The sequence below is a fragment of the Geotrypetes seraphini genome, chromosome 7 (assembly GCF_902459505.1).
Source record: "Geotrypetes seraphini chromosome 7, aGeoSer1.1, whole genome shotgun sequence".
NCBI classification, from domain to species: domain Eukaryota; kingdom Metazoa; phylum Chordata; class Amphibia; order Gymnophiona; family Dermophiidae; genus Geotrypetes; species Geotrypetes seraphini.
In genome coordinates, this window is record NC_047090.1 from 152,024,902 (window position 1) to 152,313,259 (window position 288,358).

At 43.5% G+C, this 288,358-nt stretch overlaps 1 protein-coding gene across 7 annotated transcripts; it reads left to right on the forward strand.

The window, feature by feature from the left end:
- Window positions 1-54,300: 54,300 nt before the first annotated feature.
- Window positions 54,301-212,015, forward strand: NUDT14 (nudix hydrolase 14). 7 transcript variants are annotated; one of them, XM_033951957.1, is made up of 6 exons: window positions 54,319-54,558; window positions 75,208-75,295; window positions 122,932-122,975; window positions 165,225-165,289; window positions 179,114-179,351; window positions 210,178-212,015. In XM_033951957.1, exons 2-6 carry the CDS (start codon window positions 75,254-75,256, stop codon window positions 210,446-210,448), a joined length of 660 nt encoding a protein of 219 aa, XP_033807848.1. In that variant the 5' UTR covers window positions 54,319-54,558; window positions 75,208-75,253; the 3' UTR covers window positions 210,449-212,015. The 7 variants fall into 7 exon arrangements, with proteins under 7 accessions (XP_033807852.1, XP_033807845.1, XP_033807848.1 ...); XM_033951960.1 differs by lacking the exon at window positions 75,208-75,295 and adding an exon at window positions 121,847-121,990 and having other exon boundaries at window positions 54,481-54,558; XM_033951959.1 differs by lacking the exons at window positions 54,319-54,558; window positions 75,208-75,295 and adding exons at window positions 54,881-54,994; window positions 121,847-121,990.
- Window positions 212,016-288,358: the final 76,343 nt, after the last annotated feature.

The following is a 288,358-nucleotide window of genomic DNA, read 5'->3' on the forward strand; positions in this document are numbered from 1 at the left end:
AAAATTCCTGTATTACCTGGTGATGGCTCACTGAGATCAGACTCACTCAAAGCCCATGTAAAAAAATATACATAGGGCAAACGATCCGAATGATCAAAACCCAGATCATAGAACATTTAAGTAACATCAGGACAAATCGAATCTCCGCCCCTCTAGTTTCCCATTGGCTGGAGCAGTCACACTCACTAGAAGATCTGAAATACACAGTATTGATTCAAACACACAATACTGAGGGTGATATATCCAAAGCATTAATACAAAAAGAGCAACGCTTCATATATAATTGGCAGACCCTGGCGCCAAAGGGTTTAAATTTAGACATAGATTGGCTAGCAGTGAAGGCGAAGGCGATGATGGTCCCCTTGTTAACCTCATTGTAGTGACTTCACTATATTTTGGGTTACTTGGTCTGAGCACTTCACAATAATATTTAAAAATAAACTTAAGAAAGTAACATTATTAACAAGAGATTATAGCTGTGATTACAATATTATATTGCACAGTATTAGAGGACATGTGTTACTGTTTTTGTGGTGCTGTGGTGCTGTGGTGTTGCATTGTATGCAGAGTCTGGTTTCTTGGCGGTTCAGTTTAACTTTTGTCTACATATTTCTATTTTTAGTTTGTGATTATTCCATATTGGGTGAGGGTGTATCTCTGTTCTGTGTGTATGAAAAGAACATAGTTTTCAGTTGGCATTGACTGCAGGATAAATTGACTGTGCGGGATCTGGCTTGTTTAGTTTTACAATGTATGTGTTGGTGTTCTAGTGCCCACTGCAGTGTTTAAGATGCTGCCTTTTCCTAGGTACACTCTTGTACGATATGTGGATTGTTACTAAAAATCATATTTTTCATATAGATGGGGGGGTGTCAAAAAATGATGGGCCCCGGGTGTCACATATGCTAGGTACGCCACTGTCTTCCAGAAATTGTTTTAAAAGGTCATGATTTCAATGCTACCACAAATGTATGTTAAACCTCCATACTACTTGAAAAAAAGTATGCATAAAGAGTGCTATTCATCATATTTAATGAATTAAGGAACAAACAAAAAACACAGGTACTTTAGCACATGAAGGTGTGGAGAAAGTTGTGTTGTGACAAAGATGCCACAAAGGTTTGCTGAAATAAGAAAACCAATTCCTTTCATATAAGGTAGGAAATATAGTTTACTTGACAGGATCTATTATGGTATATTCCTTTTGTATTGCATTTGCTTAACCTATTCAATAGAAGTATGTTTACTTTAATTTCAAAGGCAAGCCAGCAAGCATTCTTTTTGGTAATATGGCAACTTCACTTGACAAGCTGAGTAAACAATACCTATTTTACTGCAGGTTAGATTACAACACTCATAACTACAAATGCCCTTCGCTCATTTGCTTTCTAGTACTATTGAGATAATCAGGGTAGACTTGATTTCAATCAAATCCATCTATAGCATTATTATTAGGTGTATCTAGGTCAATGGCCAGGGTAAGTGAGAATGCCTAAGTTAATGGCTGGGGTAACTGGGTGTGTCTAGCTCAATGTTTGGTGTAAAGTGGGTATGTCTAGGTCAGGGGTAGGCAATTCCGGTCCTCGAGAGTCGGAGCCAGGTCAGGTTTTCAGGATTTCCACAATGAATATGTATGAGATGGATTTGCATGCACTGCCTCCTTGAGATGCAAATCCATTTATTGTGGATATCTTGAAAAGCTGACCTGGTTCCGGCTCTCGAGGACTGGAATTGTCTACCCCTGGTCTAGGTCAATGTCTGGTGTAAGTAGGTGTGTCTAGGTCAATGGCTGGGGTGAGCATGCCTAGGTCAATGTCTAGTGTAAGTGGGTGTGTCTAGGTCAATATATGGGGTAAATGGGTGCACAGTCAATGGCTGGGATAAGAGGTTGTATCTAGGTCAATGTCTGGTGTATGTGGGTGTGTCTAGGTAATGTCTGGTATAAGTGGGTGTGTCTAGGTAATGTCTGGTATAAGTGGGTGTGTCTATGTCAATGGGTAGGGTAAATGAGCGTGTCTAGATCAATGCCTGGGGTAAGTAGGTGTGTCTAGGTCAATGGCTGGGGTGAGCATGTCTAGGTCAATATCTGGTGTAAGTGGGTGTATCTAGGTCAATATATGGGGTAAACGGGTGCACAGTCAATGGCTGGGTTAAGAGGTTGTGTCTAGGTCAATGTCTGGTGTATGTGGGTGTGTCTAGGTAATGTCTGGTATAAGTGAGTGTGTCTATGTCAATGGGAAGGGTAAATGAGCGTGTCTAGGTCAATGTCTGGGGTAAGTGGGTGTGTCTAGGTACAAAAATCATAGAAATATAGAAAATGACGGCAGATAAAGGCCAAATGGCCAAATGGCCCATCTAGTCTGCCCATTCACAGTAACCATTATCTCTTTCTCTCTCCAAGAGATTCCACTTGCCTATTCCAGGCCCTTTGAATTCAAACAGTCTCTGTCTCCACCACCTCTTCTGGGAGACTGTTCCATGTATCTTCCACCCTTTCTGTAAAACAGTATTTCCTCAGATTACTCCGGAGCCTATCACCTCTTAACTTCATCCTATGCTCTCTTATTGCAGAGTTTCCTTTCAAATGAAAGAGACTCGACTCATGCACATTTACATTATGTAGGAATTTAAATGATTCTATCATATCTTCCCTCTCCCGCCTTTCCTCCAAAGTATACAGATTGAGATCTTTAAGTCTGTCCCCCATACGCCTTATCATGAAGACTACACACAATTTTAGTAGCCTTCCTCTTAACCGACTCCTTCCTTTTTATATCTTTTTGAAGGTGCGTCTTCCAGAATTGTACACAATATTCTAAATGAGGTCTCTTATACAGAGGCATCAATACCTCATTTTTCCTACTGGCCATACCTCTCAATGTGCACAGTTGAAAGCATTCTATACAACACTGCCATGGCATCCCATGTTCTGTCCTTATGTATGTTTCCTTGCAGTTATGCACCATAGAATAGTGCTTAGTTCATATACACAGACTAATGTCAACATGTGCAAGTGATGTGTATTTCTAGATACCATTTATAGAATTATCCCAATTGTGTGTGTGTGAGGGGGGTGTCTGTGCGAAACCACTTTTCGAAGTGGCTGTGCACTGTAGAACTTCAGCTATACAATTTATTTTAAAAAAAATCAAAACTTACATTATAATTATAACATAGTCTGGTATCACAACAAATCTATATCACTGCTGTGTGATCGCAGACTGAGTCTGCCTTTAAAGGAGATGACTAGTCTTGTTACCCGTAACTGTTTATTTACTAAACAACAATACTGAATAGAGATGCCCCAGTCTATTTCCAATCCCCAATGGGGACTAAAGTGCAGAAAAGTCTGGGTTTAATGTATTAGATTATGCACTAATGTTCCTCTTAGGGTGCAAGACCTGCATAGACTATGTGGGAGCATTTGCCACCTCCTATTTAAGAGGTGCCAGGTTTTTTTCTCCTGCATTATCCAGTTAGCATGTGCTAATGTGAACGTGCTAGCTAGATAATGCAGAAATGCCCATTCTCCACCCATGTCACAGTCCCTTTGAAAATTACAATGTGTTATGGGGCTCATAATCAAAAGAGAAAAACGTCCAAAAACCGGCCTAAGTCGGCACTTGGATGAACATTTCTCAAATACGTCCAAGTGCTGATACTAAAAACAGGTTTTGGATGTATTTCTAAACGACCTAGGCCTACATAGTGCCGCTGAATGACCAAAGCTAAACGGAGCATTTCGGGAGGAGTGTCGAAGGCGGGAGTTGGGCCGGACTTGAGCCGGCTTAGACTTAGTCGTACAGCATATATAACCGAAAGTTATACAGGCTGGGATCGACGGAACTTGGACATTGTGACTTAGACCATTTAAAACATGGTCTAAGTCACAAAAACCCACCTAAAGTCACCAGATAAGCATTGCAAACACATAAAACATACCCACACACACTTCCCCAGTGATCACCGACCCCCCAACCCCCATAAAAATATTAATCACACCTTTAAAATTCAGCCTCTAGACCAGGGGTGCCCACACTTTTTGGGCTTGCGAGCTACTTTTAAAATGACCAAGTCAAAATGATCTACCAACAATAAAATTTTAAAAAAACACAACGCACACTGTACGCATAGAAAATGTTAATTATCATTCCTATTCCAGGGTTTTTCAAAGAGGTCAAAGCAGATAACTCTATGCACTATCACCTCAGTAACAACCATACAAAAATAGACAAATATACCCCCCTTCCTTTTTACTAAACCACGATAGCAGTTTTTAGAGCGCAGGGAGCTGCGCTGAATGCCCAGCGCTGCTCTCAACGCTCATAGGCTCCCTGCGCTAAAAAAACTCTATTGCAGTTTAGTAAAAGGGGACCTTAGTGTAAAATATAGACAGCAGATATAAATTCAGACACATTTTGATCACTAAATTTAAAATAAAATCATTTTTCCTACCTTGTCTGGTGATTTCATGAGTCTCTGGTTGCACTTTCTTCTTCTGATTGTGCATCCAATCTTTCTTCCCTTCTTTTAGCCTGTATGCTTCCTCTCCTCCAGACCTCGTTCCCTCCCCCAACTTTTCCTTCCTCTCTCCCTGCCCTTTCTTTCTCTCTGCCTCCCTTTCTTTTTTTTCTGTTTCTCTTCTTTCCTTCTGTCTCCCTGCCTGCCCTTTTTCTTTCTTTCTCCCTGCCCTTCCCCAAGTCACTGCCACTGCCATTGCCATCGGGGACCAGGACCCAAACCGCCACCAATAACAGGCCCGAAAGCCGACCCGCCCCAAGCTCTCTCTGCTTCGGCCGACCAGCATTCCTCTCCCCGACGTCAATTCTGACGTCGGGGAGAGGAAGGCTGATTGGCCCAAGATCGCGATCGACCAATTGGGGGAAATGCTGCCGGGTCCTGCCTTCCTGGAAACAGAAAGTAGGCAGGACCCAGCAGCAAGAAGAGCAAATGCTTCACTAACTTGTCTCCCGCCTTAGCCCATAGCGAACGCTTGCTTCAGGGCTCTCAACATGTGCGTGCCGGCTTCCCTTCTTCCCCCCCCCCCCTCGGACATAACTTCCGGTTTCGGAGGGAAGAGAAGGGAAGCCGGCACGCACACGTTAGAGCCACGGAGCATAAGTTCGCTACGGGCTGAAATCTCCAAGCCGGTTTTTTTTTTAATGTTCAGCAGCGGCGGCAGCAGCAGATGACAGCTGGGCGGACCGACCAGCTAAAAGGCCCTAGAGAGAACACTGGAGAGGAAGGCTGATCGGCCCGGTAGATCAGGATGGCAACACGAGTCTATCACGGAGCCCTGGATGGGCTCCGCGATCGACTCGCGTTGCCTTCCTGAGCTACTGGTCGATCGCGATCGACGTGTTGGGCACCCCTGCTCTAGACCATCATCACCTGACCGCCTAGTCGACCAGCACAGAGGCGGCTTAAGTCATCTTGGGGGTAGGCTAGGGACCCATAGAGAGGTGGACCCATGCCCATAAGCCCCTGTAATCACTGCATTGATACTAAAACATGTGCACTCCTCTATACACCCCCAAAACCCTTTTGTACTGGCATATAAGTGGCTCCTGCAGCCATAAGGGCTATTGGGGTGGTAGATAAGTGGGTCTAGGGGATTCTGGAGGTAGTTTGGGGGGTTCACCGTGACTTATAAGGGAGCTGTAGTGAGGAGAAGACATGGCACCCTTTTTGTGAAGTTCACAGCAGTGCCCTGTAAGGTACCCCCACTATTTAGGTGGCATGTCTGGGTGTTCAGTCCATCACTTTGCAGACCCCTCCCACGTCCAACAGGGCTTGTTCTAGGCTTTTGGGATTTGGATGAAAAGTTGGATAGAAATGTGGTATAAAGATGGACGCTTTAGCGACTTGGACAATCAGATCTGCAGTACGTATAATTAGATGATAATTTTGGACTTATTTTTCAAAAATGTGTCTTAGGCTGTTTTTTACTTTGGACGACTTGCGAGTTAGATGCAAACGTACTTAGACGTCCCTTTCGATTATGCCCCTCCACGTTTATTTTCATTTGTTATACTGCATCACCATATTACAGACATCAGAAGTTTACATTCTAAATTATATTAAATAATAATAATAATAATGAGAACTTTATGCACATAAAAGAAAAAAAGAGCAGACAATATTGAGTTTAAATTAAACGAAAGAGAGGAGAATATTTTTTAAAATATGTTAATGTGCTGGTTAGCTTGTGCAAACAGAAAAAGTACCACAAAACATTTTAACACATTTCTTCGATATTCTGTTCTCATGTACCAACCACACATTTGTGGCTTAACACCCTATAGTAATAAGATTATTCTTATTCAGTCCAAAATGCTTCTTAAATTAGGATTTTATTACAATATACATAAATATTTATATATCTTTTTGTGAAGCATACTCCCCTTGCAGCAGTACTGCTACATACTTGCTTAATTATGGTTGAAGGTTGCTACATTTCTTCAAAGTTGTGAATTAGCATGTGGATAAAGGTGAGTCAGTTGATGTAGTGCAGGGGCCGCAATCCATTCGGGTTTTCAGGATTTCCCCAATGAATATGCATGAGAGCTATTTACATGCACTGCTTTCAAAGTATATTCATTGGGGAAAGCATGAAAACCCGAATGGATTGCTCCCCTCCCACTTCCTCGGAACCCCCTCCCACTTCCTCGGAACCCCCCGTACCTTTGAAAGAGCAAATAGAGGAGGGCCATCAGCCCCTCCCAATGCACCCAAGATGCATTGGGAGAGAGAAGCCCTGTCATTGCAGCACGTGGCCCTGTAGGCAGGAGGGAGGGAGCTTCCCTCCTGCCGTTTGCTCTTCCAAAGGTACAGGGTGTTCCGGGGATATGGGAGGGGGGCCCAGGAATATTGGGGGGATTTGGAGGAATGGAGATGTCAGATGAGGTATGGGATATCAGGGGGATGTCAGGATGTGAGGAGGGATGTGGGGGATGTCGGTTTGTGAGAGGGGAGGGTAAGGGATATCAGGGGGATTTCAGGGTGAGGGATGTAGTCACCAGGACTCCCCCAAAACTGGCTTAGCTGATGGAGATTCCTTCTGCCATGATCAAACAAGGTAGTTGGTGGGTACGTCTACAAAACTTGCTTTTGAACGTTTTTCACATTGACATTTTTATTTTTGAAAATGGGCAAAAAAGGTAGATGGCCTAAGGACCAAAACTTATACCTTGCTTATTTTAAAAAATAAAAGATAGGCGTTTGGCAGCTTTGAAAATGGACATTTTTCCTGTTGGGTTTGTAGACATTTTGCATAAAACGTCCAGCTTCAGACTTATGCACATTTTTGATTATGCTCTTCTATGGATGCCAGTGAAAAAGTCTAAAATAGACAAAAAATTGCAGAGTCATTGTTGTCTGCAATTGGAACTTTGGAACATATATTATATACTTGTCCATTTGTAAAATCCTATTGGGAAAAAATTTAGGCATTTTTAGTGCACGTAGGATTTTAGCATGCGCTAAACCCGCACTACGTGGCTAGAATTAAAGCCAGCACAATGCTGGCGTTAAGGTCTAGCATGCACGGCAATTCAGCGCATGCTAAGCACGCACTAAAACCACTATCGCAGCTTAATAAAAGGAGCCCGATATCTGAACTAAATTCTATATCAGAAGGTTTGTAATATCAAAAAATTATATTGGATGCAATAGGTTTAGACAATAATTCCCCCTTTTACCAAACCACGAAAGCAGTTTTTAGTGCCGGCAGGCACGCTGACTGCTTTGTGTTGCTCCCGACGCTCATAGGAACTCTGACATCCAGCCTACGCTAAAAATCGCTTCTGTGGTTTTGTAAAAGGGGGAAGGGGGAAATTAGATAAATATAAAGCACAGTTATTAAAAAATTTAATCTTGATTACAATGAAATCAAAATTAATTGGAAAGATTTTCACAATTAAATTATAATAATTGGTGGAATATGATGTGCTTATATGTTAAATATGAAAAAGTATTTGCTATAAGGTCTGGCAACTTACATATATTTTAAAATATATGGGGTCCATTATACAATTACAGTTAATATAAACACATTTTCCCTAGGGTATAAAGGTATCATAAGATATATATCTGGAAAATTTATGATTTTTATAAAGTTTTGTTATATGTCAATTTGAATTTGAATCTGTAGATGTAGTATGGTGTTGTTAGTAAAATTCCAGGGCTAATTTATGTTTTTAAAACATTGTAAATATGTGTTTTTGTTTTGTTTTGTTATGATATAAAATTCAATAAAATTGTTTAAATAGAAGATAAGTACTATTTACATCCATGGTGTCATAGAAATGATAAATTGTAGAAACTGTTTGAATTGGTCTCTGGTGATGAAGTGCCAGCACCACCTCTTCCTACAGGCATACATTTTGGTGTGGTGATATCCCCACCCACTTCTTTGTTCATAGTTTTATTAGGTAATTTAAAATGATATATTTGTACTATTATAATTAAATCCCTATTGCACATTTTATTTTGTGTACGAATATTAATAGGGTAGGGATAGAGGCTGGAATGCAGCTGCTTTTAGGAGTCTGTACAAACTGTAAATAAATTAATACAAAAAACAAAACCCATTTTTATCCTTGGATTACCTTCCTTCCTTCTTGTGAGACAAAATTCCTCATTCCTGTTACTGCTATAAAACAGGAAACTCTTGAAATTTTAGGAAGGCAGTTTAATCTTTGACATTTCCGGCAGTGGCGTCCCAGCAAGGCTAAGTGCGACCATGAGAAATCCAGGAAAAGAAGAGAAAATGGAGATCTCAGATAAAGATCTCTTCATTTGTGAACATAACTAGAAAGTTTAGATTTTGCTCATCTTGAGAGGCAGAATTAGGGGAAAGGGACCTCAGACAGTCCCTGGAGAATAGGTGCCAACATTTCAAAATAATTGGGAGTGCCACACACAATATAAATTAGCTTTCCTTGGATACAATGAGAAAGCTTGCTCAATATTATGGGTACTCAGCACCCATTGCTAATTATAGAGCTGGCTTCCATGTGCTAGACTTTCTCATACCAAACCCTCCAAAAAACACCCAGCCCTCCAAGATCGTTTACCTGGCCCTCTGAAACTCCGTAGGATTCCTGCTTTAATGCCACAACTCAGCTCATAGGCAGCGGAACACTTTTATGTTGGGGGGGGGAGGGCTGAAAGCTCCACCCCAGACTCTGCCCAAACTCCATCCCATACTCCACCTAAATGCCACAGATCCTGCTCCCATAATAGTACTAATTGTAATACCATTTTTTCCATTCGTTTTTCATATATACACACACGATATAATAATCTTATTAACAACACATAAAGGTTAACCACAAAATTAAACTACACAAAGCACACTGTATGCTTCTCATCATTCATTCCTAACAGAACACCTGGCCTTGGTCACACATACAGAACAAAGAAAATCCCTAAGCAAATACAGAACAACAAACTAAAAGTACTAATATATACAAACAAAACCCTAAGATGCAAGACTCTGCATGCAGTACAACCCCAGATAAATAGAAAAAATGTATTTCTTCTTGAACAGTGCAAAATATAGAAAGCAGATGTAAATTCTCAAAACTGACACATTTCAATCACTAAATTGAAAATAAAATAATTTCCCCTTGTTATAGGCACAGGGTCCCGTTCTATTCAGCAGCATCTCGCTGGTCTCTGTGTTAGTGGGTTTGTAATCTACAAAGAACTCCTGGGTCATAGAACTCCAAGTCAAGCTCCAGGGAATGTGAGTGCTGATAATATTAACTATAGCGCTCCTGAAGAAGCTCTGTTCCATACTGAGAGAGCGAAATGGAGATCTTCCATTTTGTGATGGCTGTGTAGTATTCACAAGCTAAGTACTACTACAATAATGATATAAGAAGACTTTTGCAGTAAATAGCTATAGAAAACAGTTAAAATTTAAGTTAAAATTAAATTAAATTTTAGGAAATTAATAATAATAATAAAAGAATTAAAGGACCGATGATAGCTCACATTAAGGTTACATGCTAAAAAATATACTAATGATATTGCAACTGTGAGCACTTGAGTTCCATTATGTAATTCTTTTATTATATATGTCTATGAGAAATTTTTTTAAATGAGATGTGAAGAAGTGTGGCTCGAGCAGTAGCCTATATATGCTAGAGCCACAAATGACAATGTAGGAGCGCATGTGCTTTTCATTGAAGTATGCTGCACCAGACTGGTACAATGGCTGACAAAATATAATAATAATAGAAACAGGATGGCAGATAAAGGCCAAATGGCTCATCTAGTCTGCCCATCTGCAGTAACCATTATCTTTTTCTCTCTCCGAGAGATCCCACGTGCCTATCCAGGCCCTTTTAAATTCAGACACAGTCTCTGTGTCCACCACCTCTTCTGGGAGACTGTTCTATGCATCTACCATCCTTTCTATAAAAAAAAATATTTCTTTAGATTACTCTGGAGCTTATCACCTCTTAACTTCATCCTATGCCCCCATATCTTGCAGTTTCAGAGCGGTTCATATCAAGAAAAACTGCGAAAATACATCAGCATTTTTCATAAGAAGTACATAATCAAGATGATTAAACAAATTTATCAAATAAATACGTTTTCAATGATCATCTAAATGTTTGATATAAAAGGGTATTCAGAATCAGATCACTTAAACTTTTGTTCTATTTAACAGCTAGGAAAGATAGAGTTTTGTCAAGGAATCTTTTAAACATGCATCCTTTCAAAGTTGGAAATGAGAACAAGAGATCCACATAATTCTTAATCACATTCTCTCTTGTAGGTTCTGTCCATTCTGATCCAATTTTCCCTCCTCTCTCCTCCTTCTTCAGCTAACTCGTATTACCGTATTTTCACGCATATGACGCGCATATGTGTATAACACACATATGCGTATAGCGCGCGGTTCCAAACCATTTCTGTAAAAAAAAATTTATATAGCATGCACACGCGTATACCACGCATGCTGCTATAACCTCCTCCCACTCCCGCTTACTCTTCTGGCCTGTGAACCGGCATCTTTCCCCCCGCTCGCGTCACCCCCCTCCCCCACGATCCTACATCCCCTCCCAGCACCGCAAAACATCTCTTACCTGACTGGGCACCGGCACCAGCACCAATGCACAGGACGTGCCAGTGCCAGTGCCTGAAGATCCTCCCTCGTTGTTGCTGGGCTGGGCTGGGTGGTGCGAGGGAGATCCTCCTTCTTCCTTGTGCCGGGCTGGACTGAGCTTTGAGCATTGAGAATCTCAGAGAGAGCGAGACCAGAAGGCTTTGAGCATGCGCAAATGCTCAAAGCCCAGTCCAGCCCGGCACAAGGAAGAAGGAGGATCTCCCTCGCACTGCCCAGCCCAGCCCAGCCCAGCCCAACGAGGGAGGATCTTCGGGCACTGGCACTGGCACGTCCTGTGCATTGGTGCTGGTGCCGGTGCCCAATCGGGTAAGAGATGTTTTGCGGTGCTGGGGGGGATGTAGGATCACGGGGGGGGGGAGGATGCCGGTTCGCAGGGGGGATGCCGGATCGGAATGAAAAAAAATTGTACAACGCGCTCACGCGTATAATGCGCAAGGTTATGCACGGTTTGTAAAAATCGTGTATAACGCACGCGTTATATGCATGAAAATACGGTACTTCCCTGTGGTCAATTTGTACTTCTCTCTTCTATTTCAGCTTTTCCTTACAAGCATTTTTGCAGAGTACCAGATCCTCTTTCTCACAGCTCCCCTGCCCCCTTGCTTATGCATTAAAAATCAACTCCTGTGTAATCCCCTGTTTCTCCCGGATGCTGGCAAGGGGCACACAAAGTTATTTTATTTAGGTGAGACCGGAGCAGGAGCCAATTTCGACGACTGGACTCTTCAGCAAGCATGCATAAGACTCGCTCTCCCAAAGATGGTAGACCACGTCAGTAAGTTGCTGAATAACTCAAACCTTTACTTCTCCTTGAAACACAGAAGAGGCAATAGTCTTGAACAACTCCAAAGTACGTACAAAGTCCCACTTCAGGGGGAATCAAAAGGGGGGTGTCCCCTCAGTGTGGTACACTATATAGTTTGTTATAAATTGATAACATTCATATCATCTGATTGGTGGCCTCTAACACAGTGACCCCCATAAGGGAAGAGTGTATCAAATGATATAGGGGGGGGGGGGGGGGGGAGAAAATGATTATGTTTAATAAACATGTGAGTTCTGCAATGCTCAGTAGAGAATGACACGGTGACAAAATTTATCACCGTTCCCGTCCCCGCGGGTAACCCCGGGAAATAATCCCATGTCATTTTTTAGTGTCTATTTCAGCCTCAGTCCTTCTACACCAGCATTCTTCAAAGCAAAGCTTGCGGGGCAGTGGTTGTGGTCATTCATACTCTGATTCTTCCCTCTCTCCTTAAAGAATGACATGAAGATGGTTTCCCGCGGTTATCCGCGGGGACGGGGACGGTGATTAATTTTGTCACCGTGTCATTCTCTAATGCTCAGCTCCAGTGTGTTGTGGCAATGATGTTTAATTGAACTTTAATTGCTTTCCAGTGGGGACTGCAGCCCCATTTGGATTTTGTGGCTAGTACCATGCGCTCTTTTCTATAAATTTTAGCGGCTAGCAGCAAGCTGCCTCTCTGTGATAAAGTGTTCATATATAGTAAGTTTACATTTCTCAAGAACTGTAATACAACTGTGGTAGTTAGAAGGTTGGTTTCTCCAACACAGAGGAACACAATAGGTGGAAGTGGTGCACTGAAGTTAGTTTTAACAAATTGTAATGTAGTGTTGTGTAAACATATGTAGGTGTCTCTCCTAGCACAGGGAGACAGGGTTGTGTTGATGGGTCTTCAGTCTTTATTCTGTGACACTACCTTAAAAATAGAATTCATCAGCATAATTTTCTTCACATTTGAGTATTCTGCTGAGTATTATCAAACTGGGGAGTCGCCTTCAATCTGGAAGCATGCATTAGTTAGACCCACATTTAAAAACAGGGAATTTAGACTCCTCCTATAAACTATAGACCAGTATCTAATCTATATAAGGCCAAGATCATGAAAGGGCTGTGTTTATATAGCATAGGGATTTCATCATCAAAAAGAACATACATTACAACATCCCTCCCAACCAGGCTATGGGGGACCATGTGGTGTAGTGGTTAGGTCTACAACCTCAGCACTCTGAGGTTGTGGGTTCAAACCCCATGCTGCTCCTTCTGACTCTGGGCAAGTCACTTAATCCTCCACTGCCCCATGTATATTAGATAGACTGTGAGCCTGCTGGGACAGATAGGAAAAATGCTTGAGTACCTGAAGTGTAACCCTTTCTGAGCTCCTTTGGGAGGACAGGCTAAAAAAATGACTCTGTAGATTAGAACTAAACCCAGATTCTATGTTATTTTCAAATCTTTAACTCTTCTCTAGAATCTCTGGTCCCATCACTGTTTTATGATTGCTCATTGCTCCCAGAAAGCCTGATGACAGTTGGGTATGTTCATGCATGTGCCTTATTGAGTCAAACTATTAGTTTAATTATATCCTTGAGGGTTATAATGTGCTCACTAATCATTTAAAGCATACCAGGTCTTGCTACTGGTAAATACTGTATAAGGTTACATATTATTTAGAGTTTATTGTCCAATGCAGAGTATCATTGAAAACTGGCATGTGCTGTGATTATTATTCTAGGGCTAAGTCTATGTATTACACATTGTGGAAATTATGCAGAATTCCCCTGGGTGTAGAATGTAATTGTTACAGAATTTACCTTGAGCCAGTAAGAGGTGGAGCCATGCTTCAGATTCAGCTGCTGCCTGTGCTGTTCTTGCAAGACTTTGAGAACAACACAGGAAAAGAGATGATGTCAGCTTCCATTTGTCTTTTTTTTTTTTCTTTAGCCTTTGTTCTTTCTAGATAGTTAGAGAGCCATTTTCAAAAAGGACATCTAGGTCCGACTTGAACTTTCAAGTAAAACATCCAAAGTCAGAGGTAGAGAGATGTCCATTTTTGAAACCACTGGATTTCCAAATTTTTTTGTTGAAAATCATCTCCTTGAATGTCTTGGCCACTAGGATGTCCAACCTTAGGATGTCTAACTTTATTCTCCATTTTCAACCACTGAAATGTCCAAGTTGAAAACATCCAAATCTAGACTATTTGGATGTGGGAGGGGCCACATAGACATGCCAATAGAGCAGTGAGACACCTTAGAGAGCACTGCTATGAACTTCACATAAAGGGTGTCATGTGTATATCTCACCATAACCCCCTTATAATTTATAGTAAGCCCTCCAAAACTCCCCCAGAATCTATTATATCTACCTGTCTACCACCCCAATAGCCCTATATGACAATATAGTAAGATTTGACACCCTTGGTCCATAAGGCATATGGGGACAGACTTAAAGATCTTAATCTGTATACTTTGGAGAAAAAGTGGGAGAGAGGAAATATGACAGAGACATTTAAATACCTACATGGCCTAAATACGCATGAGTCGAGTCTCTTTAATTTGAAAGGAAGCTCTGAGATGAGAGGGTATAGGATGAAGTTAAGAGGTGATAGACTCAGGAGTAATCTAAGGAAATACTTTTTTATAGAAAGGGTGGTAGATGCGTGGAACAGTCTCCTGGAAGAGGTGGTGGAGACTGTGTCTGAATTCAAGAAAGCTTGCAATAGGCACGTGGGATTGAAAGGTCACTTTGGGAAGCCACAAAACTTAGAGACTTGAAGAAAGCACAGATGGTTTATTAGCATACGTATGCGACTCCTGAGCTCCAAGCTGGCTTCAGAAGTCCCGAAAAGAGGACGTTACAGAGATATTTATACATTCTTCTGGCTATACAACTGAATTCTAGAAAAAATTGTTCACGTGTTACTTTTCTTAACAATCATTGGTTCGCAGCTCATACTAGCAGGTCCCTGCAGTCTTTCTGTTACATGTCGTTTATGCTGAGATAGTCATAAGAAGTTAGAATGTCCACGCTAACACCCAGTACAGGCAGGCTAGAACATGAGATAAAGTTAGGTCTGCAGCTAAACATAATTCAGCATTTTATTAAAGAGAAAACTTAGTTCAACACTTAGGAAAACCAGTCCCAGACTCCTTCAGGATGAGCAGACTGGATGAGCCATTTGGCCTTTATCTGCTATCATGTTTCTAACTCTTCTTTTTCATCTATGATAGTTTGGTATCCTTGCTGGTCAAAGAACACAAATGATATGTCTCAGACACCACCTCAGATCACCAATTCCCAAAAATGACCATCTCCAACTCCCAATCCCCCACTTCCTTACATCATTTAAAAAAAAAAAAATCTCTGGCAGTGTGGTTAAAAGGACCTCGAGTCCTTCCCCCCCCCTCCCAGATTCCTGGATTCATCCTCCTTCCCACATACCTTGAAGTCAAAAGGCAGGAGCAATGCACACTCATCCCTGCCTCCACACTGTCATCTTGCAAAATGGCAGCACCTGATGCTGTACATGGTAAACCTGCCAAATAAGGAAAATTTTGCCTTATTTTGCAGACTCTACCATAAAAGACAAAAGGTGACAGACTGACCTTACACAGTATATCCCAGAACATTGGACAGAAACAGGAACAAGTGGGTATTGCTCCTGCCTCCATCCAGACTGCAAAGGTCCAGGGAGCCACAGTCCATAGATTACTATGGATTTTATTGGGAGGGGGGGGGGTGCTGGACGATAGAGGATCATTTGTGGGGCTGGGGCGAAGAGTCAAGGAGATTGGAGGGGTCCATTAGGCCACCAGCATTTTTTGGGGGTGGGGGAGGTGGAGTGGAAGGGACCTGGAGTCCAGCAAGATTTTTTTTTTTTTTCTAATATTTTCCTTTCAGTGCATAAGACAATTCCCACTCATATACTGGCAAGGAGACATTTTTGCAGCAAACAGCTCTGCTTGGTAAAAGGACTACTGTAAAAGGATGTGGGAGAACAAATTAATAAAAACAAAGCTCCTACTACTGGTGCCTTTACTAGTCAACCTGCCAGCAGTTGTTGAAAGGAAAACACGCAATTTTCCTGCTTTCGTTTCCTCTTCAGAAAGGCAGGTGTTCTGCAAACACCAAAACGTAACTAGATTAAAAAAAAAAAAAAAAAGTTTTAGAACCAGTAAACAAATAGACTTGCAAATAAAAAATCCTAAGAGGTGCGGAAACGATCAAAAATGGAGGAGCCGTTCCCGAAAAAAACAATTTCAGAGCAATTTAAAAACAAAAAAAACTACCAAAATGATGGGGGTTGTAGACTCGGTTACATTGTTACGACCCATGGTCCTGGAAAAACGCAACGCCCTGAGGGTATTGATAGGCAGCAGAAGCCTAGGCTTGGAGTTTTAGTTCGAGAGAGAATAGTATAAGCACCTGAAAAAAAAAAGACAGGCAGAAGAAGCTTGTTAAAGGAAGGAACGCTTGCCCTCTGTCCTCCACCTACTCTTTGCTGAAGCAGCCAAAAGACTCTTAATGAAGTCGTTTGAGAAACGATTCAAAAGGAAAAGGCCATTCCCCACTGCATTCCTCCTCGTATAAGGGAAACAATGCTGTGTAAACAGATGTGCTTAGCCAGGCGAACCGCTGACTCACCGCGGCCAGGTGTGTGCGCAATCAGCCGCCTCGAGGCGGGAAAAAAAAGGAGCAGCAGGGAGATCTCGCGCCAGGCTCGCGCGCGGGAAACATTCCATCAGCACTACTGTCCCAAAGCAAACAGCAATAAATTATCTGAGGGTACACTCCCTCGGCGCTGTACAGGCACTCACGGTGAAACCGAGAGAGAAGAATCGTCTCTTCGTGTTCTAACCTGCTTTGTTATATGCTCTTCACGTCCTCTTCTCCACACACATCATTCAAATAATATTCATGTTATTGCCAAACCTGGTTACTTTACTTATATGAGCTTTGGACTCACACCCTGTTATTAAAAAAGGTAAAGTAATATGACGAGGTAATTGTGGAATATTTACAAAGGCTGCTATTATTCAGAGCCACTGAGAATCTAAGATTCCATGTGGGAAAAATTTTTTCACTATGATTATACTCTGCAGTTAATATATATATATATATATTTTTTTTTTTTTTTTTTTTTTAAATTATTATTATTTTTTTTTTTTTGGGGGGGGGGGAGTCATACATGCACCTGAGGAAAAATCTTTTCTGAACCACTACAAAAATGGCCTATAACTTCCAGCTACCTGCCCCTTACTCCTCTGCTCCACCCTCTCTTCGCCCCCCCCCCTCCCGCAATAATGCAGTATGAAACAGCAGCAGCATGTTTAAAATGGCCCCCAGCTTTGAGATACATCTGAACCAGCACATAATCATTGACCAATTCAAGGGTTCTTCCTATGTCTCCCATCTCCCCATTCTCCAGTCTCTTTCCATATGGAACGATAGCTGTGGCCAGCCACTGGGACCAAGATCTATCAAGTTTCCCACATTTAGCGGGAGACTCCCTCTGAGCAGCCTTCCCCTCCAAGTGCAACAGAATATGTTAACAAGACATCATCTCTTGCTGCCATGGGACCATTCTCACTATAAAAGCTGCAAAATCTCACCATTGCAAGACTGGTCCCACAGCCTTGGGTGAATCTCTTCATTAAGGTGGTTAATAAATCCTAATAAATAAATATATTACATTTAATTAAGTTACCATTCTAGTTTCAGTATTGTGTGCCCTTATGTTCATTAAGACTTAGGAGCATAGTTATCAATGTAGGCTACAATTAAGATGTGTTATCTTACTACTAACATGCTATTTTGGGACATGTTCTATTTTATAACTTTCTAATGCAAAAGGCATATGAGTCTTGAACCAGTAGGTTATTCACTTCTAATTCCAAGTTATGTAGAAAGCATCATCTATATTTTTTCCCTGGCTCCACCTCCTGCATCATTAGGCTGTACTGTAGTTTCTCCCACATGCAAGTTGAAGGTGCCTTTCTGATCTGCTCTGCTTTTATTTTATTATTTTAGGGTTTCTATCTGGATTTTCCAGCTTTCTGGTGCTTCAGAGGTCCCCAGTGCTACTGGAGTAGTTCTGCCTGAGAGCAACCCTTTTACAGGGCACCTACCTAGACAACTTGAATTGGCACTATTGGAAAGCTTGGGGACTGCTGCCCTAGTAGCAAGGCTTGCTCCTGGTCACTTCTGGCACAGAAAGGCCCTGCTGGAGCTGACCAGAAAAAGACTGTTTATAGCACTTCTGTTCACTGGCTGGCATTTCTTCAGTTCACCAGCTGCCACTACTCCTTTGGTAAGGGAGAGAGGGAGGGAGGGAAGGGAGTTGTCAGGATTGGTTGCTGCTGCTTCAAGGCTGAGGGGGGTATTGCTAGGATTGGCTGCCACTGCTACCTCGGACCCAGAGGAAGGGGTGATTTCAGGACTAGCTCTGCTGCTTCGGGGGCTAGAGGGAAAGAGGGGTATTGTCAGGAATGTCTGCCTGCTATAGTATTTTTTACACTAACTCTCAATCAGCCAGAAACTACAATTATCTGGCATCCACCAATCCCTGTGGATGCCGGATAGCTGAGAGTCTACTGTACCTTCTTTTCCGCCAAGGGTGGTCTAGACCTTCCTCGTAAATCAGGAAGTTCAACTGCCCGTGATCCATGTCACAGGCTTGAAAAAAAGGACAAAATTTTGGCATTGCTGGATGTTAAGAGTTTCTCCATTACCTAGAGATAATGAATGATGTTCATCTCTCAGAACATCTTTTTGTACTAACAAGTCCTAGCCGCCTGGGGAAGCCAGCTTCTAAGGCTTCCATTTCAAGATGGATTTGCATGGTTATATCTTCAGCGTACATCGAATGTAGTAAGCAAACTCCAATCTCTTCTTCATGAGTGGAGTCCCAGACAGTTCCACCGAAGGAGATTTGTACAGTAGTTACATGGTCCACCCTCCATACTTTTATGAAATTTTACAGGGTGGATATGGCAGCATGGTTGGACACCGCTTGTGATTCATCTGTCCTGCCCTCAACTCAGGAATGGATGCTGATGCCAACATATTAGCTGGAATAATCACAATTAAGACTAAGAGCCCCTTTTACACAACTGCGGTAGTGAGTACTGGCGTGGCAAATTCGATGCAGCCCACAGGAATTGAATGGGTTGCATCATATTTGCAGTGCAGGAATTGCTACCACAGCTTTCTAAAAGGGGCCTTAAGACTAGAATAGGTACTGATTATACAGGAGATTAACTTCAAAACATTATTTCAGAATGTCCATGGGCCTTTATAAAACAAGCATAAAATAAGTGCCTTTTTTGGACTTCCCATAGATACCCTGTTATAAATGTTGATAATAGTACCAGAATACATGTGAGAACCTGTCTTATACTGTGAATTTATCCATTTGTTTTATGTTAATTGATAAGAACATGCTTAGGAAAGAAGGTCAATATGGAATATTTTTTGATGGAACTAACTGGAAGAAAATGTCAGTCTTCTGTTTGTTCTCCTGCCAAGGATGGCTGGTGTTATGTTGAAAGTACTGGCACAGCATAGAATTTGAGCTTTTTTTTTTCACCTGTAGGAACACAAGCTTCCATTGTGTTTGGGAAAAAAAAACCTTTTGGTTAAACTTTATTAGCTATTAAAAACCCATGTCGCAGCTTATAGGTATAAATATAGTAATTACAATACATCACTATCAGAAAAAAGGAACAAAAGAATTAAGAACTACCATACTGGGACAGACCGAAGGTCCATCAAGCCCAGGATCCTGTTTCCAACAGTGGCCTACGCAGGAGGGCTTGGGCTCCCTCCTGCCCGATCGTGTTGGGGGGTTTTGGGGGTGCCACAGGGCAAGAGGGCTTGAACTCCCTCTTGCCCTGATCTTCATCGGGGGTGCGGGAGTGCCACGGGGCAGGAGGGCTTAGGCTCCCTCCTACCCCGATAGTGTCGGGGAGTTTGGGGGTGCCGCAGGGCAAGAGGGCTTGGGCTCCCTCTTGCCCTGTTCTTCATCAGGGGTTCGGGGGTGCTGTGGGGCAAGAGGGCTTGGGCTCCCTCTTGCCCGATCGTTGGGGGGGGGGGGGGATTCTGTAACCGGTGTTGTTTTTGACAGACACCGGTTACAGAATCCAGCTTTTGGCGAAGGACTAACTCCTTCTTCGTCTAAAAGCCCTTGTTTTGGACGTTTGGGACTTAGGCTTTTTTTTAGGTTGATTATATGGTGTTAGTGTAGACGTAGTGGTGGTCTGGGCATTTAAACAGCTGAACATAGAAGCAAGCCATTATAAAATAATTTTTTAAAAGTCCTCCTTTTGGATGTTTTTTTTTATAATGGACATTTTCCCTGCTTCAACTTTCAACCTTAGGCCTTAGACCAAAAGGGGACTTAGACGTTTTTTTGATTATGCCCCTCCACGTGAATAGGGAAGTCCATGCACAAATGGTAAAAGCCATTGATATAGCCCTCTTATTTAAAATTAAGCAGATAATTTGGATAGATTAAATTTATAATTATTGGCCCTCCTATATCATCACCAAAGTCAGAGGTCATGCACATAAGAACTTTTGCTTGCAGAACCATGGCAGTGTGTTGTTCCAGATAAGTGCTGCTTCAGATACGTGGACACATTTTTTGCAAAAGTGATTGATGATGATCTTTTTAGTTCAATAAGTTTTTTATTATAATTTTAATAATACATTATCCATTAATAACAGGAAACAAAGAGAAATCTACAATCAAAGTACATAATTTCATCTTACACAAATCATTTTTAAGCCCACAAAACGGGGGGGGGGGGGGGGGAAGAGGGGGGGCAGGGTACTAATACAACAAGAAAAAGTAGAAGAAAAGATAAAGGAAAGATTTTCAGCTCGCCTTCGCGAACCATGTATCAATCCTTACTATTATAGGTATACATTCCTCCTCAAAATCTTAGGAATGAAATGGTACAAAAAGAATAATACTATTTCTGCTCACGCGCAACTAGAAATTGTTGCAGTTGAATGGGATCCCAAAAAACATATTCAACATCATGTAACTTAACTAAGCATTTACAGGGAAATTTTAAATAAAAAGATGCCTCTAGAGCCAGAACTCTAAGCTTTAACTTCAAATACTCTTTCCTTCTAAATTGAGTAGCTCTAGAAACATCGGGAAAAATCCTAAGTCACCACAAAATTTAGTTAACCTATTTTTAAAGTAAAGTTTCATGATTAACATTTTATCTATCTCACTCATGCATGTTATCACCAGGGTAGACCGACTCTGAATCAAATCTTGAGTATCTTCCAAAAATTCAGTTAAATTAATATCTGTAGCGACCAGATGGTCCACCTCTTGTGCAGATTCTTTTTTTTTTTTGAGGTACATAATAATAATTATTTATTGGAAAATTCTCCGCATTGGGCAACCCCAGTATTTCTTAAAAAAAATTTTTAACAAAATTTCAGGTGATAATAGATGAGTTACGGGGAATTGACCAAGCGGAGATTTCTCACTCTATTCATGTTTTCCATAGATTCTATTTTAGCATGTATCACAGTTGAATCTTTAACGGCAGAAACTGAGACAGCTTGCAATGTATTACACTGAGCTTCCGTGACATTTAAACGTTTGTCCAAACAACTTAAATTGGAATCCACATTTTCTAATTTACAAGATACAGATTGTGAAAAATCCCCCATCTGTTTCATCGTTGACCTAAGAAACCCTTCAACCCTAGTAATACCTAACCACAAATCTTTAAGTGTAATATCTTGTTCTTCCGCCATGGGCGATTGTTCCTCCACTAGACAAGAAAAATCCAGAACTTTAGGTATTTCAGAGTAAACCAACTTGTTAGTTTGAGTGGGGGTTACCACCTGTTCGGAGGATATAGCAGGAAATATATTCCTGCTATCACCAGATACTGGATGAAGGGGAGGAGATCGTTCAAGAGGACTCATAGAAGCACCAGACATAGAAGAGTTCATGTTAATAGGTACTACAGCAGAATTCCCAGTCGCTAATGTTAAATGCCTATCCATGAGACCAGAAATAGCTGGAATTGAACTCTTTGGTTTAATTTTCCTTTTCCCCATGTTGACCCAACATTAACCTATAAAAAGATTACCGTGAACGTTCCGATCCAGCTCCCCAGCTCCTTGTGGCTCCCAAGGGGCTTGGCGTGCCCCTTTGGGCACGCCCTGAGGCCACAACAGCATCGGCAGCACAATTTAAAATCCAATTTGAGATGGACCCGGTGACGTCAAGAGTCCGTCTCGGTCGATGCCTGCAGCTCACCACCAATGAAGGAATTGCTGCTGCGGGAGGCACGGGGGTAGGCACAACAACACGCCCTCCTTTCCCTCAGGTAAAGTTATCCTGCTCCTGGTCTGTCCGCTGCGGCAGCACAATTTAAATCCAATTCGAGACGGACCCGGTGACGTCGGGTCCATCTTGGTCACTGCCTGCAGCTCACCACCAACGAAGGAATCGCTGCTGCTGAGGGATGCACGGGGGTAGCCACAACAACACGCCCTCCTTTCCCTCAGGTAAAGTTCTCCTGCTCCCGGTCTGTCCACGGCGGCAGCACAATTTAAATCCAATTCGAGACGGACCCGGTGACGTCAAGGGTCCATCTCGGTCAATGCCTGCAGCTCACCACCAACGAAGGAATCGTCGCTGCTGCGGGAGGCATGGGGGTAGCCACAACACGCCCTCCTTTCCCTCAGATAAAGTTCTCCTGCTCCTGGTTTGAACGCAGCGGCAGCACAATTTAAATCCAATTCGAGACGGATCCGGTGACGTCAAGGGTCCGTCTCGGTTGATGCCTGCAGCTCACCACCAACGAAGGAACCGCCGCTGCTGCAGGAGGTACGGGGGTAGCCACAACACGCCCTCCTTTCTGTCGGGTAAAGTTCTCCTGCTCCCAGATTGATGATGATCTTAATGTAATGTAATTTATTATGTACTTTCTAAATAAAGAAAAAACATTTTGAAAAGAAATGTGGTGATTTATGATGTGCAAGTTTTAGAAATGATTTTGGTAATGGTATAGGAGTACCAATGATTATAAATTTAATCTAGCCAAATTAAGGGCCCCTTTTATCAATCTGCGGTAGAGCTTTTTACTGCAGGCAGGCAAGGTACGGTAAATGCTCCGACACTCATTCAATTCCTATGAGCTCTAGAGCATTTACCTTGCTGGACCACGGTAAAAAGCTCTACCACAGTTTGATAAAAGGGGATCTAACAGCTTGATTAAAAAATGGGTCTGTATGATAGTTTGTACCATGTATACACAGAGGGGCATTTTGGGAAAAAATGTCTAAGTTCAACTTGGACATTTCCAGCTGAACATCCAAAGTGAAGGAACAAAAATGGCCATTTTCGAATGGCAAACAGCTGGAGGTCAAAATAGAATTTTTTAAATTTTTTTTAAAATTATCTTGGCACTGGGACGTCTAACTTTATACCTAATTTTTTTATCAGAAATAAACATCCATGTTGAAAACATCCTATTCCTTGCCATTTGAACATGGGTGGGGCCAGCATAGTAACGGACTGGCCACATACACATTCCAACAGAGCAATGGGACACTTTAAAGAGCACTGCTGTGAACTTCATATAAAGGGTGCCAGCCATAAATCTCACCATAACCCCCTTATAATTTATGGTGAGCCCCCTCCCCCAACCACCCCCCTCCACCTTTGCCCTCCAGTGTACCACCCGAATAGCACTTATGGTTGCAGGTGGCATCTATATGGCAATATAGTAGGTTTTGGGTGGGCTTACATAGTCTATCATAAATGTAGTGGATAGAGTGGCTTATGGGCTTAGGTCCTTCTCTCTATGGTTCACTAGCCCACCTCCCAGGCTACTTAAAATACCTGTGTACAGCTCTATTAGGTTTTCCCACACCAGATGCTGCTCTTTTAGAGACAGGTATGTACCTTTTTGTTCTCATTTTTGTGTGGTGGAAGGGGGTTCAGTGAGCACTGGGGAAGTGTAGGGGTGTCTTACTTTGATGCATGCAATGGTCAACTGATCAGTTTAGGCACCTTTGTAGCACTTAGATGCTTCTAAAACAGGTCTAGTTCCAAACGTCTTAAGTTCTATCCAGGATGTTTTGCAAAATGTTTGATTACACCAGTCTGCATTTTAAAACTTTTATTCAGATGATTTCTTAAAAGTAGTTGTTCTTGAATCAATTGTGTATGCTGATTCTAGAAATGACGTCCATTTATGCCTATCACGTCAGGTTTTTACACAAAATAAGAAGTTATGTTTTCACGATTTTAACTGCTGTAAGCACAAATGTATTCAAACACCATTTCACATGAGGTCAATTTTTATTACAAACACATTTTTAAAATACTGTAAAGAACTACCCTAATTTATTTCTTGACTACCCTGTAACAAAAAAAAAAAATGCAATTAATTCCATTAATTAATTTATTCATTCAATTTTCTATACTGTTCTCCCAGGAGAGCTCAGAATGGTTTACATGAGTTTATTCAGGTACTCAAACATTTTTCCCTGTCTGTCCTGGTGGACCCACAATCTATCTAATGTACCTGAGGCAATGGGGGGATTAAGTGACTTGCCCAGGATCACAAGGAGCAGTGTGGGTTTGAACCCACAACCCCAGGGTGCTGAGGCTGTAGTTTTAACCACTGCGTCATACTCTCCCCCTTTCTCATCTTTGACTTCCTTAAAGATTTTGACTGTCTCTCTTCAACATCCAACAGTAGTCGGTCATCATAGTTTCATTCCATCTCCCCTGGTACCTCCTCTTCATCTCCTAGATCTTGCTGAAAACGTTCACCTTGCTGTTCATTATAATGTTCCAGATTTTCCGGAAAGTAGTCGATATGGGAATGTAGAAAGTGAACTTTTAACTCATATTACAACCCAACTTCTTGAAATTTTCCAACATTGTTTCAACAATGGCCCTGTAATTAGGATCTTTGTTATTCCCTAGAAAGTTTTCAGTAACAAATTGAAAGGTTGTCCATGTGTCTTTTTCTCCCTCATTCATTGTTTTATCAAAATCTTCATCCTTCATCAGTTTCTTTATTTGAGGACCAACAAAAATTCCAGCTTTCAATTTTTCTTGTGTGATGAAAGGAAATTTCTTAGAAAGGTACTTTAAGCAGGGCCCATCCTGTGGTACAGCCCTTACAAACTGCTTCATCAAGACCAATTTGATGTGTAGTGGTAGATGCAGGACTTTTAGGGGGTGTACAAGCGGTTTATGCAGGTTGTTTTTAGTTCCAGGCAGAAAATTTTGCCGATCTGGCCAAACTCACACTCCAATGTCTTTGCTTTGCTCGACTGTCCCATTCACATAGAAAACAAGGCATTTTAGTGAATCCAACTTGTTGTCCTAAGTATACCTATAACTTTGAAGTCACCAGATAAGCCATTTGTGTTCCTCATACTGGATATTTGTTAAAAGTAGCTTCATGTTGTCGAATCTCTCTTTCATTTGAACTGAATGAGCCACATGAATGGACCCATACACATTCCCATTATGCAGTAACATGCCTTTGATGCTCCTCTTATAAAAAGTCTCCACTGAGTAGTATCATGTTCAGTGCCATAGAAGTACATTAGCCCATTTATGTTATTCCAGTAAACCAAGGAATTGTTATGAGAGAATAAATGAACTAGTTCTTTTTCTCCGTGTCTGTACCATGAGTAATGTGTTCCTGGTTCCAGAAGATTGCTACTTTTAAGCCGGGAGCCAAGTAATTCTGCAGATTCCTTAGGCAAATTCAAATCATGTACTAGATCATTAAGTTCACTCTGAGAGAAGAGGAGTAATGTCATATTCAGGCTGGTACACATCATCAGTATCATCTTTGGTGATTGGGTCAAGTTCACTTTCAACATCATTTTCTGCCAGGTTGTCTAAAGCAGCTGGAGGAAGAGGAACATGCAGGTCTTCTCCATGTGGAACTGGCCTAATGGCTGAAGGAATGCTTGGATACACAATTTGGTTCTTATTTTTCAAATTGCACTCCTGAACATTAACTAAACAGGAGTAACAGTCAGTAAGGTGGTCTTTAGGCTCCCTTCACACCATAGGAATTGCAAATGGCATGCACGTTTTCTTTCCTTTTGCCCACAATCTTAAACCTCTCAACACAATAGTGGCAAACTTTCTTTCATGCTCATGCCTTATCCTGGCCACCAAGTTTCACTTTAAAATAAGCATAGTAAGCTTTTTTCACAAAGTCTGTTATATCCGTTCTTTGCTTAAGCATTGTATGATTTCCACAAATGTAACAGAAAACATTTGGATTGTTCACACACTTGCGTGTAGACATTGTAGTACCTGCAGTCACAATAGAGAAATAAAATGAGAACAGCACTGGTAATGCATGTGTCTGATATAAACAACACTTTCTTTTTTTTTGGTTCAATCTTCTGTTACTAGCCTCCTCCAGGTCTTTTTTTCATCTGCGCAATTGTTTTGTGGCCTTGTAATACATCCTCAGTAGCAGAAACCCACTGCTCAAGATGCTCGGTCCTCTTATTACATGTATCCATTTGTTACGACAGTCTTGCAACTTCCGCTTATGGACAGGTTGTTTACCCTCTCCAAGGAAGGGGGAACAAGAGGGCACTCTCTAAAATTGAAAGGGGATAGATTCCGTACGAACATAAGGAAGCTCTTCTTAATCCAGAGAGTGGTGGAAAACTGGAACACTCTTCCGGAGTCTGTCATAGGGGAAAATACCCTCCAGGGATTCAAGACAAAGCTGGACAAGTTCCTGCTGAACCAGAATGTACACAGGTAAGGCTAGTCTCAGTTGGAGTGCTGGTTTTTGATCAGGTGTGAGCGGACTGCTGGGCACGATGGACCACTGGTCTGACCCAGCAGCAGCAATTCTTATGTTCTAACATGGAGATTTTAGAAGTGCTTTCCTTTATCAATGTTTTAATGTCTTTCAGTTCAGACATTTGATGCTTTCAGTGGCGTTGGTCAGTCAAGCTTAGGCCTCTTGTCACTGCCCGCTGCAAAAACAGCCTCTAACTTACTTTGCTTTCCAGATGCCATCCTAAAATTTATATATTATACTCACTATATATGCGTATAATGAATACGCCTAAATTGCCCTGTAACCTGCTAGTTAGGAAAAAAAGATGGAGAAGAGAGAGCGCTGTTGATTCAAATGTCCATTCCGCTTCAGGGCCATGCCAAGCTCCTTCGATACACAACATTTCCAAGGTCACACAATAACAACTAGCAGCAACAGTTGTGCAAGCCCAAAGGCTTACAGGTCTGTATTGAGAAATTTCCCTCCAAGTACTGAGAAATTTCTCTCCAACAATACTCATTACCTACTGGCACAGCAATAAATCTTTGAAGTAAAATTGTGAAGAAAACTGTATGTGATAGAAGAAAACTAAGAACAGTTCTGGAATCAGCATAAAAAAGTGAGGTAAAATATCACATATTAGTTTTCAGTCACCCTTTAATTAAAAGGCGGAATTTGTGGTGCTTAAGTGCCAGAAATAGGTCAATGTGCATTCCACTCCCTGAGAGCAGCTACAGCTGCTGGCACGCCTCTCTCTCCCCCAACCGTGACGGGGCTGCTGCCACTTTTTTTACCCAGGCCACTTTCCTCATGGACTCAGCGCCTGTCCTAAACACCCGCTGTGGGCACCCAAGTACGAATGCTTCCGAGACAGAGACGGGCAGGACTAGAGCCCTTTAGTCCCTCAACTTTAAATTCAGGAATGCTCTCCTCTTCCCACCGGTGATTTTATTTTATTTATTTATAATTTGCAAGGGCATTCAGAGGCGTTACTACCTCAGCCTGTTACGGCCCCTCCACTTTGACTGAGGGAAGGAACAGCAGCCGCTCTCTAAGCTCGCGGCACACACTAACCAGGAAGCGCTCCCACCAAGTACGCCTACCTGGTGGCTAGCGCTCAGTTAATCAGCACAAGCCAAGTGTTCGATGTCTGCTCGGCGCTCCCTTCACCAAAGGCCTTTCTTTGGATGTAACTTCCGGTTTCGCAAAACAGGAAGTTACATTAGATGGAAAGACTCTGGCGGCAGAGGGAAAGCCCGAATGGGTCAGGGCTGACTTGAATCGGAGAGTTAGGTTTTTTTTTTTAACAATGGTGAATCGATTCGAATCGGAAATCGGGCAGCACTACTTTGCGCCATATGTCTTATTTTGTCGCAAAAAATGTAATCGCAATTTTATTTTCTTTGCTAAAATGCAGCGGCGGTGCCCCTCTCACGCCCTCTTCCCCGCTCCATGAGCACCCACACCCCTTCCCCGTACCTTTTTAACTTTGGCATGAGCAGCGACAAACTAGCTGCCCACTTCGGCTTCGGAACTCTCTCTGAAGTGACATCAGAAAAAGCGCAGAAGCCGATGCAGGCAGCAAGTTCGTTGCTGTTCGGGCCAAAGTTAAAAAGGTACGTGGAAGAGGCATGAGCGCATGGCAGGGGGAGGAGTGGGAATAGGGGGCAGAGAGGAGGAGGGGTGGCCTAGTGATTAGAGCTACAGCCTCAGCACCCTGAGGTTGCGAGTTCAAGCCCCACACTGCTTCCTGTGACCCTTGGCAAGTCACCTAATCCTCCATTGCCCCAGGTCTGTTAGATAGATTGTGAGCCCACAGGGAAAGATAAGAAAAAAATGCTTGAGTACCTGAATGTAAACCACTTACGACAATCTCCATGAATAACTACTAATAAGCCATTATTGATGGTTGGGGAAATTCACAGCTTAATCCTAGAATAAGCAGCATAAAATCTGTTTTACTACTTGGGATCTAGCTAGGTATTTGGGATCTGGGTTGGTCACTGTTGGCAACAGAATAGTGGGCTGGATGGACCTTTGATCTGTCCCAGTGTGGCAATTCTTTATGTTCTTATAATCTATGTACATAGGTGCATATCCTGCTTACATCCCACCCAAACTCTGCCCATGAGAACACCTGAAGTATGCACCATCACAGATTACTATTTATTTATTCAATTTTCTATACTGTTCCCGGGGGAGCTCAGAATGGTTTACATTAATTTATTCATAACGTAATCATTTATTTATTTTTCCTCAAAATGGGACATCTACTAATTTTCAGTCCTGCCCCCAATCCCGCATATGAAAAATTGGGAGACCCTAATCTCTGTGCAAGTTATTTCAAAGAAGGCCACTCTATGTATAGAGTTGAGAAGGCTCCCACATTTGAGAAGCTGCAGCTTTCACACCATTCCATGGTGGTCAAAAGCACTATCAAAAGAGCCAGAAGTTCGAGAACCCATGCCTCGGCCCCAGTGGCGTAGCGAGGGTGAGGGGCACCAGGGGTGGTGGTGGCCCCCCAGCTCCTTCCTCGCCTTCACTTGCTGCACATGTTCCCCTTCCCTTCTCCTGTACCTGTTTAGCTTCCCTGGCGCAAGCAGCATCTCTAACTTGCTGCCAGCGCCAGCTCTCCCTCTGACATCACTTCCTAGTTTCAGGGCCCGGAAGTAATGTCAGAGGGAAGTGCTGAGGGTGGCACAAGCAGCAAGTTGGAGCTGCTGCTCATGCCGGCAAGAGCTATTAGTACAGTGGCAGGGAATTGAAGGGGCACGTGCGCGCTGAAGAAGCAGGCATGTGGAGAGGCGTTGCTGCACCCACCAAGATGGCACCTAGGGTGGTCTGCCTCCCCACCCCTCCCCCTTACTACATCTCTGCTCGGTCTCTCCAGGCAGGGATGCTTGCACTCTGGAGTCTTTTGGGAGGAAAGTTTTTCAAGACTCGAAGCTCATTTCCTGAATCCAATCTTACCAGCACTTCACAAGCATTTACTTGAAGAATTTAGTAGGTAATTTGATCAAGCTTGGGAACATTCTCTCACCAGAGCAGGCCACAGAACTTTGCCAGCTGCCCACGAACAGCAGGAGTGTTACAAGCACATTGTTGGGGCATTTTTAACACTTTTTGACATGGAATGCTCTAGAACAGGGGTAGGCAACTCTGGTCCTTGAGGGCTGGAATCCAGTTGGGTTTTCAGGATTTCCCCAATGAATATGCATTGAAAGCAGTGCATGCAAATAGATCTCATGCATATTCATTGGGAAAATCCTGAAAACCCGACTGGATTCTGGCCCTCAAGGACTGGAGTTGCCCACCCCTGCTCTAGAAGCTTTCAGAGATTTGTTGTTAAATTCAATTCGGGGGTGGTGGTGAAGTTCAGGGGTTCCCTGCCATGGCCGCTCAGTTGATTATGGCAGGGAAATTTCCTTGATGCGATCAGTTTAGCGACCATGTCTATTTGAAATGTAGGCCAACATTTTGCTGACCTACATTTCATGCGCCTATCACGGTCCTAGGGAGACGTCTAGGGCCATTTAAACTCACCTAAGGCCATTTCCGGGAAAAACCATGCCCACACCCAGCCTTGGGCAAGCTTAAGTGTCCCTGCACCCGCGACAGATGCCTACAGCATAGGTGGCCTGCCTCAGGTTGTTTTTTTTAAAAAAAAATATGCATCCTGATTGGCTAGTTAGACAGCGGTAGGACGCCTACCGCCGCCTACAGTTGGGACACCATTTATAGAATATGGCCCTTAGTTCAGCAAGTTTCCAGTTTTGTTATAAGCTATTTTTCCTATGATATTAAAAAAAACTGGAAAATCGCAGAACTAAGTATATACATAGCTCGATGGAAACTACATTGTTTAACTTGCTTTTTTACCAAACGTTTCAAACCATCCTCGTATATAAAATTTCCCTTATTTATTTATTTTTCTATACCATTCTCCCAGGGGAGCTCAGAACGGTTTATATGCATTTATTCAGATACTCAAGCAGTTTTCCCTCTCTGTCCCGGCGGGCTTTTAACCACTGCGCCACACTCTCCCTATTTTATACGCTCTCCTTTCTACATCTCTTCCTGACTTTTTTCTGTTTCACATCTCCATTTTTCCCATTTCTCTCCATTCATTACGAATGCTTTACTTTTCTCTTTCTTTTCACATTCTCCGGATTCTCGCCCCTATCACCTGTTTCCTATTCTGCTATGTTCTTTCTCCAATGACTTTCTATCTTTTCTTTGCTGGCTCTCCCTCTTTCTATCTCTTGCTCTCTTTGTTTTCCAATACCTCCCAACCCTCTAGATTGCTCTCTAGCTATGTTATCTCCCAGCCTTTCATCTCACATTCTACAGCTTGTCTCTATCCCAAAACACACACAGTCACATACCTACATAGTAATGTTATATCTGGATCATCCAAATTCCCATTTCCCTTCTCTGTCTTCCCCTTCCTTCCCCAGGTTTCTGGTTCTTGTCTCTCTCCTTACCTGGCAGCCCACTATTACTCCAGTTCGTTCTCTCCAATTCCTAGACTCCCCCTCCCTCCAACTCCCTTCTTAGCTATTTTCGCCTTTCACATCTACCTCACCAATTTTGTTCTTTCTCCCAAGGCAGCTGTAGAGTAGAAGCAAAGCAACTATCACAAGCATTTTCTAGTGGGACTAAGAAGAGGCAGCAGACTCCACAGTAGAGTGAGAAGCAATAAAAGTGCTGTGCTTTGATATGCAGCTCATGATTGGTGTAGCCTGACTTTAGAACAGGAAGAGGCGGTTGGAGTATAACGCAAATTAATGAGTCAGCGAATTTGCGAAGGAACACTACATTTGCAGCTCCTGCCCCCACTCTGATTCCTGTCTCTCCACCTCCAGCACTTTGATCTCCAGTTCTCTTCCCATCTCTCTCTCAGCCTGGAGGTAGTATGTTTTTAATTCACTGCTGGTCTATGTTGGCCTTTTAGTCAACTCTCCAGCCCGAAAGAGCTTTGACCTATGAAACTACCCCTTTCACTAAACCCTATGAGCCATGGTCCCCTATGATGCCTAGTGCCTCTGCTTTAGTTCCATTACTGGGTTGCTCTTCTGTTCCTCTCATACTCATAGTGGGAACTATGCCCACTGCTCTGCTATGAGACTCTTAGATGAAGTCACTGATCTGGGAGATAGCAAGAAGTACAGATTGGTGCTGGCAATAGATTATCAACAGCAACGAGGCTGACTCTTTTTTGTGTCAATAAAAGATGGTTGCATCACACAGTTCATGGTCCTCTCTTTCTTTGGCAGCATTGAACTAACTATGTACTCCAGATAGGCCTCCATTAATACTTCTTGGAATACATATACCATTGGTTGAGAACTATTGAGTTAAAGAAATCTAAGCAAAAAAGAAAAGCAAAAATATGGAAATAGCAAATGCTGAAGAGGGGAATAAGGCATTACAAATATGTCCATTTACATGCAAGATAGAACAACTTCTCCCTAGAATAGCACGATGGGGGGAATATAACAGTACCAAATTGCTTTCATTCCCCTAGGAAAACTGATCAAAGCAGAATGGCTTTTGTGAAAAGGAAAGGGCACAGGCTTGGGATATGAAAAGGTCTACAATTATAGGTAGGAACATGCAAATGTGGCAAAATTCCAAAGGACTTGGCTCCAGCGTTTTAAGCAAAACTGAAAACACCTTTTATGTGGATTCTTAAAAAGTACCATTAGGAAATTAAAGAAGTCTATTGCCTATGTAACACGCTGCAGATATGGTGAGAGCTGAATGGGAACAAGACGTACTGCCAAGTTCTGTCAGCTAAAAGGCTTCATGTCTAGATGGGACTAGCTCTGAAATTTTTAAGTCACTAGGGAAAATCTCCATTAAACTTTGTTTGTTGAAATATTTGGGGGTGGGTGAATGGATGGGAAGTAAAGCAGTTACTTACCGTAACAGGTGTTATCCAGGGACAGCAGGCAGCTATTCTCACATATGGGTTACATCATCGACGGAGCCCCGATGCGGAAGCCTCGCAAGCAGACTTGCTTGTGGAAACTAGAAGTTTCGAGTCAGTTGCACCACGCATATGCAAGTGCCTTCCCGCTCAGTACAGGGCGCGTCTCCTCAGTTCAGATAGCTAGCAGAGAAGCCAACCTGCTGGCCCTGGATAACACCTGTTACGGTAAATAACTGTGCTTTATCCCAGGACAAGCAGGCAGCCTATTCTCACATATGGGTGACCTCCAAGCTAACCAGAATGGGATGGTGGGAGTGTTGGCAATTTAGGAGAATAAATTTTGTAATACTTTGGCCAAACTGTCCATCCCATCTGGAGAAAACATCCAGACAATAGTGAGAAGTGAAAGTATGAACCAAGGACTAAGTAGCAGCCTTGCAAATTTCCTCAAAAGGTGTAGATCTGAGGAAAGCTACTGAAGCTGCCATTGCTCTGACCTTATGGGCTGTGGCTCTACTTTGTAGGGGTAATCCAGCCTGGGCATAGCAGAAAGAGATGCAAGCAGCCATCCAGTTGGAGATGGCACGCTTAGAGATAGGATGTCCCAACTTATTTGGATCGAAGGAGACAAAAAGTTGAGGAGCAGATCTGTGTGGTTTGGTGCGTTCCAAATAGAAGGCCAAAGCACGCTTACAGTCCAGAGTATGAAGAGCTGATTCTCCAGGATGAGAATGAGGCTTTGGAAAAAACACCAGAAGAGTAATGGACTGGTTGAGATGAAATTCCGATACCACCTTAGGGAGGAATTTAGGATGAGTATGGAGGACCACCTTGTCATGATGAAAGACAGTGAAAGGTGGATCAGCAACTAAAGCTTGCAGCTCAGTGACTCTTCGAGCAGAAGTGAGGGCAATGAGAAACACCACTTTCCAAGTGAGATACTTCAGATGAGCCGTAGACATTGGTTCAAATGGAGACTTCATCGATTGAGCAAGAACACTGAGGTCCCAAACCACAGGAGGCGGTTTGAGAGGAGGTTTGACATTGAAAAGTCCTTTCATGAATCTGGAAACCACCAGATGAGCAGAGAGGGGTTTCCCTTCAATAGGCTAACGGAAAGCCGCAATTGCACTGAGATGGACTCGGATCGATGTAGATTTGAGACCAGAAGTGGATAAATGCAAAAGGTAGTCCAAAACAGAAGATAAGGAGGAATATTGAGGCTTCTTATCATGAGAAAAACACCACGTAGAAAATCTAGTCCATTTTTTATGATAGCACTGTCTAGTGGTAGGCTTCCTAGAAGCCTCTAAAATGTCTCTGACAGGTTGAGAAAACTGAAGAGGAATCATGTTCAAAGGTACCAAGCTGTCAGGTGTAGAGACTGCAGGTTGGGATGAAGCAGAGATCCCTGACTCTGTGTAAGCAGAGATGGAAAAACTGCTGCTGAAGTAGAAGGGAGTACCAAGGTTGTCTCGGCCACCGAGGAGCAATGAGCATCATGGAGGCATGATCGTTCTTCAACTTGACCAGAGTCTTGAGAATGAGAGGGAATGGAGGAAATGCATATAGGTAGAGATTCATCCATTCCAGAAGAAAAGCATCTGCCTCGAGGCGATGAGGAGAATATATCCTGGAGCAGAACTGAGGCAGTTTCTGGTTGTGGGGACCTGCAAAGAGATCTATCTGAGGCGTTCCCCACTGTGAAAAAATGTGATGTAGGGGCGAGGAATGGAGGGTCCATTCGTGAGGTTGCAGAAGACGACTCAAATTGTCTGCCAACAATTTTCTGCCCCTTGGATGTAGACAGCTTTGAGGAAGGTGTTGTGGCGGATTGCTCAGTCCCAAACCTTCAGAGCTTCTTGACAAAGGGAGGAAGATCCCGTCCCTCCCTGCTTGTTGACATAGTACATGGCGAGTTGGTTGTCCGTCCAAATGAGGACTACCTGGTTGTGAAGATGTTGAAAAGCATTGAAAGACTTGAAAATCGCTCCGAGTTCCAACAGATTGATGTGACATTGACGATCCGTTCTGGTCCAGTGGCCTTGTGTACGAAGACAATCGAGATGAGCGCCCCACGCATAGGTCGAAGAATCTGTCATGAGGACCTTCTGATGGGGGGGGCGTTTGAAACAGCAAGCCTCTGGAGAGATTGGAAGAGAGCATCCACCAATGGAGAGACTGCTTCAATGAAGGAGTGACTGTTATGTGTCGAGAAAGTGGGTCGCAAACCTGCGTCCACTGAGATGCCAGGGTCCACTGAGGAATTCTGAGGTGAAGTCTGGCAAAAGGAGTCATGTGTACTGTGGAGGCCATGTGACCCAGTAGTACCATCATGTGTCTCGCTGAGATTGAAGAGCGGGAAGACACTGCATGACAAAGTTAAAGGAGAGCTTCCAGACGTTGTTGCGGAAGGAATGCTCTGAGTTGGATAGTATCCAGAACAGCTCTGATGAATTGTAGATTCTGAGAGGGTTGAAGTTGGGATTTGGGAAAGTTGATTTTGAATCCCAAACTCTGTAAAAACTACATAGTCCATTGGGTCGCTACAATAACCCCTTGAGATGTTGAATCTTTGATGAACCAGGGAAATACCTGAAGACCATGATTTCTGAGAGCTGCGGCTACCACTAACAGCACTTGATAATGCAGATTCCCCACCCAAAATCTGAGATATTGGCGGGAGGCCGGATGAATGGGAATATGAGTATAAGCCTCCTTGAGATCCAGAGAGCATAACAAGTTGTTCTGATCTAGGAAGGGAAAAAAGGGATGTCAGGGATAACATGCAAAATTTTTCTTTGACTAAAAATTTGTTGAGAGCCATGAGATCCAGAATGGGTCGCAGATCGCCCGTCTTCTTCGGAACAAGGAAATAACAGGAGTAAAACCCCCTGTTCTGCTGTTCCAAAGGAACTGGTTTGATGGCATGGAGACAAAGCAAAGCTTGAGCTTCCTGAAGAAGAAGGGCGGTCTGTGAAGGACTGGAAGGATACTCTCTTGGGGGGAGCTCTGGTGGAACCTGAGTGAAATGAAGAGAGTATCCTTCCCTGATGATTGACAGCACCCAAAGGTCGGATGTTATTGTCTCCCATCGGTGGTAAAAATGATAGAGACGACCTCGAATAGGGGGAAGATAATTCAGAGACAGAACGGTAGAGGTTAAGCTCTGTTTTAAACAGTCAAAAAGGTTGCGTAGCTTTAGGTGCGGCAGAAGGTTGAGATTTCTGTTGCTTCTGATTCTGCTGTTTCTTGGGAGGAGGGTGAGTGTAAAGAGCCGTCCTTGGAGCAAAACGCCTCTGGTAAATAGGAGGAGGGCGTGTAGGCTTGGCAGGAGCTGGCTTTGGCTTAGGTCTGACAATAGAAGCAAAGGATTTTTCATGCTCAGACAATTTCTTGGTGGTTGCCTCAATAGATTCATCGAAGAGGTCATTGCCTGCACAAGGAATATTAGCCAAGCGGTCCTGAAGATTAGGATCCATGTCAATGGTACAAAGCCAGGCAAAGCGACACATTGCTACAGAACAAGCAGCCGCCCAGGCAGACAACTCAAAGGCATCATAAGAAGACTGAAGTAGATGTAATATGAATTGTGATAGAGAAGCGATGAATACTTCTTGAAATTCAAAGTGCTTTTGAGTCTCTAAATAACTAAGAAATTTAGGCAAAAGAGCAATGAGGAACTCAAAATAAGTGACAAAATGGAAATTGTAATTGAGGACTTTAGAGGACATCATGGCATTTTGATAGATGCGATGTCCAAATTTGTCTCTTCCAGGAAGAACGGTAGCATAAACCTTGGAAGGATGGGATATTTTCAAGGAAGACTCCATAAGTAGGGACTGGTGAGACAACTGTGAATTCTCAAATCCTTTACAATGGAGAGTTTTATATCTGGAGTCTAATTTGCCTGGAAAAGCTGGAATTGCATAAGGAGTCTCCAGGCATCTGGTAAAAGTTTGAGACAAAAGCTTGTGAAGAGGAAGCTTAAGTGACTCTGCCGAAGGTTGAGGAAGATGCATGACTTCGAGATACTCCTTAGAGTATTTGGAACCAGCATCCAATTGAAGGTACAAATCAACAGCCATCTGACGAAGAAAAGAGGAGAAAGATAGTTGATCCGGTAATGTCTTGCCTCAAGAAGGACTCGAGGTCGTCGAGGTAGCCTGGGTCAAAGATGAAGCTCCGGCTGGAAAAAAGGCATCAAAAGAATAGGGAGACTTGGACGAGGCAATCAAAACCGCTGAGTTTTTGAGGTGTGGAAGTGGAGACCTCGATCGAGGAGTCGGCGGTCTAGTAGAAGTAGGTGTAGATCGAGGCTTAGTTGAAGATGGATGCTCTTTAGAAGAAGAACTATGCCTGGAAGGATGCCTCGATGAAGGTCTCGATCGTCGGTGAGAACGGTGCTTGGAAGCAGATCTCGAAGATCGAGGAGACTTCGCCCCGGAGAAAGAAGCAGCCAATGCTACCAAAGAATGGATAGGATTGGAGGCTGTGGATCAAAGCTCCAGAGGCTTGATGGAGGAACCTCGATTTACTCCCAAAGACTCTGCTCCTTGTATGGAGTATGAGGATTCCTTCCGAGGCACTTGCAAAGAATCTGCTCCTTGCTTCACATGCTTAGATGCCAGACCAGACACTCGCAGAGACTCTGCTCCCTGCATAGAGAGTGTAGACTCAGACTGAGGCATACGAAGAGGCTCGACCTCGCGGGAGTCTGTAGAATGCCCAAGCTGGATTAGAGTAGCTAGCTTCGGTCCCATTTTGGTGAGGAACTGAACAAATTGCTGCTCTAACATGGTCTGGAAAGAAGCTGGCAAGGATGGATCCGCGTCTGAAACCGGACCACCTGCCTTGGCTGGAGGTTCCACCGAGGCAGTGGAAATGTGCTTCGACTTAGAAGTCTTAGGCATCTTAAGCATCACCGGTGGAACTGTCTGCTGTGCTATCTGACCTGAGGATACAGGGGAAGATACAGCAGCCGTCGTTGAGGAAAGAGCCACTGCAAACGAGGAAGGTCTGATGAGGCTCGAGGTCAAAGCAGTGGAGGCAGGAGGGCCCTCGGTCAAAGGCAAGACCGAGGTCGGCTTCAGAGTCGAAGAAGTGGTCGAATCCATGTGGAAGAGCTTCTCCACTGAAAGTAGATGACGTTTAAGGGCTCGAGGTTGAAGAGTAGCACAGCGCTCGCACGACTTTGGATGATGTTGTGGCCCAAGGCACTTGAGGCACCTGCTGTGTGGGTCCGTGAGAGAAATCGCACACAGACACTGGCTACACTTCTTGAAGCCTGTCGCTGGCTGGGATATAGAAGGAAAAACCGCCGCTGCAAGGTCGAAGCCCCTGGGCTGCGGCCGAGCGGCCTGCCCCGGCAGCCGAACGGAAGAAATAATTTTTTTTTTAACTAGAAATAAAATCAATAAAGTAAGTACAGCGATTTGTGAAGATAAATAACACAAAACGCAGTAAGAGAAGGCACAAAGTAAGTTAAACGCAGAGTCAAAGATGGACTTCTCGGCTCCGCGGAAAACTGAGAACTGAGGAGACGCACCCTGTGCTGGGTGGGAAGGCACTCGCGCATGTGTGGTGCGGCTGACTCAAAACTTCTAGTTTCTACAAGCAAGTCTGCTTGCGAGGCTTCCGCATCGGGGCTCCGTCGATGACGTCACCCATATGTGAGAATAGGCTGCCTGCTTGTCCTGGGATAATCATTAATTAGAATAGGGTATGGGTTTTACGGTAATCTATGTTTTTGTATTTTATTGAATAATCATTGGGTGGGTGGGGGAAAATGATTAAGAACATGTGTAAGTTCAACTTTGTGAGAATTATATATAAAACTTTGCCTTCATAACGCAACAATAATTTTTGTGATATGAGTGCAATGCTCAGATCTGCAACCCTAGTGCTTTAATAAAATTGTAAGCAAGGATTGCTGGCTGGGACCATCATAGCAACAATTTGCCTATGTCTGATTACTAACAGAAACAGTTAAACATATGACTTACCTGAAGACGAATTAAGTTATAATCACAGGGAAGTTTAATCAATATACTCCATAGGGCTAGATTCACTAAGGCCACGGATCCGATCCAATCTGTGAAGGATCCGATCTATGGCCAGGGGGCTGATTCATGAAGCGCCCTCATGCAAATGAGGGCGATCGGAATCACGCCCCAAACCGACTGCATGGATTGCTGAACAGTGATCCTTGAGCATGCGCAAACCATCTTCTTTGCCTGTAGATGGTCTGCGCATGCTCTCCATGCTGGGAGACTTGAACATGCTTGCACTCAACCAAAGGAACAAGGGGCCGAATGAGAAAGCTAGCATAGGTGAAAGCATATGGTTTGCCTGCTCAGTTTTCTAGGCAACGGAGAACAGGGGCTTTGAGCAGAAGCTAACCCTGCACAAACCCCCAAGTTAGATAGCAGTGCAAATCCAATTAAAATAAATGGCAATGAAGCTATTAGCAATTTCACCGCAATACAAAGAACTGCTGCAGAAAACTTATGTTTTAAAAGAGACCCGGTGCAAGTCCAGGACCCCTCCGATATCTTCGTGGGAGTCTGGGTTTTGCCGTCTCGACTCTCCTGCTCTCTATCGCCCTTTCCCCGCAGTGCAGCCCCGCTTTTAACCAGCGGGTTAAAACCACGGGCTCGCACTGCGGGGAAGGGCGGCAGAGAGCAGGAGAGTCGGGGCGACTGATAGGGACAGAGCAGGCGGAGAGTGGGAGGGATAAGGCTGCCAAAGAGGCGCTGCAAACAACAGATCCGTGATGCCCCGACTCTCCCGTTCTTTGCTGCTCTTTCCCACAGTGCAGCCCCGTGGTATGAGCAGATGCGCCTCAGCTGTGGTTGCTACTTTTCAGGGGAAATGCTCAGGAGAGTCGGCAGGAATGTGAGCAACTGGTCCCCAGCAGTCGCTTATTTTTGGATCGGCCAGCCCAGTCGGTGTTCCTGAAAATTTGTAGTGAATTGCTGCCTGCCTACATTTGCATGCCGTTTCCCCTCATTTGCATGCGCGGTTCGGATCAGAGGATGATCGGTCATGAGGTTAGTGAATCAGGACGGAGGAAAATCGAGTGGCAAAGGGGTCGCAAACCGATCGGTACATGATTGTTAAGCTTAGTGAATCTAGCCCATAGTGACTCACTTATCTCATTTCAGCCAGAATAGCCACCATTTAAAGATAAGCATCACCATGGCATCTAACTTTATATGTATATTCAGTGGTTTTTTCCTTTCAAAGAGTGCCACTGAGGTCCTGATTCTACATACCGTGTTTCCCCCAAAATAAGCCCTGTCCCAAAAATAAGCCCTAGTTGGATTGCCCCCAAAGCCCCTCCCAAATGTCCACAACACTTCCCAATTTGCTGGTGGCATCGCTTCCTTCCCCCCCCATGTGCACCATTTTTCCTCCCCTCTCACTCATCCCCTTGCGCATCTTTCCATCCCTCCCTTCCATCCTGTGCAGCAGAACCCCGCCGAACCTCCCACTGGGAGGCTGACATACCTCCATTCCAAACAGCAGCGGCGGCAGCATTGAAAAGGCTGCTTCACAGTCTTCCTATCCCTCTGCTGTATCACTGATTATCAATGTACAATATAAATCTTTGCACAGATCTTTAGAACTGAGATTTGAAAGGTGGATTGATTCCGGCGGTTGTGGGAGGACCCTTGAAACAGCAGTGGGCGAAATATGTTGGGTCTAACCCTCCCAAGCCAAACAAACTAAATTGAAGGTTTATGAAAGGAGATGTGAATGAACTAAACAGCACTAAGCTAAGCTAAGCTATTGCTTTATTTATACCTATTTATATATTTATAAGAGGCTGATGAAATAAGTAAGCACGGAGCACTTTAATATATAAATATTGGGAGAAGTGCAATAATGTAAGGCACACATGCACTTTTAAAAGTTGAAAAGAAAAGAAAAAATAAAAATTACAAGGAGCCCATGAGGAAATAACCACGTAAAGCTTGCCGCGATGAAATGATTTTGAGGCAGTGAGTGGTGGGGCTGAGGCTCATAAAATAGTTTAAAACTGAATATTTAGAGGTTGTGAAGAGCTCAGAGTATTCAAATATAAATACAGATTCTATTCTCTGTGCAACGATTTATATTGTACATTGATCATATAGTGTTTGGAGAAAGTATATGCATCACTGATGATGTCATCAGTGACGCAGCACGGGGAAGGCCGCAAAGCAGCTGTTCAGTGCTACCGCTGCTGCTGTTTGAAAGGGAAGTATGTTGGCCTCATGGTGGGATTGTCGTGAGGGTTCTTCTGCATGAGGAGATGGGAGGGAGGGATGGAAAGATGCTGTATAGGGGAATGGGTTGGCGGTTTGTCGGGGTTCTGCTGCATGGGGGGAATGGCTCCATATTATCTGAACACCACCCCCAAATTAGTGAAGATCAGTCACTTCAGCAGTCCTGGGATTTCTAGCCCCAAATGCTAGCTTTAGTTGGGCTGCGACACCCCATACAGAGTGTAACAGTCTTTTAAAAGTTGTCAAATTGGTGCCAGACATACATCAGGACAGGCTTCCTTTACAGTAAACAGGCAAGTGACTTATCCTTTGGAGTTGTTTGGTATAGTAGTTACCTCAGAAAAGCCCATGTATTGACTTACTGGGGGGTTTTGGACGTTTTGCAGTTTTGAAAATGCCCCTATCTGTATTATCAATGCTATTTGAAGAAGAAACATTGAGTTAATCTTTATGTCCATTTTTTTGTAACATTTTTACTCTAGTATGTAGACATACTTGTGCCTCCCCCTCCCCCTTTTTAGCAAAATGTTTATCTTTGGTTGGTTTTTGTTTGTCAGACCATTGCAAGACAAGCAACTAAACTGTTCCTTGCAAGGGGGACTGACTGGGCCATACTACCTCCTGCATTTGGGGTCCTTTTATTAAGGTGCGCTAGCCAATTTAGCGCATGCTAAATGCTAACACGCCCATTATATTCTATGGACGCGTTAGTGTGCACTAAATCGGCTAGCGTGTCTTAGTAAAAGAGGGGATTTGTGTCAGACTTTAGATTCTCTAGTTACTGTGGGAAGGTAACTTGCACCATGGGGGCAGTTGTGGTACATCTATATTTAACAGGCTGGCATGCATGGGTTGTACTTTGAATGTTAGTATAGCTATTTCTGGCTGAAAGTATGAATTTGCATATTTACAGCACAAGATGGTGTGGCAGTATGCCTGCTTCATGCATTTCATATACATATGACTATTCTGTGTCTTCTGCATTCATGTAATGCTGCGACCTGGCTGGGTTTTGAGTGTTAGCCATGTATGTAAGTGTTGGAGAGGGGAGTGCAATTGTTAATAATGAACTAGCATCCTTCTTTGAAGACACATAGATATTCCGTTCTCTCCTATGTTTTGCTTTTAGTTTTCCTTCTATTTAATTTAATCTTGTGTGCTATTATTTCTTGATTTTTGTGTTTGCCTTTTAAATTTCTTTTTCTGTAAATTATGCTGTAAAGATGCCATTGTAACTGATTAGTAAAGGTTTAATTACTTGTCCTCTGACACATACAAGAAGGCAAGGAGTACCTCCAGTCTGCACAGCAGCCAGGACAAAATGTGATCCACCTAGATGTCACTTCCTTCAAGCCTCAAAAACAGGCTAAAGGGGTAATTCTCTACATATTTTAAGTTCTTGTAAACGTGCCGAGCTCCACTTCCGTGGAGAGGATGCGGTATATAAACTTAAGGTTTAGTTTAGTTTAGGTCACCCAAAGGTATAGAATACTAGCATCAATGTGGTGCCTAACTTTAGGGGTGAGCATTTATGCTAGTTCAATTGCTTGTATAAATTTTTGCACTAACTATCAGGTATGTAACTGCTATTATTCTATAATGTGTGTGGAAGTGCTGGACACCCTCCCTGACTTGCTCATGCCCCTCCCAGATCCAAGACCCCTTCGCAGTTATGCGTTATGGATTCTGTATGCTCAATTTCTAGAGTTCCAACTATGAGCAGTTATGTGTATAGCTGCAATTAGTGACAATTAGTACCAGTTATAGTTAGTGACAATTAGTACCAGTTATAACCAATAATTGTTTAATACCAATCAGCAGCTAATTATTAATAGTAATGCACACAACTGGCACTGTCCTATAACTTACACATGCAACATTGCATGCTACACATAAAATTGTGCACACAGATTTATAGAATTAGAACAGTGAGATTTCTGGTGTGCCACGGTACACTGGGGAAGAGAGGTGCTGGCACCGGATGACTGTCTACAGGACATGCCTCTCGCGAAGAGAGGCACTTCCTGTAAGTAATCTCCCGACATCGGCACCTCTTCTCTCTGCTGGCCCTTCTCTCCAGCGTGGGTCTTTCTGTTGGCACAAGGCCCGTTTGAAGGGCCTTTGCGCATGCGCTGACATCACACACGTGTATGACGTCATCATGCCGACACCAGTGCACTTCTGGGTGTCTCGAGCCGGGGACACTAGGTTTAGTGTGCCCCGGCTCGAAAAAGTTTGAGACACTGAATTAGAATGTAAGAGCATAATTACAACTGTTAGATTTATTTGGGGGGGGGTTGGGGGGAGTGGGGTTGCAAAAAAATTGTGTTTGCGTTAGATCACTTGGATATGTAGAAACAACAGCCACCAGACTAGTTGTATGTGATATATTTAGTTGACCTTCATTTCCAAGTTTTCTGCAAATAAACTGTATGGGGTTGATTTGCACTGTGAAGTCTCAGCTCACTCAGTAACAGTTTTTTATTCTCAACTTATAATGTAAAATACAAGAAAATGGTGGTGTAGTTAAATATGTGCACAGTACTTTACATTCTACAAATATGACTGTGCATGTATGATTATGTAATGCAGTGGTTCTCAACCTGGGTTCGACCGAACACAGTCTCGCGGGTTCGGCGGAGGTCAAAACACACCTCCGACTCATATAGCGCTTCGGTCACGTTCAATCATCTATCAGTTATTCAGTGATTTTGATTAAGACTGATCATGTACTCTGTTTCTTGATCTATCAATCTGTAACTAACGCCTTATATACATCAATCGATTCCTGATCAAAATTTGTGATTTAACTGATAGATGATTGAACGTGACCGAAGCGCTTATGATTCGTGATGATATGCCCCGCTTGTTCATAATTGGCTGCAGGTGATCACGCAACATCGCTTGGCCTATCTGTGCTGCAGGGGATTTGATGCGCACAGTAGTCGAATTGTAACTGTTGTAATGGTACGTCGTGTGATACCTATCTTAATATTTTAATCCCTTACTAACTATGTCGAGCAAAATACGAAAGTGGTCGGACGAATATGTACAATATGGATTCACATGTATAACGGAACGTGATGGGAGTCAGCGTCCTAATTGCATGATTTGCAATGCCAAGTTGAGTAATTCTAGTCTAGCTCCGGCAAAACTAAGGGAACACTTCCTTAAGCTGCATGGAGATGGAAAATACAAGAACACAACGCTCGCTGAATTCAAGGTGAAGAGAGCAAGATTCGATGAAAAGGCTACTCTGCCTGTTCTCGGCTTTGTACCCATCAACAAACCGATCCTCACAGCATCGTACAAAGTTGCTTACCTGATCGCAAAGCAGGGCAAGCCACACACCATTGGTGAAACACTCATAAAACCAGCTGTGTTGAAGATGGCGAATATCATGCTGGGAAAAGCGGCTGAAGTTCAGTTATCTGAAATTCCTCTTTCAAATGACATCATCAGCAACAGAATAGAGCAGTGATTCCCAACCCTGTCCTGAAGAAACACCAGGCCAATCGGGTTTTCAGGCTAGCCCTAATGAATATGCATGAGAGAGATTTGCATATGATGGAAGTGATAGGCATGCAAATTTGCTTCATGCATATTCATTAGGGCTAGCCTGAAAACCCAATTGGCCTGGTGTTCCTCCAGGACAGGGTTGGGAACCACTGGAATAGAGGACATGCGCAAAGACATCTTGGCTCAAGTAGTTGCAGATCTGATTTCAAGCCCGGCAAAATTCAGCCTTCAACTCGACGAGACCACAGAAGTTTCCAATCTAAGCCAGCTTGCAGTATTCGTGCACTATGTGAAAGACGACGTGATAAAGGAAGATTTTTTTTTTTTTGTAAGCCTCTTACAACAACAACTAAGGCAACTGATGTGAAGAAACTTGTGGATGACTTCTTCAAAGACAACAATATTTCGTGGGTTATGGTTTCTGCAGTTTGTTCGGACGGAGCTCCAGCCATGCTTGGAAGAAAGTCCGGTTTTGTTGCGCTAGTGAATGCCGATGCACCACACATCATTGTTACGCATTGCATTCTGCACAGGCATGCGTTGGCAACAAAAACCTTGCCTCCAAAACTGGCAGAAGTTTTAAAAATTGTTGTGGAATGCGTGAACTATGTGCGAAATAATGCTCTGAAGCACCGCATCTTCAAGGAGCTGTGTAAAGTAATGGGATCTGAATTTGAGGTACTTCTGTACCATTCTAACGTTCGGTGGTTATCCCAGGGACAGGTGCTGAATCGTGTTTTTGCCATGCGTGTAGAATTAGCTCTGTTTTTGCAAGAGCAGCAACATTGTCATGCAGATTGCTTCAAAAATTCTGAGTTCATTCTCATTTTAGCGTACATGGCTGATATCTTTGCAGCTCTCAATCATCTCAATAAGCAGATGCAGGGTGGTGGAGTCAACATCATCGAAGCGGAAGAAAACCTGAAAGCTTTTCAAAAAAAGCTACCATTTTGGAAACGACAAACAGAAAACGATAACTTCACAAACTTTCCCCTGCTAGAGAACTGTGTAAGTAAGATCGAAGATGTATCTGGAATCGGAGACATTTCTGTACCCGCGGAACTGAAGCAAACTATTGCCACGCACTTAGATGAGCTTGCAAAGTCTCTCGACGGATACTTCCCTACAAAAGAGTCATATCCAGCATGGGTGAGACAGCCGTTCACGTTTAGTGTTGAGACAACAGATGCCAATGATGAATACCTCGATGAAATCATTGAAATTCAGCAGAGCCAGGTTAAACAGCAACTCTTCAGAACAACAACGCTCTCAACGTTTTGGTGTCAACAATTGGTAACGTACCCTGTTATTGCTAAGAAAGCTCTGGAAATTTTCATACCATTTGTTACAACATATCTTTGCGAGCAATCCTTTTCGAGGATGCTGGACATAAAAACGAAGAAAAGGAACAGACTTTGTTGCGAAAATGACATGAGAGTGGCACTTGCCAAGGTAAAGCCGCGCATTTCTGAACTGGTCTCTGAGAGGCAACAGCAGAAGTCACACTGATTTGCAGTAAATTTCATTATTATGTTATTATTATTTGCAATATAGGAGAACTTTTTTGTTTTCAAAATTGATATTATTTTTCCCTCACTGTATACCTATGTTTTGAATTTGTAAAAATCATATTTTATTTTTCCAATAAAGAAGGGTTCGGTGAACACGCATATGAAACTGGTGGGGTTCAGTACCTCCAACAAGGTTAAGAACCACTGATGTAATGCTATATTTGGCCGGTATGACTGAGCTCTGCTTCCCAGCATAGCACAGAAGTGTGCCAGCATTGGTTCTGGAGATCAAAGGGTCATAAAAGTAAGTGTTGGGGTTTTTTTTTTTTTTGGGGGGGGGGAGAGGGAAAGAACCAAGAAGATCCATACGGCTTCTGAGGTGCAGTGGAATGATGGTGGTGGGGGTTGGAAAGGGCCAATTTGAGGGTATGGCATTGAAGGGCCATTCTTAGATTTAAGGTGGGAGAAGGCCTGATCTGTTTTGGGGAGAAGAGGAAGTCAGGGGGAAATTTCCTTGTGCTAAATGTCCCTTTCACTTTGGGATGGTTAGCGTGGAGAAATAGCAATGTTACTTACCGTAACAGTTGTTATCCAGGGAAAGCAGGCAGCTATTCTCACTAGTGGGTGATGTCATCCGACAGAGCCCCGATACGGACGTCTCACAAGCATGTCTTGCTTGAAGAAACTCAGAAGTTTCGAGATGCCCGCACCGCGCATGCGCCAGTGCCTTCCCGCCCGATGGTCCGGGCGTGTCTCCTCAGTTCAGGTAGCTAGCAGAGAAGCCAACCCAGGGGAGGTGGGTGGGACGTGAGAATAGCTGCCTGCTGTCCCTGGATAACAACTGTTACGGTAAGTAACATTGCTTTATCCCAGGACAAGCAGGCAGGTACTCTCACTAGTGGGTGACCTCCAAGCTAACCTCAATGGGATGGTGGGAGAGTTGGCAACTTAGGAGAATAAATTTTGTAACACTGTTTGGCCAAACTGTCCATCCCGTCTGGAGAAAGTATCCAGACAATAATGAGAGGTGAATGTATGAATCGAGGACCAAGTGGCAGCCTTACAAATCTCCTCAATCGGTGTCGATCTGAGGAAGGCTACAGAGGCTGCCATCGCTCTGACCTTATGGGCTATGACCTTACACGGAAGGGGTAGTCCAGCCTGGGCATAGCAGAAAGAGATACAAGCTGCCATCCAGTTGGAGATGGTACGCTTTGATACAGGTCGTCCCAATTTGTTCGGATCAAAGGAGACGAATAGTTGAGGAGCAGTTCTGTGTGGTTTGGTGCGATCCAAGTAGAAAGCCAAAGCACGTTTACAGTCCAGAGTGTGAAGAGCTGATTCTCCAGGATGAGAATGAGGCTTTGGAAAAAACACTGGAAGAACAATGGATTCGTTGAGATGAAATTCAGAGACCACTTTAGGCAGGAATTTAGGATGAGTGCGGAGGACCACCTTGTCATGATGGAATACTGTGAAAGGTGGGTCCGCCACCAAGGCCTGAAGCTCGCTGACCCTGCGAGCAGACGTGAGGGCCACTAGAAAAACCACTTTCCAAGTGAGAAACTTTAGTGGAGCCGTTTTCAGAGGCTCAAAAGGAGGTTTCATAAGCTGAGAAAGGACAACATTGAGATCCCAAACCACTGGAGGCGGTTTGAGAGGAGGATTGACATGAAAAAGTCCTTTCATAAATCTGGAAACCACAGGATGAGCAGAGAGAGGTTTCCCCTGTAGAGACTGATGGAAAGCAGCAATCACACTCAGGTGGACTCGTATAGATGTCGACTTGAGACCAGACTGAGACAGGTGTAGAAGATAGTCCAACACAGAAGATAGAGAGGCTCGCTGAGGCTCCATAGAGTTGGAAATATACCAGGAAGAAAATCTAGTCCATTTTTGGGAGTAGCATTGACGAGTAGCAGGCTTCCTGGAAGCCTCCAAGACATCCCTCACCGCCTGGGAAAACTGGTGAGGGGTTACGTTGAGAGGAACCAAGCTGTCAGGTGGAGGGACTGCAGGTTGGGATGAAGTAGAGATCCCTGATGCTGAGTAAGCAGTGAAGGAAATACTGGAAGGAGGAATGGCTCCCTGCTGCTGAGTTGAAGTAGAAGGGAGAACCAAGACTGTCGGGGCCACCGAGGAGCTATCAGGATCATGGTGGCACGGTCGGACCTCAGCTTGACCAGAGTCTTCTGAATGAGAGGAAATGGAGGAAACGCATACAGAAAGCGGTTCCCCCAATCCAGCAGAAAAGCATCCGCCTCGAGGCGATGAGGAGTGTAGATCCTGGAGCAGAATTGAGGCAGCTTGAAATTGTGGGGAGCCGCAAAGAAGTCTATCTGAGGCGTTCCCCACTGAGCAAAGATCTGAAGAAGGGACGTGGAATGGATTGTCCATTCGTGAGGCTGGAGCAGACGACTCAATTTGTCTGCCAAGACATTGTCCTTCCCCTGGATGTATACAGCCTTGAGGAAGACGTTGTGGCGAACCGCCCAATCCCAGACTCGGAGAACTTCCTGGCAGAGGGAGGCCGAGCCCGTGCCCCCCTGCTTGTTGACATAATACATGGTGACCTGGTTGTCTGTGCGAATGAGGACCACCATGTCGCGAAGCAGATGTTGAAAAGCTTGAAGAGCATTGAAGATGGCTCTGAGCTCCAGAAGATTGATTTGATGGAGTCGGTCCGCACTGGTCCAGAATCCCTGAGTGCGAAGCCCATCCAGATGCGCTCCCCAGGCATAGGTCGAGGAATCGGTTGTGAGGACTTTCTGGTGGGGAGGAGAGTGAAAAAGCAAACCTCTGGATAGATTCGAAGAGGTCATCCACCAAAGTAGAGACTGCCGAAGAGCAGGAGTGACGATGATGTGTCGAGTCATTGGATCCGCCACCTGAGTCCACTAAGACGCCAGGGTCCACTGAGGAATTCTGAGATGGAGTCTGGCGAACGGCGTCACATGTCTCGCCGAGATGGACTGGCGAGAAGATACAGACTGGCAGAGATGAAGAAGGGCATCCATGCGCTGAGGAGGAAGGAACGCTCTGAGGCGGATGGTATCCAGGATCGCTCCGATGAAGGGGAGCGACTGCGTGGGCTGCAGATGAGATTTGGGAAAGTTGATCTCGAATCCCAAACTCTGCAGGAACTGAATCGTGGACATGGTCGCCGAGATGACCCCTGATGCCGAAGGAGCCTTGATGAGCCAGTCGTCGAGGTAGGGAAAAACCTGAAGATCCTGGTTCCGGAGTGCAGCGGCCACCACTACCAGACACTTCGTGAAGACTCTGGGAGACGACAGACCGAATGGAAGCACTCGATACTGCAGATGCAGATGTCCCACCCGAAATCTGAGGAATCTGCGGGAGGCCGGGTGAATGGGAATGTGAGTGTAGGCCTCCTTGAGATCCAGAGAGCATAACCAGTCGTTCTGCTCGAGGAGGGGGTATAGAGAAGCAAGCGTCAGCATGCGAAATCTCTCTTTGACCAGGAATTTGTTGAGGACCCTGAGGTCCAAAATGGGTCTCAGGTCGCCCGTCTTCTTCGGAACAAGGAAGTACCGGGAGTAAAACCCCTGGTTGTGTTGGTCCACAGGGACCGGTTCGACGGCTCGGAGCCGGAGCAAAGCCTGGGCTTCCTGAAGAAGAAGGGCGGACTGAGTCAAGTTGGAAGGATACTCTCTTGGAGGGTGGTCCGGAGGGACCCGATGGAATTGAAGAGAGTATCCTTCTCTGATGATAGTAAGGACCCAGAGGTCGGTGGTTACGTCCTCCCAGCGATGATAAAAATGATGGAGGCGCCCTCCGATGGGAAAAACAGGGGGAGGCAGAACGAGACTGGTTATGCCCTCGACGAGACAGTCAAAAAGGCTGAGGAGCCTTAGGGAAAGCAGACGGCTGAGACTTTTGCTGACCCTTCTGAGGAGGCTGCTGCTTCGCAGGTTGCCTCGCAGGAGGAGCTTGCCTCGGCTGATAACGCCGCTGATAAATCAAAGGCGGTCGAGAGGGTCGAGACTGCTGAGGCTTGGGCTTCGGCCTAAGAATGGACTGGAAGGATTTTTCATGATCCGACAACTTCTTCGTGACAGTCTCGATGGATTCGTCAAAAAGATCCGCCCCAGCACACGGGACGTTAGCCAGGCGGTCCTGAAGATTCGAGTCCATATCAATGGTCCGTAACCAGGCCAAACGGCGCATCGCCACAGAGCAGGCTGCTGCTCGTGCCGAGAGCTCGAAAGCATCATAGGCAGATTGCATCAACTGAAGACGAAGCTGGGACAGCGAAGCAACCACTTCCTCAAACTCAAACCGAGCCTGGGACTCGATGTAGGGTGTGAATTTCCGAAGCACAGGCAGGAAAAATTCCAAGTAGGTGGCAAAGTGGAAATTATAATTCAGGACTCGGGACGTCATCATAGAGTTCTGATAGATGCGTCGTCCAAACTTATCCATAGTCCTGCCCTCGCGGCCCGGAGGCACCGAAGCATACACCTGGCCAGGATGAGACTGCTTGAGCAAGGATTTGACCAGGAGGGACTGATGAGAAAGCTGAGGTCCCTCGAAGCCCTTATGATGCACCGTGCGGTACCGAGCATCCAATTTGCCAGGCACCACCAGGATGGAGTAGGGAGACTCAAAGCACCGCATGAAGGTTTGATCAAGAAGCTTGTGCAGGGGCAGGCGTAAGGACTTGGCCGGAGAACGAGGCAAGTGCATGGTATCGAGATACTCCTTGGAGTAGCGAGACCCCACATCGAGGGTAATGTCCATGTCATCCGCCATCTGCCTGAGAAACGAGGAAAAGGACAGTTGATCCACCAACGCCGGTCTCCGAGAAGGGCTAGAAGAAGTCGAGGCTTCGGGCTCCACGGAGGCCTGTGAGCAACAGGGCGAGTAAAACACCTCGGGGTCCTCGAACTCCGGGCCGGGAGGAGGAGACCCAGCAGAAGCAGAATACCCCATCCGAGGCAATTTCTTTTGAGGTGAGACGGTGGAGTGCCGAGAGGAATGCCTCGAAGAGTGTCTGGAGCGATGCCCCTCCCAATGCCTGGAAGGGGATCGGGTCCGTCTGTGAGAATACTGGTCCCCAGAAGCCTCCAAGGAGCAGATAGGACTCGAAGCCGTCGATCGAAGCGGCGGATGAGTCGGAGCCTCTCCGGAAGCCGCCCAGGCTTGATAGGGGGTCCGGAAGAACTCGTCCTGCCTCCTGCTATGCCCAGGACTGGGAGGCCTCGAAGGTGGACGCCATACTGTATCATGGGGCGGAGTAATAGGTTCCAAAGGAGGTAGGTCACTAAGGGAAGCTTTCCTCGAGGGAATCGGTTCCAAGGGAGGCATATCTCCCGGAGGAGCCTTCGTCGATGGAATCGGTTCCAAGGGAGGCATGGCACCAACCGAGGATCGCCTCGAGGAGCTGGACACCGCCCGCCGGTCCTCCTCGCCGAGCAACGAGGTCGTGCGGCGCGGAGGAGGAGGAGGGGGCGGTCCGCCCCTCGGGACCGGAACTGGGAGGTCACCCTGGATCGAGGCAATCAGCCGGGGACCCATGGTAGTCATGAGCTCCACAAATTGAGCCTCCAGGAGGGACTTCAACGAAGCCGATATGGAGGGATCCGCACCAAACGGGGGCCCTTCCGCACAGTCTTCGCGCAATTTCAGTGCAGTGTGCTTCTGTTTGCCAGCTTTCGGCACTTTAAGCACCACCGGAGGAACTATGGGGGTCGGTACCTGTTCCGAGGAGACAGATGAAGGCACCGGCGCAGAAGACGAGGCCAAAACCGGCGTGAACGAGGCTGGTTTCAAAAGGCCCGAAGCAGCCGGGGAGACAGAGGGTTTTGTCGATGAAGTCGAAGCCCCAGTTGATGTTGAAGCAACAGGATCCAACGAAGCTTCCATCTTGAACATGGACTCCCACAGCAGGCAGCGACGCTTAAACGCTCGCGCCGTCAAAGTGGAGCAAGGCCGGCACGATTTCGGAAAATGATCCGGGCCCAGACACTGGAGATAGCGTCGATGAGGGTCCGTGAGCGAAATCGCGCGCTGGCACTTGCTGCACTTTTTAAAACCTGTGATCGGCCGGGACATAGGCCGGAAAAGCTCCGCCGCAAGGTCGAAGGCGCGGGGCCCAAGCCACGCGGCCGACCCGGTGTCGGAAGGAAAAATTTTTTTTTTAAAAAAAAGAAATCAAAGAAAGAAACAAACACACGGGAGAGCCCAAAAGAACCCAACCCGCGGAATTAGAAGGCAAAAAACAGATTCAATGGACGCAGAATTGAAGTTGAACTTCTCAGCTCCGCGGAAGAAAATGAACTGAGGAGACACGCCCGGACCATGGGGCGGGAAGGCACTGGCGCATGCGCGGTGCGGGCATCTCGAAACTTCTGAGTTTCTTCAAGCAAGACATGCTTGTGAGACGTCCGTATCGGGGCTCTGTCGGATGACATCACCCACTAGTGAGAATACCTGCCTGCTTGTCCTGGGATAAATAATATATTGGGTGCTGCCTGTTAATATGGCTATTACAGTGGGCCATCCCCAAAACTGTAATTCACTGTCCTAGTGAGACTGGTGGTACTGTATATACTTGAATATAAGCCAAGATTGGGGGGTCTCGGCTTATATTCGGGTCAACACCCCCCTCCCCCCCCCCCCCCCCCCCAAAAAAAAAATCTGTTTTAGGCCTCCATCAAGCCTGCCGTAAGACCCGGTGGGCCAGGACAAGAGGGACCCCTCCTGCCTCCTGTCCCAGCCAACTACTACATTTACCTCCCTCCCACCTCCCCTGCTTACCTTTCAATTCCCTAGTAGTCTAGCGGTGGGTCCGGACAGGAGAGATCCCTCCTGCCTCCTGTCCAAATGTGACGACGTTTACCTACCTCCCGTTTCTCCCATGTATCTTTCCGTTTCCTGGTGGTCCAGCGGTGAACCACTGCAGGAGCAATATTTCCGCGCTCCAGCCCCATGCAGATCCACTCTCTGAATGGCTGATGCGAGTTCTCGCAGAGACCATGGGAACTCGCGAGGTTGCCGCAAGAACTCGCATCAGCCATTCAGGGAGCAGATTTGAATGGGATGGGCAGGAGTGTGAAAAGATTGCTCCTGTCTCGGTTCACCATTGGACCACCAAGGAGCTAAAAGATATGTGGGGGAGGTGGAGAGGTAAACATTGTCAAAGTTGTCAGGGACAGGAGACAGAGAGATCCCTCCTGTTCTGGACCACTGGGTCTTATGGCAAGCCTAGTGAAGGCCTGCAAGGCATCGGGAGAGGGGACAGAGTACAGAGCCTGGCAGGACAGGAAGGGAGAATGGGCAGGGTGCAGAGTCTGGCAAAGGGGGGGCACTGAGTGCAGGGGAGGGCACTTGAATATAAACCGGTGTGTGTGTGTGTGGGGGGGGGGGAGTCAAGTCAACTGTTTTTCCTCCTTTTTGGGGGGAGGGGGGAATGTTACCTCGGTTTATATTTAGGTTGGCTTATATTTGAGTATGTACAGTATGTCCAGAGGATAGAAATAAGGCCTAAAAATGGGGGTCTCTGCTTATATTCAGCCCATTGCCTACCTGCCCCCCTCCCAGACCTATTGCAGGGCTCCACAGGGCCTGCCGCAAGACCCGGTGGTCTAGTGGTGGGCTGTGACATGACCCCACGACTCCTCAGCAGCCTTGCGGTGAATGGGACAGGAGGAATGCTAACAGTGTCTCACTTCCAGTTCATCACACAATTGTTTCCCATATACTCACCTTTATAGGACCCCCAGGGACCCCTGAAGAAGGCTTTTTGTCGAAACGCGGACCATGTTGGGTCCTGATCCCTAGCGGACTAGGTCCTTTAAGGCTCTTATGTGGATGTTTTACTTTTATGTGGATGGAATTATTTTATGAGGATGATTTTAGTGTACCTTTGGAACTTTGATACTTTCAAATAAAGTCCATTTGGGAACATCGTCACTCCACAAAGTTTTTTTTGGTTTTCTCTGGATTTTCTTCTTTGTGGACATTTTGGGGTCAATTCCTTTTGTTTTTAGCAAATAAATAACTAGCATGCCCCATCCAGTTTGCACAGAAAGGTGGTCTGGCCGTCGTACCTGCAGCTATGCGCAAGTTACCCCCCCCCCATGTGCTCTCCCTTTTTTCCCCCCTTTTCTCTGAATCATTTATGGTTTTAACTAAGTTTGAATTTTGTTATTTTTATTCTATCCTGTTCCCTTAATGGCTTCACTAGAGGACTTCTAAAAGGGAACCCAAGGCAACGTGAGATAAAATCTTTTTTTTTAAAATTTATTTTTCAAACCAGAGTGCCCTACGCGATCTCCGAGGCAAGAGACTGCGTGCCTCGAGCACCACCGCCACCGCCCGAAAGGCCGCCCTCGTGACCGACGCCGCGGCTCCCTCCCGCGCCCCGGACCTTGCCCGCCTTTCACGTCCTCGAGCTCGACCGCCCGCTCTCGCTCCTCTTGTCCCCCGCCCCGGCCTGCTATGGAGCTGTTAGAAGAGCTGGAAATCGCGCCGTGCAACTCGTCGCAGTACCTGAGACCCTTCCGGCTGCACTACCGCCAGGTGAGACCGGGGGAGGGGGGAGGGAGAGCGTGGGGTTTTTCACGTTAATTTTCACCACACACGAAGCAACCGTGAGGAAGGTGTTGGAGGTGGGAGGGTGAGACACAGAAAGGGACCGGAAGAGCCAACTGCCGCCTCCGCTTTGGGGAGGGAGAGGGGGGGGGAAGCTGGCGTCTGGCCCCTTTAATGTCCGGTACCGCCTGTCTGGCACCGAGTCAGACGCTGCTGGAAGCGCTGTGCAAATAGTGGGGGTGGATTTGGGGCATCTGGCCAATTGGGTTAGGAGACAGGATGGCACGTTAGCCAGGCCTAGTTTTTATTTATGAGAGCCGGTTGCCTTGTGTGAAGAGCAGCAGTTAGGAACATATAAACATGAATGACATTGATGGCAAATAAAGTGGTCGAGGAGAGCCTCCGTGAATGCCGGGCTTTAAAAGTAAAGATAATAAATGAAATTTCGAAGAGCATCAGCCCCTGAGGGAACTTGCTAGTGAAATGGCTGGTGGGGCCACAAGCTAAGTGCTCTTCCTAATATCAATTATCCCAGGACAAGCAGGCACCATATTCTCAACATGTGGGTGACGTCGTCCACGGAGCCCCGTAGTGGACAGCCTCGCAAGCAGACTTGCTTGAAGAACTTTTAAAAAGTTTGCGAGTGCTGTACCGTGCATGCGCGAGTGCCTTCCCGCCGAACGAACGTAGGTTGTGTGTCTCCTCTGAGGTGCCTCAGTTCTTGTTTCTCAGCTCCACCCGGCTTTGAGTTCTGCCTTCTCACACCGTGGCTTTTCTTTCTTAATTTGTTCTTTTATTTTGTAGTCGCTGTGCGGTGCGTCTCTAAAAAAAAAGTTTCATTTTTTTCGTCGGTTCTCATCTGGCGGGGCTTGGGCTCAGGTCCTGCCGCCGAACCTTGTTTGGCTGCGGCCGTCTTTTTTTCTATGTCCCAGCCTGTTACGGGCTTCAAAAGGTGTAGCCAGCGTAACTGGACAATTTCACTTACTGACCCGCACCGTTGGTGTATTAAATGCTTGGGGCCCGAACATTGTCCTGTGTCCTGCCCGCGCTGTGCTACCCTTCAAAAAAGAGTCTCCGGAGACATCGTGTCCAGATCCAGTAACTCTTTGGTTCCATGGAACTATCTGCAGAAAAGATTTTGACCTCAGCGGCGGCCAAGTCCTTGACCTCGAGCAAGTCGCCCTCGTCTGTGAAGGCCTCGACTGCTGTGCCTCCTAAGGTCTCGTCTTCATGCAAATCTGCTCTTCCCTCCACAGGTACACTAGCAAAGAAGCCTCCAGCTGAGTCTCAGGCAGTCCAGGCAACGAGTGTAGTCATGCCAGCCTCTACGAGACCCCCTCCGAAGCGTGTCTCCAAAAACAGGGAATACTCATCTTCGAGATCGCCCTCTGTGGAGCGCACTGCTGCACCTTGTAGACCAGAGTCATTGGTCTCGGTGCCTGTCTTTGAGGACATGCTGCAAGCAATCTTGAGCAGGCAGCTCACCTCAGTCTTTGCCAAGCTTGCCCCGACCTCGACCCTACTTTCTGCGAGCCAGTCTGAGCCTTCTGTCGAGGCACAACGAGCAAAACCTCTTAGGTCTCGGCCTTTGTCCTCCAGTGACTCTTCGCCTCGTCCTTCCAGGTCCAGGTCCCCGGCTATTCAACCTGCTCGACAGGTGGTAGAGAAGCTTCGATCAAGGTTTCATTCGAAGCATTCTTCAAGGAAGGATAAGGAGTCTTCTCTATCTCTTTCTTCAAGGCCCATCGAGACCCCTTCAAAAACCGGGCATAGGTCTCGAACTCTGAAGCTTTCAGCGCCTCGTGCTTCTCCATCTCGAGACTCGTCCAGGTCCCAGACTCCTCTGTTGAGGCATGCTAAGAGGGATCCTCATTCCCCTATTTCTACGAGGCACAAATCGAGACATTCAGTTCCTCATACTCCTGGGCCCTCTCCATCAAGACATCTCAAACGTAAGCATTCTCTGACTCCACCTATATCACACAGTGGAGCTTCTTCTGTGACTCTTACGTTGGATACTGACGTCCCTTCCCAATACTCCAAGGAGGCTTCTTATTCAGCAATGCCTCGGTCTCGCTCCACTTCTCCTCCTGAGGACTCTTCATCTTCGAAATCCACATTTTTTTCAAAATTCATATTTGAAATGAGGAAGGCTCTTCAAATTGATCTTCAATCAGAGTCTAAGTATACTCCTGAATATCTGGCTGAGATGGAATTGCCCCATCCGCCAAAGGACACCATGAGACTTCCCATGAATCCTGGTTTGAAGCAAACTTTCCTGAGAAATCTTGAGACTCCTTATTCCATTCCGGCTATACCCTCAAAAATGGAATCTCATTACCGTACAGTTCCTTGTAAAGGGTTTGAGAAGCTGCAATTGGCTCACCAATCTTTGGTGGTAGAGTCATCTCTCAAAAAAATCTAAGCCCACCAAAGTCTATGCTGCAGTCCCTCCAGGCAGAGAAGGACGGACAATGGATAAATTTGGACTCCGTCTGTATCAAAATTCCATGATGGCAAACAGGATTTTGAATTACAACTTCAAGTTCACATCTTATCTGAAGTACTACATAAAGACCATGCCCTACTTCTTCTCCGACTTACCTGCAGCGATTGCCTGAGTTTCAACAGCTTCACCATACTCTATCACAAATACGTCTTTTCATGCTTCAAGCGACTTATGATGCATTTGAAATGTCATCTCGAGTCACTGCTTTTTCTGTGGCAGTGCGACATCTGGCTTGGCTACGCATTGTGGACATGGATCCTGTCCTTCAAGATCGTCTAGCCCACAGTTCTTCAACCGCCGGTCCGCAAAAAAATCTTGCCAGTCCGCGAAGGATTCGGTCCCCGCCGCAACGAAAGGCCGGCGTCAGCTGACTTGCAACTTCCTGTTGCAGTCGCTGTGCCGGGACTCCTGCCTTCGTCGGGACTCCTGCCTTCCACCGCGTTTGCCTCCTGCCTTGTCTCCTCACCTCCAGACCACCAGCGGCAGCTCTGTGTGCTTTTAACTTCAGCACAGAGCTGCCCCTAAGCAGTAGTTTAGCGCGGTTTCATGAGGCAGCCTCGTAGCCTTTGCTAAGCCGGCCCACATCGCATCATCGAAGCAGGCCGGTCTAGCAAAGGCCCTGAGGTTGCCTCATGAAACCGCGCTAAACTACTGCTTAGGGGCAGCTCTGTGCCGAAGTTAAAAGTACACAGAGCTGCCGCTGTTGGTCTGGACTCTTGGGCCGCTGAAGGAGGGCAAAGAGCAGCTGTCCTGGAGGTTTCCCTTCCTCTCGCCTTTGCAGGTCCCTTGTTTTTTCCTTCAAATGGCAACGGGCCCCAGCATCGACATCAATCAAGTAAGTTCAATTGTTCCTTGCAAGCGGTTCTGCTCGGCCAAAGCTTCCCCTCTGACATGAGCCACCCTCAGGGGAAAGAAAGTGACCTGCAAAGGTGAGGGGAAGGAGGGCAGATGATGGAAGTTGGGAGGGATAGAGAGAAAAGGGGGGCAAATGATGGAATGGAGGAGATGAGAGAGAGAAGGGGACAGATGATGGAAGTGGGAAGAAGGGAGAGAGAGCAGAAGGCAGATGGATGTCAGTTGAGAGGGGAGAGCAGATGCTGAATGGAAGTGGGGAAAGAACACATACTGGATGGAAGGAGGAGATAAATAAAGGGGGAAGAAAATAGTAAGATAATGGAGGGGTGAGGGAAAGGGGTGACAAGCTGTGAGTAGACACAGTGAAAAGAGGGAAACAGGACTAAATAGTAAGAAAGAATTTAATTTAGATGGAGGCAGAAAATAGAGAAGGAAGACCAGAGAAGAAAAGGGAAGAGAGAGCAGAGAATGATATCAGATCTGAGTGGAGGAAATGAGAAGAGAGAGATGCTAAAAACCACAGGGGGGAGGGAAGGACAGAGATGCCAGACCATGAGGGGAACAGAAGGAAGATGATGGATGCCAGACCAAATTGGGGGGGGGGGGCAGGAGGAGAGATGGCAGGGAAAGACAGACAGTGAATGGAAGGGGCAGATGCTGGACTGAAGAGACAGAGAAGGTTATCTTGCCACTGTACTGGGCCATGGTACGTGTGAGTGGACTGCTGGTCATGATGGACCTCTGGTCTGACCCAGCAGTGGCAATTCTTAGGGCAGACACTGGCTGGAAGAGAGTGAAAAGGCAATGAAAGCAGAAACCAGAGACGACAAAAGGTAGAAAAAAATAATTTTATTTTTATCTTTTGATTCAAATATATCAGATTTGAAATATGTATCTTGCTAGACATAACTGGGGAGTGCAAAGCCCAGGCAGTACTTCTTTAGCTTCCAGCTGGCTTAGGGCTCTCTCTGACCAGGGGGCAGTTGCCCTAGTTCCACTCCCCTAACACCATTCCTGTCATGTGTGACTGTGGTATTCTGTTACATGATATTTGTGTAGCATTCTGTAATAATTTGGCTTATTCAGTTTTCTTGATAGTAGAGGGGATATATGTGAAGGGGAGGGGAGACAGGGGTTTTGTTGATCTTTGCCCTGTATTATTTGTATTTATAAAATGACAATTGTATAGAATATTGTTTCTTTTTATACTTTAATAAAATATGTTCAATATAAAATCATAACTATTTGAGGCTTGTGCGGATGAGATCAGATGGTTTGTGGGACCAAGCTCGCGGGGATGGGGCGGCGATGGTTTTTTAAAAAAAATTTCGGTCTTAGTAGTTTGCCGGTCCACGAAATAATTATTTTATTTCCGCCGATCCATAGGTGTAAAAAGGTTGAAGAACACTGGTCTAGCCAATATACCATGTCAAGGTAATGAGCTGTTCGACGACTCCATTGAGGCTGCCACCATGCGTCTGTCAGAGCATGAGCGGTCCTTTGCCTCTTTGATTTGACCTAAACATAAGCCTCCAGCTTCTAAGATTATAGGCCACCTCCACGTCATTATCCACAGAAATCTACTCCGGCTTACTCCAGGCCTCCATCCAGGAAACAGCCACAGCAGCAGCGTCAACAAAAACCCTAGCCTCCTGCTGTAGCTAAGCCTGCACAGTCTTTTTGACTAAATCTGAGCATACCGTCCATCTTTATCCATCAGTCTTCTTTCCTTCCCATAGGGGGTCGTCTCCATTACTTTTACCAACAATGGGAGCTGATTACATCAGACCTCTGGATTCTCACCATCATCAGAGAGAGTTACTCGCTCCAGTTTCTTCAAATTCCACCTGATCTCCCTCCAAAAGAGTGTCCTTCCAACATGCCGCAACTTCCCCTTCTTCTTCAGGAGTCTCAGGCTCTTCTTCGCCTCCGTGCCGTCGAGGAGGTTCCCTTGACCCAATGGGACATGGAATTTTATTCCTGTTATTTTCTGGTCCCAAAAAAGACGGGGGATTTGCGACCTATCCTGGACCTCAGAGCTCTCAACAAATTTCTTGTCAAAGAGAAGTTTCAAATGATCTCTCTTCCAACCCTGTATCCCCTGATGGATCAAGGAGATTGATTATGCTCCCTATATCTCAAAGAGGCTTACACCCATATTCCAATTCATCCAGCCTCTCGCAGATTCCTAAGATTTTGGGTGGGGTATCTTCATCTTTAGCACCGAGTCCTTCCTTTTGGCCTCGCATCATCTCCAAGAGTCTTTACAAAATGCCTGGTGGTGGTGGCTGCAGCCCTGCGGATGCAGGGTCTTCAAGACTGGCTTATCAAAGCCTCATTGCAACAGGAGGTTATTGTAGCAACCCGACAGACTATAGCGTTTCTCTAAAGTCTTGGGTTCAAAATCAATTTTACAAAGTCCCAGTTACATCCCTCCCAATTTCTACAGTTTATAGGAGCCATCCTGGACACTGTTCAACTCAGAGCATTCCTGCCTTAACCACTTTAAGATGCTCTCATTCACCTTTGTCAACGAGTGTCTTCCCTCAAGTCAATCTCAGCAAGACACATGAAGGTTCTTCTCGGTCACATAGCCTCTACCATTCACATGACTCCTTTTGCCAGACTTCACCTCAGAATTCCTCAGTGGACCCTGGCATCTCAGTGGCAGCAAGCTTGCAACCTACTCTCTCAACACATTATAGTGACTCTTTCGTTGAGACAGTCTCTCCACTGATGGATGCTCTCTTCCAATCTTACCAGAGGTTTGTTATTTCACACTCCCCCCTCATCAGAAGATTATCACGACAGATTCCTCGACATACGCTTGGAGGGCGCACCTAGATGGTCTCCGTACTCAAGGTCACTGGTCCAGCATAGATCATCGATGTCATATCAGTCTGTTGGAACTCAGAGCGATCTATGCTCTCAAAGCCTTTCAGCATCTTCTCCACGACAAGGTAGTCCTCATTCAAACAGACAGTCATGGAGGAACAGGATCTCTCTCTTTGCCAAGAAGCTCTAAAGCTTTGGAATTGGGCCATCCTTCACAACACCTTCCTGAGAGTTGTCTACATCCAAGGGCAGCAAAACTGGCAGACAAATTGAGTCATCTCCAACCTCACGAATGGACACTCAATTCCTTGCCTCTACATCACATTTTTGCTCAATGGGGATCTCCTCCTCTTTGCATCTCCCCACAACAAACTGCCTCAGTTCTGCTCCAGGATATACAGTGGTACCTTGGATTACGAGCATAATCCGTTCCAGGAGCATGCTCGTAATGCAAAATGCTCGTATATCAAAGCAAGTTTCCCCATAGGAAATAAGGGAAACTTGCTTTGATATGTTCCCACCCCAAACCTTCCCCCCCCCGCAAACGGGCACCCTCCTCCCCGCGATCTGGCACCCCCCCCCCACCGCCATCGGGCACCCCCCGCCGCCACCTGAGATCCCCCAACCCACCCGAACCCTCTTCTTACTTCCCTCTGCATCGCCGGCATCAGCATGTCCTGTGCCCGAAAATCTTCTTCCTGTGCCGGCCCTTGAGCATGCGCACATGCTCAAGGCCCGGCACAGGAAGAAGATTTTCGGGCACAGGACATGCTGATGCCGGCGATGCCAATGCGGAGGGAAGTAAGAAGAGGGCTCGGGTGGGTTGGGAGATCTCAGGTGGCGGCGGGGGGTGCCCGATGGCGGCGGAGGGGGGGTGCCGGGTCGCGGGGGGGAGGGTGCCGGTTCTCAGGGGGGGCGCTCGTACAGCGAGGCAAGCTCGGTTTACGAGGCACCAAATTTGCGAATGTTTTGCTCGTCTTGCAAAACACTCGCAAACCAGTGCACTCGTAAACCGAGGTACCACTGTACTCTCCTCAATGCCTCAAGGCAGATGCTTTTCTTCTGGTTTGGGTGAATCAGTTTCTCTATGCGTTTCCTCCATTCCCTCTGATTCTCAAGACTCTTGTCAAACTCAAGAAGGAGCATGCCACTATGATTGTGACAGCTCCTCGGTGGCCCAGACAACCATGGTACTCCCTTCTACTTCAACTCAGTACCAGGGAGCCTCTACGTCTACCAGTATTTCCCTCTCTGCCTACACAGAGTCAAGGGTCTCTGCTTCATCCTATCTTCCAGTCTCTACACCTAACAGCTTGGTACCTCTCAACCTAACTGCCACTATACAATTCTCTCAATCTGTACAGGACATTCTAGAGGCTTCCAGGAAGTTGTCCACTAGACAGTGTTACACCCAGAAATAGACTAGATTCTCTGCTTGGTGTACTATTCATCACAAGGAGCCGCAATCTACCTCCTTGTCTTCTGTTTTGGATTACCTGCTGCACTTATCTCAATCTGGCCTCAAATCTACATTCATTCGAGTCCACCTCGGTGCTATTGCTGCTTTTCATCAGCCTATCGAAGGGAAACCCCTGTCTGCTCATCCTGTGGCTTCCAGGTTTATGAAAGGACTTTTCATTGTCAAACCACCTCTCAAGCCGCCTCCAGTGGTTTGAGATCTCAATGTTGTTCTTGCTCAATTAATGAAGCCTCTTTTTGAACCAATAGATTCGGCTCACCTTAAATACCTCATTGTGCTCACCTCTGCTAGACGAGTCAATGAGCTACAAGCTCTAGTCGCAGATCCACCTTTCACAGTAGTCACAGATCCACCTTTCGCAGTATTGCATCATGACAAGGTGGTACTCCATATTCATCCTAAATTCTTACCTAAAGTGGTTTCAGATTTTCATCTCAATCAATCCATTGTTTTTCCAGTGGTTTTTCCAAAGCATCATTCTCATCCTGGAGAAACAGCTCTTCATGCTCTGGACTGTAAACATGCTTTGGCTTTCTACTTATAATGCACTCAACCTCACAGAACTGCTCCTCAACTTTTTATCTCCTTCAATCCAAATAAGTTGGGGCATTCTGTTTCCAAGCAAACCATCTCCAACTGGATGGCTGCTTGCATTTCTTTCTGCTATGCTCTGCAGGGTCGAGTCACGGCCATAAAGTTAGAGCTATGGCGGCGTCTAGCTTTCCTCAGATCAACTCCTGTTGAGGAAATCTGCAAGGCTGCTACTTGGTCCTCGGTTCATACATTCACCTCTCATTATTGTCTGGATACTTTCTCCAGACGGGATGGCCATTTTGGCCAGGCAGTTTTGCAACATTTATTCTCCTAATTTGCCAACACTCCCAGCATCCCATTATGGTTAGCTTGAAGGTCACCCACATGTTGAGAATATGCTACGTGCTTGTCCTGGGATAAAGCACAGTTACTTACTGTAACAGTTGTTATCCAGGGACAGCAGGCAGATATTCTCACAACCCACCCACCTCCCCTGGTTGGCTTCTTAGCTAGCTATCTGAACTGAGGTACCTCAGAGGAGACGCACAACCTATGTTCAGCAGGAAGGCACTTGCACATGCGCCGTGCAACACTCGCAAACTTTTTGAAAGTTCTTCAAGCAAGTCTGCTTGCGAGGCTGTCCACTACGGGGCTCCGTGGATGATGTCACCTACATGTTGAGAATATCTGCCTGCTGTCCCTGGATAACAACTGTTACGGTAAGTGTCTGTGCTTTATAGCATCACATAAGTGAATTTGGGTTTTGCCTGCACTAAATAAAATAAATTTTGAAACAAGACCGATGATGAACACTTCACATCAGTATAAGGTGACCATACGTACCCGTTTTGGAACAGGAATGTCCCCTTTTTTAGAACCCCTGTCCCGTTGTCTCCACGCTTAGTTTCGGGACGCCGAAATGTCCCGTTTTCAGAGATAGCGTCCTGAAGCTGTCCATGAGGACAACTGGGCAGGCGATCGCTTCCCCTCCCTCTAGCGCCGAAGCCGAAGCCTGCCTCCTCAGACTGGCCCCCGCTGCTGCTGCTTACCCCCTCTCCGTTTTGAAGGCGATGGACCGGCACGCTTAGCTGCCCTGTTCTCACTCCCTCTAAAGCCGGCCCTGCAGCTCCGGACTTCCTCACACCTGCTCCTCCCCCCCCCCCCGGATCGCTATTATTTTATTTATTTATAAATTTTCAATTACAATCAAGTTATCACTTGTACAGAAAGATAAAGTTAAGCTGCAAACAAAATACAATATTAGTTATATCCTCCTAACCTAATTCAAGATATTTTAATATAGCTTAACTTTAACTCAAGTCCTCAATTGGAACCAAGTTTTAATAATGAGCGAGATAGTAACAAAGAAATAAAAGTAAAGATACGGTTATTGGCTGAGACAGGAAATCAAAATTTGTGAGTGCTTCAAGTATCCACTCCTTTTTTCAGGCGAGCAGCTGATAAGAAGGTTGTCAGTTGACTAGGATCAAAGAAAACACATTTTTGCAATTGATACACTATCACACATTTACATGGGTAGCGAAGAAAATAGATCGCCCCAAGAGCAATAACTCCCAGCTTTTACAACAAAAATTCACGTTGACGTTTTTGTGTATCTCGTGACTGATCTGGATACATTTGTATTTTATACCCTAGAAAGTCTTTAAATTTATTCTTAAAGAAAAGTCTTAATAGCCAATTCTTGTCTGGTGTCAAAGCTACTGTAAGAAGGAGTTTTGCCGGCTTTGCAAGTTCGCTATCTGAAAGTTCCAACATTGTAGATATATTAAGTACTCGTTGATCATCTTTTTCCTTTAACTTTTCTTCCCTTTTTATTGGTAAATAATACACTTGGGTAATTGGCGGTAGCAATTCCTTGGAGATTTCTAATACCTCCATCATATAACGTTTTAAACATATCTCTAGGGGTTACTGCCGCAACTCTAGGAAAATTGATCAATCTAAGATTATTATTCCGAGAAAAATTTTCTAAAGACTCCAATTTTCTCCTTAAATTAATGTTATCTCTCACAAGTGTTTCTGTAATTTGTTTAGAGGTTTTTACTTCTTGGGAAGAATTCAGAGTTGAATTTTTTTAAATCTTGTAAATCAACTTTAATAGTCTTAATTTCCTTTTCTTGAGTATTAATTTTATGCTCTAACTGAGAGAGTTGAGGATTAATAATCTTAGCCAAGTCTTCCACTAGATCCCAAATAGCCTCAAGAGTTACCTCTTGGGGTTTTTTTTATGTAAAGAAAAATTTAGAAGAAACAATGTCCTCACCTACTGGGGTTCCTTGATAATTGCTGGTCTCCTGCTCACATATAGAACGTGACGCTGGTAATCGCCAGGTTCAGAAGGGTCACTCTGAAAATGCAGAGGGTCCAATTCCAAGCTCCCCGCACGTTGCCACCAGCCTCGGGGAAGAGTCCCACATCGATTCCCGATGGTTCCTCCACCCGCGGGGAGCTTGCACTCTGGGGAGGAGGGGGAGGCACTCGAATGTCAGAGCTCAGGGTGGTTTCCGGGCCCAAGGAGATCGCTTCCACCTTGCCCCAGTGCGTCTCCAGCGGGTGACCCGACGCTCCCGTGATGTCCTGCATTCGACACAGCAGCTGGTACATACTGCTGAAAGCGGCCGGGCCCGAGCGCCATGAGGCTCCAGCGGCACTGCGCCCTCTCCACTTCCGCATCACGGGTAATTTAATGTGAAAGTAAACAATATTGGCAAGCTGTCTGGACCGAAGCGCTCAGCCAATCCTTTAGTCGGCCATCTTGGTTCTCCGGATGTTATGGCAGCCGCGGCACTGTATCCATCAGAGGTACTTATGACTTGGATTGGCCTCCAAGAATATGGGATACTGGGCTGGATGGACCATTGGTCTGACTCAGTAAGGTTATTCTTATGTTCTTTAATCTTGTGGCCCAGTTAAAATGACCTGGATATGTCTATCATGTAGAATTTACATGTTGGATAAAGCAGGATTTTGTCAACTGATTTCACTATTTTTCATGCATTTTCTTTGTTGATATTCTGAATACCAACTGGTTGTAAGTGTGTTGGGGATTGAGTTGAAAACCTCTGCTCTGACGTTTCAGTGCCAGAAAGCCTTTTTCAGTCTTTGTCTATGCATGCAGTGACATAATGGAACAGTGAAAATCAATAATATCCACATCTAATTCACAATTGATTGTGGTTAAAGCCACGGCTGTGGAGTCAGTACATAAAACCTTCACCTCTGACTCCTTTATTTATGGTATCTCTACTCTGACTCTGACTTCTTTATTTACCGTATTTTTTGTTCCATTAGATGCACCTGACCATAAGACGCACCGAACTGTAGAGGAGGAAAAAACAATTAAAAAAATTCTGAACCAAATGGTGTGCCCTGTACCATGTCCCCCCTCTGGTGGTCTAGTGGTAGGCCGGGACAGGGTACAGGGCATGTCTAGTGGTGGGCACATCTAGTGGTGGGCACATCTACCTCTGTCTTTTTATTTTTATTTATCATACTGTTTCTTCAGGTACTTTAGTTAGATTGTGAGCCTTTGGGACAGTTAGGGAATTTCCAAGTACCTATCTTAATTATTTAGTTTTTATTTATTGTATCTTTAATGCATCATTTTTGTAAACCGCTTAGAAACCTCACGGTTATTAGCGGTATATAAGAATTAAATTAAATTAAATTAAAATTAATGGTAGGCATGTATAGTGGCAGCCAACCCCAAGCCAGCCAGCCTCCCCCGTACCTTTTTAAATCATCCCCACGTACCCCCCCCCCCAGTACTTTTAGATCATCCCTCCAGTACTTTTAGGTCATCCCCTCCTCCCCGTACCTGCTTTCTGAATGGCTGGGGTCAGTTCTCGTGGGACTCGCGAGAACTGACGGCAACCATGTAGAAAACAGCATGGGCCCAAGCAGGAGCGCGGAAAGCTTGCTCCTGACTGTGCGCTGCTAGTGAGGGAGGGAAGCACGCTGGACCACCAGGTACTGCAATGATGATGGAGGAGGAGGCGGCGGGAGGCGGGAGTAGATGTTTTAAAAGGTGCAGCAATGGCGGGCGGATAGGTGAGTGGGTGTTTTAAAATGGTGCGGGGGTTTAAAATTTGTACCTTCTCTCCATAAGACACATCGAGATTTCCACCCACTTTTGGGTGGAAAAAAGTGTGTTTTATGAAGTGAAAAATATGGTATTTATCTATATAGGCATCATACTACATGCAAGGTGTGGCTTTTGGGGATTTTGTTTAATTTATGTTTATTATTTTTGGTCTGCTATTATGGATATGGCATTTGTTTTCTGTGTGTGTGAATGAGGTATTCTGTTAGCATGAATTTTCTATGCAACATTTTGTAAGAATTTGGCTTGCACAGTTGTCTCGATAGTGGAGAGGATATTTGTGAGGGAGAGGGGAAGGAAGACGGGTTTTGTTGATCTTTGTGCTGTATGATTCATAAAATGACAGTTGTACAGCATATTGTTTATTTTTATACTTTAATAAAAATTTTGTAATCATCAAAGAACTTGATATCAAAATATATTCTAAAAGTAAAGCATATCCTGAAAAAAATGGGTTATTCAGATTATCCTAGGACAAGCAGGCAGTGTATTCTCATGTTAGTGACATCATCCATGGAGCCCAATACAGACAGTGCAAAAGTGTACTGTCACTTTAAACTTTTTCAAGCCTCAAGATTGCCCAACGTCAGCTCATGGGACCATCAGTTCTAAGTTTTCCACAAAGCCGAGAAGCTCTGTTCTTTTGGAGTCAGTCTAGAAGTGCATCAAACGCATTGTGGGGTTTTTTTTGTGTGTGTGCTTTCACAGTATTATTTTCATCATCTTTTTACTTTCGTTTCATTTTTTCCAAAATTTTTGTCTTTGGGCCTTCTACCCCAACTAAGCCTGTTTTCAGGCTGGGAGCATTGAATCTTGTTCAGGTACGAATTACTTGACCTCCCTGGACCACTGAGTCCTTTGATCTTGCATCAGTGGTCTTTCTTTCCATGTCTAAGCTTTCTAGTGGTTTTAAGCAGTGCACTCGGTGCAGCAGGACAGTTTGTCACTGACCCACATAATTGTTGTCTTTAGTGCCTTGGCCCTGTTTTCTTTCTTGTTTAGCAAGCTGTTCCAGACGTGTGCTAAGCCTACCAGAAAGCTAAACCTCAGGCACACCGACACACACATGTAGGAAATCCTTGTATCTTTTCTGAAGTATGTTTTATTGAACAAATGTAATAGATTTACTCACATTTAGCAATTTTTCCTCAGAGGTTTGTTCCCCTGGGCTCAGACTTGTTAGTTTCAGAATGTTGCTCTAGTAGATGAGGATAAGAAATTGGAAGGCAGGAACATAGTCCAGCAGTTTAGGAAGGTTTCAAGGCTGGGGTGCTGAAGCGTCCCTGCATGTGCTCAGATATCTCACCAGGTGAAAAGGTAGTCCTCGTTAGGGGATAGATAAAGCCATATGTGTTGCTGATGGAGGAAGGACTGTGACCCTCTCCAGACAAAGAGTTCCCACAAGGCTCAGGGAAAGCAGAGTCAGAGATCAGTAGGAACAGAACTTAGTCCCAGGTAATCAGGAAGAAAAGGTGAGCCAGAAGTGAGACAGAGGATCCAAGTTTAGATGCGAGAAAGGGGGAGGTGGTCTTAGGAGAAAGACCACTGGCAGAGAAGCTTATACAGGTAAGCAGGAGTGACTGCAGCATGTGTAAGACTAAGTTGCCCACAATGCCCAGCTCATGTATCCTGGCAAGAAGTAGCTAAAGCAATAACGTTTTGAGCAATTACTCAATTACATAAAACATATTTTGGAGCCCTGTCACAACCAAGGTAAGGCATCTGGGGCATAGCACCCTGCTCACCATCCAGATTCTTGTAAGCATTGTGTGACACTCCAGAAAAGATCACTAAAGACTAGACAGCTCCAATTCAAAAGACTTTTTCCACTGAAATCAGGAGCATCAACATTGGCAACATCAAAAATGTCTGCTACCTTCGATGCCCAAAGACCATCTGTGGTATTGCAGCTGGCATCAACATCAACACCCCGGTCAGCGTTGGCATCCTCATTGGAGAATGTATTGAAGGATGATACCTTTTGGGTCCTGACGCATGGGGGAAGATTTTCTTCAAGGCCCTTACTCTTGCGAAAACCAGTCTCATTCTTCCCTTACCCAAAATGAGATCCAGTGCAGGTTTTGGCTATACACAAACAATTGTTTTTACTGGATAAGTAAAATCAGAATAAAGTTTATTTTCATAGACACCTAAGAAAATATCACAATTAGGTAAATACTGGGAACGTATCAGAGCTCCTCCTCTCAGCTTCTAGAAATCTTCCTTTCACAAGCAGAAAACTCCCTATTTGACCAGAATCCTTTCTCTTCTTACCTCAAGTACTTTCTGGCCTGAAAGATACTGCCAGACTTTGGGACTTATCCTCTTTGTATATTACCATAACAGAGTAAGGCATTCTTCTCTCCTTCTCCTTTACCCCATCTTGGGCCTAATGCCTCCAAACCTGGAGTCCTGGAACCTTTGAGTTTAGGATGGTGGCATGACTGCCTTTCTCAAGTGCCAAAATTACTCTCTGCAGCAGAACACCTTTTTGATTGGAGGATCAAACAAACCAATCTTCTTTTTCTAGACCAGTTCAGACTAGTGAGTTCTCCCCAGCCACATACTGGAGGCAGAGAATACTGAAATTTAGGGCTCCTTTTACAAAGCCGCAGTAGCCACCACTATAAAGATTGGCACAAACTATACACTATAAGGATTTTGCTCAAACTAGTCAAATTTGCAACAACAATAACTCATATCCAAACACTCGTGATGACTATTGCAAAGAAGATGATCATCTCTGCTTGGTTGCTCCTGTTGTAAAGTTAGAACATTTTAGTGATTTAGGACTATTTCTTTTTTTTCATAAACAAAGTGTACAAACATTGCGGTTTTGATGTTTTGAACATTCAACCCTGGATATATTGAGGTTATGGGTTTGATATTAAAAAAATGTATGCCCATAAATTGGCTTCTTTGAAAACGTACTAGGGATGAAAGCATAAATTTTTAGCCAAAATTTCACTAAACAATTAAATTTAGGAGCACAAAAAGTAGGATGAGGAAAAGAAATTAAGAATTTGGTACTCATTTTCAGTATTGGCAGTATTGGCTCATAAATCTAGACAAACAAATGGCAGGCCTAAATTTATGAGTATAATTTTTAAGCTTCCAAATTAAAATTACTCTCCTACGTTTTGCTGAAATAGGGCACAAATTTAGAAGGGTAGCTTAAGGCATAAATTTAGGAGCTCAGCATTTTCTGAATATTGGGCCCTAAAATTTTATGTGGTGATTTTGCATTGATACTTTGGATTTGGTTATCAGATTAATGATTACACCCATGGGAATTTTTTGATTGGTCAGGTAGTTAGATCCCAGTGCCTTTTTTATGATGGACCTATTAGTACTCACAATAATAAATATCATTCTTATATATCAATATTTTTTTAACATTTTTGAACCTAATAGCTTTTTTATTAGTATTTTTTTCTTTGACAAAAGTTTGTTTTGAAGGATTGTATAAAAGGCAACATAGGGCTCCTTTTACAAAGCTGCACTAGCGGTTTTACCGCACGCACTGGATTAGCGCACGCTAGCTGAAAATCTACCGCCTGCTCAAAAGGAGGCGGTTGTGGCTAGCGCACGCGGCAATTTAGCGCGTTAAGGCCCTAGCACGGCTTTGTAAAAGGAGTCCATAGACACTTATGTGCCTAATGAAAGAGGCTCCCAGCACTATTCCAAATAGCACATGAACTCTCCAATATATAAATTTACACCTGCTGCAAAGGCTTAAAATATGGACATGTACTTTGCATATACTTACATATTTTACATTCATGATAACTCTTTCTGTGTTCAGACTGCTCCTTGGAACAATATTATAATTATGCGCCATCTTGCCAGCATATGTATTCAGCTGTGCACTTTTATGAAAGTTATTTTCTATGTGTTAAACTTGATTTATACATGGAAAACACTTTATAAAAATATCACCATAGAGTGACTGGTGGATAAAATATTACCATAGAGTGACTGGTGGATGTTATGAGAGGCCATGTGCATGCTTTGTCAGTTTTAAATCTCTGCAATGTTTCATAACCCATGCACTGATGTTAGACAATGTTTTATACACACAAAAATGTTTTTAAGATTAGGAAACACATACAAAACTGCTGTCTTTGTGTCTCATGGGAAACATTTTTATTGTATTTTGTGTTCAGTTAAGGTTGTTAAGGAGCAGATTTTGGTGGGATAAAGAGAGCAAATGCTACAGAAACAAAATCAATCATTAAATGTACCAAAATTTCAGTGCAAATATGTTTTTTGGAGTGTAACTGACAGAATGACCAAGACACAAACTTAGCAAATGATATAGAGATAGTGCTAAAGGTTAAACTACAGCTCTATTTGCTTTACTGGTCAGCTAATGGTGCACACAAACCAGGATCACAGATTAAAACAACATTAATTATTAGTTCCATGTTGTGCTTGATGTGGCAAAATCCTTTAAACTTCTCACAGGAAGCTACAAGGGAATCTTGGGGCCTGTGATAGAGCAGCTGGTCTGGACATGGGCTGATGCCCCAGTTGACACGTTGCTGGATTAGAAAGCATATCAAAGGCAGTGGGTAAGATTAGGGATAAGTGAACATCTGACAGCAGTTTGCAGAGGGGAGAACAGATGATAAACAATGGAAATTGGGTACTTGGAGGGACTGGGGGGAGACCTAGAGGTGAGGAGGCCATGGGAAAAGTGTGGCGGCAATCACTAAAGCTCCAGGTTCTTGAGCTTGATGAATAGAACAGGAAATGGGATTTGCTGAGACAGACGTGATGAGTGGTGATTAATACATTATTGGAAAACAGAAAAAAGAAGAAACTACAGACAAGTGGTTATCTTCACACAAAAATGTTAATTTCAGTAACACAAAGGTTTATCATCTACAGAAAATAAACATCATTCTTACATTTAAAAGCATAAGTTGATTAAAATGAGCATAGTCATTTCATGATCAGTTCAAGTGGTGCCCATACTTGCTGAAACTGCAGAGAGCACTTTTAAGGCATAACCAGCTTATGTTGTGAATATAGTTTATTCATCATTGCTGTTGAAATCAGTGACATTTCAGAAAAAAATACAATACTGTAATTATTGTCCTTGGTAACATTTTTAATTTAATTTAAAAATGTAATTACTTGCTTTTGCAGAACATGTCGATATAACATGAGGTACATACACAAAGGGCCAAATTATATAAACGGCGTCCCATTTGTAGGCAGCGGTAGCATCCTACCACTGTTTAACCAACCAATCGGGACGCACATTTAAAAAAAAAAAAAAACAATCCACCCACAAGGCAGGTTGCCTACACTGTAGGCATTTTCGCGAGCCTAGGGAGATGCGTAGAGCCGCTTAAATTCGCCCAAGGCTAGGGGTGGGCATAGTTGTGCCCGGAACTGGCCTTAGGCGAGCTTAGGCAGCCCTAGGCGACTCCCTAGGGCCGTGATAGGTACCTGAAATGTAGGCCCCAAGATCACCAGCAAAAGGGATGCCCACTTCCTCCTACCGTAACCCTTCCTCCCCGGTACTTATTTCTTGCAGGCTGGCCAGAGGAATGCTCAGTCCCTCTGGCCAGCAGGCCCACCTCTACAGAATAGCAGGCCTTCCCCTTTCTGGTACATCCTGGGATGTCGGGGTGGGGGCATGTCTTCAGGGGGTGGTTCCAGCAGGAGGGAATGGACATCCCTTCTGCTGCTGATCTTCAGGGAGAGGGGAGAGAGGGGATTCAGCAGGAGGAAGTGCGAATCCCTCCTGCTGGTGATCTTCAGGGGGGGGTTCTGGCAGAAGTGAGTGGGAATCTCTCCTGCCGGTGATCTTCGGGGGGTGGTGGGATGCTGGCAGGAGGGAATGGGAATCCCTCCTACTGTGAACATTTTTTTTGGGGTGGGGGATGCCGGCAGGAGGGACTGGGCACTCCTCCTGCTGGCTGACTTCACGGCTGGGGGGTTTCCTGCCACAGCTGCTCAGCTAATTGCAGCAGGGAGATTCCCTTGTCGCGATTAGCTCAGCGGTAATGCAGTTCTTTAACCAGCGCCTGTGACATGGACACAGGTTAGAGAATCAGGATAGTTAGGCATCTGTCCATCAGGACTCATGTGATTTTATATAGGATGCCCTTGTGCGATTCGCAAAAGCCGTTTAGACGGCTGTTGAAACTGGGCAAACTATACATATATCTAAATAATAAAAACATTCCAATTAATACCATCCTTACATCATTGTTATGTTTAACAGCAGTAACCCCATGAAGGAACTTTTTGTTTAATTTATGTGTGTTTAAAATAGCTGGGTATTCCTGGTATGTGGAATTTCTTGTATTATGAGTTGTGGTTAATGAGGGGTTAGCAATAGTTACAACAAAAAATGGATTCATTTTTAGAATTACCGTAATGTTTTGTAAAAGCTAACATTCTTAGAGTTTTATTTTTAATATCATGACAAAGTTACATTTCCATCATATTTTTAGTATTTTTTCCCCCTCTGTCTGATAAGAACAAATGAAAGTCCCAGAAACCTTGTGATAAGGGCCTGGGAGAAAAGCTTAGGATGATATCTTTAGATTGTTACTAAGCCAAGGATTCCATTAGTCCCCTGCTGTTCTTTACTGAGGTTATTTTAATGGTTTTGAAAGCAAGCATTTGGGAAGAGGTAATATCATTACTTTCAAAGTAATGGTTTGCTGACAGAATTTCTCACGCTATATGGGAATTAAGGCCCCAAATACTCGTAACCTGAAAAAGAGAATAAAGTTTGGGCTATAAAAGAGGCATTTTCAAAGAAACTAATATTATAGAAAATGCAAACTGTTTTTCAGTTGAGAAAGGTAGATTGAGGAGTAGCTTTAGAAAATATTTCTTCATGAAGAGGGTGATGGATGCATGGAAAAGGTTCCCAGTAGCAGTGGTACAAGTAAAATCAGTAAAAATATTTAAGAAAAAGTCATGGGATAAGAACTGAGGGGCAATTATATCATTTGGTGCCAAGAAGTAGGTGCCACAGTGGGGTGTGCATAGTGCCAGTTTTAAAGCGGCACTTAGGAGCGCCTAAATTGTTATAGAATGCTATTTCCAACCTACTTTGGGGCATCAAAAGTTAGGTGTACTCACTTACACCATGTCAGTGATTTTGTATTATGTACATAACACTGATCAGTAATAATTGCTATGGGCATTACGCACCATAGACAAGTTGGTGCACCCAGATGCGCACATCAATTTATGCAACTAATAGTATTCTATAAGTTGTGCATGTTGTTTAGCGACATACCCATGGCCTGCCCATGTGGACACCCCTTTCAGTTATGCGTTATAGCACTTAGACCAGGGGTGTCCAATGTCGGTCCTCGAGGGCCGCAATCCAGTCGGGTTTTCAGGATTTTCCCAATGAATATGCATGAGATCTATTTGCATGCACTGCTTTCAATGCATATTCATTGGGGAAATCCTGAAAACCCGACTGGATTGCGGCCCTCGAGGACCGACATTGGACACCCCTGACTTAGACGCTATCTTATAAAATAGTGCCTAGTATGTGTCACTGCCAATTGTTGTTACCAGTGACATGCACAGGCAACACAGACTTCTAGGGCCCATTTATAGACTTGCTTCATGTGTGTTCCTAGTTACAGAGAAGAGAGGGGAAAGGTAAAAATAAGCTGTGGTTTATGTGTCCATACCAGTACACCATGACACACTGATATGCCTGGAAAAAAAGGAAGCAAAGCACTTCCTGATGTTCAGATTTAGAATGGGCTCAACTCTCAGCACTTTGCAGCAACAAAAAGGCATCCTCTATGGCTCTTATGCATGCAGGAACTCCTTTCTGACCTCACATCAAGTCATACATGCCTGTCTTCTTCCTGGATACTGCATGAGGCTTAGAGTTTAGGAATTAACAGAAGCATGTAACGTATGAGTAACCAGCCCTGCTTTGTGCAGCATGTACATTTCAAAGTTTCAAAGTTTATTTGAGATTTGATGGATCGCTTAATCAAACTTCAAAACAATGTACATAACTAAAATCCATACAACTTTCAGGGGGGGCAAAATATGCCACATATAACCACAGACAAGACTTATGCATAGTGAGGAAAGAGGGAAAGAAATACAATATTTTGAAGAAAATAATTCAAAAAGGGAATGGACAAAAGGGAGGGAGACATTAAAAGAAAGAAAGTCACAGGGTAGACCCTAAGGAATGATTCAAGACAAAGAGTACTAGCAGTTGAAGGCATCTTTAAAAAGAGAGCATTTCAACTTACTCTTGAATCGGTCTAACATGCGTTCTTCCCTTAGGTGAACTGGAAGAGAATGCCACAGTTGTGGAGCTGTTACAGAGAAAATGTATTGTCGGCAAGTATTGATAACCTTGAGAGAGGGAACTGTAAGTAAATGCTGATCGTTAAACCTAAGAATTCTTGTAGGGGCATAAGGGATTAAGAGTCTATTGATGAAGGCCGGGGCTTTATGAAGAAGGCATTTAAGGGCTAATAGAATATTTTATAAGATTTTCTGTGAGAAACTGGAAGCCAGTGTGATTTTTTGAGAAGCGGCGAGACGTGATCAAATTTTTTTTCTTTCATGATAAATTTTTTTATTGAGACGTTTTGAATAATTTGAAGACATATTATTTCTTTTTGGGCAATTCCCATGAATAGGGCATTGCAGTAATCAACTTTTGAGATTACCAAAGAATATATTAATATGGAGGAGGTGTTGCTGTTATCTATCACTCTTCTCTTCCTCTTAATTTTGAATTACCCAGTACCACCTGTGCATTTGCTGAAATCCTCCAATTAACACTCTCTAACCCTCTCCCTCTTCACTTCCAACTCCTTTATCTACCTCCCCCAATTATAAAAGACAATATAATATCTCGTCAATCTATTATTTTAGATTTCTGTATCTCCCATGAGTACCCTATATTAGGAGACTTTAATATTCATTTTGATGTCCCTAATAATCCAGTTACTTCTGATATTCTATCTTTTATTTCCGACATCTCACTAACTCCCCTTATACATAATTCTACACATTCAGCCGGTCATACCATTGATATGATCTTTGTCCCTAATTCTCTTTCTTCAGGATTTAAAAATCCTCAAACTTTTCTTATTTCCTGGACTGATCACACTCTAATTAGTCTAAATCTTCCCCAAAATTCATGCACATCTTTATCTAAATCATACACTTACCATACTCCTGATTACAGCAACATTACTACCAATTCTATTAATACCCACCTGGAACTGCACATAGAAGAATTTTCTGATCTTGCTTTCGATGAACAGTCCATAACCTGGTACTGCAAAACACAACAAATGCTAGATTATCTGGCCCCCATTCATTCCCACACTAATTCCATCTCCTCAACTAAAAAACCATGGAATAGCCAGGAATTTTTTCTTATTCGTTGTCAGCTCCGCTCTGTTGAAAGGATCTGGAGATGCAAACGCTCATCTACACTTAAAAAATACAAAGAACAAGCCAACTTCTATAAGAAATCCCTACAGGTAGCCAAGAAAAAATACTATACTAACCGTATATCTACCACAAAAAACTCTTCAGCACTATATTCCATTGTTCGCTCGCTCTCCCCCTACGATAAAAGACCCGGTCCTACTTCAAACCAACCGACAGCCCAAGCCCTGGCTGACTATTTTGATCAAAAAATCTATGTTGTACGAACAACACTTGTTAGCTCTTCAAAACCTAACACACCCACTTCCTCTTTACCCAAATATTCACTTCCCTTCAGTTCATTCTCAACTTTTTGTTTACCTACACTAGAGGAACTGCAGGTCATAATGCAGAGCCTAAACCCTAGGAACAACTCTCTAGAAAATTTGTCCCCCACTTTTCTCAAAAATCACTTTAACATCTTTGGTCCATTCATACTTGACATGATCATCAAGAGCCTCACTACTGGTTATTTACCATCTTCTTGGCAATCTGCTCTTGTATTTCCAAAGCTCAAACAAATAAACAAATCTGAAAATCAAATCAATAACTACCGTCCTATTGCAAACTTACCTTTTCTAGCAAAAATAATTGAAAAACTGGTCTTTAACCAGCTGTCCATCTTCACTGAAAAAACTTATGCATTACATCCCTATCAAACAGGTTTTTGAAAAAATTACTCCACTGAACTGTCACTCATTGGATTAACTACTTCAATTCATTACTTTAAAGACCACCGTAACTCCTCTATTCTAATCTCCTTAGATCTCACTTCTGCTTTCGATACAATTGACCATTCCCTACTTCTAGCTTGACTAGAATCTATTAATATCTCAGATACCGTTTTGCAATGGTTCTCCTCCTACTTTCAAGACCGAAACTACAAAGTCAGTTTTAATGACTCCATCTTTTCCACTATCTACCAAAACTATGGAGTGCCCCAAGGTTCAATTCTTTCTCCCCCTTCTCTTTAATATATTCCTAGCTCCACTACTCACCCTGGTGCAATCTATAGGTTTTACTGTCTATACTTATGCTGATGATATTCAGTTACTTCATCCCATAAATCCTACATCCCCTGAAGACATAACAGAAATTAATCAAAAACTCAATAAAATCAGCCTTTGGCTTCGGCATAATAAACTATCATTGAACATTCTTAAAACTACTAGTGTTCTTTTCTTGATTTCCCCAGATGACCATCTATGTCTACCCATCAGTATTGACTCCTCCCCAATTCAAATGGATAACAAAGTTAAACTTCTTGGAGTCATTCTAGACAGGGATCTTACTTTCCATCAACAAATTAGTGCAGTCATGCAGAAAAGTTTTCATAAGCTCAGGCTCATCCGTTCTATTTCCTCTTTTCTCGACCATTCTTCTATTAATATCTTGATTCACTCCCTAGTAATTTCAACCATTGATTACTGTAATGCCCTCTATCAAGGCATAACCCAGAAAGAAATCCGTCATTTACAATTATTACAAAATACTGCTGTTAAATTAATCTTATCATGCTAAAAAGTTTGATTATGTCATTAGAGAGTTGCGCGGGGACAGAAATCCCACCCGTCCCTGCCAAAGTCCCACTCGTCCCCACGAGGACTCCCACCCGTCCCCGTGAGGAATCCCCTCCGTCCCCACAAGGAATCCCCTCCGTCCCCGCCCGTCCCTATAAACTTCAGAAATAGTTATTTCATTTAATTTTGCTACTGAATTAAAGGCTCTGGTAGAAACCCATTTACAAATAAGCAAAAAGACTTTATTAATTTGGAAATATTAATTGGGAAGAATACATACTTTGTAAACAGGTTTCTACCAGAGCCTCTAATGTTTATAAATTTTTATCAACACAACTAATATACTACTTTATCCTGAAGCAAAAAAAAAAAAAGAATTTTTTTTTCTACCTTTGTTGTCTGGTTTCTGCTTTCCTCATGTTCTCATTCAATTCCTTCCATCCACTGTCTCTCTTCTCTCTGCGTCTTCCATTTGCTCTGTTACTGTGCCTCTCCCTTTCTCCCCCTTCCAAATTGGTCTGGCACCCATCTTCTTCCCTCCACTTCCTCCATAGTCTGGCATCTCTGTCTTCTTCCCTGCCAGCATCTTCTCCCCACTCTCTCTTCCCCATTTCCTTTCAGCGTCCTTCTCCCCCCCATCTTCCCCATGTCCTGTCAGCGTCCTTCTCCCCCTCTGTCTTCCACATGTGCTTTCAGTGTCCTTCTCCCCCCTCTGTCTTCCCCATGTGCTTTCAGCATCTTTCTCCCCCCTCTGTCTTCCCCATGTGCTTTCAGCGTCCTTCTCCCCCCCCGTCTTCCCCATGTCCTGTCAGCATCCTTCTCCCCCCTCTGTCTTCCACATGTGCTTTTAGTGTCCTTCTCCCCCTCTGTCTTCCCCATGTCCTTTCAGCATCCTTCTCCACCCCTTTGTCTTCCCCATGTGCTTTCAGCATCCTTCTCCACCCTCAGTTTTACCCATTTCCCTTAAGCGTCTTTTCCTCTCCACTCCACCTTTCCTCCCTTTCTCTCTCCCTGCCCCCTTACCTTCGTGGTGCTTCCCCGCCCGAGCGACAACAGAACAGGTCCGGTCTGACAAACCTCCCTGCCCTTAACCTCCCTTGGTTCGCCACTCAGCCGCGAGGCTACTCTCCTTCTCCTTACCTGCCCTGCCTGCAGCACAGAGCTGAACGGAAGTCTTCCCGACGTCAGCGCTGACGTCAGAGGGAGGGAGGGCTTTGTTTAAGCCCTCCCTCCCCTCCGACGTCGGGAAGACTTCCGTTCGGCTCTGTGCTGCAAGCAGAGCAGGTAGGGAGAAGAAGAGCCGCGCAACTGAGTACATCCAGCCCCGCAGGAACCCCGTGACCCTCGGAGGCGTCCCCATGGGATCCCCGCGACCTTAGGGGGCGTCCCCACAGGATCCCCGTGACCCAAAGGGGGAACCCGCGGGATGCCCGCGGGTCCCACGGGATTCCCGTCGTCCCTGTTCCTGTGCAGCTCTCAACATGTCACCCCTCTTCTCCGTAAAGCACATTGGCTGCCTGTTTCTCATTGTCTTTCCTATAAAATACTTCTCCTCACCTTCAAACAAAAGATTCTAATCAACCGGCATTTATAGATAAACTTTTGATCCCCTACTCATCATCAAGGGTCCTCTGATCAAATAATCAAAATTTACTTTCTATACCGTCAATATGGGAACTGTTTAATGACACCACTCGCAAATCCATCTTCTCAGTTACCGTCCCCTCTTTGTGGAATGCCCTTCCACTCGACATTCGATTAGAGAACTCCCTCGAAAAATTTAAAACTAAACTTAAAACTTTCCTTTTTAAAGATGCTTTCATTCTCTAGCATCAGCCTCCACCTTCTAACTTCCTGATTCATATATAGTTTTGAAATATCTAACACTTCTTCTGAAGTGATCCCCTCCTATTGTTTTTACCACTCCCCATTTACCGACCTTTTTTATTAATTTGACTTCGATGCATATTAAACAACCTCTCCTTCCCCTACCATCCTTTCGTCTCATGTATGTTCATTTAAATTTGTCCACTGTTTTTAACATTTGATAAACTACCGTTTTTATTTGCTTCCTTTAATTGTTTTTATAATTTTTTATAATGTACACCATCTAGACATGTATTTTTATAGACGGTTTATCAAAAATAAAGAATCTTGAATCTAGGTTCTAAGAATGTCGAAATGGAGCGTATTTGACGTAGTCTGAAAAAGATAGATTTAACAACACTGATAATATGCTCATGAAATGATAACTTGTGATCGAAAATTACTCCTAAGATCTTAATCGAGTTGACTATCTTTAGGGTAATGGAGAAGCTAGAGTTAGGATTGTCTTTCCACCGGAAAAGCATTGCCTTTGATTTTACAACATTTAGTTTGTTAGCATCTAGCCATTGGTGTATTTGCTCTAGTTTCTTGTTAATTGCTAAGATATCATGGGCATTCTCGGAGTCTAATGGATGCAAAAGCTGGATGTCGTCAGCATAAGCGAAAGCATTGAACTCGATGGATTGGCAGAGAGTCATCAGAGGAGCTAGAGAAATATTAAACAGAAGTGGTGATAGAATGGATCCTTGTGGAATACCATTTCATTAAATACCACCTCCTTTCCCCTCTCCTGAACCTTTTAGTGTTTCTCTAGCTTTTCTTATGGCCATATGAGGTCCATATTCACTGCCTGCTGCACAGAGGTCAGTGTGCTACACAATTTATTTGAAAAATTGTGTCTTGAGCTTGAAAATACTGGGAAAAACTAGTTTATGGTCTTGCACAGGGAGTAAATTGGGCAGCCTCAAAGAATCTTGTAGTTTTTATGTCAGGTTGGTGGTCCCTACAACTACTAAGCCACTCTGGCTGTAAAGATTTTAAATGGGTTCTATTCATGTATATACTGCACGGGAATACAAACAGGACCTGGCATACACATTGCAGGATTTAAACAGCGTGACACAGGTTCCCTTCAGGGATAAGGGGTTTAAACAGCTCAAACAGGTTTAGTTACGACATTCAAATTCTGGTTTAAAGTTTACAAGGTTGACGCTTCACATATCTCCTCTGGGTTCTCTCATTCTGGTCCTTCAGCCTTTAAAGGTTCCAGAGAGGCCCAGGCCAATTTCGACTTCTGAGGCCCCTAGCTGTAATAAAATTCAAAAAATGACAAGACGTAAAACAAAATAGGCCACTAAAAAAGGGAGTGAGACATAATTTGAAGCTGCTTTTGAGCAGGGCCAGTGCTAGAATTGATATACTGTTTTATTAGGGAATTTTGATGTCTTGTTTTAAATGTATCTTTATGATTTTATATTGTGTTTTTACTACGTTGTACATAACACTGATCAGTAATAATTGTAATGGCATTAGGCACCTTAGACCAGCGGTGGGCAACTCCGGTCCTCAAGGGCTGGAATCCAGTTGAGTTTTCAGGATTTCCTCAAAGTGTATGCAAATAGATCTCATGAATATTCATTGAGGAAATCCTGAAAACCCGACTGGATTCTGGCCCTTGAGGACTGGAGTTGCCCACCCCTGCCATAAACAAACCTTTATCCTGGGATCTCTCTTGAGATTTTGATAAATTTAACAATTATTGCAGAACCATTCCTCCCAGAACTATCATATTTTTAAAATAATAAACTGTGGGATCCTTGTACTAAAGCTTAGTGCATGCTAACAGACATTAGTGTACGCTTTAAATATAAAATAGAGTGCACAGCATTTAGTGTGTGCTAAGCTTTAAAGAGTCCCTTTGTGTTATAAATATGTGTAACCCTTGTAAAGGTTCTCACATCTTTTATACATTTTTCCAGTCTGCAGTCTAAAAATAAAATGCAGACTACTTTAAGGTAGCAGTTTGTTTCTTTGATGTTTGCAATATTCTTTAGGTTTTGAAAGATCATTTATAGAAATATTCAAAAAGATATTTTTATATTATGTCATTTTCTACTATATATGTTTTGTCTTCCAGCCACTAACTGGGGGATGCACTAAAGTCAGCGATCGTCACTAGACCTGTTTTCACAGCTTTAGCAATGATCGCTGTTATCGACCCAATGCACAAAACGGCCCACCTATTATACTGCAGGTCCCATGCGCTCACATTGCTAAGACCACTTTTTACTGCAAAGTGGAAATATTATATTGTACTGAATGTATTTAAGATGCACAAAAAGCACCTGTGCATATACAGTGTAGTGCTGCCAAAGGCTTTGAGAATGCTGAGTAACGTCTGTACCAGAGCTCCGTCAGATGACATCACCCATATGTGAGAATACATGCCCTGCTGTCCTTGGAGAACACTTGCAAGTGAGTAACGTTGTTTTCACTGGAGCTGAGCGATTCTTGTCCCTCACCTTTCCTGCCTTGCCACTGATTCCTCATCCTTATTTTTTCTTGCCAACCTTTCTGCTCCTCATCTTCAATGGCCCTTCCAGATTTTGTACTATTCTCCTAGTCTCACTCTTCTCCACTCCTTTCTGTTCCTCTTTCCCCTTCTTTTGTGACTATGGGGCTCATTTTCAAAAGAGAAAAACATCCAAAAAATGGCATAAAGTGGCTTTTGGATGTTTTGTTTGCTAAAACGTCCAATTTGCCATTTTCTAAACATATTTTAGTTGATTTTATATGCTGTTTGTCTGCAGTGTATCTGAATCGTAAGTAGGTGTATTTTGAATGGGATTAGGGCAAATTTATGATTTGGACGTTTTTCTTGAATAATGGAACATTGCAGAAAATATCCAAGGCAAAATTTGGATGTTTGAGGCAAGACCTGCTTCAATAACAAATGGCCCGGAATCTTCTCTCCAACGTCAGAATTGACATCGAGGGGGAGGGCTTGTGAGCCGGCAGCCTGCGAGTCGCACGCACCCTAGCCCGTCCCTGCACGGAGTTGCTGCTGGTGGAGTGTGTCGGCTCTGGTGATATGACAGGGTCGGCTTTGGGGGTGGGGGTGGGGAGGGGTGCTGTGGCGGGTAGGGAGACAGGGAGGGATCCCTGGTGGCAGCAGCTTCAGTGGGGGACAGGCAGGGATCCACGCCAGTGCCTGCAGCTTCTGTGGATGGGTCGGCTTCGGGGGGGGGTGAGGGGACACAAATTCAACACAGAAGGAAGGAAAGGGGCATGAACATGGGGGCATTAACCTAGGACATAGGAAGGATGTTAAAGAAAGGGAGAATTGATGGGCATGAGTGTGAGAAAATATCAAACAACATAGAAAAAATCCACACCTGGGCAACCACAAATATACTTAAACTAAATGCCACCAAAACCAAAGCCATCTGCTTCCACACTGCTCAGCAGAACGCCCTGACGAGCATTAATCTTCAATCCGGTACCACCTCGCAGTGGAGAAATCCTCAGAAGTACTTGGCATCATTCTGGATGACACACTCACAATGGATCCTCAAATCTCCAGCCTCTGGAAAAAGACCATCTTCACCATGTGCCAACTAATGCTTATTAAACCATACTTCTACCAACATCATTTTGCTCTGATTGTCCAGCTGATGGTACTACCCCAGCTAGACTACTGCAACTCAGCATCAACACCACTCTAGTTCACAAACTGCAGCTCATTCAGAACACAGCTGTTAGACTTATCTTCAACCTAAAGAAATATGATTTGATCTCAGCCTCCCTCAAACAACTACACTGTCTACCAATTTCATTGCAAATTCTCTTCAAAATATCATGCATCTTACACCACATAATCCACAGAAATTCAGCCACTCCTCTCACCCAACTATTCTCAATGGTCTGATCTACCTCTAGGAGGCTCATAAACAGAATACAGTTCTACAGAATACTTCTACAAAAAATCTCCATTACAAGTGCTTGTTCCACTTCATGCTTACCTTCATAGGAGTAAAAACCTGGAATAACCTACCAGAAATGATCAGAAAAGAAACTAAACATACATTTAAGAAGAAACTGAAAACCTTCCTCTTTGACAGCTGAACCCACATGACTTCTCAGAAATGAACCTTTCCACCTCTTTCTCTAGATGAAGCTCCTAGATAACTGAGATTTCTTGCACCCCTCTGCCCCCCCTTTCAAGGCCCCCTTTTATTCCTTCCTCCTGATCCCCATTCATCCCCTATCTGAAAGTCGCCTAGAGCCTGAATAGGTATGTGCAACACACGAATGGAAGATTAGATTAAAGTGAGTGAGAGATGGTGCACATGGGGAAAGGAAGAAAGGAAAATTGGGCATAGAGAGAGAGGAGTGAGGTAGAGAGCATGGGGAATAGAAGGATGAGAGGGAGAATGTTGGATAAGGTGGTGGAGAGGGCAGATTGAAGGAGATGCAAGGGGGAGGAATGTTGAATATAGTGATGGAGGGAGAAATGTGGCATTGTGCTGGAGAGAGGTGGTAGAAGGAGAAATGGGCATGGGGCTGGTGGGCAATGGTGAAAAATGCTGCACATGATCCAGGAGATGAGAGAGGGAGAAATGTTGGATGTGGCAGTAGAGGGGGGTGGGAGAGATTGCCTGGATCGCTCAAGACAGATGGACAGAGAGAGAGAGAAGGAGACATATTGCTAATAGGGGTGGAGGAGAGAGAAAGAAAAGTTGGACTCATGGAGGGACAGAGAGAGAGAGATGTTGGTTGGGGAAGGAAATGGGGTCCAGAGGAGAGGAAGCGTGCAGGAGGCAGAAAGAAAGAAATATTGGAAATGCAACCAGAGACTCATTAAATCACCAGACAACAAAAGTAGGAACTTGGGTGGGGGTACTTGGTTGGTATTTGTTAGGCTTAGGGGGTACTTGGCTTAATGAAGCTGAGAAACACTGGTGTAGTGGATTGTAGAGATGTGGGACCAAAGCCCATATCCCACTCTAACTAGTACACTTGTGGAGAACAGTACGAGTCCTCTAAAACTTAATGTACCAATATCTAGGTGACACCTGCAGGCTTAAGGGCTATTAGGGAGATATATAGTTGGGTATAGTAGGTTTTGGGTGAGTTTTGAGGGTTCACTATACAATGTAAGGGTTTATGGTGAGATGTATACCTGGAACCTTTTATGTGAAGTTCACTGCAGTGCCCCCTCGGTTGCCCCATTGCTCTGCTGGGATGTCCATGTGGCCAGTCTGCTAAAAATGCTTTTGTGTATTTTTCATTTGGGGGGGGAGTGTTTTATTTATTTATTTCTTCAATTTTCTATACCGTTCTCCCAGGGGAGCTCAAAACGGTTTACATTAATTTATTCAGATACTCAAGCATTTTTCCCTGTCTGTCCCGGCGGGCTCACAATCTACCTATGATTCAAAAAGATAGATACACTGAGGACAAACACATAAAGGTAATGGCCATTTCTGGTTTGAAAATGGCCATTTTCTCTACTGGATTTTTGGTTGTTTTCCCAAAATGTGCAAAATTGGATTTAGATATCATATTGAAAATGCCCCTTTCCTGTTATGAATCTCACCACATGCCACTGAATATATGTAATATAAGGTCTTGGTATTATCTACTTATTACCAGTAACTTAAACTTATGAACATGTAACAACTTGTCACTGGAAATCCTTCTCCCAAAAGCAAATCTTAGCTGGTATGTGATATGTCTGCATTAAAATGAGTTTCCATGCTATAAAAGCTTAAGTGATACTTCTATAAAATTTTGTTTAAAAAATTACACACCTAAAACCTATGATTGAAAATTATTTATTTTTCAAAAATCAACCTTTTCTTTATTTTTTAAGTATAGGGATTATGTTTGCTATTTGCAGCTTGTGAGATATGAACCACCCAGTAGTGGGTGGATAAATAGAAAGGATTTCTCATCTGCTTTTAATTCAGAATTCTGTCACAAAGTTCACTTGCATTTGGTGTAGGAATTTATTGCACTTTTTTTTTTTAAATGTTTTCAAAAATAATCTGAAGAAAACAAGGAAGGCAAAAAAACCCTCAATAAATGAACAAACACAGTAAAAGTGGGGCTGGAACTGCACACATCAACTGTAAATGAGTACATTGGACTAAATCTTCTCTCTCCTTATATACCTCCCAGAGAACTTTGTTCCTCAGTTAAGCTGCTCTTAGCTGTACCCTTCTCCTCGACTGCGAATTCCAGACTTTGTTCCATTCATCTAGCTGCCCTCTATGCATGGACTAAATGACCCAAATTTGTCCATCAAGCCTCTTCCCTTACGTTGTTTAAAAGCAGACTGAAAACCCACCTTTTTGATATAGCCAGTGGCGTACCAAGGGGGGGGCGGGGGGGGCGGTCCGCCCCGGGTACCAAGCCCTGAGGGGGTGCTCCCGGTCCGGTCCAGTTACCCCCCCCCTGCGCCGGGTGTCGCGTCTGGAAACAGCCTGCAGCAAGATCGCGATGCCAGAGATCTTTGCCTGCTTCGACTGTTTCCTCCGCCACGGTCCTGCCCCTCCTCTGATGTCAGAGGAGGGGCGGGACCGCGGCGGAGGAAACAGCCGAAGCAGGCAAAAATCTCTGGCATCGCGCGATCTTGTTGCAGGCTGTTTCCCCTGGGCAGTAGCGTACCAAGGGGGGCGAGGGGGAGGTCCATCCCGGGTGCCGCCTTAGGGGGGGGTGCACAGCTGGCCCGGTCCCTATCGCGCTCCTACCCTCCCAGCGAAAGCAGCATCGGCGCCATTATCGAAAAAGGTAATGGCGCCAGGCCTTGGAGCACCAAGGCAGACCGCTTCTCCCCCCTCCCAGCCGAAACCCCGCTGACCATCCTATCTCTCTCCCCCCCCCAAGTGAACCTTTCTGACCCTCCCAGCGAAAGCAGCAAACCTCCCTCCAGTAGCGTCGGCTTTATCCTCCCTCTGCCGCATCACTGATGACGTCATCAGTAACGCGGCAGAGGGAGGAGAAAGCCGCGAAGGAGGTTTGCTGCTCTCGCTGGGAAGGTCGGAAAGGTTCACGGGGGGGGGGGGGATAGGAGGGTCAGCGGGGGTTCGGCTGGGAGGGGGGGAGAAGCGGACTGCCTCGGTGCTCCATTACCTTCTTCGGGCAGCAGCAGCGTTTACAATTCGCTGCTGTTGCCGGCTTCAGGCCTTGTTCTCTGCCGGGTCCTGCCTACTTCCAGTTTTCATGAAGACAGGACCCGACAGAGAGGAAGGCCTGAAGCGGGCAACATCAGTGAATTGTGAATGCTGCTGCTGCCCGATGAAGTTCAGGACATCAGGACATCGGGGAAGGAGCAGGGAGAAATCGGCTGCTGGCTTGGGGGTGAGGGTAGGGAAAGAATCGTGGAAGTGGAGAAATCGGCACGATGGCTTTGTGCAGGCTAGGGGGAGAGAGAAAGAAAGGAAAAAATAAAGAGGGGGGGCCAGGGGGGAGAGAGAAAGAAAGGCAGAAAGAAAGAGGGGGACCAAGGGGAGAGAAAGAAAGGCAGAAATAAAGAGGGGGACCAAGGGGAGAGAAAGAAAGGCAGAAATAAAGAGGGGGTCAAGGGGGAGAAAAAGAAAGGCAGAAAGAAAGAGGAGGGCCAGGGGGAGAGAGAAAGAAAGGCAGAAAGAAAGAGGGGGACCAAGGGGAGAGAAAGAAAGGCAGAAATAAAGAGGGGGGTCAAGGGGGAGAGAAAGAAAGGCAGAAAGAAAGAGGGGGGCCAGGAGGAGAGAGAAAGAAAGGCAGAAATAAAGAGAGGAGCCAGGGGGAGAGAGAAAGAAGAAGGATCAGAAGAAGGACCAGAGACTCATGAAATCACCAGACAAAAAAGTAGGAAAAATGATTTTATTTTCAACTTAGTGATCAAAATGTGTCCGTTTTGAAAATTTATATCTGCTGTCTATATTTTGCACTATGGCCCCCTTTTACTAAACCGCAATAGAGTTTTTTAGCGCAGAGAGCCTATGAGCGTCGAGAGCAGCGTGGGGCATTCAGCGCAGCTCCCTACGCTAAAAACCGCTATCGCAGTTTAGTAAAAAGGGAGGGGGAATATTTGTCTATTTTTGTATAGTTGTTACTGAGGTGACATTGCATAAAGTCATCTGCCTTGACCTCTTTGAAAACCCGCGGAATATAAATGATAATTAACATTTTCTCTGCGTACAGCGTGCTTTGTGTTTTTAAAATTTTATTGTTGGTAGATCATTTTGACTTGGCCACAAAGGTAAGGGGGAGGGAGGGAGGGGAACTGCTGAAAGACATCTAATAATCCTTGCAGGCTTGACTGCAGGGAATTATTTTTGTAAAATCATGTTTTGTTATGTGACTGGCATTATCTAGACTTTAATTTCTATGAATGAATAGAATGAAAATGATATAAAATTACTTGCTTGTTTTTATGTGCGTGCGCTGAAGGAAAGTGGAGAGAGAGTGGGCTGAGGATGCTGAAGGGAAATGGGGAAGAGAGTGGGGAGAAGACGCTGATTTATAAATTGACAATTGTACAGAATATTGTTTCTTTTTATACTTTAATATAAACAATTCAAGGCTTGTGTGGATGGAATCAGGTGGTTTGCGGGGATGGGGACCGAGCTTACGGGGATTAGTCCAATAAAATTGTATTTTTTTATATCTCATTATTTGTTTTATTTTTATTTGTTAATTTATAAAGTGGTGATTGTTATGTATCAGTTTTTTCAAATTTACATCTACTGTCTTTATATTTTGCACTGTTTTAGAGGACATGTGTTACTGTTTTTTGTGGTGTTGCATTGTATCCAGGGTCTGGTTTCTTGGCGGATCAGTTTAACTTTTGTCTACATATTTCTATTTTTAGTTTGTGATTATTCCATTTTGGGCGAGGGTGTATCTCTGTTCTGTGTGTATGAAAAAGACATAGTTTTCAGTTGGCATTGACTACAGGACCAATTGACTGTGCGGGATCTGGCTTGTTTAGTTTTACAATGTATGTGTTGGTGTTCTAGTGCTCACTGCAGTGTTTAAGATGCAGCCTTTTCCTAGGTACACTCTTGTGGTGCGATATGTAGATTGGTACTAAAAATCATATTTTTCATATAGATGGGGGGGTGTCAAAAAATGATGGGCCCTGGGTGCCACATACCCTAAGTACGCCACTGCCTGCAACTACTCCATATGTACTTCTAATGTCATGACAATTTAGACATAATTTATGTTTTGTTATGTTTGGAATAATGGTTACATATATGAGGTTCAATAAAAGAAAATTTTCACTGCCTGTTTCTATTCTGACCATTTATTCCATTTCATGGTTATTGCAAAAAAAAAAAAAAAAATTTTTACATGGGGGGGGGGGGGGTGTCAAAAAATGATGGGCCCCGGGTGCCACATACCCTAGGTACGCCACTGGATATAGCTTTCAATCTATAACCCTACTTCCCACTGCCCATCAACCTAGCTAGCAGATTAACCCTTTCCATTACTTGTATCCATGACATCCTGTTTATCTGTTTAGTCTGTTTAGATTGTAAACTCTTTCAAGCAGGGACTGTCTTTGTGACTCTGTACAGTGCTGCATACCTCTGGTAGTGCTATAGAAATAACAGTAATAGTATAAGGATTCGACATAAAATAAAATATATAAAACATCAGACTGCAATATTTAAAATAATCATAAACCAATCAATAAATAAAACATATCCTTAATTAAAGTTCAAAATTTTGAACAGATATCAATATATCGAATGAGTGAGAAATTATGATATGTACCATTGCAAACTCATGAATAACAATGAAAGCACATTCGGAAATGCAGTGATAGAAGCTCTTTTAGAAAACTGTTAAAAACACAATTATTTGTTGATGCATTTTTCTGAGTACTGATTTTTGTTAAAATTAATGCTGTCTGTTTCTACTTGCCCAGATTTGTTTTAACATTTTTATGTATGTAATAATTTTGTGAACCGTTTGATATAAAATGGTATAGAAATTTTTAAAATAATTAATTAATTAATAACAAAAGAAGACCATGTGCATAAGTAATATCAAAGTAATCAAGAGAAACAGATATGCTATTTACCAGCAATATGCACATGGTCTTCTTTTGTTATATATATATATATATATATGGGTAGAGAGAGCCAGCAAAAACTTAGCCAGTAAAATGTGATATTCAGCACTTAGGTAGTCAATCCCAGAACCCCCCCCCCCTTAAAAAACCCCAAAAAACCCAAAACCAATCAACAGCCAGTTTTGGCTTGGGCACTAACCAGGCATTTTCAGTAGCACTATCTGGTTAAGTGCCACTGAAAATACCCGGTTAGCCTCAGTAGACTATTTAAATGGCCAAGAACCTTGGGCCCATTGTATGCTTCTTAGGATTAAGAGCTCTAGAAAAGAAGTCTGGTGCACTAAAACATTCAAAAGTACATTTATAAAAAAAACAACCCATATCATCCAAACTCTAAATACTTCACGGCCTGATTCTATCAACGGAACCTAAATTGGTAGGCAACTCGGAAGATGGCACCTACTGTGTCATTCAAAGTTAGGTTCCATTTATAGAATCACGCCTAGTGGGGCCTGTATCATGTTAGATACCATTTAGCATCTGCATCTTAGGCACTGGTATATTAGGCCAGGGTTTTCTTGGTCTAAATTACATAATCTTGTGTTTAATCCACTTTTATATCATCGTTTTTTTAATCTTGGGCACGGGTTTTCTGTCTCACCGAGTTCATATTTCACTGAGTTTTTTATTTTTATCTTACTACTTTTACAACACTAAGTTCGGTTTTTCCCTAGAGTAGTATTCTCTGCACACTGCCTTTGGCACTATGGTACCATGTCTGGTTTTTCCACGTTACTACTGATTCCACTCATGTTTAACAGATTCATTTCTTTTGTGGCGTCTTTAACTTTTTCTTTTGCCATGCACAGCGCAGGAGCCTTCACGGTTGTTTGGCTGCCCGCTGGTTAGCCGATAGTTTTGTTTTTGACATGATACTTTAGTGCCATACACATTTTTTCACTTTGGTCACCATTTTAATCAGATGGCTTCACGGGCTTTTGTTTATTTTACTGAGTTAGTTTCCTCCTAGTGAGCTCTAAATGCCGCTTTTTCTTCATATTGCTCCTTAATTCCCATCTTGATTTTTTGGTCCTATACTACACCTGCAGTCGTGCACAGTCCATATCCTAACAGTGCTCGTATTTCTAATATGCTCTTTTACATGTTCATTATCCCCCCTGCTCCCTATTGTGTTCTCTCTGTATCAATTTAATTTTATTTCAGTTTTTTTCAGTCATATCCCTTCCCTTTAAAATAGTTAATTTCTTTTAGCTGATTCCAGTTTTTATCCAGTTGTTATCCATCAGGTTGTCTTGTATTGACACATTCTAGGTATGTATTTTTGCCTGATACACACACTTATATATCATCTCATTATTCTTCTTTCCTTTATAGTTTATATTTCCCTTATATTTTTATTCTCCCATGGCTTCTGGTTTCCACCGATCACAGATTTTTTCCTGCACATTTCACTTGATTCAGCTTTATTTTACTATCATGCCCACATGATTATCAATTTTATGTAAGTTCACCATCACATTCCAAACTTTGCACATGATTGCTTCACATCTAGCACAAGAATGCATTACACTGTTATCTTTTCAATTATACATAGCATTCACACCATCATATCTTGAATCACACATAGCATTCATTTGATACTTCTGTTTTGCTGTCACCATTGTCATTCATACATATATTTGTTCACATTAGGACCCCTGAGGAAGAAGTGTTTCTTTGAAACACAGACTGTATCGGGTCCAGTCTTGTCTGTCCTTTTGAATACAAACTGTTTCATGATTTTAATTTTATGATTGTTCATTAAAGTCTTGGCGTCATGTACACCATCACTGCAGTTTTTGTTTTTGTTCTTTGACTCGATATTTCACTGCAGTTTCGTTGGATTCTTTGTTTGTTTTTGCAACCTTGAACAAAGACATTGAGGGCTATAACCTGCATGAAGCAACAGATATAAAATCTAGCCATCTTATTCCCCTGGGAGGAACCTTAGGCATCTGAGACAATCAGGACCATTGGCCCCTCCTCGTATATCCCAGGATGCACCGGGAAGGGGAAACCCAGCTATTTTGGAGTGGTGGGCCTGGAGCAAGAAGAACTGGGCACTCCTCCTGCTGTCATCTATTTTTAACGTATTTTTAAGCCCCAACAGCTGTAACCCATGCACAACATCTGTGCCATTAAAAAAGAAAAAGCCCCAACAGCAGGAGGCTGCTTTGAGGCTTCACCTGCCCCTCAGCTGTTCGGGCTTCCCCAAACCGTCTCTGCGCATGTGTCAGTCGCTTTCACAGTGACTGATTGGATGGGATTACAGTGAACCTCCTTGCAAATCAATTGCATGCAAACTTGTTGGAACGTCAATCGCTGTTCCATAGACGGCCAAAAACAAAACGGCCAACAGCGACACACACAGTCTTAACAACTATGTTTTGTGCATCTAGCCCTAAGTATGAACACTGCAGTTAGTGCACAGTGCTTACCACCCATTGACACTTGTGTAATTAGTGCAGGGGACATTTACCTCCTTTTCAAGAAGAGGCATTTGAGGCATCTGTGCTAATTGCAAACTGTCTTAACATGCAAAAAAGAACATTTTAGCACAGTAACTGTAGAGGACATGCTGAGCACACCCCTAACAATTACCAAACAGCCTTTGCACTTACTGCACATTCATGTGTGCTGTTAAAAGTGCCATATATGCAAATCTTTACTGTAATTTTTTTTTTAAAAAGGACCCTAAGTTACTAAGGTATCATTTTTGAAACACATGGATGTCTCAAAAGGCTGATATTCAGAGCTATTTAACTGGCCAGGAATGCCACCTTGCCAGTTAGATAGCACTTAGTTAGCAATGTGCTAATATTCAGCACAAGATGGCCATTAAATATCAGTGCTTGGCGGCTAGGCCAGTCACCAGCTATGTCATGTGACTTAGCCAGTGAGCACCAATATTCATTGGCTGACTAGCTCAGATGAGTTGCCAGATAGACCCATATAAATAGTAGGTTTATCTTTGGCTGATATAACTTAGCCAGCCAGCCATTCAATGAATATTGATTTAACCAGCTATGTTTCTAGCAGCCCCAAATCCTTGGAAATTCAATGCCAGTCACCAGATACAGCCCAGAATTGAATTTCCAGGTTCACCGCCAACCATGGGAATCAGTCTAGCTAACTCCCACAGTCTGAATATCATGCCTGTGGGATATAGGAAAGTGGGATATAGGAAAGTAGGCATGGGGGGGGGGGCTTTGGAAGGAGGGCATTGAAGATGGTAGAATCAGGGGGTTTGCTGATCTTGCTCTTCTGATGGAGAGGTGGGGAGAGAACTTTCAGGCAGGGGGGATCTAGACTTGGGGTACCCTTCAGGTTGGTGGAGGCACCCCAAGGTTACTTTGCTTGGCATCTTTAAGATGCAACCTGGGAGCCTCAGGCCGCAGCTTTGCAGCCTAATGGTAGCATGCCACTCAGTTTTTGAATTCATCACCTCACCCTTCCTCTTGTCTACTACTCTCTTCTCAGCCTTAAAGTTTCAATACTTTCTCCAGCTCAGCCATCCCCGCTTTTCCTATGTGCATCTCGTCCATGATATTGCAACCACCTCATACCGCCCCTATTCTCATCTGTACTTTCCTGCTCATTCTCTTGCTCTCTGCTGGAGACATCAATCCCAATTCTGGTCCTCACAATCAACTCTCATGTATTTTAGACCAAATTTCAAAAAAATCAATGTTTCTTTTGTTTTTTGTGTTTTTTTACCCTTCCTAATGTTGTTCCTCCCTAAATGTTTTTTCTTTTGTTTTGTTTTTTTATTTTAAACAAATGTAGTTTATCCTTGTATTCCTTATGTATTTTTAAACATCTTTGGATATGTTTGTATATTTATTGTTCAAATGGTTTTATTTATTTCCCCAAATTTATTTTTTGTTATACGCATTGAATATTTGATATTGCGTTTAAATCAAAATCTTTAATAAACTTGAAACTCACCCTACTCATGCAGATCACACCGCAATGTTATCAATCTTATTTCTGTTTCCCTCTCTTGCCCTTCTCATGTGCCCAGTGGAATGCCTGCTCCACCTCCAACACCCCCACCTCCAACATCCATGACCTCTATATCTCTTGATCCCTCCACCTGCTTGCATTAACCGAGACCTGGATCAACCCTGATAACTCTGCCTTAGTTGCTTCCCTATGTCATGGAGGTTACATTTTCTCCCATATGCCTAGTTCAGCTGGTTATGGAGGTAGTGTTGGGCTGCTACTCTCACCCTCTTGTAGATTTCAATCTCTTCTTCCACCTCAATCGCACTGCTTTTCTTCTTTCGAAGTCCATTCCATCTGACTATTTGCTCCTCTGCCCCTCTGTGTAGCGGTCATTTACCAACCCCGATAGGCCCTTTTCTTCCTTTCTCACTTTGACTCCTGGATCTCCTTCTTTCTTGAACCTTCATCTCCTTCTCTCATTCTTGGTGATTTTAATATTCATACTGATGATAACCCTTCGAACTCCTATGCTTCTCAGCTTCTAGCCTTAGCGTTCTCATTCAATCTTCAACTATGCTCTACCCATCAGAATGACCACTGCCTTGATCTTGTCCTCTCCTCTAACTGCTCTATCAGAAATTTCTGCACCACAGTTTTTCCACTATCTGACCACTACCTAATAACTTTTACAATCAACCACCCTCTCCCCACAGATCCGGCCAATCTCCATCAATACATTTAAGAATCTTCAGGCTATTGATTCCTGCACTCTCTCTACCACTATGCTACAAAAGTCTGTAAACAAGGCTGTCTCCTCCTATAATACCACTCACTCCTCTGCTTTAGATACACTTGCACCCCCACACCCCACGCTCTGTAAGGCATGCCAAACTCTAGCCCTGGCTGAACCCAAAAATCCACTACTTACACTCCTACTCAACGTCTGTGGCTTAAATTCCACATCCATGCTAACTTCATTCACTTCAAATTTCTCCTGACTTCCTGCCAGTCTGCTCTTTCACTTTCCAAACAAGATTACTACTCCCACCTGACTGACTCTCAGCTTCAACCCTCACCATTTCTTTGCCACGCTGAACTCTCTGCTCAAAGTGCCCTCACCTCCAACCCCTCCATCACTTTTTCCCCAGATTATGGCCGATTACTTCTATGACAAGGTTCACAAAATTAACATTGACTTCTCAGTGAAGCCACCTCCACCTCTCCCTCCTCTTGCCCACTGTCAATCCTCCCTGTGCCCTTCACTACTTTATCCCAGGACAAGCAGGCAGCATATTCTTGACTGATGGGTGACGGCACCGACGGAGCCCCGGTACGGACAATTTTAGAGTGATTGCACTCTAAGAACTTGGAAAGTTCTAGTAGGCCGCACCGCGCACGCGCGAGTGCCTTCCCGCCCGACAGAGGCGCGCGGTCCCCAGTTTCTTAGTTTCTTAGTTTCCGCGGAGCTAAGAAGACGCGTTTTTCAACGGCCGTTGAAATTTTTTCTTCTTGCCTTCCCGCTCGCGTAAACCCTTTTGGCTCTATTGCCTTTTTTCTTTTATTTCATTTTTGTAAAAAACAAAAAACAAAACCTTATATTTTTTCTTCAAATTTGGTTTTTCCCCGGCGGGGCCTACTGCCACCATCGAGGCCTCAGCCTTCGATTTGGCGGAAGCCGTTTTTCCTTTCATGCCCCCTCAACCAGGTTTAAAAAGTGCCAGCGGTGTGCTCGGCCTATCTCTCTCACGGACCCGCACAACTGGTGCCTACAGTGTTTGGGTCCTGAGCATCAGGCTTCCACCTGCACCCGCTGTGCCACGTTAAAGAAACGTACTTTGAAAAATCGCCAGATACAACAGCGATTACTTTTCGGTGCCGAGATGTCCGATCCCGTTCCGTCGACACCGCCATCGGCACCTTCACATTCGGCACCTACTTCTTTGACGCCGCGTGATACCACACCGGCGTCGCACCCAGGTAAGCCGGCTAAGAAGCCTTCCCCGCTGGAGCGTCCTCCGGTCTCTATTGCAGCGAGCCCAGTCCTGCCGACCGTGAAATGCCAGCGGAAGCGCTCCGCCCCGATTGAAGTGAGTCCCTCGACCTCGGGCTCTTCATCTTCGGGGCGTCGAGCGGCACCGCAAGTACCGCAAAAGAAAAAGGCGGTACCGGTGCCTTCTTTGGATGAGCGCATTGCCGCCGTCCTCCAAGTGCAGCTAAAGGAGCAGTTACAACAACTCCTTCCTGCTCTATTGGCACCGAACCTTCCGGTGCCGGTCCGGTCTGAACCACCGGAACCGGTGGTAGACCAACCTCTATTATCGGCAGCATCCGTTTCGGTATCGGTCCATTCGGCCTCATCGATATCGATGCCTGTTCTTGCTCCGGAGCTGAGAGCCCAACATCAGTCGGTACAGACTTCGGCACCGGTGCAACCGATAACATCTCCTGGTACCGTGTCGATGAGGTCGAGTAAGTCGGTGCGCAAATCCCGGCACTTGGAACCATCCACCCCAGAGTCCCGAGACCGTAGTTCCCATATCAGGGACCATGATCTGTGGGGTGACTCTGAAGAGCCCTTTCTGTCTGAGGGTGAATGTTCCTCAGATGAGGATGAGCCTGCTGTACCTGATCCATCCTCTCAACAGGACTCCACATCTTTCACTTCTTTTTTGAAAGACATGTGTACCTCTCTATCCATTCCTTTGGAGGCTGAATCTAAAAAGTCTAAAGCCTTTTTAGATGCCCTTGATTTTGACCAGCCTCCAAAGGAATTTTTGAAACTCCCTCTTCATGACATCTTGAGGGAAACTTTCTATAAAAACCTAGAGACTCCTTTAACTATTCCAGGAGCTCCCCGCAAATTGGATTCATTATACAAAGTAATCCCTATTCCTGGGTTTGATAAGCCACAGCTTCCCCATGAATCTCTGCTTGTGGAATCTACGCTTAAAAAGTCTGCGGGGACTAGTGTGTATGCTTCTGTCCCTCCTGGCAGAGAAGGTAAAGCCATGGACAAATTCGGTAAGCGATTATACCAGAATGCTATGCTCGCTAACAGATCTGGTAATTATGCTTTTCATTTTTCTTTTATCTCAAGCATCTCCTTACCACCATGGCTTCATTTGAAAAGTACCGTATTTGCCGGCGTATAGGACGACTGGGCGTATAAGACGACCCCCCAACTTTCAGTTAAAAAATAGAGTTTTGTGTTATACTCGCCGTATAAGACGACCCCTTCTTCCGCACACCTTCTCTACCGCCCCGGGTGCAGCACAGCCGGCCAGGTTCCCTTACTTTTGTGGCACTTCCCCGACCGACCGACAACAGCCCCGGTCCGACAAACCTCCCTGCCCTTAACCGCGAATCTAAATTACCTTCTTACAGCTGCTGTAAGAAGGTATTTAGATTCGCGGCTACAGGGCAGGGAGGATTGTCGGACCCGGGCTGTTATCAGTCGGTCGGGGAAGTGCCACAAAAGTAAGGGAACCTGGCCGGCTGTGCTGCAACCGGGGCGGGGCGGCCGCCCCTCGAACCGCGAGGCTACTCTCCTTCTCCTTACCTGCCATGCCTGCAGCACAGAGCCGAATGGAAGTCTTCCCGACGTCAGCGCTGACGTCGGGAAGACTTCCGTTCGGCTCTGTGCTGCAAGCAGAGAAGGTAGGGAGAAGAAGAGCCGCGCGACTGAGTACATCCAGCCCCGCAAGTAAGGGCATGTAAACTGTACCCGGCGTATAAGACGACCCCCGACTTTGGGGAGGATTTTAAGGTACTAAAAAGTCGTCTTATACGCCGGCAAATACGGTACCTTCCTCAGCGCAAACAGCAAGCTTTTCATCACTGCTTGTCTTCTCTGTTTCAACTACGTAAGTTCATGATTCGGTCAATTTGTGACACTTTCGAACTTACCTCCAGAGCAACTGCAATGTCTGTGGCCATGCATCGCCTTGCCTGGCTTCGGGTATCCGAGCTTGATGTTAATCATCAAGATCAGTTAGCCAATGCCCCATGCCTGGGGGATGAGCTCTTTGGTGAATCCATGGACTCGACCACTCAAAAGCTCTCTGCCCACGAAACACGCTGGGATACCCTGCTCAAAACCAAGAAAAAGCCTCCTCAGACTCGGCCTTTCAGACAGCAGTCGGCTTATCAACGACGCTATGCAGCTCGCCCATTGCCAGCAGCTTCCCAGCAACCCAGGCGTCAACGTCAACAGCAACGTCAGCCTCCCAGGCCACAGCAGCAGCAACCGGTGAAGCCACATCCACAACAAAAATCGACGCAGCCCTTTTGACTGCATTCTCCAAAGCATAGTTCTACCCACCTACCTCAACCTATAGGTGGTCGTCTCTCTCTTTTCCTCAGCCGGTGGGAAGTTATCACTTCGAACCAATGGGTCCTCAACATCATCCACCACGGCTACTCTCTCAACTTTCAGACCCTTCCAGCTCAAAGCCTGCCAAAAGAGTCTGCTTTGAACACTCCTCAGTCTGCCCTCCTTCTTCAGGAAGTTCAATCCCTCCTCCTTCTAAACGCTATAGAGGAAGTTCCTCTAGATCAGCAGGTTCAAGGATTCTACTCCCGTTACTTTCTAGTCCCCCAATAAAACAGGAGATCTCAGACCAATCCTAGATCTTCGCGATCTCAACAAATGTTTAGTCGAGGAAAAATTCAAGATGCTTTCTCTAGCCACTCTTTACCCTCTTCTCAATCTAGATGACTGGCTATGCTCCCTCGATCTCAAAGAAGCATACACTCACATACCGGTCAATCTGACCTCCAGACAGTATCTCCGCTTCATGATCAATCGCTGTCATTATCAATACAAGGTGCTACCATTCGGTCTTGCCTCCTCTCCAAGGGTGTTCACCAAATGGCGGCCTTTCTACGCTCTCACCACCTTCAGGTCTTTCCTTACCTGGACGATTGGTTAATCAAGGCCAATTCATCTCAAACAGTGCTCCTGGCCACCAACCAAACCATTCTGTTTCTACAGCTTCTGGGGTTCGAGATCAATCTACCCAAATCTCATCTCATCCCCACTCAGAGACTTCAATTCATTGGAGCGGTACTGGACACAGTCCTCATGAGAGCATTCCTGCCATCCAACCGTCTTCAAACTCTTCAATCTCTATGTCAGCAGGTGCTTCCACAACGTTCCATCTCTGCCAAGCAAATGATGATTCTCTTGGGTCACATGGCCTCCACAGTTCATGTCACACCCCTCGCACGTCTTCACCTGCGCACTCCTCAATGGACCCTTGCTACCCAGTGGTCTCAAGCGACGGATCCTTGCTCACGACACATATCTGTGACATCATCTCTTCGTCAGTCTCTACAATGGTGGTTGATATCCTCAAATCTCTCCAGAGGTCTTCTGTTTCATCTGCCTCCTCATCAACTGGTCATTACCACCGACGCCTCCCCTTATGCCTGGGGAGCTCATTTGAACGAATTCCAAACTCAAGGGCTTTGGACAGCCCAGCAAATGAAACATCACATCAATTTCCTGGAACTCAGAGCAATGTTTTATGCCCTCAAAGCCTTCCAACATCTTCTCTTTCCTCAGGTCCTCCTGCTGTGCACAGACAATCAAGTTGCAATGTACTACATCAACAAGCAGGGTGGGACAGGCTCTCGCCTCTTGTGCCAGGAAGCTCAGAAGATTTGGGCCTGGACCACAGATCACCAGCTATTCCTGAAAGCTATCTACATTCAGGGAGAACAAAATTCCTTAGCGGACAACCTCAGCAGAATTCTCCAACCTCACGAGTGGACACTTGATCCTGTAACTCTACAGTCCATCTTCGCTCAGTGGGGCACTCCTCAGATAGACCTCTTTGCAGCTCCTCACAATCACCAGCTGCCCCTATTCTGCTCCAGACTATACTCTCCTCACCGTCTGGCAGCGGACGCTTTTCTTCTGGATTGGTCCAATCTGTTCCTGTATGCTTTCCCTCCTCTACCGCTCATGTTACGAACCTTGTTCAAGCTCAAGAGGGAACGAGCCACCATGATTCTGATTGCTCCACGGTGGCCCAGGCAACATTGGTTCTCCCTTCTACTTCAACTCAGTTCCAGAGAACCCTTTCTGCTTCCACTATTTCCTTCTCTGCTTACGCAGCATCAAGAGACCCTTCTGCATCCCAACCTCCAGTCTCTACACCTGACAGCTTGGTATCTCTCGGGCTGACTTCTTATGATTCTCTTCTGTCTCAGCCCGTTCGATCTATTCTGGATGCTTCCAGAAAACCAGCCACTCTGCAATGTTATCATCAGAAATGGACACGGTTTTCTTCTTGGTGTCTTCTTCATCATCATGATCCCACGTCCCTGGCAGTGGAGACATTGTTGGATTATCTACTTTCTCTGTCTGACTCTGGCCTCAAATCTACATCCATCAGAGTCCATCTTAGTGCTATTGCTGCTTTTCATGAGCCAGTCCATGGAAAACTCCTTTCAGCTCATCCCCTAGTCGGCAGATTCATGCGAGGTCTTTTCAATGTAAAACCACCTCTTAAAGCACCTCCTGTGATCTGGGATCTTAATGTGATTCTCTCCGCTTTAATGAAGCCTCCATTTGAAACTTTGGCTACTGCCACTTTCAAGTTTCTCACTTGGAAGGTACTTTTCCTTATTGCACTCACCTTTGCCAGGAGGGTCAGTGAGCTTCATGCACTGGTTTCTGACCCACCTTTCACAGTCTTTCATCACGATAAGGTAGTTCTACGTACACATCCAAAGTTTCTTCCTAAGGTTGTCTCTGAATTCCATCTCAACCAATCTATTGTACTGCCTGTTTTCTTTCCGAAACCTCATTCCCATTCTGGAGAACAGGCTCTGCATACTTTGGACTGTAAGAGGGCTCTAACTTACTATCTAGAGCGTACAAAACCCCACAGATCAGCTCCACAACTCTTTCTGTCCTTTGATCCGAATAAATTGGGACGTCCTGTCTCTAAACGTACGTTGTCAAATTGGCTTGCAGCGTGCATTTCATTCTGTTATGCTCAGACCGGACTGACACTGGAAGGTTCTTTCACGGCCCATAGAGTTCGAGCTATGGCAGCATCTGTAGCTTTCCTCCGTTCCACTCCTATTGAGGAAATCTGCAAGGCTGCCACTTGGTCCTCAGTTCATACTTTTACATCTCATTATTTTCTGGATGCATTCTCCAGATGGGATGGACACTTCGGCCAATCTGTTTTGCAAAATTTATTTTCCTAATGGCCAACCTTCCCTCCATCCCTCTTTTTGTTAGCTTGGAGGTCACCCATCAGTCAAGAATATGCTGCCTGCTTGTCCTGGGATAAAGCACAGTTACTTACCGTAACAGGTGTTATCCAGGGACAGCAGGCAGATATTCTTGCATCCCACCCACCTCCCCGGGTTGGCTTCTTATCTGGCTTATCCTAACTGGGGACCGCGCGCCTCTGTCGGGCGGGAAGGCACTCGCGTGTGCGCGGTGCGGCCTACTAGAACTTTCCAAGTTCTTAGAGTGCAATCACTCTAAAATTGTCCGTACCGGGGCTCCGTCGGTGCCGTCACCCATCAGTCAAGAATATCTGCCTGCTGTCCCTGGATAACACCTGTTACGGTAAGTAACTGTGCTTTTCTTCCTTTCCTAAAATCACTGAAGAGGAAACTGCACATCTTCTCTCCCCTTCCAAACTCACTACCTGCACCTCTGATCTGATTTCTACCCCTCTAGAAACATAGAAACATGATGGAAGATAAAGGCCAAATGGCCCATCTAGTCTGTCCATCCATAGTCATCCCTTCTATCTGTCACATCCTCAATCTATTACTTTCCACTGATGCCTTCAAATCCTCAATCTATTACTTTCCCTGATGCCATCAAACATGCCGTAATTACACCGCTTCTCAAAAAACCTTCACTGGACCCTAACTGCTTTGCCAGCTATCGACCAACTTCCCTCCTTCCCTTTTTATCCAAGTTACTCGAATTTGCTGTTAACCTCTGCTGCCTGGACTTTCTATCATCCCTAGCCATCCTTGACCCTCCCCAATCAGGCTTTTGCCCCCTGCACTCTCTTGAAACTGCCCTTACCAAAGTCTGCAATGACCTCTTCCTGGCCAGATCCAAAGGCCACTATTCTATCCTCATCCTTCTTCATCTATCCACTGCTTTCGACACCATAGACCACTGCCTTCTCCTTAACATACTGTCCTCACTTGGATTCCAGGGCCCTGTTCTCTCCTGGTTCTCTTCCTATCTCTCACATCACAGCTTCAATGTATGCAGTAGTGAATTCTCCTCCACTGCTCTCCCTCTTTCGACAGTTGTACCCTAGGGATCTGTCCTGGGACCTCTTCTCTTCTCCATCTATACTCATTCCATTGGTGTTCTGATCTCCTCCCATTGTTTTCAATATCACTCTATGCCGATGACTCTCTACACCTGAAATCTCTACAGGAATCCAAGCCCAAGTCTCAGCTTGCTTGTCCAACATTGCTGCCTGGATGTCCTGCCGTCACTTAAAACTAAACATGGCCAAGACTAAACTACTTATCCTTCTCCCCCCCCAACCTTCTCCCCACACTCACTGTCTCAGTGGATAACACTCTCATCCTCCCTGTCTCACCAGCTCGCAAACTTGGTGTCATCTTTGACTCTTTTCTCTCCTTCTCTGCACAGATCCAACAGACTGCCAAAATCTGTCGCTTCTTTCTCTATAACATCACCAAAATCTGACCTTTCCTCTCTTAGCACACTACCAAAACCCTTATCCACTCCCTCATCATCTCTCACCTAGACTATTGCAACCTGCTTCTCACTTGCCTTCTGCATAACCATCTCTCTCCCCTTCAATCCGTTCAGAATGCTGCTGAACAACTTATATTCCACTAGAGTCTCTATGCTCACATCACCCCTCTCAAGTCACTTCACTGGCTCCTCATTCACTTCCACATACAGTTCAAACTCTTCTTATTGACCTACAAGTGTATTCACTCTTTAGCTCCTCAATATCTCTCCTCTCTTGTCTCTCCCTACATTTCTCCCTGGGAACTCCGTTCATCAGGCATATCTCTCTTAATCTCTTCTACTGCAAGCTCTAGCCTGTGCCCACTCTTGCTGCATCTTACACCTGGAACAAACTGCCTGTGTCAGTACATCAAGCTCCATCCTTGGAACGATTCACATCCAGAGTAAAAGCCCACCTCTTCAAGAATGCATTTAACTCATAACCCCCTCACCCTAAATCACCTACTTGTCCTGTTATCTGTTAGATTGTAAGCTCTGTTGAGCAGGGACCATCTCTTAAATATGTTGTTGTACAGCACTGCATATGCCTAACAGCGCTATAGAAATGTTAAGTAGTAATAGTAATATACTTGTGAGGTTGCTCACAAGCTTTATAGATATACCATAGAAATCAATAACCTGAGAAATTGCCAGTTGCTGCTCCCTCTGTAACTTTAGGTGTGGTAAAATTCCAAATTTTATCACATCTTGATAATTCATTTCATTAAGGGGATAAGTTAACAGACTATGCTAAGCAGCACAAAGAAAACAAAATTGTAACTAAGCCTAACTTTTGACTAATATGAGTAGGTGAAAGTCAAACAGTGCTGTGTATATAATGCAACAGAGAAGCCCTTAGCAACTATTTACATGCTATTAATGATTATCAGTCCCCTCATCGTTCATGTAGTTAAGGACCAGGCATGTATCTGAGTCTTAACTTTCATACATCTGCGTTCAAATTACATTACATTTTAGTAATAACAAAGAAAAGTACCCCATTTGAGCTTCTGCCACTATAGACAACCGAATGCTGGCATGTTTTATTTGTTTACTGATTTATTTATTTAAACAGGTGAAGGTTTGTAATATAAAATGGAAAACTGGAAGAAAGCCACAAAATATTGTAACAAAATAAATATGTCAGTGCAGCAATAAGGCAAAGCTGTAGAAAACTCAATATGAAATGTATGCCATACATTAAAACTCTTCTTTATGGCTCTCAAGAACCATTTACCCAGGTATAAGGACTTTCTAAAAACAGCCCAGCCTTTCCATAGGAAAAAGCACAACAAGGTATAATTTTATCAGTGTGAAAAAGAAGGTGAGTTTGGGCTTAGGTTGATAAAGGTGCTAACACACATAGATTAGTATTATTATTTCATTGGTATCTCAAGTTCAAATTACATTCAGGTGCATCAGGTATTTCTTTGCCCTAAGACCACTTACAGTCTAAAGGCTAGATTTGCTAACATGCATTGTTTATGGGGCTTAATCACTAATAACTTGCATTATTCTCAATAATGTATGTTAAAAACAAATGAACATACATTAATACAGGTTGGTAAATCTAGCCTTAAATTAATAAGTCAAGTAATAGAACATAAGAATTGCCGCTGCTGGTCCAGACCAGTGGTCCATCGTGCCCAGCAGTCTGCTCACACGGCAGCCCTTAGGTCAAAGACCAGTGCCCTAACTGAGTCTAACCTTACCTGTGTACGTTCTGGTTCAGCAGCAATTTGTCTTACTTTATCTTCAATCCCTGGAGGGTATTTTCCCCTATAACAGCCTCCGGAAGAGCATTCCAGTTTTCCACCACTCTCTGGGTGAAAACGAACTTCCTTAAGTTTGTACGGAATTTGTCCCCTTTTAACTTTAGAGAGTGCCCTCTCGTTCTCTCTACCTTGGAGAGGGTGAACAACCTGGCTCTATCTACTAAGTCTATTCCCTTCATTATCTTGAATGTTTCGATCATGTTCCCTCTCAGCCTCCTCTTTTCAAGGGAGAAGAGACCCAGTTTCACTAATCTCTCACTGTATGGCAACTCCTCCAGCCCCTTAACCATTTTAGTTGATCTTCTCTGGACCCTTTTGAGTAGTACTGTGTCCTTCTTCATGTATGGCGACCACTGCTGGACGCAGTATTCCAGGTGGGGGCGTACCATGGCCTGGTACAGTGACATGATAACCTTCTCCAATCTGCTTGTGATCCCCTTCTTAATCATTCCTAACATTCTGTTCGCCCTTTTTGCAGCCGCTGCCGCACATTACACAGATGGCTTCATCGACTTGTTGACCAGTACTCCCATGTCTCTTTCCTAGGGTGGGGTCTCTCCGAGTACCACAAAAGACATCTTGTATTTGTGTATAAAATTTTTGTTACCGACATGCATCACCTTACACTTATCCACGTTAAACCTCATTTGCCATGTCGCAGCCCATTTCTCAAGCGTGTTTATGTCATGTTGCAGGTCTTCGCAATCCTTCTACATCTTCACCACTCTGAATAACTTTGTATCGTCTGCATATTTAATCACTTCGCTCGTCGTACCAATTTCCAGGTCGTGATGCTTTTCCAGTCCAAGTATTGCCCATTTACCCCCACTCTCTGTTTCCTATCCGCAACCAATTTTTAATCCACATGAGTATTTCACCCTCGATTCCATGGCTCGCAATATTTCGAAGTAGTCGTTCATGCAGGACCTTGTCGAACGCCTTCTGAAAATCCAGATATACAATGTCGACCGGCATGCTTTTGTCTATTTGCCTGTTTACTCCCTCGAAGAAGTGCAGAAAGTTCATCAAGCAAGATCTTCCCTTGCTGAAGCCATGCTGGCTGGTCCTCATCAGATTGTGTCCATCAAGGTGATCAATGATGCGGTCCTTTATCAGCGCCTCTACCATCTTTCCCGGTACCGAGGTCAGACTCACCGTTCTGTAGTTTCCAGGGTTAGGTGACTTGCCCAAGATCACAAGAGCTATTTTGTCAGGATTTGAACCCTGATGTTTTGGTTAGTCTACTGCTCTAACCACCAGGCTACAATTTCAAAACAACATGCACTACTGCACTACTTTCCTCTGAGTAATTACCTGCAGAAAAAGAAGAAACAAATCTCTGGGGGTAACTTTTCTTAGACAGTTTTTTTTAAAGAAAATGTCTGTGCACGTGGAATAACATTTTCAATATGACATCAATTTTTATGGTGAAACCATCTTCAGAAAATCAAATTTGGAAGAAGAGAGCATGGTTTCAAAGTTGGTGGCCAAAATATAAACAACCTGCGCTATGCAGATGATACAACGCTTATCACCAGCAGCAAAGAAGACATGCTATATCTACTGAGAAAAGTCAAAGCTGAAAGTAATAACAAGGGATTAGAACTAAACATAAACAAGTCGAAGATCATGAACACGGAAAATGATAAAGATTTTAAGCTTGAAGGTGAAAGAACAGAAATTGTAAAGGATTTCAATCTCCTGGGCTCTTTTGTAAACAAAGACGCAACTAGCAGGAGAGAAACACTCCGCAGAATAGCACTTGGTCACTCTTCAATGAAGGCTCTTGACAAAGTATTCAAAGGCAAGGAAATAACACTTCAAATGAAAATCAAACTTGTCCACGCACTCATTTTCTCAGTGGTCAATTATGGATGTGAAAGCTGGACACTACAGAAACAAGACAGAAAGAAGATTGACTCATTTAAGCTTAGGTGTTAGAGAAGAATTTTATGCGTGCCATGGACTGCCAGAAGAACTAACAAATTGATTCTGGAAAAGATCAAACCAGCTATGTCACAGAAACCCAAATGATGAAGTTACAACTGTCTTACTTTGGTCATACTGTCAGAAGAGAAAGAATATTGGCGAAGAACATGTTTGGAAAGATCGAATGAACTGGGTGAAGAGGGTGACCTGAAATCAGATGGCTGGACACATTGAAAACAACCATGGGGATGATGCTGGAGGACCTTACCAATTTATTTTTAGCACAAAACCAATTTATTTTTAGATTTGTAATTCATCAAATCGCTAGGACTTGAGCACAAGTCGATGGCACCTAAGAAGAAGAAGCATTTACATCAGCCTTTGGAAGGTGAATATGGTTGCGAACAAATTTAGGCACAAAATATGTGCTAAGCTAGTTATCTATAAAGGGCACTCTGTGCAAAGTGCCCTTTATAGAATACTAGGTTAGTGTGGATCATTCCAGCACCTAACTTCCCCCTATGCCTTAAATTGTGTGCAAAGATGTTAAAATTAGGGAGAAAATGTATAAGTATACTACTGCACTTGCAATATTCATAGAAATCTATTTTAATAGAAATAAAAAATATATCTTTTTTATTTTAGATATAGTTTGTCAATAGGATATTTTTCAATATAAAGAAAAATAAAACTGAAATATTAGAAAAACAGTATATGCCATACTGTGAAATCTACATGCCCCCCCCCCCCACACACACACACAAAAGGGATTTTGAAAGAAGTTCTCAGCAAGCCCAGACTTGCATAGATCTTGATATTACAAAAGGGGAACAATTCTTTCTTGTTTTGTTCATGGCTGTATTTCTAATGGCTATTCCTATAATTTAACATTTTCTCTGCCTCTGTAAAGTTTTCTAATTATTAACAGCAATAATCAGGCCTGGGAAAATCCCAAGCACTGGGTTGCTGGGGTGCCTAATATTCAGCATGTGGCACATGCAGCCAAGGTTGAAGAGCAGCTGGCTAGTTAGATACTGCTGTGAGCTGCACAGGCATTGGAACAGGGAGCTTCTTTTAGCAAAGACAAAGGACCGGGCTGAAAAAGTGTGCCTGAGTACAGTACAGTACAGGGTAAAAAGGAACATAAAAGGGGGAGAAATGATGGAGGTGAAGGGGAAAAGGAAAAAAAAAAGCACTCAAATGAAACAAAATAAAAATCATGATAGTGGTAGGAACAGGTTTATGATGTTGCATTGCTGTAAACAACCCACCCTTGAGAGCAGAGCTAAGAAGAAAACCAATTAGACTGATTTTCAGAGAGGTTTTATTTCTTATGCCTTTTCCATATTAGTTCAAGAGTGTATAACAAAGTTACTCCTGGGTGACTTCATCTGACAGAGTGCTCACAGGAACACTCCCCAGCAACTCTTCTAGAAGTTTTTGGAGGTGAGTTACATGCGTCTTCCTGCTTGCCACAGTTGCATGGCACCAGTTCAAACTTGTCTGGATAGCTGATATAATTCAACTCCATGAGAAGGTGGGTGGGTAAGAATATTTATTCTGCTGTCCATGGAGAGTGTTACATAAGAACATAAGAATAGCTTACAGGGGGCCAGATGCACTGAGATCAGCGATCGTCGCTAAAGCAGTTTTGACTGGTTTAGCGACAATTGCCTTTACCAACCTGATGCAGAAAACGGCTCACCATGTGGTTTTCTACATGATCGCTCATTCTCCAATCCAACCATGGGTTGGAGTATAGGGCCATTACTCAGACTGGCAATGGATCACAAGCGGAGTTCCACAGGGGTCGGTTCTGGGACCGCTACTTTTCAACATATTCATTAATGACCTGGAGGCAGGAACAAAATGTGAGGTTATTAAATTTGCGGATGACACCAAACTATATCGCAAGGTAAATAACATGGAAGACTGCGAAGATCTCCAAAAAGATCTGACAACACTGGAAGAATGGGCCAAAAAATGGCAAATGAGTTTCTACATAGGGAAGTGCAAAGTCGTACATATAGGGAAAAAACCCCCGATGTTCACTTACAAAATGGGGGGATCAGCGCTAGGGGTGAGCGACCTTGAAAGAGACCTGGGAGTGATGGTAGACACAACATTGAAGGCGTCGGCGCAGTGTGCAACAGCCTCAAGGAAAGCAAACAAAATGTTGGGTATCATTAAGAAGGGTATCACGACCAGAAAGAAGGAAGTCATCCTGCCACTGTATCGTGCTATGGTGCGCCCGCACCTGGAGTACTGTATTCAATTCTGGTCGCCGTACCTCAAGAAGGACATGGAGGTACTTGAGAGAGTTCAAAGAAGAGCAACTAAGCTAATAAAGGGTATGGAGGACCTCTCATATACTGACAGACTGAAAAGGCTAGGGCTTTTCTCCCTGGAAAAGTGGGGACTTAGAGGAGACATGATAGAAACCTTCAAGATCATGAAGGGCATAGAAAAAATAGACAGGGACAGATTTTTCAAATTAAGGGGATCAACAAGTACAAGGGGGCACTCAGAGAAATTGAAAGGGGAGAAGTTTAGAACAAACGCTAGGAAGTTCTTTTTCACACAGAGGGTGGTGGATACATGGAACGCGCTACCGGAGGATGTGATAAACAGGAGCACGCTACAGGGGTTCAAAGAAGCTTTGGATAGGTACTTGGAAGACAAAGGGATTGAGGGGTACAGACAAGAGTAAAGGTAGATTATAGGGATGGGATTAAAGGTAAGTTATAAAATTAATCAGGGATCACTGTTCAGGCACTAGGCCTGATGGGCCACCGCGGGAGCGGACCGCTGAGCAAGATAGACCTCTGGTCTGACTCAGCGAGGGCAACTTCTTATGTTCTTATGTTCTTAATATGGAAATGCCATCTAAACTAGCAAAGTGATTGATGATCTAACATGGCTTCCCGATGCACAAAAAAAAAGCAATCGCTTTTAGCAATCCCAAAAAAATGACTTGTCAAGACCAGTCGTTTAACTAGCTAAATATAGTTTAGCCCTTTTTTTTAATGGGCACAGAAGCTGTGCATGTTACACACACACAATATCTGCCCCATTAAAAAAAAAGAAAAGAAAAAAAGTGCCCCCACTGATGACGGCCCTCCCTGATGAACCAACACCAGGAACTGAACCCCCCCTGCAGCAGTGAAAATGGCAGGAGGGATGCCCACTCCCTCCTGCCATGCCTCTGTATGAGAAAAAATAGCAGAAGGGATGCCCACATTCTCCTGCCAAAAGAGGCCTTCCCAAACTGTCCCCTATCATCCCCCTTCCCCCCCCCAAAAAAAAGGCAGGAAGGATGCCCACTCCCTCGAGTGCGGAGGAAGATATCTTCTTTTTCAAGGGTCCCACGACAATAAGAGGGCATCCTTTGAAAATCAGGGGCGGGAAACTACGAGGTGACACCAGGAAATTCTTTTTCACTGAAAGAGTGGTTGATCGCTGGAATAGTCTTCCACTACAGGTGATTGAGGCCAGCAGCGTGCCTGATTTTAAGGCCAAATGGGATCGGCACATGGGATCTATTCACAGGGCAAAGGTAGGGGAGGGACATTAGGGTGGGCAGACTAGATGGGCCGTGGGCCCTTATCTGCCGTCTATTTCTATGTTTCTATGTTTCCCTCCTGCCATGAGATGCTCCCCCAAACCCCCCACCCCCCCGGTACCTTTTTCAGAAGTTGGAAGCAGGAGGGAAGCACGGTCCCTCCAACTTCAAGGCCTGGTGCATAATGTGCCTTGGAAGGGGCCTTAAATGTCTGAGCCAATCAGGGTCTTGGGCTCCTCCCTGTGCATCATAGGGAAGGCCCATCATTTTGGGATCAGCAGTCCTTGAAGGTGAAGGGAACATGCTTCCCTCCTGCTTCCAACTTTGAAAAAGGTACCGGGCCTGGGGGGGTTGGGGGGAGCATCAGGTGGCAGGACAGAGTGAGCATCCCTCCTGCCTTTTTGGGGGGAAGGGGGAGGGTAGGGGATGGTTCACGTGAGTAAGTGTGTGTGTGTGGGGGGGTGTTTGGCATGGCAGGAGGGAAATGGGCATCCCTCCAGCCAGTCTCCTCTTGTATGGGGGGTCGGCATGGCAGGAGGGAAGTAGGCATCCCTTCTGTTGATTTTCAGTGGCATGGGGGGGGTCAGTCCTCGGTGCTGCTTCATTGGGGAGACGATGGGGAGGACTGTCATCAGTGGGGGAGGCTTTTTTTTCTTTTTTAATAGGGCAGATATTGTGCATGTGTAGCGCATTAAAAAAAAAAAAAAAAGGTTTTCTGCCCCAACTAGCTGAGTGGCAGGATGTGCTTTGGGGCGTCCCCTGCCTCTCAGCTGTTTGGGCTTCCCCTACCGGCTCTACGCATGTGTGAGAGTCGCTCTTACAGCAATCGGATGGGAGAGTCGGGGATTATGACAGACCTCTGAGTGAATCATTTGCATTGAAAATTTTTTGTGCATTAATAACACTTTTAGAATCAGGCAAAAATTGGATCGGGGTGGACGCACATTGTTTTATCGATTCTGTCCCTCTAGCCCAGTATCCCATTTTCACAATGGCCAATCCAGGTCACATATACCTGGCATAAACCCAAATAGTAGCAATATTCCATGCTCTTGATCTAGAGCACAGGTGTCAAAGTCGGTCCTCGAGGGCCGGAATCCAGTCGGGTTTTCAGGATTTCCCCAATGAATCTGCATGAGATCTATTTGCATGCACTGCTTTCAATGCATATTCATTGGGGAAATCCAGAAAACCCGACTGGATTCCGGCCCTCGAGGAGGGACTTTGACACCCCTGATCTAGAGAAAGAAGTGGCCTCCCCCATGTCTGTCTCAAAGCAGACTATAGACTTTTCCTTCAGGAGCTTATCCAAACCTTTTTTTAAACCAGCTATGTTAATTGCTCTTACCACATCCTCTGGAAATGTGTTCCAGAGCTTAACTATTCTCTGAGTGAAAAAATATATAATCCTATTGGTTCTGAAAGTATATCCCTGTAACTTCATTGAGTGTTCCCTAGTCTTTGTAATTTTTGACGAAGTACTACATTGATCAACTTTTTTTTTTTTTTTTAGTTCAAAAAGTTTTATTGATTTTATAAAAGATGAAATACAAAGCCAACAATAAGCGTGCTCCAACAAGGAGCACATTATAACAATGTCATTAACAAATGTGAAGTGCATCCACAGTGGAATAATAGTCATAAATGATTGAATGCATCAGAAATAAAATAGAAGTTGAAAAGACATCAGTTCAGGAAAAGAAAATAAGACATATTAGGTGCTAAGTTCTAACAGTGTACCAGAGTAATCAGTTTAAATGATCCAAGCATAAAATAAAAAAATTGACATAAACAATATTAAATGAAACATGGTAAAACCGGAGAGGTGCCTGAAATTAAAAGACTAAGGGTGAGGCAAGAAACATATTATACTAATGAGTGCAGTAGTCAAGGGGCTGATTTACAATATTCAAGCAAGGAGGATCAAATTTTTGCATAAGAGGACATGGAATTATTGCGTTCAGCAAAATGACATTCATATTTCACGAGGAGACATATTGAGTTCCACCATTGATTGACATGTAATTTAGTGGAGTCTTTCCAATTGTGGAGAATAGTGGAGAGAGCAGTAAATAAAAGTATAATTAACAACCGTTCATGAGTAATGGATAAAGGGGAAGAGAGTATCGAAGAGCCATTAAACAATAAGTCAAAGGAAAACGCATCGGTAATTTGCAAGATACGGGCAATTGTAGACCATACATTCAAACAGAAAGATGAGACATATGTACAGGAGTAGAGCATATGAAGTAAGGAGTCATCAGATGATTTACAGGTCCAGCAACAACCATCGTATGACCGGTTTATTTTGGCTGATTTAGCAGGAGTCCAAAAAGCCCTATGGTACAGGAATATAGCTGTTTGTACATGTGAGGCTGATCGAAGTGACTTCAGTAATTTAGGCCACATGATTAGCTACGATTGTTCGGTGAATGATGTATGCAATGAAGCATCCCATTTGGCTATGGTATCATGGGGAGGTGTAGTGGTGTGAGATTGGATATACTTATACCACTTAGATGTCTGACCTTTCATAGTGGAATAGGTAAGAAAAAGATTAGGTAAGTCAGGAGGATCAGCAAGAGAGGTGGGAGACGGAAAGGCAGATTTGAGGCTATGATGAAGCTGAATCCAGAGGAAGTATTGAGATTGAGGGATGTGGTATTTGACCATGAGATCGGAAAAAGAGAGCCATTGGTCATTCTGGAGAAGATGATGAATATACCAAATTCCCTGCTGTTCCACGCCAACATTGATCAACTTTTACCCATTCTACTCCACTCAGGATTCTGTAGACTTCAATCATATCTCCCAATAGCCATCTCTTTTCCAAGCTGAAGAGTCCCAACCTCTTTAGTCTTTCCTCATATGAGAGGAGCTCCATCCCTTTTATCATCTTGGATGCTCTCCTTTGAACCTTTTCCAGTTCCGCTATATCTTTTTTGAGATAAGATGACCAAAAATGAATGCAATACTCAAGGTGAAGCCAAACCATGGAGCAATACAGAGGCATTATAACATTCTTAGTCTTGTTTACCATCCCTTTTCTAATAATTCCTAGCATCTTGTTTGCTTTTTTGGCTGTCACCACACATTAGGTGGAAGGTTTCAGTGTATTGTCTACAATGACACCCAGATCTTTTTCTTTGGTGCTGATCCCCAAGATAGATCCTAGCATCTGGCAACTATGATTTGGGTTATTCTTCCCAATGTGCATCACTTTGCATTTGTCCATATTAAATTTCATCTGCCATTTGGCCACCAAGTCTGCCTAATTTCCTAAAGTCTGCCTGCAATTTTTCATACTCTGCTCATGTGTTTTAACAACTTTGAACAGTTTAGTGTCATTTGCAAATTTAATCACCTCATTTGTCATTCCAATTTCCAGATCATTTATAAATAAGGAGGAAGGGTTGAGAGGAAAAAGCAGATGCTGGATTGCCAAAGGGAGGGAATAGAAGGGAAACATGCTGAACCATTGATTTGGAGGAGGGAGAAGGGGGAATGCTGGACCATTGGGAGGTGGAGGAGAAAGAGAAATGCTGGACTAGTTTGAGAGAATAGCAGGAGAAATGCTGGGGTATTGGTAGTGAGGGGAGAAGGAGGCATGGTGGGACTATTGGAAGGAGAAAAGAAGACATGCTGGACCATTGGTAGTTGGGGGGAGGGAGGTAGAATAAATGCTGGACCACTGATGTGGGGGAGGGGAGTAAAGAACAAATGCTGGACCATTGGTGAGGGAGAGAAAAGAACAAACGCTGGACCACTGGTGGTAGGGGAGGGAAAACAGAATAAAAGCTGGCTCACTGTGTATGTGTGTGTGGAGGGGGGGGGCAGGGGAGAGAGAGAAAAGAAGAAATGCTGGACTAATGGTTTACTGAAACAATTTTAGTGCCTTGTTAGTGTGCCATGAGATGAAAAAAATTGAAAATCACTGAGTCAGATCATTAAGTGGAGTTCTGCTCACTGTGTTTCTAATGCCAATCTACGCATGCTTATTGTTTCACCTGTCATGACAAGAGCACTCACATCCTCAGAGAAACAAACATTAGGCAACAGCCAGTTTGACTTGCAAGCTCACAAGACCAGTACAATCTAAGGTACAAATGAGGATATCACAAGTAGGCCTAAGAAGCCCTTTAATGGTATGAGAACATCAGAAGAAAACAAACTCCTTAACACATCAACCCTTCATTTTTCACTCCATATAAAATCCCTCTTCATCAGGGCTGTCTAAACTTTGTCCTTGCAGACCACAATCCACTCAGATTTTCAAGATTTTTAATTTGAATATGTAACCAATAGAGGCAACACACAAATAGATTTTAGGCATATATATTGTGGAAATTCTAAAAATCCTATTGGGTAGCAGCCCTCAAGTACTGATTTTAGACACCCCTGCTCCACAATTACCAATATATAGGTGTACAGAAAGCACACAGTTACTTACTTGTAATGGGTGTTATTTGAGGATTGCAGGTAGATATTCTCACATATGGGTGACATCATCCACGGAGCCTGGTTCGGACAGTATTAAAGCATACTGTCACTTTAAAAATTTTGAAAGTCTCGAGACTGCCAGAACCACTAATGCGCCAGTGCCTTCCTACCCGACATCAGTCCTCAAAACCATTAGTTCCATAAAAAAGTTAGGAAAGCAATCAGGGGAGGAGGGAGGATTGTGAGAATACTGTATTTTCCTGCTGTCCTCAGATAATACCCATCAAGAGGAACACTGCCGACGTGAGATCAAAGGATTCAATGGTTCCAGAAAGGTCGTGAATGTTAAGTCCAAAAGGGATCGAAGCTCCCAAACAAGAATTTGGTTAAAAATGAAAACTTTTAACCTGAACAATAAAAAACAAAATGAAAGGTAAAATAATGAGGAAAATTTTGAATGGGAAGGCAAAAAAGTCAAGTTTGATGCTCTTGGAGAGACTTCCCAAAAAACCAACTTCTTAGCTCCATGGAAAAGAACTGATGGTCCCATGGACTGATGTCGGGCAGGAAGGCACCAGTTCATGTGCAGTATAGGCAGTCTTGAGATTGTCAAAATTTTTAAAGTGACAGTACACTTTAACACTGTCCGTACTGTATGCAATGTGATTGTTACAAGTGAGTTTCCTCATAACTGAAGGATTCTGTTCACATCATTCTTCTGCCCAAAGTCATTAAACTTCTGAAGCAGGCAAATGCAATTATTACCTATATGAGTGCTCTTTTACAAAGAGTAATATCTGTGATATTTGCTTCTCTGAACTTGCTAGAACATGCAAATTGCCTTATATGGAAAACAGAATGTTGTGCAACTTTCAGGGGATCTGTGGCTCATTATTCCTTCTACAAGTTCTATTGTTTAAAATAAAACTGTCTCTAACAACACAATCTCTAGGTAGGCCATAGGTACAATACAATGCGCCTCTATAACCCACACACTGAAAAATGAGCCCTTATATAAGAGTATTTGTAAATTATATAGATGAGTAATGAAATGTGGATAGGTAAAAATCTAGGAACTATTCTTGCAATCTCACCACCTACCCCTTTTTTAGGATACTCCCTACAATTGCCAGGACAGGGATGCAGACGCTCTGGCCTTAGGCCACAAAAAGTCCAGGTTTTCAGGATATTCCTAATGAATACATAAAAAATGGATTTGCATAACATAGAGGTATGGTTAAGGTGGCCATACGTCCCGTTTTGAATGGGACCGTCCCGTTTTCAGACCCCCTGTCCCGTTGTCCTCACACACAGCTTCAGGACACCGAAATGTCCCATTTTCAGGGACAGCGTCCCGAAGCTGTGCGCGGGGACAACGGGACAGACGATCGCTTCCTGTCCCTCCCGCAAGCAAAAAAAAGCCTCCCTCCTTCCTTTCCCCCGGTCCGCTGCTGTCTTACCTCCCTGCCGCTGCTAATCGCCGACAAGAAGTCTTTCCGACGTCAAGATGTCAAGACTTCTTGTCAGCGATTAACAGCAGCAGCAGCAGGGAAGTAAGACAGCAGCGGACCGGGGGAAAGGAAGGAGGGAGGTTTTTGTTGTTTTTTGTTTTATGCATGGCAGGGAGGGAAGGAGGTAGACAGGCAGGCAGGCTGGCTGGCTTCGGGGGTGGGGGTGGGACAAAGTCTGGAAGGCAGTGAGAGTGACATAGGAAGGAGGCACTGGGGGTACTAAGGACATAGGAAGGAGCACTGGGGGCACTTAAGACCATGGGATGGGGATGGGGCACTAAGGACATAGGAAGGAGGCACTAGGGGCACTAAGGACATAGGAGGCACTGAGGGCACTAAGGACATGGGAAGGAGGCACTGGGGGCACCAAGGACATAGGAAGGAGCACTGGGGGCACTAATGACATAGGAAGGGGTACTAAGGACATAGGAAGGAAGCACTGGGGGCACTAAGGACATGGGAAGGAGGCACTGAGGGCACTAAGGACATAGGAAGGAGCACTGAGGGCATAGGAAGGAGGCAATGGGAGCACTAAGGACATAGGAAGGAAGCACTGGGGGCACTAAGGACATGGGAAGGAGGCACTGAGGGCACTAAGGACATAGGAAGGAGCACTGAGGGCATAGGAAGGAGGCAATGGGGGCACTAAGGACATAGGAAGGAGGCACTGGAGGCACTAAGGACATAGGAAGGAGGCACTGGGGGCACTAAGGACATAGGAGGCACTGAGGGCACTAAGGACATGGGAAGGAGGCACTGGGGGCACTAAGGACATAGGAAGGGGCACTGGGGGCACTTAAGACCATGGGATGGGGCACTAAGGACATAGGAAGGAGGCACTGGGGGCACTAATGACATAGGAAGGGGCACTAAGGACATAGGAAGGAAGAACTGGAGGCACTAAGGACATGGGAAGGAGGCAATGGGGGCACTAAGGACATAGGAAGGGGCACTAAGGACATAGGAAGGAGGCACTGGGGGCATTAAGGACATGGGAAGGAGGCACTGGGGGCACTAAGGACATAGGAAGGAGCACTGAGGGCATAGGAAGGAGGCACTGGGAGCACTAAGGACAGGAAGGGGCACTAAGGACATAGATTTGGGCGGGACGTGGGCAGGCTTAGACTTAGTCGTACAGCATGTATAACTGAAAGTTTTACAATAGAGCCTAGACGGAACTTGGACGTTGTGACTTAGACCATGTAAAACATGGTCTAAGTCACAAAAACCCACCTAAAGTCACCAGATAAGCACTGCAAATATATAAAATAGACCCACACACACTACCCCAATGATAACCAACCCCCCAACCCCATAAAAATTTTAATCACACCTTTAAAATTCAGCCTCCAGACCATCATCACCTGGCTGCCTGGCATAGGAAAGCCTAGTCGTCCAGCACAGAGACTGCTTAAGCCATCTTGGGGGTGGGTTAGGGACTCATGGAGAGGAGGACCCATGCCCATAAGCCCCTGTAATCACTGCATTGATACTTAAACATGTGCACTCCCCAAAACCCTTTTATACTGGCATATAAGTGGCTCCTGCAGCCATAAGGGCTATTGGGGTGGTAGATAAGTGGGTCTAGGGGATTCTGGAGGTGGTTTGGGGGGGCTCACCGTAACCTATAAGGGAGCTGTAGGGAGGAGAAGACATGGCACCCTTTTTGTGAAGTTCACAGCAATGCCCTGTAAGGTACCCCACTATTTAGGTGGCATGTATGGGTGTGCAGTCCATCATTTTGCAGACCCCTCCCACGTCCAACAGGGCTTGTTCTAGGCGTTTTGGACTTGGACGGAAAGTTGGACGAAAATGTGGTATAAAGATAGACGATTTAGTGGCTTGGACGATCAGATCAGCAGGACATATAATTAGATGATTTTCGAAATGAAAAAAAAGTTGGACGTATCTTTCGAAAATGTGTCTTAAGCTTTTTTTTTACTTTGAACGACTTGCGAGATGGACGTAAACGGACTTAGATGTCCCTTTCAATTATGCCCCTCTACGTGTACATGAAAAATGAATGGAAGAAATGAGGGGTGGGATTAGGGTGGGGCTAGGGCAGGGCTAGTGCGGGATTGGGGGTGGGACTGCCAACGCTTGTGGGCTTGAGGTTGAAGGGTAACACAGTGAATACACGACTCTGGATGATGGTCAGGTCCCAAACACTGATTACACCACCTATGTGGGTCAGCGATGGAGATCGCGTGCTGGCAAAGGCTACACTTTTTGAAACCTATGACCAGTCTGGACAAAGACGGAAAGATGGCCTCCGCAAAATCAAAACCCACCAGTGGAGGCCACAAAACAGACCCCGCCGTGACAAAAGAAATATAATTAAAGTCTTTTATTTATTATTTTTTTTTAATGAAAAACGTACAAAAAACAGCGACCCTAAAAAAAAAAAAAAACAAGCCGCGGTGAGCGAAGGCACAAAGTTTAGAACTGAGTCTAGCGCAGAGCGTTTAAAACAAGACCTCGGCTCCACGGAAAACTGAGAAGATGCGCATCCTTGCGTGGGCTGGAAGGCACTCATGCATGCGTGGTGCGGCATTCGCAAACTTTCTAAGTTCTGCAAGCAAATTAGCTTGCGAAGCTGTCCGCATCAGGGCTCCCTGGATGATGTCACCCACATATTGAGTAGGCTGCCTGCTTGTCCTGGGATAACTTACTATACAGCTACAGTTTTACTGTACACTTTTTACCATGGATTTTCTCTAGTTTTGTACTGAAAAAGGAAGGACTCCAGAATGGTCAAACACTGTCGAACGCTCTGAGTTATACTGGCAGTTGTATGAAGCTCTTACTCAGTTAACCCTTACTTCTGTAATCTTAGTATTATCAGCCAGACTCTGTAGTTCTTGAACAACTTTCTTTAATAATATGAAGTAAAGAATAAACACTTCCAATTGATGACTTCAGGGACGTTCAACTTTCACAGAACTTTCTCACTCTACCAGCCCCTCCTATTAAAAAAAGGAGCCGGGAGTGTGTCCACACCTTGTGAATATAAAACTAAGCTGTGTGAGATTGTTAGAAATAAAGGCAGAAGACTTGGTGGGAGAACAATGCTAGACTCAAGTTCTCATACCGCCATGCGGTCTACAAATATGGCAACTGTTCTCTCTCAAACTGAAGAAGGGCGGGCGGGCGGGCTTAAGCTCTATGGATGCAGCCTAGCTCTCTGGGAGAAGCAAAGCCCTCTGGGAATTTAAGTCCACAGAGCACTCTTTACTTATAGATCTTAGCATAAACACTTAAACTTGTTCTTATACAACTGAGTAAATGCCTACATAAAAAGGAAGAACATTAAACATTTGCATCAAAATACTTTATCTTCTTTTCTATTGCATAAACTATCGTTGACCTTGTTTTATTTCTGGTTTTCCTATTATCCAACTTCTATTCACTTTTTTTAATAGATTGATTTTTTTCATACTATTTATCTGCCTATCCCTTCTTTGTTGTTAGGCAACATATTATTTAATTATTAGCTTGGTAAAATATTAATGTTGCCAACTGTTTCCACAATCAATAGGTACAATATGAGCCTCACAACAAAAATCTTTTAAAATCACTGTAGTTTCTGACCCCGGTTCTCTCACTTCTCAACTCTTAACATTAAAGGGTTCCAAAAAAACTCAAATGTTTAATCTGGTGTTTTAGAACTTGCAAGGTATTTAAAATCAGTTTATTTCCAGCTGATGGATCAACTCAGCATTCCATGTCAACATCATCCATTCACACAAAGGGCAGCGATCCAATCAGCTGGAGGCATAAGTTCATGAAATTTAAAACTGGGCAAATGATTTTTGAAAAAGGGCTCTAGTGACAGAACATGTAAAAATGGACAAGTTTAAAAGTGATTTGCCTTTTGTGGCAAATATGTTTCCTTTGTTTAGTTAGGTGAAGAGGTTCACTGTTTAGAATGGTTTTTACACAGCTGCCAACAAATGAAACAGGCTCAAAGCATGAACTCTATATGCACTGCTTGCCTCAACTTGTGGACTATGCAGCAACCCTGTTCATTTATTAGCAAAAAGTAACATACCACATTTATAGTTTCAGATTTTCATAATCTAAACTGCATGTCCTCCTATCTGAATCACCTATACTAGAAGGGATGGTCTTATATGTTGTCTTATAATGTCACTTTCTCCCCTTATTTTCTATTATATTATATAGTTCCTTCCCCTGCCTATGTTGTGTCTGTTTGTTATATTTAATTATTATTTTATTGTACCCACTGTATGTATTTTAGTGTATTTTAGACTGTAAGACGTGAAGGTTGCCCCAAGGTGCAGGGTAGTAAATTTTAATAAATTTGGATATCAAACACAATTCATGCTCAACAGACTTCACAAGTAAAGCAAGTGCTAATATTAATTCTGTTTTAATTAAAAAGTTGACATTCATAGTGAATTATCTAATCTAATCTAATCTAAACCTTAAGTTTATATACCGCATCATCTCCATGAGAATGGAGCTCGACACGGTTTACAAGAACTTATGACAAATGAAATTATTTAAATTGCTCACCTGAAATTTCCAGGGGAACAGAATCAAAGACATCATGGCCAATAGGAACTAGTTCAGTTACATATGTGTATTCAAAGTTGGGACACTGTCCTGAACATGACTATAACCACACCGTAGTGTAAGTCCTGAACCCCTGCTCTCTCTCTCTCTCTCTCTCCATCTTACCCTGCTATACTGAGTAGGCAGTAATATCTGTTCTGCCATTGACTATCATTTCATGTCATCTCCAACAGTTTAATCTACGTTCCTTGCAAGAATTCACAATGTACTACTGAACCCGCAAATCATATTTATGACTTTTCAATCAGGAGGTCAGAGAACTACAGGAGAATTCAAGAATTTCAATCAGTGGTCTCAAACTCAAACCCTTTGCAGGGCCACATTTTGTATTTGTAGGTACTTGGAGGGCCTCAGAAAAAATAGTTAATGTCTTATTAAAGAAATGACAAGTTTGCAGGAGGTAAAACTCTTTATAGTTTATAAATCTTTCCTTTTGGCCAAGTCTTAATAATAATATTGTCATTTACAGCTAAAGAGACATATGATCAAGAAACTGTTTTATTTTACTTTTGTGATTATGATAAACATACCGAGGGCCTCAAAATAGTACCTGGTGGGCCGTGAGTTTGAGACCACTGGTATAAAGCAACTGTGCACTTACCAGTGGATGGCTGAGCAGACGTGAAAGCTCATACATAGTGCAGGGCAAAAACGAAAGTAAAACCGCCGTGGGGAAAATAGCAATTAAATCTATTGAACGTGAGTGTGTGAAGAAGTCAGTGTGGTGGTCAGAAGGGAAGTGACGTAAAGAATGTCATAAAGATAATATAAGGAAAATGAATGAATGCTGTGAATTGCATTCATTTGGTACTACTCTTTTGCTGTCACCATTGTCATTCATACAAATATTTGTTCACACACTTTTCAATTATTCACATTAGGACCCCTGAGGAAGGAGTGTTTCTTCGAAACACAGACCGTGTCGGGTCCGGTTTTATCTGTCCTTTTGGATACAAACTGTTTCATGATTTTATTTTTATGATTGTTCATTAAAAACTTGGCGTCTTGTACACCATCACTGCAGGGTTTTTTTTTGTTCAAGGTTGCACCAGCCATTTCATGCAGGTTATATCCTTCTATGTCTTTACTGAAGTATGAAATTCATTTAAGTTTTATTTTGATCCCATCCTCTTACTATATAGGATCCTCTGTGTGTATCCCATGCCTTCTTGAATTTAATCAATGCTTTTGTCCACACCACCTTCACCATTCCTCAATGAGTAATCATTTTCATTTTCAGGGTATCTGCTACTTCTTCATCCACAATCAAATGCTGGTACACTTGTGAAAGGTCAAATTTTACAGCAATTGTGGCAAGCAGTTATTTAATAGGGTATGGGTAATAGTTAAGTACCATGTAAACAGGGCATTTATAGTCTATTTAGAGAGAGCCCTAAACAGTTCTGTAGGGAATTGGAAAATAGAACATAACATAACAATTAACACTTCCTATTCCTCTTCACTTGAGATGAACAACTGGTATGCAGCACTGGAAGTGGAAGAGGGAAACCATCACAGAATGAGGATGAACTGGAAACTGAAAACTCCAACACTGTAGGATCAGCAGCCACTGTGCCTAGGAAGGGAAAAGAACTGGAGTGCAAAGAAAGAGGCAAATGACAAATTTGGGGAAAGGGAATGGGATAGGACATCAATGTTGGAGATACAATAGAAAGGAAATAGGCAGAAGACCCGATGCTTGGTAGGAGAAGAAGAAAAGGGCAAATTCTGGGGGAGGGATGGAGAATGAAGTAGGGAAGAAACATAAAGGATAAGAAATGAGGAGGGATGGGAAATGGAGTGTTGAATAATATATAGATATAGAGTGAAAGAGAGAGAGAATGGAAAATGGGAAAAAATGGAATGGAAGGGCAGAAGAAAGGAAAATGATGTAAGTAGTAGGCAAAAACCTAAGGGAGAGTAAGATGAGATGGCATTGAAAGGAAGAGATGGAAGCTGAGGAGCAAGATTGTTTCCCTCCCCCCATCCTGGTCAGCTGAAAAGGTTATATGCCCACGCAACAAAAAAAAAAATTGTGGAAACTGATCATCACAGCTTTGCTTAGGTCATTGAAATCAATACAGCATGGTGTTAATTTTTGTGAAAGCTGAAAAAACTGATATGGTCAACTTGCCTTGCCAGATCTTAAAGAATAGTTCATATAATAATAATTTAATAATAATAATTTTATTGTTTATATACCGCCAAAGCCAAAGTAGTTCCAGGCGGTTTATAATAAGAAGAGCTGGACATTCAGCAAAAAGAACAATGAAGTCTTTGAGTACATGAATATTTGTAGGGAGGAGGGGAGACAGAGTAAAGTCACATTGAAGGGGCGGTTTACAATAAGAAGTAGGTCGAGGAGGTTTACAATAAGAAGGGCTGGAAATTCAGCAGGAGAAAGCAGTGAAGTCTTTGAGTACATGAATATTGGTAGGGGGAAGGGAGGCAGAGTAAGGTCACGTTATCATATGTGAAAATATGTTTGATTTCAATGTACTCAGTTGTTATGACTACCTCGTTGTTATTGATCATTTTTTGTTTTGTTTACAGAATGGCACTAAGAAGTTTTGGGATTTTATGAGAACACATGACAGGTAATGTAAACCAACTTGAATATGGTCGTATGTTTATATTCCTGTAGGAATCTTTTTCATGCAACATTTTCTCATTGCTATATCACTGTGCATATAGTAGGCCCTCCATTTTAGTTAACTTTATATATGGATTATTTTTCTTCCGAAAACATGTTTATTGTGGCTTGAAGAATATATTTTACCAACTATGCAACTTGTAGGGAATAAGTTTTAACATATTTACCTGGGTAATTAAGGAGTCACATAGATAAGTTCCTACAAATGAAAATTCCCTGGATGTCTGAAAGTACATTTCTAGTCTTTACAGTACATGAATCATGGGAAATTGAGGTGTTTCTGGGAGAGTGGAAGTTGAGGAGATAGAAGAGGAGTACAAAAAAAAAAAGACTGGTGCATAGACAGAAGGAGGGGGATCAGGTTAAGGAATACAAAAAGAGCTGGTACAAGGAGAGAAAGAAGAGACTCAGGAGTGCTGGAAGAGAGCCTGAGGCAGAGATGATGAGAGATCTAGAAACACAAGAGTTCAAGATAAAGGAAGGATAGGCCAAGCAGTCATTTGAAGAAGAAGAAAGGTAGGAAAAAGACCTAGAAATAGAATTGGTGGTTTAACTCCTAGCCTATTTGGAAATAGATGAATATGCTGGGTTTTGGTTTGTTTTTTTGGTTTATTTGTTTTTTTTAAATATCTTTATTAGAAATTGCAAAGGGACATACAACCAGAAGTGGATAAAGCAAAGATAAACATAACAACCAGGGAAAGCAACAAGTGAAAAAACATGACACCAGATGAGGCATAATACAGAAATCCTTCGGCTGGACGCCCAACACAATTGACATTTTAAGTAGCAGAATATCCCCCCTTCCCCCAAGCAAACACACCTTGCCCACCGGAGTTACTTAGCTCTCTGGAGGCAGGCTTTAACTTTATGCCATGGTTCAGAGCCGGAGACTGAGGATCCCATGCTCTGACTCATATTGGAGTGGCTGTCGCTCTCTCCTTTTCGCTCTCATGGGTGGCTGCACTAGTATGTTTGGTTGTTGGGGGGGTATGTATGTGGGGTGTTTGAGGCATGCTGTTTTTTAAGAGATGGAAAGATTACCCAAATTGAATCTGACACCTAAAGCAAAGAGTATGATAAATAAAGTGACAAATTGTACAAAAGGCCAGCTACTGATATCAATGACATAAATCAGATGTAATTCCATGTAGCAATACAGTGTCTTATATTCTGTGATTCTCTATAAGGAATCTATGCGGTTTACAATAAGAATTAAATCAAGTTTATGAAATTTCATTTTTTAAGTCAGATCTTGTGGTTAAAGGGAAGAGGTGAAGGATAGGAGGCTGGCTATAGAGAGAAGAGCAGTGGTGTACCTAGCATGTGTGACACCCGGGGCCCATCATTTTTGGCACCCCCCCCCCATCTGTACGAAAAACATGATTTTTAGTAACAAGCCACACGTCACACATGAGTACCTAGGAAAAGGCAGAATCTTACATACTGCAGTGAGAAGTACAACAGCAATACACCCATTGTAAACTAAAGCCAGACTAGTACAGATCAATCCTGCAGTCAATCCTAACAGAAAACCATGTCTTTAGAACACACAGAAAACACCTTCGCCTAGTATGGAATATGTCATCACAAACTAACCCCTCCCTCTTTTACAAAACTGTAGTGTGGATTTTAACCACGGTGGTAACAGCTCTGACACTCATAGAATTCTGAGCATCAGAGCTGCTACCACCACGGCTGGTGCTAAAAAAACGCTCCACAGTTTTGTAAAAGGGGGGATAAAATAGAAATACATAGACAAAGGTTAAATTGAACCAGCAAGAAACTGGACTCTGCATACAATGCAATACCACAGAAACAGTGACACATGTCTCCTAAAGCAATAAATAAATAGAAAATTTTTGTTCTACCTTTGTCTTCTCTGGTTTCTGCTTTCCTCATCTTGTTACTCTCTTCCTTCCATCCACTGTCTGCCATCTCTCTTCCCCTATATGGCATCTTCTCTCCTTCTATGCCCCTTCCAGAAACTGTATGCCTCCCCCTTCCATCTCTCCTTTCACCCCCATTGATCTGGTATCTGTCTCCTCTCCTTCCCCCCTGCTCTGGCATCTCTCTCTCCGCTCCCTTCCTCCTGTTCTTCCCTGGTCTTCCTTCTCAATTTATTTTCTGCCTCTGTCTAAATTCTTTTTTACTATTCAGTCCTCAATTTCCCTCTTTCACTGTGTCTACCTATAGCTTGCCACCTCTTTCCCTCACCCCTTCCAGTAACTAACTCTATCCTCTTCCCTCAATCCTGCATGTGCCCTTTTTTTCTTTCTCCTCCACACTTCCTTCCAGTATCTGCTCCCCCTTTCCCTCACACTTCCATTCAGCAGCTGTCCTTCCTCTCCCCCACACTTCCATTCAGTGTCTGTTTCCCTCTCTCTTCCCCTTCCATCTACTGCTCACCCTCTATCTCGCCCCTTCCATACACTGCCCTCTGTGCTCATTCTATCCAGTGTGCACCCTCTCTCTCTCTCTTCCATATGACATCTTCCCTCTTTCTATGCTCCTTCCATAAACTATCTATCCCGTACCCCTTCTCTCCTTTGTACATGATTGATTTCAACTCTGTCACCTCTCCGTTTTTCTCTCTCTGTCACCACCCCCTCCCCTATGCTCTGGCAACTCCCTCTTCTCCTTTCTTTTCTTCCCACCTCACGGTCTGGCATCATTCCTTCCCTGATTCCCGGCATCTCTCTCCTTTCCTTTTCTTCCATCTCTCCCTCCCCCTCCATGCTCTGACATCTCCTCCTTCCTTTCCCCCTTCCTTTTCCCATGATCTGGCATACCTTCCTCCTTCCCTCCATGCCCTTGCGTCTCTTCTTCCCTCCAAGCCCTGGCATCTCCTTTCATTCCCTCCAGTTGGGTACAGCAACACTTTCCCCAATTCTCTCCCCCTCTGCTCCCTTTCCTCCTTCTGTCACCCAAGGCCTGGTGTCCTGAACTTCATCGGGCAGCAGCAGCATTCACAGTTCACTGCTGTTGCCTGCTTCAGGCCTTCCTCTCTTTCGGGTCCTGTCTTCATGAAAACAGGAAGTAGGCAGGACCCGGCAGAGAGGAAGGCCTGAAGCCGGCAACAGCAGCGAATTGTTAAAGCTGCTGATGCCCGAAGAAGGTAATGGCGCCAGGCCTTGGAGCACTGAGGCAGACTGCTTCTCCCCCCTCCCAGCCGAACCCCCGCCGACCCTCCTATCTCTCCCCCCTCCAAGTGAACCTTTCCGACCCTCCCAGCGAGAGCAGAAAACCTCCCTCCAGTAGCATTGGCTGCTTCGCGGCTTTCTCCTGCCAGTGAAGCGTCACTGATGACATCATCAGTGACGCGGCAGAGGGAGGAGAAAGCCGCGAAGCAGCCGACACTACTGTAGGGAGGTTTGCTGCTCTCGCTGGGAGGGTGGGAGCGTGATAGGTACCGGGCCGGCTATGCACCCCAAGGCTGCACCCGGGGCGGACTGCCCCCCCTGCCCCGCCCCCCTTGGTACGCTACTGGAGAAGAGAGATGTCTTTAGTTTCTTCCAGAACTCAAGGTAAGTGGTGGGTTGCCTTAGGTATGTTGGCAATTTGTTCCAGATAAGAGATCCTTGGTATTCAAGATAGCCTTAAACATCTTACGCCGAACTTGTTGAGGTGATGAGAAGGAGCATTTGAAATGCTGCGATACTCGTAAATTGAAGGAGGAGTGTGGGTCTTTGACATCAGAAGTTAGTCCATTCGAGTTTTCTCCATAGATCGCGTAGTGAACATTGTAGTCTATCTTGACTTGGATTTGCTTTTTCATCAGCAACCAGTGCGGTTGTTCTAATAGTGGACTAGTGGTCTATCGTTCCCAGCACTCCGCTCACGCGACGGCCCTTGGTCAAAGACCAGCACCCTAACTGAGACTAGCCCTACCTGTGTACGTTCTGGTTCAGCAGGAACTTGTCTAACTTTGTCTTGAATCCATGGAGGGTGTTTTCCCTCACGACAGACTCCAGAAGAGCGTTCCAGTTTTCTACCACTCTCTGAGTGAAGAACTTCCTTACATTTGTACGGAATCTATCCCCTTTCAGTTTTAGAGAGTGCCCTCTCGTTCTCCCTACCTTGGAGAGGGTGAACAACCTGTCCTTAAATACTAAGTCTATTCCCTTCAGTACCTTGAATGTTTCGATCATGTCCCCTCTCAATCTCCTCTGTTCGAGGGAGAAAAGGCCCAGTTTTTCTAATCTTTCACTGTACGGCAACTCCTCCAGCCCCTTAACCATCTTAGTCGCTCTTCTCTGGACCCTTTCGAGTAGTACCGTGTCCTTCTTCATGTACGGCAACCAGCGCTGGACGCAGTATTCCAGGTGAGGGCGCACCATGGCCCAGTACAGCGGCATGATAACCTTCTCCGATCTGTTTGTAATCCCCTTCTTTATCATTCCTAGCATTCTGTTCACCCTTTGTGCCGCCGCCGCCGCTACACATTGCGTGGACGGCTTCATCAACTTGTCGATCATAACTCCCAAGTCTCTTTCCTGGGAGGTCTATCCAAGTACCGCCCCGGACATCCTGTATTTGTGCATGAGATTTTTATTACCTACATGCATTACTTTACATTTATCCACGTTGAACCTCATCTGCCATGTTGATGCCCATTCCTCAAGCCTGATTAAGTCACGTTGCAGATCTTCGCAATCCCCCTGTGTCTTCACTACTCTGAATAACTTTGTATCATCCGCAAATTTAATCACCTCACTCGTCGTACCAATGTCTAGATCATTTATAAAAATGTTGAAGACCACGGATCCAAACACTGAGCCCTGCGGCACCCCACTGGTGATGCTCTTTCAGTCCGAGTATTGTCCATTTACCCCCACGCTCTGTTTCCTATGATCCAGCCAGTTTTTAATCCATGTGAATATTTCACCCTCGATTCCATGGCTTGCAATTTTCCGAAGTAGTCGTTTATGCGGAATCTTGTCAAACGCCTTCTGAAAATCTAGATATACAATTTCGACCGGGTTGCCCTTGTCTATCTGTCTGTTTACTCCCTCAAAGAAGTGCAGCAAGTTCGTCAAACATGATCTGCCTTTGCTAAAACCGTACTGACTGGTCCTCATCAGCCCATGTCCATTAAGGTGATCAATGATGCAGTCCTTTATCAGTGACTCTACCATCTTTCCCAGTACCGAGGTCAGACTCACCGGTCTGTAGTTTCCCGGATCTCCCCTCGAACCTTTCTTGAAGATCGGCGTAACATTTGTCACCTTCCAGTCTTCCGGAATCTTTCCCGATTTGATCGACAGATTGTCTATTAGTTAAAGCAGTTCAGCTATGGTCCCTTTCAGTTCCTTGATGACCTTTGGATGGATGCCATCTGGTCCCGGGGATTTATCACTCTTAAGACTATCAGTCTGCCTACACACCTCCTCTAGACTGACCGTCAATCCTGTCAGCTTTTCGTCTTCATTTCCAGCATATAACCTGATGTGTTCCGGTATGCTGTGTACATCTTCTTCGGTAAATACAGACGCAAAAAAATGTGTTCAGTTTGTCGGCGATTGGTATGTCCTCCTTTAGCGCTCCCTTTATTCCATGGTCATCCAATGGTCCCACCGCTTCCTTTGCGGGTCGTTTCCCCTTAATATATCAAAAGAACGGCTTGAAGTTCTTCGCCTCATTGGCTATTTTTTTCTCGTAGTCTCTTTTGGCCCCTTTTACTGCCTTATGGCACCTGCGTTGATGCTGTTTGTGCTTGTTCCAGTTTTTGTCCGTTTGTGACCTTTTTTATTCCTTAAACAAAGTTTTCTTGTCTCTTACCGCTTCCTTCACCACCACGCTGGTTCTTTGTTCTTTTTCCTCTTTGATCCCATGTTGATAGTTTGATACGCGGTATATATAAATTTTGCGCCTCAGCGACTGTGTCCTTAAAAAGGGACCAAGCTTGCTCTAGCGTTTTTACAGTGCTTATCCTCTTCTTAATCTTCTTCCCTACCATGAGTCTCATCCCTTCGCAATTTCCTTTTCGGAAGTTCAGTGCCGTGGCTGTCGTTTTGGACTGATGTTTCTCCCCTGCGTCCAGATTGAAGCGGATCATATTGTGATCGCTGTTTCCCAGCATACCTTCTACTTCTACATCTTGTGCCGGTCCTTGTAGGCCATTTAGAATTAAGTCCAGAATTGCTTTTCCTCTAGTGTTTTCCTTGAAAAGTTGTTCCAGCCTTTAAATGTTTTTGATTTTTATCTACTTATTTTCCCCACCTGTTTAAAAACTAGGAGCAGGGTTATACAAGTGGTCATCAGTCATAGGTCATGCCATTCATCTCTGGTCACACAACATTTGTCAAATGGAGTTTAGAATTGAACAGCTGCCAGTTTTAACTGCTCTGTAATACTTGGCTTAAAACACAAATGGATAAGAATGTATGAAGTTCTTTTCATGAGCTTTTGTTTGATGCCAAAGAATTCCCTAAACTTTAAAAATATTTTCTTACATGGATATGTAAGTAAATAGCGCTTTATTTTAGTCTTAATAACAGATAAATAAAAATGAATTAACTTCTAAAAATGTTTTGAATGTTAAAAGTTATTAGATTACATTCAAACATAAGTTTTTAAAACTCCTCCATTACAAAGGCATGCTAGCGTCTTTTAACACCAGCTGTGGCGGTAACAGCTTGGACGCTCATAGGAATTCTATGAGCGTCGGAGCTGTTGCCGATGCTAAAAACGCTGGCGCAGCTTTATAAAGGAGAAGGTACATTTATTGATGATTTCTTTCAAAATCAAGAATATTAAAATCTTTTAAGTGTAGCACATCACTACGGTCTATGCCTTGTATAAAGGAGTTGAACTCCTTGTGGATGAGGTCTCCAGATATGGCCCAAATATCATTGCAGTTACTGTTTGCTAAATTCAATTTCTAGCAAACCATCACTTGGAGGCAGTTTTACTAAGCTACAATACAATTTGAGTTTAATGTGGGTTAACATGGGACTTTTCGACATGTTAAGCCCAGATTGAATGTGGCATTTGTTAAGGCCTTTTTGGTTGTTTTAATTGAAGGCTATGTACTAATGTGCCCATTAGCATGTGGTATCTTTATTTATTTAATTTTCTATACCGTTCTCCCAGGGGAGCTCAGAATGATTTACATGAATTTACTCAAGCATAATTCCCTATCTGTCCCAGTGGGTTCACAGTCTATCTAATGTACCTGGGGCAATGGGGGAATAGGTGACTTGCCCAGGGTCACAAGGAGCTGCATGGGCCTGCATGTACAACCTCAGGGTGCCTAGGCAGCAACTCCAACCACGGTGCTGCATTTTCAGACGTAGTATGGTGATAGATATCATAGTAAACTTAGACAAGATGGCAAAACATAGCTAATAAAGTATGGTACAACATAATATGATAATGCATGAAATGGTGAGACATAGCATGGCGAGTGTGGTTTGGCAAAACAGCATGGCAAACAGTTTTACAAAACTTCATTAATATAGTATGACATGGCTTGGGGAAATGGTAAGGCAAGCGTGCTAACAAACAGCAAGGAAGACATGGAACAGCAAACATTGTGCAGCAACCATGGTTTGAGAGACTGTAGTATAGCAGACAGTGTGGCAGACACAGTATGGTAAATATGGCATACAGTATAGTATGGTATAGTAGGTGAAACAGTATGACACAGTGTGGTAGAACATTGTATGGTCAGACATTGGATGGAGCTCATCAGCTTGTGAGACTCAAGATAGTTGAGCATCATCTATCATCATCTGCAATGGATTAAAGCAGGAATATTCAGGGGCAAATTTTGCAAGAAAATTCACTCTAAAAATAAGAACTGGTTGAATTTCAACATATATCAATTCAATTAAATCCACTCAAGACAAACTATTGTCAACTATATTATACTACATTTAACAAGCTCTTAATTGAAAAAAAATAATAATAATTAATTGGGTGATAGGCGCATATCTTAGGTGCCTAACAGTAAAATAGGCATGTTTAGAGATGGAGAGTGACTTAGGCACCAATAGGCGCAATTCTGTAAAGGACTTAAGTCGCCTATAATGTAGGCCTTTAAAACTCTGGCATACATTACCGGCGCCTAAGTTTTAAGTTAAGCGCTGCTAAGCACAATTCTAAACGGACAGGTTCCTGATTTCTAGGGGGACGAGACAGGATTGCCCCTTATCGCCGTTATTGTTTGTACTTACATTGGACCCCCTAATTCGGGATATTTATGTGATGCCATCTATAAAGGGAATTAAAATCGGAGCTACCTCTTTTAAGTTATCGGCCTTTGTGGATGATATTTTAGTACATCTTACAGATCCTTTACCTTCTTTGACAGCCTTACTGGACTTGATAAAAGAATATGGTGAATATGCAGGGTTTTGCTTAAATGTGGATAAATCGGAGGCGTTACCGGCAGTTCAGGCCCTATGGGGGAATGGATTTCCGTTGACATGGGCACCTGGGCAGTTTGTGTATTTGGGGACTTTGATGACTATGTAGGTTCCCCGTTTGTATCGTCTTAATGTGGATAAGCTTCAGCAACAGACGGAGCTCTTGCTGGAGACATGGAGAGCATTGCCCCTTTCTCTGATGGGGCGCATTTGATTGGTTAAGATGTTCATCTTTCCCAAATGCCTGTATGTTTTGCAGACTCTGCAAAACATACAGCCATCTTTTTCCTTACAGAGACATCTTTTTCCTTACAGGACCTACAGCGACAAGAGGGCATCCGCTAAAAATCAGGGGTGGGAGATTTCATGGTGACATTAGGAAGTATTTCTTCACCGAAAGGGTGGCTGATCGTTGGAATGATCTTCCACTTCAGGTAGTAGAAGCCAACAATGTGTTCGATTTTAAGAATAAATGGGATAAACATGTGGGTTCACTTCGAGGAAGTGCTTAGGGGGGTGGGTTATTCGGATGGGCAGACTTATTGAGCCAATGGCCCTTTTCTGCCGTCATACTCTATGTTTCTATGTTGTGCTTACTAAAGAAAGATTTACACATTCTTTATAAAGGGGTTACTCGTTTTTGTTGGGTGGCTAAGAAACCTAAATTGAAGGTGTCTCAGTTGTTGGGGAATTGGCATAGGGGAGGATTAGGATTACCGGATGTGCGGATTTATAATTATGCGTGTCTGCTTCATCATTTGAGAGATTGGGTGAATATGACTAGCAATTATACCCCTCTTCTGATGGAACGTGAGTTTTTTGCTCCCTATGATGTGTTTGCATTACTGCATAGTTCTCGGAGGGCGCTGCCCCCTTCTATCAGATCCAGTGTATTATTTAGCGCATTGCAAGCGACTTGGTGTTGGCTTGTGCATGCCTTGGGAGGAGATCCGACGGTCACTGATCTCTTGCCCTTGCGGGGAAACCCGGCCTTTCCTCTGGGAAAGGAATCAAGAGAATATCTGTCCTGGAGAGCGAAAGGAGTTACAAATTTAGAACCTATTTTGGGGGATGATGGGGAGCTGTTGGCATGTACAGATATACTAGCTAAGGTGGGGGAGACCTGGGGAGCGCAGTTTGCATGTCATCAAGTAAAACACTATGTGAGATCCCTCAACAGACCACAATTGAGTTTGCACATGGGGGCCAGGCTGCGGGAGTTGTTTGCTCGAGAGGAGGGGATGTCTCTTATGGTCTCTAGCATTTATGCTTGTTTGCAAGATTTACAACCTGACAGGGACTACCAGAGCATCAAGGGTAAATGGGAAAAGGAATTGCAGATTAATCTGGGACTTTGGGATGTAGCCCGTACTTTGAGGGCGACGCCGGGGTGACCCCGTGTGCTTGGTTGCGGGAAACGTATTATAGGGTGACCTTACGTGCTTATTACACTTGTACACAGATGTTTTATAGTGAAGGTCTTCCTATACCACTATGTCATAAATGTGGGACGGGGGGGTCATACTTTGGGGCATGCCTTTTGGTTCTGCCCCATTATTCAGTACTTCTGGAGGCGTATAATCTCTTATATGTCAGGGTTAATTGGGAGAGTCTTACGCAATACCCCGGACTACTTTGTCTTGGATTTGCCAGAGGCTTTTGGCCATTTACCTAGGGGGCATCGAGATTTGTGTAGGAAGATGAGTTTACTGGCCAGGAAATGTATTCTTCAGTGCTGAACGGTTCCGGACCCTCCAGCAAATTGGCATTGGCGGAACCAAATGCATCAGTTGGTCATTTGGGAGGCGCGAGATGCCGGAGGGTCTAGGAAACGAAAGATGTTGTTTTTGAATATATGGGAGCCTTATCTGCAAGTCTTACATCCTAAGGGCCGCAGTGCGGTTTTAAGATGGGTGTACTATTTTGTTAGTTGGGTTTGGAGAGTAATGGTGAGTACTGGTGGGGCGGGGTGGAGGGTATCATTGGGGGGGAGGAGAGGGGGGTTTGAGGAGGTGTATTGAAGGTTCTGGCAATTAGTCAAAGATAGGATAAGTGGCTCAGGTGGGGGGAAGGTGTAATGTGACATTTTTGGGGTTCATAAGAGTACAGGGCTTTGGAGTGCCTTTCCACCCTCATTAATCTCACTTGCCCTATGTAGAGAAGGAAGGGGAGGGAGTTTGGTTGATGTTACTCTTTTATTGTATATGCTTATTCTATTATTATATATGATGCATTATTATTATTTGTACTGTGCACCTTTGGGGTGCGCTGGTTTTGTATTTGCTGTGTTTGCATCAATAAAAATTGTTTGAACCTAATGGGCATCTAAGAATGACTGACATGTGATAGGTCACAACATAACACTTTCACCAAATATGGTGCAATAAATGGAGACTTCACTAGAATCCAACAATCACAAATCAACCCAACTTGGCCTGCACGAGTTAATTAAAATACAAAAAAAGGAAGAAAAAGCCTCAGAAAATGTGGCACAAGCCAGCTGATACAGTGGCTCAAGGCCTGCCCCAACACAACCTCATGGGCATTTAAAAAAAAAAACCCTCCTTTTTGCCAAATTCAAGTGACTTTGTGCAATGTAAAGAATAAAAAACAGATAATATTGCAAAACTACTTATCTTATGCAGAGGTGCCTATCCATATTTGGTGAAATTGTTAGTTGTGATCATTGTTTGTTTTCACTATACAGTACTGTGTTTATTGACATGTGATATGTGCAATATTTATAGACACCTATCTTTTATGCACCAATTATAGAATCTGTCCCTTACTGCCTCTTATTTAGTGTTCCTGTGTTATACAGTTAGCACACACTAATCATAACTCCCTAGCTGGATGATGCAGGAATGCCCACTTTCCACCCATGTCACGCCTCCTCCTAAAAATATTGTTTGGTTGGGTCTCATTAAATTATGTTTCTCTACATGTTCCTCAATTTTATTTTTTATAATTGTTTCTACTATTTTGCCTGGCATTGAGGTCAGGCTTACCAGTCTGTAATTCCACAGATCTCCCATGGAAGCCTTTTTAAAAATTGGCGTAACATTGGCCACCCTCCAATCTTCAGACTACATACAGTTTTACCGACAGGTTGCCTTTACTGTAGACATGTGTGCCAGGTGAATGCCTTAGTGCACCATGAAAGCATATAGCTTAAAGCAGAGGTGTCCAACCTGCGGCCCTGTAAGGTATTTCGTGCGGCCCCGCTCGAGGGCGATGCAGAGTTTTCCTCTGTCACCCCCTGGTGTTTACATTCTTGCCAGCTCCCTCCTCCATTTTGCTGCAGTGTTCGCTGAAAGCCGCAGGCAGTGGCTCCTGCGGCTGACCCAGAAGCATTTCTTCTGACGTCGCGACGTCAGAGAGAAGGCTTCCAGATCAGCCGCGGGAGGTACGTAGGAGCTTTCAGCAAACACCAGCAAGATGGAGGAAGGAGCCGGCAAGAATGTAAACACCCGCAGCATAGAAGGGTAGGTGGAAGGGAGGGAGAAGGATGTGTTGGGACTTGAGAGGGAGAGAGCACAAACAGGACAAATGATGGAAAGAAGGAAGGGCATGAACTTAGGACTCAAAATGAAGGGAGAGAGGGAGGGGAGCATGAGCCATAAGATGGAAGAATGGAAGGAGTGAGGGAAAGAGATGCTGAGGTGAGGGAGAGAACAGAAAGGGAGAATTGGGTGTCTGAGAGAGGGAGGAGGGAGGGAGAGAGAGAGAGAATTATTGGACATTGTGGTGGGACAGGAGTGAGGTAGAGATGCATGGGCGCAGAGAAGGGGGAGAACATCCTGGGCCGAGGAAGCCTGGACTTTTTTTTTAAGTTCAGAGGGGAAGGGTATTAAAAGAAGTGCTAGATTGGATGTGGGGAGAGAGCTTATAGGGCCAGAAACAGAGGTCAGAGAGATGATGGCCAGAAACAGGGGACAGAGATGGTGGGTAATAGTCTGAAGGGAGAGAAGTTGGACCTGGGGTGATGTGGAGGAAGAGGGAAAGAGATACTTGAAGGGAGAACTTTTGGGAAGAGAAAGGGAGAAATGGTGGACCTGGTAAAGCAGGCAGGCAGGGGAAGAGATGGGATGGAGCAGTTGGAAAGAAAAAGGGAGAGAAGTTGGATTTGGGGATGGAAGGGAGATAAGGAGAAATGTTAAGCCTGTGGATGGAAGGCAGAGAGATGCAGCATCTCTCTTTTTTTCCCCTCCATTTTATTGTTCAGAATCAAGAGGGAGGGAAGAAGAAAAACAAAAAAGACGGAGCAAAATGTTGGACCATGGGGATAGAGGAGCAGAGGTGGACCCATAGAAGGGCAGGAGGGAAGAGAGCTGGGATAAGAAGATGCTAAGAGATAGAAATAAAGGGACAGGGAATTATAGCCTGACTAGAGGAGAGAGGGAAGGGGATTCTTAAAATGGTGAGCCATGTGGATGAGGTCAAAAGGGAGATGACAGGATGAATGACAGGGCAGTGAGTACAGTGGTAGAAATGTGGTAATGGGGAGTAGATAGCAGTAAATAGGAGGATGGGAAAGGAGTGAGATGGAACATGGGAGAGTTAAGGACTGAGAGAAGATGGAGAATTAAGAGGTAGCTGAACATTTAAAAAGAAGAAGGGTGAGAAAGAAGGCAAGATTTGAGTGGACAGAGGCAAAAAAGAAAAGAAAAAGTTAAGAAAGCTGAAAGGGAAAAGATGTCATCAGCGTATATGTAGATTGTTTTGAGGGGAGATAGATGGAAGAATTTCAGAGAAGACATATAGATGTTAAAGAGAATAGGGGATAGGGGAGATCCCTGTGGGACTCCGCAAGATGGTTTCCAAGGAACAGACATGGTGCCATTTGTGTTGACAGTGTAGGAACGGGAGCGTAGGAAATTCGAGAACCACTGTAGGACAGTGGAGTCGATGCCTATCTCAGAAAGTTGATAGAGTAGAATATCGTAGTGGACTACATCGAAGGCTTCAGAGAGATCGAATTGCAATAGGACAGCGAACTTGTTTCGAGAATGTAATTGTTGCACCTTTGAAATTAAGGAGACTAGGAGGGATTCGGTGCTAAAGCTAGGTCGGAAGCCATATTGGTAGGGTAGGAGAATGGAGAATCTCTCTAGGTAAGATGAGAGCTGGGTAGAGATGACGGCCTCTAGTATTTTGGTCAGGAGAGTGATATTTGCTATAGGGCGGTAGTTAGATGGTAAGGAAGGCTCAAGATCAGCTTTTTTCAGTAGTGGGGACAAGGCAATATGTCCCATTTCTGTGGAGAACAGGCCCGATAATAAAGCAGAGTTTATAATCCTACACGGTATCCTCCCTCCCTTTATCCCTCTTTCTTGGAATTCCTCAAACCCTAATACCACCAGATCCTCCCACAAATTTAAACTATCCTTCCCCTTACTAAAAGGCATTTCCCACAAAGGAAAGCTAGGGACCACCCTCCACTTCAAAATCACTGAGCTCTGGAACAACCTTACCTCCCCTCTTCGGAACTTGAGCTCTCTCCAAATCTTCCGCAAGCATTTGAAAGCCTGGCTTTTCTCAAAAATGTAAGTCTCCCTCCAAATTAGGAATCAAGGAAACTCTTATCTTGGAATCCCAGGTCCTCTAAATTTTCTTAACACTTCTACCTCTAACCTTCTGTTGTAGTTCCTTCCTATTTCTTCTACTGTAAACCGCGCCGAGCTCTATGAACATGGAGATGATGCAGTATACATACCTAAGGATTAGATTAGATTAGATTAGATAAGTCTGGTAAGGGAGGAGATGGCCTGCGCGGGAATGTTATCGTAGAGGTAGGAAGGGAAAGGATCCAGGACGCATTTGCAGGATTTCAGTTTGAGGCAAAGCTTAGAGATCTGGGGTTCAGATACAAGTTCAAAGGCAGTCCAGGATCTTTCTGCAGGGATAGGGTTGGAGTTGTTGGGTGCCAGAGAATTGTAAGAGACTGTTGGGGGGAAAGAGCTCCTTATGGTAGTAATCTTTTCGTTGAAAAATTTAGCTAGGTCGTCTGCTGATGGGGAGGAAGGGGGAAAGGTGGAGTCGTTTTTTGAAGTTAAGTTGCGCCAGATGTTGAACAGTGTACTATTTTGGTTTTTTAATCTGGAAATTTTATCAGCATAGAAATTCTTCCTTGCCTTTTTCAATACTGTGTTGTAGAAGTTTCAAGTTTATTTACAATTTGATTAATCGCCTATTCCAAATTCTAAGCGATATACAAATCAGCAAAATACATAATTAAAATATACATACATATACATATACTTGATATTGTCTCTCCAGGATTGTCTGTCTGAAGGGGATTTAGATTTTTTCCATTTACGCTCCAGAGCTCTACATTTCTGCTTCAATTCCCTGTGGTATGGAAGATACCAGGGGGCCTTGCGGGAGTAGGAGATAGGTTTAGTAGATAAAGGGGCAAGAGCACAGTTGGTGGTCTCGGAAAGGATTACCCAGTTGTGCCAGTTGGATTTTGGGTCAATAGGTTTAGGAAAAGAGGGAAGTTTGTTGAGAAATTGGGTCCAGAACAGTTCGCTTGTGATTTTTTTGCGGTAGGTAATATAGTTTGTGGCCCGGGGTGGATTGCCAAGGTGGGACATGAAAATGGGAAGGCAGAAAGAGCCTAAAAGGTGATCGGACCAGGGGACATGTTCCCAACGTGCCTCTTCGGCAAAGGTTTTGTGTTCGATCAGGTCTAGGAAACTGATGACGTCTAGTGTATGCCCCTTTTCGTAGGTAGGGGCGGGCGTAGGAACGGTGAAACCTAGGGAGGTGAGGAAGTTCTTGAATTCGGTTGCATCCTTGCTGGTGTTGTCATCTAGGTGGAGATTGATATTGCCAATGATCAATAGTCTCTGTAATTTTAGGAAGGCCCTTGTTAAGGTCTCGAGAACAAGTTCGGAGGATTTGCTCCAGGGGGTTGGTGGCCGGTAAAGTAACAAGATACCTAATGGGTGGAGGTGAAATTCATCATTGACTGAAGCTAATATGAATTCTAGAGAAGCATGGCTGCCCTTTTCAAGGAGATGAACATCGAAGAATGATTTATAGAGCAAAGCCAGGCCTCCTCCTTTTCAGTTGGTTCTGGGAGAGAAGAGGCCATGGTATCCAGGGGGGCAGAATTCGTTTTGTGTGAATAAATTATCTTTTTCGATCCATGATTCTGTGATGCACAAGAAACCCGGATCAAAGTCTCCAAGTAGGTCTTTTAGTATTTGGGTCTTGTTGCGGACAGATCTGGCGTTACAGTAGAGTGTTGGAACTGGGGTGAGAGAGTCAGAGGTAAGGTTGGGTAGATTGGCTGGAGGAACAGGCTTAGGGAGGCATAGTTGACTCCTCGGGGTTTTTTGAAGGGGTGGGTTCTATGAAGGGGTGGGTTCTAGTGCAGGGATTCTGATGCCAGGGCAGGTGTTGCTGCAGTTTGTGGAGTCGAGTAGGTTGGGAGGGAGAGGTTTTTGGCAGTGTGAAGTGTTGGTGCATGAGCAAAGTAGGAGGAGAAGGAGCCAAGAAGGTGGCTTCGTGGTGAGGTCAAAGGGAACAAGAGAGGGGAACCAAAGAAGCTGGAAAGACAGGATGGAGGGAGAGCTGAGTTCAGGTGAGGAACTTAGTGAAACGGAAGGAAGACTAAAAACCGATGAAGACTTAGCACCAATTGTTCTAGTGAGAATGCAAACGGAGGTGGAACTTGGCAATTTCTGCTGGTAAGATAAAAACAGAGGTGGAGCTTAGCAGAATTTGTTTTATGTAAGGACTTGGGCAGAGGTAGGCAATTATTATATAGCTAAAGGAACGATTTGGTAACAGGTTCAGTTCTTTATGTGCAAGTGGTGTCAGGCGAAGGAAATAGGGTTGAGATGGAATGGCTTCCTATTTCCTCAGCTCTGGAGAGCAGCTTTGGGGTAGTTTTTCGGTGGTCCTCAGACAGGTTATGGAGGGGTTGGAGCTATAGAGGGCAGAGACAAGCCCTATCTGAGCAGCACAGGCGGCTCAGGGAGGAGGAAGAAAGAGTAGATGATCTTTGGTTCACAGGAGAATATGATTGAGGTTAAGAGCTAAATATCCTTGAAGCGAAGGATTTTTTTTTTTTTTTTTAGGATTTTGCGCAGCTAGGACTGTCAGGAGGCGGAGTCCGACTCCCACACCGTCCCGAGCAGGAGTCCAGCAGCGAGGAGAGTGCTGAGGCGCTGGGGCAGCTCCCGTCGGTAGTGGAGCTGCTCTGAAGAGGGATTTTTCAAAGTTAGGCGCTGCTAGGGCTGTCGGGAGGCGGAGTCCGACTCCCACACCATCCCGAGCAGGAGTCCAGCAGCGAGGAGAGTGCTGAGGCGCTGGGGCAGCACCCGTTGGTAGTGGAGCTGCTCTGAAGAGGGATTTTTCAAAGTTAGGCGCTGCTAGGGCTGTCGGGAGGCGGAGTCCGACTCCCACACCATCCCGAGCAGGAGTCCAGCAGCGAGGAGAGTGCTGAGGCGCTGGGGCAGCACCCGTTGGTAGTGGAGCTGCTCTGAAGAGGGATTTTTCAAAGTTAGGCGCTGCTAGGGCTGTCGGGAGGCGGAGTCCGACTCCCACACCATCCCGAGCAGGAGTCCAGCAGCGAGGAGAGTGCTGAGGCGCTGGGGCAGCACCCGTTGGTAGTGGAGCTGCTCTGAAGAGGGATTTTTCAAAGTTAGGCGCTGCTAGGGCTGTCGGGAGGTGGAGTCCGACTCCCACACCATCCCGAGCAGGAGTCCAGCAGCGAGGAGAGTGCTGAGGCACTGGGGCAGCTCCCGTTGGTAGTGGAGCTGCTCTGAAGAGGGATTTTTCAAAGTTAGGCGCTGCTAGGGCTGTTGGGAGGTGAAGTCCGACTCCCACACTGTCCCGAGCAGGAGTCCAGCAGCGAGGAGAGTGCTGAGGCGCTGGGGTAGCCTGAACTTTGGTTATTTCTTGCTCAATGTATGACTGTAGCCTTCATTTTATTATTTTCAGCAATATTTTGCTGGTATGTGGAATTAATGCAGTCATTCTATGGTTGTTACAGTCTTTGGCATCACCATTCTTTGGTATAGGTATGAACAATGATCTTTTCCATTCAGTTGGCTATGTTTTTTTCCTTCCAAATTTGTTGACACAGTCGAGTGAGAGCCATGATACCTTCTGAGCCTCTGATTAATTCAATTGGAATGCCATTGATACCAGTAAGGCTATTCTTATGTTCTTATGTTTTTCGATAAAGCTTTAATTGCTGCTATGACTTCTTATAAAATATCTGGTTCTTCTTTGGCGTCAGTTTCTTATTCAATTTCCTCAATGTTATCCTGATTTCCTTTTTTATATAGATTTTCTGTATATTCTTTCCATCTCTTTTTAATGCTTTCTGGATCATCCAATATCATTCCACAGAGATTCATTAAAACATTAAGATGGAATGGGGTGCCTAAACCATTGCATACAACTGTATATTACTTTAGCCTAATAATAATAAACCTTTTAACAAAGTTGTACTTGCACTGAGAGGTCAAAAAATAAATAAAAGAAAGTAAATTTTTCTTGTGGTTTTCTGATACTATAACTGTCCCCATTATTACTAATATAATTATTTCCTAAATTTGCTTGCCTTTTTTAATGAAAATTTTATTTGGTAGGAACTATTCAAACTGTATTGAAAATGTGATTTCACATACTGAAGAAGTCCTCTAGGCTCACTAATTATCTTTAGCCAAATCCACTTTATCTCTGGTTAGTATAAAAGGCAGAATGTTTTTGTCAGGAGCTTATGCTTCTCCTTTGTGGCAGGCTGCATTTTAAATGACCATTTAGAATGGGGTTGGTCTTTAAACATGAAGAAAGGCTTTGATGGAAGACTTAAATGAACCTGTAAAGACCATGTGCAAGTGAACACCCATTTAATCTTAAGCCTGTCTCTATAAAGACGAATGCTCTAAGGAATTAAAGGAGCAGATTCGCTTTAGCACAATGTCTGCTTCACAAAATGGAAGGCCTGCATTTTTCCTGACATAAATTGCTAGGAATCTGCACCCTTCTCAAATTAAAAAAAACAAACAAAAGGAGACAATCTAACACATCTGTTTTGTTCTTTTCAGACTTAATTTACTTGGTAGACCTCTGAACCACATGATATTTTGAACATAAGAACATAAGAATAGCCTTACTGGGTCAGACCAATAGTCCATCAAGCCCAGTAGCCCATTCTCACGGTGGCCAATCCAGGTCACTAGTACCTGGCCAAAACCCAAAGAGTAGCAACATTCCATGCTACTGATCCAGGTCAAGCAGTGGTTTCCCCCATGCCTGTCTCCATAACAGACTATGGACTTTTCCTCCAGGAAAAGGTCCAAACCTTTCTTAAAACCAGCTACGCTATCCGCTCTTACCACAACCTCTGACAACACGTTCCAGAACTTAACTATTCTCTGAGTGAAAAAAATATTTCTTCCTATTGGTTTTAAAAGTATTTCCCTGTAATTTTTAAAATAAATATCTATTAAGAATGAGTTGTTTTAAATAATTGTAATGACTGTCCAAACATTACATACCCAAATTCCATACACCCAAACATACCCAAATTCTATACACAAAATTCATAGAAACATAGAAAGATGACGGCAGAAAAGGGCCACAGCCCATCAAGTCTGCCCACTCTATTGACCCACCCCATTAAGTCTGAGTGCTAGTGACCTGGTTCCTTAACTCGACCCTCGAAGGGATCCCACTTGGGTGTCCCATTTATTCTTAAAGTCGAGCATGCTGGTGGTCTTGATCACCTGCACCGGAAGTTTATTCCAGTGATCTATCACCCTTTCTGTAAAGAAATACTTCCTGGTGTCACCACTAAATTTCCCTCCTCTGAGTTTGAACGGGTGCCCCCTTGTGACCGAGGGTCCCTTGGGAAAGAATATATCGTTTTCCACCTCGACACGACCTGTGACGTACTTAAACGTCTCAATCATGTCACCCCTTTCCCTGCGCTCCTCTAGTGTATAAAGCTGCAGCTTGCCCAGTCTTTCTTCGTATGAGAGACCCTTGAGTCCGGCGACCATCCTAGTGGCCATCCGCTGGACCGACTCAGCTCGAAGCACATCTTTCCGGTAATGTGGCCTCCAGAATTGCACACAGTATTCCAGATGAGGTCTCACCATGGTTCTGTAGAGTGGCATTATGACTTCAGGTTTGCGGCTGACGAAGCTTCTATTGATACATCCCATCATTTGCCTTGCCTTAGATGAGGCCTTCTCTACTTGTTTGGTAGCCTTCATGTCTGCACTGATGATTACCCCTAAGTCCCGTTCCTCTGAAGTCCTAGCTAGCGTTTCTCCATTCAAGGAGTAGTTTCTGTATGGATTTCCGCTGCCGAGATGCATGATTTTACATTTTTTAGCGTTGAAGCCCAGCTGCCATGTCGAGGACCAGTTTTCCAAAGTGATCAGATCCTGCGTCATACTGTCCTTGAGGTTGCTTTCACTTACTATATTACACAGTTTGGTGTCGTCGGCGAACAGTGCTACTTTACCCTGAAGCCCCCGGGTCAAGTCACTTATGAATATGTTGCTTGGGTGTTTTTTTTTGGGGGGGGGGGGCGGGGGGTTTAGGGGGGGTTGATTTGGAGAATTTCTATGTGTTGGCATTTGCATTGGTCAGCTAATAACAATAGCTAATAAGTAATTTTCAGGAGCTAAAATATCTCAATAGCATACTGATACAAATTGATTTGTTCCCCATAAGAATTAGTGAAAAGTTATAATGTCCTGTATTCTAAAAGTATACATGTAAGCAGTGATAATTTTTAATAATTACAATATATTGCTAGGAAGAATTTGTTAAACATCTGTTCTACCAATGTAGGATTTGAAGAGAAAATGGTCTGGTGGTTAGAGCAGTGGGCTGAGCAATGAGGAAGCCAGGCTATGAATCCCACTTCTTTATGACCTTAGGCAAATTACTTTATCTGTCATTGCCTTTGGTAGCATGTCAGCTCTTAATCTCATTTGGGCAGGGACATAATATACCTGAATACTTATCAGAGTTGTGCACATCCAGAAGTGCTATAAAAATAACATTATAATTGTGGAATAGATGCTGAACAAATGTTTCTCCAAGAACAAGCAGGGTGATATCCCCTGAAAGAGCATTGATGTAGACATAACCCAGCATTCCTAGTATTCAAGAAGCTTTTTATAGCCCACCCACCCCCACCCCACCCCCACACACACACTATACATGTATGAGTGGCTTCCCGTTTGCCCAAGTTGCATGAGAGCCACATTATGCTTTGTAATATCATGTAATGTAAGTTATGCAATGTACTGGAATAATAAGGTAAAATAACATAAAATAACTCTACGTAAAGTCTTGTAAAGTTATGTAAGATAAATTATGTAAGATAAATTATGTAAACTTAATGCAAGTTATGCAAGCACGGTAAGGATAATGTAAAGTAACACAAAGTAACTCCACGTAAAGTTATGTAAAGTTATGTACGAAAAGTTATGTAAAGTTAGGTATGCAAAGTTTGTAAAGTTATACAAATAATTGTATTGTCATCGCCTGGAAATGACCAGCCATCTTCTAATGTAATCCGCTTAGAACCGCAAGGCACAAGCGGAATAGAAATCACTAATGTAATGTAATGTAATTTTCACTTTCTCCACTTTGCTGAGATAAGCATCTTCCACTGTGGTAGTGAGTAAATCTACTTTTTACCTTCCTGCCTCTTCAAGCTATGAGTATATCCTCTTTTCCCTTCAATTTTTTCTTAGTTTTTTGGCCCTTTTGATTTCTTTCATTTTTTGCAGCTTGCAGCAGTTTTTAGGCCTTAGCTCCTGGCCAGGCTCTTAAAAAAAAAATTCTTGTTATTTCCCTCTTTTCATCATTGAATCATTTGATTTCGTTGTGGCTGTTTTTCCTGTGATGTCCCATAAACCTGTCAGTGTGTTTAAGAGTGCACAGACGGTAATAGGACCATATTTATGACATACTCACATGACCAGTGTCTAATATGTCTGAGCCCTGATAATAAGAGGACCTCTAATTGCTCTTTTTGTGCTCAAATTCAGAAGAGGACCCAGAAAGCTAGAGAGATTGTTCATGAGGCTCTTCGGCACACAGAAGTCTGATACATCAACATTGGCATCAAGAACATTGGTTCCCAAAACTCCTAGAGCTGCACTAGACACTCGTGATGCATTAAGGAGGTCTCCCTTAGCTTTAATATTGAGCACTGGTTGTGACTTCATGGGTTGAGCATTCTCAGACCTGATGCCGAGGACATGCTGTGGACGCTGAGTGAAGGTGAAGAAGCACAGACATCAGTTCTCCTTGAAGCATGATGCCAGAAGCTCTGGGGCATTAGCAGTGCCAAAACATGAGAAGCATCAATGCCAGGAAGACTGCTTCCTTCCCCCAGTTGAAGTGGTGGATATGTGCCAGTCTCCCTGAAGCCAGAACTATGCTTTTAGTCAGCACTGACATCTTCGCAGACTGTCTTTACCGATGCCTGCTTTTGAGGAGTGGTTCCAGATCATGCTGCAGGAGTTGCTGGGGTATATCCTAGAGTGACGTGACGACAAAACATTGAGGGCACTTGGATCAACTGTGGAATCACTCCAGACCATCTTGGATACCCACACCCTGCCTGTTAGGCAGTCATTAATGCTGGTGCCTCACTGGGCATCAGAGCTGGCATCAGAGCTGACACCAGCTAATGCATTACTCTCTCCAGCCCATTCAAGGAGGAAGCTACCCCAGAGTCCCATAGCCAATATGCACCTCTGCACCCTTAATCTGGGCATAGACTCAGACTTCTCATGAGGAACACTTTGCTGAGTCTGAATTGGACCATTTCTGGACATTTGAGAAGGAGCCAGAAAATGTCTTAGAAGAGAGCTCCCTTAGCCTTCCTTTAGATCCCTCATGTCACAAACACTCCTCAGAGCGGAGCTAAACAGTGACAAACCTCTGCTCTGGCATGTCCCCTACTACCAGGGGTATCCTCAGGTCTTTGAATTGGCCCTAGGAAACTGCCTAGGCCTGGGTTAGGGTTAGGTAAGTACAGGCTTCAAAATATCAAACCCAGACAGAAGTCTTCAAAAAACAAATAATAGTTTTATTCTGTCCTTTGCAGTCAAAAGTATAGCACATAAGCAAATAACTGTAGCATTTCACAAAAACCAGCTTCAAAGGAAAAATAAAGGTTCAAAAGAAAAAACCCCAAATAGTTTGTCTTGCCTGAGTTCATTCACTCTGGCTCATCAATGAAACATACTTGTATTCAAAAACAAAACTTTCTCTCTGCAGTTGTTTTAGAGGCATGACAAAGATATTCACAGCATTTATATAAAGCCAAGATATCTCTCATAGCAGCAGACAGTTCATAAACTTTCTTAGGCAGCAAACAATAGATCAGCTTTGCATAGTGCTCACTAATGCATAGCTGCCTCTTGGACGGCAGCACAGCTGAGAGAGATCCTGTGATTGCACTCCCAGCAAAGGCACACACAGTGAAGTTTTCAAACTATAAAACATTCACCCATTTCAATGTTCTTTAGCCCAAACTTCACATAAAAGTAGAAGGCTACTAATCCTCAGGCAAGTAAAGCTTCCCAGACAAAAATAATATCTAATCAAAAGGCAAGCTGCAAAAACATAAAGCATCTTACATTACATTACATTAGTGATTTCTATTCCGCCAATATCTTGCGGTTCAAGGGGGGTTACAAAAGAAGTTAGCTGGCCATTTCCAGAGGAATTGAAGAGTAGAGCGAGATGCTACAGAGAATTGGGATGAGTCTTAGGGTGTTAGTTTGTCTTCAAGGATGTCTTGAATAGGATGGTTTTTATTTCTTTTCTAAATGATTTGTAGTCTGGAGTTGTTGTCAGTAAGTTGGTTGTCTAGTTTTGCTGCTTGAGTGGCTGGAAGGCCATTGTACAGTTTTTTTCATTTGACGCCTATGATTGGGGGATGAGTGAGTTCTCCTGTGTCTGGCTGAGGTAGTTTAGATTAGGAGGTTGTTTAGATAGGCTGGGCTATCTCCATTTATGGTTTAAAATAGTAGGCAGTAGAATTTGAATTGTACTCTTGCTTGAATTGGGAGCCAGTGTGAATCTAGGTATGTCGTCGCCCTGATGTGGTCGTGTTTCCTCAGTGAATAGATAAGTCTTAGCGCTGTGTTTTGAACTGTTTGTAGTTGTTTTATCATGATTGAGGGACAGGGGAGATAGAGTATGTTGCAGTAGTCTAGAATACCTAGGACTAGGGACTGGACCAAAAGCTGGAATTGTGTTCTGTTGAAGAATTTTCAAACTTGCCTTAAGTTTCTCATGAACGCGAATGATTTTTGTATTGTTTTGTTGATTTGTCGTTGCATGGTACAACATTTGTCTATTGTCATTCCCAGAAGTTTTAGAGTGGGTTGTATGGGGTATGTGATTGAGTTTATTACTAGATTTGTTATAGTTGGGGTTTTATTATTTTCGAGGAGAATGAATTTTGGCTTGTCCGGGTTCAGTTTCAGTTTGTGGTTATTCATCCATGTTGCAACTGTTTCTTGAAGGTATGAATAAACATGTGGATAAAGGTGAACCAATTGATGTAGTGTATCTAGATTTTCAGAAAGCTTTTGACAAAGTTCCTCATGAGAGGCTCCAGAGAAAATTAAAGAGTCATGAGATCTGTCAAAGTTCAGTTGTTGATTATGAATTGGTTATCAGATAGAAAACAGAGGGTAGGATTAAATGGTCATTTTTTATCTAAAATGGAGGAGAGTAAACAGTGGAGTGCCACAGGCATCTGTACTGGGACCGGTGCTATTTAACTTATTTATATATAATCTGGAAATTGGAATGATGAGTGAGGTGATTAAATGTGCAGATGACACTAAACTGTTCAAAGTTGTTAAAATGCATTCAAATCATGAAAAATTGCAGGCAGACCTTAAGAAATTGGAAGACTAGGCGTCCAAGTGGCAGATGAAATTTAATGTGGACAAATGCAAAGTTATGGACATTGGGAAGAATAACCCAAATCATAGTTACCAGATGCTAGGGTCCACTTTGGGGGTTAGCACCCAAGAAAAGGATCTGGGTGTTATCGTAGAAAATACAATGAAACATTCTGCCCAATGTGTGATGGCGGCCAAAAAAGCAAACAAGATGCCAGGAATTATTAAGAAAGGGATGGTTAACAAGACTAAGAATGTTATAATGCCTCTGTATCGCTCCATGGTGCAACCTCACCTGAAGTATTGCATTCAATTCTGGTCTCCTTATCTCAAGAAAGATATAGCGACAGTAGAAAAGGTTCAAAGACCAGCAACCAGGATGATAAAGGGGATGGAAAAGAAACAGCTGAGGGGAATTATGAGTGTAGTAGAACAGGTACAAGTGGATCAATTTTTCACTCCGTCAAAAAATTACAAAGACTAGGGGACACTCAATGAAGTTACAGTGAAATATTTTTAAAACCAATAGGAGGAAATATTTTTTTTTAATAATCTTTATTAATTTTCAAAACTAACACAAAGTGCCATGAATTAAATAAATATTAATAACAATACAGAAGAAAAATATCCCTCCCCTCCCTTCCACCAATTTAATCAAGAAATAAACCAGAAAAAAACAAAAAAAAATCTCCCCCACCCACCAACCCCGTCCTGGATGTGTATAAAAATAAACAGAAAATTAAATAAAGACAATTATGTCGAAAGTAACAAAGGATGTCAATGGGCCCCAAACCAAATTTAAAAAATTGCTATGCCCCAACATATCCACATTCATCTTTTCATATTTGTAACTTAAACATAAACTAGCCCACCAAAACGGAAAGTCGAGGCGGTCGCATTCAGAGAATAGTTAAGCTCTGGAACGCATTGCCAGAGGTTGTGGTAAGAGCGGATAATATAGCTGGTGGAAAAGTCCATAGTCTGTTATTGAGAAAGACATGGGGCAAGCCACTACTTGCTCTGGATCAGTAGCATGGAATGATGCTACTCTGTGGGTTTGGCCAGGTACTAGTGACCTGGATTTGCCACCATGAGAATGGGCTACTGGGCTTGATGGACCACTGGTATGACCCAGTAACGCTATTCTTATGTTCTAAGAAAAGCTTTGGGAACAAGATGGAAGCCTTTGGGAACAAGATGGAAGAGGTGGCAGACCTCATCAAGAAAAGGATGGATACTGAGGGTGTGGCCAAGATGGCAGCAGCTAGGTGTCAGGGTTACTGCTGTGATTTGCAATTTTTCCCCCTGTTATGCCTTATACAGAAATAAAGGGGACTATCTGGACTGCTTCCTCAGCAGTTAAGAAGTCCTCGCCTCAACAACAGACAGTCCTGAAGTATGCCGTTAAAGTTTCCATGGGTATAACCAGAGAGGTTTCCTCTTTTTCTCCAGGCAGAAGAGGGCCTGAAGATCTGGAATTGGTTGTTATCTTATCCCCTCTGGTTTCCATTCCTCCACAGCACCCTGCTTCTTCCGGGATTCAGTAGGGTAACTCCCATGAGAAGGAAATCGATTGGGAGACTGCTGTTGCTGAGATAGCAAGGACAATTGAAATACGCTAAAGTAACCTCAGTAATTTTTTTTTCAGAAGGTGAAGCCTATGATGGTAACTTTGGAGACCATTTAGAAAGCTCTCTTGAAGTTGGATTCCACAGTTTCCAAATCTTCCTAGGAAATTACAGCACTTATGAATATAGTGGATAATTTGGGGAAAAAATAATGAACCAAGGGAGTTTACTTCTGAATTGAATGTTGTTCAAGACAATATTAACTCTCAAGATTTAACATCAGGGATTGTTAAAGATAAAATATTGTTAAACTAGTCTTATAGCCCGTTACATTAACGGGTGCTAGAATATATGTGTGTGTCTGTCTTCCAGTTGGGTTTTCAGGATTTCCCCAATGAATATGCATTGAAAGCATAGCATGCACATAGATCTCATGCATATTCATTGGGGAAATCCTGAAAACCCAACTGGATTGCGGCCCTCAAGGAGGGACTTTGAGACCTCTATTCTAGCTCATGCATGTACATGCAACTGAGTGCTGATGCATTTCTTTGCACAAAATATAGTTTTGCCATGCTCTTCCATTTTAAGGCATATTTTTGTATGTACTTTTTTCACATACTATTTAGTTACTGCACCAGATACAAAATTGTTTTATGAGTGTTAAGGAACCATGTACTGAGCTTTCTACAATGTAAGGGGGTAAGGCTGTGTAAGGGCAATAGTGGTGCAGAGCTAGCCCTACCATCAGGTTGACCACGTGTCCATCAATTTTGGCACTGGTGGGGCAGCCATCAGCTCTAAAGTCTAAACAACTTAGCATGGTCAGCATGACTCCTTTGATTACCTGCATAGCTCAAGTTGGTGCCCTCCATCCAACAGGAAGTTTGGAAAGAATGGGATGCTACCAGCTTTGAACATGTGCAAGGTCCCATGCCAGCTATGTTGAGTTTTGTTTAGAGATGGTGTTCTGCCATGCCAGTGCTGCATCCCAAATCATGCCACGATGAAAAGGGTGAAGAAGGAGATATGCTTGATACCTGGGGGTGGGGATGGGCTGGGTAAGGTAGTGGTTGATGGTTGAGATTGAAGGATAGAATAAGGAAAGAAAGAGACTGGCGCTATCCCTAGGTGTGGGCCCATGGCTGAAAGTTCGCTTATGAGATCAGATACCTTTAGGCTGGTCCTAGAAGGGTGGCTGCAAACGGGGTGAAAGTTGGGATAAAGAGGGCACTAAAGAAAAAAGCTTAAAAAAAAAAAGTTCAATCAAAGTGGTTTGCATTTAGTATATGTGTTGTTTTAGGTTTCATTTAATACAGCTATTTCCTGAGTTCCGAAATACAGTATACCCTCCGCCGTTTCTCTCGGCTTCAGTGGCCACGTAAATCACCTCTCTGCCTCACTACGTGCAGGATCTGTCACAACAGGTGCGGGTCTCCGTACTTTCTGTCCCGGCATTTGTCCATTTGGCAGATGCCGATCTATCTCCTTGCTAACCCTCTGGATGTTCTACTGCGGCGGTGCCAATTCAGTACACACTGCCTTTGAATGTTAAAAAAAACATGCTTGTTGACATCCTCGCCGTCCCAATTGCAAGCAGTAAATAGCACTAGCCTACGCCATCTGCCTCTTCACTGTCAGCCATTTTGTTTCCTCCTCTTTGCTATAGATGGGGGGAGGGATCACCCGCCACTTCCCCCACCAAAGCGCAGCTTCCCAATTTCTTACCACCTGAAGCCAACATCCGGGAGAGACAGTGAGGAGATTTGCGCGGCCATCAGAAGCTGACAGCCTCCGCGCCGCCTGAAGCCAACATCGGGGAGAAATTTGGAGCTTCGGTCTAGCCTGCTCCTGGAGGAACAGAGATCGGCTGCTGGCTGCGGTCCCGGCTTGTGGAGGCATCGGTGGCTGGTGACGTAAGCGTGCATGCGCACTCCTACCTAAGGTGCCCTACTTCTCACGGAAAACGGACGCACGCAGATGGGAGTGCGCCTGCGCGGCCTAGCATTTTATTATATTAGATAGAAAGATTGAGCAGATAGAGTATTATAATCATAAACTGAATCTATGTCTCCTAAATTTTTGAAAGTCTGTGGTGATAACTCCCATGGAAACCTTTGAGAAATATCTTATAGAGATTTTGAAACTTCCCCTGATAATATTCCACTAGTAAATCAAATATATTATGTTTCTATGAAGAAAAATTTGAGAGGAAATTCAGAGACAGATGATATGAGATCCAATGAAGGAGAGGCTTTGAATGTCACAGAATTACTTGAAACTTCTCTATCTGAGATTTCTGAAAGAGCTACATTAATTGTGTCATTTATTTTCAAACAAGATATGAACACTGTACTGAGACTTTTTTTCATAATTCCCATGTAACATTTTTTGGGGAAAAAAGATTTGGATATTTCCAGATATTTCAATACAAACACAAGAAAGAAGGAAATTTTTCTTGGTGTTGAGATCTGAAATTGTGTCTCTTAGTGCTTCATTTCTACTGGCATATCCGTGAAAATGCATGATTAAATATCTTGGAGTGCAATATGTATTTTTTTCATCTGAACAATTTAGAGCCTTATTGGATATGAAGAAAATGGTTTCTGGAGTTATCTAGCTTCTGTAGAATGGAGTTAAGAAGAATGATGAAACAATGTGGTTAGGTCTTTCATTCATTTTTACCCTTTTTTTCTTATTAATGGTTCTCTTCACTTTTTCTTTGGCTTAGCCCCCTCTAATAATGGTTTAATGAAGATTTGATAATTACTTTTCCCTGATGTTTCCTTTTCTTATTACTTATTCTTTTCTGTATTTCTTGTACAAGTGTATTCTTGTGGAAAATTTCAAAATTTCATTAAAAAAAAAAGGAAGAAAAGGATGGATACCATCAACTCCCTGATTTGGTCCATTCCTTCTGTATCCTCCACATCTTAGAAGGTCTCCATTGGGAATCAAAAGGAAACCTACTACTCTCAAAGGCATAGGTTCACCCTTCCTCCCATCTTCAGCAGCAGACCCATCCCAGCTTCTCTGCTCCTATCATTTGCAGTAGAGACACAGAAGACCCAGCAAGCTCCTGAGTCAAAGCAAGGGATGAGCTTATGACTAGCTTCAAGAGAGTATAGCTACCATAAAAGTCTCCACTTTGGATGGCCTGCCAGTAGAAGGGAGGCTGAATTTTATCCAAGAAAGGTGGCACCTTGTAACCTCAGATCAGTGGGTTCCACAAATAGCCTAGGTGGGTTACACCCTCAATTGGCATCAACTATGTGGCTCTCCTGGTTTTATTTGTGGCCCGCAGTCTGGAGGCATCATTCTCTTCCTTTTGGAGCAGCAGCCGGCTCGTTCGCTCAAAGCCGCGGGTTGGCGGCTCCTTGCGCTATCCACTCCTGCATCAGAAGCCTCTCTGATGTCACAACATCAGAGAGGCTTCAGACGCAGGCGCGGATCTCGCAAGGAGCCGCCACCCGCGGCTTTGAACTAACGAGCTGCCAGACACGCTGCTGCTCCAGTGGCGTACCAAGGGGGGGGGCGGTCCACTGTTCTCTTCCCTGCAGGGCCGACCAACTCTGGCGGTCCGACGTCAATTCTGATGTCGAGAGGACGTTCTGGCTAGCCAATCGCTGCCTGGCTGCCCGGAACGTCCTTTCCGACGTTAGAATTGACATCGGGCAGCGAGAGTTGGTCGGCCCCGTGCAGAAGAGAAGCAGGGAGATGGCCTGTTCCCGATAGCGGCTGCAGCAGCAGCCTATTCCGCGGCGGCAGTGGCATGGGGGAGGGCAGGAAGGAAGGAAAAAAAGAAAGAAAGAAGGTGGGGTGGGGACAGGGAGCCAGAAAAAAAAGCAAAAAATGGGGCACGGAGGAAGGAAGAAGGAAGGAAGGGGACAGGGAACCAGAAACAAAGCAAAAAATGGGGCACGGAATCAGAGAAAGACAGACAGAGAAAGAAAGAAAAAGTTGGGGGAGGGAATGAGGTCTGGAGGAGAGGAAGCATACAGGAGGCTGAAAGAAGGGAAGAAGTATTGGATGCACAGTCAGAAAAATAAAGTGCAACCAGAGACTGATGAAATTCCCAAACAAAGGTAAGAAAATGATTTTATTTTCAATTTAGTGATTGAAATGTGCCAGTTTTGAGAAAGAAAAGATATTGAACTTTAAATGTGAGTGCTGCAGAAAAAAATAGAGTACTTGGAGGGCCGCAGAAAAAATAGTTAATGTCTTATTAAAGAAATGACAATTTTGCATGAGGTAAAACTCTTTATCCCAGGACAAGCAGGCAGGTATTCTCACTAGTGGGTGATGTCATCCGACAGAGCCCTGATACGGACATCTTGCAAGCATGTCTTGCTTGAAGAAACTCAGAAGTTTCGAGATGCCCGCACCGCGCATGCGCCAGTGCCTTCCCGCCCGATGGTCCGGGCGTGTCTCCTCAGTTCTTTTTCTTCCGCGGAGCTGAGAAGTCTATCTTCAATTTGTGCCCATTGAATCTCTTTTTTTGCCTTCTATTTTGCCGCGGGTTGAGTTCTTTTGGCTCTCCTGTGCATTTATTTCTTTCTTTGATTTCTTTTTAAAAAAAAAAAAAATTTTTCCTTCCGATACCGGGTCGGCCGCGTGGCTGGGGCACCGCGCCTTCGACCTTGCGGCGGAGCTTTTCCGGCCTATGTCCCGGCCGATTACCGGTTTCAAAAAGTGTAGCAAGTGCCAGCGCGCGATTTCGCTCACGGACCCTCATCGACGCTGCTTACAGTGTCTGGGACCGGATCACTTCCCGAAATCGTGCCGGCCTTGCTCCACTCTGATGGCGAGAGCGTTTAAGCGCCGCTGTCTACTGTGGGAGTCCATGTTCAAGATGGAAGCTTCATCGGATCCTGCAGCTTCGACATCGACGGGTGCTTCGACTCCTTCAGCGAAGCCCGCTGCCTCCCCGGCTGCTTCGGGCCTCCTGAAACCGGCATCGTTCACACCGGTTTTCGGCCCCGGCTTCGGCGCCGGAGCCTTCCTCCGTCTCCTCGGAGCAGGTATCGACCCCTACAGTTCCACCGGTGGTGCTCAAGGTGCCGAAGACTGGCAAGCAGAAGCACGCAGCACCGAAGGAGCGCGGAGACCGTGCGGAAGGGCCCCCTTTTGGTGCGGATCCCTCCATATCGGCTTCGTTGCGGTCCCTTCTGGAGGCTCAGTTCGTGGAGCTCATGCAGACCATGGGGCCTCGACTGATTGCCACCATCCAGGGTGACCTCCCAGCTTTGGCTTCGAGGGGCGGACCGCCCCCTCCTCCTCGCCGCACGACCTCGTTGCTCGGTGAGGAGGAGCGGCGAGCGGTGTCCGGGTCCTCGAGGAGGTCCTCCGTTAGTGCTGTGCCTCTTTTGGAACCGATTCCCTCGAGGAGGGCCTCCCTTAGTGATATGCCTCCCTTGGAGCCCATCCCCTCGAGGAAAACCTCGTTTAGTGACCTGCCTCCCTTGGAACCGATTACTCCGCCCCATGACTCAGTGTGGCGTCCACCTTCGGGGCCACCCAGTCCTGGGCATAGCAGGAAGCAGGACGAGTTCTTCCGAACCCCCTATCAAGCCTGGGCGGCATCAGGGGAGGCACCGACTCTTCCGCCTCTGCGATCGACGGCATCGAGTCCGATCTGCTCCTTGGAGGCGTCTGACCCAGTTTCTCACAGACGGGCTCGATCCCCTTCCAGGCATCGATCCAGACATTCTTCGAAGCATTCCTCTCGGCACTCGACCATCTCGCCTCAGAAGAAATTGCCTCGGTTGGGGTATGCTGCTTCGACTGGGTCTCCTCATCCGGGCCCGGAGTTCGAGGACCCCGAGGTTTTCTACTCGTCCTGTTGCTCGCAGGCCTCTCTGGAGCCTGAAGCCTCTTCTTCTTCTAGTCCGTCTCGCAGACCGGCGACGGCGGACCAACTGTCCTTTTCATCGTTCCTCAGGCAGATGGCAGATGACATGGACATTACTCTCGATGCTGGGTCTCGATATTCCAAGGAGTACCTCGATACCATGCACTTGCCTCGTCCTCCGGCAGAGTCCTTGCGGCTTCCCCTGCACAAGCTCCTCGACCAGACCTTCATGCGATGCTTCGAGTCTCCTTACTCTGTCCCTGCGGTCCCTTGCAAATTGGATGCGCGGTACCGCACGGTGCATCATAAAGGCTTCGAGGGTCCTCAGCTTTCTCACCAGTCCCTCCTGGTCGAATCCTCGCTCAAGCGGTCTCATCCTGGCCAGGTCTATGCTTCAGTGCCTCCGGGCCGCGAGGGCAGAACCATGGATAAGTTTGGTCGACGCATCTATCAGAATTCGATGATGGCGTCTCAAGTCCTGAATTACAATTTCCACTTTGCAGCCTACTTGGAATTTTTTCTACCTGTGCTTCGGAAGTTCACACCATACATCGAGTCCCAGGCTAGGTTTGAGTTTGAGGAAGTGGTTGCTTCGCTGTCCCAACTTCGGCTTCAGTTAATGCAATCTGCCTATGATGTGTTCGAGCTCTCAGCCCGAGCGGCGGCCTGCTCGGTGGCGATGCGCCGGTTGGCCTGGTTGCGGACCATTGATATGGACCCAAATCTTCAGGACCGCCTGGCAAACGTCCCGTGTGCTGGGGCGGATCTTTTTGACGAATCCATCAAGACTGTCACGAAGAATTTGTCTGACCACGAAAAGTCCTTCCAATCTATCCTTCGGCCGAAGCCTAAGCCTCAGCAGTCTCGACCTTCTCGTCCGCCGTTGATTTATCAGAGGCGTTATCAGCCGAGGCAAACTCCACCTGCGAGGCAACCGGCGAAGCGTCAGCCTCCCCAGAAGGGTCAGCCTAAGTCTCAGTCGCCTGCTGTCCCTAAGACCACTCAGCCTTTTTGACTGTCTCGTCGAGGGCATAACCAACCTCGTTCTGTCTCCCCCTGTTTTTCCCATCGGAGGGCGCCTCCATCATTTTTATCATCGCTGGGAGGCCATAACAACCGACCTCTGGGTCCTTACTATCATCAAGGAAGGATACTCTCTTCATTTCCATCGGGTCCCTCCGGACCACCCTCCAAGAGAGTATCCTTCCAACTTGACTCACACCGCCCTTCTTCTTCAGGAAGCTCAGGCTTTGCTCTGGCTTCGTGCCGTGGAGCCGGTTCCGACGGACCAACTGAACCAGGGGTTTTACTCCCGGTACTTCCTTGTTCCGAAGAAGACGGGCGACCTGCGATCCATTTTGGACCTCAGGGTCCTCAACAAATTCCTAGTCAAAGAGAGGTTTCGCATGCTGACACTTGCTTCTCTCTACCCCCTCCTCGAGCAGAACGACTGGTTATGCTCTCTGGATCTCAAGGAGGCCTACACTCATATTCCCATTCATCCGGCCTCTCGCAAGTTCCTCAGATTTCGGGTGGGACATCTCCATCTGCAGTATCGAGTGCTTCCATTCGGCCTGTCTTCGTCCCCCCCAGAGTCTTCACCAAATGTCTGGTGGTGGTGGCCGCGGCCCTCCAGAACCAAGGTCTTCAGGTATTCCCCTACCTCGATGACTGGCTGATCAAGGCTCCCTCGGCCTCGGGGGTCCTCTCAGCGACCCTGTCAACGATTCTGTTCCTGCAGAGTTTGGGATTCGAGATCAACTTTCCCAAGTCTCATCTACAGCCGACCCAGTCTCTTCCCTTCATCGGGGCTGTCCTGGATACCGTATGTCTCAGAGCATTCCTTCCTTCTCAGCGCATGGATGCTCTTCTTCATCTCTGCCAGTCTGTGTCTTCTCGCCAGACCATCTCAGCGAGACACATGATGGTCCTCCTGGGCCACATGGCCTCTACAGTTCATGTGACGCCGTTTGCCAGACTCCACCTCAGAATTCCTCAGTGGACCCTGGCATCTCAGTGGACTCAGGTGTCGGATCCGTTGACTCGACACATCACAGTCACTCCTGCTCTTCGGCAGTCTCTGCTCTGGTGGATGACCTCTTCGAATCTATCCAGAGGTTTGCTGTTTCATTCTCCTCCCCACCAGAAGGTTCTCACAACCGATTCCTCGACCTATGCCTGGGGAGCGCATCTGGATGGGCTTCGCACTCAGGGATTCTGGACCTGTGCGGACCGACTCCATCAAATCAATCTTCTGGAGCTTAGAGCCATCTTCAATGCTCTTCAAGCTTTTCAACATCTGCTTCACGACATGGTGGTCCTCATTCGCACCGACAATCAGGTTGCCATGTATTATGTCAACAAGCAAGGGGGCACGGGCTCGGCCTCCCTCTGCCAGGAAGCTCTCAGAGTCTGGGATTGGGCGGTTCGCCACAACACCTTCCTCAAAGCTGTCTACATTCAGGGGAGGGACAATGTCTTGGCGGACAAACTGAGTCGTCTTCTCCAGCCTCACGAATGGACACTCCACTCCAAGCCCCTTCATCAGATCTTTGCTCAGTGGGGGACGCCTCAGATAGACCTCTTTGCGGCTCCCCACAATTTCAAGCTGCCTCAGTTTTGCTCCAGGATCTACGCTCCTCATCGCCTCGAGGCAGATGCTTTTCTGCTGGATTGGGGGCATCGCTTTCTGTATGCGTTTCCGCCATTCCCTCTCATTCAAAAGACTCTAGTCAAACTGAAGTCCGAACATGCCACCATGATTCTGATAGCTCCTCGGTGGCCCAGGCAACCTTGGTTCTCCCTTCTACTTCAACTCAGCAGCAGGGAACCGTACCTACTTCCAGTGTTTCCTTCACTGCTTACTCAGCATCAGGGGTCTCTGCTTCATCCCAACCTGCAGTCTCTCCACCTGACAGCTTGGTTCCTCTCAACGTAACTCCGCACCAGTTTTCCCAGGCGGTGAGGGATGTCTTGGAGGCTTCCAGGAAGCCTGCTACTCGTCAATGCTACTCCCAAAAATGGACTAGATTTTCTTCATGGTGTATTTCCAATTCTAAGGAGCCTCAGCGAGCCTCCCTATCCTCTGTTTTGGACTATCTTTTACATCTGTCTCAGTCTGGTCTCAAGTCGACATCTATACGAGTCCACCTGAGTGCTATTGCGGCTTTCCATCAGCCTCTACAAGGGAAACCTCTCTCTTCTCATCCTGTGGTTTCCAGATTTATGAAAGGACTTTTTCATGTCATTCCTCCTCTCAAACCGCCTCCAGTGGTTTAGGATCTAAATGTTGTCCTTTCTCAGCTTATGAAACCTCCTTTTGAGCCTCTGAGCAAGGCTCCACTAAAGTTTCTCACTTGGAAAGTGGTTTTTCTGGTGGCCCTCACATCTGCTCGCAGGGTCAGTGAGCTTCAGGCCTTGGTGGCGGACCCACCTTTCACAGTATTCCATCATGACAAGGTGGTCCTTCGCACTCACCCGATATTCTTGCCTAAAGTGGTCTCTGAATTTCACCTCAAACAATCCATTGTGCTTCCAGTGTTCTTTCCAAAGCCTCATTCTCATCCTGGAGAATCAGCTCTTCACACTCTGGACTGTAAACGTGCTTTGGCTTTCTACTTGGATCGCACCAAACCACACAGAACTGCTCCTCAACTTTTCGTCTCCTTTGATCCAAACAAGTTGGGACGACCTGTATCGAAGCGCACCATCTCCAACTGGATGGCGGCTTGTATCTCTTTCTGCTATGCCCAGGCTGGATTACCCCTTCCCTGTAAGGTCACAGCACATAGGGTCAGAGCAATGGCAGCCTCTGTAGCCTTCCTCAGATCGACACCGATTGAGGAGATTTGTAGGGCTGCCACTTGGTCCTCGGTTCATACGTTCACCTCTCATTATTGTCTGGATACTTTCTCCAGACGGAATGGGCAGTTTGGCCAAACTGTGTTACAAAATTTGTTCTCCTAAGTTGCCAACTCTCCCTCCATCCCATTGAGGTTAGCTTGGAGGTCACCCACTAGTGAGAATACCTGCCTGCTTGTCCTGGGATAAAGCAATGTTACTTACCGTAACAGTTGTTATCCAGGGACAGCAGGCAGCTATTCTCACGTCCCACCCACCTCCCCTGGGTTGGCTTCTCTGCTAGCTACCTGAACTGAGGAGACACGCCCGGACCATCGGGCGGAAAGGCACTGGCGCATGCGCGGTGCGGGCATCTCGAAACTTCTGAGTTTCTTCAAGCAAGACATGCTTGCAAGATGTCCGTATCGGGGCTCTGTCGGATGACATCACCCACTAGTGAGAATAGCTGCCTGCTGTCCCTGGATAACAACTGTTACGGTAAGTAACATTGCTTTATAGTTTATATATCTTTCCTTTTAACTGTTAAAGGAAAGTTTTATAAACTATAAAGAGTTTTACCTCATGCAAAATTGTCATTTCTTTAATAAGGCATTAACTATTTTTTCTGCGGCCCTCCAAGTACCTACAAATCCAAAATGTGGCCCCGGAAAGGGTTTGAGTTTGAGACCACTGATATAGATGTATGGTGTTCAACCTGAAAATCATCCTCTGATTTTCCCTTAATAATTTTGAGTGCCATTTACTGAATCTAGCCCGTTAGGGGCAGTCCCAAGGAGATACCAACTTCCCAGAAACTCGGAAAGTAGTAAACAAATAGCGAAGGAAACTCTGTTGCCCAGTTACTTTATTTATATATCAAGTTACATGCCCCTTGAGTGACTAAATATACAGAAAAGTAAATGCCCCTCCTGTGCCCTCCTCTCCCCCCACCGCTCCTTCTGCATTCCCCACTCCTTCCAACCCCCACTCCATACTCACACTCTCCCTTCCTCCCATATACCTCTGTAAATCTTTGCCAGCATGAGTGACTTCTCCAGCATGCCGCTTGTGCCAGCATTGTGTTTCCCTTTGATGTCACTTCTTGGCCCCACAACCAGGAAGTGATTCAGAGGGGAACCAGGCCAGCGCAAACAACAGACAGGAGAAGTTGTTTGTGCTGGCCAAAATTTACAGAGATACGTGGGGGGAAGGGAGAGTGTGAGTGTTGATCTATAGAGATACGGGGTGGGGAGGGATGGCATGAGTGTGGCATGGCAGGGCAGAGAGGTGCTGGCACCCCTATCAAAATGGTGCCCGGGGTGGTCAGTGCCCCCTTGATCAAGCCAGTTCTTATGCACATTAAAGCTTCTAGTACTATTCTATAATAGACCACTTATGTGCTTTAGTGAGCAAATACACAAAAGGCATAATCATGAGTGTGCATATGACATGGGTGGGGCACTCACTTATGTGCCTAACTTACAGAATACTGCCACATATAGGCAGCCACAGTTCTGCCAGGTCTATGGCTAGTGTACTTCCAAATGTTAAGTGTGCCAATACTAGTTTACTCTAGTATTCTATAACTACACCAGGCCCCCGAGGACATTGGAAGGTTAGGTGACTTGCCTAAAGTCACAAGGAGCTGCAGTGGGAATCAAACCCATTTTCCCTGGTTTTTAGGCCACTGCACTAACCATTAGGTTACCTCTCCACTCAATGACCCACCTACCTCTTGCCCCCTGAAGGTTTATTAAGATATTTATCCTTTGCAGTAAGTAGGAACATAAGAATTACCATGCTGGGACAGATTGAAGGTCCATCAAATCCAGTACCCTGTTTCCATCAGTGGCCAACCCAGGTCTCAAATACCTAACCAGATCCCAAGTAGTAAAACATATTTTATGCTGCTTATCCTAGGAGTAAGCAGTGGATTTCCCCAAGCCATCTCAATAATGGCCTAAGGTATTAACGTAGAACAACATCTATTCCAGAGAAAGGAAAATGGTAAAACCAGAGGGCATAATTTCAGGTTGAGGGGTGGTAGATTCAAGAGTAATGTTAGGAAATTCTTCTTTACAGAGAGGGTGGTTGATGCATAGAATGCACTCCAGAGGGAGGTGGTAGAGAAGAAAACAGTGACAGAATTCAAACAAGCGTGGGATGAACACAGCGGATCTCTAATCAGAAAATAATGGGTATACATTGAAGGAACTAAGGCCAGTACTAGGCAGGCTTGCCAGTTGAGGTCGGGCTGGGGAGGGTTTCGATGACTGGGATGGTTAAGATGGGCTGGAGTGAGCTTTGATGGAGACTCCAGTAGATGAAACCTAAGCACACTACTGGCAGGGCTCCAGGTTTCTGGCCCAGAAATATCTAAGAAAAAGAACCAATTAAACTAAATAATTAATTTATGAAGCATATATGGTTGGGCAGACTGGATGGACCACTTGAGTCTTTATCTGCTGTCATTTACTATGTTACTGTGGTTTGTTTGTTTGTTTTTTAAACCCTGCTAAGCTAACTGATTTCACCACATTCTCTGGCAATGAATTCCAGAGTTTAATTACACATTGTGTGAAGAAATATTTTCTCTTTATGTTTCAAATCTATTACTTAGTAGTTTCATCGCATGCCCCCTAGTCCTAGTATGTTTGAAAAGCGTAAACAAGCAATTCACATCTATCCTTTCAATGTCGCTTAGTATTTTATAAACCTCTATCACATCACTCTTGAGCTTTCTCTTCTCCAAGTTGAAGAGCCCTAGCCACTTTAGCCTTTCTGCATAGGGAAATGGCCCCCTTTTGCATTTTTGTCGCTCTTCTCTGTACTTTTTCTAATTACTACTACTACTGCTACTATTAATTATTTCTATAGCGCTACAAGACGCACGCAGCACTGCACAGAGTTTCAAAGAAGAAGAAAACAGTCCCTGCTTGAAAGAGCTTACAATCTAAACAGCCAAGACAGACAAACAGGATGTCGTGGATACAGTTAAGGGGAACAGTTTATCTGTTGGCTGGGTTGGAGGGCAGAGGAATAGGGTTAAGGATTGAAAACTATATCAAAAGGGTGGATTTTCAGTCTGCTTTTAAACAAAGGAAGGGAAGGGGCTTGACTGACAAACTCAGGTAATTTATTCCAGGCATAGGGGGCAGCTAGATGAAAGGAATAAAGTCTGGAATTGGCAGTGGAGCAGAAGGGTAAAGCTAAGAGCAGCTTATCTGAAGAACGGAGTTCTCTGGGAGGTGTATAAGGAGAGAGAAGCGAGGAGAGATATTGAGGGGCAGCAGAATGAACACACTTGTAGGTCAGTAAAAAAATCTTGAACTGTATACGATCTTTTTTGAGATATAATGACCAGAATTGCACACAGGATTGCTTCTCATTTCCAGCATTCTTTGAAGCTTAGTTATTCAACATGGGCCAGATTCTGTAATGGGTGTCTAAGAAAGATCAACGCCCAAAGTTAGGTGCCTATTGCATGTCAATCACACTTAGGCACCCATTACAAAATCATGCTTAGCAGCACCTAACTTAAAACTTAGCACCTGTAATGTACACCAGGGATTTAAAGGCTTACATTATAGGCACCTAAGTCATTTAGAGAATCAAGCCTGGCAGTGCCTAAGTCTTTCTCCACCCCTAAACACGCCTACTTTGGTATTAGGTGCCAATAGGCATCATGCAATAAGCATCTATCTTTTGTAGAATCATGCCTAAAAAGATAGCCCCTCGTTTTGCCTCACGGTCCAGCGGCGTCTACAGCGTCCTTCAGCCTTGCCAGGCTGGAGTCTCGGCAGTCCCTGATGAAGAGGCTCAGTTGCCTTGAAATCAAGCTTGTTTGGATTTGAAAGAAGACTAACTCTTTAGCTCCTGAGCAATTCACATCTTTGATCTCAGTGGATTCATGACAGGCTCGTAACCAGACTCTTACTCAGCTAAGTGGCTTTTTTCAGCCGTTGTACTTTTTGAATATATTTCTTTCATTGAATGAAACAATATCATCGCTGTGAATTTCTCCATTTGGCTAACAAAGTAGGGGCTGAAACTTTTTTTTAAAAAATTTAATTATTATTGATTGATTAGATCACTGCTTTCACTGAATGAGCACAGACAGCCGGGGTAACCTATGATGGTCTGTGGCTTGAAATGTGGAGTTTCTGGCCAATGTTACTTAAACATTTGATTGAGCCTTGTACTTGCTCTATAGAGCTTATCACCTCACACTGAGGACCCCGTTTTCACTACTAATATTTTATTAACATTGTGATATTTAGGAGTATAGAAAGTTTCTTGCCTCCACTCTATTCCTTTTCCCTAAAGCATTTTTTTGATATCTTAAGAAGATAGTGTATCATGCCTAAGAAAACAGGTGCTTATCTCCCAATTAAATTTTATTTTTGTTAAAGCTCATTATTGAAGCCAGTTTACTAATTAAGTTAGGCGCCTATTTATTTAGGCATCTATCTTTAGGCACCTCTTATAGAATTTTCCCCCAAGTAAATATATTTGTATGAGGTCTTTGATGAGTAAATCTTTTGAATATATAGGAACCAAACTTTGGAATGATCTACCTACTGAATTAAGGGAAGTTTCTTTATGTTATATCTTTTGAAAATTTTTAAAAACCTCATTACGGTGGTACCTTGGTTTGCAAGCATAATTCATTCCAGAAGCATGCTCGTAATCCAAAGTACTCGTATATCAAAGCACATTTCCCCATAGAAAACAATAGAAGCTCAGAAGATTCGTTACACATCCCCAAAACTTGTACCGGTAGTAAATAGACGCAGAAGAGGGAGGGTTAAGTGACTTTGCCCAGAGTCACAAGCTGCTGCAGAGGAAATTAAACCCAATTCCTTAGCCAAGCCAAAAGGAGCCGGAACAAACAAGAAGACCGACTACTGTACCTCCCTCATCGTCTGGCTCACCTCCTTCACTTCCAGCTCATCCAGTGTCGGGAGCACCACTGTCACCTGCAAAGTCCTTCGTCAAGCGTCACCCACTAGTTGGCTGCCAGCGTCTCTGCCTCTAACAGTCACAGGTCCTCCAGTGGAGTCCTTTCTAGTCAGCGGTCACCTTTTTAGCAACCCAACGCCAGCCTCAGTTCGGGAAAGCAAGTCGAGCAGAGGATTGCCCTTTTTATGGTGAAACGGCAGCAGTCCCGAGCTCGGTTTCAGTTGCCGGTGCCCTGCAGTTGGGTGGGAAGCAGCTGAATAAGTGCACGGGTAGCTGGTGGGAGGATGGGCATCAGTGACGGGACAATCGCGTGCCAGACACCAGCGCGCTGACAATCGAGCGCTGACAATTTGGCACAAAACACAAGCGCGCCGTGGGAAAACTTAGTTTTAAAGAGCTCCGACGGGGAGTGTGGGGGGAACCCCCCCTTTATTGCATACTGTTTGCGCTGCCGTTGGGGGTGTGTGAGTGTGTGGGGTGCAACTCCCCACATTATAGAGAAAATGGAACTTTTCCCCCCCAAAATTGGAAAAAGTTCCGTTTTCTCTATAATGGAGGGTTCCAAACCCCCCCCCCAACAGCAACGCGAACACTATGCAGTAAAGTGGGGGGTTCCCCACTCACACCCCGCTTCAGAGCTCTTTAAAACTAAGTTTTCCTGCAGCGCACTGGTGTCTTGCACTGAATTGTCTGCCCTCCATTGTCGGCATGCTGGTGTCTCGCGCGCGACTGACTATGAACCCGGGCATCTGCGCAACCGCTCTGGCATTCTCAGACTCTGGCAATGTTTGAGTCAGCAGCGGCGGTGGATGTGTTGCTGGTGTTTCTGCGTATGCAGCCTTTGCCTTCTGTACCTTGGTAGCGTGGCCTCGGGCTGGAATTGCTGCAGACAAAGAAAGGAAGAGTAAACACCAACCGGCAGAGGCTCACGGGTGGCGCATAAGTGCTCGTGTACCGAAGCAATGGTTGGTTTGTGAATCACAGTTTGCTGGAGTGTTTTGCTCATCTTGCAAAACACTTGCAAACTGCGTTACTCGCAAACCGAGGTTTTACTGTATTTTCATTGATTTATTGTAAATTTGCTGATAACTTTGATGTATTATTTTTAAATATTGTTATCTGCCTAGAATCTGATTGAAGATTAGAGCGGGCTATAAATGTTATATAGAATAGAATATGCACTTAATATGTCAATTAGCACACACAAACCATCATGCCACTATGGAACCTGCATTAGCAGTTTGTGGCATCTTAATTCATGTGTTAAAAACTTAGGGAGGAATTTAGCGATTTAGCACGCATTGATGAATTCCCCCTAAATTCATTTTAGTAAAAGACCATTTCCTGAGTATGACTAATATAACCCCCAACCCCCCCCCCCTTTTTTATAAAACCATAGCACAGTTTTTATCGCCATCCATGGCGATAACTGCTCCGATGTTCATAGGAATTCTATGAGTATCGGAGCTGTTACTGCTGCGACCGGCGTTAAAAACTATGCTACAGTTTTGTAAAAGGGAAGACACTATGATTTATATTCTTGCTACATACTGCAAAGTTAATTCTGAACAATAAAAAAAAAAATAGGAAAACAATGTTAAAAGTGATGAAATATAAATATAAATCCAGAGTGGTCTCATCACAATGCAGTGATTTGTTTTCTTTTTCTATCCCCAGCGTTTCAATCCTGATTTTCAATATTACTCGGCAGTGCTTTGTTTTGGTAAAGCAGTTCCGTCCAGGTAATCCTTTTCTTCAGCTTTGCTCTTGTGTCAAATGAAGCAAACTCTTAAGATTTTAGCAGCAGAAAGATAGTCGACTTTAATAAAATCACTGCTTCTTATTCCACTTGATTGCCCAGGATTCTTGAATATAGTTTATTTGAATTAGGCAATACACACTTGGAGACACTTATTAATTCCTTTGAGTTTGAATGTGACAGGTATTAAGATCTCAGACTGTGTAGCCAGAATTGAGAAATGGGCTGGGTCTTAAAAATTGAAACTAAATACAAGTAAGACAAAGGTTCTTTGGTTTCATAATCAGTTATCTAACATTCCTTCATTTATAACTTTATAAACTGGTACTCTTCTGAAAGTTGAAAAGACTACCAGAGTTCTGGGAGTCTTATTGAACTCCACTCTCATATATGAAGACCAAATTACTGCTCCTTAAGATTCTGGGCAAGTCACTTAATTTTTCATTGCCCCAGGTATGTGAATCCACCAAGACAGATAAGGAAAAATGCTTGAGTACCTGATGTAAACCACTTAGACAGTCTTCATTGAAAGGTGGTATATAAATAAATAATGAGACAGTTCAGATTAGTGAAATATTATCTTTTTGAACATTATTTTTCGCTTTCGGTTTAAATGATAGTATTACTTCAACTTATGCAGGCAGCATATTCTACTAATCATTTCTATAGTGTTACTAGACATACGCAGTGCTGTACATCAAAACATAGAAGAGACAGTCCTTGGTCAAAAAAGCGTACAATCTGGTCAAGACAGACAAACTGGATAAGAAGGTTCATCAGTACACAGTGCTCAGGTGGGGGAACTGCAAAGGGAATGACAAGACAGACGCTGGTGCTTAGTAGGTAGGGGAATTACAGAGGGAATTACAAGACAGAAATTGATGTTTAGAAGTTGGGTTGGAGTTTGGAATTGAAAACATCTTCAAAGAAGTGGGTTTTGAGTCTGGACTTGAACACTGCAAGAGACAGAGCTTGATGTACTGAGTCAGGCAGTTCCAGGCTTACAGGGCAGCAAAGTAGAAGGGATAGAGTCTGGAGTTGGCCGTAGAGAAGAAGGGTACAGATAAGAGAGACTTATCTGATGAGTGGAATGCCTGGGGGTAGGGGGGAGCATGGGGAGAGAGGAGAGATACTGAGGAGCTGCAGAGCGAATACACTTGTAGGTCAGTAAGAGGAGTTTGAATTGAATGCGGAAATGAATAGGGAGCCAATGAAGTGACTTGGCGAGAGGGGTACTATAGGCATAGCGACATTGGTGGAATATGAGATGTGCAGCAGAGTTCTGAACAGATTGAAGGGGAGAGAGATGGTTTAGCGGAAAGCCAGTGAGAAGCAGGTTGAAGTAGTCTTGGCGAGAGGTGATGAGGGTCTTGGCAGTGTGCTCAGAAAGAAAGGATCTGATTTTAGTAATGTTGTAGAGAAATGACAGGTTTGTCAGTCTGTTGGATATCTGAAGAAAAGGAGAGAGATGAGTCAAAGATTACTCCAAGGTTGCAAGCCAGCGAGACAGGGAGGATGAAGGTGTTCACAGAAATAGAGAATGGGGGAAGAGGAGAAATGGGTTCAGGTGGACAGATAAGAAGCTCAGTCTTTGCCATGTTTAATTTTAAATGGCAGTGAGACATTTAGGTAGCAATGTCAAACAAGCAGGTTGAAACCTGGGCCTAAATGTCTGTTGAAATTTCAGGTGTAGAGAGATAGATCGTTAGCATAAAAGTGATACTGAAAGCCATGGAAGGAGATTAGAGCACCAAGAGAAGTAGTGTAGATGGGGAAAAGAAGTGGTCTCAAGTCAGGGCCCTAAGGTACACTGACTAATAACAGGATAGTGGTGGAGGAGAATTCACCACAGCATTTTCTAAAGGTGCGATGGGAAATAAGAAGAAAACCATGCAATAATAGAGCCCTGAAATCCAAGCGAGGACAGTGTATCGATGAGTAAGTGGTGATTTACCTTCTATTTACCATCTCAAAAGCTGCAGATAGATCAAGAAGGATGAGGACAGAACAGAGACCTTTGGATTTGGCCAGGAGCAGGTCATTGGAGACTTTCATAAGGGCAGTTTATGTAGAATGAAGAGGGCGGAAGCCCCATTGAAGTAGGTCTAGGATAGCTTGAGATGAAAGAAAGTCAAGGGCAGGTAGGGTCCAGTGAGGGTTTTATGAGGAGTGGTGTAACAACGGCATGTTTGAAGGCATCAGGCATAGCAGATAGAAGGGATGACAATAGGAGAGATAGTGGTAAGTAGATGGGTAGATGGGTAGGCATGGGATCAGAAGAACAGGTGGTGAGTTTGGAGGAGGAAAGAAAATGTGCAGTTTCCTCCTTAGTAGTTTCAGGAAAGGAAGATAAGGCAAGGGATGAGGAGGAGTTAGTAGAGCGGGCTGAGGAAGGTGGTTCAGTTGAGAACTCAAAGTTAATTTTGTGAACCTTGTTGTAAAAGAACTCAGTCATAGTCTAGAGGGAAAATGATGGAGGGGTTGGAGGTGAGGGGGACCTTGAGTAAGGAGTTCAGTGTGGCAAAGAGGCAGCAAGGGTTGGAGCCAAGAGAGTCAGGCAAGTGTAGTAATCTTGTCAAGTGAGAGAGTACATTGGAAGGAGATCAGACAGAATTATTCTCAACAAGTCTAAGATTGCAGCCTTCATGTAATTAAATTTTATGCTTTATTTCAACAGTAGAACTACTGTATTTTACAATATAATTCTTTAGCCTTGACAGATAATTGTTAGATATTGTATAATATAGTATTTGCAAAGCCTTCTTCCAAATAAGAGCACATTCCACTGGTCTATATGAAGAAATTGCTTTAATTTAATGTAAATGATTATACAAGCATGAATATTCATTTCTTTGACTACACAGGCCAACAAAAAAATTTTTTTTTCATGGTGCCTTAGGTTTTTGACCTATTCCTGGGGTTATTTGGGGCACTGATTCAGAAAATTGCATTGGATAGACCACATCAGCTTTACTTTCTTAGTTATGGTATCCTTGTTTTTTTTATGCCTTTGGAATAGTAGAGCCAAATATGAACATTGGGCAAGTTCAAGTTCAAGTTTATTAATATTTGATGTATCGCTTAATCGGTTTGCTAAGCGATGTACATTATTATAAAAAGAGTAGAAATACAAAACTAACGAACAGATTGGCCTCCAAGGGAATATATGGTGGTTGGAGGACAAAATATAATCAATGAATCTTTGGTAGCATGAGATAGAATCGTACTGCCACCACTACATATAAAGCTAGGCCTGATGAAACAATTTGTAAAGGCTTTGAATAAAGACAGTCCACGCATTGAATACATAGCACATATGTTACCTGGACTTACCACGGAAAAACTGAAGGCAGGAATTTTCGATGGTCCACAGATCAGACAACTTAGAAATGACCCACATTTCATAGCATCAGTGAATGAAATCATTTCATGTGCCTGGTCTTCATTTATTCTTGTTGTGAAAAACTTTCTTGGAAATTAGAAGGCAGACAACTAGACAAAATTAGTAGAGGATATGCTCTTTCATTTCAACAGGCTTGACTGTAACATGAGTGTTAAAGTCCATTATCTATATAGTCACTTAGATCGCTTTTCAGAGAACATTGGTGACTTAAGCGTAGAGCAAGGTGAAAGATTTCACCAAGACATAAAAACAATGGAAAGCAGATGATATCATGGAAGATGGGATGCACACATGATGGCAGACTATTGTTGGAATCTTATGCGGGATTGTCCTGGCAGATCCCACTTTCTGAAGTCTTACAAAAGGAGCTTCTTGGGTGTCAAATGACTGGAAAGTTTGTATCATAAACTTGTGCTTTTGGTATGAAATAAGTAGATTTTCACATTGTACATTTTCCTTTTCCTTTTTATTATGTTTCCTTCATGCTTAAAACGATATTAATTTAAATACTACATTAAAATAGCCTGATTTTATAATAGGTGAGCAGAGTGAAGAGTGGTATATGGCACGTGTTCTGTAACTCAAAAACTAGAGCTGATAGGAGAAAACTGGTGCCATTTTTGGAATCAGCAGGTCAAATATACCCAGAAACAGGTCTAACATTTGAGGCACCAAAATGAGTGTTGGCCAGTGTTATCTTACTACTGTTTTATTTTATTATTTTTTTTAACATATTCATTGTTGCTAGCACCAAGGCAAATTTTTGTAGCTGGGACAAGGATGCACTTGATTTTCTCTTCCTGGAGAAAATTAACATTAATCTATTTTAGGAGGTCTGGTTGATTCAGTGGATTGACAAATAGATATCAAGCCTTTTTCTTCTAGGTCACTGATTTAAACCTAGCTCAGGTCAGTTCTGACCAGAACAGGAAGGCATTACCATCTGAAAGATATTAATTTATCTAAGTACAATGAGCTACTGGTTGGAGTGCCGTACTTAGTAAAGAGGTGTCCACATCACTAAAAGAAAATTACACAATTTTCACTAATTGGCATCTTTATTGGCGGCCCCAGCAGAAAGGGTATTACTTGAATGAACATGGAGAATGAATTATTCCCTTGCTCTTGTTTCTTCCAGAGCAGTTGTGTAAGTTAGCAGGGCACTGGAGAAGTTTGCATAATAATCTGTATCTCTTTTGTAGACAGAGCATTTCTGTTTCTGTTTCTACCATAGTCCATTTTGCTCAAGTGTAATAATTAAAGAATATACAATTACTTTATCATTTTCCCACTACACTATGGCCCATATTCTATAAACGGTGCCTTAAGTTAGGCAACTACTTTAAGTGTAAACAGCCATTTCAACAGGATTAAAATAGTTTTAAAAACAAAAATGTAAAGCGCCTTCATCACAGCTACAGAGGCGCTTTACGACGCCTAATGCCAGAAATGGCTTTAAGTGTTAAAGTGTAGCCACAATTGACGTGAAAGATAGGTTCCAGAAATGTAGGCCTTTAAAACCCTGGCCTCTATTTCCGGCACCTACCTTTCACGAAGCCACAATTCTAGAAACAGCACTGTTGCATGATTGACACACGATTGGTGTCCATTTTAGGGGGCAGCCACTGCTGACAGCACCATTTATAGAATCTGCCCTATATTCCTAAAACTAAAATAGAATTACCACTGAACAGTAATAAACATTATTGAGGGCCGCAATCCAGTCAGGTTTTGCCCAATGAATATGCATGTGATCTATTAGCATACAATGAAAGCAGTGCATGCAAACAGATCTCATGCATATTCATTGGGGAAATCCTGAAAACTCGACTGGATTGTGGCCCTCGAGGAGGGACTTTGACACCCCTGCAATAGAGGATAAATTGCTAATCTTTCTTATGTACCTTCCACTGCACGGAGTATTGCAATAAAGCTTCCCTGTGACTTTGTATTATAATATTGTCTCTTTCTCAGAGGCTTTTTCCATTTTTAATATAAAACATCAACTGGCTAAAATTGTTGTTGTATATTAATAACCATAAAATTTTTTTTATATATTTATTTTTTTAGTGCTGTGCTCAGATCCGCTCCCCCCTTGTGCTTAACATAACTTAAAGCAGAGGCAGCCGGTTGGGACCATCATTGCCACAGTACTATCCCAGAGCCATCATCTATATTTTATGCAAATCACTTATATATGTAAATTTGTACTTATCTGAAGACTTGGCTAATCACTTTCAGCTGCTCTCTGTTGTGCTTAAAATCTACCATAACAACTTCAAACTCCTGAGGGAGGTCAGCAGTCTTTTCCCAAGGCAGGAGCCCAAATCCCGAAAGTATTCTCCCTCCCGAAGACATGTGGAGCGAAACTCGAGTAGAGGGATCGGGTCAAGGCACCAGCGGGATATCTGGTTTACTTTTATGAAGTTTGAAGTTATTTTAACTTGCTTTTGAAACTGTTGATAAGACGATCTTCCCTATATGTATTGGTAATGAATTCCATAGTTGCCTTTGGGTATTGATAGATTTCAGAGTAGGAACAACCAACAAGTGTTGGTTATTAGATCTGAGTGATCGGGTGAGGGTATAGGGTATTAAGACACGCTCAATTGTCAACCTCCTCTATCAGTGTCCCTTCCTCCTCTTGATATGTTGTAGTCTTTCCTTCTTTCTCACACCCTTTGACCATCAGTTTTATTGTGTTTCTAGCAGAAAGCACCTGCCTTTATCTCCCTTTAACAGCCTTCAGCTGCAAGGTACACGGCCTGGTCAATCCAGTGTTTATTTTTACCCCAATTAGAACTAATTTCCCAAGATGATTAGGGAAAAGATAGATTATTTGAGATTCAGAAAACAGGTGAAAGTATGGATGTTTCAGGATGCTTTTATCTGAGGGAATACAAACGAAGACACAACCAACATACCGGAACCTGAGCAATTCTTCAATGGAAATCAAGCAGAAAAATTAACATTCATGGAAGTGAGCCTTGAAGATGTGCGCAGGCAGATAGATAAACTAAAAATAGACAAATCTCCAGGTCCAAACGGAATCCATCCAAGGGTTCTGAAGGAACTAAAGGAGGAGATAGCAGAACTACTGCAGCAAATATGCAATCTATCCCTGAAAACAGGCGTGATCCCGGAGGATTGGAAGACGGCCAACATCACGCCCATCTTTAAAAAGGGATCAAGAGGTGACCCGGGAAACTACAGACCAGTGAGTCTGACCTCGGTTCCCGGAAAAATGGCGGAAGCACTGATAAAAGAAAGCATCGATGATCACTTGGAAAGAAACAAACTTCTTATAACCAGCCAACATGGTTTCTGCAGGGGGAGATCGTGCCTAACCAACTTACTACACTTCTTCGAAGTAAGGAATTATCAAACAGATGGACAGAGGTGACCCCATAGACATCATATACCTTTATTTCCAAAAAGCCTTTGACAAGGTGCCCCATGAACGATTACTCCAGAAACTGAAGAACCATGGGGTGGACGGAGACGTACATAGATGGATCAGAAACTGGTTGGCAGGTAGGAAACAAAGGGTAGGGTTGAAGGGACACTACTCTGACTGGAGGAGGGTCACGAGTGGTGTTCCGCAGGGCTCGGTGCTCGGGCCGCTATTATTTAATATATTCATAAATGATCTAGAAACAGGGACGAAGTGTGAGATAATAAAATTTGCAGATGACACCAAACTATTTAGGGAAGCTCGGACTAAAGAGGACTGTGAGGAATTGCAAAGGGACTTGAACAAACTAGGAGAATGGGCGACAAAATGGCAAATGAAGTTCAACGTTGAGAAATGTAAAGTATTGCATGTGGGAAGCAGAAACCCGAGGTACAACTATACGATGGGAGGGATGTCATTGAATGAGAGTACCCAAGAGAGGGACTTGGGGGTAATGGTGGACAGGTCAATGAAGCCGACTGCACAGTGCGCAGCGGCCGCTAAGAGAGCGAATAGAATGCTAGGTATAATCAAGAAGGGTATTACAGCCAGGACGAAAGAAGTTATCCTGCCGCTGTATCGGGCGATGGTGCGCCCACACCTGGAATACTGTGTCCAGTTTTGGTCGCCATACCTTAAGAAGGATATGGCGTTACTCGAGAGAGTTCAGAGAAGAGCGACACGTCTGATAAAAGGGATGGAAAACCTTTCATACGCTGAGAGATTGGAGAAACTGGGTCTCTTTTCCCTGGAGAAGAGGAGACTTAGAGGGGATATGATAGAGAGTTATAAGATCATGAGGGGCATAGAGAGAGTAGAGAGGGACAGATTCTTCAAACTTTCAAAAAATAAAAGAACAAGAGGCCATTCGGAAAAGTTGAAAGGGGACAGACATACAAATGCCAGGAAGTTCTTCTTTACCCAACGTGTGGTGGACACTTGGAATGCGCTTCCAGAGGACGTTATAGGGCAGAATACAGTACTGGGATTTAAGAGAGGATTGGACATTTTTCTGCTGGAAAAGGGAATAGAAGGGTATAAATAGAGGATTACTGCTCAGGTCCTGGACCTGTTGGGCCGCCGCGTGAGCGGACTGCTGGGCAAGATGGACCTCAGGTCTGACCCAGCAGAGGCATTGCTTATGCTCTTATGTTCTTAATAGAACCTGAGAGAGATCTGCTGTTTATTAAAATGTTAGACTGGTTTGTTATTCGTGGAATATAGAAGGCTGGAGAAATGAAAAGATTGGAAACCATAAGGTGGGTTGAGTGGTTGGGGAATTGTTTTAAATAGTTTTAAAATGTGTGAGTGTATGCACACGAAAGTAGGGGAGCTTCTTTAAATTTATTGGAGGAGAGGGGTAACATAATGCCTCTCTGAGAGAGAGAACATGAGTTGCTGAATTCTTGCTGGGTGAACAAGTTCCAAAGGTACAAGTAGTCTCCACACAGATATTTTATGTAATTCAGCAAAGAGAAGATATGCCAATTAGTGTAGAACAGAAGAAACAACCAAAACCGTCAGTACAGTACTCTTCAGCAGTGGAGTCTGAGTTGGCAGCATATGGCAATAGAGGTGCCGTTGAGTGCCCTAAAAGGGGGTTATGTGAGTCAATACACAACTGATTAAAATTCAAATGTAGCTCACTAGAGTTAGGGTAGAGCTAAAGAGTATTGCAGGCAGAATATGATTTGCAAATAGTAAAGAAAAAAATCAGCTGCACACGGGGGAGATCCAGGAGTTGGTTAACAAATTGGATGACTTAAAAATCGATCATAGAAAATGAATATAAGAGTATTGGGAGACCCAGAGGGAACTGAGATCAGGCCAATGGCAAATTTTATAGAAAGTTCTGCAGAAAGTGCATGAGCCAGAGGCCATTCCTGAGGGTCTTATGGTGGAGAGAGCATATCAGGTTCCAAGTATGCCAGTACAGCTGAGGGACAGGTTGTGAACCATCCTGGCTAAAATATTTCTGACTTGAGGCTATTTTTGGCAGGAGCAAGGTGTGCTAGCAAGTTGGAATATAAAGGAAATACATCAATACTTTTTCTGAGGTCGATTCAGTTTTAGGAGGCATAGGTGCTGACATTTCAAATTGATTGGAGGTGTGAAACACAATAAAAATGACTCCTTCCTGGATACAGTGAAGAAACTTTTTCAGTTTTAGAGGTGCTTAGCACCTGCTGCACCCACAGAGCTGGCTTCTGTGTCAGGCAGTGAAACAAAAACCGTACAAATACAGAATACAGATGGTGATGTTCTTTTGAGCAAATTTAAAAGCGGTTTAGAAGAGCGAGATTATTATGTTCTCATTGGTAAAAGGAGTGAAATGTTTCTTGAAATTACACATCCCAGATAACCCTCCCTTCTCCCCACCCACCTACCCAATACACACACACACTCTTCCAGAGAGGAGGCAAGCAGAACTCACCTAAGCTCTCGTCTAAGGATCTAACAAAGAGAGTAGTAATAGAGCAGAAAATTATTGAAGTTTAGGTGAGAAGGGATATTGAGGATAGAAGAAACTTATTTAAAAGCTTCAGGGAAATAAAGTGGGGGCAATAAAGATAAGAACATAAGAATAAACATTCTAGGGCAAACCAATGGCCCATCTAGCCTAGTATCCTGCTTTCTGCTGGCCAATCCAGGTCATAAGTACCTGGCATATTTAAAAGGTCGTAGAATGAAGAATAGAGTGTCTCACATAACTTCTTCTGCTGGAACAATTCATACCGCTACCAAGGACATTCTTGAAGATTTTCGTGTCTTCTATGAATCTCTCTATGCTTCTGAAACGTCCTGTCCAGACCATCAAATCTCGGAATTTCTTCAATTCCTTTCATTACCCGCTGTGACCGAGTCTCAATGTCAATCTTTACGACAACCTATCTCTCCAGATGAACTAATCAGAGCTATCTCCTCCATGACCTTGGCAAAAGCTCCAAGACCGGATGGCCTTCCATCTGAATTCTACAAATCGTTTTCTTCCTTTTTGACCCCACATCTCCTTGCTTACTATCAATCCCTCATCTCCTCTCCAAGCAACCTTCGTCGTTTTCATGAAGCCAATATCATTGTACTTCTGAAGTCAAATAGAGATGCTCATCTGGTAAAGAACTATCGTCTGATATCTCTTTTGAACTTGGACTATAAAATCTGCTAAAATACTTGTATTACGATTGGAGAAAGTTATGCCCTGGTTAATTCACAGAGATCAAGTTGGGTTTTTAAAGGGCAGATATGGCGCAGATAATACTAGATTGCTTTGTCATATTCTTTACTCTGCCCTGTCAAGTTTCAAGTTTTATTAGGATTTTATATACCGCCTATCAAGGTTATCTAAGTGGTTTTACAATCAGCTACTCAAGCAACAGCCCCTCTTGATAGTTTCTCTTGATGCTGAAAAAGCTTTTGACAGGGTAGAGTGGTGATACTTGTTCAAGGTTCTTGGTCATTTTGGTTTACCTGTGGAATTTATTGAAATGATATCACTTTTATATAATGAATCCACTGCCCAATTAGTAGTTAATGATGAAGTTTCCCGTGCATTTCCTCTTCATAGAGCCACAAGACAGGGGTGTCCTATGTCCCCATTACTATTTAACTTAGCTCTTGAACTTAGCTCTTGAAAGATTACTTTCTGCCATTAGACAATCCAACTCCATCTCAGGCATTACTGTTGCTAATATTGAATTAAAATTATCAGTATATGCGGATGACATTTTACTATATTTATCAAATCCACAATCTTCTTTCACATCTCTAGTTGGCTAATCTCATCTTTCTTCAATATGTCAGGATATAAAGTTAATTGGGACAAAACGGAGCTCATGCCACTTAATGATGCATGCATTCCTTTTCACATTCCTCAGTATCCATTCACATGGGTCAATTGAAACATGAAGTACTTAGGTATACTCTTTGATAGAAATATTAAATCCACATCAGCCTTACTTATCTCCAAAGCTATCTCCACAGTTAAGAAACTTCTATCCTCCTGGTCTCCTTTACACCTCTCCTGGTGGGGTAGGCTTGATACCTTAAAAATGATGGTAGTCCCTAAAATTACATACATGCTAAACATGTTCCCACTGCTACTTCCACCCTCCTTTTACAAACAAATTGAATCTTTAATGCTTCATTTTCTTTGGAACAATAAACCTCACTGCATTTCGCTTCAAAAATTGAAAGCTTCTAAACTCCTAGGAGGGGTTAATTTTCCAGACCTTAATCTTTACCATAGGGCTTTTATATTAAGACAGGGAGCGGAATGGCTTCACACAATGGAGCTCCAAGATATCCCAAATTGGTTGCGACTAGAAATCTCGCTTATGCAACCTATCCCATTACTTAAATTGCTAAATTCCTCTTATTTACAATCCCGCCCTGGTAACCCCGTATTACACACCACTCACAAAATTCTGATGGACTTAGATAAACTACTAGAACATCCCTGACTTCAGTCTACCTTTTGCCCTCTCTGGCATAACCAACCTTTTCAAATTGGAAAGAAATGTATCTCTTGGCCAGTATGGCAACGTCATCGAATTTGGGATATCGCATCCCTTTGTCACTCCAATGATTTATGGCATACCTTTAGTGAACTGCAATCCGAATTCTCCCTACCTGACTCTCAATTCTATCAATGGCTGCAACTTTGCTCCTCCATTAGGAAATCTGATCTTAACACGCTTACTATTAACCACACTCCCACTCTCTATACTCTCCCTAAACAATTCTTAATTTTAGGCCACACAGCTTCGAAATTCTATAACCTGCTCAAACAAATCCCCTCTAATCCAACCTCTTCTTTAAAACATACCTGGGAAGAAGATCTTGGCATTTCCATTTCTGATACTGATTGGGATAATATTCTGAAATCTACTTTTCATACTTCTAGATCTGCCTCCCTTACTCAAAGTCTTTATTTTCTTCTACACAGAGTGCAATGGATCCCCATTAAATCTCATAGAATTAACCCATCCATTTCCAGTGCATGTTGGACATGCTCCACTGCTCCTGGATCCTTAAAACATCTCATATTTACATGTCCTACAATACAAACATATTGGACATCTGTGTGGAACACCATATGTTCTTAATTTCATGTAGATATTGAATTGTCTTACCAAATGTTATTACTGAAATCTGCATCTTTGCTTAATCTTTCTATATGTGATGCTTTTCTATTTGATGTTCTCTTGGCTTTAGCTCTCAACGTCCTTCTCAATTCCTGGAAGAACCTGGTCAAAGCTTCTCACTCTCAATGGTGGAATTTAGTTTGTCAAACTTATCGATCTGAAGCTTATATAGCTAAAAAGTTGAATCACTATCAACGTTTTCAAGATAATTGGAAATCTCTAAAGCTCTATCTTCATCGTTCTGTCATGATTAAATGCCATTTTTCTATTAATTATACACCATTTAGTTGAAGGAGGGGAGGGGTTCAATGGGAGGGTTTATGATCTTATAATGAATAATGGGCTTAGAAGGAGGGTGGGGGGAGGGTTGCATTTATATTTATAAGATATACTGATAAGATGTTCAAGTGGTCTAATTAATAGTGTTTATTATGAATTTTGTACACTTGATGAAAGTTTAAAAATGAATAAAGAATTTTAAAAAAAAAAGGAAATCTCTAAAGCTCTATGTTCATCGTTCTGATGCCTGACCTCTTTTTCTCTTTCTTTCCTCCTTTTTTACTGGCTACTTACATCTCTCTATTTATTCTTTCCTTCTCCTCCTTTTTATTAGACTCTATGATGGACACTGATTATGCTCAACTTGATTGATGTTTACTAAGACTTGTTACTCTTATACCATATACTTTTATAGTTATACTAATTTTTATATTTGCAGATTTGGTGAAACACCAACAATCATTTTGCTGTATCATATCTTGTTCTATTTTTGAAAACGTTTCAATAAATAAACACTGACTTAAAAAAAAATAAAAATGCCTAAATAATGGTTCAGTGAAGTTCTAGGAGGTAATTTTTTTAAAGATTTTCTGTATGTAAAGCTGTTTTTGCACACAGAAATGGGTATTTATAAAATTGCATGATCACATAAGTGCATAAAAAGTAGGCGCATGACAAGAGTGCAGTGATCTGCATGTAGGCATTCCCAGTTTATACTGAGTGTAGTGAAGATGGTGTTGTGATGTGTGTGTGTGTGTATTCTATAAAATACATGGCAAAATGTGTAATATACCCGCAATCATGTACACCATTTCAGGTGAGTGAGTATTTGAGTGCTTTGAGGCTGACTTAGAAGCATATTTTCTAACGGCACATAGGCACATATGCTGTCTTTATAAAATAGTTCTACATTCCAAACTGTATAGGTCAGGAGTAGGCAATTCTGGTCCTCGAGAGCTGGAGCCAGGTCAGGCTTTCAGAATATCCACCATAAATATGCATGAGATAGATTTGCAACTCAAGGAGGCAGTGCATGCATCTCATACATATTTATTATGGATATCCTGAAAACCTGACCTGGCTCCGGCTCTCAAGGATCGGAATTGCCTACCCCTGGTATAGGTTATTACAACAGTATTTATCTCTTTATAAAAATTTTGAGGACCTTCATACCAAGGACACTCAGAGGTTATGATAATTTAAGTCTCTGATAATGCTCTTTGTAATCATAGGTCCTTTTACTAAGTGCATCAGTTTTAAAATGCAGTACAAAAAAATGTCTCTGTATGCAAAAAGAAAAATAAGAAAAGCATTGCTTAGTTTTCATTCCAATTAATCACCAGAAACCCAAGTCACTAATATGATTATGTTTATCAGGCATACAATTCTATGTCTCAAAATGTATTCAAGTCTCCATGTCCATCCATGATTGTTCACTAATAAAATAAGCAACTTTTGGACTTCTCCCTGCTATAAAATTACACCCACATATTACTTAAAGTACTTCTGTTCTGTTTCCATTTTCAGCTGTTTACATGTGTGAGTTAGAACGGCATAATCCTGAGGTCTTTCAGGTTAAAGACATGAATGACTGTTGCTATCCAAGAGATCTATTGCCAGCCTCAGTAGGAGTGACTTATGAGTTGTGTGCTGGGATAGTAGACAATCCAGAACTTTCTTTGGCGGAAACTGCTTGCAAAGAAATTTTAGAAGAGTGTGGCTATAATGTTCCAGTGGCAAACCTACGAAAAATCTCTTCATATAGGTAAGTAGAATATGTTGCCTTTTATCTAGCTCTTTAAATGGCATTCAAACATGAATAAATAAAACATTTGGAATAGCCTTCCATCTTAGCCAAAACCAGTGTTTGGCTTCCTTTCATGTTATCCATCGGTTTTCTTAGAAAGTAAAGTTTTACAGAGACGCTTCAGCTTAGCTGACTAGTGTAAAAATGATTACAGCTGAATACAGTGAAATATAGTCTGATATAGAACAATATTCTGAAGACAAAATAACTTTAAAATTAACACAAGGCCTTCTGTTTAACACTGGGATTTTCAGCTTGCTGCTACGCACTTGTTTGCCCATGTTACCCCACTGGGTATTTCAGGAGACTTCTAGAGGTGCACACTGGTCACTAATAGGATTAGGAGGAGGCTGCACCACTGAGTGAAAAGTGGCAAATCTAAACACCCCCCCCCCTTTATGAAGCTGTGTCAGCGTTTTTTATCGCCGGCCACAGCGGTAAAAGTTCTGACGCTCATAGGAATTCTATGAGCATCATAGGAATTCTCTGAGTGTCAGAGCTCTTACTGCCACAGCCGGCGATAAAAGGGGGAGGGGTAAGTTTGGCTTTCTGTCTAATCATGAATTTTGGAGAAAATAATGCACATTAGCTTAGTTTGTTGCTAAGCTGAAACACATCTTTAAGCAATCTAAAATTCCTATCAAAGTTTAGTCAAAAGCAAGAATTTCTGATCTTTGACATTGTTCTAGAATTCCATGACTTATGCAGATGGTTATTAGTTATATTGAAAAAAGGCAGACAATGTTCTAATAAATGAGATGGCTTCACAGATTCTACATTAGTGAAACAATGGAACTGCCATAATAGAATCTCATTTACAAGGTATTATAACTACACGAATATTCATCCTAAAACCCCTCTAATAGGTATCAAAATAGATGAAAGAACTTATTTACAAAACACATTAATTATAATCAAAAACTGGAAGCCAGAAGTGGGTTGCAACCCAGAGAACCCAAAATTCAGATCCCACTCCTTCAGATATCTATGTACAATCGTAAACTTTTGGGGTTAAGGACAAAGGGGGAGGTTATCACCATGGGCTACTATAAAGATGTGTTATTTTAGTGCTAGCCCTGGTTATTAGTAACTAGTTTTATAGCCCGTTACATTAAGGGGTGCTAGAATATATGTGTGTGTCTGTCTTTATTTCTTTCTCTCTCTCTCCTTAGCCGCTTTCTGTATTTCTGTCTTTCTTTCTTTCTGTCTTTCTTTTTTCTCGGCTGTCCACCACCACCCCTTGTCTGCTCCCCCTGTCCATTCTCCCTTCCTTTTACCTCCCCTGTGTCCACCACTACCCCTTCATTGCTCCCCTTATCCTGCAGCAGCCCTTCTCCCTTTGTTTTACCTACCCCCTGTCCAGCAGCACCTCTTTCCTGCTCCCCCTATCCAGCAGTAGGCCTCCCTTCCTTTTTCTTCCCCCCTGTCCATCAGCACCTCTTCCCCTGTCCAGCAGCACCTCTTTCCTGCTCCCCCTGTCCAGCAGTAGGCCTCCCTTCCTTTTTCTTCCCCCACCTGTCCATCAGCACCTCTTCCCCTGTCCAGCAGCACCTCTTTCCTGCTCCCCCTGTCCAGCAGTAGGCCTCCCTTCCTTTTTCTTCCCCCCTGTCCATCAGCACCTCTTCCCCTGTCCAGCAGCACCTCTTTCCTGCTCCCCCTGTCCAGCAGTAGGCCTCCCTTTCTTTTTCTTCCCCCACCTGTCCATCAGCACCTCTTTCTTGATCCCCCTTTCCAGCAGTAGGCCTCCCTTCCTTTTTTCTGCCTCCCCTGGCCATCAGCACCCCTTACCTCCGTTCGCATCTGCCCTCCGCCACAGCCGCCTCAAGTCGCCGCAGCCTGCAGGCGCCGACAACCGCCGCGCGCGCCTGAAGCCGACAGCAGCCTTGATAATATTTCTGCCATCCTTGCCACCGCCGCTGCTTGAGAGGCCCGCGGGACTGAAGGCAGTCAGCTTTTCTGGGGCTCGGGAGGAGGAGTCCTGGTGTCGCGCATAAGCACTTCTGCCGACCACTGATCAGGAATCAGGGAACACGCGGTAAGAGTGTGTATGCACGCTTAGCATTTTATTATTATAGATTAGGTCTCATTGCATAAGATGGGACCTGTGCTAAAATATCACAAGTCAGTGGTGAAGTAACATGTCTTAATGATAGCTCATGTGGATAACTACGTCTCTTACACGTACTGTATTTGAAAATGTAGAATTAGGAATCTAGAAATATATAGGATCATATTTAAATATGACAGCATTTGTTTATACAATGACTGCAGTGCTCAAAAAACTATCTGGATATCAGTGCCATCATTTGGATCATGGCTGTCACTGAGGCCCTGATTCTACAAAGTGCGTCCCGATTTTAGGCAGCTGTAGGTGTCCTACAGCTGTCTAATCAGCCAATCGGGATGCACGTTTTTTAAAAAAATGCTCCCCAGGCAGGCCGCCTACATTGAAGGCGAACCTAGGCGGCCCTACGCGTCTCCCTAGTAGAGGAAGAGACACTTACAATGTAGGCCAGCAAATGCTGGTCTACATTGTAAGTAGACGCGGCCGCTATACTTATCGCAGCAAGGGATCTCTCTGCCGCTATAAGTATAGCGGCCGCCTGTCTGATTGCCGGTAAGAGGGTGCCCAACCCCTCCTGCCGGAAGATGCCCCCACTCCCCCCGACACCACCGATCACCGTCAGGAGGGTGCCCAATCCCTCCTGCCGGAAGACACCCCCCCTCTGCACCCCCCCACGCTAACAGCCCCCAAACCTCCCCCCCACCAAACTAACCTTTAATTGTTGGCCAGACGGGTCTTGCCTGTCCAGCCGGCAGACCCGCCTCGTCGAAACGAGGCGGGCCTGCCCCTTCCCGGCCCATCCCCACTAAGCCTAAGGCCTGATTGGCCCAGGTGGCTAGAGCCTGGGCTAATCAGCCCTTAGGCTTCACAGGATGGGCCGGGAAGGGGCGGGCCCGCCTCATTTCGACGAGGCGGGCCTGCAGGCTGGACGGGCAAGACCCGTCTGGCCAACAATTAAAGGTTAGTTTGGTGGGGGGGGAGGTTTGGGGGCTGTTAGCGCGGGAGGGGGGGCGTCTTCCGCCAGGAGGGATTGGGCACCCTCCTGCCGGTGATCGGTAGTGTCGGGGGGGGGCATCTTCCGGCAGGAGGGTTTGGGCACCCTCCTGCCGGCAATCGGACAGGCGGCCACTATACTTATCGCGGCAGGGAGAACCCTTGCCGCGATAAGTGTAGCGGCCACGTCTACTCTAACCCGATTCTGTAACCGGCATCTGTAACATGGACGCCGGTTACAGAATCGGGGTTTAGTGTAGGCCCGATTCTGTATAGGACGCCTCTCCTGGACCGTCCTATACAGAATCCGGGCCTGAATGTCTGGATTGGAACATATCCAGATAGTGGCAATATTCAGTCTGCTATCCAGATAATTGATCTGGACAACTTAGGACAGTCCCAGTGCTAACCTCATAATGGAGGATATTCAGAGACACCATCCAGATAGAGCCTCTGAATATCCCTGTCTACAACACATATCCAGAGAGCAGGTGCTGTTATCCAAATAGATGCTTTTGTATATCGATCCAAAAGTGATTTGACCATGTAATTTTGGAAAACACCTAGACAAATGACTTGCTTTCAGTTTTCCCATTACCTGGCAGATTGTGTAGATTATGGTTGGAGAATTCAATATGTGGCCAAAATGTATACAGATGTATGTGGGGCATAAAGAGGTATACTATATTAGGCAAAACTTGTAGCTGGATTCCACTGATATTCAGGGCTGTTCAATTCAATCTATCCCCATAAGCTAGGCTGTAGATATTGTTATTCTAAGTTAATTGTAAAACGTATTCTATTTAACTTTTAACCAATGATATTCAGCAATCTATGCTTAATGTAAGTGTCTGAATATACAAAGATAAGTTTAATCAGATGCCATGCTGCTGAAGATTGACATATTGACCTCTATAGAGGTAATTTCATAACAAATCCAAACAAAGGAATCTGGTGAAATGTCCAGACATCTATTTTATATAGACATAAATATACATGAGCATAAACTTGCAATCCTACAAAGGTCACCAGTCATAGATGTCTCTTCAAAAAGTAAAAGGTAACTTGATGGAATATTTTTAAACTTCAGCAAGACTCGGGCCGGGTCATAGATTTTGTCAGACCTGGGAATGTTTCTGGCAGGACCGCACACCATATGTTCGTAGTAGACTCTTGAATCAATAGGTTTACCCTCACCTGTGGCATTGGACTCTTGGGGTGGGGAGGGATGGGAAAGGGAGGGGGGGAAGGGTGTGTGCTTGCGATGTTATTTCCTGGATGACTATGCTCATTGTATTTGCTTGTTATTGTTGAAATAATAAAAATAATTTGAACATAAACTTCTGCAAGACCTAATGTGAAGTGATTGGAAAAAATGACCAGTGTTTGGGACATTTCAAGTATGACTTTTGATAAGATGGTTGTTATAGTCTGAGACAATATACACTTCTCCACCACCACCACCACACACACACACAGTTACATCTTATTATATAAATGGAGCAGCGATTATATGTTTATATGTATGTCTCTGAATTAGATGTTGAAAACAGCCCTAAAGATTTTGATGAAATGGGGTGAGTCTACGGTTTTCAGGTGTGAGAAAGCGATTTAGCTAGATCTAGAGTTTGGCAAAACTCATTTGGAGGTCAAACGGGGAATTTTTGTGATGTACTGCTGCTGGCAAAAGCAGATAGGCAGTGTCTGTGTAGCTACTGCTCCTGCCTCCCTACAGGCCATTGGTCAGACATTCCTAAGGATGCTTAACCAGCCAATAGGCTACTGGGAAAAGCAGGACTGAAGATTGCTAAAGCAGTATCTCTGTGGCTACTGTTCCCTCCTCTGTCTGCAGTCTATTGGTTAGATATTGGTAAAGAAGCTTAGCCAACCGATAGGCTGCAGGGAAAAGCAGGACTAACAGCAGTCAACACAGAAGAGCTGTAGTTTAGTTAAGGGGTTGGGAATAAGAGAGGCTGAGGGAAAACATATGAGTAACAAAGCCACATTCAGGGAAAAGTAGGACTCCAGTTTGCTAAGGCACTGTCTGTCTTTCTTTATTTCTGTCTCTCTCCTTGGCCGCTATCTGTCTGTCTGGGGTTTTTTTCTGTCTCTCTCTCTCCTTGGCCACTGTCTGTCTGTCCTTCTTTATTTTTGTCTCTCTCCTTGGCCGCTATCTGTCTGTCTTTTTTTCTGTCTCTCTCCTTGGCCGCCGTCTATCTTTCTTTATTTCTCTCTCTCCTTAGCCGCTATATGTCTGCTGTTTCTCTCCTTGGCCGCTGTTTGTCTGTTTCTCATGCCCCTTCTCCCACCTACTTGTCTTTCTGTGTGTCTGTCTTTATTTCTGTCTGTCTGTCTATCTCCCTGCCCCCTGCCTGTCTTTTTCTCGTGGCCCTTCTCCCACGTACAGACAGCGTGGTTGGCTAAGAGTGTGAAAAAAATCTTAGTTATTCCTAGGGGGGTCTTCCCCTTCTCAGTTTTACTGCGGCTTGGCTCAGATGCAGTGGTATAGCCCCAAATCATTGGCATAGGAAAGAGCCAAAAGCTAGCCAAATTGAACTGATGAATCTGAGATGCCTCCGAGGACAGTTTCTCACTCAGTTCAGGAAAAAGCCAGCCCACAGTTCATTCCTCTAGCTTACACCATCCACAGCACTCCTACTTTCTTTAGGGCACAGGTGGTTGTTACGGAAAGCACAGCTATACACTATCAAAAAGCTTTAATGAATTCAATTGTGTGTGCAGACGTGTTCACTCAGCAAGGCTGCAAGGAGAGATGCAGACCTGGGTGCTGGAAAGGGTACGCACCTCTTGTAGAGGGAAAGAGGGTGTCAGAGGGAGTCTTCCACACGTTTTTAAGTTCTCTGCTCCAGAAGAGACCCCTGCAGGAAGGTCTGTTCCACTCAGACGCTAATGGTATGGAAGATGTTGAAGCCGGACAGCGCCGTGCTGATGACCAGGCCAGGACACTGGGGGTGCCAGTGCAGCTCCTTAATATCCTTCTCGCCCGGGTGAACAAACAGCAGCTGTGGAGGAATGGCAGCCAGCGCCGGCTCCTTCTCCAGGCCCTGCCTCCTGGTCCCGCTCTACCGCCAAGTCCCACTGGGTGATCTGATCATCAGCACCAGTTGCAGCCAACACACTGCCACTCCACCGAAGTGATGGGAGCCGCATGCTGTTTGAAGGTGGCCACGCTTACACCAGTCTGGAACAGGCACAAGTCCCAGATCTTCAACATGCCGTCATCACCATTGCTGATGATGAACGGTTCGTGGTGGTTTTAGGAAATCACATTTACGTCACTAGTACATACCGCCACCTGCACATGTGCTGAAAACCGCCACCCGCGCACATGCTGCTACTACCATGTCTCTGCCACGGAGCTATGGATCACGGAGGCAGAGATCACAGCGGTAGAAGTGCGCATGCGTACTTAGGGTTTTATTATTATTGATAGCATAAGAACATATGTAAGTGTTGTCATACTGGGACAGACTGAAGGTCCATCAAGTCCAGTATCCTGTCTCCAACAGTGACCAAACCAGGCCACAAGTACCCAGTAAGATCCCAAAAGAGTAAAACAGATTTTATAACTGACTAGTTGAAAACCCATCACATTCCTGTTTTTTTCAGTTCATGCACTTTATTGGTTTTATAAGAAACAATAAAATAAAACAAAAAACTCAATAAAAAAATTCAATCTAGGAAGGAAGATAAAATCTAAAGATGGGGGATACACAGTCTGTCTTCTCAGTAGAGATCATTAGTAGCTAAATCATTTTCAACTGACTCCTACTTTTGAAACAAATCATCATAATAAACCTATTTTTCTGCAACTTTCAACTCATATTTGTAGATTAAGCAAACTGTATGCCACAAAAGGTGCTATTGAGATCAGCCACCTTCTTCCAATGTGTTAAAAATCATTTGTAGAGAGAACAAAACTAAGATATCTAACAACTTCTTTTGCAGATCAGACAGGGATAATTGCAGATGTGTGCTCAAAGAATTATAATCGCTAAGGGTAGGACAGTCTTGACACCCGTATACTCTGCCAAAAGATTTTAATAACAGGGTATTTGAAATGCACATGAGTGAATGTACCCACTTCTCTATTATAGTGCCAACATTTGTTTATTGTCACCAGCTTTCCATTTTTTCCATGGGGTCCTGATAGCACAATGCACTATGAAATATAAGGATTGTGTCAATCCACTAGAGAAAGTTGGCTTATTTGCCTTTCTCCAAAAATGTTACCAAGCTATATTCACTTGCTGCAATTTAAGATCTGTTTCCCATACTTTCCTACTCTTGTTAAAAAAGCTGTTTTTTTTAGGATCCTATAGAAGGGTATTGTCCCTTCTATGAGCACTTGGTATCACTCTGCCATTCCTTATAATTCATAGTAATTTTGCTGATAGTATGGACCAGTTGAATCTTGCAAAATCTTTGCATCAGTTCCACTACTTGTCCCAGTCCAAATTTCCATATTCTGCCACACTGGCCAAGAAATCAAGGTATGTCTACTACTACCACTACTTATAATTTCTATAGTGCTACTAGGCATATGCAGTGCTATATACTAAACATGGAATAGAATGTCCTATTTTGAGTTTAAGGTTATGCCAAATGGAAGCAGCTGCTCCCATTAAAAAAAAGAAAGAAGTCGCATGACACCCTCCACCAAGCCTCCCACTTTCCGATCCTCCCACCACTCCAAAACAAAATCCTGGTGGCCTAGTGGGCTGAGGGGGGGAGGTCGGGTCAGACCCCCCCCCCCCATGGCTCAAGGATCCTCCACTCCCAACACTACCCTTCATACCTTTTGTCAAAAATCAGGAAGGAGGGATGCCTGAGAGAGGCCTTAGGCACCTGAGCCAATCAAGACCTAAGGCCCCTCCCAGTGCATCCCAGTGAGCATCGGGAGGGTGAAGGGCCACCATTTTGAAGAGGCAGCCCTTCAAGGCAGGAGGGAGTGATGTATTTGCATAGGGTTCTCAGTGATACAGGGGAGTGCGCTACTGCTTCCATGTCTTGCTGAGCTCTGCTTCCTGTTATGGAGGCTGACCTGGATGTACAGAGCTGTTTCTTTTCTTGCTCTCTGCCATGTATAAGATTGTCACTTTCATCTTGCTACTAGTTTCTGGGTTTTTTTAAATTAATTAATTTATTTTGTTTGTAATCATATGAAAGTATACCATCCAGTTGGGCAGTATATCAAATACTAATTAAACTTGAATGTTTAAAAATATATATAACGTCAAAGCAAAAACCAGGAGAAAGACCTCCACACACACAATCAAAACCAACAGACAACAGTGGAGGTTTGAGAACAATAGTGCAATTTTATTCAACAAATCATAGTCTTGTGCGGTGGCTCTATACGCATGTGTTTCGGCCAATACGGCCTGCTTCAGGAGCCTTTTTAACTCATGATCACAATTTCTCATATAATTGAGAAATTGATGATTCAAAGTAACACGGGAAATAAAACGCACAAGACTATAATTTGTTGAATAAAATTGCACACCATCGTTCTTGAACCTCCACTATTGTCTGTTGGTTTTAAATATATCTACTATAATAAAACCCTAAGCGCACATGTGCACTCCTACTTGCGTGTTCCGTTTTCCGTGATCAGTAGGTCCCTGGCAGGTAGGAGTGTGCATGCGCGCTTAGGGGTTCTGTTTTCCTGTAAGCACACTCACGGACCTCAAGGTGCTGTTGTTCGGTCTGGCCTGCTCCCTGCGTGCCTTGCTGTACTGTATTTTTAAGTTCAAAGACGTGGCGGCTCCTCTCACAAGCCCCACCTGCGTCCAAAGTCCAACGCAGGCAGGGATCGTGAGAGGAGTCACCACCGCATCTTTGAACTTAAAAATATACTATGGCAAGGCACTAGGGGAGCGGGGAGCAGGCCAGACCGAACAACAGGACCAACTTACAAATAATTCTGCCAATGGACTAAGGCAGCCGGCCAGACAGCGGAAAGGAAGGGAAGGGGGAGGATGTGTTTAAAAAAAGCTGTGGCTCTCATTGAACTGCTAGTTGGCCGGCTCCCTTGCCGGAGTTATTTTTCAGTTTACAGGTGCCGCCGTGTCTCCTCTCACAAGCTGCACCTGCGTCAGAGAAGACTTCCGATGCAGGCGGGGATTGTTAGAGGAGCCACCGCAGCACCTTTAAACTTAAAAATAAGTCCGGCAAGGGAGCCAGCCAGACCGCGGGAAGGGGGGGATGGAGAAACGCTGCTGCTGCACAGGGAAGTGGGAGAGGGGAAAAATGCTGCTGCACAGGGAAATTTAGGGGGAGGGAATGCTGCTTCGGCTTCTGCACAGGGAATTGGGGGAGAGGGAAAAAATGATGCTGCACAGGGAAATGGAGGGGAAGGGAATGCTGTGGCTGCTGCACAGGGAAGTGAAGAGGGAGAGAGAAAGAAAGGAAGAAAGACACGGGCAGAGAGAGAGACAGAAAGACAGACAGACAAAGGGGGCCAGGGAGAGAGACAGACAGAAAAAAAAGACAGCGGGAGGGAGAGAGACCGAAAGAAAAAGACAGGGGTAGGGAGAGAGACAGAAAGAAAGACAGGCATATATTCTAGCACCAGTTAATGTAACGGGCTTAAAGACTAGTATATATATATACATTTACATAGAATATCTGAGTATCAGAACATCAGTATGTAAGCTATCCAATCAATATTCACCTAATGGTGGTCAGTTTTTTTCTAAGTATTAACCATTGCCAGCTAAGTTAGATCTGGATATTCAATGCTGAGCCATGCCCGAGCACTTGCATTGAATATCCAGGTATGATGAGACATGTTCTGGGGACACAAGATTGATATCAGTGAAGGGGTCCACCTCTAATCAGTTCTCTCCAGAGTCAGTAGTCACACACAAGCAGTTCTCAATTTCTCTTCGGGTTTTCCTCCATACCTCACTGTTCGCAAGTGAGATGCACTTTTAGTTGTTTTGGGTGCACAAGACCAATGTCAAAGGCATCCACCTCTGACAGTTCTCTTTATCGCCAACAGTTGGGCATAAGTAATTTTGGCACTATTCCTCATCTTCTCACCAGCAGGTTGTTTCCATCTCCCCTTCATTGTATCAATATTGATTGACTGTTATACTTTTATTTTATTCCTACTATCTACTTTGGATGTGCTTAGGAGGGGGATGGATGAGGGAATGACATTTTATATGGTGGCTCTGGATATACCTTCGATATAGTTGACCCTAAATTGTTGCATAAATTACGGTTAGGGGGAGTAGGAGAGACAGTGTTTAGGTGGTTCAGGTGATTCCTATTTGAGCAAAACATTGTAGTAAAATGTGGATCTAATATATCAGAAATGATGAGGATGAAAAAGGGAGCTCCTCAAGGGTCTGCGCTATCAGCCTTGCTATTTAACATTTATGTTTCATCTATAGGGCAGGTCCTTGAGGAGCTGGAAGTTCATTATCGTATTTATGCAGATGATATCCGGAGGAGGGTGTGTTCCACTTGTAATAGATGGGGTAGAGTATGCACAAATGAAATTAGCAAAGTGTATGGAGAAGATAACACTTTGGATGCATAAGAATAAACTGGTATTAAATTTGAAGAAATCAGAAATTATGTTTATAGGAAACAACGAGTCGCTCTCGAGTTTCAGAGAATTGAGGGTACAAGATATAACATTTCCTATTTCATCTCATGTTAGAGTGTTAAATGTACAGTTGGATGCACAACTTTCTATGCAGACACAAATTTTGCATGTTATAAAGGGAGCCTTTTATCAGTTGAGACTGTGGCAGAGATTTTTGTAATGCGCTGCTGATGGGGATTGCAAAAGTTAAGATCAAAGTGCTGTAGGTTGTGCAAAATGCTGCAGCAAGAATGATTACAGTGGTCGCTTGGAATGATCACATAATACCAATATTGAAGCAGCTACACTGGTTGCCCATTCAAATGAGGACTGACTATAACGTTTTGACACCAGGTAATTTACGGGGTGGCCCCCTGGTATCTGATGCAGGTGTTGAAACAATACATTCTTCACAGAGTGTTGAGATCTCCGTCTGCGATGAGGTTATCGATTGAAGCATTAGAAGAAAACACAAAAGGCAGCCATTTCAGTAGCGGGTTCACGTCTGTGGAATGCACTACCAGGGTATCTGAGACTGTGTAGAGAGTGAAGATGGGTTTTAAAAAAACAACTGAAAACTTATTTATTTGTTAAAACCTTTTATCAGTTGGGTATTATGAGGGCTATTTTAGAGCTGTTGTTCAGAGCATGCTTTTATTAGTTGCATGCTATTTTAGTAGATATGTATAGGGTCGATGAGACTATGTCGTCAATATGTTATATACAAATACAAAAAAGATTTGTCGAGGGCTTTAGCCCCCTGAACCAAACCACAATAGAGCCGCTATGTCTGCTGTCAATAGGGAATAGAATTACCTACAATTCAATAAAAGAGAGACCTCAGTACTGGGGGACTGCGACTGATCGATAAAGCAGTGTTACCCCCGAGACGGGAACTCAAGAGTGGCAATAGTTGTGCTTGTGCCTAAATGAGTCCGCTTCATGCATCTTAGGGCTCCTTTTACTAAGCTGCGTTAGGGCATTAACGCGCGGAATAGCGCACACTAGACCTTAACGCCAGCAATGAGCTGGCATTAGTTCTAGCCGTATAGCGTGCGGTAATATCCTGCGTGCGCTAAAAACGCTAGCGCACCTTAGTAAAAGGAGTCCTTAATGTCTCTTTGATTTTTTTGCAATTATATATATGTGAAAATCCCAATTCAAAGTTACATAAAGTGCTCTTCTTTGTAAGGTTAAGTTTTATTTATTAAATTTTTTTATATACCGTTCTCCCAGGAGAGCTCAGAACGGTTTACATGAGTTTATTCAGGTACTTGAGCATTTTTCCCTGTCTGTCTCGGTGGGCTCACAATCTATCTAATGTACCTGGGGCAACGAGGGGATTAAGTGATTTGCCCAGGGTCACAAGGAGCACCGTGGGTTTGAACCCACAACCACAGGGTGCTGAGGCTGTTGCTTTAACCACTGCACCACACTCTCCCCTCAAGTTCATACATTCACTGATCCTTTCACTGTAATCCGCTTAGGCACTAAACGGAGAAGAAATTTTTAAAATAAATAAATACATTTTTGGTTTCATTGTTTTTAATATTTCTTTATCTTTGAGTTTGATAATGCCACTGGTGTTTGCAGAAATATCACAGTGGTTTACAGCAGCAGGTAATTAAAAATGTATTTATTTTATTTGGATTTATTTAACTGCCTTTTCATGAAGAGATTCACCCAAAGTGGGAAAAATTAGAAACAATCCAGTTTTTCCAGTAAACTCAAACCAGGATGAACTAGAATATAATGAAATGGTTTACAGATCAGTGTAAGATAAAAGCTTCTCTGTTTTAGTTTTCAAAGTGGCCTTCAGTTTGCCTGTGTACTGTTTTGTTTTTACACACTTACTGCAGAATGGTAATAGAAAGATCAGATGTACTTTCTGGGCCTGATATTATTGAACAGTGAGATAAGTGTCTAATAATGTCACCTAATTGATCACCTCAGCTGAAGAAAGACTACATGCTGATTTTTATATTATGCAGTAACTGAATGTCATAAAGCAATCTTATCCAATAAATCTGACTGTCATAAAGTAATCTTATCCAATAAATCCAACAGAACTGCAAGCTGAACACACAAATAATCACATGGAAGGTCTCCTTTTACAAACTGATTTTTAACAGCAGACACTTTAATCCCCCTCAGCAGTGTATTCCAGTTGTGAGGTCTAATTACACAAAAAAAAGTCCTTTCAGCCGTCTGTGCCCAATTTGGCCAAAATAAGAGATGCCCAAAAGCAGATTATTCAGCTTTAAAGAGCACCCACAGCTCAAATATCACAGGACCATACAACAATTCAGGGTTTTACAGACTTTAGTTCTTCCATTCCATAGGTTTTCAAAGCAGGTTGTGAAGGGCAGGAGGCCTGAATTGTGCTCTTGATGTGCATAGTTAAGGCTTTGCTTAACACAAGACCATCTCTGCTTCAGGAAGCAGGTAAAATCTTGGCTCTTCATTGAGGCCTTTAATGGAAGAAGTAACTAACTTGCTAGTCCTGGACATACACAAGGAGTGACACGTGGCTGCACATACCATAGCAAGACATGTTTATCCACGCCTACCCTAGATGAGATCTAGATGAGATCATTTTCAAGCACCAGTTTGACCTCATTTGCAACTTTCTTCAAATTAATCCCTTATTTTCTAACTTGTTACTCTCTCTTCTATCTATATACTCCTCCTTTGCTTATACCCTATTCTGTCTATTAAAATGTTTTATCATGTTGACATTGTAATGCAACGTACTATGCCACACTTTGTGTTGTAATCGGAATATTTTTTACTGCTGTAATTATCTGTTGCTTATGTTTGACTTATTTTTGCTGTACACCACCTTGAGTGAACACCTTCAAAAAGGTGGTAAATAAATCCTAATAAATAAATAAATAATGCAGTTGCAGGATCTGCAATGAGCAAATACACTGAGGAGGAGACTTTAACCAAGAAGATTTTATTTATTTTAAAAATTTCTAGTCTGTCTATCAACTAAGCGGATTACAAGTTTATATACATAATGTAAAAAGACATAAAAATGTACAAATTTGAACATCTACACACAATTGAAAATCATACAAAATCAGTACCCCCAGATCAACGTTGGTCCTTATGAAAGAACTACCAATATCTTCTTACTTATAGAAAGCTCTAACAATTTTTTAAAGGATCTAAATTCAGAACACAACCTCAATGAATCCTTCATTGCATTCCACTGAGATCGCTGCTATCCAGGTCTTTTTATAGTGCACATCATGAGTTTGTTCAAGGGACAGTTTCATTGCCGTTTGTGAGTGTAGTTCGCATTTTGGCATATATTTTCTCAGTGCCTCAACGAAATACTTTGGTGCTTCCCTGTAGAGTACATGATGTATTATGGTCAAAATTTAGTACTCAATATGGCACTCCATGTAATTGCAACCAATGTAATTGCTTCAGCACTGGAGATATATGCTTCGTAGCGAGATGCCGCAGGAAGGATGATTACAGGGGTATTTTATACAACTTATAGAGCATACATCTTTGATTTTGTTACACCCAAAAATAATGCATTACAGAAATCCAGTGTAGTAATGACAATACTTTGGATTACTACCTGGAAGTCTAGCATGGATGACATTGGCTTCACCCTAGAGAGTATTCTCATCTGCAGGAACGCACTCTTAACAACATTCAGAATGTGATTTTTCATTGATAAGTGATTATCTAAGTAAACACTTACCCCCTCTTTTACTAAGGTGCGCTAACCAAATTAGCGCGGGCTAAACACTAACACGTCCATAGACTAACATGCACGTGTTAGCGTTTAGTGCGCACTAATCGGTTAGCGTACTTTAGTAAAAGAGGGCCTTAATAATCTTATACATGATGAAGCTGGGGGAGACTGGAGAGGGCAGCGGGAGAGGCAGTAGAGAGCAGCCGGAGTGCCAGCGAGTGAAGGAAATCACTCGCTGTATGCTCCGACCGCCTCTTCCTGCACTAAAGTTGGGCCTTACCAATCAGGAGCTGATTTTAGGATTACTGGTTATGTGAGATGTTAGTGATTGTACTTGTCTATATCTGTAATTTACTCAGAATTGCAGGATGTTCGAGTAAGAAATTTTTTAAATAAAATAAAAATTACTGCCTGTCAGCCCACCTTGGTACAAAGCACCATAGACCTTTTCTCTACTTTCCAAACCTATTAAGCCAACATCAAAATGGGAGGTGTATGTTCACCAGCAAGCAGTAAACCTATAATTCTACTTTGCTTAGGATTTGGGGGGCTGAGCTGGAGCAGAGCTGTACTGTGGGATGGGAGGTTTTACCACCACTGTGGGTAGAGAAAAGGTCCTGCGAATCTCCACTAGGTTGTGTGTGACTACATGGTCGCTTTGATATGCATACACACACATGCACAAGGAGAGGTGACTAGACCAGCTTATGTGTGCATGTGTGTCAACGTGACCATGTGGGCACAAACAACCCAGCGGAACTTCACGAGACCTTTTCTCAACCCGCAATAGTGGTGGGGGTCGTTGGATATGAGGGCCACAAAAATGGATTAAGGGTGTTGCATGCAGCCACTGTACTATTTGATGCCATTTTTAATGTGTGTGTTGGTAGTAGAGAACTTTTATTTAGCAGCGACATCTTGCAGTTCGCAGCGTTCTTCTAAAATTGAGTTTTTCAGATATCTTGTCAGGCAGCAGGCTCCTTACTACACATCGAGAGTAATCCTTGTGGTTTGATTATTTGCATTCTGGCGCCATCTACTGAGCTTCATTCATACACCCCTGAAGAAGGCTACCTTAGCCGAAACATGGACCGTGTTGGGGCCCAGTATGAAAAAGGATTGAAAGATTTGTTTTTATGCCTGCTTTGTTTTATGTATATGCTATATGTGTATCATTGATTTACAATGTTTAAATAAATTGATTGTCCCTTAGGTTGTTTGATTGTGTCCCTTCCCCACTTCTTTTTTGGTAGTAGAGAACCCCCATAAACTCATAGTAAATGTTTTATTTCTAACTGCAACTTACTGTAGCAAAGGTGTGTTTTACTGCATTCCCTTTATAGCTTATTTACACAAACTGAAATTGCCTCAGTAGTTTCTCTTGGTAAATTACCGTAAAGTACACACTGGGCTTTTGCACCTGCTATTGTGGTAGGCGGCAGAGAGGGAATAAATAGCATGCATCTCTTTTAAAAGGCCAAGTGCACAGGCTGTTATGCTTCCTCAACCTAAATAATCCAAAGGAAGGCTCTTTTCGAAATGCGACCAAAACTGTGTATATCGTGAACTCAACATATACTTTTGAGCTGGTTTATCAGGCTAAATGGCTATTTACCCTCCTGAAGGCCTTTGTGAACATGCAGTGTAATTTTTTTTCCCCCAAACTGTATGCTTGTTAAAACAGAAATCAATTAAATGAATTGTGTTGTGATAACTGTCTTCATATGTTATCATATTTTTTTATAGTATGCAATGTGGCTCAGGGCATCTGGTGCCACACTCATGAGTGCAAGTAGAAATCTGTAGACAATTGCTGTAATTGTTTTACTGACGATTGCGTCGTACGAGCCTCAGCCATTAGTGCTTCATTTGGACACGAGTACAAATCTGCAGCTGCTAATCCTGACAAATGTTTCTTGCTGGATTATTGCAGCCTTCTTTCCTTTGCTGGTATATCATAGCTATCATCTAGAGGAGAGTGTGGCGCAGTGGTTAAAGCTACAGCCTCAGCACTCTGGGGTTGTGGGTTCAAACCCACGCTGCACCTTGTGACCCTGGGCAAGTCACTTAATCCCCCAATTGTCCCAGGTACTCTAGATAGATTGTGAGCTCACCGGGACAGACAGGGAAAAATGCTTGAGTACCTGAATAAATTCATGTAAACCGTTCTGAGCTCTCCTGGGAGAACGGTATAGAAAATGGAATAAATAAATAATCTCCTTGAACACAACTTAAATAATTTTTGTATGCATATTCATCTTGTAAAACAGCAAGATGTTACGAGCAGAGCAGTAGCCTAATGATTAGAGAAGTAGGGCTGAGAGAGGGTTTAAATCCCACTGTTGGACAAGTTACTGAACTCTCCATTATGCCAGGTACGAATGTAAGAGAGTCCATTTAAAAAGATGTGGTAAAAAGTAGCTTAGTGCATCCTTGCAAAGAGTTTTCCTGCGTGCTATGATGATTTTTAGTGCAGCAGTAAAATGGCTGACTTTCTAATTTTTGCATTAATGGCCATGCACATGCGGTCATTTAAAAAAATTAGTGCCTCTGCATTTACTGACACATATTTAGTTCATGTGCTAATCCTGTGCTAATCAATTTGTGCATGATAATGTAGCTTCACTGAATAGTGCAGGTATGCCCCCCCCACACACACACACACACACAAAACAAATTTAAAAATACTTTTTAGAATGCAGTTAGCATGCATTGCTATGGAACTTACCATAGGATTCCTGAGTACGTAAAGGGGATGGGATTTGATATACCACTTTTTCTGTGTGGTTATGCAATCAAAGCGGATTACATATTTTAGATAGGTACTTATTTTACACCTGGGTTAATGAATGTTAAGTGACTTATCCAGAGTCACAAGGACCTGCAGTGGGAATGAACTCACAAGCCACATGGTAAGCCATTTTAAGTGGGCAGAATAAGCACCTATGTGCCTTTATAAAATAGACACCAATAGTGTACAAATGCCAGCACACAGTTATACCTGTTTCAAAGTGGGTGTAAATACTGTATGTGCATTTGTTCTATAGAAGGAATTCTATAGATGGTACTCAAAACTCAGCACTGGAAAAAAAATCAAAGCTAAGTGCAGTTCTATAAAAGGTGCATGCGCTTTATAGAATCAGGCTTAGTGTCAATTCCCGTGACTTATGCCTGCTGAAACCTGATGTAAATGCTGGCACCCAAATTAGGCATGCTTACTTAGTATTCTATAATTACATGCCTAACATTTTGGAACATCCCTCCCACACTTATTCCCCTCCCGTCACAGTGCTATGAGAGTTAGGCACCCTGCCTTATAGCATAGTGCACATCTGGATACACATGCAAATTTTAATGCGTGACAATTAACATCAATAACACTGCACAACAAATTTTAACTTTTTTTCTGGGGCAAGAATTTGGCCTCCTTTGTATGAAAATAGTCTGTTTTCTCCTATCACATATAGTTTTTGAGCAAATCACAAATATTTATAGCATGAGAAGTCATAATGTAATACATTGCGCCGATTTAAGAGTTCCTATAAATATTATTTTCTAGAATTGTTTTGCTGTTGAAGTGCGTTTATACACGAGATTAGGAGCATCTCTAATTAATGTTCAACAATAGCCAGCATTGATGAATTCCATCTGCCCTGATATAATTTCTCCATTGTAACAATGTCCTGGTTAAACTTTTCCCCATGCTCATCACTAACACTACCAAGATTATCGGGGGGAAAATCCAAATGCGAGTGAAGAAAATGAATTTTTAGTGACATGTTGCATTTGAGATCACAGAATGCTTTAAGCATCGTCTCCACCATTTGGATAGTCTGGTGCCTTCCTATTCCCCAGAAAATTTTCGATTACATTCCTCAATTCTATCCATGCACTTTTCTCACTTCCTTGCAAGACTTCATCAAAGTGCCTGTCTCTCAACAATTCTCTTATTTGTGGCCCCCCAAAATGCTTTTCTTTAACTTCTGAGCACTTATGAAAGGAAATTTTTCACATTGCGAAATCCTTCACCTTCCTTGTTCATAGCCTTAACAAAGTTCTTCATAAGTCCTAGCTTTAGGTAAAGAGATGGCTGTAGCACTTGTTTCAGATCGACAAGAAGATGGTGAATTACATTTTTTTCTTCCTTCTGGATCCAAATTATTACGAAGTGGCCATTCTTTAATGATGTAATGGGATCCTCTGTCTCGGCTATTCCACTCACAGATAAAACAGCAGTACTTTGTGTAGCCCAACTGTAGACCAAGTAACAATGCGATGACCTTCAGATCAGCACAAATCTGCCACTTGTACTCGCTGTACTTAATATGATCTAAGAGGATCTGCAAATTTTCATGTTTCCTTCATGTGGATAGCGTGACCAATAGGAATAGATAGATACACATTTCTGTTAAGAAAAAGCACTGCCTTCGGACTTAGCTTTGACGCATCAATGAACAAGCACCATTCATTAGGGTCATGACTTTGACCAAATGCTTGGAATAATCCATTTACGTCATGACAAAATGTCAATGAGTCTGTCAGAGAAATATTCCACGGTGGCCTTATGAGAATTTCAGAACATGGAGATGTTGGTCTCAGGTGCCAAGAGATTCCACTGACAAAGCCTGGAGCCTGCAATGAGAGGGCATAGGATGAAGTGAAGAGGTGATAGGCTCTGGAGTAATCTAAGGAAATACTTTTTTACAGAAAGGGTGGTAGATGCATAGAACAGTCTCCCAGAAGAGGTGGTAGAGAGAGAGAGACTGTCTGAATTCAAAAGAGCCTGGGATAGGCACGTGGGATCTCTTGGAGAGAGAAAGAGATAATGGTTACTGTGGAAGGGCAGACTAGATGGGCCATTTGGCATTTATCTGCCATCATGTTTCTATGTTTCTAAGAGTGCGGCTTGTCTCTTAGATAAAGTAAGATTTTGAATGAGGTCATTTAATTCTGCCTGAGTTATTAAGTAAGGCTCACCTGAACTTGAAATCAAGAACTCAGGATCATTTTCGGATTCCAGTTCCATAAAGTCATCAACACGTGCTTCAGAGACTTCTTCCAAATCCAATGTATAAGTTCCAGGTGGTCTTGGAATCGGAAGATTGTCATCATGAGGCACAGGTCGAATTGCAGATTCAAGATTAGAATATTGAATTTGACTCTTTGTTTTCAAAGAAAATTCAGACACTTTGGTTAAGCAGAAATAACAATCTGTGCAAGTCCTTCTGTTCCCTCCAAATCATTGGAACAGCAAATGGCATTGATGGATGAATGCCTTTCAGCCATGCTCCAAGGTTGTTGGCACAAGATTTATAACACACGTGAGGTGCCCAAACCTTATCTTGATCTCTAATTTTGCAGCCAAAATAGAGTTCATGGATTTTCCTCATGAGTGGAGTCATATTTCTCTTCTGAGTTCTAAGTACCTCAGATTGAGCTCTGGATGACGTATTTAAAACTAAATACAAGAAAACTAAATTTTTCTTAGCAACTCCTAATGATAAAATCAAAGAATCAATGATACATGTAAATGATTTGGATTATAATAATGAACAATCTATAAAAATACTGAGAGTAACATTGGATAAACATCTTACATTGGAAAAACATACTGATTTATTGTTTAAGAAATGTTTTTCAGTGCTTTGGAAGCTTCGCACCATTAAGAAGTATTTTGATGAAGCCTCCTTTCGCCTGTTGGTGCAGTCCGCTATCTTAAGTATTCTTGACTACTATAATATTGCATATTTAGGGGCTTATAAGAAAATTCTCAAAAAAATAAGAGTAGTCCAGAATACTGCTGTTCGCCTCATTTATGGCTTAAAAAATTGGGTAGTATCACATACATAACCTTAGATAGAGGTATTATTCCCGTTTAGAACCTCAGCGGTGAAAAACACTATCGGCAGTATTCATGGAACCGGCATAGCAAAGGGGAAAATACCTTGATAAAGCCCCCTGGGCGAAACATAGCCTAGGTTGGTGAAGAGCCCCTGCTATGCTTTTCTAAAAGAGATGAGTACCTTTCTAACTTATCTATAATTAAAATATTTAAATAAGATAAATAATTTAAAAATATATATATAAAATAAGACCGATGAAGACTTTAGTGCAAACACCTCTGTGAATGAAATGTTCTCACAGCTTGCACCGCTGAGGTCCTAAACGGGAAGAATTAAAAAATTGGGAGCATGTTACTCCATTTTATAAAAAAAACTCCATTGGTTGCTGATAGAGTCTAGAGTCTTGTTTAAATTCTCATGCATCTGTTATAAAGTAGTTTTTGGTATGTCACCAGACTATCTTATTCCTCATTTTTCTTTGAGTCACGCTAATAAGAGTACATGTAGAGTGCATCTGTTCTCATATCCTTCCATAAAATCTTGTCATTATAAAAAGTTTCTTGAGAGAACTTTCTCATTTCAGGCCGCCAAATTAAATTAATGGCTAGGAAAAATAATGTTAGAGGCTTCTTCTTATTTAGATTTCAGAAAATTGTTAAAGACACAATTATTCGATAGGCTGGTATCTTAATGTACGTTGTTTTAATTTGTTCTTCCTTTTTTAACCCGATGTATTAATTTTATCTGTTGTATTTTTATGCACTGTATGCATTGCCTCTGTTGTGAGCCGCCTAGAACTCTCCCGATATGGCGGCATACAAAAAAATAAAATTATTATTATTTTTTTTAAAATTTTATTGTAACCCATTCTGGGCTCCTGGGGAGGACGGACTATAAAAATGAATGAATAAATAAATAATTGCATACTCCCCACAGACGTAACAGAAACATCAGGGTGGTTCGCACACTTTCTTAACATTATACTAACAAAAACGTTTGAAAAGCAACAACTTGATAACTAAGAAGCAAAACCCTGATACAAAATCGATGATTTAATCTCAACTTTGCTGATGAAGCTTGAAAATTGCTGATGATGCAATACAGTGCATTGCTGATGATGCAATAGGCCTACAGAGAACTGCATATTCCAGCTCCACCTCCTCACCCATAATAATTTAATTATATAGTACTTTATTACATCATTAAAATTAATACTTTAGCTTAAAAATCTAATTTGAGGTAAACTGTTTGTTGTTGTTTTTTTTAGTTCAATCATTTTTATTGAAAGTTTTAAAATATATGAATTGGCAACAATGACCAGTACACAAAGCAGAGAATAGCAATAAGAATACATTTTGTCTGTCATTGCCACCAAAAGAAATGTCAGGTAGGAAATTGTTTTAATATTTCAGAGATTGTTATAACATTTACTCCAGGCATTAGAAAATATTAATTTTTACATTATAATGCTCTTATGCCAAAAATCAGAAGGTTATACTGAAAAAATAAGGTCAGTTTTGAATTCAGTGACCCCCAAATCACTATAGAACACCCACTACAATTCATGCCCCAAAACCTCTGTTGCACAGTGTAATTGGTCACATCAGAGGGGCTGAGTTTTGGTTCTTGGGACTAGGCATTAAGATCATTCTTCCTCCTGATTTGGGGAAAAGGCCAGTTTTTAGGTGATAGTTGAGCCATTGGGTTATTTTGCTTATGGTTGTTGGGGTGGCTGCTTCAATCAGGTACAGTGGGCAGGTATTGAGGATGCAGTATGCTTTGGAGTATTTTAGGAGACACCGTTTTGTTTCTTTGAATTTAATCTCTTCAAAATCATTCCAAGATCTGTCTGCTGATATTTCCATAAATGGTTTTGTTGCAATGGGTCTAGCTGGATTGGTGCAGGGTAGCTGGTCTTAGTTACCTAGTTCTGAGGCTGGGATTATTGTTATTTGTGATCTTCTTCGTGATGGTTAGGTTATCTAATATTGAGAACAGTTTGTTGATTTTAAGATTATTTTCTGTGCTGATCTGTTTAGAATATCATCTTTTGCTTCATCTGTGATTTATATTCTAGGATTTTCTGGCAGAGGGGAGTTTACACCAGTAGTGCTCAGCTTGTCAGCAAGCTCTTTTTAGGGACATAAGTGCTGAAATGAACCACTTCTCTGATGATCTTTGGATTCTTTTGCTGCGTTTGAGTGGGGTTAGTTTGTTTAGGATTTGTTCATTGATCATTTTCCAGTGATCCAGGAAGTCTTGGTCAGGGATGGGTAGGGATAGTAATGAATTATCTATTTCATTCCAATATGATTCAGGACTTACTTTGTTTCGATAATAAGAGGCTACTCAGGGGGTCAGTTTGGTTATTGATACCTCTTTCCAGAGTATGGTGAATTCTAGGAATTGGTGGTCTGACCAAGGTACTTTGGATAGGGAATTAAATTCTAGGTAGCTTGTGCTTTTTGCTGAAATGAGTAGATCTAACTGATGGCCCTTTTCATGTGTGGGTTGTTGAAACAAGGGTTTGAGGTCGAGAGGTTTCAGGGTTTGCTGCTTCTCCTTTGATATTTTGCATTTCAATCATTCAGAATGTCAGTCCAAGTCTATAAAACCACCTACTGCATTTATTTGAATCAGTCCATCCACTGTGAATAATAACCTAAGTGCAATAAACTGTATTATAATCGTTTATATCACCTGCTGGTGCACCTGTTGCTAGATGGTATAAAGTAATATAATTTTGTTAATTGCCTTCATTCTGTTCTTTTCTGCAACCGCTGTATATAAGACTAGAGCATAAAGGTTTTAAGAAATGACACTATAAACTGCCCATAATTACTTAGCTTAACTACTTCATATCCAAATATATTTGGAATGTTGTAGAAGAACATGGGGGTATTTTTTGTGCTCACAGACAAGGTGTGATACTGTAATTATGTAAAAGATTTGAACGCAAAATGAAGTCAGCCTTTCAAAGTGCCTGGAGCCACCCAGAACTGAAGCTGCTAGATTTTCAAAGGGACTGATTCAGCCATCTTACAGTATTTTGTAGTCAGATTGCTAGATCACTTTGAAAAACTACACTATAGAATATGAAATAGTCGTTGTAGGGGCTTTGGGCTCCTTTTAGGAAGGTGCACTAACGTTTTTAGCGCGCACACATGATTAGCGCATGCTAGCAGAAAAACTACCGCCTGCTTAAAAGGAACCCTTTATCCAGCACCAGATTTTGATAGCATGAGCACCATACACAGTCAAACCTCGGTTTGCGAGTAACCTGGTTTGCGAGTGTTTTGCAAGACGAGCAAAACATTCTCGCAAATCTTGTCTCGCAAACCGAGTGTTGACTCGATTTGCGAGCAACCCCCCCCCCCCCGAGAACCGGCATCGCTCCCCCTCCACTCACACAGGCCCCCTGTGCGAATCGGCACCCCACGCCCGAACAACTTCAAACTTACCCCCCGTCTGGCACCGGCACGCAGCCCACAGGACGTGCCGGTGCGGCTTGAAGAAGTCCCTGCCTCTGCTGGGCCTTGAGCATGCATCTGCACATGCTCAAGGCCATCTAGTTCTCCCTCTCGCCGAGATTCTGGGACACGGTGCTACCGGGATACAAACTATACCGCAGAGACAGAGTGACTCATAAAGGAGGAGGCATTGCCATATACGTTAAAGAGGGAATTGAATCTACTGGAGAGAACATGCCACAACAGACGAATAAGTTAGAGTCTCTATGGGTCAAAATTCTGGGAGCCAATGGACCAGAAACGAGGATAGGCATCTACTACCGACACCCAGGGCAGTCCAAAGAAATTGATGAAGAAATGACAGATGAGATGAAACACAACTGCAAGTGAGGCAATGCAGTTATCACGGGTGACTTCAATTATCCGGGGATAGACTGGAACCTAGGCACCTCCTAGGCTGTGCTAGAGAGACCAATTTCCTGGAAACGGTAGAAGATTGCTTCCTGGAACAACTTGTCAAGGAAAACACGAGAGGAAACGCAATTCTGGACCTAATTCTAAATGGATTGTGAGAAGAGGCACAAGATGTAGAAGTAGAAGGGACCCTGGGAAACAGCGATCACAATATGATCCGCTTCAACCTGGAAACAGCGGCGAAACATCGGTCCAGAACGACGGCCACGGTGCTAAACTTCCAAAAAGGGAATTATGAAGGGATGAGACACATGGTGGGGAAGAAGATTAAGAAGAGGATAAACACTGTAAAGACGCTAGAGCAAGCTTGGTCTCTTTTTAAGGATATGATCACCGAGGCGCAAAATATATATATACCGCATATCAACAAGGGATCAAAGAGGAAAAAGATTAAAGAACCAGCGTGGCTCACTGTAGAGGTAAAGGAAGCGATCAGAGACAAAAAAAAATCATTTAAGGAATGGAAAAGATCAAAAACAAATGAAAACTGTAATAAGCACAAACAGCATCAACGCAGGTGCCATAAGGCGGTAAAAGGGGCCCAAAGAGACTACGAGGAGAAAATAGCCAAGGAGGCAAAAAACTTCAAGCCATTCTTTCGATATATCATAGGGAAACGACCCACAAAGGAAGCGGTGGGAACGTTGGATGATCAAGGAATAAAGGGAGCGCTAAAGGAGGACAAAGCAATTGCTGACAGACTGAACACGTTTTTTGCGTCTGTATTTACCGAAGAGGATATACACAGCATACCGGAACCCATTAGGCTGTATGCTGGGAGTGAAAATGAGAAACTGACATGGTTAACGGTCAGTCTAGAAGAGATATGCAGGCAGATTCATAGGCTTAAGAGCGATAAATCCCCGGGACCGGATGGCATCCATCCGAGGGTCTCAAGGAACTGAAAGGGACCATAGCTGAACTGCTTCAACTAATAGCCAATCTGTTGATCATATCGGGAAAGATTCTGGAGAACTGGAAGGTGGTGAATGTTATGTCGATCTTCAAAAAAGGTTCAAGGGAAGACCCGGGAAACTACAGACCGATGAGTCTGACTTCGGTACCGGGAAAGATGGTAGAGGCGCTGATAAAGGACCACATAATTGATCACCTTGACGGACATGGGCTGATGAGGAGAAACTACAGACCGGTGAGTCTGACCTCGGTACCGGGAAAGATGGTAGAGGTGCTGATAAAGGACCGCATCATTGATCACCTTGATGGACATGGGCTGATGAGGACCAGCCAGCATGGTTTCAGCAAAGGCAGATCTTGTTTGACAAACTTGCTGCACTTCTTCAAGGGAGTAAACAGGCAGATAGACAAGGGCGACCTGGTCGACATTGTATATCTGGACTTTCAGAAGGCATTCGACAAGGTTCTACATGAACGACTACTTCGGAAAATTGCGAGCCATGTAATTGAGGGTGAAATACTCACTTGGATTAAAAACTGGCTGGAACATAGAAAACAGAGAGTGGGAGTAAATAGACAATACTCGGACTGGAGGAGCGTCACCAGTGGAGTGCCGAAGGGCTCGGTGCTTGGACCCGTGCTCTTTAACATCTTTATAAATGACCTGGACATAGGTACGACAAGCGAGGTAATTAAATTCGCAGACGATACGAAGTTATTCAGAGTAGTGAAGACGCAGGGGGATTGCGAAGATCTGTAATGTGACATAATCAGGCTCGAGGAATGGGCATCAACATGGCAGATGAGGTTCAACGTGGATAAGTGTAAAGTGATGCATATTAGGTAACAAAAATCTCATGCACGAATACAGGATGTCCGGGGCGGTACTTGGAGAGACCTCCCAGGAAAGAGACTTGGGAGTTCTATCGACAAATCGATGAAGCCCTCCGCGCAATGTGCAGTGGCGGCAAAAAGGGTGAACAGAATGCTAGGAATGATAAAAAGGGGATCACAAACAGATCGGAGAAGGTTATCATGCCGCTGTACCGGGCCATGGTGTGCCCTCACCTGGAGTACTGCGTACAGCACCGGTCGCCATACATGAAGAAGGACATGGTACTACTCAAAAGGGTCCAGAGAAGAGCAACTAAGATGGTTAAAAGGTTGGAGGAGCTGCCGTACAGCGAAAGATTAGAGAAATTGGGCTTCTTCTCCCTCAAACAGAGGAGATTAAGAGGGGACATGATCGAAACATTCAAGGTACTGAAGGGGATAGACTTAGTAGACAAGGACAAGTTGTTCACCCTCTCCAAGGTAGGGAGAACGAGCGGGCACTCTCTAAAGTTGAAAGGAGATAGATTCCGTACAAGCATAAGGAAGTTTTTCTTCACCCAGAGAGTGGTGGAGAGCTGGAACGTTCTTCTGGAGTCTGTCATAGGGAAAATACCCTCCAGGGATTCAAGGCAAAGCTAGATAAGTTCCTGCTGAACATTGACGTACGCAGGTAGGGCTGGTCTCAGTTAGGGCGCTGGTCTTTGACCTGAGGGCCACCGCGTGAACTGGGCATGATGGACCACTGGTCTGACCCAGCAGCGGCAATACTTATGTTCTTATGTCTCCATCCCCACAGGAACTCAATTTCTCCGTCCTGTCCCCATGAGTTTTGTCACTGTTCCAATTCCTGTAAGCTCTGCCTTAACCCACAAGCCTCGAACACTAATGATTTTAAAATGTTTGAGGCTTGTGCAGATGAGGATGGAGCTTACAGGAATGGGGCCGGGACAGAAAAAAAACTTGGAAAATGATTTCCTGTGGGGATGGGGAAAAATTTGTCCCTGTGACATTCTCTAACTGTTAATTAGAAAACAGTGTTATTAATTTGTAGTTACTAACACATATATCGCAGATTTTGTATTACTGCTTGGATGTCTGTTTTTGGTATTTTATATATGGTTACATGAAGTATGTTATAGTTTCTGTTTTTAACTGTTTGGTTTTCTATTTTGTATGGGGGTTTGTTTGTTTTTTAAATCTGTATTGAATATGTGTTTTATGTTGTTGGACCCTGGGGCAGGCCATTTGGATGAAACACATACATGTTGGGTCTTCTAGAATCAATAAATATCTCAGCACAATTGGCCATCTTCACTGGTTTTCTTTGTGTTCTGACATTTCCGTGAAGGTATTTCTCTTTTTTTGGCTAGTCCCAATGATAAAATTACAGATAAAACTCTCTGTTTAAGAGGACAAGAATATCCAATAGCCTCATCTCTTAAAATGTTAAGAGTCATATTCAACCGCCATTTAACCCAGGGGGAGCATACTGATATGCTTGTAAAGAAATGTTTCTTTGCATTATGGAAGTTGCGTTCCATCAAAAAATACTTTGACCCTACTTCTTTCAGATTACTAGTTCAAGCATTAATTTTATCTATTCTTGACTATTGCAATATAATCTATTTGGGAGCTTATAAAACCATCTTAGGAAGATTAAGGCTAATCCAAAATACAGCGGTCCGTTTAATTTTCAGATTAAAACAACAGGAACATGTCAGCCCTTACTACCATCAGCTGCACTGGTTGCCAATGGAAGCAATAATACTTTTCAAATTTGCTTGTATTTGCTATAAGATGTTATTTGGATTAGCTCCACTATATCTCCTCTCTCATTTTGGATGGTACTGTTTGACTAGGCCTACTCGGCATACTGGTTTTACTTTTCCTAATCCCAAAAATTGCTGTTATAAAAAATATTTTGATCGATCTTTGGCTTATCAAGCAGGTAAAGTTCAAGTATGGTTAGATGACCTGATTCAACAATCTGCATCTTTATTGCACCTTTAGAAAATTGGTTAAGACCTATTTGTTCAAAAATTTGTTATTTGATTGATGACTATGTCATAGTTTCTTATTGTATTTTTCACTATTGAAATATTGTACTGCTTTTCTGTGTGCTTTGTATCATCACTGGAATGTCCAGTCCTCTTTATTCTGTGAACCGCCTAGAACTTTTTGGGTGTTGGCGGTATAGAAAAATAAAGTTGTTATTATTATATATTTTAGAACAGGTCCTACATTGGAAGACCTTGTTCAAAGATACTAGTGGAACTTCAGAGGTCCTGACTTGGATGTCTAAATTTAGAATCAGGCATCATTCTAAATTGCCAGTCTACATATCTAAAACACTTTCAGACTAAGGTAGACATAAATATATACAGTATCAATATATTCGTAAAAGGAAGGCATACACGCTGCATATTTGGAACTGAACAATATTTTTTTTATTTGAATTTATAAGAATATATTCCCACAGACGAATAAAAGACAAAGAGTAACAAAACAAGAACAATCAACCTGCTAAACTGCAGTATCAAAAAAATGAAAAACTAAGACCTCCTTTTATCAAGCAGTGGTAGAGCATTTTACCGTGAGCCGGCAAGGTAAATGCTCCAGCGCTCATTCAATTTCTATGAGTGTCAGAACATTTACCTCACTGGTCCATGGTAAAAAGCTCTACTGCTGCTTGATAAAAGGAGCCCTAAATACATCAGCCCACATCTAGGAGAACAAACAGTATATATGAGTACAAAGGAAATATATTTGTCCAACAATATGATTCACTAATAATAGGTTATGTACTACAAGTAACATATTTTGATAAATCTGAAAATTGTAATACTATAACTCCTGGTTTATCTTTTTACATTGTGTTTGGGAAAGCGAATGTGATATAAAAGCTGTGTTGTTCCCTTACCTGTAAATGAAAGAATAAAGAAAACATTCTTCTCTTGGAAAATGTGTCAAATTCCTTAACTGCTGAGATTTTTCTTGTTTTGTTTTCTTAGTATGAAAAAAAGTTACTGGAATATTTAAGTATCCTTCATAGTGTGGCCCCTTATGTTCATAGCTGTGGAAGGATCAAGGAAGAGTTAAACAGAATAATGCCTGTCTCACACATTTCAGTATCTATCCTTTGCAGGAGTAGAATATTCCTGCGGAATATGGTGTATGGGATACAATGAGGTGGTGGAGAGGAAAACGGTGACAGAGTTCAAAAATGTGTGGGATGAACACAGGATCTCTAATCAGAAAATAATGATATATAATGAAGAACTAAGGTCAGTACTGGGCAGACTTGCACGGTCTGTGTCATGTATTCAGTTGAGGATGGGCTGGGATGGTTTAGATGAGCTGGAGTGAGCTTTGACGGAGACTCCAGATAATGCACAGTACTGGGCAGAGCTCTGGGTTTCTGGCCCCCAAATATCTAAGAAAAAGAACCATTTACATTAAATCATTAAATTATAGAGAGTGTATGTTTGGGCAGACTGGATGGACCATTCAGGTCTTTATTTGCCGTCATTTACTATGTTACTCTCATTTGCTGCATTTAAAGCAAGTTTCATAGATGGAACTTGGCTGGTGTAATTTCTTGAATCATTAGTCCTCTAAGTTCCACTCCCATTTGTATGCAGTTGTTACCATGGAATCTGAAGCAAGCATACAAAACAGTGCCATTAAACACACTTATTTATTACTACAGCAACAGGTTTGAGTCACTTCGAAATCCTTATGGATCGATATTCAACTGGCAGCAGTCAGTGTTTTGCCACATGTGAGCATCAACATTGAATTTCCAGATTTGCAGAGCAGGCTAACACATAGGCCTAGATTCACTAAGCTCACCGATCATGCCCCGACCAGTTTGCGAGCCTTCTCCGACCCCCAACCCGATTCACAAACCTTCTGCCCGATCCAATCCACACATGCAAATGAGGGGAAATGGCATGCATGAGTAGGAAGGCAGTGATTCACTAAACAGAAGAAGGAACACCGATTGGGCTTGCCGATCCAAAATGAAGCGACTGCTGAGGACCAGTCACTTACTGTCCCTACCGACTCGCCTGCCCTCTGCTGCCCTGAAATCCCAGTTTCTCCCTGCTGACTCTCCTGCTCTCTGCCGCCCTGTGAGTCCGTGGTTTTAACCCATGGGTTAAAAGTGTGTTCTGTTCCATAATCTTGGCTAAAGCATGTTCTATTCCATTGAAATGTCCACTCAAGTAAACTGCAGCCACCCCTCCCCCTTTGTTTTGACCTTGCTTGTACGGAGAGCATGCGTGGATCACATCTACAGCCAACGAGGATGGCCTGCGCATGCGTCTCGATTGCTCTACTGCGATCCGTGGGATCGCTGTAGGGCGTGCGTCCAATCACAACATTTGCATGCAGAGTCTGTTGTGAATCGGTCACTCGGCCACGGATAGCCCAACAATGGTGAGCTTAGTGAATCTAGGCCATAGTCGGTTAAGTGTGATATTCAGCCGTTAACCAGCTGTGGGTTACCTAATAAAGATAGAACTGATTTTTATGCAGTTTTTTTCATGCAATTAACCTGACTGGTTAAGTTCTGAATATCAGCACTTAACTGGCTAGATGCTGCCTCTGCTGCTGAAATGCCCCTAAAATAGCTGATTTTGAGTTTGGTGCTAACTGGTTGGTTTCAGTGGCGCTAACTGGTTTAGTGCCGCTGAAAGAGATTGATTAGCCCCACAATTTAACCAGCCATAGCTGGTTTATGGCTGACTAAATTGTGTTGAATATCGACCCCTTTGAATTCAGGATAAAATAACTGAAATGAGATGAACTGCCATTTTGCAAAGTGAACTTTTTGTTTTTCTCTTTTAGATCAGGAGTTGGTGTAACAGGATCAAAGCAGACATTATTTTATGCGGAGGTGAAAGACAGTATGAAAACTGACATAGGAGGTGGCAAAGCTGAAGAAGGGGAGCTCATTGAAGTTGTGGAAATACCTCTGGAAGATGCCTTTAATTTTTCTTTTGATGAAAATTTGCCTAAAACAATGGGAGTTATGTTTGGATTCATGTGGTTTCAAAATAACGTTGCCCCACTTTTACCCCAAAAAATAAAAACAAACAAAATTACTCCTATTCCTTAAACTAGTGGTTCATACACCTGTCCGGGGTGGGGGTGGGGGGCAGCTAGTTGGGTTTTTAAGAGATCCCTAATGAATTTGCATGAGCAAGATTTGCCTATAAAGTAAGTGGTAGGCATGCAGATTTCTCTCAGGCATATTCATTAGGTGCTGGTTTCAGCCTAGATGCTCCTGGATAATGCCTAACTTGGTATTCTCAGTCTGCTGCTAGAGAAGTGTATGTTTAAGAGTATAATGTGAGCCCTCCTCAGTCACAGCTCCTGACGCTATTGAGCAAAACACAGTCCTGTGTCGGGCGTGACTAAGAGTTTTTTGAGAGTTGATTTAATGAAGAGCATGAAAAATTAGCTCTGAGCGGTATCCAGTGAATTGAGTGGTGAAGATTCATACAGCATACAGTGAATGTTAGGTGGACATATCATATGGATACATTGGAGGAGAAGATTGGGGAAAAAAATGCGACACTGAAAAAAATGGGACACTGATTGAAACATTGACTGAATATTTGGGTTGACGGGGGAGGGTTTGCATTGTAGCATTTTATTAGGGTAATGAATATATAAATAAATGCAGTTAAATCTATGGCTTCTAAGTGATCAAAAATAATGCATATTCATTAGGAATATCTTGAAAACCCGACTGGCTGAGAGTCCCCCAGGACAAGTGTAAGAACCTCTGCTGCCTTAGTCATTTTTGATCTTCTATAATGCCAAAGTTATTTCAAAGTCCTCGTGTCTCAGAGCCACTATTGGTTCAACTGTCAAGGGTTAATATTCAGACTTGACAGCAAGCATTTTTTAATGCATATATTCAGCACTGCTATCTGGATTGGAGGCAGTTCTGGATATATGTGGAAAGCTCACCACTCTTAGCTGTCTGCATAATGGCAAGATCCATTAAAAAGAGAAACAGGAGAACAAAAATGTTCCATAGAAAATAGAAATAACAAAAAGCAGAGATGGCCAGGAGGATAGTGATGTCATTGAAGCCACACTCTGGTTATACATTTTATTGTTCACCCGACGCAACCTTGTTTCAGCGAGTGCCTGTGTCAGGGATCCTAGTGTTAAAAAATATACCTACAAGAGACTCATTTGTCATCTTCGGACTCTGCAAAGTTTTCATTTCCATGGGCCATTCCTGGCTTATTTTTCCCTGCTATAGATAAACATAATGGGGTTATCACTATTATTAGAAATAGACCTGACATTAAGCTCACATCTCATATGACAGATTTGGATGGCAGATGGGTCTGTGCTACAATTGATTTTAATGGAGTAATCATTGATTGTCTAAACATATATGGACCCAATATTGATGATCCTGGTTTTTTCGACTCTATATCAGAGCAGATGGTGACTGCTTTAAATCGTCCAATAATAATAGGTGGAGACTTCAACCTGATATTAGACCCGAAAAAAGATAGGAAATCTAGATCTGCTTATAAACCTACTAGAAATTGGCATAAATTACGGGATTTACTGATCCAATTTGATCTGGTGGATCCTTGGAGAATGCAACATCAGAATGAGAGTGAATATACCTTCTTCTCTGCTCCTCATTCCTCCTATACCCGAATAGATTTCTTTTTGATGAGCGCCTCGCTAACTAATTTTCTTCATTCTTCCACCATCAAAGAAATAGTAGTCTCTGACCATGCTGCGATTCTTATCCAACTAAAAGGTATTGTTTCCACCCGACCTCAGAAGAATTGGAGACTTAATACTTCTTTATTGAATGATCCGGACTTTGTATCGTTCATTGAAAAAGAGATTACTGATTTCTTCACGATAAATAAGACAACTGATGTTACTTGGATTACTATATGGGACTCATTTAAAGCATACCTTAGGGGTGCTATTATTTCATTTGCGTCTCATAAGAAATCCCTGCGACTGTTAGAATTGCAAACCCTGGAGAATTCCATCAAACAACTGGAGCAAGAACATATTTGCTCTGCTAATGACTAAACTCCGTTCCTTACGGCTAAAACATAATTTGCTTTCCAGTCAAGTTGCTCACAATCAAGTGTTGATGAAGAATGCCTCCTACTATATGGAAAACAATACATGTGGGCATCGTCTTGCCCAATATTTGAAGGGACGTTCTTCAAAAAAGTACATTCCTGCCATCAAAAACGAATCTGATACCCTACTTACGACTGCTCTGGAAATTGTTACAGCCTTTCAACAATTTTATAATACCTTATATACTTCTGAGGTTGACAGCTCTATGTCTGTTATGGACTTTTTACGTGATTTACCGTGTACCTCCTTGACATCTGAACAAGTAGAGAATTTGGAAGTGGATTTGAGTCCAGATGAGATTGTGAAGGCTATACGTTCACTCGCCAAAGCTAAGGCTCCTGGACCAGATGGCTTCCCTTCGGAGTTTTACCAAGTCTTTCTTCCTCACATATTGCCTTACTTGCATGAGTTCTTCCGGGCTCTCCTCGCAGATGGATATGGTCATGGGACCTTTACAGAGGCAACTATCATTGTCCTTCCCAAAGATGGGAAAGACCTCACAGATGTTACCAACTATCGGCCTCTTTCGCTCATTAATACTGATGCGAAGATATTTGCTAAAATTATTGCGGAAAGATTACAACCTGTCTTAACCACTATTATTAACCCAGAACAAACGGGGTTCTTACCTGGAAGAGTTTCTTCTGATAATTCTAGAATTTTTGCAAATATAATTCAGTATTTTTCTCATCTCCAGACACCTTTGCTAGCGATTGCACTTGACGCTGAAAAAGCGTTCGATCGTATTGAATGGGCTTATATTTTCCAAGTACTTCAATGGTATGGATTTCCTCCTTATTTCTTGTCCCTCATACGTATCCTTTATACTAACCCAACAGCGAGACTCTACATAAATGATACTTTCTCATCTCCGATCCAATTGACACGAGGCACAAGACAAGGATGTCCTTTGTCTCCCCTTCTGTTTAACATCGCATTAGAACCTCTGCTGATCGCTATACGCATGCATAAGAATATTTCTGGAGTTAAATTAGGAGAATTTGAAATCAAGCTGACTGCATATGCAGATGATGTCCTTATTTATGCATCGCCCTCGTCTCTTCCCTATATTAAGAATTTAATTCACCGCTACGCTTTGTTTTCTGGCTATAAATTGAACTTATCTAAATCTGAAATAATGCCTATCAACTGTCCTGAAATTTATGAGGAGGTTAAGAATCTGGGATTTCATTGGTCTCCAAGCAAGATCAAATATTTAGGAGTATACTTTGGACCAACATTGGATGAAACCCTGGTCTATAATATGGACTATATTTTAAACAAAGTCAAGCGATCTTTGACTCTCTGGTCTCCTCTTAAACTTTCATGGTGGGGACGTCTCGACACCATTAAAATGATGATAGTCCCTGTGGTAAATTATATACTTTCCATGATACCAGTTTTATTTCACCGTACCTTCTATAAGAAAGTAGAATCTCTACTGGTCGATTTTCTATGGATCCATAAAGTTCCACGAATTAGTCTTCAAAAGCTTAAGAGCTCGAGACAGAATGGGGGGGTTTCCTTTCCTAGTTTTTTTGACTATCATATCTCATTTATTCTCAGGCAGAGCGCCCGCTGGTATTATACTTTAGATAACGCTGATATCACTCCATGCCACCAGTTGGAATTACACATTACCAATCTTCCGCTAAAATATGTCCCGGTTATGTCACTCACATCTGAGTCCTTGAATAATCCTATCCTGCGTTCTGCTTTGTTATCCTTTAATGAAGTGGAAACTCACTCGGATTCAAAGTGGAATGATTCATTGCAGACTTCCTTATGGCTGAATCCCAACATTAAGATTCAAAACAACCCAATCTCCTGGAAATCTTGGCAACAGTGTGGAATATGGACTGTTAATCAACTTTATGATGGAGATCATTGGTTCACGTTTGCTTCCATATGTCGAACATATGACCTCCCACCATCACAGTTTTTCAGGTGGCTACAATTAACTCATGCCATTAAAAAGGACTTCTTGCCGAACCATCCTTCTTCTGATCACCCTTCGTTTCTTACTCTCTGCACCTTAATTGGTGCGCAGGGTAAAGAGGCGTCGCGTTGGTATAAGATTCTTCAATCATCTAAGTATCCTCTGGAACCTACAATAATACAATCCTGGCATAATACACTGGAAGTCAACTTGGATACTCACGATTGGGGAGATGTTTGCCTTATGAATGGGAAATCTCTTCACTCGTCCTCTATGAGACAAACTGCATTTTTTCTATTTCATAGGGCCTATTGGACCCCTCAAAGATTAGCTAAGGTTAACACTCAAGGATCCAAATATTGCTGGTCCTGCCATACGACTGAGGGATCCTTGCAACACATGATGTTTGATTGTCCTCTCTTAGCAGATTTTTGGTCATCAGTATGGAGGACAATCTCTTCTGCATTGGGTATTACTCACCCTCTGACTTATGCCATGATTATTGTGGGTGACAGGGAGACTCTACTGCCTATCTCTGACTATAATCGCATACTTATTAGAGCGCTACTTTTAATAGCCATAAAAGAAATATTATCTAATTGGAAGAATTTGTCCTCTGTTTCATACATGTCATGGTGGTCTAATGTGTCTGCTATTGTGAAATATGAACGCATTTATGCTGAGAAATTTGGTTCCTTATCTAGATTTTATGACATCTGGGACCCTATTTTGGTATTATGATATAGCTTTCTCTCTCTTACATTGAGACATTACATTATCAGATCGTTATATGTTTTAACTATGATAATTTGTTTTTCTTGCCTGACAATCCTTTTGTGCTACACTTCTGCATGCATTTGTAGTCTTTGTTTTTTGGTTACATTTCTGAGATCTGACACAGGTGATTACTTGTATATATTACTTGTTATTTCTCTTTGTACTTTGACTTCCTTTTGTCATTGTTATTTGTGTTCCAAAACAATAAAAAACTATTGAACACTAAAAAAAATTAAAAAATTAAAAAAAAAACACTGTACTGTATATATAAATTGTTGCAAAATGGACTTCAGTCTTTTAAATATAAAAATAATTTTAAAACATAATGAAATATAAGCAATATTTAAAAAATAATAAAGAGGAAAGCATAATTCAAGGACATACTGATGAACTAAATAGACCTACATAGGGCTCCTTTTACGAAGGCACGTTAGAGCCTTAATGCGTGGAATAGCATGCACTAAAATGCCACGTGCGCTAGCCGCTACTGCCTCCTTTTGAGCAGGCGGTAGATTTTTGGCTAACGTGCGCTAATCCGGTGCGTACATTAAAACGCTTAGCGCACCTTTGTAAAAGGAGCCCATAATCTCATTATAACCAGAGTGTGGCTTCAGTGACACCATTATCCCCCTGACCATCTCTTCTTTTTGCTGTTTCAATATTCATCTGCTATACACGGGCCAAGCAGCGTAAGGCACTGCAGAAAAATGGAGTACCACAGGATGTGCTACTTCATCACATGGCAGTTTTTGAATGTGTGTGCACTAACCATGTGCTAAACATTTTTTGTATTTTTTGAGGGGTATGTCGGGATGGAGAATGGGTGTTCCTGTTCTAACCAACTAGCATATCTATGTTCTCACATGCTAATTGGCTAGTGCATAGTTAGTGCAGGAGCCCTTCCACCTACAAAATAGGAGGAAGGAAGTGCTCCCATGGTAATTTTTTTTAAATGATCATGCAATATTAGTGCATGGTCATTAATGGGGGAAGGAACCTCCCCAGAAAAGCAAGGTTTATACAGCTTCAGTAAAAATGGCCTTATTGTACAGGAAAAATCCACTTAAGGGTGCACTAAGGCCTATTGTTTTTACCACATATTAGTAAAAGGACCCTTTATAAATTAAATAATGTAAATGATATGTAAAATTATATAAATGGGCAACATATTTTCTGTGTAAGACTGCAGTACTTTAGAACCAAAAGAAGAGAAGAGATTTTGTATTTAGCTCATGTCTTTTTGAGTAGCAGCTCAAGATAGGTTATGTTTCAATAGGAATTTTCCTGACCCGAGGCAATGGAGACTTAAAAGACTTGCCCAAGATCACAAAGAGCTACAGTGAGGTTTGAAACCTGGCTTCCCTGGTTCTCAGCCCACTACTCTTAACCATTAGCCATGCCTCTATTCCAAACTAAGACACAGATGACTTCTAGAGATAGGGGAACATTTCCTTAGGTCCTTAAATATTTCTGTCTTGGGTATCTGTGTTTTGGGGTTGTCTCTTCCTAAGGTACCAATCAATTAATTGTTACTGTTGATTTTAAATGATACAATAAAATATAGGAATGAAAACTAAAAGGAATCTCTAGTGCTACAGTGTTTAAGTATTGTATTGATTTTATTAACAGAAGAGTGGTCCCTATAAGCTCCAAAGAATAGGGATTGTCCATTATGGGGGCAGTTCTGTAACAATACAATATGGGCCTCATAATCAAAAGAGAAAAACGTCCAAAAACTGGCCTAAGTCGGCATTTGGATGATCATAAGCGAAAGACGTCCAAGTGCCGATAATCAAACTGGGTTTGGGACGTATTTCTAAATGACCTAGGCCTTCATAGTGCTGCTGAATGACCATAGCTAAACGGGGCATTACAGGAGGAGTGTCGAGGACGGGATTTGGGCGGGACGTGGGCAGGCTTAGACTTAGTCGTACAGCATGTAAAACTGAAAGTTTTACAACAGAGCCTAGACGGATCTTGGACGTTTGACTTAGACCATTTAAAACATGGACTAAGTCGCAAAAACCCAGCTAAAGTCACCAGATAAACACTGAAAACACATAAACAGACCCCCCACACACTACCCCAGTGATCAACCCCCCCACCCCCATAAAAATTTTATTCACAACTTTAAAATTCTGCCTCCAGACCATCATCACCTAGCTGCCTGGCATAGGAAAGCCTAATCGTCCAGCAAAGAGCCATTTTAAGTCATCATGGGGGTGGGTTAGGGACCCATTGAGAGGAGGACCCATGCCCATAAGCCCCTGTAATCACTGCATTGATACTTAAACATGTGCACTCCCCTATACACCCCCAAAACCCTTTTGTACTGGCATATAAGTGGCTCCTGCAGCCATAAGGGCTATTGGGGTGGTAGATAAGTGGGTCTAGGGGATTCTGGAGGTGGTTTGGGGGGCTCACTGTAACCTATAAGGGAGCTGTAGGGAGGAGAAGACATGGCACCCTTTTTGTGAAGTTCACAGCAGTGCCCTGTAAGGTACCCCCACTATTTAGGTGGCATGTCTGGGTGTGCAGCCCATCATTTTGCAGACCCCTCCCACGTCCAACAGAGCTTGTTCCAGGCGTTTTTGACTTGGACGAAAAAGTGGTATAAAGATAGACGATTTAGTGGCTTGGATGATCAGATCAGCAGGACGTATAATTAGACGATTTTCGAATCAAAAATATTTTGGATGTATTTTTCAAAAATGTGTCCTAGGCTGTTTTTTTACTTTGGACGACTTGCGGCTTAGACGAAAACAGACTTGGACATTCCTTTCAATTATGCCCCTCTATATATTTAGAATAATGGCAAAATTATACATGGAACTATCAAAATTCTGTAAATATTATTTAACTTTAAATAGCATGTATTTGCAAAGTGAGGTGGGGTAGTACATAGACGCGAAGCTTGAGCAGAGCTTAAACTTTCACAGTATACGGTAAGTTAATAATTATCCATAGCACATATGTGCTAACGTTTACTCCAACCAAAGTAGGCATCTCCTGTCCTTGTTGTAGAATTATTCTTTTTTTAAAAAATGGTTCTAGAATTGGGTGATGTATATAGAATAGCATTTGGTGATAGGATCTGCACCCAGTTTTGGGCAAGAAGATTTACAGTACTCCCCTGATATTTGCAAGGGTCCTGTTCCAAGAACCCCTGCAAATCTTGAAAAACCTGTGGGTGGGGTTTCTGCCGCCTGGGCCAATCCGGCCCCATTATGGACCCGGATGGCCTGCCAGACGGGTGGGCTTGGCACCCGTCCATCTGGCCAACATTAAAGGTACAGGGAAGGGGGGTGGGGTTGGAGGGGTCGGCCGGGGGGGTCGTGGGTCGGCGGGGGGGCCGATTGGGGGTTCTGGTGGGGGCGGTCATTGGGGGAGGGGGGCTGTGTCGAGGGCAGGAGGGCCTGGGATCCCTCCTGCCCATATTGTAGTGGGGGTAGGGGGTCGCCGGGGCCAGGAGGGCTTGGGCTCCCTCCTGGCCCGTTCGTGTAGGTGGGGGGGGGGGGTCGCCGGGGCCAGGAAGGCTTGGGCTCCCTCCTGGCCCATTCATATAGCTGGGGGGGGGAGGTCGCCGGGGCCAGGAGAGGTTGGGCTCTCTCCTGGCCTGTTCGTTTAGGTGGGGGGGGGGTCGCCGGGGCCAGGAGAGGTTGGGCTCTCTCCTGGCCCGTTCGTGTAGGTGGGGGGATCGCCGGGGCAAGAGGGCTTGGGCTCCCTCTTGTCCCGATGTTGTTGGTGGTGCCGCGGGTGCCCGGGGCAGGAGGGCTTGGGCTCCCTCCTGGCCGACCATAATCGAGGGGTTAGCGATCGCGGGGCAGGAGGGCTTGAGCTCCCTCTTGCCCCGATGTTATCGGGGGGGGGGGAGCCGCGGTTCAAGGGGGCAAGAGGGCTTGGGCTCCCTCTTGCCCTGATGTTGTTTGGGGGGGGTGATGTAGCATGGCAGGAGAGTATGGGCATCTCTCCTGCCGCGATGGTTGCGGTGGGTAGGTTGCCGGGCCGCTGAACTGATCGCACCAGCGGCCATCAGCTCAGCGGCCCCTTTTTCAGCACTTAGACCTGGTTTGAATTTGTCTAAGTCAAAAAGGTCTAAGTGCTGACTAGGCAACCTGTCAACTGTTTTGGTTATATGTGTTGTACGCCTAGGTGTAGGTCAGCCCACCTCCCGCCCCACCCACTGCCCACCCTTTCCCCTCCTCTAAACACACCTCTTTTCTCTCTGTGCGTTTAGAGGCAGGGGAAAGGCCTAAGCTGTTTTTAGATACGTCTAAAAACCAGCTTTGGTTATGTGTACTTGGACGATCAGGCTTTTTGATCGTCCAAGTAGCCATTTAGGACACTTGTTAGACTTTTTTTTTTATTATGAACCCCTTAGCGCGCATGCACTCTTCAAACTCTGTGCATCCGTGATCCGTGCCTCCATGCCTCCACAGGTGCAGTAGGAGCCTGTGGCAGTTTCATTCTCATGCGCATATGCGGCAATGGCTTCCCCTCTCCCACACCCCAGTCAGCCTGCGCCTCAACAAACGGCAAATGTCCAGGTCTCTAGGGGTCAAGGCACCACTGCCAGGTGCACAGACATTGTGTGGGAACATGACCGCAGCTCTTTGGCTTTGTGAAGGAGCCAGAGGTAAAAGGGAGGAGAATTTGTCTGAGAGAGACAGGGGGGAGGTAAAAGTAAGGGAGAAGGGCTACTTCTGGACAGGGGGAGCAGGGAAGGGGTGCTTCTAGACAGGGGGAGGTAAAAGGAAGGAAGAAGGGCTACTGCTGGACAGGGGGATCAGGGAAGGGGTGCTTCTGGACAGGGGGGAGAGACAGAAAGAAAGAAAGAAGACAGCAGGCAGGGAGACAGAAAGAAAGAGAAAAAAAGAAATGCCTAAGTCTACACATCTATTCTAGCACCCGTTAATGTAACGGGCTAAAAAAATAGTATTAATATAAACCTCTTGAAGTCTAGTTTTTTAGCTGTATAGGAGAAGCACATCTACCTAACTATTCAATTGGGAACACTTCTCTGCTTAAATCTATCTCACAGCTGTAGTGATCTTAAAATCTCACAGTGTAGGCATGCTAAGCCACTAGCTGTAGTCACTGTTGCTTGAAATCCTCTGCTTTATAAATTCTGGGTCTGCTAAGAACTGGATCTTCTATTTCTTAGACTGCTTCCCCTGACTTTGAAAAATAGGAGATCTCGTGTACTCATTATATTCTCTGATATTTGTGTTTCTTGATTGTATTTGGTTGTATTACATTTAGTTAAGTTTGTGGAAGCAGGTTTATGAATTAACTAAATAACCTTGGTAATAATAATCTACCCAGGATGATAGAGTGTCCCAGATAAGGAGGGATATCTTACTTGTGGTCGTGCTCTGTAGCTGGCAGCTGGGATGTGGCCTTAACAGTGCAGACAGAGACAGCTGAACAGATTTGATGGCCAGATGTTCTTTTTTCTGCTGTCGTTTATTGGAGACCGGGAGCCAATTATCAAGGATTCCAAGTAGTGGAGTTTTTCTGGAAAAAAGGGTTAATGCATTTAGCTATTTATTTATTTGCTTCTGTTTTATAAAACACATCTTGGTCCATATTCACCTCCATGCCCATGACTCTGTCTCCCAGGCTCTAACGATGGCTCACTGGCTGCCCGTGGCCAAATGCTGTGTCTTCAAGGTCCTGATGCTAGCGTTCAGATCCTTGCACGACATGGCACCGGGCTATGTGACAGCCAAGCCAAACAGGTCCCTCCACTCACAGGATGAAATTTGCCTCGAAATGTCCCCTGGCCATGCCTTACAACTGGAAACTGCCAAACTGCTTACTCCCATTTCATACCACTGGAATCGACTGCCCCCACAGATCAGATCCCTTGAAGGCCTCCTCAACTTGGAAAGCAATTAAAACATACCTCTTCACCTAACTCCACTGACCATGACGATGGATTACAAAGAAATGTAAATTGTTTATTATGTATATTAGCATTATATCTGTGGAGGGACATTTTTGATGGAACACCCATGTGCATCACCAGTGCTGGATGTCCCCCAGAAGATTCAGATAACGGAAAATCTTTTGAACAGTGAGGTAATCTGCTTGCCTACTTTATACAAGTGATGTTTTTTCTTAGGCACTTTAGTTTAGATTGTGAGCCAGTCTGTCACAGAGAAGGTAGTTCAATGTGTGGTTAAAGCGACAACCTCAGTACTCTACCCACACTGCTCCTTCTTTCTTTCTTTTTTTAAATTATTTATTTTTATTTAAACAAATTATCAAGAATAAACTTCTTCTACAGAATATGATTAAGACATCATTAATATCAACCAAAGAAAATAATAATTAAATACAAGACTAATCACTTAATCATTTTAAAGTCCCAAATATAGAGATCCAAGATGCAATCATGAGTGAGAAAACAAAATAAAAAGAAAAAAAGAATATCGAATTACCAATTAGGCGGTTAGCTGAGAATGATACAAGAGTAATCTGGTAAATTAAGTTGTTACTATCTCCCCTTCAAGGCGTTTCCTGGAGAGAAATTCCATCAACTGAGAAGGTTCAAAGAAAATATAGTTACAAGACTTATATTTTACAATACATTTGCAAGGGTATCGTAATAAGAATAATGCCCCCATTGCAGTGACCCCTGGCTTAAGAAGCAAAAATTATTTCCTTCGTTTCGGAGATTCTTTTGTCACATCAGGAAATATTTGAACTTTGAGTCAAAGAAATTCTTTATGTCTATTCTTGAAGTACAACTTTAATATCCAATTCTTATCCGGTGATAAAACCACCGTAGCTAACAAGGTAGCTGGAGTAGCTATCTCTTTCATTGAAGTTTCCAACATCGTTGTTAAGTCCATTTGTTCACCCTGTCCTTGTTCTGATGGATATTGTTCTTCCAATCTTTTTGTTGGTAAATAATATATTTTTGAGAAAGGGGGGAAGGTATCATGTGGAACATTAAGAACTTCAAGAAAATATTTTTTTAGGACTTCTTTTGCTGATAGTGAGGGTATTTTTGGGAAGTTCAAAAATCTAAGATTATTTAGATGCATATTATTTTCCATCATTTCCACCTTTCTCCTTAGATTAAGATTATCTCTAATCAATGTAGTTTGCACTTGATTTACTTCAGTTATCTTTTTTTCCATTTTTTCCACATTAGTTTTTACCAAAAAATTTTCCTGTTTAAGTCCATTTAATTCATCTCTTTGTTCTAAGAATTTCTTTTCTAAGTCCTTAATTTGTGGTGACAGTGTCTGTCCCAGAGTAACTACCAAATCCCATATGGAGTCTAGGGTGACATTAATAGGTTTAGGAACAGAGAATATATTTGCAGGTATTGTTCCAGCTTCCACAGGTTTAGCGATCCTCTGTCCTTGTAAGCCTTGCTCCAATTTGTGTGCCTTCGTTGTTTCCACCGCAGATTTGTTCTCCTCGAGTGCTTCGCCCACTTCAGCCTCCCGAGAAATGGAGTCTGCCTCTTCAGACTGGCTACTTTCCCATGGAGAGCTAGCACACTGCGGTTGAGGGGGCGAGGTCCTGGCATCGGGGCTCAGCCCAAGGAAACTCGCTGCAGCCTCACTCATTGCTAGCGGTTCCAGCGGGCGATTCCCCGACGAAACTGACTCTTGCCTTAGGCACAGCAAAAAGTCCTCCATGGTCGTCTGGAGAGGAATCTCCAGGCGCCTTGAGGCTCCAGAGGCGCCTTTCCCTCTCCTCTTCAGCATCGGAAAAAGTTAGCAGGTAATTATTAAAGAGTTTTTGCTCGCGTCTCACACACCCTCAGCAACTCGCGGCCATCTTGGATCGCCTCGGGTGCTCAAGTTTTTTCACACTGCTCCTTCTGACCCCGGGCAAGTCACTTAATCCCCCCTTGCCCCAGGTACATTAAATAGATTGTGAGCCCATTGGAACAGATAGGGAAAAATGCTTGACTACCTGAATAAATTCATGTAAACGATTCTGAGCTCCCATGGGAAAGCGGTACAGAAAATTGAATAAATAAAATAAATAAACCACTTAATACAAGCAATATATCAAATTCAATAAATACAATATCTCCCCTCTCCTGCCTTTCCTCCAAAGTATACAGATTGAGATCTTTAAGTTTGTCCCCATACGCCTTATGATGAAGATCACACACCATTTTAGTAGCCTTCCTCTAGACCGACTTCATCCTTTTTATATCTTTTTGAAGGTGCGGCCTCCAGAATTGTACACAATATTCTAAATGAGGTCTCACCAGTCTTACACAGGGCATCAATACCTCCTATTCCCTACTGGCCATACCTCTCCCTATGCAATCTAACATCCTTCTAGCTTTTGCCATCACCTTTTCAACTTGTTTGGCTATCTTAAGATCATCACATACAATCACACCCAAGTCCCGCTTTTCTGTTGTGCACATAGGTTCTTCACCCTCTAAACTGTACTATCGAAATCTGAGGCACGCCCTGCTCTGCTCACTTTCTGCCTCGTCCATGCCTTCATTTTCCATGTGAAAAATGGGTGTGATGAGCAAGTTGCGCACCTGAATTGTGGCTCCTTTTACAAAGTTGCAGGAGCAAGTCCTGGCATACCTAATGTGATGCAGCCCATAGGAAATGAATGAGCTGTATTGTATTTACCGCACAGGAATCACAACCGTGGCTTTGTAAAAAGAGCCCTTAGTGTGCTTCTGGCTTTGTAGCATCTAAATCCTTTACATAGGGTTACCAGATGTCCAGGAAAACCCAGACATGTCCTCTTTTTAGAAGACTGTTCACATTCCTGGACGGACTTTCTAAAACCCAGCAGTTTGTCCGGGTTTTGGAAAGACCTGACAAGCTCCGGCCGCATCTGGAGGACCTCTGAGCATTTGTGGATGCTCTAAGCCCTCCAGATGCGGCCAGAGCTTTTCGAGGAAGAAGAGGGGAGGCTTTTTGGGGCGGGGCTGTGGGACAATGGGGGTGGGGTCAGACACAGAACAGGGCGAGATCATGTGTCTGGGGTTTTGCAGACTAAAATATGGTAACCCTACCTTTACAGCAGGGGTGTCCAACTTTTTGGCTTCACTGGGCCGCATTGGCCGAAAAAAATGTTTCTGGGGCCGCACAAACTTTGAAACGCTGCAGCAAGACACAGGAGGGAGCTGGCAAGATGGTAAACACCCGGTGTAACTGTGAGCAAGTGAAATTTGGGCACTAAAATGCTGTTATAGACTAGGCCAGGGCTGCCTAAGTCCGGTCTTCGAGATCTACTGGCAGGCCAGGTTTTCAGGATATCCACAATGAACATGCATGAGAGAGATTTGCATACCAAGAAGGCAGTGCAGGCAAATCTCTCTCCTGCATATTCATTGTGGATATCCTGAAAACCTGGCCTGCCAGTAGATCTCGAGGACCGGACTTGAGCAGCCTTGTACTAGGCTATCACCGTAAAGCATTGAGGCACATAAATGTAGGCATTTCTGTGTTACATTGAAACATAAGAATAGCCAAACTGGGTCAGACCAAAGGTCCATCTAGCCAAGTATCTTGTTTCCAATAATGGCCAATCCAGGTCACAAGTACCTGGCAGAAACCCAAATAGTAACAACATTCTGGAACCACAAAGAATATCAAGATTCCATAAAAAATCTCAAAGAATAGCAAGATTCTGGAATCCCAAATGGAAGCAACATTCCATGCTACTGATCCCAGGCAAGTAGTGGCTTCCCCCACGTCTGTCTCAATAGCAGACTATGGAGTTTTCCTCCAGAAACTTGTCTACACCTTTTTTTTAAACCCAGCTACGCTAACTGCTGTTATTACATCATCTGGCAACATGTCCCAGAGCTTAATTCATTCAGTGAAAAAATATTTCCTCCTATTCTTTTTATGTTACATGATGTGCAACTTCTATGCATTTCAGTGTATTTGGCAGCGTAAAATAACTTTGCTCCATTTGTTCATATAAAGTGTTAGGTGCTATCGACATGTTTTCGAGTCCTAGCAACTTGATGAAAATCATCACGTTTGAATGGCAGAATACAGAAGTAGATTGTCAGGCCTTTATTCTGCACAGTATAAATTCAATGTTGTCACTGTTGTTTCATCAAACGTGATCCTCCGCCTCCAACACTTCCCATCTGCTACTGCCCAGATGGGTGGTACATTGTTAGTCTGACATTTCAGTCTAGTTTGGAATGCCCTGCTGGTAGTGAAACTTCTGATGGCATAGCTTTCAGCCTCACAGATGCGCACAAGCCCCAGTGGCACGACAAGCCTATGTACCGTGACTGGGGTCATATAAAGTAGCTCATAAATATATCCAAGAGGTTACCTGCTATTTCCATCAGAAGTAATCTTTTTACTATGGAAGTCAGGGCCAGCTCAGGGCAGGTGAAAAGTGGTTTAGTGCAATGTTTCTCAACATGAGATACATGTACCCTTTGGGGGTACGCGGGCCACCTGTTGGGAGTACATGGCCTGGCTACCACTAGGGATTCCTCCTTGCCTCCCTGTATGCGAGCCCGCTGCACCACCCTCCAGCCCTAAAGCTGACCCTGCCACCTTGCCAAGCCAACATGCTTCATCCCCCTCTCCAGCAGCAACTCCGCACAAGGACCAGCTAGGGCGTGTGCAGCGACCCACAGGCTGCACGCGGCCAGCTCACAAGCCTTCCCCCCGACATCAATTCTGACATTGGAGAGAAGGCGAATGGCTGGCCCAGAACCTTCTCTCTGATATCAGAATTGGTGCTGGGGGAAAGGCTTGTGGGCCAACTGTATGCAGCATGTGAGTCGCTACACGGCCATGGCCCATTCCTGCGTAGAGTTGCTGCTGGAGGGGGGATGGAGAGGATTAGCTTCGGGGGGGGGGGGGGGGGAGTGCAGCGGGCATGCATACAGGGAGGCAAGGAGGGATCCCTGGCGGCAGCCAGGCCACATACCCCCAACAGGCGGCCTGCGTACTCCCAAGGATGCATGTATCGTATGTTGAGAAACACTGCACTAGACCACTTCTCACCTCCACCTTAAAAATGGTTGGTGAGAGAAAATGAACAATTTTTCCTAGTTTATTTTTTATAAACAGTCTGGAATACTTATAAGCAGAGTATCAGTCAATGGAATAATTAGCCCAGTGAGAATGTCAAGTAACAGGCAGCTCTTCTTCAATCAGCTGTCCCAGGCCTGGCCACTAATTGGTTGCTGCTTCAGCTGTTGTGGGAATGGGGTGTGGTGGGATGAGAGGAGGCATCACTTCATAATTATCTGCTAGCAATAGTGGAAAATAACAGGTAGCACTCGGCAGCACAAAATTATGCAATTTAAAACTCTAAAGCTGGCTCCAGCGTTTTGAAATGTTTATTCAGGTAGTTGGAGCTGACTCAGTAGCCGGTATATTCAAAGTTTAACCACACTCAGCATGTCATTTGAATGACTTTCATCTTTCCTCCAACATAAACTGATAACTCCTTGCTCTATCCATAATTGCACATTTGAAGAGCTTTCTTTCCAGGTCACGGAGAGGTGATTGCACTTCCCTGACAACAACCTCAGCTGAGCCAGGTCCCCTCATTAGTGTGAACTATCAGAATATGTGTCTGGTTTTGTGTGAATTGCATTGTATGATTAGGGTTGCCATATGGCTCTAGAAAAAGGGGGACGGATTGAGACATCCGGGTTTCACTTCTACTGAAAGCAATGGAAGTAAGGAGGACAGATAGAGACACCTGGGCTTTACTTCTATTAAAACAAATGGAATGTAAACTGGAAATGTTCATCTTTCAATTATTAAAAATAACACAGATATAGTGAAAATCAAATATCAGATTAAATAACACTTTCACTTAAGAAATGTAATATAAACAGTCAAAGCTCCAGCACGAGCCAGAAATAAACCCAAACGGGAGGAAAAAGCCTCAGAAGAAAACCCTGTTCAGGCAAAAAACATCATAGATAAGTCTGAGTTTATTTCACTTTGATCACACTGAATTTTCATTCCACCACACAGAGCTTTTTATTTTCCCAGGGGAGGTTTGGTTTGTTTTTTTTATGTCTATGAGGTTTTTTTGCCTGAACACTGTGACTTCTGTGGCGGTGGGAAGGTTTTCTTCTGAGGCTTTTTTTCCTCCCGTTTGGGTTTATTTCTGGCTCGTGCTGCAGCTTTGACCGTTTATATTACATTTCTTATGTGAAAGTGTTATTTAGGGCTCCTTTCACTAAGCCGCGTTAGGGCTTTAACGCGCGGAATAGCGTGCGCTGCATTGCCCCGCGCGCTAGACCTTAATGCCAGCATTGAGCTGGCATTAGTTCTAGAAGTGTAGCGCGTGATAATTTCTTGCGTGCGCTAAAAACGCTAGCACACCTTAGTAAAAGGAGCCCTTAATCTCATCTTCTAATTATTCTAAATTGCCTAAAATTATATTGTAGAGGGAGCAATGTACTAATCAAACTACATGTAGATAAAAGGAGTTGATATTCAGCCACCATACTCAGTGTATTTTCTTTAAGCATTAGCTGCAGCAGTCAAGAAATAGCCAGATATTCACTGCCAGTATCTAGACAGCAGCCAAAGCTGAGAGTGCTGGAACTTATTACGATAGTGGCAATAGTGAGTCTGATATCCAGATAACTTGTCTAGATAACGTAGGACAGCCTTCAACTTTCCTCTCTGTAACTAGATGCAGAGCTCAGCCACTGCATGAGCTTCCCCCTTTCTATTCTCCATCCTGCCAGCAGGAGGCAGGAGAGAGCAACACTCAAAACGGTGTTGATGCTTCTCTCACCATCAGGACATGGGGAAATGCACTAGGGCAGGGGGAGTTTGAAAGAGAAAGAACTTAGTGTTTTTCTCACTTCCCTCCCTTTGGTGTTCATGCTATTCTCTCCCTTGCCATCTGATGCTTTTTTTCAGATACAGGAAAATGTATTTATATTTAGAAAAACATGTATGAGGGCTGTTCAAAAAGTACTCATATTCAGATACAAAAAATACTCATATTCCGATACAAAAATCTTATACTAATCTTCTTCAAAATAGTCCCCTTGGGCTGCCACACACACTTCTTCCAATGGTTCTGCCACGATCGGAAGCAGCGCTGGAACGCCTCTTTTGAGATTGTTCGCAACTGGTCCGTCGCATTCTGCATGATGTCTTCTCTTGACTGAAATCTGGTCTCATTCAGGGGCATTTTCAGCTTGGGGAAAAGCTAGAAGTCACATGGAGCCATGTCGGGAGTAGAGAGTTGCGCGGGGACAGAAACCCACCCATCCCCACCCGTCCCCGCTAGGATCCTCTCCGTCCCCGCCAGGATCCTCTCCATCCCCACTCATCCCCGTCAGGATCCTCTCTGTCCCCACCCATCCCCGCAAGGAATTACCTCCATCCCCGCCCGTCCCCATAAAAAGCAGCAATTACTTCTAACAGGATCATCAATTCCACAGTTTCTTTTGTGTTTCCGCTGCTGTTTTCCTTGTGGAATCTCTTTGGTGGAACCCTTTTTTTGTTTTCTGTTCAGGTAATTAACTTATAAACCCCCTCTTTTACTAAGGCTGGCATGTCCATTATATTATATGGACGAACCCTGCTTCCAAAGCCTTCCATCCCCTTGGGAGTCCTGTTGGCTACAGGGGGGTCCCCGTGGGAGTCCCGTGGGCCAGAGGGGGGTCCCCGTGGGAGTCCCATGGGTTGGGGGAGATTCCTGTGGGACTCCCGCGGGACCTGCGGGATTCCCGTGATCCCCGTTCCCATGCAGACCTCTAGTCGGGAGAGTAGGGAGCCTGTACTGCCAATTGCCCGCTGCCCACAGGTCTGGCCGTTTGCGTCTCACGGCGTTACGAAGGCGACGCAGAACCTCTTGGTAGTACCCCTTGGTGATTCCATGATCCTGCATCACCAAGATTCTCATTTGGTCAATGATGATCTCATTTCTGGATATTGAGGGCCTACCAGAACGTGCTTCACTCTCCACTGATGTGCAGCCATCTCTGAAGCGGTTATACCACTCCTTTATCTGTGTGGTGCCCATTGTTTCGCCCCCGAAGACTTGTCGAATCTTGCGGATCGTTTCCACTTGGGAATTGCCAAGCTTTACACAAAATTTAATGCAGTAGCATTGTTCAATTTTTTTCTGTCATTTTGCCAAAAATGAAAATCGGACGGCGCTCACTTACACTTCCTCATTCATCAGCGGGAAAAAAATTCAAACATGCGCATTAGGGTCGCCTACATATATGCACCAAACCACACCTCCCTAGCTTTATTTGTTTACATAAGAAAAATTTAGGTCTGATACTTTATGAGTAGCCCTCGTATATGTGTTGCCAACAGTAATACATAAAGGGAACACAGTTATTAAAGGTTTTTTGTTTTACATGCAGAATGGAACTTTTATAAAACTGTACTGTATTATACATGACAAGATGGCACGAAGGTGTTCCTGGAGGATCTGTGGTGGATTTGCAATGTGTACTCAGGGTGACCTGTCAAATGCGTGCAGGTCATTGGCGCGCCGACAATTCTGCCCCAACATTTGCACCATAGGCCCCTGCAGATAACTGCCCACCCGATATTTTGGTAAAAGTGTGTAGGCAATACTTCAATGCATTTAGCACTTTTTCCTCAGGCAGTTTTCAAAAGCTCACTTGTATCTTCACTGTGAAAATAAGTTTTCAAGGCTGAGGTACCTGCTGACTATGCAGCTGTGCAAGCAGTATGAAAATTGCTCCTAAATGGACACATGATATGGATCAGTGTCTCTATCAGACAGTAATACCTGGAGAGATCTCCTGTTACGATGCTCTATCCCTCAAGGGAATATATAGATGAGCTGAAGGGCACCGAAGAAAAGGCAGTCCATTAAAGTGTAAACATACTTGAATCAAAAATGGAAAAGAAAAACTGCAGAGATGATGTACAAAAATCAGGGATTTTATTTAAAAAGTCAACAAATGTGGTTTTCCAAATAGTGATTCTTGATAGAACACTGGGACCCGACACGGTCCGTGTTTCGAAGAAACACTCCTTCCTCAGGGGTTCTAGCTGAAAAGTAGTGCTCCCATAGGTAACGCTGGACAATGTGAAATTGACGGCGCTCCCTACGGGAGCTCTACTGTGCAGTTTTTTTTTTTTAGATATACATGTTTTATGGTTTGTATTTCCATTTGGTTCTCATTACACCTAGTATGGTTTACAGCTAGGACTCCTGAGGAAGGAGTGTTTCTTCGAAACACGGACCATGTCGGGTCCCGGTGTTCTATCAAGAACCATTATTTGGAAAGCCACATTTGTTGTCTTTTTAAATAAAATCCCTGATTTATGTACATCATCTCTGCAGTATTTCTTTTTGTTGTTTTATACTTTGCCTCTTACTGCAGACCTGTTGGATTTTCTTTTTGTTTTCATCGCTTTGATCCAAAATACTTGAATGCCAACCAGCTGGATCCTACATTTCTTCCAGACATATGTCTCAATCCCCTTGTCATATTTTGGGGTTTTCAGAAAAGTCATAAAACTTTGCTTGCATATAGACTGCATTGCAGAAACGGATTGTATAGACTTCATAACAAAGAGTACATTTTTATGTATTATTATTAAGATTTATTTTTTATTATTAGTAGGCTTGCACATCAATTAGTTGTGATTAATTGCGATTAATCACAATTAATATTTTTAATCGCATAAATCACCCTCCCCCTCATATTTCCTTCTATATTTGTACAGTGGCCACTGCAGTAAAAGCTGCGACGTTCATAGAATTCCTATGAGCGTCAGAGCTTTTACTGCAGCAGCTGATGATTTTAAAAAACCCTAACGCAGCTTGATAAAAGGGGACCATAGAGACAGCAGAAGTAAATTCTCAGAACCAACATGCTTTAATTACTAAAATAAAAATAAATCATTTTAGTTACCTTTGTTGCCTGGTGATTTTATTTTTTTTTTTAAATCATTTTGTTCCGTCTTTAAAAATCACCAGGCAGCAAAGGTAAGAAAAATGATTTATTTTCATTTTAGGAATTAAAACATAATGGTTCAGAGAATTTACTTCTGCTGTCTATGGGATCCTTTTATTTGCTAACTGATAATATTCTATGAGCGCCTTAGCATTTAGCGTGCACTAATCTTTAGCGTGACTTCATAAAAGGACCCAATCAAACAAACAAGAATCAAAGAATCAAACAAAAGACCCGGCGTGGATAACCAATGAAGTAAAGAAAGTACATTTCTCTACATGGACCAGGGGGCTGCCGTGGGAGAGGACTGCTGGGCACGATAAACCCCTGGTCTGACCCGGCAGAGGCAATGCTTATGTTCTTATGACCCCTATATTAGCCACTGTACAAGTATAGAAAAAAATATGAGGGGGGACACTTTGGGCTCTAGGGCTTTAATACGTGGAATAGCGCACGCTGAATTGCCACGCGCGCTAGACCTTAACGCCAGCATTGAGCTGGCGTTAGTTCTAGAAGTGTAGCGTGGGTTTAGCGCACGCTAAAATCCTGCATGCACTAAAAACGCTAGCGCCCCTAAGTAAAAGGAGCCCTTTATGCGATTAAAAATTTAATCACGATTAATCGATGTGCAGCCATAATTATTATTATTATTTTTAGATTTTTCAGCTACAATTCTTTATTATTTTTATTTTAAAAATTTCTACACTGCTTAAAACCTAAGCGGTTTACAAAGAGAACATACATAATTAAGACAACATAATACCTTGACTCATCGCAGTTATCTAGCATCCTAACACTAGTTCAAAACTAGTAAAACTTCAGTAAAATAGTCTATTGAAATCTAACCTAGTAAAAAGCTTTCACAGATGTGTTTTTAATTGCTCTCAACATTTTTTTTAAACTTTATTTAGTTTTTAATGCCAACAAAAAGTGCAATACAATTTATATACAAATAATGATAATTACTTATAATCAATCTGTATCTATACAAAAGATAAAAATTCCCTCCCCCATCCATCATTACCATCAGGAATAATACCAAAACAAAAGATACACCCCCCCCCCCCACTCCCCCCGGATGTGTGGGTGAAAAAACAACGGAAAATAAAGATAAAGGACAACTATAGCAAATCTACAAAAGACGTCAATGGACCCCAAATCTTATTATGCCCCAGCATGTCAGCATTCATTTTCTCATATTTATAAGTTAAACATAAGCTCGCCCACCAAAAAGGAAAACTAAGATGATCCCAATTCTTCCAATTGCGAGTAATCATTTGCATAGCAGTCCATCACCATCACCATCAAAGGGGGGGAACGTCCATTAGATTAGTTCTCTCTTTTCTTCTAACATCCTCTTTTACATTGTCCTTGCCCCATTTTATGGCCTTGTTCTCTGTTTTCCTCTTCTCTCTTACCCAAATGAGAGCCTCCCCATCGTCCCTTTCCCTGTCTGTGTCTCCTTTCCCTCGTCCTCTGTCTTGTCTCGCATCCCCACCTCTTCATGCGCCTTCTTTTTCAATGCTGCAACTCAAGGGCATTGCTACATTCTTGAGTTTCTATTTCCTTTTGGCATATTTTAAAGTGATGTACAGCATAAATCTTTCTTTTTCAAGGCAGTGTCTCTACCTGGAATGTGGAAGCCTCCGGAGTTTTTGGGAGATTTTACTGCTGCTAGTGGCTGATGATGAAGCAAAGAGACATTTATTCACTTCCTGACACTCTTGCCTTTGTCTACCCTAGTGGAAAGCAAGTGAGAGCATAGATTTCTATATATGTCTGTCAATTATATCAATCAAAGTTATTTAATTCCATTTCTGTATGACTTTTGAGATACAGTTACTGAAAGATCTGAGTGTGGATTTTTAGTGTGTGTGATGGTGTGGGAAGGTTATGAGTGACATGTATGCAGTAGGTTGTATGCTAGAGATACGAATATGGAAGTGTTATCAACTGGTTCCCCCTAACCACACTCCCTCACACAGTCATAATAAATTTGTGAACTTTAAAAAAAAAAAAAAAAATTAGCGTGTGACCAGTGGCGTAGAGAGGGTGAGAGGTGCCCGGGGCGGTGGTGGCCCTCCCTTGCCCTCTTCTCCGCCCTCACCCCTACATGCTCCTTCCCTGCCCCCCATCCCTCCCCCCCACCTTGTGTACATGCCACGTCCCATCCCCCATACCTCTGTAATGTTCATGGCACGAGCAGCCACCCCCAACCTGCCTGCGTGGACTCTCCGACATCACTTCCTAGGCGTGGGTCCAGGAAATAACATCAGAAGAAGAGCTGACACGAATGTTACAAAGGTATGGGGGAAAGGAAGCGGTGCACGCATGAGGAAATGGGAGGGCAGGGAAAAAGCAGGGGACGGAGAGGAGGACAGATGCCATGCCCCTACCAAGACAGCACCCGGGGAGGACACCCCTCTCCCTACTATGCCACTGCATGTGACCATTAATGGAAAATTCAGAAAATTGGCCATTTTACCCCGTGGCAAAAATGGCCTTAGTATGCAGGAAAGACTTGCATAAGAGCATGCTAAGGCCACTTTTTACCTCAGCTTAGTAAATGGGTATGGGTGGACCAGTCAGTTATGTGCACTTTCCCTATGCATCAGGATATTATGCTCGCTCAGTGGCAGGTTCCGGAGGCGCCCATTTGCTTTTCTTGCTCCATAGCCCGCCTGTATCCCCTCCCGGAAGGGGATCAGAACACTCTGAAGTCTCCAATGGTGGTAGAAGAGGAAGTTGCCAAAATTGAGATAGGTGCTTCTTATCTTTCAGATGTCAATACGTCGTGCTCCATCCCTAGCTTTACATTTGAGCACGTCCCGTGCCAGCTTTCTCACGTTTCAGCTACTTCACAGTCCCAGTATAAACAAACTTAACTTTGCTTCTGCTGTTCTCCCAAGGAACATCCACAGCCCTGCCTGCCAGGCTGTGAGGGCCACGCCTCCCTTTAGTTTAAGGTCTCCAGTCCCTCCCGATGTGACCCTTATCTTCTTTATCTCCTGCTCCTCGGGAGTCTGAATACGGGGTTTATTTACACCAGCATTCTCACTTAATTAAGCAGGGCTGCCTCAGCCCTGCGTGCAGCCATGCTCTGGCCCAAGTTTAAAGGAAACAGAAAACTTTCTTTATAAGAATGGATGGGACCCTCATACACTGTACTCTCCCAGGTCCATGTCCTCATCACCCACACTATCCCCAGGATCACTACACATTTCCCACTCACACTCTTGGGAACCCTGGCTTTCCATTTCCACATTCATTCCAGGCTTTACATCCCATCCCCCTCTCGCATGTTTGCCAGCTTCCCTGCAGCATTTCCCTTAGGGTAAACTTCCAGCCCTTCCCTCTGGGGTTTAATAGGCAAGTCACTATACCTCCTGTGGGTTATACTGCCTCTCCTTGTGGGCTGGCCTCCCGCAAAACGTCCCTGCTGGGGCTTAGGCAATGTGTGGAAGCTAGGATCACCGTGGGTTGTTTGGCTTTCCCAATCAGAGCCAGCTGAGCCTCCCTCCTGCTGCCTCTGCTTGTTTCCCCTTTGAGGCTTCCTAGCCTGCAAACTCCGGGGTCTGACTCCACCCCTCTCCAACTTGGTCTCAGATTTCTCCCTGACTTGGGGAAAGGAGTGATAGGGGAAATTATTAGTTTTCAGTGCCCTCCCTATCCGGCTCTTGGGCTGTGCTGTGACCTGCCTTTTCTCTCTCTCTCCTGGCTGAGCCAGCTGTCCTCGCTCCATGCCAGGTTTTCCAGGGAACAGGGCTGGGTTTAGTAGTTCTCTGAGCTGGGACAGGAGCTTCCCTGTCACAATATGCTTGTTTTTGGGTGCAAATTAACTCAAAAAATGCAGCTTGATAGGCGACAAGCAAACACACATTTCATCATCCACCATCTCCAGTCATTCTCTCTTTTTTTAAAATTTAGGGCTCCTTTTACAAAGGTGCGTTAGGGCCTTAACATGTGAAATAGCGCGTGCTAGCTGCTACCGCCTCCTTTTAAGCAGGTGGTAATTTTTCAGCTAGCGAGCACTAACCCAGTGCGTGCACTAAAAACGCTTGCGCACCTTTGTAAAAGGAGCCCTTAATTTGTGTCAGAGCTGAAAATCCAAGTACGCAAAGATAACAAATGGTAACAAAGCCTTGATTGCTTTTATTACTCAAGTTAGGATAACTACTGCATAAAAATAAAATTACTTGCTGTTGGTTTTCAAGGACCAATCACGTCAAAGAAGGATGCTTGTCTGGGCAGTTGTATCCTTACTCACACGTACATGTCCATCTATTCTGGTGTCTACTTACGAAGGGAATTATTAAAAATAAAGTAAAATCCTGGAACACAGTTTGAGAGACACTGATTTACTTCAACGATTTAAGCTAGTGTAAGAGCTCATGCCTAAATTGAGGCACATAAATGAGGACTTAATTGTACATGCAATTACCATTATAGAATGTGGGGCTCATAATCAAAACAGAAATATGTCTTAAAACCCACCCTAAAGACAGCTCGTCCAAGTGCTGATAATCAAAGCAGGTTTTTAGACGTATCCAGAGACTTTTTAGGCCTCTGAATCCCGCTGTGCGCCCAGAGCTGAAAGGGGCATTTTTGAAGGAGTGGTTAGGGCGGGATTTGGGCCATCCTAGACTTGGTTGTACTGCAGGGATAATCGAAAGTTTTACGAGGCTGTCTGGACGGAACTTATATGTTGTGACTTAGGCGACCTGGCATAGGAAAGCCTAGTAGAGCTGCACAGAGGTGGCTTAAGTAAGCTGGGGGGTGGGTTAGTGAACCATAGAGAGGAGGACCCAGGCCCATAAGCCACTCTAATCACTGCATTCATGATGGAAAATATGAGTTCACCCCCAAAATACAAATAAACCCTATTGTACTGCCATATAGGTGGCACCTGCAGCCATAAGGGATATTGGGGTTGTAGACAGGTAGGTATAGTAGATTTGCGGGGTATTTTAGGGGGGCTCACCATGATCTGCAAGGGAGTTGTGGTGAGATGTTTATGTGGAACCCTTTTTGTGGAGTTCACAGCAGTGCCCTGTAAGGTGCCCCACTACTCTGTTGCCATGTTTGGGTGGCCAGTCCATCACTTTGCTGGCCCCTCCCACATCCAAAAGGTCTTGTTCTAGGCCTTTGGAACTTGGATGATTTTTTGGACGAGAATTTAGTATAAAGAAAGACGAACTAGCAGTCTGGACGATCAAAAAATTAATAATTGGGGGACGTATTTTTCAAGAATGGACTTTGGGCGCTGCCAACTTTGGGCAACTAGCACCCTAGGCATGTTACACCTCTCCTAAAGTCACTTCATTGGCTTCCCATTCATTTCTGAATGGGATTCAAACTCCTCTTACTGACTTATAAATGCATTCATATGGCTACCCCTCACTATCTTCACTTATCTCCCCCTATGTTCACCCCCCCCACACACACACACGAGTTCCATTCAGCTCGTCCCTCCTATCTGTGCCCTCCTCCTTCTCCTCTGCCAAATCCAGACTCCATCCCTTCCGTCTTGCTGCACCATATGCCCGGAACAAACTGCCTGAATCCCTGTGACGGGCTCCATCTCTGGCAGTGTTCAAGTCCAAGTTAAACGTCCACCTCTTTGAGACTGCTTTCAACTCCTAACTCCTCTCATCTTGGGTTCTGCATCCCCAAACCTATATGTCATGTCTATCTGTCCAAGTTAGATTGTAAGCTCTTCTTAGCAGGGACCGTCTATTAAATGTCAAAATGTACAGTGCTGCGTACACCTTTCAGCACTATATAAGTGATAAATAGTAGTAGTAGTAGTCACCACTAGCTCTCAGATTCTATATAGGTCACCAAACATTGGGCATGGATCTCAGATGTACACATAAATTAATTAGTCAATTAGGTGCTATCAATTATTGGAGTTAATGGAGTAAATTGGCACTTAATTAGCATTAATTTGGAATTATTTATTTTATTTTAAAAATTTCTATACCGTTTATAACTAAACAGTTCACAAAGCTACATACATAATTTAGAGACAAAATCATCATAACACAGATATACAAATAGTCCTTAAAATTATTTTTAACAAACATTATTACAAACTAAAACTATAGTAAAAAGAACATGAACAATTCATTAGCTTTACGAAAAAGCAATTATTGATTACAAAAAAAGCATCTACAAATAGCCCTTTGCCATTTTCTTTAACATGCGCACCTAAATTTCATAGCGTGGAACTCCAAAGGGGGCATGGCTACAGAATGGGGTATGGTTGGGTCAGAGGCATTCCCAGTGACTTGCCCAGGGTCCTAAGGAGCAGCATGGGATTTGAATTCACAACCTCAGGGTGCTGAGGCTGTAGCTTTAACCACTGTGATACTCTAGAAATCAAAATGTAGTAAAAGTGAGCCAAGTAAAGGACAGTCAAGCCATTGTGACATCACTGATGAGGTTGGCTCTTAGGCATTGGTGGAATGAGGCATTATGACATCACAGTTGTAGCTCTGGAATGTTGCTACTCTTTGGGTTTCTGCCAGGAACCTGGGATCTGGGTTGGCTACTATTGGAAACAGGATACTGGGCATTTCAAAGCTGACATACAAAGCGGTGGGCACTGGATGATTAAGTGACTTTCCCAGGGTCACAAGGAGCAGTGCAGGATTTGAACCCACAATCTCAGGATGCTGAAGCTGTAGCTCTAACCACTACACCACACACAGAAAGTGAAAGATAAAAATGGAGCATTTATGATCATCCCCTTCCTGGGTTGTTGATTTTTTTTTAAACTAATATATGTCTAATATTTACTTTTATCGCCATTGCTATTCAGGATAGTTTCACTATCTGCCCTCCACAGACTCAAAACAATTTAGGTCAATCAACCCCTAAAATGAAAAAAAAAATATTTGCCTTAGTTTTCTAAAGGCTAAACAAACGGGTTGAATCGTTTAAACAAATTACAGGTTTTATTTAGTCATTAATAGAGGTTGTGTTTATGTAGCAAATTCCTGCAAGAGACCTCCAAAGGCTGATGTGAGGAGGTCAAACAGCCGTGGTTGATTTCCTTATTTGGGCAAGGATACAGGGCGTATTGATCACTGTTTCTAGCCCCCTGCACCTCCCTTCCCCAATGCCTTATAACTGTCAGGTGCCCAGATGTGCAGTCTAATTGCTACAAATCTGATAGATTTCCAGATATCCATCCAACTCCTGCCAACAGGTACCCTCTTAAAAAAGACATGTGACATTTAGCATGACTGCTAGAGCTCAGCATCTTGTGATCTGCTTCACCAAATTTTCATTCGTAAACTCCGACAAATGCAGGTACAAAAAGTGGACAAAACTCTGCAGAAATGGAAAAGTAATAGAGGTCAAAGGTTACTGGCTAACAGCTCTGGACTCGGTGACAACTGCTGTACAAATGAGAGGAGTTTATCCTATGCTGTGGAGAAATAGCACAGTTGACTGTAGTGGTATTGTACAACGAAACGGCGAAATTCACCAAGATGATTCCACAGAAAAACAGGGGAAGCCAACACAAAGAACGAAGGCTGTAGAGTCGATGATCTTGATCCAATGGTTTATTAAAAAGGCTTCACTTTAAGGGTGCAGTTCAATAAAACAATCCAATGGTACACAGTAAAAACATTGTGGTGTGGACCCGACATGGTCTGTGTTTCGATTGCAAAAGACCTTCTTCTGGAGTCCTATACTGTAGAGGTAATAAGAAAGGAGAACGAGCCAGAAAATGAATGTAGATAGCTTTGATCATTTTAACTGAGTTTCAAGGCAACTAACGGTGCCTAAAAAATCGGCACTGGAATCACACCTACGTCGGCACTTTAGTTCATAGTTTCGTAGTTCATTAACATAAGTAGATAATCCAACACCAATTCCACTGACAAGGAAGTTGGATCATGATTAACATAAGAATTGCTGCTGCTGGGCCAGACCAGTGGCCCATAGTGCCCAGCAGTCCGCTCACGCGGCAGGCCTTAGGTCAAAGACCAGTGCCCTAAGAGAGACTAGCCTTGCCTGCGTACGTTCTGGTTCAGCAGCAACTTGTCTAACCTTGTCTTGAATCCCTGGAGGGTGCCCTCCCCCATAACAGCCTCCGGAAGAGCGTTCCAGATTTCTACCACTCGCTGGGTGAAGGTGTCATCAGGAGAAACTCTTAACATAAAATTCAAAGCGTTGTACAGTAAAAGTTGTTTAAAATATTAATTAAGGGAACAGACTACAACTAATAAACCTAATCATATGAGACAGACAAATTTGGAGGGGAAGAGGACAAGAAAACAACAAGGGAAAAAATGGGAGAACTACAATTTATGAGAAAAGAGAACATAAACGGATAGAAACAGTAGGATATGATAAGATAGGGATTGCAAGAAAGAGAAAAAAATAAAATAAAGATAAAGATTATTTAAAAAGGATAAATCAGTTGTAGGCATCTTTAAAAAGAAAGCATTTTAAACTACTCTTGAATTTATCCATGTTTTGTTCTGTTCTGATGTGTAGAGGGAGAAAGTTAAAAACTGAAGGAGCAGTGACCGAGAAGATAGAACCCTGATGGGGTGTGGGCGTGGCTAATTCCAGAAATGGCGTTAAGTGGCCTAAAGTGCCTATGTAGGCGTGATTCATGACAAAGATAGTCGCTGGGGATATAGGCCTTGAAAGCCCTGGCCTACATTTCCAGCGCCAATCTTTCCCAGAGCCGTGATTCTCTATACGGTGCCGTTGCATGATTGACATGCGATCGGTGGCCATTTTTTAGGTGGCTGCCGATACTGACACCGTATGGAGAATCCGGGCTCAGTACCATAGTCTGGACATTGAATATCCAGGAACAACACTGGTGGCGGTCAGCGAAACACTCACCGCTGCCAGCTGAATATTGACCCCAGATTAGGGTTGCCAAATTTTACATTTGTAAAATCTGGACCCCCCTAAACCCGCCCCCTAGGCCAACCCATCCCTGCCCCGTTACGTCCCAGTATTGCCCCTAATCCCTCCCTAGCCCCGCCCCCACTGCTTGCTCTGGTCCGCGCATGTGTGGATGCAACTCGATGACATCACACGCAATCACGCGTGCACGTGACGTCATCGCTTGGCATCCACGCATGCGTGGATAACCTCTTGCCCAACACAATCGGGAGGGAAGCTTTTCAAAACCCGGACAAAGTGCCAGGTTTTGAAAAGCCGGCCGGATCCCCGGGCATGTCCTCAAAAGGAGGACATGTCCAGGGAAATCCAGATGTTTGGTAACCTTACCCCAAATATTTTTGCTTTGCAATAAATAAACCTATGAAAAAGCCGCCGAGCAGTCTCATTGTAATGTAAGCTATCTTAAGTTGTCTTTTTAATCACCTTTGTTTGCCTGCTTTAATAATTAACATCTATAAAGTTTAAAGCCTGGCATAGCGTGAGCACTACAGAAAGGACCGAGCTATGCGCTCTTACTGTCCAGCTGTTCCAGGCAGATTTCAGTGTAAAACAGAAGGACAGCAGACTCCTCCAGGCACACTTACACAATCAATAATTTTATACTATTTACATGTTTGATTCTGAACATTAAAAGCTGCTCCAGAAGAATTCTATTAAAACAGTCTTTCTGATGTGTGTGCCGTTGGTGGATGGCAGTCTGGTGTGCCAACCACCACTTTATGACACCAAATACCTTTGTGCTGATCAATGCCACATCAGCAGGTGGTTGACAGCCCCGGGTTGCATGGAAAGGCACAAATGCTTTTGTGTTGGAGTTTCATACGGCTGGTTTAGAAACGACTATTCCAAAAACATCTGAAAACTTGGCTATTCTCAAAAATGTAAATCTCGTTGCTCTCTATATAATCACTAATTCTTATTATGTCTTTCCTTCTTTTTAAATTTCCTGTAAACCGTGCCGATCTCTCTCTGTTTAAACGCCCAAACCACCACTACGTCTAAACTTATGCCATATAATCAACCTAAAAAAAGTCTAAGCCCCAAACGTCCAAAACAAGGGCTTTTAGGCGAAGGAGGAGCCAGTCCTTCGCCTAAAAGCTGGATTCTGTAACCGGTGTCTGTCAAAAACAAGACTAGATTCTATAAATGGCACCTAAAAGTTAGACGTCATTTATAGAATAGCGCTTACATCAGGACCCGTGACTAGCTTTAGACATGATCATTTTCACCTGCTGAAACCTGACTATTGTAGGGGAAGATCCCCGTTATTCTAGAATAGCATGCATAAATTAGAGAAATGTCCCTGCTCCATTCATGACCCTTCCTTGGCCGTGCCCCCTTTTTTTGAGCCACGTTTAAAATTTACACACAGATCCTAGTGCCCAAATTTGAATTGAAGCCAGTTGGCCCAACAATTGATTGTTTGGACCCAATTATCGACACCAATTGGCTTGTTGCATAATTAAATTGCACGCGTATGTTGGGAGCATCGCCTAAATTTGCACACACAATTTATAGTGCCATGTATGGAATTTGGAGGATAACGCCTACATTTTTCCGCACAGATCTGCAAAGGGGGTGTAACAATGGGAGGGACAAGGGCAGATTAGAGATGTTCCCTTAAAATGAGTGCAGTGTCACTGAAAAGTGTGGACCTGCATCCAACTTGTGTGCCGAGGTTTGCACGTGGTTTCAGTTATTGTAACTCCTCATGCCCAAAGCTGAAAGCGGATGCCAGTATGGGGGTATGGGGAACCTCTCATATACTGACAGACTGAAAAAGCTAGGGCTTTTCTCCCTGGAAAAGCGACGACTTAGAGGAGACATGATAGAAACCTTCAAGATCATGAAGGGCATAGAAAAAGTGGACAGGGACAGATTTTTCAAATTATGGGGACCCACAAGTACAAGGGGGCACTCAGAGAAATTGAAAGGGGAAAGGTTTAGAACAAACGCCAGGAAGTTCTTTTTCACCCAGAGGGTGTTAGATACATGGAGCGCGCTACCGGAGGATGTGATAAGCAGAAGCACGTTACAGGGCTTCAAAGAACGTCTGGACAGGTACCTGGAGGACAAAGGGATTGAGGGGTACAGATCGGAATAGAGGTAAGGTTATAGGGATAGGATTAAAGGTAGGTTATAGAAATAGTCAGGGACCATTGCTCAGGCAATAGGCCTGATGGGACGCCGGGGAGCGGACCGCTGGGCGAGATGGACCTCTGGTCTGCCTCAGCGGAGGCAACTTCTTATGTTCTTACACACTAAACTAAACTAAACTTTAGGTTTGTATACCACACCTTCTCCGCAATCGTAGAGTTCGGCACAGTTTACAGGGCTGGGATAGAAAGGAACTCCAATGGAGGGTTATAGGATTAAGTGTAAAGAAGGCATGGAGGGGTTTAGGGTACCAGAGAGGGGGGAAGTGTTACATTTTTGAGAAAAGTGTTACATGTTTATGGAAAAGTTGGAGGGAGCTCGAATTTCGGAGCGGGGATGTAAGGTTATTCCAGAGCTCAGTGATTCTAAAGGGGAGGGATGTCCCAAGTTTACCTGCATGGGATATACCTTTTATAGTAGGGAAGGATAGTTTTAATTTTGGGGAGGATCTGGTGGAATTAAGATTTGAGGAATTCCAAGATAGTGGAATAACGGGAGAAAGGATGCCGTGTAGGATCTTGAAAGTTAGGCAGGTACATTTAAAGTGGACCCTGGAGATTACTGGAAGCCGGTGAAGCTTGGACAGGAGTGGTGAGACATGGTCAGATTTACTTTTTGCGAATATAAGCTTAGCCGCGGCATTCTGAATCTGCTGAAGTCTATGGAGGCTTTTCTTAGTTAGGCTTAAGTAAATTATGGTTATGGTGTATTAAAATTTCATTTATGACCCTTCATGAACACATAACAGAGCAATTTACCATTTTAAAATTATTATAACACTAAGAATAAGGAACTTCATTAATTAAAGGAAATTAAACAATTCATGCAACACAGGACAAAATAATTTTATAAAAGGCACTGCTCCCAAAATGCCTGTTAAAGAATACCATTCAATGTTGATTTTTTCAGTGCCAAAGTATGAGGGTAAATCAAAAAGTAAAGGCAAAAAGTACATTTAATGGCTTTAACAGAAGTAAGTGTGAGCAATTGAACATATCACTTTTCCACATAGTCCCCATGCAAGATGATGCATTTGTTGTATTGTTCAACTAGCTTCTGTATTCCTGCAGAGAAGAAGATTTTTGGCTGCCCACAAAGCTAGGTGAGCACCGCTTCCTTTACTTCATTATCAGAGGTGGATCAGTGACCTCGCAGTTTCTCCTTTAGTGGACTGAAGATGTGATAAATGCTAGGCACCAGATCCGGGCTGTAAGGAGGATCTGGAAGACATTCAAACCCAACCTGCTGTTGTATGAGGATGTGCATTGTCATGTGCAGCAAGACTATTCCTCTTTTGCTGCGAATTGCAGGTTTAAATGTATTTTGCAGCAATGCACAGGTATTTTCACTGTTCACTGATTGCCTGTGCATTTGGAAATGCGCCAGAATAGGCCCCCCCCCCTCATGTCCCAAAAGGTTAACACGATCTTCTTGGAGGAGGGCTGACATTTGAATTTCTTCTTCACTGGAGAAGGCAGATGTCTCCACTCCATGCTTTGTCTTTTGTTCTCCAGGTCGTAGTGACGCACCCATGTCTCGTCGCTGGTGACAGTTCTCTCTAGAATACTCAGATCTTCTTTGTACCATCTCAGGAACTGAGTCGTGCAGTTCAATAAGCTGCCTGGGAGCCCATCGTGCGCAAACTTTCCTGTATTCCAAGTCATCATGTATTATGACAAATGCAAATCCATAGTTAATATCCAAATTTGCAGTAATTGAGACACCGTTATCTGTCAGTCTTTTGTAATCAAGGCATTCACCCTGTCAATGTGCTCTTGTGTGCGCGATGTTGATGGGCGACCAGAATGACCTTCGTTGGTTACACCTATTCTTCCTGCTTTTTACCCACTCATAAACCATTTGTTATGGTCACTAAAGGTCTCATTCTGTTCTATACGAGCAGCATAAACCACAGGACTGGTGATTATTTTCTTTGGCATTCGTAACTTGTCTTGTGGTTTTAATAAATGCCAAATGCGTTTCTACTACTGGCAAATAAAAACACGTTTGCATTGACAGACCTATACACAGTACAGCCAAATTGTAGGGCTACATTTCAATTAAAATCTTAATTGTGATTAATCACATGACTAAAGGATGTAATTTATTTATTTATTTCTCCTACTGCAGCTCTTTGTGACTTGATAAATCACTTAACCCTCCACTGCCTAGAGCAGGGGTAGGGAACTCCGGTCCTCGAGAGCCGTATTCCAGTCGTGTTTTCAGGATTTCCCCAGTGAATATGCTTGAGATCTATTTGCATGCACTGCTTTCAATGCATATTCACTGGGGAAATCCTGAAAACACGACTGGAATACGGCTCTCGAGGACCAGAGTTCCCTACCCCTGCTCTAGGCAGTGGAGGGTTAAGTCAGGGGTGTCCAATGTCAGTCCTCGAGGGCCGCAATCCAGTCGGGTTTTCAGGATTTCCCCAATGAATATGCATGAGATCTATTTGCATGCACTGCTTTCATTGTATGCTAATAGATCTCATACATATTCATTGGGGAAATCCTGAAAACCTGACTGGATTGCGGCCCTCGAGGACCGACATTGGACACCCCTGGGTTAAGTGATTTATCAAGTCACAAAGAGCTGCAGTAGGAGAAATAAATAAATAAATTACATCCTTTAGTCATGTGATTAATCACATGACTAAAGGATGTAAATACGACTGTAATACGGCTCTCGAGGACCGGAGTTCCCTACCCCTGGCCTAGAGTCACAAGGAGCTGCAGTGGGGGGAGGGGGAACCCCACACATACCTTTAATCACATGATTAATCGAGATTACAAATTTTTAACTGAAATGCAGCCCTAAAAGAATAGATATTTCATGAAAGGGGGAGGGAGATAATTGGTAAGGATGCTACAACTTATGGAGCCTATACATTCACATAATGAGTTTCTCACCTGCAGTTCACAATTATACTGTCCCTTCAGAAAATCCTATGAATTTAATATCAAGCTATCAAGCTTAAAACAGACATTTGAATGTGTATTTTTTTAAAGATTGGCTCATTGCCACTGTTATTCTCTGATTTTTTTAAAAAATGTCACATGTCTCAAATCAACTGATGCCATTTTGATTTTTTTTTTAGGGGGGTTAGTTGGTATCTTGAAATGAGTAGCATTCAAGTGTAGTGGCAGGGGTGTAGCTGCCATTGAGTGAGTCCAACAAAATGCCAAGGGTTGCCCAATGGTAGGGGTCTCCTGCAGCTGAGCCCTCCCTTCTGTGCACCGAAAAGGAAATTACAAAGAGATGAGACTTATGGTGGGGAAGAAGATTAAGAAGAGGATAAGCACTGTAAAAATGCTGGAGCAAGCATGGTCCCTTTTTAAGGACAAGGTCACCAAGGCGCAAAATCTATATATACAGTACTGCGTATCATCAAGGGATCCAAGAAGAAAAAGAACAAGGAACCGGCGTGGCTCACTGTAGCGGTGAAGAAACGATCAGAGACAAGAAGGCTTCGTTTAAGGAATAGAATAGGTCAAAAACGGACGAAAACTGGAAAAAGCACAAGCAACAACAAAGCAGGTGCCATAAGGCAGTGAGAGGGGACAAAAGAGACTATGAGGAAAAAATATCCAAGGAGGCAAAAAACTTCAAGCCATTCTTTCGATATATTAAAGGGAAACGACCCGCGTAGGAAGTGGTGGGGGCCTTTGGATGACCATGGAATAAAGGGAGTGCTAAAGGAGGACAAAGCCATCACCGACAAACTGAACACATTTTTTGCTTCTGCATTTACCGAAGAGGATATCCACAACATTACGGAAGCCGACAGGCTATACGCAGGAAATGAAGATGGGAAACTGACTGAGATGACGGTCAGTCTAGAAGAGGTATGCAGGCAGACTGACAGGCTTTAAAACAATAAATCCCCTGGACCGGATGCATCCGAGGGTAATCAAGGAACTGAAAGGGTTTATAGCTGAACTGCTTCAACTAATAACCAATTTGTCGATCAACTCTGGAAGAGTTCCAGAAGACTGGAAAGTGGCGAATGTTACGCCGATCTTCAAGAAAGATTTGAGGGGAGATCCGGGAAACTACAGACCAGTGAGTCTGACCTTGGTACCGGGAAAGATAGTAAAGACGCTGATAAAGGACCGCATCATTGACCACCTTGATGGACACGATCTATTGAGACCTGCCAGCACGGCTTCAGTAAAGGAAGATCTTGCTTGACGAACTTGCTGCACTTATTCGAGGGAGTAAACAGGCAGATAGACAAGGGTGACCCAGTCGACATTCTATATCTGGATTTTTAGAAGGCATTTGACAAGGTCCCGAATGAATGACTGCTTCGAAAAATTGCGAGCCATGGAATCAAGGGTGAAATACTCACATGGATTAAAAACTGGTTGGCGGATAGGAGACAGAGAGTGGGGGTAAATGGACAATACTTGGACTGGAAAAGCGTCACAAGTGGAGTGACACAGGGTTCAGTGCTTGGATCTGTTCTCTTCAACATATTTGTAAACGACCTGGAAATTGGAATGATGAGCAAGGTGATTAAATTTGCAGACGTTACAAAGTTATTCAGAGTAGTGAAGACATAGAAGGATAGCGAAGACCTGCAACGAGACATAAACATGTTTGAGAAATGGGCTGCGACATGGCAAATGAGGTTAAACGTGGATAAGTGTAAGGTGATGCATGTCGGTAACAAAAATCTTATACACGAATACAGGATGTCTGGTGCAGTACTCAGAGAGACCCCCCAGGAAAGAGACATGGGAGTACTGGTCGACAAGTCGATGAAGCTGTCAACGTAATATGTGGCGGCGGCAAAATGGGCGAATAGAATGCTAGGAATGATTAAGAAGGGGATCATGAACAGATCAGAAAAGGTTATCATGCCACTGTACCAGGCCATGGTACGCCTCCATCTGGAATACTGCGTCCAGCACTGGTCACCGTACGTAAAGGACACAGTACTACTCAAAAGGGTCCAGAGAAGAGTGACTAAAATGGTTAAGGGGCTGGAGGAGTTGCCGTACAGCGAGAGATTAGAGAAACTGGGCCTCTTCTCCCTTGAAAAGAGGAGACTGAGAGAGGACATGATCGAAACATTCAAGATAATGAAGGGAATAGACTTAGTAGATAAAGACAGATTGTTCACCCTCTCCAAGGTAGGGAAAACACCCTCCAGGGATTCAAGACAAAGTTAGACAAGTTCCTGCTGAACCAGAAAGTACACAGGTAAGGCTAGACTCAGTTAGGGCACTGGTCTTTGATCTACGGGCCGCCGCGAGAGTAGACTGCTGGGCACGATGGACCACTGGTCTGACCCAGCAGCGGCAATTGTTATGTTATTACCTCTCTGCCCCCTTCTCCGCCCCCCCCCCCCCGTGCTCAGCTACTTCCCTGCCTGCTGGATCCTCCATAACTACAGCATCAGAGGCAGTGTTAAAGGCTGAATCATTGGCCGGTGGGACCAATCCTCTGCCGCATCCTGTTACGCTGATGTGACTTCCAGTGCACAGGTAATTGGCTGAGTGGTGGGGGAAGGTGGGGTAGGTGCCGGACCCAGGGTGGCACTGGACCCAGGCAGGTGCCCATCTCAGATATCCCACCCAGGATCCCTGTGTCCCTGCTATACTGCTATGCAGTGACTACAGTACTGTGATTTTATTTTTTAGAATAGAATATTTTGTTATATACATACATATATAATGTTAATTATATCATTATACCACTTTAAACTAATGAATGTATTACTTCTTAGTTTTACCTTGTTCTTCATATTCAATCATGAAATAACTCCAGGAAGCAGGGGCTCTTTTTGTTCAGGGCTATGTTCTTTTGCCAAGCTAATATGTTTTGGGTCTCTGAATTTTTTCCCTTTCCTCACATGGGCAGGTGGAACAGCTGCGGATTTGGACAGAAATTTGCCAGTTGGAGCTCATCCTTCTCCACGGAGAATCAACACAAGCAGTGATTCTCTTTGCAAAGCAACTGAAAGCAGAGGAAACAACTGGCTTGGGGTGACAGCCAAGACCTGGTCCGGTGCACCTGCCAGAGTTTCTAGGGATGTTCTCAAGACAGATGGTTCTGCCCACCTACGAGTTCTTGATGGAGACTGGGGCTTCTCCTGCCAGATACAGCCAGTTGCTTTTCTCTCTGCTGGCTTCCTCATTCTACACTGCCACAAGTTATATAGACAGATGGAAAGCAAGCAACATTAATTATCAGCTCTTCTGTTATGACATCTTTTTTTATCCTGTATGATCTTTTCACTGTTTCCTCGTATTCATAATGATGTTTCTCTTTCTAGTCTCCAAAGCTCAGTCGAAATGAGCAATGAAGCCATTCAGTTTGAATAATTAATGTCAAGAAAGATCCTGGCTGGCAGGAAAAAGGTTAATTAAAAGCTACGATGCATGCCAAACTGCATTGGTCAAAGAAAGGGTTGGGCGGAAAACAAACTAAAGATTATAACGACATATGTAACATTAAATTGGTTTTATAGTCATGCTTTTGTCTTTAGAAATATAATGAAGAGGATTATTGTACTTTTTCAGGTCATTGTTTAAAGCATTCTCTGTAGGTAAAGCTTGTTGTAAATGGCTGTTATAAAACTGCAGTACACTCCTCCCTCCGTATTTGCCTCCCGGAGCAGAGCCAGCCCATGAATATGGAAAATTCATGAATAACTTTTGGGCTGACTCTGACCCACCCCCGCCTCCCTCCTGCCTCCCTCCTGTGTCCCAGACTTTACCTGGTGGTCTAGTGGTGTTGCGGGGCAGGAGCGATCTTCCTACTCTTCTGCCCCATGCAGAGCCATCATAAAAAATAGCTGCCGTGAGTTCCCGTTGTAGTCCTGCTCCCCTTTTAATGCACAAAAGTTCTTCACTCCTAAACTGTACCATTCCCTCGGGTTTGGTACAAACCAAATGCATAACCTTGCATGTCTTAGCATTAAATCTTAGCTGCCAAATTTCAGACTATTCTTCAAGCTTTGCTAGGTCCTTCCTCATGATATTCCCACCATCACTCTTCTCCCTGACAAGAGTTTTCAGAGGGTTTTCTCTTATAAGTGGCTTCTGTGTATGTGTGTTTGTGTGTGTGGGGGGGGGGGGCACCATTTCATCCCTGATCTCAGACACCAGACTGCCTTGAGCTGCTCCTAGGATTAATCAGAAGTGAGCTGGGGAAAAAACTGCTGCTGGTTTGGGACATGAACATGGGCATCCAGAGGGTGTGAATTAGCATCTCGAATTGGATCCTGTCCACGGGTGTCTATTGCAGATTTTGGTATCATCTGCAAAGAGGCAAATCTTACCTTCAGCAATATTGCTTACAAAAATGTTTAAAAAAGAACAGGCCCAAGAACTGAACCTTGAGGCACACCACTGGTAACATCCCTTTCCTTATACCAATCTTCACTGACCACTACCTTCTGTCACCTTACACACAACCAGTTCATGGTCCAGTCCACCACTCTGGGGCCCATACTGAGGTCCATCTTGCCCAGTATCCTGTTTCCATAGTGGCAAATTCAGTTCAAAAGTACCTGTCAAAGAAACCAAATAGTAGCAACATTGGTTGGAAAATCCATACCACATTGGTTGAAAATATCTGAAAATGTTTGCTAGTCTTAATTAGAGTGTTTATCCTTGCTACTCAAAAAAGGTTTGCTTTATCTATAAACAGGTATATTCCACAGATTGGAGTGATCAGGCACAAGTGGGGACATCACCATATTGCTACATATCTCTTTACTACAAAAACTTGCACTGGTTGCCCATGTTTGCATGTATCGACTTCAAAGAATCATGCACAATGCACCATATACTAAATGCAAGCTCCGCAGAACCTCTAATAAACCTCTTCGTCAATTCTTGGTCCATCTCAGTGAGAAACATTAAGAAACTCCTGCTGATCCTCCCTTCACCAAAAGGAATCGAATACAAACACATATTTAATACACTCTTCACCTATATCGGTGCAAAGAACTGGAACGACCTCCCAACAACCGTCAAAGATGAACGTGACAACCTTAAATTTAGGAAGAAACGAAAAGCTTTCCTCTTTGGGACAATACACTCCGTTGACAATGGATAGAAAATGTTATATGTGCAATTATAACCTCATACTTCACGCATTTTATGTTATAGAGCAGGGGTGCCCACACTTTTTTGACTCGCGAGCTACTTTTAAAATGACCAAGTCAAAATGATCTACCAACAATAAAATTTTAAAAAAACACAACGCACACTTATAGAAAATGTTAATTATCATTCCTATTCCGGGGTTTTTTCAAAGAGGTCAAAGCAGATGACTCTATGCACTGTCACCTCAGTAACAACCATACAAAAATAGATAAATACCCACCCCCCCTCCCTTTAAACTAAACCACAATAGCAGTTTTTAGTGCAGGGAGTTGCGCTGAATGCCCAGCGCTGCTCTCGACGCTCATAGGCTCCCTGCGCTAAAAAACACTATTGCGGTTTAGTAAAAGGGGACCATATTGTAAAATATAGACAGCAGATATAAATTCAGACATATTTTGATCACTAAATTTAAAATAAAATCATTTTTCCTACCTTGTCTGGTGATTTCATGAATCTCTGGTTGCACTTTCTTCTGACTGTGCATCCAATCTTTCTTCCCTTCTTTCAGCCTGTATGCTTCCTCTCCTTCACATCTCATTCCCTCCCCCAACTTTTTCTTCCTCTCTCCCTGACCTTTCTTTCTTTCTCTCTTCATGCCCCCTTTCTTTTTTCTGTTTCTCTTCTTTCTCCCTGCCCTTCCCCAAGCCACTGCCACTGCCGCTGCCATCGGGGAACAGGACCCTAACCGTCACCAATGGATAACAGGCCCCAAAGCGGACACCACCCCAAGCTCTCCCTGCTTCGGGCCGACCAGCATTCCTCTCCCCGACGTCAATTCTGCCGTCAAAGAGGAAGTTCCGCCCAGCCAGGCAGCGATTGGCTGGCCCGAATTTCCTCTCCGACGGCAGAATTGACATCGGGGAGAGAAAGACTGATCGGCCCGATAGATCGCCAAGGCAAAGTGAGTCCTGGGTGATCGACTCACTTTGCCTTGGCGAACTACCGGTCGATCGCGATCGACCTATTGGGCACCCCTGTTATAGAGCTTCTGCCTCTTTTTTTCTAACTCTCCTCCTTTAACTCGTACATCGCCTTGAACCTTTTCAGTTATAGAGTAGAGGTCTGCACGGGAAGGGGGATCACGGGAATCCCGCGGGTCCCGCGGGAATCCCCCCTAACCCACGGGACTCCCACGGGGACCCCCCTATGGCCCACGGGACTCCCACAGGGACCCCTCTCTAGCCAACAGGACTCCCACAGGGATGGAAGGCTTTGGAAGCAGGGTTCATCCATATAATTTAATGGACACGTCAGCCTTAGTAAAAGAGGGAGTTTATAAGTTAATTAACTGAACAGAAAACAAAAAAAGGGTTCCACCAAAGAGATTCCACAAGGAAAACAGCAGCACAAACACAAAAGAAACTGTAGAATTGATGATCCTGTCAGAAGTAATTGCTGCTTTTTATGGGGACGGGCGGGGATGGAGGTAATTCCTTGCGGGGATGGGTGGGGACGGAGAGGATCCTGGCGGGGATGGGTGGGGACGGAGAGGATCCTGACGGGGATGGGTGGGGACGGAGATGATCCTGGCAGGGACGGAGAGGATCCTGACGGGGACAGAGAGGATCCTGGCGGGAATGGGTGGGGACGGAGAGGATCCTGGCGGGGACGGGTGGGGACGGAGAGGATCCTGGCGGGGACGGGCGGGGATGGGTGAGATTTCTGTCCCCGCACAACTCTCTAGTATAGAGCAACTCCTAAATACTAGATTAGATTAGAAATATAATGTTCTGAGCATATGCAATAGTCTCTTCAGTACTTGTTAGCTCTATAATTTGAGAAATGCAATTCTTGGGGAGGTGGAAGGCATTGTGGCCCAAATTCTGTAACCGGCACCTCGTGTTAGGCACCTATTTTGGAGGCGCCCAACTAGATTAGCGCCTATCTAAATTGAACAACAAGCTCAATTAAGCTTTTTAATCAGCAATAATTGAAACTTAGGTGCCTATTAAGAAAGAGCGCCTCTAAAAATTTAGGCATCCTTGACGCCTTGACAAAGAATCGCTGCTCTTAAGTGTGCTTATGTGCTCGCATGGCCACCTAACTTTTAGTTGTGCCTAGAGCTGACCTATTTATTGGGCGCCTACAAAATAGGTGCCGCTCAGTGTGATTCACTAAACAGCATCCAATTTTACTTGAATCACGCTGATCGCGCTGAACGGTGTCTATTTCGGCACCTAACTTTTGGGCACTTCTTATAGAATTTGCCCTTGGGGGCTTGATCATATTATCTATGGAACACTTGCTACATCTATGCTATTGCTATTATCTATGGAACTCTTCCTGTACTAAAGTCAGGTTACACCAATCAGGAGTGTCAAAGCAGCTCCTGATTGGTGTAGCCTGACTTTAGTAACAGGAAGAGGTGGTCAGAGCATACCGGGTATAATTTAGTGCACCCGCTGGCGTTCCAGCTGCCGTCTCCTGCCTGTTGACAGACAGCCGGAGCATAGCGGGTATGATTTATTGTACCACCGGCACCCCAGCTGCCCTCTCCTGCCTCTTGACATACTCAAAACCGCATTTGCGGTTTATCAAAATTCATGGGTGCTCCTGGAACGGAACCCCCGAGAATTTCGGGGGAGTACTGTATATGAATTTCTTTCAATTGATAAAACTGTGGATGTTTCATTTCACATACTGTATCTAATTAGGAGTTTATTGAATAGTACTGTATATGACTATGTTACTATGTTACTGACAAAGATATAACCAAAGATATATACATATATACATATACATATAACCAAAGATACTCCATACACCACTGATATTTATATCAATCTATTTCTGTGAAAGGTCCAGCTTTAGATAAGAGTACCGCTGTTTTTAACTATGCAGTTAGGCAGCTGGATCAGACTGGTTAAAGCTGGCCTAGTGAAGCTAGGTGGCTTAATTTAGCTGAACTGAATGTGGGAAGCCCGGGATTGGATTTGATGGAGAAGGAGCTCTGGGTGACCAATCTAGGCCCTGCATTTGTTATAGTTCCACACAGCTAACTGACAAGGTGGGACTGAAAATGTCCTTACTTTAACTGTCCCAGACTGGAAGGGCTAAATCAGGATGTCAAGTTAGGGGGGGGGGGTGTCAATCACCAGTCCCTATTGTTGGCAGTCTGAGCAGAGACCAAAGAGAGCACAGGCAACGCAACCTGGATTGAACTTTCCATCACTGGTTTGGTCCTTCCAGAGCAGTGAGAGCATGGTTCATTTCTGCTACCCATTTTATATCTTCTCTGTGGATAAACAGGAATTTGATTTGCCAGTCCAGCATCTTTCATAACCACTAAATTCACTAGAGAACATAAGAAAATCCTTACTGGATTAGACCAATGGTCCATCTTCACGGAGGCCAATACAAATCACGAGTACCTGGCAAAAGCCCAAATAGTAGCAGCATTCCAGAGCTGAGATTGTGAGGTCATAATGCTTCATTCCACCAATGCCTAAGAGCCATTATTAGTGATGTCAAAATGGCTTGATTGTGCTATACTTGGCTCACATAAGAACATAAGAATAGCCTTACTGGGTCAGACCAAAGGTCCATCGAGCCCAGTTTCCCGTTTTCACGGAGGTCAATCCAAGTCACAAGTACCTGGCAAAAACCCTAAATAGTAGCAGCATTCCAGGACAAGCAGTGGCTTCTCCTATGTCTGTCTCAACAACAAACTATGGACTATTCCTTTCAGCAGAACTAGCAATAGCACCACATGTCCTCATTAACTAGTAAGGAGCGTTGTACTAGGATGAAGGGGGTGAGGAGAAGAGCAGGGGTGACCTTGAGAATCCACTGGGAGAGAAGCAAACTTCTGGAAAGGGCAACAAATATTCACCATCAAGGTGTTGAGAGGAAGAAAAAGGATTAGGAAGCAAGAAACAAGAAAAAAAATCCATAGATCTGAAGAAGGAAAGTGGAGGAGAGTGTAGTGTAGTAGTTAGAACTACAGCTTCAGCACCCTGAGGTTGTGGGTTCAAATCCCATGCTGCTCCTTGTGATCCTGGATAAGTCACTTAATCCTCCACTGTCCCAGGTACGTTAGATAGACTCTGAGCCTGCTGGGACAGACAGGGAAAATGCTAGAGTATCTGAATATAAACCACTTATGCTGTAAGGAGTATATAAATACTTAAAAAAAAAAAAAAAGTGGTTTACAAAACAGATGAGACACTTCATCTCAATCAGAAGAATTTATATTGCTTCCATTCTGGAATGAATGTCTACTAAGCTGTAACACCATTCACATTGCTTTTATTTATTGCCTGTTCTGTGCTAAACAACAACAAAAAAAAATCTTTGAAATAAAGAGACCATTTCACAAATTATTAAAAGAATTCCAGACATCATTATTACTTTGATTCTAACCAATATATGTGCCAGCACTGGAAAAAGAAACGTGTAAATTACACTTAATTATAGTACAGTTAGGGGACAGGAATTGAGGATTAGAGCTGAGACAGACAATTACTAGATGCTTCAAAATTCAGAAAAGAAGAGAACAGAGTTGAAAACCCAAAACAATATATTAGTGGTCAGCACAGGTGCCGGCTCTGTGAGCAGAAATAACAAGTCACGCACATTTGGTGTGTAGCACAAGCCTTTGGCTGCCTTCACACAATCACATGCTGAGCACCCCTCTTCACACGCATTTCGGGACTAGTCCCCTCTCCATGATCTGCCGTCTCTCCCACTCTTGCTGGTCCAGCATTTCTCCCCCTTCCTCCCCATCAGTGATCCAGTACCTCTCCCTCAATCTCCACCAACCCATCGTCCCTTCAAACTCATACGTGAGGCCCCTCATGGCTTTCCTTCTCTAGCACCTCAATCCTTCTGACAAAACCTATCTCCCTTGACTGCATTCCGTCCTGCTGGAAAAACTAGGAAATTGCTTCAGAAGGAGGGCGGGATGCTGGAGAAGGGAAGCTGCGGTGCCTGTTGCGGGTAAGCTCAAATACAAGTTGGACTGTAGAACATAGGAAATGGAGATTTTGAGAATAAGAGGTAAAAGGGAGTGCTGATAAGTCTTTGGCTTTTCCTATTTCACCTACTTTTAGACTAATACTTTCATCACATCAAAGTTTATTGTTCTGTATGTGTCTAGCCCAAATTTCATAACTATAGTCTGATTCTTTTTTTTTTTTTCTTTTTTCAGATCTGAAGTGAAAATGGGTGTACCTAAAAAAAACTTTGAGAAAATTGAGAATAGTACAGAACACGGCTGTCCGTCTGATATTTGGGTTGAAGAAAAGCGATCATGTTAGTCCTTACTATAGACCAGTGGTTCCCAAACCTGTCCTGGAGGACCCCCAGGCCGGTCGGGTTTTCAGGTTAGCCCTAATGAATATGCATGGAGCAGATTTGCATGCCTGGCACCTCCATTATATGCACATCTCTCTCATGCATATTCATTAGGACTATCCTGAAAACCCGACTGACCTGGGGGTCCTCCAGGACAGGTTTGGGAACCACTGCTATAGACTATTGCACTGGTTGCCGATGGAGGCACGAGTAATATTTAAGTTCTTTTGCATTTGCTTCAAGTTGGCTTGGGGATTAGCCCCTACCTATCTTTTGTCTCATTTAGTGCTATATAGCCCTACAAGGATAACTAGAAATTGTAATCCATTTGCCTATCCAAAGATCACCGGTTGTAGGACTTTTATATTTCAAGCAAGTAAACAGTAGTCCTGGTTAGGTAATTACATCAATGGAGCCAGGTTGACCTATGGAACATTTCGGAAAGAAATTAAGACTGTATTGTTTGATAGATTCATTTCCTAAAGAGAAGTTATACTAATTACAATAATTTTACTCTGACTATTTTTAAGAAATATGTTGTACTTTTGCTATTTGTATTATGTATTTCACTGATTGTCCAGCTCTCTTCAGTGTAAACCGCCTAGAAATCATCTGATTGTGGTGGTATAGAAGAATAAAGTTACGTTATGTTATGAAGTGAAAATGGCACAAAACAACAGGGATTAAACTGCAAAAGAGTGCCGAGCAGTGATGACATATCTTTTCCTAAAAGGGAACCCTGCCAAACAAATTTACGATATGTCAGTTACATTAGGGGATAAGTGCCCTTCCTACTTCACAGTCAAGAAATGGGTTGCTGCGATTAGAACATTCTGGGAGACCAGCTCAAGCGACAATCCCAGAAAATGTGGATGCCATTCATTTCATGATCCTTGAAGATCAAAGAATATCTGCTAAAAAGATAGCAGAGACCCTGGAGATATCCCAAGAATGAGTAGGCTATATTATTTATGAGATTTTAGACATGAGAAGCTCTCAGCCAAATGGGTTCCCAAATGTTTCAATCCTGACCAGAAGCATGATCGAGTGGTTGCCTCACAATCCATTTTGGACTCATTTCTGTGAGATTTTTGAACTGTCTCATAACTACGAATGAAACTTGGCTATTTAGAGATAGATATATATGATCCAGAGAGAAAAGAACAATCCAAAGAATGGAGACACAGTGGTTCCCCACAACCCAAGAAAACACAGAAGTCTTCATTCAAGCTGGGACATTCATTCATTCAAGCTGTCTTCTGGGATAAAGATGGAATTTTGCTTATAGATGAATAACCTGGGAAAGGGTGCAATCATCATGGCAAAGGACTATGTTGCGCTTGACCTACTGAAGCAGCAACTGGTCTCCAAATATTAAGGCACGCTTTCAAAAGGAATCTTCTTTCTTCATGACAATGCTGCTCCTCAGTGGCAAAGTAAGGGGGATAGGAGTGGTTCGCCCCGGCCACGGTCTTCCTAAGGGCGCAGCACCCCTCCTTCTCTCCTTGCCGCACGCGCACGCCCCTTGCCTTCCCCAGTACCTTTTTTAATTCCCCGGCACGAGGTTGCTGCCTGCGTCAGCACTGGGGCTCTCTCTGATGTCACTTCCGGGACCTGCGCCCTAGGAAGTGATGTCAAAGGGCAAGCTCATACTGGAGAAAGGGGAAAGGGGAGGGGGAATGGGAATGGGGAAAGGGAAAGGGAAAGGGAAGAGGGCACACGCACAGCATGGAGGGCAGGGAAGAGGGCGGGGGAAGGGGTGCCACCATCCCAGGTGCCACTCACCCTTACTACGCCACTGCTGGGAGGCACTTGTATGGAATTGTTTCACCACTACAAGATTTGGATAACAGCTATGGATTGGCCGTTCTTAAGACCAGATACAGCAACAAGTTGATAATAATAGATAAGTAAACCTAAATGGAGGAAATGATCTCAGATAAACCACTAAGGGAACACCTGAGCACTTTAATCTGTCTTCAATTGAAGATAAGTTATATTTTTTCTTTCTGCATATTATATATATTTATTGAAACACATACTTTACAAATTTTATGCAAATATAAACATAAATAAATAGAAAAACAAAAAATTATGGGGTTTTTTTGATCGATGAAAGAAACCTACAACCACATGATATAAGGGAGAAAACTTACATGTTCCCTTAGTGGTTTATCTGAGATCATTTCCTCCATTTAGGTTTACTTATCTATTATTATCAACTTGTTGCTGTATCTGATTATAATCAATAGTTGATATACATCTTTTACTATCCTGTTTGACCGTTCTTAAGACCATCACATTCAGTTAAGTAAAATTATTTTGGATTTTGGGATATCCATTTTTTCTAAAGTACTGAATGTTATTGGACTGCTACAACAATAGAACTTTTTATTTCAATTTTACAATGTGGCCTTACTCAAATGTGTTGGTCTTTTGTATGTGTCTTCTTCACCACTGCCAATAAACAGTTATAAAAAAAAAAAAAAAAGAAATGTATTTTGATATTTGAGCACCACTGGACGCTTAGGCCCAGTTTCTGTATAGGGCGCCCGGTCTCAGAAGCCGACGGGCGTCCTATATAGAATCGGGCATAAGCCTGCCTAAAGTGAACCCAATTCTCTAACCGACGTCCATGTTACAGATGGCAGTTAGAGAATCGGGTTGTAAGTAGACGCGGCAAGTAAGTAGTATCTCAGCAAGAGATCTCCCTGTTGTGATAAGTTTAGTGGCCGCACTAGTGGCCGCCCGTCCCACCCGAACAAATGTGATAAGCTTAACAGCCACATGTACTTACAGTGTAGGCCTAGGTCCACCTAAGGCTACTTCTGGGGCAAACCACACCCATGCCTAGCCTTAGGCGAGCCTAGGTGGGCTTGTGGGCCTCCCTAGGCTCCCAGAGGCGTCGCCAATGTAGGTGGCCTGCCTCGGAAGCTTTAATAAAAAATAAAAAATGTGCATCCCGATTGGCTGGTATGACAGCGGTAGGACGCCTACCACTGCCTACAATTGGGACGCCATTTACAGAATCCAGCCCTTACAGTATGTGGTCATGATAAGTAGCATATTTCACATTGAATGTTCAATCATTTCTGATGTATATTTGAATAGGGAGGCATTATAACTGCATAGTCCCCATATATAAATGTTTGAGAATGCAATATCACTATTAGGGGCATTTCAAAAACAGTTAGATGTAAAAAAAAAAATGGCATAAATCGTCACTTGGACATTCAAATATCTGAAAAGGACATTAAACAAAACTTCTTTCAGAGGTAAAAAAAAAAGATTCTAAAACAAGTCAGCATTAAGTCCCAGGGAAGCAGATTCAAGAGCAATATCAGTAAAGGCTTCTTTGCAAAAAGGGTACAGGATACATGGACTAGCTTTCCAGCAGATGTGTTAAAAACAAAAATAGTAATGGAACTAAAGAGAGCCTAAGATAAGCCCTATTGACAAGGAGGTGACAGGAGGCTGGGAATCACCTAGGGTCTGTGACAGTTTAGCAGGATGGAAACTAAGCTCTGGTCAGTTTCCCATATTGGATAAAGGTCAATAATGGACTGTTCCAAAGATCTCTCTGGGACCTTTGCTACCTGACAAAAAAAGGAACAGCAAGTAAGTTTATCAAATTTGCAGATAACACAAGATCAAAGGATACTCAAGGGTGGGCCTGGAGGGGTCCAGACCCCCTCCACTTTCATCTCAGGCCTCTCCAGTTTCCCTGTCCCAGGAATGGTCAGCCTGAATTACCATAGCTAGTGTGGGTTGCAAAGCTCAACTAGCAGAAGAGATTCTCCAGTATTCAACTGGTATGGCACACATATAAAACTTCATAGGTGGCACCTCCCATTCATAATCTCTCAAGACTGTTAGCAGGACTTGCTGTCAACAGGTTTCTCTACAGACGTGGTGTTGGCCGCACTTAGGGGAAGAAAGAGCAGTGACTGGTTTTCATCACTACTATTTGGATGTCAGGATTACCTATCCAAACAGAAATGGAAAACAAAATGGAGAAAAGTATTCTAGGGCAAATTCTATAAGAAGCGCCCAAAAGGTAGGCGCCGAATTAGGCACTGTTCAGCGCGATTCAAGTAAAATTAGGTGCCGTTTAATGAATCACGCTGAGCGCCACCTATTTTGGAGGCGCCCAATAAATAGGACAGCTCTAGGCACAACTAAAAGTTAAGCGCCTGGCTGAGCGCTCAAGCACGCTCACGAGCAGCGATTCTGCAACAAGGTGCCTAACACGTAGACACGCCCACGCCTAACGTGCATAGCGCCTATTATTTGAAGGCCGCCTAAATTTTTAGAGGCGCCTTATCGCAGAATCGCTCTTTCTTGATAGGCGCCTAGGTTTCAATTCTTGCTGATTAAAAAGCTTAATTGAGCTTGTTAATCAATTTAGATAGGCGCTTATCTAGTTGGGCGCCTCCAAAATAAGTGCCTAACATTAGGTGCCAGGTACAGAATTTGGGTTTTTATTTTTTTATTTATTAAGCTCATAATAAGGCACCACATAAACAGGGCACATCGAAACAGATATATTGCATGCAAAACCTTCTATTCTTGTGGACAAACAATGCTATTTGCTAATTAGAGACACCTATCATGGACGTCCAAACTGTGCCTAACTTTAGACATGCTTTACAGAATCATGACCCTTGAGTGCTATGCACAGGTTCATGTCACCCCTGCTCAAAAATGACATTGTGATCCGGGCCTACATGGGGTGGGGGGTGGGGGAAGAGGCTCTGGTCACCCCATTGGGCTGACTGGATGGTCGGTCTTTTTCTGCTTTCATTTACTGTGTGGCTGTGTTAGGTTCAAAGAAAGGCAATAAAACTGAAAAAAAAGGGATAGAATACACTTCTCCCTCCGTATTTGCGGTTTCAGCATTCGCGGTTTCGATTATTCATGTTTTTTGGCTTGCTGGCTCCTCCCCCCAAATTACATCAGCTTGCATAGAGAAGTTGCTGATTCCAAGTGTTTACAGAAAAAAATTGTTGATTCCCAGCACTTTGTTCACCGTGTTTTGCCTCTCCTTCAGGAACAGGCGAGGTCTCCCACCATGTTATTCGCAGTTTCACCATGTTCATGATGGTTTTTAATAGAAGCAGTGAATAACATATGAAAAAGTTATTCGCGGTTTTTCTGTATTCGCGAGTCTGTTAATCCCCTATCACAACGAATACGGAGGGAGAAGTGTATCTCCCTTATGAAGAAAGCCAGGGCTCTTCTGCTGGGAGAAACGATGACTGAGAAGGGATTTGATAGAAATTTATAAAATCATGAGTGGGGTGGAACAGTCAAATGGTTGTGCAACTTTTCAGCATAAGTTAATAAAACTTTTTATATCATCATTACAATATAATACAAAAAGTTTTATTAACTTATTCATACAAGGACACTGTGGGAGTTAATTAAAGGAAAAACTGAAGAAAACCAGAGAGATAAAATCCGAAATGAGTAATATAAAATATGGGACCATGTTGACATTCTGAAGATCCCTAAAGACAGAGTTGTTGCTTTAGACTTTGTATTCAGAAGTTTACATGTAATTTATTGTAGAGCCGTCAGTATTTGCAAGGAGCGTTCTTAGATTCAACATCTCCAGCACTGGAGGAACTGAGGCCGAAGCTGGAGAGGCTCCAACGGTATGTGTCTCGCAAATGGTTAAAAGACAGGTGAAGCTTTGTGCCGTAGATCACTTTGTCACACGCTGTGAGTGAGGATGTTGTGCAGCTTGGGGGGGAGGCGAAGACATCTTGACTGATAAGTTGAATGCTATAAGGAATACTTAACCATATATCATCCCTGGCTGTCTGTATAGTCTGCATAGTGGAAAGCTGACAACTAGTATTTGAGCATGAATGATGAGAGTCCATACAGCGTGGTGAGCATGGCTCTGGTCACCTTGTTTGACAGACTGGATGGACCATGCAGGTCTTTATCTGCCATCATTTACTATGTTACTGTGTGTGTTAGATGGAATAAGCAAGAACACCATAGCACACTGCAAAAAAAAAAGATAAAGTGGACAAAATACAGTGGAATGAAGACCCAAAAGGAAGACCTAAGACATTAAAAAAAGATGTAAAACAGAAGACAGAGTGGCATCAACTCAGAAACACTAATACCAGAAGATGAGTAGTATCAAGATAATTAACAATCTGAAAAGTCAGTGTTTCTTGTACAATCCCACTATGTTCCTAGACAACTGGGTTATGCATCCTCAGTCGCAAGACTGCTTGTAGGAAGCCTTATTTACATAATTTTTAGAGCCTCCCCTCCTGCCTTCAGGTATTCAGTTGCTTTCCTACAAGCAAGACAGTAGGAGTTCACTCTTTTCTGCTCGTGTTCAATTTCTCTTCTACTTTTGGTTCCTCTGTTTTGGCAGCAGGCACATTAGTCCCACCCTGATTCTACGGGACTGCTCTGTTATATCCCACTTGTCTAGGAATAGAGTGGGATTGTACATGAACGAAAGATTAGGTTCTTACCTTAGCTAATCTTCTTGCTTGTAAATCCACGCTCTAGTCCCAGAACCCACCGTAGGAGTTGCTGATTCGCCAATGGGCTGCCTTAATATATACTGGTGAGCTGGACTTACGGTTTTTGACCAGCCTTTCTGAGTGTACCATCCGAATATGTTATGCACTTTGCCTTGCGGGTCCCTAGCTGTAGCGCTCTCCTCTGTTAGTGCAGGCTATGTCTCTTTGTAGCATGGTTTATTTCAGGGTTATACTGTGTAATAACCTGTTTCCACTGTTTATGATTGTAATGATATTTCATGTTATGAGCAGATTAGACTGATTTGTTGGGGAGTTTCCCCTCCCTTTTGACTGTGTCCTCTACAGGTGCCTGTCTGCTTTTCCACGAACTGAATGCTTGAGGGCAGTCCTGAGGTAAGAGGGGGAGGGTCTAAAAAATTATGTAAATGAGGCTTCCTACAAGCAGTCTCACGACTGGGGATACATAACCCACTTGTCCAGAAATAGAGCATGGATTTACAAGAAAGAAGATTAGCAAAGGTAAGAACCTTATGTAAATTATGTAAATGTAAAGAAGATTAGCAAAGGTAAGAACCTTATGTAAATTATGTAAATGAGGCTTCCTACAAGCAGTCTCACGACTGGGGATACATAACCCACTTGTCCAGAAATAGAGCATGGATTTACAAGAAAGAAGATTAGCAAAGGTAAGAACCTAATCTTTCGTTGTGGCACAGTACAGTTCCCCTACCAGCATCAAGTAACAATTTTGCCCAACAGATATCTCACATCAAGATCGCAACCAGATGTCACAGATGTTAGTCTAGTAGCACTGAATTTGATGTAAAAGCCTTTGTAACCAAAACATTAACAGCACCCAGTTTTCAGCGGGCAGTTAGTCTTCTGACCTGCTAAAATGTTGGTCAAAGAGGCCATGAATAAGCAGTCCATGAGATGTAGGAGAGTGGCCAATTTAATTTATGCACTAATCTGGTTTTAGTCTTGTATAATTTCATGCACCATACTACCCTGGAAGGAGGAAGGCAAGGAGCAGTGGCTGTTGGTAGATGCTGGGACATAGCAGTAGGAGTGGAGTGGTAGCCTAATGGTTACTGAAGTGGCCTGAGAACCTGGGGGACTGGATCTAATTCCAAAACCAAAATTACTCTCTACACTTAATAAATCTTTGTAATTTTTCAAATATGGTATAAAATATCACGTGATAGAACTGTTGATATCTTCTCATGGAGTCTCTCCACTTTCAGAGCTTCAATATATGGAAGGAAAAACCTCAATCCTGGGTTGCTGTCAGCTTGCAGACCACTTTTGGGACAATCCTCATTGGTTTAACCTCCACTTCCTTAAATTTTAAACTTGTATTCGTATAATTTATATGATTTCAAGACAATTCTTTAATTAAAATGAGTTAATTAAATAAATATTAAATAAATAGGCAAGTCACTTATCCCACCTTTTACAAAACCACAGTGCGTTTTTTTGCGCCAGCCACCACAATAACAGCTCCAATGCTCAGATAATTCCTGTGAGCATCGGAGCTGTAACCGCTGCACCCAGCACTAAAAAACACGCTATGGTTTTATAAAAGGTGGTGGTTTAATTCTCCATTGCCCCAGGTACAAAATTTAGCCCCTCCCCCTTTATCAAGCCACGTTAGGGTTTTTATTGCAGGCTTTTACCACAGCGACCCGCGATAAAAATAACCCTAACGCATCTCAACAAAAGGGGGCCTTAGATTATGAGTCCGCTAGGCACAGAGAAAGTACCTCAATATAATATGTAAACCACTTTGGTTGTACTACATAAAGGCAATATATCAAATCCAAAACACTTTACTTGTTTATTTGTTTAATTTTCTATATTGTTCTCCCAAGGGAGCTCAGAACATGAATTTATTCAGGAACTCAAGCATTTTACCCTGTCTGTCCTGGTGGGCTCACAATCTATCTAATTTACCTGGGGCAATGGGGGGATTAAGTGACTTGCCCAGGGTCACAAGGAGCAGTGTGGGCTTGAACCCACAACCTCAGGGTGCTGAGGCTGTAGCGTTAACCACTGCACTACTCTAGAAATCAAAATGTAGTAAAAGTGAACCAAGCATAGTTCAATGAAGCCATTGTGACATCACTGATAGAAACATAGAAACAGAATATGACGATAGAAAAGGGCCGTCGGCCCAACAAGTCTGCCCACTCAAAGAACCCTCCCTCAACAAGAGCCCTCCTTCTAAGCATTTCCCCGGAGCAAACCCACATGTTTATCCCATCGTCCCTTGAAGTTGAGCGCGTTATTGGCTTCAACTACCTGACGTGGAAGACCATTCCATCGATCAACCATCCTCTCGATGAAGAAGTATTTCCTGATGTCACCATGAAATCTCCCACCCTTGAGTTTGAGCGGATGCCCTCTTGTTGCCGTGGGACCCGTAAGGAAAAAGATATCTTCCTCCACCTCAATACGGCCCGTAAGATATTTGAATATCTCTATCATGTCACCCCTCTCTCTGCGTTCTTCGAGAGAATATAACTGCAGCCTGCTTAGACGTTCTTCATATGGGAGATCCTTAAGTCCTGAGACCATCTTAGTGGCCATTCGCTGAACCGACTTCATTCTCTTCACATCCTTTTCATAATGTGGCCTCCAAATCTGAACACAGTACTCCAGATGAGGTCTCACCATAGACCTGTACAACGGCATTATAACTTCAGGCTTTCGGCTGATAAAACTTCTTCGGATGCAACTCAGCATCTGTCTAGCCTTGGCTGAAGCTTTCTCCACCTGATTGGCAGTTTTCATATCTTCACTAATGATTACACCCAGGTCCCGTTCAGCGACAGTTCTTGTTAAGTTTTTACCATTCAGGGTGTATGTTCTGCAGGACTTACCGCTACCAAGGTGCATAACCTTGCACTTTTTGGCATTAAATCTCAGTTGCTAAGTATTAGACCATTGTTCCAGTAAAAGTAGGTCCTGCCTCATAGTGTCGGGCACGGTTGCGCTGTCGTGCTTGGTTGCGCTGCCCACAACGTTGCATAGTTTAGCGTCATCGGCAAATAATGTAATTATACCTCGAAGTCCCTGAGGCAAATGCCTTACAAAGATATTAAATAGTATCAGACCCATGACCGAGCCCTGCGGCACTCCACTGGTCACTTTCGATGTTTCTGAGGGAGTATCATTTACCACCACCCTTTGAAGTCTACCACTAAGCCAGTCTTTAACCCATGCAGTCAATGTTTCTCCTAGTCCCATCGTATTCATCTTGTTTAATAACCTACAGTGTGGGACACTATCAAAAGCCTTACTGAAGTCTAAATACACGATATCCAGGGACTCTCCCCCATCCAGTTATTTCATTACCCAGTCAAAGAAGCTTATCAGATTGGATTGACAAGACCTTCCCTTCGTAAATCCATGCTGGTGGGGATCCCTCAGTCGTTCATGATCCAGAATCGTATCCAATCTGTTTTTAATCAACGTTTCCATAAGTTTACACACTATTGATGTGAGACTCACCGTTCTGTAATTTTCAGCCTCTGACCTGCATCCCTTTTTGTGGAGCGGAATGACATTAGCAGTTTTCCAGTCCAGTCCGCCAGGACATCTTTCAATTCCCGAAGTACTCTGGGATATAGATTAAGTGAGAAAGTTATTGGATTTGGTATAGATTATCCAGTCCCATGGCTTTGTTCACTTTTAGCTTTGATAGCTCGTGGTAGACGTTGCTCGCAGTAAATTCAAAATCCCGGAATGGGTCCTCCGAGCACCCCCTTATCTGTAGCTGCGGTCCAGATCCCGGTGCCTCACAGGTAAAGACTGAGCAGAAGTAGCTATTGAGTAGTTCGGCTTTATCTGAGTCTGAGTCTACAAAGTTACGATCAGGTTTCCTTAGGCGCACAATCCCATCTGTGTTCTTTCTTCTGTCGCTAACATACTTAAAAAAGGATTTATCCCCTTTTTTAACCTGCCTAGCTATATTTTCTTCCATCCGGAGTTTGGCATTCCTGACTACTGTTTTAACAGTTCTAAATTTTATCAAATAGATTTCTTTAGCTTCTGGTTGTTGTGATTGTTTGTAGGATACAAATGCTTTTTTCTTTTGCTTTACTAGTTCTGAGATCTCCATGGAGAACCACTGGGGTCTACTATTTCTCCGTTGTTTACTCACAGTTTTTATGTAGAGATTGGTTGCTTCTTGTAGGGTAGATTTCAGAGTTGACCACAGTACCTCCACACTGTCAGTCGTGCCCTGGTTTTGCAGTGCCTCATAGACAAAATCTCTCATACTAAGGAAGTTAACTCCCTTAAAATTAAGGACCTTTGTCGATGTATTTGACCTAGTGACTCCTTTCCAGAGGTGAAACCACACTATGTTATGGTCACTGGAGGCCAAAGCATCTCCTACCGAAACTTCTGTGACACTGTCTCCATTGGTGAGTAACAGGTCCAGAATCGCCTGATATCTGGTGGGTTCCAATACCATCTGTTTGAGGCATGCTCCCCGTAAGGAGGCTAGTAGCCTCTTGCTGCCGCTGGTCATAGCGGAAAGTTTGTTCCAGTCTACATATTGAAGTCTCCCAACAGCACTGTGTCTCCATGCAGAGTGATGGTCTCGATGTCTTCGATTAATTCTTTGTCTATGTTATCCTGTTGTCTTGGAGGTCTGTATACAACGCCAAGATTTGTTACTGCCCCTGGCAAGGTTCACCCAGAGGGATTCTCCCGTATACTTGACGTCTGTGATCCTAGTAACTTTGATGTCCTCTCTAATGTATAATGCTACTTCTCCTCCTGTTTTGCCTTCTCTGTCTCGATGGAGCAAGTTTTATCCTGGTATAGCCATATCCCATCCATGGGACTCCGAGAACCAAGTTTCTGTTATCGCCACTACATCTAGGTCGGCATTTCTCATTTCTGTTTCCAGTTCCAGAATTTTATTGCCCAAACTACGTGCATTAACATACATGGCCGTCCAATCTTTATGTTTATCCGGTTTGCATTGAGATTTTCCTGTTCGAGTTAGTTTGTCCCCCTCAGTATTGCCTTTGACGCAAATACTTACCTCAGACTCAAAGATGGAGTTATTTACCCTACTAGGATGAGAGTGGGTCCCCTCCCCCAGCTCACCTAATTTAAAGCCTTCTGGAGCAGGCGAGCCAGACGTCGTCCAAAGACGTTCTTCCCTCTTCTGGTCAGGTGTAGCCCGTCTGATCCCTGATGAGGCTGACTTTTAGACATTGATGGAATGAGGCATTATGATATCACAATTCCAGCTCTGGTTATCAGAGGCTGAAACTTTTCACACTGTTATTCAATTTTTTTATACCGTTCTCCCATGGGAGCTCAGAATGGTTTATATGAATTTATTCAGGTACTCAAGCATTTTTCTCTGTCTGTCCTGGTGGGCTTACAATCTATCTAATGTACCTGGGGCAATGGGGAGATAAAGGCTCCTTTTACTAAGGTGCGCTAGCGTTTTTAGCGTGCGCTAAAGATTAGCGTGTGCAAACCACGAGCTAAACGAAAAATACTAACGCAAGATTTATGGAGGCGTTAGCGTATAGCGTGTGCGGCATTGTAGAGCACGCTAAAACCGCTAGCGCACTTTAGTAAAAGGAGCCCTAAGTGACTTGCTGAGGGTCACAAGGAGCAGCATGGATTTAAACCCACAACTCCAGGGTGCTGAGGCTGTAGCTTTAATCACTGTGCCACACTCTCCCCCTAAAAGTGGGATGGAGAGCTTTCACTTGCCCTTATGAGGTGGCAGGAAGCACACAGCACTACTGGCCACTCCTCACTGTACTTATTGCAAGAACCAGCAACAATGAGAGCTCTGTCCAAATGAAAAGATTGCTTAAGCAAAGCATTATCTTCATATCATCTCATTTGCACCTGCTGCAGCAGCATATGGCATATATTGGCTTTTAAGTAGGCATATATCGGGAGACACTCATAAAGTTAGATCTTCATTTCAGGCAACCAGTATTAAAAAAAAAAACAACTAAAAATCAAAATATCTAATAAAATATCATAAAAATGAACTAAATAGTGCTCAGTTAAATGAACACCGATACCGCTGGCAGTGGTGTCATGGGACACTTCGCAGCACTCCCTGCCTGCCACCAATCACATATTAAAGAAATCATATAAAAAGTCACTTATCTTGCTGATTCCACAGGCAGGTGATAGATAAGCAATATTGCTACGGAAATCCAAAGACTTCATTGCCAGCATATGTAATTCCTCAAAGTGCCAATCCCATAAACGTGAATAGATATGTGAGTGACAAAAATCGAAAACCCAGCAGTTCCATATTCAAAGGAGATTATTTGAAATATTTGATCGGTCATTTGAATATGGAACTGCTGGGTTTTCGATTTTTGTCACTCACATATCTATTCACGTTTATGGGATTGGCACTTTGAGGAATTACATATGCTGGCAATGAAGTCTTTGGATTTCCGTAGCAATATTGCTTATCTATCACCTGCCTGTGGAATCAGCAAGATAAGTGACTTTTTATACGATTTCATTAATATGTGATTGGGAGCAGGCAGGGAGTGCTGCGATGTGTCCCATGACACCACTGCCAGCGGTATCGGTGTTCATTTAACTGAGCACTATTTAATTAACTTTTGTGACATTAAGGGGTCCTTTTATTAAGGTGCGCTAACCGATTTAGTGTGTGGTAAAGATTATCGTGCGTTAAATGCTAAGGCGCCCATAGAATATAATGGATGCCTTAGCATTTAGCACGTGCTAAATCGGTTAGCACACCTTAATAAATGGACCCCTTTATTAGATATTTTGATTTTTTAGATATATTGGTTTTTGACATATGCCATCAATGAATTGCTCCTCGCTGCTGAACTGGTGAATGCTGACTTTCAAAGGAATGGATGTTGCTCACTATCCTTTCACTACACCTAAATGATTGCAAACAATTGAAAAAAAGGTACAGCAAATTGGAATAAAGAAGCTTTGCTTTAGAGAATGACACGGTGACAAAATTCATCACCGTTCCCGTCCCCGCGGATAACCGCAGGAAATAATCCCATGTCATTTTCTAGTGTCTATTTCAGCCTCAGTCCTTCTACACCAGCATTCTTCAAAGCAAAGCTTGCGGGTCAGTGGTTGTGGCCATTCATACTCTGATTCTTCCCTCTCTCCTTAAAGAATGACATGAATATGGTTTCTGCAGTTATCCGTGGGGACGGGAACGGTGATGAATTTTGTCACCGTGTCATTCTCTACTTTGCTTGTTTCAGAAGCTCACACTTTACTTAAAATAAATAAATAAATAAATAAAAACGAGCTTACGCAGCTTGTAAGATATGCACTTTTTTATTAACAATATAAATCAAATACTGCAGCCTATGCTGGTCTCAATTCCTTCTTGACGAAAGACGCCAGTCAGTTCAAGAGACTGCTACTAGAATCCTAGCCATGCCTAAAACTCGACCACATCATTCCTCTCCTTATGGCTTCCGCTTCCTTTCCAGATTCAATTCAAAACATAAACTTTAGCACATAAAGCACTCCATACTGGTAACCCACACTACCTGGCATTTTAATTATCCCTTGCACCTCGTCCAGAGCCCTACAATCAGCTTGCAATCCCCTCAGTTTCCTGATCTAGACTTCACCTGATACTCCTGACAATGTGCCCTTTTAATGTGATGCCAGCTCTTTAATTCACTTCCTTTTTCCTTCTGTACTGAGTCAACCTACAGGAAAGCACATGAAGGCTTGGAAATTAAGCTCCGAGACTGGCACTTGATTATATAGTTACTGGTTAGAGTGAAGCATAGACACCTTCAAGCTGAACTCTTTACACCCACTCTCGGGCTCCCTTCTCCTCTCGCTCATTCCTGCCTGATTCTCCTTTCTACCTATTCTATTGATTTTAATGACATTCTTTTCTTCCTGTTTTATGTAAACTGCTCTGATTGGAATCCCCAAAAGGAAGTATATCAAGCAGAAATACACATAAAAATTGGACATCATACATTTAAATATTACCTCCGTTGGGAGGCATTCCAAAAATTCACCCACCCTTTCTGTAAAGAAGTATTTTCTTAAGTAATTTCTTCTAAGTCTGTCCCCTTTCGCCTTCATCCTTTGCCCCCTCATTCCAGAGGGTTATTTTAATTGAAAGAGGCTTACCTCCTTTGCATTTATGCCATAGAATTACTGAAATGTCTCTTATTATATTTTCCCTCCTCCACCTTTCTTCTGAAATAGACATATTGAGAACTTTAACATAGAAACATAGAAGATGACGGCAGAAAAGGGCTACAGCCCATCAAGTCTGCCCACTCTGCTTACCCACCCCCTGTCTATGCCCTAATGACCCAATTTTCTTATCTTGACCCTCGTAGGGATCCCACATGGGTATCCCATTTATTCTTAAAGTCTGGCACGCTGTCTGCCTCGATCACCTGCACTTTAAGTTACATAACAACATAAGAATAGCCTTACTGGGTCAGACCAATGGTCCATCAAGCCCAGTAGCCTGTTCTCACGGTGGCCAATCCAGGTCACTAGTACCTGGCCAAATCCCAAGGTGTAGCAATATTCCATGCTACCGATACAGGGCAAGCAGTGGCTTTCCCTGTGTCTTTCTCAATAACAGACTATGAACTTTTCCTCCAGGAACTTTTCCAACCTTTCTTAAAACCAGCTATGCTATCTGCTCTTACCACATCCTCTGGCAATGCGTTCCAGAGCTTAACTATTCTCTGAGTGGAAAAAAATTTCCTCCAATTGGTTTAAAAAGTATTTCATAAGAACATAAGAATTGGCGCTACTGTGTCAGACCAGTGGTCCATCGCACCCAGCAGTCCAATCATGCGGTGGCTCCCAGGTCAAAGACCTGTGCCTTAACCGAGACCAGCCCTACCTGCATTTGTTCTGGTTCAGCAGCAACTTGTCGAACCTTGTCTTGAATCCGTGGAGCGTGTTTTCCCTTATAACAGACTCCGGAAGAGCATTCCAGTTGTCTACCACTCTCTGGATGAAGAAGAACTTCCTTACGTTCATACGGAATCTAACCCTTTTCAATTTCAGAGAGTGCCCTCTTGTTCTCTCTACCTTGGAGAGGGTGAACAACTTGTCTTTATCTACTAAGTCTATTCCCTTTATTATCTTGAATATTTCAATCATGTCTCCTCTCAGTCTCCTCTTTTCAAGGGAGAACAGGCCCAGCTTCCCTAATCTTTCACTGTATGGCAACTCCTCCAGCCCCTTAACCATTTTAGTCGCTCTTCTCTGTACCCTTTCGAGTAGTACCGTGGCCTTCTTCATGTACGGCGACCAGTGCTGGACGCAGTACTCCAGGTGAGAGCATACCATGGCCTAGTATAGCGGCATGATAACCTTCTCTGATATGTTCGTGATCCCCTTCTTAATCATTCCTAGCATTCTGTTCACCCTTTTCGCCACCGCCGCGCATTGCACAGATGGCTTCATTGGCTTGTCAACCAGTACTCCCAGGTCTCTTTCCTGGGGGGTCTCTCCAAGTACCGCCCTGGACATCTTGTATTTGTGTATGGGATTTTTGATACCGACATGCATTACCTTACACTTATCCACGTTGAACCTCACTTGCCATGTCACTGCCCATTTCTCGAGTGTGGTTATATCACGTTGCAGATCTTCACAATCCCTCTGCGTCTTCACTACTCTGAATAACTTCGTATCGTCTGCAAATATAATCACCTCACTCGTCGTACCCATTTCCAGATCGTTTATGAATATGTTGAAGATCACATGTACAAGTACCGAGCCCTGCGGCACCCCACTGGTGACGTTCTACCAGTCCAAGTATTGTCCATTTACCCCACCTCTGTTTCCTATCCACTAGCCAGTTTTTAATCCATGTGAGTATTTCACCATCTATTCCATGGCTCTCAATTTTTCAAAGTAGTCGTTCATGCAGAACCTTGTCAAAAACCTTCTGAAAATCCAAATATACAATGTTGATCGGGTCACCCTTGTCTATCTGCCTGTTTACCCCCTCAAAGAAGTGCAGCAAGTTCGTCATGGAAGATCGTCCTTTACTGAAGCCGTGCTGACTGGTCTTCATCAGATTGTGCCCGTCAAAGTGATCAATGATGCAGTCCTTTATCAGCGCCTCTCCCATCTTTCCCAGTACCGAGGTCAGACTCACCGGTCTGTAGTTTTTTAAAGATCGGCATAACATTCGCCACCTTCCAGTCTTCCAGAATCCTTCCCGATCTGATCGGCAGATTGGCTATTAGTTGAAGCAGTTCAGCTATAGTCTTTTTCATTTCCTTAATGACCCTTGGATGGATGCCATCCGGTCCCAGGGATTTGTCACTCTTAAGCCTATCAATCTGCCTGCATACTTCTTCTAGACTGACCGTCAACCATGTCAGTTTTCCATCTTCGCTTCCAGCATATAGCCTGTCGGGTTCCGGTATGTTGTGTATCTCCTGTTTGGTAAATACAAATGCAAAAAATGTGTTCAGTTTATCGGCGATAGTTTTGTTCTCCTTTAGCACTCCCTTTATTCCATTATCATCCAACCGTCCCACCGCTTCCTTTGCGGGTCATTTCCCCTTAATATATTGAAAGAATGGCTTGATGTTTTTCGCCTCCTTGGCTATTTTTTCCTCGTAGTCTCTTTTGGCCCCTTATACTGCTTTATGGCACCTGCATTGATGCTGTTTGTGCTTTTTCCAATTTTCGTCCGTTTTTGATCTTTTCCATTCCTTAAACGAAGCCTTCTTGTCTCTGATCGCTTCCTTCACCGCTACAGTGAACCATGCCGGTTCTTTGTTCTTTTTGCTCTTGGCTCCCTTGTTGATACGTGGTATATAGAGATTTTGCGCCTCAGTGACTATGTGCTTAAAAAGGGATCATGCCTGCTCTAGCATTTTTAGAGTGCTTATCCTCTTCTTGATCTTTTCCCCCACCATGAATCTCATCCCTTCGTAATTTCCTTTTCAGAAGTTCAGTGTCGTGGCCGTTGTTCTGGATCGATGTTTCGCCCCTGCACCTATGTCGAAGCGGATCATATTGTGATCACTGGTTCCCAGCGTCCCCTCTACTTCTACATCTTGCACCTGTCCTAGTAGTCCATTTAGAATTAAGTCTAAAATTGCATTTCCTCTCGTGTTTTCCTTGACAAGTTGTTCCAGGAAGCAATCGCCTACAGCATCCAGGAACTTGGTCTCCCTTCCGCAACCGGAGGTGCCAAGTTTCCAGTCTATTCCCAGATAGTTGAAATCACCCATGATAACTGTGTTGCCTCCCTTGCAGTTGCATTTGATCTCATCTATCATTTCTCCATCAATTTCTTCGGGCTGCCCTGGGGGTCAATAGTAGATGCCAATCTTCATTTCCAATCCATTGGCTCCCGGAATTTTGACCCATAGAGACTCTAACTTATTCATCATTTCAGGTGTGTTCTCTCCAGTAGATTCGATTCCCTCTTTGACATATAGGGCATTGACTGGCGGCAAAAATCCATGCAAGACTTACACCCTAAATGATGAGATCCTAGCAAGGACTGTAGCAGAACGTGACTTGGGGGTGATCATTAGCGAAGACATGAAGATTGCCAATCAAGTGGAGAAAGCTTCATCCAGGGCTAGACAAATCATGGGCTGTATCCGTAGAAGTTTCGTCAGCCGTAAGCCTGAGGTCATAATGCCGCTGTACAGATCCATGGTGAGACCCCATCTGGAATACTGTGTACAATTCTGGAGGCCGCATTATCAAAAAGATGTGCGGAGAGTTGAGTCGGTTCAGCGAATGGCCACTAGGATGGTCTCAGGACTCAAGGATCTCCCATATGAGGAACAACTGGGTAAGTTGCAGCTGTACTCACTCGAGGAACGCAGAGAGAGGGGAGACATGATCGAGACGTTCAAATATGTCACAGGCCGTATCGAGGTGGAAGAGGATCTCTTTTTCCTTAAAGGACCCACGGCAACAAGAAGGCATCCGTTGAAAATCAGGGGTGGGAAATTTCATGGCGACACCAGAAAATATTTCTTCACCGAAAGGGTGGTTGATCGCTGGAATAATCTTCCACAACAGGTAATTGAGGCAAGCAGCATGCCATATTTTAAGAAAAGATGGGATTGGCATGTGGGATCTCTTCATGGAGGTAGTTAGGGGGTAGGCCATTAGTGTGGGCAGACTAGTGTGGCTCTTTTCTGCCATCATGTTCTATGTTTCTATGTTTCTATGTTATCCACGTTGAACCTCATCTGCCATGTCGATGCCCATTCCTCGAGCCTGATTATGTCATGTTGCAGATCTTCGCAATCCCCCTGCTTCTTCACTACTATGAATAACTTCATATCATCCGCAAATTTAATCACCTCGCTTGTCGGACCTATGTCCAGATCATTTATAAAGATGTTAAAGAGCACGGGTCCAAGCACCGAGCCCTGCGGCACCCCACTGGTGACGCTCTTGCAGTCCGAGTATTGTCCATTTACCCCACTCTCTGTTTCCTATGCTCCAGCCAGTTTTTTAATCCACGTGAGTATTTCACCCTTGATTCCATGGCTTGCAATTTTCCGAAGTAGTCGTTCATGCGGAACCTTTTCAAACACCTTCTGAAAATCCAGATATACAATGTCAACTGGATCGCCCTTGTCTATCTGTCTGTTTACTCCCTCAAAGAAGTGCACCAAGTTCGTCAAACATGATTTGCCTTTGCTAAAACCGTGCTGACTGGGCCTCATCAGCCCGTGTCCGTCAAGGTGATCAATGATGCTGTCATTTATCAGTGACTCTACCATCTTTCCCGGTATCGAGGTCAGACTCACAGGTCTGTAGTTTCCCAGATCTCCCCTCGAACCTTTCTTGAAGATTGGCGTAACATTCGCCACCTTCCTGTCTTCCGGAATCTTTCCCGATTTGATCGACAGATTGGCTATTAGTTGAAGCAGTTCAGCTATGGTCCCTTTCAGTTCCTTGATGACCCTCGGATGGATGCCATCCGGTCCCGGGGATTTATCGCTCTTAAGCCTATCAATCTGCCTACACACCTCCTCTAGACTGACCGTCAATCCTGTCAGCTTTCTGTCTTCGTTTCCAGCATATAGCCTGATGGGTTCCGGTATGCTGTGTACATCTTCTTCGGTAAATACAGATGCAAAAAATGTGTTCAGTTTGTCGGCATAGATCTGTATAAAGCCCCTTGGTCCTGGAAGATAACAGTAACCAAACTGCCTGGTACACCGTCAAAAGTGTGCTGGACCCTGGCACGCCAACTATCCCGCAGGGTTATATCTTTTGAAAGTGCAGTCCACCAGAGAGGCATTATCACCTTCTTTTTCCTGCTGGCCATTCCTCTCTCTTTGCACTCAAGCATCCTTCTAGCTTTCTCTTTTGCCTTTTCTGCCTGTAGGACCACCTTAAGATCATCACATTGCAATCACTCCCCAAGTCCTGCTCTTCTTTCAGACACAGAAATACTTCACTCCCTAAGTTTCCTCCTGGTGGAATTCAGTACAAAAAATTTTACAGTATTCGAAAATTCTGCAACATTTATTTCTAGTGTTTTGCATAGGAATTCCCCCATCATAAGGCCCTGAAATCCCTTCCTGCCTTTTCTTTTCTCAGGCTGCAGCCTCCTCAGTTTCCTCTCTCACTCCAACTACACTTGTGTCTCCTTCGAACCCCAACATTACACATAATTCTGTCTGCCCCTAAAATCCTCTCCCACATGTGATACTCCAGCCTCATTCTTTCTCCTCACCTCCTCAGCTTTTACTTATATCTTTCCTCCTTATTCCCATCCCCCATAGCAAGCCTTCAGCTTACAGCTCCCACCCCCATGGCATATTCACCCTTTTACTCTGTTCCCAAACACCCTTATGGCACACTTACCCCTTTTTGTCTGTGTTCCAAATCCCCCTCCTCCCTTTCCCATTGCACACTTACCATATTTCTCATCATAAAATCCCAGATGCATGGCCACATCCCATTCTGCTCTGAGCTCCGCCTTGTTCTCCCTCTAGCCCCACCCTGTTCCACCCCCACAAAGCTTCGTCTCTTCTTTCCCAACTTCTGGGTTTGCGTCTGGAGGGCCTTCAGCATGCGCGGATGCATATGACATCATTGGCGCATGCTTGTAGCAGGCTTTCCAGATGCGGCCGGAGCTCAGGGCTTTCCAAAACCTGGACAAACTGCCGTGATTTAGAAAATCCATCCGGGCACCCGGACAGTCCTTTAAAAAGAGGACATGTCCAGGTTTTCCCAGATTTTACTTACCCTTTTATCTAATCTAATCTTCCATTTGTGAGTTGCACAAACCTATACAAGCTCTGTCTCTGATCCCCCTCCCCGGCACGATTCATCCCATTACTCTGTCCCCAGTCCCCGACTGCACAGTCACCTTTTTTTCTGGCCCCTTCTCATTTTCAGCCACAGCAGTAGTTCTGATCACTTTCTCTTCCTATCCCCTGCTGAGATCCTGTGGCAAGCAGGAAGTGACTCACGGCTCAATAGGTCACTTCCTCCTCCTGTGCTGACGTAGACCCGACTGAACCGCAGAATGATGGTTCACATATACAGTCTGGTCTAAGCTGGCACAGGAGGAGGAAATTATCTGCTGTGCAATGGTTCATGTCCTGCTCTTCTTGCCACAGGAGTTTAGCGCTGGAGGGGAGAAGAGCGTGAGCAGAGCTGCTAATTCCCATACCTGTGCAGAATGCTGCCTGTCCTGCAGGGGTGAGGAATTCTGCACAAATTCCACGCATGCAGAATTTCGCCAGGAGTATAAGTTATGCCACTATCTCAGGTTCTTGCAACCCAAATGCATGACCCTGCTGCATTCTTGAGCATTCTTAGCTGTCAAGTAAAATTATGCCCCAAAACAACCATCCAAGGATATGAAACCAGCATCAGATGCAGTCACTCTATTTCTTATTCGCATTTGTATAAGGGCTATAAAAGTGAATGCAAACATTGCACAAGTTTGTATAAGAACATAAAAATAGCCTTACTGGGTCAGACCAATGATCCATCAAGCCCAGTAGCCCGTCCTCACGGTGGCCAATCCAGGTCCCTAGTACCTGGCCAAAACCCAAGGAGTAGCAACATTCCAGCATCTCAAAGAATAGCAAGTGTCCGGAACCTCAAGAGAGCAACATTCCAGAGCTGAGACTGTGATGTCATAATGCCTCATTCCACAGTACCTCAGAGCCAACCTCATCAGTGATGTTACAATGGCTTAATTGTCCTATATTTGGCCAAAATCCAAAGAGTAGCAACATTCCATGCTACCGATCCAGGGCAAGCAGTGGCTTCTCCATGTCTTTCTCAATAACAGACTATGGCCGTTTCCTCCAGGAACTTGTCCAAACCTTTCTTAAAACCAGCTACGCTATCCGCTCTTACCACAACCTCTGGTAATGCATTCCAGAGCTTAACTATTCTCTGAATTAAAAAATATTTCCTCCTATTGGTTTTAAAAGTATTTCCTTGTAACTTTGAGTGTCCCCCTAGTCATTGTCATTTTTGATTGAGTGAAAAATCTATCCACTTGTATCCATTCTACTCCACCCAGGATGGTCACAGCTGTGACAATCCAGAACTATATTTTTGCCCTTTGGTTTTGTGTTAAAATGTATTTCATTTTTCTCAAATAAGATCTCTGTTTACTTTATGAATGCCAACCCATCGGTATAATTATCAGTGCAGCAGAACACCTTTCTGATTAGGGACCAGGCAAACCAATCTCCCCTTCCGCCTCCCCTCACCCTCATTCTAACATTGGTCTGGCCAAGGCCCCAGTGTCCTCCCCATTCCACTACCTCTGATTCTTATTACTCCTTCATACAACTCTACTTGAGTATTTATGTATAGGGCAACACAGAGGATTAAAGGCTATCAAATAATGATGAATAAAGAAATCCCTTCGAGTACAGCTACATGAACTGGGAAAAAAAGTGGCAGCATTTTCTGTGGCAGCAATGGAGCTCTAGATCTGAGGAAAGAAGATAAACAGACCTGGACCTAGTAAATAAACCATTCTGAAAGGAAACATTGGATGCAGGAACTGAATTATTAATACCTTCGAAGTAAACGAGACTGCGCTTGAAAAAGAGAGGCCACCGAAGAAGGTATCACTTATTTGCACATTTTAACAAATGATTTACTCTCAAACATAGCCAATGGCGAAGAAATGTTGGTAGCAACACCCCTTTTACTAAACCGCGATAGCGGTCATTAGCGCAGGGAGCCACGCTGAATGCTCCGTGCTGCACCCGACGCTCATAGAGTTCCTATGAGCATCAGTAGCAGCACGGAGCATTCAGCGCGGCTCCCTGCGCTAATGACCGCTATCGCGGTTTAGCAAAAGGGGAGGGGGTAAAAGATGTGAGAGCTAGTTGGATCACCAAGCCCTTTTGTTACATTTCACAGGATGCTGTGCCATCCAAAAAAAAAAGATATATATATATATTTATTTTATTTTTTTACATTAACATTAATAACACAGGTTCTCTGTTCCCATTCCAAATGTCACACACAGTTCTAATTTATCAAAAATAGAAGGTCAGTTTGTTGTGCCTGAATATGTCTACTGCATCACCACTTCCTGGGAGCAACGTATTTAAAAACATGTATGGAAAATCCATGTACCATAGGACTGACAACTTTATATCTTGGCAAGAATATAACAATAAAGAATATTTCCTTGCCGAAAGAAGTCCATCCACAGCTTTGCTCTCACTGCAGATAATGGGGTGTAGCTCTGATTATTTTTCTTTGTACGGCAAGGTAATAAAAGCATGAGGCTGTAATAGGAGACTTCTGGCTTCCTCTCACTGCAGCTATACTTAGGCAGCGACGCAGCCAGCCTGTATTAGTGAAGAAATTTCCAGGAGAGAACTGTTCCCTGGGGACTTTATGGCCATGTGATATACCGATATTGCTTACATTTTTTTTTTAACTCACGTCTATCAGACGTCAGTAATTATCTATTCCATTATTTGTTGTAGTTGTGGAGGGTTATTTTATGGAACAACTTGATTGCTGTCTTCAGCATTTTAATATTCTCTATACCTCACAATCTGGGTTTAGAAGAAACCATAGTACAGAAACAGTGGTTTCTGCGTTGATTGCATATGGCAAAGAATTACTGTGTATATGTGGTATTGTGCTGTTGTGATTCAGTTTGATCTAAGCCAGTGGTCTCAAACGCAAACCCTTTGCAGGGCCACATTTTGGATTTGTAGTTACTTGGAGGACCGCAGAAAAAATAGTTAATGTCTTATTAAAGAAATGACAATTTTCCATGAGGTAAAACTCTTTATAGTTTATAAATCTTCTCCCCCCCCCGAAGGCCTGCATGTTTCCCCATTCTTTGCAGCATCCTCCAGCTCCCCCCCCTGGCCTCCTGGTCTTAGTTTCAGCTAATTACCGCAGCCTGCAGAGAGAATCGCCGGTGCTGTAGCGTTCATTGCAGGCTGCCATTGGCCTCTGCAGCACGTTTCCTCTGCCGCGATCCCGCCCCTCCTCTTGATGTCATGGACAGGAACGTGGCAGTGGATGATGGCAGCCTGCAAGGAACGCTACAGCACCGGTGATCCTCTCTGCAGGCTGTGGTAATTAGCTGAAGGTAAGAGCAGGAGGCCAGGGGGAAGCCAGAGGATGCTACAAAGAGTGGGCAGACAACACTAGTATAGACCGTGGTCCGCAAAATAGTACCTGGCAGGCCACATGTGGCCCCCGGGCCGCGAGTTTGAGACCACTGATCTAAGCAATGCCTTTGATTTGTTCGATTTTGATTGAATTAATTACTTTGCGATACAAGGTCCGGTTCTATCACAGTTTCTAGACTGAATATCATTATACTGTGAAAAAGGACAATACATTTCCCAATAACTGGTGCTTTCTGGGTGGGGTGCCTCAAGGACCCCCCACTCTCTCCTACATTATTTAGCATACTCATGCAATCTTTAGGCCCTGCTTTGGAGCAAGCAGGAATTCAGCATTGCATACAGTATATGCAAATGATATTACAGTGATATTGCCAGAATCCTCATTTTTCATGGATACTATTTTCATGAAGCGACTTAAACGAGCATAAAGAAAACGAAATTTCTGTGATTAGGTTCCCAAAAGGATCCAAGATATGTTACAACTGTTTCTGTAGACAGGAGTGTTTACCCTTTGAATCAACTTGGACTCAATTATTGTAAAACCCAAAGAGTAGCAACATTCCAGAATCCCAAATGGTAGCAACATTCCATGCTACTGATCCCAGGGCAAGCAGTAGAACCTATCCTCTGCCTCTTATATAAAGGCTGGTGAAGATTTAAATAATTTAAAAAGGAGTCAGAGAAGGTATGGGCCATATATTTATAAAAATCACTGTTGGATTTCCCCTATCGCACAGTATTGTATATGGTTTTGCAGGTAAATTGTCATGCACTTCCTCATATGGTGAGTATCCTGAAAATTCAACTGGCTAGGTGTGTCCTAAGGACTGGCTTGAGAAACACTGTCCTAGAGGAAAGGGCAGGGGAGATATGAGGCAGACATTCAAATACTTGAAAAATATCAATATACAAACAAATCTTTTCCAGAGATGGGGAAACGGAAGAATTAGAGGACATAAAATGAGGTTGTGGGGTGGTAGAATTTAGGAGTACCATCAGGAACTACTTTTTCAAGGAGATGATAGTGGAAGCCTGGAATACCCTCCTGGTAGAGGCAGTGTGGAGAAAACCCATGACAGAATTCAAAAATGTGTGGGATAAAACCTAGGGCTAGATTCACAAAGCAAATCGATTGTGTACCGATCGATTTGCGAACCTTTTACTATCAAATTTCCCTCTGGCCCCATTCACTAACCTCTCCAGCGATCCGCTTCGAATCCGTAAATGCAAATGAGGAGAAACGCATGTAAAGTAGGCAGGGACGCGATTCACAACACACATTTCACCATCTGACTGGGCTGGCCGATCAGCTCCAGAAGCGACTGCTGGTGACCAGTCGTAGACCTTCTTTTCCGATCTCGCTGTTTCAGGGGCTGCAGAAGCCGAAGTCCAAAAAGAAACTGCTAAGCCCAGAAAAGGGAACTCCATCTTTCAGCCTACAATTAAGGACTTTCCCTGCTTTAGCTGTCTTCTTCTTTACTCCAGTTCCAAAGTCAGGAACTTGCTCCTTTGCCTGCAAGACACTCCAATATATTCTTTTCTTCTATTTTACATTCAATGATTCTGTCTCCTGCATGATTTCCATACTATAGTGATCTCGTGCTGCCTTCCGTGCAGTGCAAACTCATGGGTTTAAAGTGGGGCTGCATGCCGCAGTGCAGCCCCGCTTTAAACCTGCGGGCTCGCACTGCATGGAAGGCGGCAAAGAGCAGGAGCATCTAGGCGTCAAGATTGCCTGGAAGGGGGGAGCAAGAGAGCCAGCCCAAGCGAAGGAAAAAGGTAAAAAAAAAAAAAGGTCACATCTCAAACCATCTACCGATGGTCTGCGCATGGGCGCAAATCACACAGCAGCGATTCTTGCAGGCAGATGGGGGTGTTACACCGATCGCCCCCATCTGCATATTTTTCTTTCCTGAATTCATCGGGCAGGTTAGTGAATCTGGACCATAGGGGATGGTATCACAGTAAAACCTAAATGACCTTTACACTTTCAACCGGACATAGAGTGGTCTAATTTATTCATTCCGCGGCGAGATTCGAAGTGTGCCGTGAGACGCCAGCGAGGAGAAGAATCGCTGGCGCCAGCTGACTTGTACAGCAGGGCTGCCCAATTCCGGTCCTCGAGATCTACTGGCAGGCCAGATTTTCAGGATATCCACAATAAACATGCATGAGAGAGATTTGTCTGCACTGCCTTCTTGATATGCAAATCTCTCTCATACATATTAATTGTGGATATCCTGAAAACCGGAATTGGGCAGCCCTGGCCTACAGGACGTGCCTCTCGCGGAGAGAGGCACGTTCTGTAAACAGTCAGCCGTGCTCTCCTCCTCCCCTGGCACCTCTCCTGTTGACTCCACCCCCCTCCACTGCCGGCTGGGGGCCCCATCTGCAGGGCCTTCACGCATGCGCAGATGTTGACATGATGATGTCGCGCATGCACTTCCGGGTGCCCTTGAGCCATGGCCACCTGTTTAGTGTGCCACAGCTGGAAATAGTTTGCAAGACACTGGGTTAGACCCATACAGTTCTTTGTCTGCCTTCATTTACTATGTTAGCATGGTGCTATGGCTAAAAACGACATTTATCAATGTCATTGCCCTGAGGTAATGAGGAGGAATAGAAGTTACATTAATACATATTAATTTAAGAACTTAAAGTCTGTAATTGTTTCCTCTATAGAGAGACAGAACATTCTGTGGCAGGTAGACAAAGACAAACACAATGGGAATCAGATTCAAGTACAATACACTTGACTGCTAGCCAGTGACTGGATCTAACATTTACAGGCTAGACCGAATATACAGCAATTTATTTGCTTCTATGTATTTGTATTGTGAGTGGTTTCTTTGCCTAGCTCTCAAGGCAATAAGCCAGTAATTATTCATTTTCCTTTCTAAGTTTCAGTACTGTATAAGATGTGTTCCCCTCCCCCAAGATTGGTAAGCCCTTTACTCAGATGATTTAAATTTGGTATAAAATATGTATAATTGCTCCCAATCCTTCTTGCCGCATATGGGATGGAGACTGTAGAAAAGTCTGTCCAGCATCGGCTACAGGATCATGCAAGTGTATTCAGTAACAGAACACATTCAGTAGGCCAATTCATCTACCTGAGTGGTTGCATATTTGCTCTGCAGCTTAAGTTTTATTCAGCAAACGAGCCTTTCGGATTGGCAGCCTCAAGTATTTCTAGCAAGCCGCATGCCAGTTATACAAATAGTTTTGACTTGTCCCCTGTAGTCATTTGTATGAGCTTCCTTTAATGCGTGGCAACTTATTGCGTTATACCCTCAATCATTGCAGAGGCACTTGGTTCTCCTTTTTTTTGCACGGCCTCTGAATTTCATGTTGAATCAAGCTCCTGGTGCAGAAGCCAAGTTACGAGGGTTAATGAGCACCTCTGCAAACCCAAGGATCAACGTATTAAAACAGGGCTTTGCATTGTTTGAAAGGTGTGGCCTAGGCTGCCAGTGTTCAGCATTTAGATTTTTTTAAAAGCTTCTCTTTGATTCAGAAATAGGTGTTGACTGTAGAAATATGCTTCTTTTTTTTTTTTTTTTTTTTTTTTTTGCTATTTGTTTCCAGTTAGCTACATAGCAGATAAGAAATGGACAAGTCAACACAGGTTTTATGACGTATATTTATTTATATATTTCAATAGTCATTGTTTATTGGTTGCTCACAGTTGTGCTGCAGTCGCTACTTTGTTGACAGGATTATTAATCATACCACCTTATCTAAAATATAAGCCACACACAACATAAGTAGTATAAGACAGAACAAAATAGGACATTTTGTTTAAAATATATCTTAATATATATTTCAGACTGGTTTGCATTCTAGCTATACGCTGCATAATGGATTTTTATTTAGCTCAAATACAGAAAGTCATATAGAAGAGGGTGGTTCTTCTATGCCCCACAAATGTTAATCAGTCAAAAATGGCTAACCCCGTTAAATAATGTATAACCGGCTAACCCCATATATTCAACTTGAGATAACTGGTTAAAAGTTAACTGGCTATATTGCATGACAACTGGCAATGTTCAGCACTGAGGTCTGGATTCTCTAAACCGCGCTGTTTTTTTAAGGTGCCGTTTAAGCCCCCAAACTCAGTAAAAAAAATCGGCACCAGAATTGTGCCTCCGTAGGTGCTTTAGGTTGCCTAATGCCAGAAGTGGCGTTAGGTGGCCCTAAAGCGCCTAGGAGACACAATTCAAATCATAGGTAGGCACCATAAACATAGGCCAGGAAACCCCTGACCTACATTTCCGGCACCTACCTTTGCCGGAGACGCAAGTCTGCTCTTGGCACCTTCACGTGATTGACATGCGATTGGCGGACATTTTTAAGGCGGCCACCGACAATGGTGCCAGTTACAGAATCTGACTGGCTAAGTGTAGCAGCCAAATCAAGCCACATAAATAGAGTTACCATATGGCTCCAGAAAAAGGAGGACAGATTACAACATCCGGGTTTTACTTCTATTGAAAGCAATGGAAGTAAGGAAGACATATAGAGACATCTGGGTTTTACTTGCTTTGAAAGCAATGGAAGTAAAACCCTGATATCTCAATCTGTCTTCCTTTTTCTGAAGCCATATTGTAACCCTAGCGGGCCTACCTTTGGCCACTATTAACCAGCCAGTGCTGAATATTGACTTACTAAGTTAAGTTAAAGCTGGCTAAAAAAACCCAAGATATTCAATGCCAGTCACTGGAAATGACCCAGCATTGAATATCCGGGCTCACTGCTGAGCCCGGGACTTAGCTGGGCTGCCTCTCGGTCTAAATATCAGCCCTTTTGTAACCACAGGGCTGGTAACTCATTTTCAGAAGGAAACTCCTCAGTGTATCTTTGTTTGAAAATACTGAGAGTGCACACAAAACAGCCACAAAAGTGTCTACAGACTTTTCACCTGGATGGGAAAAGATGCAACTTGCATGGTGGAAAGTATACGTGATGAACTCAATGGCAACACGATTCTCTAACCAACGCCTGTGATATGACATGCGCCGATTTGAAAATCAGGAGAGATGCAATTCTATATAGGACACCCGTGTGAGATTCTCAAAAGCCGCTTAGGCATCCTATACAGAATTCAGCCCAGAGTGCTAATTATCAAATCATGATCTTTGTAAGTAATGTATTGCCAAGCCCCACTATCAAGGTGATTTTATCATATGTCACATCAATCAAAATATTTCAAAAAACAAGATAAATTTGAGTAAAGTGTTGGAAAATTACAGATCAGGACAAACTGGCCCCTTTTGTCTGCTTGGTCACAGTGGCTGGTGGTTGGTCTGCTCAGGGACTCGGTGTAGAGCAGCTGGTGTCTGGAAAGAAGGGAAGCTCTCTTCTGCTGGTGTCATATGGCACAGGGCTTTGCTTCAGGGAGGAAAACAATGCTCTTTACTGACACCTTGGAACTGTGAAGCTAGCAGTTGTTCACATGAAAAATAAGACCATAACTTTTCAGATACCTCTGATTTGAGATTACAAGAATTATACTATCTAGATATCAAAAGGAATAAAGATGACCCACAAATTATATTTGGATATGATCTGTAACAGAAAGAAAATGCATTTCATTGTATATCATTATCAGAAGTCCAAGAGCTAGAGACAATGTGTTAGGATAGAATTAAAATCTTGAAGCTTGTCCCACGCAAGGGGTCCTGTTGAGAGTACCTGCAACTTTGTCTAGTTAGTCATGTAAAGCACTTAAGGGACAATTCTGTTACATAGGTGGCAGAATTTACTTGCCCATTATACCCATGATTCTATTTACCAAGACTAAAGTTACACACACAAATCTGTGTGCATTGCCAATTTATTTATCTAAGAATTTATATACCACTTATAGCCTATGTGTTACTCAAGCATTTTTTCCCTATTTGTCCCGGTGGGCTCACATTCCACCTAATGTACCTGGGGCAATGGGGGATTAAGTGACTCAACCAGGGTCACAAGGAGTAGCATGGGGTTTGAACCTACAACCTCAGGGTGCTGAGGCTGTAGCTCTAACCACTGTGCCACATACTGTCATATGCACAACTTAGTTAACAAGCCAATCCGCGCTGATAATTGCCAACAATGGCATGCGGTACCATTTGTAACAGGCTATTCTGTAGATGAGCTAAACCAGGGGGTCACCAACCTTGGCCCTCACCAAGTCTGGTTTTCAAGATTTCCATAATAAATATGCATGTGATCTATTTGCATACAATGGAGACAGTGCATGTAGATAATCGCATGCATACTCATTGGAGAAATCCTGAAAACCCAACTAGATTGAGGACCGAGGTTGGACGCTCCTGTGCTAAATATTGGAGCAATACCTACCCTTAAACAAGGTTAATGTGCTCACTCTTTGCACATTGTCATGGCTTGGTCTCTTCCTGAGTCACCTATAACATTTGCTATTTATTTATTTAAAATATTTCTTAACCGCCTATAATTAGGCGGTTTTACAAAAAAAAAAAAAAACCAGTCATATAAAAAGACATAGAACACATGTTATACAAACAATAAATACAACAATTCCATAAGAACATAAGAATTGCCGCCACTGGGTCAGACCAGTGGTCCATCGTGCCCAGCAGTTCGCTCATGCGGCAGCCCTCTGATCAAAGATCAGTGCCCTAACTGAGACTAGCCCTACCTGAGCACGTTCCGGTTCAGCAGGAACTTGTCTAACTTTGTCTTGAATCCCTGGAGGGTGTTTTCCCCTAAGACAGACTTTGGAAGAGCGTTCCAGTTTTCTACCATTCTCTGGGTGAAGAACCTCCTTACATTCGTACAGAATCTATCCCCTTTCAATTTTAGAGAGTGCCCTCTCGTTCTCCCTACCTTGAAAAGGGTGAACAACCTGTCCTTATCTACTAAGCCTATTCCCCTCAGTACCTTGAATGTTTCGATTATATCCCCTCTCATTCTCCTCTGTTCGAGGGAGAAAAGGCCCAGTTTCTCTAATCTTTCACTGTAGGGCAACACCTCCAGTCCCTTAACCATCTTAGTCGCTCTTCTCTGGACCCTTTTGAGTAGTACCATGTGCTTCTTCATGTACGGCAACCAGTGCTGGATGCAGTACTCCAGGTGAGGGCGCACCATGGCCCGATAACCTTCACCATGGCATGATAACCTTCTCAGATCTGTTCGTGATCTCCTTCTTTATCATTCCTAGCATTCTGTTCGCCCTTTTCACTGCCGTCGCACATTGCTTCATTGACTCGTCGATCATAATTCCCAAGTCTCTTTCCTGGGAGGTCTCTCCAAGTACCACCCCGGACGTCCTGTATTCATGCATGAGATTTTTGTTACCTACATGCATCACTTTACACTTATCCACGTTGAACCTCATCTGCCATGTTGATGCCCATTCCTCGATATCTCATGAAAGGAGGAATAGAGAAATATTTCATCTAAATGATTAAGATATGATAGAATGAAATACTTCTATGTGATCCAATTTCATGACCACTAGCTTTGGCATTTTAGTTGTTCAAACTTTGCTTTGGGTTCCTTGAAAAAGACAATCGAAACATGGTCCATATCGGGACCTGCTGAAAAATGTATAAAGCTAAGTGAAATCACTTTTCTTGCCATTGAGTATTTAGATTTTAAACTTTTGAATAGCACTTGAATTCACAGTTTTTCACCATCTCATTCACAGTGTTTGGGTGGTGAGTTCGGCTGTAGGAGCTTTGGCTCGTGGTCAAATTACACAATTCTGAGTGTATGAAAAACAGTATAAATTGCATAATTTATCATGTTTGTAAGATAATTTATTAGAAACCACCATTTATAGGAGTCTTGTAACATACTATTGTATTAAACCAATTTGACTTCCTAATTTATTAACACACTAAACAAGCTTCCCTACTTTTTTCATTTTGACCTAGTTCTAAAACTGGAAATCTATGTATGTTTTTACCTCTCCACCTATTTTTCCATAGAAATGAAAGGGGTGGGAGGAGGAAGAAAAGAGTGTCGGGCTCTATTTAAAATAGGAACTCACCTCTCCCCCCCAGTGGCAGCCCTTCCTGTGTCCTTGGTAGGTAGTGGGCGCAGGAATGATCCCCACTCACATCTGTGCACGGCAGCCCTGTTGAAATTGGAACTGGTGTAAACAGAAGCAATGTCAATAAGACTGCAAGGACCTCTCATGGCAGTCTCTCAAGCTGCCACTGGAAGTTCTGGAAGCCATTTTGAAGGAACAGCGGCATCAGGCAGGAATAAGTAAGCTTCATTCCTGCCCCTGAAAAGATCATTGGACCACCAGGATTTCTTAAGGTAGGCCCAGAGAGGTACTATGGGTGGTCAGGCAGCCGGGGAGGGGGGGAGGGGAGGGAGGAACATAGAGAGTTATCACAGAAAGGGAATAATTTTTGATTCAGTCAAAACTACACTCATATTTTCAACTGAAATTTGGGCCAGTTTCGGTGCTGAATCCTAAATCAAAACTGATGGCTGTTTCTTATGGATTAAGTCTATTTACAAAGTCAAACTGTTGCCCACTGCTCCTATTAGGCCACAGAATAAAACTGATACACCCCAGCCCA

What these genes read in the sequence shown, in the direction of transcription:
- NUDT14 (XM_033951954.1), top strand. Translation starts at nt 54,478, where the DNA reads ATGGAGCTGTTAGAAGAGCTGGAAATCGCGCCGTGCAACTCGTCGCAG. An exon ending in TCCGGCTGCACTACCGCCAG is followed by an intron (nt 54,559 to 122,931) that starts GTGAGACCGGGG and finishes TTTTGTTTACAG; the next exon opens with AATGGCACTAAGAAGTTTTG. An exon ending in TTTATGAGAACACATGACAG is followed by an intron (nt 122,976 to 165,224) that starts GTAATGTAAACC and finishes TTCTATCCCCAG; the next exon opens with CGTTTCAATCCTGATTTTCA.